Source organism: Diceros bicornis, chromosome 23 (genome assembly GCF_020826845.1).
Source record: "Diceros bicornis minor isolate mBicDic1 chromosome 23, mDicBic1.mat.cur, whole genome shotgun sequence".
In the NCBI taxonomy this organism is placed as follows: Eukaryota; Metazoa; Chordata; class Mammalia; order Perissodactyla; family Rhinocerotidae; genus Diceros; species Diceros bicornis.
This window is the reverse complement of record NC_080762.1, coordinates 39,768,966-40,057,323: the sequence shown is the minus strand read 5'-3', so window position 1 is coordinate 40,057,323 and position 288,358 is coordinate 39,768,966. Positions and strand designations below refer to the sequence as shown.

At 35.4% G+C, this 288,358-nt stretch overlaps 1 protein-coding gene across 4 annotated transcripts; it reads right to left on the bottom strand.

The window, feature by feature from the left end:
- Positions 1-51,208: 51,208 nt before the first annotated feature.
- On the bottom strand, positions 51,209-220,433 carry EPHA7 (EPH receptor A7). 4 transcript variants are annotated; one of them, XM_058566614.1, is made up of 17 exons: positions 220,167-220,433; positions 215,769-215,833; positions 211,527-212,196; positions 160,645-160,800; positions 159,457-159,792; positions 83,468-83,592; positions 80,674-80,857; positions 75,158-75,266; positions 74,471-74,526; positions 69,983-70,108; positions 68,903-69,088; positions 68,253-68,314; positions 66,546-66,755; positions 65,702-65,851; positions 58,212-58,405; positions 57,029-57,184; positions 51,209-54,713 (listed from the first exon to the last, which is right to left on the bottom strand). In XM_058566614.1, exons 1-17 carry the CDS (start codon positions 220,261-220,263, stop codon positions 54,599-54,601), a joined length of 2,997 nt encoding a protein of 998 aa, XP_058422597.1. In that variant the 5' UTR covers positions 220,264-220,433; the 3' UTR covers positions 51,209-54,598. The 4 variants fall into 4 exon arrangements, with proteins under 4 accessions (XP_058422597.1, XP_058422598.1, XP_058422599.1 ...); XM_058566615.1 differs by having other exon boundaries at positions 69,983-70,096; XM_058566616.1 differs by having other exon boundaries at positions 80,689-80,857.
- Positions 220,434-288,358: the final 67,925 nt, after the last annotated feature.

The window sequence follows — 288,358 nt, the reverse complement described above, 5'->3', positions numbered from 1 at the left end:
GTTGCAAAGAGAATTTTTGTACATTTATTTTTATGAGGACATCATTCAGTTGTAACATTGACAATAAATAGAAACCAAGGATGTAGATATGATGGGAACATGGTTAAGTATGCTTTTCATTTCCATTTTACCAGAAAATGTAGGTGTTTAAAAATGAATTGTTTATATATTTTTAACTCTCATTGAAAGGCAAAAATATTAATTATTAAATGTTACTAAGTTATCTGTGTTTTAAAACAAGTTTATTCCAACATTTAAAATGTACAGAATTTTATATAATATGATACATGGAGAGTGGTTCTAGATCATTTTTAAGTTAATAGAGCACCAGACGCTACTAAAGTTTGAATCATAGTATGCATACATTTTGTTTTAGTAATAGTAATATTTAAGCATATCTTCAAGAACAGGCTGAAAAGTAAACTTTATGTTTTGAGCCAAGGCGTGAGGGATCAAATTGCTATTTATGGAGTTCCTATCATGTGGCAAGCACATGAATTCTTAATCCTCATATAAACTTTATGAGGTAGATGTTTTTATTTTACTTCACACCTGTGCCTGTGGCTCACAATTAAATATTCTTTTTTTTAGGTCAAGAATCCCTGTTGTATTAGGAAGCCATATTTATGTGAGCTGAAATTTTAAATCTCCTTCCAACTTGGTATCGATACATTAAATCTAGATGCTTAGAGAGTGTTTATTCAGCCAGTCCATATCTTTCTAATCAATCCTCAAAGTGATATGGAACTGCTATGAAATATCTTGCTGAAATCAAGATATACTTTGCACATATAATTTTCCCGATTTACCTGTCTAATAACTCAATGATAAAGTGAAGCAAGGTTGGTCACATGACTTAGCTGCTGCATGTGGTCATTCCTTTTTCTTGTTTTAAGGACTCAAATCCATTCTCTAATTCTACCCAGCATTGTCACTGGCGTAGAGCTTCTGAATTCTGCTTCCTCCATTTCGTTTGAATATGAAGAAGGAATTTGTCCTCTCCTGTCATCTGACAGTTTCCTGTTCCCTGAGCCATTTCAAAGAGTGGAGAGAAGGCTTTTGCAATCACAGTTACAAATAAAAGCCCTTCGAGGGCAGGATCTGTCTCTGTTTTTCTCCTTGTTTCATGAACACACACTTAGAAGATTGCTGGCACTTGGTAGGTGCTCAGTAAATATTTACTGCCTCAATAAAGGAGTGGTTAGTCTCAACTGGGATTTAATTTGATTCTGCCTAAAGACATGAATTTAAAATATTTAAGTGTATCTTACCATGATGCATAATATTTTTTCTTTCCTGTGCTGAATATAAATTCACTCTTAACACTGTCTGTTTTACTATTTCTAGTTTGAAGATTCTCTTTTGTAGAAAAGACTTGACATGATATTAAGACAAAATGAAACCATGTGAGAGCACTTTCAGGATGACAGCCCTGTTTGCCTTCTCGGGTGCCCCTCTCAGGAAAGGTTTCTTGGCTCCATAGCTACACGGGACTGCTGCTTCAAAGTAGGCTTTTATCCCTGCTGAGTTCAGCATCAGAGACCTGGCCAGGGCCGTTTATTTCACAGACTGTCAGGAAAGTGCAAAGTTAGACTTCCCCTGCTGACTCTTGCCTTATCTTTAACCTGGAGGGCTGTGGTGGCCGTGAACACAGGTGCCCCTCTCCCAGGTAAGGTGATCCTAGGGGCAAATATGCAGTGGTCCTTCAGGATCCCTGCCTTCCTGTCATGCCCCACAGGGCTAGTTCCTGTCACTCCAGGTTTGCAGTCCTCTAAAAATGCCTTCAGAACCACACAGAAAGATTGGATGTCATCCAATCCAAAAGCTTTCATAAATTTTTAAAGCTGGAAGAGATCTTAACAATCAGGAAACTAGGACCAGACAGATATGTCATTTGTCTAATTATAAATGTGATTCGTTAAGCCTATTACTCTTTTAGGCTTAAGGTGTGTGATAAATACCAAAAAAATAGAGTATATATATTCATAACCTTTCTCTCACAAACACATGAACATACATACACACACACACACACACACAGAACACTTTATCAGGAGGCTTCTGTTTCTACCTCTTTTGAAGGCAGGCCTTTTTAATCTATATCTCTGAGGTGAGTAGAGAGGAATTTAAAACAAGACAGGAAAGTCTGTGTTGATTTACGTTAGAAAAGCAGATACATCAAATAGTATAGGTGGAGAGAGAAAGAAACATTCCTACTAAGGGTGGGTCTAGGGAGAGTTCCAGAGCAAAATTAGTGCTGAATGGCTGGGGTCCAGCTAAGCTTTAAGGGAGGGGACTTCAGAGATATAAGTTGGTTATGAACAGAATTCCTGTCTGGTACCTCCCATGTCTCTCTCTAGAATGCTCAAAATGGTTTTAAATTCTTTTCTAAATACTGAATAATATTTAGGTTTATATTTGTTTATTTTCTTGATCTAAAACAGATAAATGACACTTTGCCTAGACTGGATATTGGTGGTTGTTGTATTCTAACTTATAAAAGAAAAAGCTAAGACTTCTACTTCCAGCCAAAATGGAACAACAAGGAATAAACTTGTGTTCCCACTGAAGCAAACCAAAAGAGTGGAAAAATATATGAAACAATGGATTTCAAGAGACTGGACATCAGGCCACAAAGAACAGTGATCTCTGAGATGGGAAACAAATGAGGTGAGCCCCAGAATTGCTTCAGCTTTCTGCTTCAGAGATTTTTCCAGGTTGTAGTTCAGGAAGAGGGATCCAGGCAGAGCCTGACAGACTCCCTGAGTTGAAGAGACAAAGCCGAGAGTCTGGGGAGACCAAGGCGCTAGAGTTTGTAGAAAAGAGTATTAGATAAGAGAGAGCTGCACAGTGAGAGAACTCTGGAGATCTGAAGAGAATCCTTCTTGATTTTTCAGCATAGTATTGGTTAGCACATCTGAGTAAGGAAACTACCCAATATCAGAGACAGAACCACCCAAAAAGATTAGAGAGAGCAGTACTTGGTGTTCGTACAAATGGGAACAGTGCCTGCTCCTATTGATCAGACTGGAAATCTTCATAATTCATGAGGCACTGGGGACAGCGTTCAGAAGAGCTTTGCTTCAGTATTGGGGAAAATTTAGGCGTCCACCAAACACAGACCCAGTCCCTCTTATCAAAACTTAAAACCAAGATCTGAAAGAATTAGACTATTTCCAAGTAACTTAATTGTGACCCAGAACAAAACTCAAAAGTATTAACAGAAATATAAAAATATCAAATTACGAGTGACATCTGCAAAATAGCAGAATAGAAGTCTTCTCCTCTATCAAAAATCACTTATTTTCACAATCATTCACAGACAAGAGTGCCTTGTCCAGGAGTTTAGCAGGGAAGTTCCACATTGCTGGAGCAAAATAAATTGGATATTGGATGCATTGAAGAGCGCAAGAGAACAGTTTCACTTTACCCACATCCCTTCTCCCCCAAGGCAGCACACCTCAGTGCCAAGAGAGACCATCTCAGCCCATGATTTCTCCCATGGGGGAAAGTGAGAGTGTGTGAGTGAGTGCCTGACTTCCCCAGCTGTGAGGAATGCTGCCAAAGAGGCCCACTTCTTTCTAACCCCATCCAGAATACTGAGTTGTGCTGCACAACTAGGGGTGGGGAGGGGTTTGGAGAACAGCAGCCAGGGCTCTTGGGAAGCATCAAAGAAACACAGATTCTACTGACTTCTCTACAGACTCCATCAGGAAGCCCACCCATGAGTTGCTGGGGAAACCTTTCCTACATATCTCCCAACTGGCCCACAGACACCCTCAATGCTCTGTGCCCTCAACCACAAACACTCCTCACTACATAGCTGGCTCCTTGTGTGTACCAAGGAGGGTAGTGAGTGCCAGCATTTGTAGAAGGCTAGTGAGTATGTGCAGAGAGTTGGTCAAACTCTGTGAGACTGAGAGAAAGCACACAAAGTTGACCATTCAGCACCACCTACAGAAAGCAAATGAGAAACTATCAGCACCAAAACTGGCTTTGCAGGATTGGGAAAAGGCACACAATCTTAAGAATTTGTCCAAAGAGGGAATAAGAAGTGAGGAGCAGACATATCCATAGAAAAGCTCTGAGAAAGCCTCAGAATCCCTAGCAGGGATTCTCTCTCCCAAAGCTAGTCAGTAAAGACTAGAAGAAGTGACAGCTTCTTCAAATTTGAAGACAGCAATGCAAGATTTCAAGAAACATGAAAAATCAAGAAAACATGACACCACTAAAGGAACACAATAATTTTCCAGTAACTGACTCCAAAGACATGGAGAGTCATGATTTGCACAATAAAGAATTCAAAATAGTTGTTTCAAGGAAGCTCAGAGAGCTACAAGAAAACACAGAAAGGAAATTCAACAAATCAGGAAAGCAATACATGATCAAAATAACAAGTTTTCCCCAGAGATAAATTATAAACAGAACCAAGCATAAATTCTGGAGCTGAAAAATGCAATGAATGAAATGAAAAAGGCAATAGAGAGCATCAACAGCAGACTGGATTCAGCAGAAGAAAGAATTTGTGAAGAAGACAGATTATTTGAAATTATCTAATCAGAAGAGAACAAAGAAAAAAGAATGAAAAAGAGTGAAGAAACCCTGCATGAATTATGGTATACTATCAAGTAAAACAATCTACACATTACTGTAGTCCCAGAAGGAGAAGAGAGAGGGAAAGGGGCAGAAAGCTTATTTAAACAAATAATGGCTGAGCACTTCCAAAATCTGGGGAGATATTTGGACACCCAAGTTCATGAAGCTCATAGGTCAACAAAATGATACAGCCTAAGGAGATCTTCTCCAAAACACATTGTAATAAAACTGTCTAAAATCAATAACAGAGAATTTTGAAAGCAGCAGAAGAAAAAAATTCCTCACATACAAGAAAACCCCCATAGGGCTATCAGTGAATTTGTCAACACAAACCTTGCAGGCTAAAAGAGTGTGGGATGATATATTCAGAGTACTGAAAGAAAGGAACTGCCAACAAAGAATATTTTACCCAGCAAAGCTGTCCTTCAAAATCAAGGAGAGATAAAGATTTTCCTAGACAAACAAAAGCTGAAGGAGTTCTTCACCACTAGAGCTGCCTTACAAGAAATGCTGAAAGAAATTCTTAAAGCTGAAATGAAAGGACACTAACTAGTAACCTGAAAATATCTGGAAAATAAAACATACTGATAAAGTATATAGTCAAATTCAGGACACTTTAATACTGCAATATTGTGATGTGTTTAATCACTTAACTCTAGCATAAAGGTTAAAGTCAAACGTATTAAAAAAAATAGCTATAATGATTTGTCAATGGATACACAATAATAAAATGTAAATTGTGATATCAAAGACATAATATGTGCAGGAGCAGGGGAGTAAAAGGGTAGAGTTTTCAAATGTTATTGAAGTTAAGTTGTTATCAGCTGAAAATAGATTGTTCTAACTATAAGATATTTTATACAAGCTTCCTGGTAACTACAAAGCAAAACCCTACAGTAGATACACAAAAGATAAAGAGAAAGGAATCGAAGCATACCACTATGGAAAAATCAATTCACAAAGGAAGACAGCAAGAGAGGAAGAAAGGAACAAAGAAACTACAAAATAGCCAGAAAACAATTAATAAGATGGTATTAGTAAGTCTTTATCTATCAATAATTACTTTAAGTGTAAATGTATTAAATTCTCCAATCAAAAGACATAGAGTTGCTGAATGGATTGAAAATGAAAAAAGACCCAACCATATTTTGCATACAAGAGACTCAATTCAGCTTTAAAGACTAAGGGGTAACCTAGGTTCAAAAGAAAGGATGGAAAAAGATATTCCATGTAAATGGAAATGAAAAGAGTGCAGGGGTAGCTATGCTCATATCAGACAAAGTAGACTTTAAGTCAGAAACTGTATCAAGAGACAAAGAAGGTCATTATATAATTATAAATGGGCCAATTCATCAGCAAGATATAACATTTTTAAATACACATGAACTCAAAAATGAAATATCTAAATATTTAAACAAATACTATCAGATCTGAAGGAAAAAATAGACAATAATTAAATAATAGTAGGGGACTTTAATACCGACTTTCAACAATGAATAGATCAACCAAACATAAAATCAATAGGGAAAACACGGGATTTGAATTTTACTTTAGACCAAATGAACCTGACAGACATACAGAACATTCTATCCAAAAGCAGTAACACAATTTTTCCCAAGTACATGGGGAACATTCTCCAGGATAGATCACATCTGAGGTCACAAGACACCATTAACAAATATAAGAAGATTAAAATCATACCAATTATTTTTTCTGAGCATAATGGTATGAAACTAGAAATCAATAACAGGAGAAAGCTGGAAAATTCACAAATATGTGGAAATTAAACAATATGTTCCTGAACAACCAATGGGTAAAAAGAGAAATAAAGAAATATCTTGAAACAGACAAAAAAGGAAACAACATATCAAAACTTATGGGATGCAGCAAAAGCAGTTCTAAGAGGAAAATTTATATTGACAAATGCCCACATTATGAAAAAAGAAAGATCTCAAATAAACAACCTAACTTTGCATCTCAAGGAACTAGAAAAAGCAGAACAAACAAAAGCCAAAGTTAGCATAAGGAAAAAATATCAAAGATCAGACCAGAAATAAACACAATACAGAAAGAAAAAAATAGAAAAGATCAATGATACTAAGAGATGGTTATTTAAAAAGACAAACAAAATTGACAAATGTTTAGGTAGACTAAGAAAAAAAGAGAGAAGACTCAAATACGTAAAATCAGAAATGAAAGAGACATTGCAACTGATACCACAGAAATACAAAGGATCAAAGAGACCACTATGAATATTTATATGCCAATAAATTAGATAACCAAGAAGAAATGGATAAATTTTTAGAAAAACACAACCTATAAAGACTGAATCATGAAGAAATAGAAAATCTGAACAGACCAATAACAAAGAGATTGATCAGTAATCAAAATCTCCCAAAAAGAAAAGCCCAGGATTTTATGGCTTTACCACACATTTAAAGAAGAACTAGTTCCAATCTTCCTCAACTCTTCCAAAAAATTAAAGAGGAGACATTCCCAAACAAATTTTATGAAGCCAGAATTACCATGATACTAAAGCCAGACAAGGATGCTATAAGAAAATTATAAACCAATATCCCTGAAGAAATATAAATGCAAAATCCTCAACATTAACAAACTGAATTCAACAGTACATTGAAAGGATCATACATCATGATTGAGTAGATTTATCACTGAGATGCAAGACGGTTGAACATTTGCAAATCAATAAATGTAATACACCACATTAGCAAAATGAAGGATAAAAATCATATGACCATCTCAATAGATGCAGAAAAAGCATTTGATAAAATTCTACATCCTTTCATGATAAAATCTCTAAAAAAATTAGATATAGAAGGAATGTACCTCAACATAATAAATGCCATATATGACAAGCCCACAGCTAACGTCGTAATCAACAGTGAATGGTTGAAATCTTTTCCTCTATGATCAGGAACAAGACAAGGGTTCCCACTCTCACCACTTCTATTCAACGTAGTATTGGAAGTCCTAGTCAGAACAATTGGGCAAGAAAAAGAAATAAAACTTGTCCAAACTGGAAAGGAAGAAATAAAATTGTCTCTGCATGTAACATTATCTTATATATAGAAACCCCTAAAGAGTCCACCAAAAAAACTGTTGGAACTAATAAATGAATTCAGTAAAATTACAGAATACTAAATTAATAGACAAAAACAAGTTTCATTTCTATGTATTAAAGATGAACTATCAGAAAGAGAAACTAAGAAAACAATCTCATTTACAGTAACATCAAAAATGATAAAGTACTTAGAAATAAATTTAACCAAGGAATTGAAAGTCCTGTACAGTGAAAACTATAAGATATTGATGAAAGAAATTAAGGAAGACACAAATAAATGGAAGAATGTTCTTTGCTAATGGATTGGAAGAATTAATATTGTTCAAATGTTCCTACTACCCAAAGTGAGCTACAGATCCAACGTAATCCTTATCAAAATTCCATTGGCACTTTTCACAGAAATAGAAAAAAGCTACCCTAAAATTTGTGTGGAACCACAAAAGACCCCAAATGACCAAAGCAATTTTGAGAAAGAGGAACAAACCTGGAGGCATCATACTTCCTCATTTGAAACTACGTAACAAAGTTATAGTAATGAAAACAGTATGATACTGGCATAAAAACAAACACACAGACCAATGGAACAGAATAGAGAGCCCAGATGTTACCCTACACATATACATGATCAACTAATCTTTGACAAGGATGCCAGGAACACACAACGAGGAAAAGATAGTTTTCAATAAATGATGTTGGGAAAACTGGGTATACACATGCAAAAGAATGAAACTGGACTTAGCAATGATTTTTTTGGATATGACACAAAAAGCATAGGCAACAACAAAATCAACAAGTAGGACTATATTCAACTAAAAATCTCCTGCACTGCAAAGGAAACAATCAACAAAATGAAAAGGCAACCCATGGAATGGGAGAAAATATTTGCCAACCATGTATCTGATAAGGGATTAATATCCAAAATATATAAGAAGTTATACAACTCGTAGCAAAAACCAAGTAAATCAGACTTAAAAATGGGCAAAGGAACTAATAGACATTTTTCCAAAGAAGACATACAAATAGCCAACAGGTACACGAAAAGATGCTCAACATCACTAATCATAAGGAAAATGCAAATCAAAACCACAATGAGATATCACCTGACACCTGTTAGGATGCCTATTCTCAAAAAGACAAGCGATAAATGTTGATGAGATTAAGGAGAAAAGGGAACACTTGTATGCTGTTGGTAGGAATTTAAATTGGTACAGCCATTATGAAAAGCAGTATGGAGTGTCCTCAAAAAATTAAAAATAGAATTACCATGTAATCCAGCATTTCCACTTCTGGGATATATCCAAAGGAAACAAAATCAGTACAGTCATGAGTAGCTTAATGACGGGGACACATTCTGAGAAATGCGTCGTTAGGCGATTTCATCATTGTGTGAACATCATAGAGTGTACAGAAGGAGAACAAAATTTGCCACCCCAAAATGTGTTTCTTTAAATGAAGATTATTTTGGGCTGATTATTTTTAAGAGATAAAAGACTCAGAATGTTTTTCTTGTTACCTCCTGCTTGACTGACTAAAAGAATTTGGACTAAAAAAACCTGTCTCAGGAAGAGAGCTATCATCTTAGCATAACATGAACAGGGTGGTAGACAGGGAGGAACCTAGAAAAGCCTGTTTGTTGGGCTCCCCTCCGTGTTCTGCTTCTACATGGCCAAAAACAAAATACATTTTCCAAATGTTTGCTCCTTTTCACCTACCTGTGAATTGCCTTCTTTCCCTTTTAAGTCCCTGACTCTTCTCATCCCCAACATCTTCTTCTGTCTTTAGCTGAGGATGGTTTTTAAAGTAAGGGCTTCTGCCATCTTGACAAGTTACTCAGTTTCCCTGGGTTTCTCCCATGCATACATGTTATAAACTTATTTGGTTTTCTTCTGTTAATCTATCTCACGTCAATTTAATTATTAGAGCAGCCAGAAAAACCTGGAAGGGTAAAGGAAAATTTCTTCCTCCCGTACAGTACTTACACAAACCTAGATGGTACAGTCTATTACATAGCTAGGCTATATAGTACTAACTCTATGGGACCACCACCTTATATGCTATCTGTTGTTGACTGAAATGTCGTTATGCAGTGCATGACTGTATCTCAAAGAGATGTTTGCACTTCTATGTCCATTGCAGCATTATTCACAATAGCCAAGGTATGGAAAAATCTTAGGTGTCCATTGGTGGAGGAATGGATAATGTAGATGTGATACACACACTCAATGGAGTATTACTCAGTCATAAGAGTGAAGGAAATCCTGCCATTTGCACAACATAAATGAGACTAGAGGACATTATGCAAAGTGAAATTAGCCAGATAGAGAAAGACAAATATTCTATAATCTCATTTATATATGGAATCTAAAACAAAAAAGAGTTGAACTCTTAGAAATAGAGAGTAGAATCATGGTTACCAGGCCCGGGGGTTGGGGGAGATAGGGTGATGCTGGCCAAGGGAACAAGCCTTCGATTATAAGAAGAGTAATCTCTGGGAATCTAATGCACAGCATGGTGACTATAGTCAGTAAGACTATGTTGTATACATGAAATTCGCTAAGAGAGTGGACCTTAAGTATTCTCACCACATACACAAAAAGGTAACTATGCGAGGTGATGGATGTGTTAATTAACCTGATTGTGGTAACCTTTTCACAAAGTATATGTATGTCAAATCATTACATTTTACACTTTACACATGTACAATTTATTTGTCACTTATACCTCAATAATGCTGAAAAGAAAAAAAAAGGAATACACACATATCCATAACTCTAAAAAGTAAAGCTCACAATGTTTAGTATTCAATCAGAAATTACCAGAAATGCAAAGAAACAGGAAAATAAGCCATGTAACGAGGAGGAAAATTAATCAATCAAAAACAACCCGGAACTGAAACAGATGTTAGAATTAGCAGACAAGGTCATTAAAACATCTATTACAACTGTAGTCTATATGTTCAAAAAGTTAAGTAGAGTCATGGAAAATATAAAAAAGCACATCAAAATTCTAAATATGAAAACTATAATGTCTAAGATGAAAAATAGACCTGATCAGTTTAACAGCAGATTAGATACCCGCAGAAAAAAAGATTAATGATCAGAACACATAGCAATAGGACCTATCCAAAATCTAATGCAGAGACAAAACAGAATTAAAAAAAAAAAAGAGGAAATGGAGCATCAGTGAGCTGTGGGACAACATCAAGCGGCTTAATACATGCGTACTTGGAGCGCCTGAATGAGAGGAGGATGGGCAGGGACAGAAGAATATTTGAAGAAGTTATGACCAAAAATTTTCAAATTTGATAGAATCTATCAGCCCACACGGAAACTGAAGCACAAAGAAAAAAATAAAGGAAACTGCACGAAGGCAATCATGATCAAATTGCTAAAAACCTATGGTAAGGACAGAATCTTAAAAGCAACCAGTGAAAAAAAGAAGTCATCTTACATGCTTAGTAACAGAGAAAAGGAATATGATTGAAACAAGGCAAGTGAGAAGAAAACGGAGTAACAATAGGACCAAGATTGGGAGGGGAGAATAGAGTATAGTAATGTAAGACTTTTATATTATACATGAAGCAGAAACTGACAAGCTGATTCTAAAATTCATATGGGAATGCAAAAGACCTTGAATATCCAAAAGAAATTTGAAAAGGAAGAACAAAGTGGAAGTACTAACACTGTCTGATTTTAAGACTTATTATAAAGCTATGGTATTCAAGACAGTGATCTATTCAAAAATAGATCAATGGAACTGAATAAAGAGTTTAGATATAGACCCACATATATGGATAAATGATTTTTGACAAAGCTTCAAAACAAATTGAGTGGACAAAAGATAATCTTTCAAGGAAATGATATTAAAATAATTGGATATCCATATGCAAAAAAATTTTGAGGCATAATTTGTATCATATAAAAAATTAACTCAAAATGTATCACAATTCTAAATGTAAAGGCTTAACTATAAATCTTCTAGAGGAAAACATAAGAGAAAATTTTGTGACCTTGTGTTAAGCAAAAATCTCTTCAATACAACAACAAAAACATAATACACAAAAGAAAAGTTGATAAACTGGACTTCATCAAAATTAAAAACTTCTCTTCAAAAGTCACTGTTAAGTGAGAATGATAAGACAAGCTATAGACTGGGAGAAAAGGTTTGCAAGCTTTATATCTGATAAAGAACTTTTATCCAGAATATATAGAAAACCTTCAAACTCAACAATAAGAATCATCCTCAATAAATAAAATGGGCCCAAGATTTGGACAGATAATTCACCAAAAAAGACGTATAGATGGTAAATAAGCCAATGAAAAGACACTCAACGTCATTAATCACTGGGGAAAACCAAAATGAGTTGATACTACTAAACACATATTAGAATGTCTAAAATTAAAAAGTCTGATCACATTAAGTATTGGTGAGGATGTGAAGCACATAGAAACCTAATACATTGCTGTTGGGAATGTGAAATTGTACAACCATTTTGGAAGACAGTTTTTCACTTTCTTAAAAAGTTAAACATACTCTAATCGTATGATCCAGCCATTCCACTCCTGCATATTTACCCAAGATAAATGAAGGTATATGTTCATACAAATATTTGTAGACAATTATTCATAGCAGCTGTATTTGTAATAGTCTGGAAACAACTCAAATATCTTTGAGCAGGTGAATGGATAATTGTGGTATATCCATACAGTGGAATACTACACAATAATAAAAAAGGAGTGAGCTATTTGATATACCCAACAATATAGATGAAACTCCAAATAATTATGCTGAGTGATAGAATGCAGACAAAGAGGAATACATTCTACTAGTTTCTATTTTTATGAAATTCTAGAAAATGCAAATTAATCTGTAGTAACAGATGGCAGATCAGTGGTTGCCTGGCGATAGGAGGATACGCAGGGTTTGAAAGGATTACAAAGGTACATGAGGAAACTTTTAGGGTGATGCAATGTTCATTATTTTTATTGTGGTGACAGTTTCACGGATGTATACATCTGTCAAACTTCTCAAATTTTATACTCCAAATAGGTGCAACTTATTGTATGTGAATTATACATTAATACAACTGTTTTTAAAGAAATTTTAAAGAATATTAAAAGCTTTTAGGCAATGTTAAAAGATGAAGGAGGAGAAAAAGAAAGAGGAAGAAGAGGAGCAGAAAAAGGAAAAGAAGAAAAAGAAGACCTAGAAAAAATGCTCTTAACTCAATAAGCTAAATGGTATTATGTCTGGCATTGCGTTTTCCAAATCCCAGGTGCTCTCCACTTATGCTATAGACAGAACTATCCAATCCCTTACTCCCATATTGGTAGTGGGTCCTGCAAGCTACTGAATCTCGTATGAAGTTTTACTTCCTAGAATCACAATAGTCTGGTCTTTTATTGGAATGAGGTAAAATTAGGTTTGCTTCTAGATGGTGTGCATATCGGTGTAGCATTTTTATATATAAAATATCCTTCATTGTTCTTAGTAATGGAGCCCACAGTACAGAAGCAAACCCCAATCCACCTTACACTTTCTGATTCTTGTTAGATAGCATCAAAAAATGCAGTTTTCAGAAGAAAGTGGCCCAGAAGAATATTAAGTTATGGGAGAAGCTACTATAAAATAAGGAAAACAGTATACACTATTGAGACATTGGGGCAACTATGAATGAATCTTGATCAGTGGACAAAAGACAAAACCTTAAATACGTTTTCTTTCATTCTTTGGTTGCTATAAAATGTTATCAAAATATTATAGTTTAAACAGAAGGAAGTGTTAGCTTATTTGTGTCCACTTCATAGTAACATCCTCTTTAAACTCACATTGTGTTTTGTTTTTATGGCAAGTTTATATCATTGTTTAAAGAAATTATTCTTAAAATCACAAGCTGAAAAATTTAAACCATGGTGTAAAGTTACAATAATATATATAGATGTATGCTGAATACTGTGCATTTCACAGATTACTTGGCAACCTTCTGATTGTTAAAGTTTCTGCATAAATAAATGCAGATGGCCAAATTTTATCAAAGAACTCGTGCAATTCCTCTTTTCTTATGGAAGTTTGTAAATATTGTTTTACATCTCACAATAATACCATATAAATCTAAGGTCAAGGAAAGACCTGAATCTATCTCATTTAACCTGATAATCCATGTGCTTTCTGAATGTTTCACCACATTTAGGAGGAATTACGGATAATCAAGTATTTGATAGAACACAGAGCCTACATTTAACATCTCCATTTCATTCTTAAAAATAAAGTTCTAAGTACAATAAAGTGTCAATTTGAATTAAAAGTTAATTTTCATGTTAACTGGGGTAAGATAACATCAATTTTTCAGTATGGCCTTCAGAGGGGTAGCTGGGTGGGAGGTTATGGCCACAAAGTGCAATGGGGTGAAAGTTTTGGCAGGAACACCAAAGAAAGAGTGGCCAACTGTACTTTCAAAGATGCTCACTCTATCTCCCAACCCACACGTTCTTCTACAATAGCACCTTGACATTCCCCACCAAAAGTGGAGTCTATTTCTCTATTTCATAGAGAATGAAGAGGTACTCTAAGACTTCTTCGATAAATAAAAATGATTGCAGAAAGAATGCTGCATAGCTCCAGGCATAACTTGATCTGGCCTAAGGGCTTCTGCTTCCTTCCTCTTGGAAGCCATATGCCATGTAAAAAGTGGTACTACCTGAGAGCACCGTGCTGTAAAAAGCTCAAGTCAGGTGGCAAGGCCCTGGAGGATGAGAAACCACGTGGAGAAGGAGAAAGAGGCCAAGGAACTGGAGGCACCAGATGTGTGAGTGAAGACACCAACTTGGAAGTGCATCTTGTAGCCCAGCCACCTGAAATGACACCGCATGGATCAACCTCCCCACCAAGCTCTTCCCCAGTTCCTGACATACAATGTTGTGAGCAAAGTAAAGTGGTTGTTGTAAGTCACTAGCTTTGAAGGACTGTTCTCCCAGCAATAAATAATTGAAATGGAATTTATCTCTTGAAGTGAGGTCCCGCTGTAACAAAAACGTGAAACAAATAACATTTTCTTTGGGACTAGAAGGCAGGCGGAAGCTAACAGAGCCATGAGAGGACTCAGTGAAGAATGAAGACATTGTTATTAGAGCTGGAGAAGAGAGGCCCTCTGTAATATTATGAAGGAAAGTTTGGCAACACTGTCACCTATGATAACATGGAAAATAGAATATACTTACTTGGTGTGTTTTGCTAAGGAGGTTTCCAGGCAGAATGATGAAAGTGACTTTTTTTTTAGCAGCATGATAAAGAGAGAGAGAAATGAGTTTAAAATGGAATTATAGAGTGTGAAAGACAGTCTTTCCAGGCAGGGAAAAGTTTCTCAAATTAAGAAAGGGCCTCGGGGTAAAGTTAAAGTCAAGGGTATAATCCTTTGTTGAGAATTCAGAAAGATTTAAGGGCATGCTCAAAGATTCTCTGGGAAATAAACAATGAGGCTTCTAAGAATCTTGAGGATATGGCTTTTAGATACTCACCTAGAAAAAAGGATTTTTATGGATCCTAAGGGTGTGATCCCACAGCACCTTGTCTCTCAGGGCAGAGGAACCTGTATCTAAGAGATCCACAGATCTGGCTTCTGTCTAATAGAGTGGATCCCAATGTGATTTATAAGAAACTCATGAAGTTTGTGAGAAAATTTTACTTGATAGCTTGGGTTGAAAAAGACAGAGATAGTTCAAAATGAAAAAAAGCCTCTGGGCCCCCAAATCTTCTTGGGCTGGAAGAGGCTGAGAAAGCTACACAACTGCAAAGGTAGAACAAAGATCAAAGCCCAGAGAGCGAAGTCTAGAACCAGAGATCACTCCCAGGAGCTGAATCAGAGCCTGTTTCAAGGAGAAGGCAAGGTGTGCCCCGCTAGATTTCAGAAATGCGTTAGACCAGTGACTGCTACATTTCACACTCCCTGACTTTCTGCCCTGGACCATTTATTACCTTTACCCTATTCTTGCATCAGCATTATATGTTGGGTGTGCGGGAGGCAGGTAACTTGTCTCCTTAGTTCACAGGTCTCAGATTGAGAGTAACTTGAGAAACCTCTGCCACACCTGGACCTGATTTAGATGGTGAGCTCCCGGGTGTAGAGGTAATGCTGTACTGGAATGAGAAAGTGCAGGTCTTGAGGTGGAGGTGAGTGTGTTTAACATGTGGGAGAGGCAGGTGAATTGTAATGGCCAGAGACAGACTGATAGATAATCTCGCTCCCTAAACACATGCTGCTGCTGCTCATATCAAGAGGTGGAGTCTAATGCACTTCTCTTTGAATATGATGTACTAATCCCAGCGGCTTAATTGAATATAGTGAAAATGACATTCTGGGAGGCTAGATCATAAGAAGCCTTTCAGTTCTACTTGAGCCTCTTGGAATCTGTCTCAGATGACATCACATGGATCAGAGACAAACCTCCCAACCAAGTTCTTCCCAAGTACCTGACACACAAAGTTGTGAACAAAGTAAAATGGTTGATAAAATATCTAATGGTTGTTATAATCCCTCTTGAAACCTAGGAGCCATGCTGTTGAAAGCCCAAAAGTCTCACCCAAAGTCCACATGTATGTGTTCCAGTCTGAAGCCCTAGAGGAGGCCAGCCTGAACCGCCAGTCACGTGAGTGAGCCATCTTCGATATTCAGCCCACTTGAGACTTCAGATGACTCTAGCTTCAGTTCCCATCTACCGGCAACATGAGAAGCCCTGAGGGAGAGATAAGAATAAATTGTTGTTTTAAGGCACTCAGGTTTGGGATAGTTTGTTGTGCAACAGTAGATAACCTATACCAAAAGGTTTTGTTTTGTCAGAAAAAGGGAATGGTTACTTCAGAGATACAGCAGTTGAAACTGTCCACATCTCAAATTATAACAGACCCTGGACATCGCCCTACATTCCCCCACTCCCTTTGCTAAACATCATTGACTAAGGAGCCAAATCCTTTGCAGTGTGGAAGATAACACTCTCTCCAGTGACAAAAAATGAAAAGTTGTGAATTATTCACATGGCCTGTGGTCTAAGTTTTGCAAATGTTTGCATATTCAATACACCTAAAAATGACAACAATATATTTTACGGTCACCTTTCTTGATTTTTATTTTAAAGTGAGATATGTACGGAAAACACATGGGGAAAATATTTTCTGCGTAAGTTGTTAGAAGGGCAAATATTTTAATGCACACATTTTAAAAGAAGCACTTTCTATTATCTCTTTTTGAAATATGATAGATAAAAGGTTTTAGAATCTTTCCCACTGGATATTTCCAGCATGTGAAAACTCTCCCAAGATGATTGCAGTTCTTTAGGAATGAAACCAAACCAGGCCGTGGTAAAACATTTATTTGTGGTCTTTGGGATTCTTGGTAATCGTCTTGCTCCTAAAACTCCTGTGTATATCGGCAGTGTTCACATATACCTCACATCCCGTTATCTTTCCCTGTGTTGGCAGTGTATGCCCAACTACACTGCTCTTTCTGCAGGCCACTGAACGGTGAGGAACCTGCTTCTTTGTATTCCTCCCAGAACCTGGCCCACTGATATGCTCAAAATAGCTGCTCAGATGGCTGCTGAACGAGAGCATATCTTCAAAGTACAGAGAATGGAAAGCCACACTGCATTTCGTTTCTACCTTGGGCAAGGGTTCTTTAGTTGTGCTAAACCTGTTAGTCTCTGTTCCCAGAGATGCATTTCACATTAGCAAGCATCATTACTTTCAAAGAAAACCCCCAGCGTTCATGACATAGTTGCTCCTAAAGAACGCGAATGAAGGTTAGGAAGGAGAAGTGATGGGAAGGTGGTCGCTCAAGGGAAAGATCCGTTTGGTCACTGAGCTTTAGTCACAACGTGTCATGAAAAGGCTTAGGAGGCCCTGAAAAGTGAAGATCATGAGAGCAGAGGTCAGATTGTTAAGAAACAGGCAGGAATAAGAGGTTAGAGTAAACAGGAAGTCAGAGCCTGGAGGATCAGCCAGAGCCAGAGGAGATGTAAACAGTGACAGAAAACCAGCAACAGGTGGGCAAGGAAAACCCAGCAGGAAACTAGCCAGCTGGGTCATGACAGCTAAGCCAGGGGTGAAGAACCTCAGGGGCATCGGCTGGAGCTTCTTGGCAGGTCTGGAGGTAGTGTACCATGTGAGCAATGCCAATCAACCAGCCAACACAAATAGGAAGCTTTTCCTTCAGCCATCTATTCATAAAAATAAGTCTTTATCAACTGCCTATGATGAACTCAGTGCCAGGGCGCTGGGGATATAGACATATCTAGACAGGCCCAGTTACTCCTTTCACAGAACTGACATTCTAGGGCAGAAGCACTGAGTTCAATGCATGTCACCAGCCACACAGGGGTTACACAGATCCTCGAGGGTGGGCAAGAGAGTTCTTCTGGGGCAGTGACTTATCTCCCCCCAGTTCAGGGAGCCATTCAGCTACCTTTGTCCTGTCTAGAGATGACTACCCAGTAGTTTCCAAATGGACAGGATTGGAATCCTTGCCCACTGTGGCAGGAGCGAACTGAGGAGCCAGTGGAAGCCAACGAAAGATCCCTGCTCCGTGAGGGCTCTCATTGCACAGTGCTGGGAAATTATACATATCTCAGCACGAGAGGATTCTCACCACCTGGCGAGGAGTGATCATTGCTCTGGGTTTTGTCCACCAGTGATGCTGAGCTGATTATAGATGGCTGCTCTTATGAGGGTGTCAAAGCAGAACTTTCTCCAGGAATTTTTGAACATGGAGCAGGAACATGAACATGGCAATGCTGAGTAATTTTGCCAAGAACAAAGAGAGCAGAGCTTGTTGCCCTCTGCAAAAGGTCAACTATGCCCCCACCTGATTCAGAGATTCATTCTGTGAACATGGCATGCCCTCTAAATCTCTTTTAAGCTCTCTTCTCTGGTTTCAACCCACCCAGACACTACCATTGCTCCTGGCATGTTACCATACTGGCAGAGGCAGCTTCCAAACAATTCCCTGGTTAAAAAAAAATAAGGAAAGAAAAGAAGGAAAAGCCTATGAGTAACCGTCATTGACTGGCATTTCTCACAAGCTCAGTTATAATGACAGCCTTGCCTCCTTCATGTGCGTTGTTTGGTAGCTTCCTCTCATTGTCATCTGAATACTAATGAGAAACCTGTTCTCAGTATCACAGCAATAGAGAGTTTTTGAAATACAAACAGGGCAGGGAAAGGGTAGCTGTCCATAGCAAGCAAGATCTAAATTGATGAGGTACAAAAAATCACAAAACAAAGAAAAATCAATGCATATGTCCTCATACACTATATATGGACAAAAAGTGATACTGTTCTTTCTATTTTTAAAGATAATAGTTGAGTAAGCCATGCAAGTTCTCATTCCGAGAAATAATTAGTGGTTAGAATTTGAAATTTGGAGTTAGACCTTGATTTGAATCTCACCTCCACCACATGCTAGCTGTGTGATTTTGAGTGAGATATTGAACCACTTTTAATGTCTCAATTTTACTATCTGCAAAATGGAGGAAATAATCTTACTGCTTTTCTAGCAAAAAAAAATAATAGATAGGAAGCCTCTGGCATATATTCAACCCTCAAAAAATGGTAGTTAAGTTGCCATATGAAGAGCCACCTGAGCTAGTGTTAAAGATAGCTATCTGAGGGGCTGGCCCCGTGGCCTAGCGGTTAAGTTTGGTGTGCTCCACTTCGGCGGCCTGGGTTGGCGAATTTGGTTCCTGGGCACAGACCTACACCACTCATTGGTGGCTGTGGTGTAGTGGCAACCTACACACAAAATAGAGCAAGACTGGCACATTCCTTTATTGGATCTTCCTCAAGCAAGCAGAGGAGGATTGGCAACAGATGTTAGCTCAGGGAGAATCTTCCTCAGCAAAAAAAAAAAAAAGATAGCTATCTGAACTGTGTGCAGTCCCCCTGGTATCAGCAGTTGGCAGGTGTAGTGAGCAAAATTCCTCATGGAATCCTGCCTCCAGAAGGCCTGAAGACCTGTTCATGCTCTTACACGTCATTACACGTCATAGATTGTTCCCACTGTTCAAATGGGCTCCAGGAGGAAAGAGAATCTCCAGCTGCATGTGCGTGCATCTTAAAATAAGACAAAGATACAGAAATAAGGCACTGCTAATAGTAATAGGGACTTGAACTGGCACCTTCACTTCACTGGTGTGGGAGAGCCACTGTGATGGAGATTCTCTGAGGAATCTGAGGAAAGGGTAGAGGTGCGATGGGACAACCTCACTGCTTCATTTGCTTTTAGCAATTTGTAGAGTTTGCAGTTTACCTGTGGAAAAGTGCATGGATTTTTGAATTCACAAAATCAACCCTCACAAAGTAGACAGAAGGCTTAAAAAAATTTCTGCCAAATAAGTCTGACTGTTGATAAAATTAATAACACCAGCACAAGAGAACAACAAGAATGATGGGGATGAAATCTCTAATGTGAGTCCCCTGAAGGCCACTCAATTTGACATTGTGGCTGCTGTTTCTTCTCTGAGAGTGGCAGGCATGGGGTGCACCTCTCTGATCTCGCTTCCAGGAAGAGCTTGCTGTGGGGCTGCAAGGAGCTGTTAGCTGACAGCCTCCTGGTATTCCTGCTGCATTGGCTGCCTCTGCTCTACCCTGGCAGCCCCCAGCAATGACCAAGCACCGCAGGAATAGAGGGCCATTTCTGTCCAATACCGGACTTCTCCGAGGGCGATCTTTGCTCGGGAATTCCCTGTTGGGATGGTGGAAATATTTTCAGATCTGCAAATCAATGGGAGGCACTCCCTGCCCAATCCTCCTCCCCACCTCTGTCCCCCTACCTCTGCCTTCCCTGTCACAGGTGTCAGCTTTGCATCACATTGCAGTCTGAAGGCTTTCTTTGCTGTCTTACTTCATTCTTCTACCTTTCACAGGTATTATCCCCCAATAAAACTCTTGAACTCCTAACTCCATCTCAGCCTCTGCTTCCCAGAACCCGAATGACACGGAGAATCTCTGAAAAATGTTAAGAACTGAAACTTGCAACACGGAAATTGGTTTCCACCTGGAAATACAGCAGCCACAATGTCAATTTCCCTGAAACTGAATTAATACGGTATTAGTTCCCTTTTCATTTGCTTATTGAGTTGTCTACTTTTTGTTTCCTTGCACCTTTAATAATCAACATTCCACTTACAATTTTCTACATATTTTTCATTGCTTATATTAGACTTGTTTTCACATCATTGTTCACATAGAATTTTGGCAGATTTATTACTAAAACACATTTGTCCACTGCATTTTTACAGTTCTTCCCTAACTTACCACCAAACTAAACTATTCTTCAAAAGATAAATAATTTTTAAATGATTTAATGAAATATTGATTGGCTTTTTACTCTGTCCCAGTCACTGAGACTATGGGAGCTACATTTAGCCTGATAGCCAAGATTTTTGCATTTGTTGGCTTACATTCTCCTGAGGGACACAGACAATAGGCAAACCAGTGGCCTGCCCGGAGCACTGCTCGAGCCTTCCCAAGGCATTGTCCCTCACTTTACTCTGGTCTCTGCTCTAATGTCAAATTACAGAGTCCTTCTGTGGACTTTCCAACTCAAATAGCTCTTTACCTTTATCTTGCTGAGTGTTTCTTCCTTGCCCTTATTGCATTAAAGACTGTATTGATTTGCTTATTGCTTTATCTGTATTCCCTCTAGAAAGGAAGCTTCATGAAGCCAGAGACTTTGTCTGAATCCCCAATTAGTAGAGCAATGACTTTCACCTAGAGTGGCTCTCTTCTCCAGCCATATTATGAAGTAAAAACAATGACAATTTGTTGGTTCTCCCTAAAATTTAATTAACAAGAAGATTATTTGAAAAATAAATTGTATTCATTATTGACATGATAGACCTCTTCCTGGATATATATTGCTCCTTGAGAGATTATCTAATGATAGCATGAAGCTATGAAAAAGAGAAAACTGTAATATATTTCATCTTCAGGTCATTTTTTAAACTGTCCACATTTGTGTATGTTTTAGATGTCTCTCTCTCTCTCTCTCACTCTATATAGTGGGTATGGGATATACGTTAGAAAGATTTTTTCTGATAGATTATACACTTAAATATAGTTGATGATCTCTGCTCTAGGCTTGAGTTTTAAATAGTTTAATATAATTGAAAATGTTATAGGCCTAACTGTGTCCCCCAAATTCAATGTTGAATTCTTAAACCCTAGTACCTCAGAATGTGTCTGTGTTTGGAGATATGGTCTTTAAAGAGGTAATTAAGTTAAAATAAGGTCATTAGGGTGAGCCCTAACCCAATATGACTGATGACCTTATAAGAAGAGGAAATTTGGACACAGAGGAAACACCCTGTGAAGACACAGGGAGAAGAGGGTCACTTACAAGCCAGAGAGAGAGGACTCAGAAGAAACCAACCCTGACCACACCTTGATCTCAGACTTGTAGACTCCAGGACTGTAAGGAAATAAATTTCTGCTGTTTAAACCACCCTGTCTGTGGTATCTGTTACGACAGCCCTAGCAAACTCATACAGAAGTTTATACAGATTTCTGTAAAATTCGACATAAATTTGCCCTTACTCTTCCCATAAGTATTCAGTGATTTCCTTTTTTTATAAATAAGTATACTTAAGTTATAGATATTTAAAATCCAATATTTTAAAATTATTATACCATGTGAATGATACATCTATTTAAATTATCTATGCCTACATCTAGAAATCCCCAAAAATAAGTAACAGAGTTATCATGTAGCTTGAGATCACCAGATATATGTATTTAAAAATACCTGTGTTAAAATTCTTATAACCTATCTAATTATAAATTTGTCTATTCTTATTAGTTATTGTAAGTGGAAAAATTCAATGCTCAACTGGAACAGGTTAGGAAAAAAGTAAATCTTCATGCCCTAGTTACTGAGTTTGTTTTGTGTATGTTACTGAAATCCATCTGTTTGTACCGTGGTTGAAACCAAGTAGATTGCTAGGGACACATTGCTCAGATTAGCCGACCTTTTTTGGTCTGTCTGGTGGTACATTGGGCTCGGGATTATGAACGTGTGTTATCAAAAATGTTAAACAATGGCTCAGTCTCAGCCATGACCTAACACCAGGCATCTTGTGGATGCCGTTGAAATACTAGTGTTGCCAAATGAAACTGATAGCCAGAAACAAAGAAAAAGATTAGATTTTTTTCTACTTTCTGTGACAAACCAGTCATGAAATCTGTAAAACAATACAGCTCCAGAACTGATGGATTCTAGCCAGAATTTAATAAGAAATATATATACATATGGTTACAAGTGCTCCAACTAAATTATTTGCAAATTCTTGGGTAAAAAGCAATTTACTATGGACGTTGAGAAGAGCCAAGCTAGAACTAATACTAAAGAAAAATAAACCAGCTAAGGAATGTTCTTCTTTACCCACCAATATCTTAGGACCCAGTCCAAGGTATTGGTTGACATTTTGGCTCACAGATTAGAAGGTTATTTAATGGTGTGAATCAAAGAGTAGATTCTCATTCAAAAGGATAACATTATTAATAATTTTATTGCATGCCATACATCTCAATCATCACAGTGGACAAAAAGGCACAGATGTTTCATTAGATGTTAAGAAGGAATTTATTAAATTAATTGCCATGTAAGTTTTACATTTAGTAAAATGTCTAATAGCAAATAAATCTTTCCAAAAGATTAAGATATAAACTTCAAGGGGAAAGCTTGATGTCAGTACTCACTGTCTTCAATTTCTCCTCTCTCAATCTCCCTTAAACTTACTGCAGTAAATATTTTGCCCCACCACTCATGACCCCAACATCTCAAAAGTTTAACTATGAAACTAGCATAATGTTGGACATTATTACTTATATTGATTTTGCCAAACAGCTGTGTCATGGTCACCATTGGTCAATTCCCAGTCCTCGTCTTATTTGACTCATTAATGACACTTGACAGAGTTGGTCACTACTTCCTGCATGAAGGCTCCTTTTCCCCTGTCTCCTATGACAATACTCTCTTTGGGTTTTCTTCCCACCTCCTTGTTCTCCTTTGGTGGCTCCTTGCCCTGTCTCTGCACTCAGGGGTGCGCCGGGTTTGTCCTTGGCCCTCTTCTCTACACTCATTCCTGATGAGCTCACCAAGTTTCTTGGCTTTACTTGCCATCTACATGCTGATGCCTTCCCAATTTATATTCCGGCCTCAGTGTCTGCCCTAAACCCCAGACCCACTTATCAAACTATTTCTTGCCACCTCCACTTGGGTATCTAATAGCTTCCCCAAAGTTAACACCTCCAAAAACACACTGATTTCAACCTAGTCTGAAAAAGGTTCCTGTTCCAGTGTTCTCCATCTGTTAACAGGGCCTTCCTCTTTTTCAGTTGCTCAGTCTTTGGAGTCACCTTTTATTGCTCTGCCTCTTTAGCCTACACCCTACTTTTCATTAGTGTAAATTATGTTGCCTCTACCTTCAGAATGTGTCCATTATCTAATTCTTACCAACTCCACCACTATGACCTGCTCCAAGCTACCATCATCTTTCTCCCGGATGCTTATTTCATTAGGTGGTCAGGCTGTGCTGCAGGATAGAATATAACATGAGTGCAGACGAGGTCAAAAGGCAAATAAATGTAACCGAGGGAAGAGACCAGTGCATGACTTGAGGTCACCAACGACAGACAACATGCACACCAAGTTGGAAGGGTACAGCAAGAGGAGAGAGAGAGTGCACATGATCCAGCCCCTTGCAATGTGCTGGTCCCCCATGGCCAGCAGGTCCATTCCCCAGTTGAGGTGGGCAGTGTGGCTGCGTGCATCCTACTTTGTGTTGCAGTAGAAGGACCTTGACGTTGGCCCTGTGGAGTCTGAAATATAGAAAGCTGGGGGCGTGTCTGAGGGCCATTGACACAGGCATAGGCAAGCAGTTCCAAGGAAAGTTTACATGTGCCTGATTTGATATAACAGGGACCTTCTGGCTGTACTCTGAGCTATTTGTGTGCAGTGAGATTTGTGAGCTTGCCAGTACATCCTGCACAGGGTAGCTGGAGTAATCCTAAAACAGTAAATCAGAGCACAGCAATTGTCTGTTCAAACCCTCCAGTGCCTCATCATCTCACTCAAAATGAAAGCCCAAGTTGTTACAATGGCTCAGAAGGTTCTCCATAATCTGTGTCCCTTATCACCTTTCAGATTTCCCATTAGCCTCCCCTTACCCTTTCCTTACTGTTCTTCAAACTTATCTGGCTTCCTCCCACTCCAGAACTTGGCTCTTGCTCTTCCTGGAATTCCTTTGCCTGGAATGTTCTTGTCTTTTCACCTCCATTAAGAGTTTTCTTAAATACTGCTTCTCACTGACGTCTTCCCCGACCATCCTATTTAAAATTGACACACGTACCCAGGCCCTTCAACAAAGGCTATAATCCCTTACTCCTTTTCTAGTGTATTTTTCTTCACAGCATTATCAACATCTAAAAAAACAATATATTTTACTTAATCATTTTGTTTGTTCTCTGTATCACTCTACTAGAAATATAAAGCATGTAAGTTTATGTGGACTTTCATTTATTGCTATGGCCTAGCCAGAACAGTGCCTTCTTTCACATAGTCAGCTTTCCATAAATAGTTGTTGAATAAATGCAAACACGATGGTCTTGAGAATATGTGACTATAGCTATTATTGTACTCAACTCTGCTAGATGGAAACATGCGTAATACCAGAAACTCTTTATAATAATGGTTTGAAGGAAAGTATTAATAGACATATTGCTCAATAAATATATTCCAAGCACACTCTAAGTTATTTATATAAATTAACTCACTTTATTCTTACAAAAGCCCATGAAAGGAGGTACATTATTATCCCATTTTACAGATAAGGAAACAAAGGGACAGATAAACTGAGTGTGCAAAGTTCCAGAATTATTAGGTGACATACATGGGATATGAATCCAGGTAGCCTAGTTTTAGGGTTTATGCTCTTAAAAGCTGCGATATGTTACCTCTCCATGGCAGGAGATTAAACCTTATGTTAAAAATTGAGAACAATTTCCTTTTCTGGTGAGAGAAGTCCAAGCCAAATTAGTTTACAGACCAAAAGGAATTTGTTGTCACATTTAACAGGAGTATATCTGGTCTCAGTGACTCAAGGAAGTCAAATTTTATCTTCAGGACTTTCCTTCTCCATATATAATCTCTGCCTTTCTGAACATGTTGCCCTTACTATTTTTTTCTCTAGGTAGATTTTCTTCACAAGATAGCAAGTAAGGAGAGATCGGCAACAATTTAAGGGTCATAAAATCCCAGTTTAGCAAATCCCTGGGATAGAAAGAATTACTGTCTTTTGGTATTAGTGTATAACATTCTGATTGTCCCTCTTTGGTCAGATGTCTACACTTTGTCCACTCACAGTAGGCAGGTGGTGGTTTGCCATGATTGGTCAGGCCTGGACCACATAGCCATCCCTGTGGCTAGCTAGTTGCATGGAATCTTTGGACTGGCAGACCATCTGAATCACACTAAGCGGGCAGGGGTCAGTTCCCCAAGGGAGAACCCTGGGCAGTGAGAAAACAAAAGCCATTTGTCTACTATCCCCTAATTTATCAGGTAGTCAGAACGTAATACTTTTATTTATATGACCTTTGGCAAAATCAGTATAAGTAATAACGACCAACATTATAACTGGTTCATAATTACACCTTTGAGAATTTGGGTTCATGGGTTCTTATTATAGTATTAAGCTATTTAACTAGCCACATAAATATATGAAAGTTGACTCTGCTTAGACCAATGAAACAAGTGAATCAAAAGCCAAGGATCATTAATCCAAACTCGTGTATCTAAAGTTCATATAAGAAAATTAAGTTAAAAAGGTTAAGTAAACAGGGCCTTATTCTTGGGTATAGAGTGCCAAGAGGATGAGGCAATGAATGGTGGGAAGGCAACTGACAAATATTCACCATGGCAGGATGTCATCAAGTGTTCCTCTTTAGGGAAATTGGAATGTCTGTGGACAAAATGTGAAGTGTGTTCATGTTGGACCCTTGTCTCCCCTTGTCCCAAGTCTACATACACTCTGTGTTGCCATGCTTTCACCATCTGCCGTCTCTCTATGAACAGCTCCTCAGGAGAAGTCTCTAATAATGCATTTGTGCTTGTTAACCCAATGTTTTACCTTCCCCAGAGCTTGGAATCTTAAACCATATTTGCAGTTGTAGATTGAATGTCTATACTCCTTTAAATTAAATGTAAGTGTATTCACGAAAGTATGGGAGAGGGAATTTTTTAGATATGGATTTTTTTTCCTAGCACAGCTAAAAATCATTAAAAAATATGTACACATATGCATGCATATTTGACTAGATTTACCTTTTGGTACGTACGATTGACTAAAATGTATGGTAATTCTTTTTTTTTTTTTTTTGTGAGGAAGATCAGCTCTGAGCTAATATCCATGCTGATCCTCCTCTTTTTGCTGAGGAAAACCGGCTCTGAGCTAACATTTATTGCCAATCCTCCTCCTTTTTTTCCCCAAAGCCCCAGTAGATAGTTGTATGTCACAGTTGCACATCCTTCTAGTTGCCGTATGTGGGACGTGGCCTCAGTATGGCTGGAGAAGCAGTGCGTTGGTGCGCGCCTGGGATCCGAACCCAGGCCACCAGTAGCGGAGTGCGCTCACTTAACTGCTAAGCCATGGGGCCGGCCCTATGGTAATTCTTTAACTAGTCCAGTCCAGACATTAAGGGGAATCTGCAAAAGGTTTTAAATTAGAAGATTCACTCCCTCAATTCTCTATTTAGTGTTAAGATTCCCTGTGTCAACCTTTATATAATAAAGTCTTACTGTGTTTTTTTTTAATAATAAAAAGCATCTACTTATTGTGCTCTGCGCAGATACCTTATAAACCTTAATTTTAATTTCTCTCAACAACTTTGTGAGGCAGGTATTATTATCTCGTTTTCTAGATGAGAAAACTTTGACTTGGGGGTGCTAAATGAATTTTTCAAAGTCATATAGCTATTTCGTGGGGGAGTTAATATTTAAACCGTTCAGCTCCAAATACACTATTTAAATGCTTGTAAGAGAACAAAACATCGTGGGGTATTCACAGGAGGAAGAAAAAGGTCCAGTTAAGAAGTAGGAAGCACTTTTGCAGGTCCACGGTGTACACAATGCGTGTGACAAACACCGAGAACATGGGAGCATTCGAGTCCGAGGGCCCTTTGCAGGAAATATGCCTGGCTGAAGTGTAGGCTGTGCATGTAGGTGCCATTTAGCCTGATTATAGAGGATTTTCATCACAAACGAGTTCATATACCTAATTTGATAACTATGGTAATCGACCCCACTTATTGAACTTTTGCTCCATGTCAGGTAATTACTCTGTTTTCACTCACGTGATGATAATCTAATGGAGTATATTCTGACACTGAGCAACATGAGTAGAACTGTCATTACTCTTGGCTCTTTGCTATTCACACCACCATACTGAGGTCAGAACCTACTGGTAACTGAGAGACACTTAAAAATCTGTGTGTCCCCTCTACCAAACACTATCCCAGTGTCTGAAATCACCAGCAATCATATAATTCTTACTTTTATATTTTCATTATTATAACATAATTTATAATGAGAAATTATACTAAATTGCCCCGAAGCAGATAATTTTATGTCAAAGGCCAGATGAAAAACCGCGGATACCAAATTGTAAGAATAAATGTCCACACCATCCTCAGAAGCCAGAATAGAGCACAGAAATGTCAAATCAAGTGCGAGGACAACAGGAAGAGAGGTTGTGTGAACAAGGCTTTCTTACTGTCTGACGGCCTAGGAGGGCGGCACACCTCACCACCTAGCCCTGCTGGCTGGGCCAGCCCAGGATGAAAGACCAGACCAGGGCAAGTCTCACAGCTGCCTCAGAAAATCAGGAGATGATTGCCCTGAGGAGAAGGTGTCTTAGATTATGCCGGCGTTCCCCACGTAGAGAAGACACGGTCTATATTCAGACACCACCTAGTTCATGGGGATTCATTACAAAGCAGGGCAGAGGAGGGGGATGTAATATTTTCATACTGACCTATACAGGTGGAAAAACTAATCTGGATCAGAACTTACCAAAGCATTGTGAGCGCCATAGCTGTGGTGAGAGAATAACCCTCTCGGTATTTAGTCTGCCCTTGGACTCCTCCTCTGGCTCCTTGCTGACAATTATTTGCTAAGTATTGCAGCAAGAGCTGGGTGGCAGGAGAGCGCCTGAGATATCAGGCAACTGTATAACTTTGTCCCAGCCTCATGACTGCTAAAGAGCTCTTGTTGAACTTGTCTCTTTGCAAGAAAAAAAAAAAAGCGTTGTGGAACTGATACGTATGCCCAGAACTCATATCAAAGCTGACACATCAGATACACATTCAAACCACTATGCTGGGCTGTGATAATAATTATTCTGACTGTTGGTATCATTGTGTTCACACTATTACCCAGAAAAATTGCACCTTGAGATTGTTGTGTTGATTCAGATTTGAATCTATTCATGTCTAGAGCATAGAGAGATACTAAAATAATTTCAAAATCCTTCCTCAGTAGAAGATACAATATCAGGCACATCTCTAAAGCAAGATTGAGCTAAAGCATAGTGTAGTGACCCAGGAGGAAAGAACTTGAGTTAAACTTGGAGTTTTTTCACTAGTAAGCTTTTGAGGAAGTTATTTAACTTTGTCTTCATATCTATTAATGTTAATAAGAATGATAGACAAAAGACAATAAGTTAGGTATAGTATAGATTTCACTCTTCTAAAAAGGTGTTAGAAAATACTGCAGCCTATCTCTGAGCATCCAGTAGGATATATTATGTTTATTCTATTATTCGTGTAATAAAAAAGTGAAAATGTCATGGGCCTGGCCCGGTGGTTTAATGGTTAAGTTTGTGCGTTCTGCTTCAGCAGCCCTGGGTTCACAGGTTCGGATTCAGGTCATGCTGTGGCGGTGTCCCACGTACAAAATGGAGGAAGACTGGCACAGACGTTAGCTCAGGGACAATATTCCTCAAGCGAAAAGAGGAGGATTGGCAACAGATGCTAGCTCAGGGCCAATCTTCCTCACCAAAAAAAAAAAAAAAAAAGTGAAGAGGTCAGCATTACAATATTGTTGGAGGAAAACTTCGGGAAATATTTTGAAACCTTCACATGGACAAATCAGAGTGTTACACATAATAGGGACGTTAGAGGTCATCTAATTCAGTGGTTCTCAAAGTGTTGTCCCTAGACCAGCAGCATCAGCATTATTTGGGAACTTGTTAGACATATAAATTCCTCTATAGGACCTCAAACTCAGAGGATCAGAAACTCAAGGTGGAGTCCAGCAGTCTGTGTTTAAGAGGCCCTCCTGGTGATGGTTATGCCCGCTGGAGTTTGAGAGCCCCTCATCCAATCAAGATCTTCACTTGACAGATGAGGAAACTAGGGCTCAGAGAGGTTACCAGATTCATTATTTTGGGCAAGTGAGATTAGAAACCAAGTTTCTTTTGCTTGTGCTATCTATTCCTTTCAAACCTACACATTTACCTAAGTTCCAAGTTAAGTTATGAATTAACTAGTAACTTTCTTTAAAAATAGCAGTGAGAACAGGGGTGACAGTCTGTAGGGTGGAGGCAGAGAGGCAGAACCACAGTTTCAGGATCAAGCCATTCTTTAGGATTTTCAGTCTTGGATCATTATCAGAGACTCTTATAGACCCAGCATTCTGTTACAACTTTAGGACTCTAATAAAATTAATTTTAGGTATTTGTAATTCATGACTATAAAATTATTATAATGCTTTCTACTCTCTAAAGTTTTAAGTTGCTTGTAATCTTTCTCATATTTTATGCCATTTACAGTATTTTTTTCCAAACAGCATGAAGCATCATGCCTTCCAGCACCTGAAAGACTAGGTCTAGAAGGTTTTTACAACATATACTGAGAAGATAGAGTCATTATTATTGATTATTCACTTTTCAAAATGTTTTCATGTTGCTTACTGAATTTTTTTGTTTTCTTTCAGTATTTTAAAACTATACTTCTAATTTGGGAACTGCAAGATACTAACGTTTCTCTATTTTTTTTTTTTATTGATATTTTAATGGTTTCTAACATTGTGAAATTTTGGGTTGTACATTTTTGTTTGTCCATCACCCCATATATGACTCCCTTCACCCCTTGTGCCCACCCCCCACCCCCACTTCCCGGGTAACCACAGTCCAGTTTTCTCTGTCCATGTGTTGGTTTATATTCCACATATGAGTGAGATCATACAGTGTTTGTCTTTCTCTTTCTGGCTTATTTCACTTAACATAATACGCTCCAGGCCCATCCATGTTGTTGCAAATGGGACGATTTTGTCTTTTTTTATGGCTGAGTAGTATTCCATTGTATATATATACCACATTTTCTTAATCCAATCGTCAGTCGAGGGACACTTAGGTTGCTTCCACTTCTTGGCTATGGTGAATAATGCTGCAATGAACATAGGGGTGCATAAGCCTCTTTGGATTGTTGATTTCAGGTGCGTTGGATAGATTCCCAGTAGTGGGATGGCTGGCTCATAGGGCATCTCTATTTTTAATTCTTTGAGGAATCTCCATACCGTTTTCCATAGAGGCTGCACCAATTTGCATTCCCACCAGCTGTGTATGAGGGTTCCTGTTTCTCCACATCCTCTCCAACATTTGTTGTTTTTTTGTCTTGGTGATTATAGCCATTCTAACGGGCGTGAGGTGGTATCTTAGTGTTGTTTTGATTTGCATTTCCCTGATGATTAGTGATGTTGAGCATCTTTTCATGTGCCTATTGGCCATCTGTATATCTTCCTTGGAGAAGTGTCTGTTCATTTCCTCTGCCCATTTTTTGATCGGGTTGTTTGTTTTTTTGTTGTTCAATTGTGTGAGTTCTTTATATATTATGGAGATCAACCCCTTGTCAGATGTATGTTTTGCAAATATTCTCTCCCAGCTGGTTGGTTGTTTGTTCATCTTGATTCTGGTTTCATTTGTCTTATAAAAGCTCTTTAGTCTGATAAAGTCCCACTTGTTTATTTTTTCTTTAGTTTCCCTAGTCTGGGTAGGCATGTCATCCGAAAAGATTCCTTTAAACCCAATGTCAAATAGTGTGTTGCCTATATTTTCTTCTATGAGTTTTATAGTTTCAGGTCTCACCTTCAGGTCTTTGATCCATTTTGAGTTAATTTTTGTGAATGGCGATAGCACATGGTCCACTTTCATTCTTTTGCATGTGGCTGTCCAGTTTTCCCAACACCATTTATTGAAGAGACTTTCCTTTCTCCATTGCATGTCCTTAGCACCTTTGTCGAAAATTAGCTGTCCGTATATGTGTGGTTTTATTTCTGGGCTTTCAATTCTGTTCCATTGATCTGTGTGTCTGTTTTTGTACCAGTACCATGCTGTTTTGATTACTATTGCTTTGTAGTATGTTTTGAAGTCAGGAATTGTGATGCCTCCTGCTTTGTTCTTTTTCTTTAGGATTTCTTTAGCTATTCGGGGTCTTTTGTTGCCCCATATAAATTTTAGTATTCTTTTTTCTATTTCTGTGAAGAATGTCATTGGGATTCTGATTGGGATTGCATTGAATCTGTAGATTGCTTTAGGTAATATAGACATTTTAACTATGTTTATTCTTCCAATCCACGTGCATGGGATATCTTTCCATTTCTTTATGTCATCGTAGATTTCCCTCAATAATGTCTTGTAGTTCTCATTGTATAGGTCCTTCACCTCCTTGGTAAGATTTATTCCTAGGTATTTTATTCTTTTTGATGCAATTGTAAATGGTATTATCTTTTTGAGCTCTCTTTCTGTTAGTTCATTATTAGCATATAGAAATGCAACTGATTTTTGTAGATTGATTTTGTACCCTGCAACTTTGCTGTAGTTGTTGATTGTTTCTAACAGTTTTCCAACAGATTCTTTAGGGTTTTCTATATATACAATCATGTCATCTGCAAATAGTGAGAGTTTCACTTCTTCGTTACCTATTTGGATTCCTTTTATTCCTTTTTCTTGCCTAATTGCTCTGGCCAAAACCTCCAGTACTATGTTGAACAGGAGTGGTGAGAGTGGGCAGCCCTGCCTCGTTTCTGTTCTCAGAGGAATGGCTTTCAGTCTTTCCCCGTTGAGTATGATGTTAGCTGTGGGTTTGTCATATATGGCCTTTATTATGTTGAGGTACTTTCCTTCTATTCCCATTTTATTGAGAGTTTTTATCATAAATGGATGTTGTATCTTGTCAAATGCCTTTTCTGCGTCTATTGAGATGATCATGTGGTTTTTATTCTTTGTTTTGTTGATGTGATGTATCACGTTGATTGATTTGCGGATGTTGAACCATCCCTGCGTCCCTGGTATAAATCCCACTTGATCATGGTGTATGATCTTTTTAATATATTGTTGTATTCGGTTTGCCAATATTTTGTTGAGGATTTTTGCATCAATGTTCATCAGCGATATTGGCCTGTAATTTTCTTTCTTTGTATTGTCTTTGTCTGGTTTTGGTATCAGGGTGATGTTGGCCTCATAGAATGATTCAGGAAGTGTTCCATCTTCCTCTATTTTTTGGAATAGTTTGAGGAGGATGGGTATTAAATCTTCTTTGAATGTTTGGTAAAATTCACTGGAGAAGCCATCTGGTCCTGGACTTTTATTTTTTGGGAGGTTTTTGATTACTATTTCAATCTCTTTACTTGTGATTGGTCTATTCAGATTCTCCATTTCTTCTTGGTTCAATTTTGGGAGGTTGTATAAGTCTAAGAATTTATCCATTTCTTCTAGATTGTCCAATTTGTTGGCATATAATTTCTCATAGTATTCTCTTATAATCCTCTGTATTTCCATGGTATCCGTTGTAATTTCTCCTCTTTCATTTCTAATTTTATTTACTTGAGCCTTTTCTCTTTTTTTCTTAGTTAGCCTGGCTAAGGGTTTGTCTATTTTGTTTATCTTCTCGAAGAACCAACTCTTTGTTTCATTAATCCTTTCTACTGTTTTTTTGGTCTCAATATCATTTATTTCTGCTCTGATTTTTATTATTTCTCTCCTTCTGCTGGCTTTGGGCTTTGTTTGTTCTTCTTTTTCTAGTTCTGTTAGGTGTAATTTAAGGTTGCCTATTAGGGCTTTTTCTTGTTTGTTAAGGTGGGCTTGTATCGCTATGAGTTTCCCTCTCAGGACCGCTTTTGCTGCATCCCATATGGTTTGATATGGCATGTTATCATTTTCGTTTGTTTCCAGATAGTTTTTGATTTCTCCTTTAATTTCATCAATGATCCATTGGTTGTTCAGTAGCATGTTGTTTAATCTCCACATTTTTGTCACTTTCCCAGTTTTTTTTTCCTGGTTCATTTCCAGTTTCATAGCCTTATGGTCTGAAAAGATGCTTGTTATGATTTCAATCTTCTTAAATTTATTGAGGCTTGCTTTGTTTCCCAACATATGGTCTATCCTAGAGAATGTTCCATGCGCGCTTGAGAAGAATGTGTAGTCAGCTGTTTTTGGGTGGAGTGCTCTGTATATGTCTACTAGGTCCATCTCGTCCAGTTTTTCATTTAAGTCTAATATTTCTTTATTAACTTTTTGTCTGGATGATCTATCCATTGCTGTAAGTGGGGTGTTAAGATCCCCTACTATTATTGTGTTGTTGTTGATTTCTCCTTTTAGGTTTGTTAATAGTTGTTTTATGTACATTGGTGCTCCTATGTTGGGTGCATATATATTTATAAGTGATATGTCTTCTTGATGGAGTGTCCCTTTTATCATTATATATTTCCCTTCTTTGTCTTTCTTAACCTGTTTTATCTTGAAGTCTACTTTGTCTGATATGAGTATGGCAACACCTGCTTTCTTTTGTTTGCCATTAGCTTGGAGTATTGTCTTCCATCCTTTCACTCTGAGCCTGTGCTTGTCTTTAGTGCTAAGATGTGTTTCCTGAAGGCAGCATATTGTTGGGTCTTGCTTTTTAATCCATCCTGCCACTCTGTATCTTTTGATTGGAGAGTTCAATCCATTTACATTTAGGGTAATTATTGAAATATGAGGGTTGAATGTTGCTGTTTTGTCACTTATTTTCTGGTTCTTTTGCATTTCCTTTGTTTCTTGTCCCATTTGTTTTGGACTGCCAATTCAGTTTGGTTGTTCTGTCTTATGATTCTTCTAGTTTTCTCTTTGTTTATCATATGTGGTTTTAACTTGATTATTTGTTTAGTGGTTACCTTGAGGTTTGGGCGAAAAATCTTCTGTATGAGATAGTCCATTATCTGATAGCCTCCTATTTCCTTATACTAAGTCAATTCAGTCACTTTCCTCTTCCCCTTCTAAGTTGCTCTTGTTATACCTTATTCTACCTTGTGTTGTGGCTGTGTGTTTACAGTGATGAGGTTAAATTTATTTTTGGTGAATTTCTTCCTTTGATCTTTGAGTTTAGTATTTAAGTGGTTGCTAACCTATTCCGGTAAAGATCTACTATTTCTCTGATTTTGTCTACCTACTTTTCTCCTTACTCCAAGCTTTGTGTTCCCTTTCTCTTCTTGTTTTCAGGCCTGAGGGCCTTCTTGAGTATTTCTTGTAGTGGCGGTCTCGTGGCCATGAACTCCCTTAGCTTTTGTTTATCTGGGAGAGTTACTATTTCTCCATCATATTTGAAGGATATTTTTGCTGGATAGAGTATTCTTGGCTGAAAGTTTTTGTCTTTTAGTATTTTGAATATATCATTCCAGTCTCTTCTAGCCTGAAAAGTTTCTGTTGAGAAATCCGCTGAGAGCCTGATGGGAGTTCCTTTGTACGTTATTTTTTGTTTTTGTCTAGCTGCCCTTAATATTGTTTCTTTGTCGTTGACCCTGGCTAGCCTTACCACTAGGTGTCGTGGTGAAGGCCTTTGTCTGTTAATATATATAGGCGTCCTGTTGGCTTCGCTTACTGGTATTTCCTGCTCCTTCCCCAGATTTGGGAAATTTTCAGCGATTATTTCCTTGAATAGGCTCTCTGTTCCTCTTTCCCTCTCCTCTCCCTCAGGAATACCTATAATTCTTATGTTACATTTTCTAATAGAGTCAGATATTTCTCGGAGTCTTTCTTCATTTCTTTTTAGTCTTAGTTCTCTCTCTTCTTCCATCTGGAGTATATCTGTATTCCTATCCTCTAAAGTACTAATTCTTTCCTCCATATTGTCAGCTCTGTTCTTTAAAGATTCCAGATTCTCCTTTATCTCCTCCATTGTGTTCTTCATCTCCATCAGCACTGATAGGTTTTTCTTTATGATTTCAATCTCTTTTGTGAAGAAACTCCTAATCTCATTTAATTGTTTGTCTGTGTTGTCTCGTATTTCATTGAGTGTTTTTATGATAGCTATTTTGAAATCTCTGTCATTTAGTTTATGGATTTCTGTGTCTTCGGGGTTGATTTCTGGGTGCTTGTCATTTTGTTTCTGGTCTGGTGATTTCATATATTTTTGCATTGTGGTTCCTGTGTTGGTTTTGATTTTCCTCATCCTGGAAGTCTCTGGTTGCAATTTCCACCTGCCGCCACTGTCTGGTGGTAAAGGGCTGTGTAGTCTAAGCCCCCTGCGCTCTGCCCCAGTTTTTCTGCTGCCATCCGCAGTTTTGTTTTGTTTTGTTTTGTTTTTTTTCCCCACTGCGATCCACGGGTCCAGTCCAGTTTATTCAGGTCTGCCTCGGACCGCTAGATCTGGTCGAGCTGCAGACTCCGGGTTGCGGGGAGGGGGGAGCTCTCTCTTTTGCCCTCTGGGTCCCTGACGTGGGAGGCTTCTCGTTTGCCCCTCTTTATCCGCTCTCTGGGTTGCTCAGATGTTGATGGTAGCCCTGTGGCTCCTCTGAGCCCTCTGTGCGGGAGTTTCCCACTGGCTGAGAGAGCCCGAAGAGCTACAGTTTCCCGCCGAGGGCCGCCCCTCCCCCCTCTCTGGGAGCCACGCGGACCGGGATCGCTGATCTGATGGGGAGGGAGCAGAGTTCTCCTTACCTCTCCCCACTTCCTCCGGGGGCCCAGCACGTTCCGCTCTCAGATATGCGGCAGTGTGGATCCCTCCGCTCTAGGTTTTCACTGTCTGGGATTCCGTTGTTGGTCTGTGGCTGTTGCTTTTGTTGTATCTTGTGGGGGAAGAATTCACGGGAAAGCTCACTCCGCCATGATGCTGATGTCACTCCCGTTTCTCTATTTTTTTAACTGGAGGTTATTTAAAAAAAAATAAGCACATCACTAAACAAGCCTGAAATAAAGATAATTTTCAATAAAAATATTTCTTAATTTACAATTTTTTTCTATTTAGTAGAGAATGTAAGATATCCACATACTATGGTTCTGGAAAGCTTTTATGACACGATTCTTGGGATACATACCTGTATTTCTCTCCTGCTCAGGCAAGAGACCATTTAGAATCAGGAAAGCAGAAAACAGCTAATAATTTTAGTTAATGTGGTACGCAGGGAAAAGTGTGGTGTTTTAGAGTCAAATATAGCCGTAAAGGCTGTAAGACTTGGATAGGTTCCTTTACTGCTCTAGAACTCGGCTTTCCCATTTGTGGACTGAGAATGATAATATCTGCCTCATAGAATTATCATTATAAATAAGAAGAGACCACATACTGAGTCTAGCAATGTACTGCCCTACAGATGGCCAAGATGGAATAATGTCAGCAGTAAATAGCCATTGAAGTTTAGCAATTAGGTTTATATGCTTCTTTATTCTGCCATCAAAAGACTATATAATCCTACGTGTGTATTCCTAACATGTATGCACATGTGCGTGTGTGTGTGTGTGTGTGTGTGTGTATTTGTATTTTCAGCTATCTTGACTATCCTAGCATCCTCTCCGAATTGGGGACAGTTTTTATGCTTGTAATTCTGTTTATGTTTATCAATACTTCTGATATGGTTTTTCAGTCTATATCCAAAATGTAGTATATTCATTTATAAATGGTAACTCTTCTTCTTAGAATTTATAGACAGTTAGCTTATTAGACATTCCATCTAAAAAGTACACCAGTTTCTATCTGTAATGATGGAGTGGCAATAACTTACAAGAGGAACTGTTGAGTTTTAGGCATTGCTTTAGCACATCAGAACACGTATCACTTTGTGAGTGTAGCTACTAGAAAAACCTAACAGTTGTTTGGGTATTTATTGGAAGTCCTTGAAAGGAAACATGGGTTAAGCTGTTTGAGTTTGATCATCTAAAGGGCCTGGTCCCCGATACTAGTGTGATTGTTAAATAATAGGAGGGTAAAGGAGAGATGTGAGGTTTATAGTCCAAACAGTCAATAAATATTCTCCTTCTATTTAACTTATAAGTTCATGCTTTTTTAAGAAAGGAAAGCCTCACCAGTTTATATCCAGATGGTGATAATTCAAATAGAGTCTTTAGTATTTAAAATGTTTATGTATTTATTCTGAAAAACACATTTTGGATTTTGTTCCTTGTCCATCCATTTATGTAAAGCAAAGACTGCATGCAAGTGACAGCAAGTATTTGGTTAAAAATAAAATCAATATACATTCATGTTTCTAAAATCTGGATATCACATTGACTAATAAACAGTGACTGGATTCTGAACTTTTCTTCAGGATGTTTAGATGTTACACACATAGCTAACGTCTGGTCTTAGTTTCATTACAATATATTGGGCATGGATTCTGGCCATAATCTATGTAGGTTTGACTCCTGGTTCTCACAGTTCATTCTCTGTGTAACCTGGGGAAATCATTTAACCTCTCTAATCCTACTTCTACACTTAGGAAATGAGAATAACAAAATCTTCACCTTACTGAGTCTTAAACGACATAGTTGAAATAATTCGTGTACCATGTTTAGTATATTCCCAGCAAAATGTTAACTGTTATTAACAGAACATTATCATTATTTGTATTATTGAATATTTAAATATATTTGGAAACAATGTTTAGTTAATACTAGTTAATGAAAGAAAGAAAACAGACAAGATCTAGAGCTCCTGATACAGTCAATAAATTAAATTTACACTATTGATTATTTATATCTAAAGAAGACTTCTAGTATTTAAAATATCAGATCTCAGAAACCAATTTCAGTACTATGAAGTTTCTGGAAATATCCTTTGGTTTGTTTTCAGCCCATGCAAAATGGTCCTAAACATGTTTATTTACCTTACAAGTGCCCAATAAAAGTCAATCAAACTTTATAAGCATTTTCTGATTTTTCTTGTAAAGATGTTACAAAGCACTATTATTACATGTCTGAAAATTGCCACTTATTTGAAAGTCCTGCTGAAGAGATACAGCTGAATATATTTTCCATGAAGAGGCAAAATCATGATCACTACTATAGAGTTAAATTGGTGTACTCACACAGAATCACTTAGAATTCTGAAAGAACATTTGGGGGAAAAAAAAGTCATAGCCTTTGGTATTCTACTTGGTATAGAGTGACCTACAGGGAAATATAGTGCTATTTCATGAATCGTTTACAAACCCAAAGGATGTATTCAAATTACCCAAAAACAATTTTATAGCAATGATAAACATATCTCTGTTGATCCAGAGGGATGATCTCAACTTCCCATTTCTTGGCTAAGGAGGATTAACATAATTAAGATGAATATCCTTCCCCGTGCATTCCCCCATTGTAGACATGTCTAAAGCTTTATTAAAAATCATGAGATAGAGGCAACTGTTTCATTTTTCCTGAGGTTATGAGAGGTGGGGGTGGAAAGGAGACTTGTAAGCAATCATCATTTATAAAATTTCTTTTAAGTAAGGAAAGAGCTGGAAGAGTGTTGTTTACAAGTCCGTCCCAAAGCTGTAAAGCCACGGTCCAACTCAGTGGTTCCCAAAGTGCTGCACAAAAAATCAGCTGGATTTAAGAAAATAAAAACCCAGATGTGCAGATTGCACCCTAGACAGATTATATCAAAATGCTGCGAGTGGGAGCAAGGCATCAGTATTTCTAAAAGACCCCCGCTGAATTCTTCTGTGCGTCTAACTTTGGGAATCACCGACTGAAGTATGAGCTTGGAGACCTCAGCCCTAGACCCTGCTCTCTTTTCTTGTACATAACATCAATTTGCAAGCTAAAGATTTTTACACTAAAGCAAACATTTAGGCAAAATCACTTGGGATTGGCGCATTTCTATGACTTGTGGCTTTTTTATGAAGCAATACCCAAGCAAAGTGGGAAATAAAAAAAAAGATACTAGTATCTGGCAAGATTTCAAACTTTGTGAGCAACATGACCAGGGCTGCTGTAGAGGGTGTGGGGTGCTAGCAGTTATGGGACCAGCAAGAGGCTTAGAATGTGTGGGTTTAGATAGTCATAGAAAACATTTAACTTACACCTTATAAAGCAGTGGGAACTCTGTTTCCAAATATAAACAAGAAAGCTATTCTCCTTCCTAGATTTCTTTGAAGTAAAATTATTTCTTGTTTTAAATTCCAGAATCCCTCAAGGTTTTTGCCAAATAAGTCCTGATCTGATGATGGTGTGAGATAATGCTAGTTATCAGAGGAGTTTTGACCAATGGTGCTTCTGTTTATTTCTAAAGACTGATAAGCAATTTGCAAATGCTTCTTGATAGTGCCATGAAAATTAGGTGGGCTAAAAATGGACATTGTACTTCTCTCAAGATAATCTTAGGTCTTCTAGATAATCTAATACTGTATAATTTATTCACTTTATGTGATTATTTTTGTTTATTTAAAAAACATACCCAATTTTTCTTTCTTTTTCATCTTTAAGATCCTTACAACTAAATGAGCATGGATTTTACCTGCAAAATATTTAAGACATTAAAAGTTTTTAAAAATAAATTATTTCAAGCAAGCCTCAGCTACTACCCTCCAAATGGAAGAAAGAAGTTAGAAAACATTCAGCATTGAGAGCTTGATAGATAGGTGGAAATGCTTCCAAATAAGTAGGAACTCACCATTGGAATTCTACATTATAGAAGTCATGAGAACACTTTGTTTCAAAGTCCTTTGTAAAAGCAGAGAAGTCCAACTACTGGAAGTTGAAAGACCACTTTTAAGCTTTTCTCAATATTTCAAATGTGCATTTTGCCCAGCACAACATTAGCCGGGCTAGGATTGTAAATTCAACGATTGCCCTCTATCCATCTAGATGTTTACGTGCTCCCATTTTAAAACATTCATATAAGGATGGGGCATAGATACTTTCTTGACTTGCATTTTATTGCTTAGCTGAAGCTCTTTGCATAGTTATTCAAATAGATTACCTTTTATATGCTGAACTGTGCACGAAGACAAGATATTATTTTTCCCACTTGTGACACAATATAGAATGCATATCAAGATAAAGTAGAGGAAGATTGTGTTTTTCTATAATTTTCATGATTCTGCCTACAGCTATTTAGAAAATAGGAAAGAAATGGGTTTTGTAAACCTGTGCAGTTTTAGAAAGACAGGCTTTTGGTATTCCTTCTTGAAAATTAACTTTCAATAGGTTGTGGTAGTGAAAGGAAAGAGAATTTGGGTAAAAGGAGAAATTAAGTTACAAAAATAATAATTAGGTATTTCTCTTTCTTTGGCTTACAGTTCTTCACTATTAAATTACATCAAGTTTTGAGAGATAGTTAAACTATTATCTTGCTCACACTGCTGGTGGTATTGGAACGTGTTATGATTATAAGCACCAGGCTATTATATGTACTCACAAACACCCCGTTCAGTGAGTTTATTTCTTGGAGAGGTGTGTGTGTGTGTGTGTGTGTGTATGTGTGTGTGTGTATCGCATCAACATACTTCTGTTCCAACATCCAGTTGGCTTTTTATCTCTTTCACTTTGACTTTTTTTCTCTTTTTCTACTTAGATTCTGTACATTTGTGATTATCAGCTGAGTTTTAGAATATATGTACTGTTAATTTTGAGTAATTCAAATATTTTTGCTACATCTTTAAAAATTCAGTATCCTGATTATATCTTGGGTTTGGTAACTATTGATGGAACTGGATACTTCGTTTCCACCTCCCTCCAGAAAGACTTCTGCTAATCATAACAAAAATTAGATGTGGTAATAATAAGGGACATTAGCTGTGTCCACCTTTGCTTCTCCTTGTTAGGGAGGCAATTTTGGGTTGTGATAGACTGAAAAAATTTGCTCTCTCAGCTTCCTTGGGAAAAAGAGACTAGCCAGGGTTTTTTGTTTTTTTAATTATTAAACTTTTTTTTTTCTCCTTTTTCTCCCCAAAGCCCCAGTAGATAGTTGTATGTCATAGTTGCACATCCTTCTAGTTGCTGTCTGTGGGATGCGGCCTCAGCGTGGCTGGGCAAGCGGTGTTTTGGTGAGCGCCGGGGATCCAAACCCGGGCATCCAATAGCGGAGCGCGTGCACTTAACCACTAAGCCACGGTGCCAGCCCCTAGCCAGAGTTTTTATGTACTCTGTGGAGATATGGTTACTCCTACATCTGCCTGGGCTGCCAGCGTTTCTCTCCCTGGGGACAGACCCTGGTGGACCAGGGAAAACGCATACTCTATAACTCAGGGTGTCCTGTTGAACCCTCAGTGCCATCAAAGGGAGGAAAGTAAACATTGTTATCTTCTTTTTTTCTTTCTTTCTTTTTTTTTTTTTTCCTCAAAGCAGCACTTTGAAGCAAGTATTTTACCCCCACTTGGCTGGTGATGAAACAGGTTCAAAAAGTTTGAGGGGTTTCCTCAAGGTCACAATTATGGAGTGGCCAAGTCTGCAGCGTAAGTAGGCAGTGTGTCTTGCTCCAACATCTGTGCGATTGTCTCATCTACATTTGATTAGGAAGAGATTTAAGAAATCTACAGTTCACATTCGTGCCCTAAGGCAGTACCTAAGCAGGTTTTCTTTTATTCTTTCTGGAGTCCATGCTTTGCTTTGGAAATCTGCATATTCAGGTATAGATCCTTCTTTCGAAAGTTCTCTAACACTATTTTCTGGGTTCTTTACATTTTTTATCATAATCATAGAGCTCTGAGGCCTAGCAAAATACTTGACATTTAAGTTGCTCTCAGGGAATCTTTTTAGATGTTTAAAATGAAATATATCATCCTCTGATGGGTTCCTACCTCTTAACTTACAAATACTGAGGGGTCTTTGATCACAGAGTTTATTGATTAAAACAATAATAGCTAGCACGCTTCTAAGATCTTTATATATGTTAATTTATTTAATTCTAACAGCAACCTTATGAAACAGGTAGTATTTATCATTTCTATTTAACAAAGGAAAAAATGAGACAAAATGTGGGTCTGTGACTAGCCCCAGGTGACACCACTAGGATTTGGTAGGACTGGGATTTGAAAGAAGAAATAGTTTCTTCACAGAAGCATTACTAATCTTTTCCTGAAGCTCAAGTATTTGTGGATGTTTACCTTGCTCAAACTTGCTACAGTTTGACTGAGAACAGAAGACACCTAATTGTCATGTCTTGGAATCCCATGAAGGTAACAATTTCACACGTCCACTTCTGAAATGAAAACAGGGACAACTCTCACCTTTTGCCATCAGAGTTTGTAAAGTTAAGTTGAGAAAAGATGCTGCAAACTTGATAACCAAAGGTGTGAGTTTTGGGTACCAGAATTGCAGGTGATTCAGGAAACAGTAAAATGCAAATCAAGACTCAATATGCCACACAGTATCAAAAATTATATGGACCCACACATGATAATAGTTACAATATTATAGTCAAAGGTGGAGAAACTGCCAACTAACTCTATTTCAGTAACTCTTTGAAATCTATTTCTTTAGTCTCAATAGCATTTATGTATTAATTTATTCAGTCACAGTAGTTTTGAAGTGGTTAGTTTTAAAGCATTGCTATTATACCTATGCATACATACGTCTACCTGTCTGAAATATATTAAAGTCCCAAAATAGTAATGCAGTCTATTTTATTTTATTTTCAATGGAGTAAGCCATTTGAAAATCCAAAAAGCAATAAAAAAAAAAGAAAGAACGGTCTTAAAAATGCCAGTCATCTTACCTGATTTTCAAATCATCTGAAACCCAGTGAGAAGGGTCGGAAAGGGGCTGCCATGGTTGAGTCTGATGTGAATATTTACATCCAAGTTATAAATCTCTAAAATTATACAGAGACTAGCAGCAATATTGACCCAACCTTAGTCACGTTGTTTCAACTCTGCATGTTCTGCTCTAGTCCTACGGCTGACATTTCAACATGAGCAAACCCTTAATAATAATATTACCTAACACTTTCCACACAGTCCTAAACTAACAAGCATAATGAGACATGTGTACAAACAAGATTAAAATAGAGAAATCAAAATTTACTATACCCTGGAGCACTACCAAACAAGCAAACATCACTTATTCACGCAGAAGTTACAGTTGTTAAATTCAGGCAGCTTACACATGTGCTGAGTAACACCCGCCTCCTGTAACCTACGGGCCAACGCTCAGAATTCATGTCGCCCGAGAAACTCCAGGTGGGCTGTAAGAGCAGATAAATGGTATGTAGTTTGGAGAGTAGGGGACGTGATTTAGAGTTTACGGGATTAAGAGACCTTGCAGGTTACATGCTGCAAGATCACAGGAAACATTAGAAGCTAAAAAGAAAAACTTTGAATTTGAGCCTGTGCTTGACTGGAAGCCACTGCAGTGAAAGCAAAGCAGGGGGGGTCTTGGACTATGTAACATCCAAGTCATGAAGCTTGAAAAGCCACAGTGAAGTTAGGAAATACAACCCAGGTAAGAATAAAATATACCCAAATCATTAATAAATAAGAACGCATCAATATTTTTTCCTCTACAGATAGATTTGAATTTACCAGGCTAAATCGAAACTATGGAAAAGCAATTGGCAAGAAGATAGCATCTTCAAATTCAATTCAAAGAAGTAAAATCATCATAATGTTGTTTTAAATATGCTCTATATTATTTAAAGCTCATTTGCCTGTTTAAAATTTCATGTGTTCTTCATAGAATTGCTACTAAAAAAACAAAGCAAAGCAGATCCCTCCAACCTGATGCATATGAAAACTGAGTTTCATAAAGTTAAATTGTTCTGCCAACGTCAAGGAGTCGGTAAATGGTGGAACCACAGCTTATAGAGAAACATCGCACTACTATAATGGAAAATTAAATCTTTATTTATAAAAGGAAAGAAAGTAAGAAACATGATAGTATATTTACTCTTGAGAGATGGCAAAACCATATCATTAAATGCATATCGCTAGTAGCAGATTTTGGTTCTTATTATTATTGCATTGAATGTATGAAGGCAGTAGATGCAAAACCTCTTCAACCCTCCTTGCAAACACGTTGCCCAGGCAGGTAGCAGGGTCTGCTGCTGCTTTGGGAGCAGAGAATAGAGGTAAAGTGAGAATTATAGAAGCACAGTTGAGCCTACATAACTCAGCAAATATACATAATTAAATTATAAACATAAAAGTATGAATTTTAAGAATATTAAAGTCAAAAAAACTGGCTAAATACTGAGTGTGATATTGCCTTGTACTAAGGCCATAAAGACCTCTTGCTAAAAGGGACAAGTAGCTATAAGGCTAAGAAAATATATGAAGTGGTTAGCTTGATTATTTGGAAAAAGATGGGGAGAAGAAATAAATAGATGTTATGGCAGTGGCCATATTTTAACTAGTCAGAATGGTATTTTGAAATGGTGAAGTTGTAATTATGTATCTTTTTCCCAATCAAAAAATCTGTGAGCAGTTAATTGAATATAAATGTGGTATTTTTATCCAATCAGAAATTAAGATGTGACCCTCAACTGCTGATGTCATTTGGATTATGTATTCATACAAGACGTGTAGATGACTGTGATACTGTGGTCTTGAGGCTTCAGATGGGGTTATGCATATCTCTCAGGTTGATGACAATGAGGGCTGTGTGAGGAATGGCACAAGGCAGCATCTGGGAAACTTCTGTGACATTGAAAAGAGACACTTCAGTGGGATGAGAGTTATTAAGAGGTTCAGTTCTGCAGAACCATCTTTATTCTTCATGCATTAGGTTAGGACCTACTGCTAGAGTATCAGAGAGGCTCTGGCCCGAGGCTCATGTGACTCTCAATCACTCAACACACACCTATGGGGAATCTGAAAGGTCTAGGCACTCTGCCAGGCTTTGGCATAGACATGTGAGTTGGAGAAAAATTCTACTCCCTATCTGTGAGGCAACATAATTGACAGACGGAAAAACAATGTAAAATATTATATAATATAACTGCGTAATGGAAAATTAGAGAAGGTTTTCTGACTTCTTGACAAGACAGTAGAATAAAGTCATGTAGAAGTCTCCCCATCACTTCTCCAACAAATAGCAATGAAAGATAAAATTTTAAACATCTATTTAGATGAGAGAAAATATAAATTAGCATACAAACATATATATATAATTTTCTGCTATAACTCAGAAGGCAGAGTTTAACAGAATGATCTGTTTTGTCTTATAGTTTCCAGAGACGTATTCAAGTCATTGAAGGAGATGCAAAGAAAGTGAAATAAAAAAAAGATATTGTGATATCAATTGTAGATTGAGGGTGGATTGTATGTTTTTCCTCAAATTTAACCTTTTTGTCCAGTATTTGTCTTAAAGATAATTACCTATTCTCATTTTGAAGTATAGTAACAGAAGCCATCTCTGGCCTTGAGCTTGGTGTTGGGCTCAGTAGATACCAGGAAGAGTAAAATACATTTGCTTGCTCCCCTCAGAGAACTCATAATGACTAGGGAGTGTGAAAGAACTTTGTATGCTGAAGACCCAAGTAGTTCAGTCCAGCAGGAGGGGATAATGGTGAAGACCAGGCAGGCAGGATCCCAATTGTTGACGCCACGTTGCATAATTGAATGCAATTTTCTGATCAGTGAGGGCCGTTAAAGTCTTCTAAACTAGGGGAAAACATGATCAGATATGTGTTAGAGAAATGACTCTGAAAGTCATAATTAAAAAAGATTAGAGGAAAAGAAACATTGGAGGATGTGACATTAATCTAGGTGAGAGATGATGAAAACCTAATTTAGGGTAGTGGCTATGAGAACGGTGGTAGATTCTAGAGATACTGAAGAGCTAAAATCCGTGGTAATTGGATGTAGTGAGCAATTGTTTATGGCCAGATGAGTGAGGTTTGACTTTTTGTGTACTGATATGAGAGACATGAATCATGATGATTAAAAAAAACTGAGAAAAGGATAAGGATGAGATTTGGGACAAAAACAAATAGTTTATATTCTACAATTCATTTGTGAGTTTAGTTCAGAATTCGCAACAGTGTGTTTATAAGTGTTCGTTGAATAGATAGATAAGTAGATCGAAAGAAATGCAGAGAAAAATATTTCCCAAAGAAATATTAAGAGCTAACACATATTGAGCACTGACTATTGTTACAAGTACTTTGCAAGTATCAATTAACAAATTTAACAACTCTTGAAGTGGGTACTATTTATGCCCATTTTACAGGCAAGATAGGAGGAAGGATACAGAGAAATTGAATCATTTGCCCTATGTTACACATGGAGCAGTAGGAATTTGTCCCTCATGGTCTGCCTTCAAGCCTTTGCAATCACTCACACACAATGCTGTCTATTCTTGATGCAAAGTGTAGGTACTTATTGGCTGGCCTGCAAAAGTCTACTTTATTATATTTTTACTTGACTATAGAATTACTGATACTATCTTGAGTTTGAGAGCTGGCATGAGGTAATTTTTCATTACAGAAGAAGAAAAATATTCTTTTCCCTCGTCTAAGCCTAATTTTAAAATAGTCACAATCAAATCTCACATATTTCTGCAGATTACTGTTTCTTAAAAAAACACTCTCACCATGCCTTCGCCTCATCAAACAAGATATTGCTAAATAGCTCTTCATTGTTTCTCTCATCGAGTCTGATTTCTTCTACTTGATTTCGAGTTCTTCCTTAATCTTGCTGTGTTATTTACAACCAGTGATACCTCCTACTTCTTTTCAACATCTGGAAGATACTGCCGTTTGGTGTATCCTGGTCCTGTTTACTAATCAACTCCTTCCAACTCCCTTTCTCACACAGGTCCACATCTCTGCGCTCCTCTGCTCAGTCTCTCGGGGCATTCCTGCTGCCTCAGCCGATCACAGAGGCATCCATCCGTGCCCTGAAATTAGTTTTCTTCCTCAACAGCCGTTTTACTACCACCTTCCCTGCGCTCCATTCATCCTTCAGAGCACCTGATCCTCACTACCTTTTAAGAAAAAAAAACAATTTGAATTAATTTGCACTTCAAGGATTCTAAAATATTTATAGAGTCTACTGAGTGCCAGAAACTGTTAAGTCCCAGAGGACGTAAAACAAAGATTTCCATTTGGCTTCTGCCCTCCAAGAGCACTTGATCTAGTGGGAGAGACACACACACAAATAATCTGACAGAACACAGTGGGATAATCACAGCATCAGCAGCATGCGCAGAGCACAGAAGAGATAATTCTGGCTCCTGGGTGTCAGTGAAGACTTGGAGGAAATAACTCGTGAGTTGTGCCTTGAAAAGAGGGATTTCCCGCATTTAGAAATGTGAGAGGGAATGTGAGAATGGAGAGCAAAAGTATGGAAGCATCGAAGTATATTCTATTGCTCTGATCCAGAAACAAAGAGGAATTAATTCACATTTCAGGCACCATTGCCAGACCTTGGTTCCTTAAACTTCATTCCCACCACAACATTTTTCTGGTCAGAATTGCCAATAGCTCTTCATTGCTTCTCCCACTAAACTCAGTTTCTCCTGACTCTCCAGATTTCCTCTAATTCACCCTTGCCTTTTACATACACTTTTATATACAATATTACTTGCTTCTTTTCAAAAGCTGAAGGATAGTATTATTTGGTGTTTGCTGGCTTTTGTTTCGTGAGTAGATCAGAGGAGGTTGAATTGCTGTTTGTTCTGCTGGTCCCACACCACACAGATCCTCTGCCCAGTAGATCTCTGAAAACATTCCTATAAATGTCAGAGCTGAAGAAAGGTGTGGGTCTCTTCTATCCAGAAAAGGGTACATTGTAGCCTCAGATTCTGTCTAGTTTTCAGTGTTAGCAGTGTGTCTCTCTAGCAAACTGACAGACGGATATCAGGTTGAACTGAAAACTTTCTCTTGTGATTTGCTATAGAGTCTATACTATCAGTGTAGAGTCTGCAAATACATGTCACTTTAAAAAAGTATTCTTGAGTTGTCTCATTTCTATGAATTGTGAAATATTTTTAAAAGTGTATGATTTATATGAACACTAGTTCTGCATATGTAGTTTAATTTTCTCAATTTGTTTTTCTAGAGTTTGTTGTCCAGTCATTCACTTTATTTAGTTTTGGTTACATGGTGGAATGGTAAGACTTGAGCAGTATTTTTTTGTCCTGTACCAACATAAGAACCAACAGGACTTAAAACAAATGTGCTGGGGCCGGCCTGGTGGCATAGTGGTTAAGTTCACACGCTCTGCTGCAGTGGCCCCAGGTTTGCAGGTGTGGATCCCGGGTGCACGCCTATGCACTGCTTATCAAGCCATGCTGTGGCAGGCATCCCACATAAAGTAGAGGAAGATGGGCATGGATGTTTGCTCGGTGCCAATCTTCCTCAGCAAAAAGAGGAGGATTGGCAGCAGATGTTACCTAAGGGCTAATCTTCCTCACAAAAAGCAAAAGCAAAAACAAAAAAACAAATGTGCCCATTTCTTCCTCTGAGCATCTTTAATTAAGATCTATGATGAACCACTCATTGAAAAATATATTATGCATTCTTTAGTTATATATAAAATCTACACATATACTTAGTTAAAGGCCATGAATTTCAAAAGGGAAACAAAAATAATCTTCAGCAGTAGAAACCTGGGATGTTTGAAATAATGAAATAAATGTTGAGGTTATATCTGATGGAGCTTTATTTGCTATTCATGAAGGTTTAGAACAGATAACACCTGACTTATTACTGTCCCCGAATTATTGAATGCTTGCAATTTAGGAATCCCTACTATCGTTACATACCTAAGGAATGTCTAGTGCTGTTACATACCTGCAGAACACTAGACCAGAGCTACTTATTGCTACACACCGAACTTGGTGTAATAGGTTCAATTAAATTAGATCAATTAATTACATTTATTTTAACCTCAAGGTCAATCAGAAGAGGTCTTTTATTGTTTAATTATAGATTTAATTACATTCAATCACTGAACTTGATAAAAACACCCCCCCACAGCACTTAACTCTAATGAGGCTCACAGAAGCATTCCTCTTGAAATGTTTTATTCTCCTGTCCGTATTTTTCAAGCTATGCTGAGATGCGTTGGACAGAACAGTGGAGCAGCTAGGAAGGGGTTACTGAAGGGACACTGACACAAAGTCCAGAGGATGCTCTTCCCTTCGGGCAGCATGAAACTTTGCCAGTCACCACGTTCTGTCTCTTATCATTTGTTAATACCAGTGGTTACTATCTTTTGCATTTAGAAATTTGATCACCTCTTTGCTTTGTGTGTCTTCCTTTCAGCAGCTTTCCTCAAAATTGATATTGAGCGTTCCTTGCAGCTAACAAGATAAAACAAAGGGTAAAAGTTGGAGATAAAAGTACTTCAACAAAAAGTTGCTACTAATGATCGCCATAGGTATTAAAATCTATTTTTTACTCAGTGATGGGACTTGTATATCCTTAATAATGGCTTTATAATTTTGGAGCAAAATGAGTGCTGGTAGGATAGTGTATTTTTGTACGACTTATGAATCCAGTACTTTAAGAGATCATTTGACAGCCCCTCAGTGTTTCAGGCTGTGTAATTACTGCTGTGTGAGCTGAACAAGAGCACTGCTTGTTGAACAGTCAGGGAGAGCCATGACTTCGCATTTCCATTCAGCCTAGCCCGAGCCTCAGCAATGTAAGTGTGATAACCAGTGAAAACACCTCATCTGGTATTTGCCTATTCTCATTTTTTGAAGTGTGTTTTGCATATTTGTTAAGAGCTTGTAGAGTGTAAAGATGGTGATCCTGTAGACGAGGGAGAGCTTAGTTTTCTTCATTTCAAGTGTAAGCTGGAACCATCACTGAGCCAGTGTCAATGGCAAACAACTCAGACAACCAGATTTTTATCACTTTTTTCATTTGTTCTGGATCCTATGTTTGCATTCTGCAGCATCTGAAATGCAAAAACTCTCTAAGTTGCTGTATTATATCAAATGTTTAAAATATTTGTCAGGGCCCAATGACAAAATGTTTCCTTTCTCATGCAAATATTCTTGTTAGTACCATGTAGTTTTACAAAGGAACAAAAAGGTCTTAGCTAAAATGTTTTACAGTAAGGCTCTTTGAAGATCTAGTCTTGTTATTCTGTTATAGAGTGGAATTAAGTCAGTGTGTAAGAGGACGAGGGGAAGCAAGGGTTACGAATTTTCCTTGTATTCTGATTGGCCCACTGAAATATTTCAATAAAACCTTTACTCTAAACATCTCCCTTCACAATATTGTGTAAGAAAATAAAGAATCAGTATGGGACATAGAGGAACCCGCCAATGATTGGAGACAGGATTTTCTTTACATTGTCTAATAGACTCGTTTATTATTTTAAGCTGGTAAAAAGAGACTTATGATTCGTGTTGAAGAAAGAGTTATTTGTGCTTGATACATTGAAGACACTGTTCAAAAGCAGTTTGTCCTTATAAAAGGATGACCCCTGTATAATTCTTAGGCAAGGAGGGACAAATTCAACCAACAAAAAGCACATCTCGCCCCGAGTTCCCCATGATTTCTCCACATATAGCAAAAAAATACACATCAGTAATTTATTTGAACATGCACATCAGTGAGCAGCACAGTTTTAGGCTGCTCAGGAAACAAAAGGGAGAATATCAGCATTACCTAAATAAAAAAGAGAGGTGAATTACACCATTTTAATTGTCTTAAAAACACGGATAAGAGGAGCAATTAAAATATAGTCCTAAATAGTCCTAGCTAATGTAGATTACATAAGTATACAATATGATTCAACTAATAGTGCTCTGACAAGCATAAACCACCAGTTCTAGTAAACAAGGCCCAGATCAATTGCTGAGAAAATGTTCGATTCGGATGTCACAAAAGTTTACTTTTAATTCAGTACCGAATGCAAAACACAAGTCAAGTGTGAAGACAGCGTTCTAAAAAAGGTGGCTCTATTAAAGCAAGGAGGCCATTTCCTTTTGCATTTTTATAATTTTTGAACTCTATTTTTGACGTTTGCTTTCTCTACCTTTCCTCCCCTGAGCACTAATTTATCAAAAAAAGATTTCAAGGTGCAAGTTGTACATTCTTATCGTTATACCATTTCATCTCTTTCTGGAAGAGAGTATTACAATCAGCATTACAATGTTCATTCTTTTTCTCTGAATATCTGTTTCACAAACATGTATTTCAAAATCATAACGTTGATTGGGAAAAGAAACCTACAAACGAGAGAGTGATGTAAGCATATGCTTCCTATTGTGCCGTGTGTCTTTCCCATCCCTTCTCCCCTTTCCCTGTAAAGAGCTGTAAAAATTTAAGGCAGATGAGGTATATTGCTGAAGAAAAAAGTTATTTTTGAAAAAAAAACTCAAAAAAACTTTATTCTGCCCTTCTACTCAAGAAAGACTACTCAACTATAAATCTAGTGCTAGAAAAAAGCAGGAAAGACACCGTTTGCATGTACCATACTATGTCTTCTATTTCTAGAATGGCTTTTTGTTAATTTAATTTTAATAGTAAAAATAAGCACCTTAAGCTATGAACAAGAAAAGAACTTCATTATTAGTGAGTCTAGAATCCCAACGGAATTAAGAACACTCACTCAAACTCGTTCACTCATTCTCACAAAGGCCAATGCTACTGATTAAAATTGTAAAGTGCTGTACTTAGTATAAACACTTGTATACACTGCAGACACTGAAAAATAACCCTCAAGCACATTGTGTTATAGTTCCAAAAATATATTTACAGTCTATTACAAAGATTACAAATGGAAGTGTCTAGGTGACTGTATTATGCTAATTAAAATTATTTTACAGATTATTATTCTTTAGGGACAAAAAACATTTTAGTGAAATTAAAATGATTTTTCTAGTCAATCAAAAAATAAATTAAAATATCAAATAACACTGTACAGTGATTTAAAAGAAAAAAAAAAAGGGTGGGGAGGGGTTTGGGACGCAATCCATTTGAGTTTTTCTATAGCCATCTTTGGTCCTAAATGTGGGAAAACACATTATGTAGCACTGAAAATACCTGTTCTTTTGTGATGCTCTGCAAGTAAAATAGAAAAATATAGTGCATTTTCAATGTATTCAGAGCCCACTACAGAGAAATGTGTGTACAAAACAAGACAGTATAAATAAAATTTACAAGTTTTACAAAGGAACATTTACAGATTTTGTTTCTGTTATTTGTTTGTTTGTGGATGCCCACATTATCAAACAAGACCAATTATGACCGATCCCTGGGATCTTTCTCTATTAAAATCATTAGAAACAGCCCAATTCTCTTTGGAAGTACAACAGTTCAATTCTGGGGTAGTTCATGATTTTCATAACTTTTGAAAGCAGTACTCACAATATGTATACATTCCTGAAATATCTATAAAGACACATTTAATTATTGCTTATGAAATCCTAACACAGTAATCAAATAACATGGTTTAATAAATAAAGCTCAAAAAAGAAAAAGCCAGATCCTTCACCTCTGACTTACATGGTAAAAAGAATTCTTTCATTTACCAAGTTTCTCACATCAGCGTTCACAAATAAAAGACTTTTTTTTTTTAACTGCAAGGATGATGTTCTGTGCAGCAAATTTGTTTTTGAAAGGTGAAAATTGTGAACTGCCCCTTTTATCATGCTTCAGAGTTCTAATATAAAACTTAATTCTTTCCTTTCGTGTTTGGACTGCATTAAACAGAACAGGATATAAAATATATGTCAACTATTTCTCCTTAATTTCCTAATGTCACGATACTGAAAAAATCTTGATGTGCTCAGATTAAATTTTAGATAACACTGGCTAGTTCTTGCTTTCAGAGACTTGCCTTCATCAGCATTCTTTAGATGAAGTGCCTCATTTAAAAATTTTTTTTATAGTCATAAACCTACAATTTGAGTTTTTTTTTTATTAAATTCTGTCTAGTAAAATCACTCTATAAACAATCTGTTAAAAGTGCCTTATAGTATTTATGGATCATTATTGCTTTTTTCATTGAAAAGATAATGTGTTGTCTGATCTTTACAAAAAAATTTCTTTTTAAAAAATATCAGAGCTCTTGGCAACTTGCATTTTCTTGACTACCTGCCAATTAGCAAACAATATGAAAACAGCACTGATTAACAAAATAAAATGGCACAAAAAGGATACCAATGTTGACAGAGATATATCTTCAATCATGCTATGTTTTTTTTTTTTGAGATACTTTCAAAGGTACCCAGTGTAGTTATGTGTCATAGATTAACACTAAAAAGGTCCAAAGCTATAAACAACTTTCTAAAACAAAGTCCTTATGAAGAATAAACACAAATGATTTTAAAAAGGAATAGTCTGAAATCACATATTTAAGGAAAATATTTCATTGATTTTAACAATAAGATCATGATTTTATTTGACAAATATATTCTTTCTTAAATTCTTTATGTACATTTTAAAAAGTCTATACGATAAAAAGGAGGTTAGAGAGCTCAAGGTGTTTGGATGTTTTTCAGGTAGTACTTTGTTTATTGTCACTGCTGTTTTCCTGGCCACCAGTGGTGGATCCTAAATTCCCTTTTTATATATTCTGGTGGCACTTAGGAGTTCAAGTCTATAGGTGCTTCTTAAATCTTCTCTTCACTGTAGGAAGGACCCAGGACATCAACTGTCTTCTAGCAGCATTCTACGCATATACTGAAGGCCAGTACTGTTCTCTCATAATCCATAATCTCCCTCATAGGGGAGAAACGCGTATCACACTTGGATGCCAGTTCCGTGTAAGTGGAGCATTTGTGCTCTCATAGTCTGAATGCTGCTCATGATTTTCTTTTGATGGCCAACCAATGTGATCCCCAAACTCATCACATCCCTGAAAAAGACAAACACATTTTTTATTAGTTATCTTACAAAGAATGTATTTGGTACTAAACTGTCATCGACTGTTTAATTAAATAATCTGTTTATTTTAGGCAAACGGATCTTATCTTAGTGCTGTTGGGTATTATGATCATATTCCTGCAGTGGGTCGGACTGGCAACCTGCATCAACATTCTCCTTCGTAAAAGCCTACCTGCTCAGGCTCTCAATGTGCCATTACAAGTTATTTCTAAACTGATTTGAAATTTTATGTAAGAAATGATCAGTCTTAATCAGTCTTAAAATTATTATTAACTTAAGGTAATGTTAGGAAATGTTATTTGAAATGTTGTATTCTTTTTTTTTTTTTTGGTGAGGAAGATTGGCTCTGAGCTAACATCTGATGCCAATCTTCCTCTTTTTGGTTGAGGAAGGTTAACCCTGAGCTAACATCTTCCTCCATTTTTTGTATGTGGGATACCACCACAGCATGGCTTGATGAGCTCTGTGTAGGTCCGTGCCTGGAATCCGAGCCCACAAAGCCTGGGCTGCCAAAGCGGAAGGTGCGAACTTAACCACTATGCCACTGAGCCAGCCCTTGAAATGCTGTATTCTTGAATCTAAGTGAAGTTTAAAATTTTTAATTGTTAAATAGGATATAGTCTGAGTGGAAACATTTGCTGGGCTCTAGCAGATCATGAATCATCAACATTCATACCCAATGTTATACTCAGTTTAATTATCATGTGGTAATTCTGAGCATATTATTGGTTATATACTTACTGCAGTTCAGTTCAATCATTTGATGAAATTTTTGAAAAAAAAATCATCTTTTAAAGTGTGCAACACCTATGTTTAATAGCTTAAATTTGACATAAGCTAACTCTATCTGTTCCTGTATTTTTACCTTTCCTAATAGCCAGCAAGACTGAGCTTAGCTATTTACAAGCAGCTAGAATATAGCAATAGCAGAGTACTGGAGCATTTCATAGGAATGGTTTAATAAGACTTTGAGAAAAATAGTTTTTCAGGGGTATAGATTGCTTTGGGGATACCAGTGCAATTATGCCAGCTCTACCTACATGGTAACTAGCAGGAAATCAAACAAGATTAGATGCACATGCTTAAATTCACGTACATGCCATTTCCAGACACGCCAGGAAAGAGTATCTGATTGCTGGCCTTCTTCCCTTCTGAAATGTGAAACCCTTCTCACAACAGTATGTAAATAGGATCCCACTAAGAGAACCTTGATAATTGTTTCTCATTTTTAAATACAGTGACTGAGAGGAACTGTATCACCCACAGAGTTATGATGCAGCCAAGGAAACTGAGGTTCAGAGATAGTAAATGGATTTCCCAAGATGATATAACCAGTGATGGAGCCAGAAAGGAAAATTTAATTCTTTTTACTTCCAGTTCATAGCTATTACAAAAGTTGTTTTATCAGGTCATTCTTCAAGTTAAGAAAAAAAATTGAATCAATCAATCACACACCTTACTAAGAGTAAGTTAACCTCTTAGTTACAGTTATTGAATTAAGTTTCCTTTGACCTCTTCAGAAAGTAATCATATTGGATGTCATAATGCATTTTGGTATTGGGTATGAAACTTTTAGATTTTCTTTTTTTTTTTCACTGAGGAAGATTTGCTTTGAGCTAACATCTGCTGCCAATCTTCCTCTTCTTTGCTTGAGGAAAATTCACTCTGAGCTAACATCTGTGCCAGTCTTCCTCTGTTTTTTATGTGGGTCGCTGACACAGCATGGCCACCGACGAGCGGTGTACGTCCGCACCTGGGAACCGAACCCAGGCCCCCAAAGCAGAGCATGCCAAACTTAACCACTAGGCCACAGGGCTGGCCCCAGGAGCTTAGATTTTTAATGTCTGATAAAACATGATGAAAGAAATCCTCCTTTGCAATAGAGAGTTTCCCCAATGAATAGGAACCTAAATGATACAGTGAGTAACCAAAAAAGAGGAAAGTCTCACTGGGTGGTGTTTAGAACACTGGCTATGCTGACAAACTAGCTGCCACTTACTAGTTGAGTCAGTTTAGGGAAAGTATTTAAATTCTCTGAGTCTTAGCCTTGTTGTGTGTGAAACTATTGACTTAATAAAATTGTTGCTATGAAAGTTAGAAAGATACTGTATGTTCAAAGGTCTATTTAGCATAATGTCTTGCACATAGTTGGCACTTATTAAAGAGATACTTTTCTCCCTGATTTTGTGGTTCCTACCTCTTTAATATCTGGGACATGACCTAATGTATAAAGCTTGGATTGTATCTAATAAATTCTTAAATATAATTTTAAAAGTTTAAGCTTACTCAATAGTCATCCTGGCCACTGATTCAAGGGAGTTGTAGCCAGCTGCTGTGAAGTTATCTTTATATCTTTCCATCTTAATAGCTTGTAGCCATTCTCCAACTGAACAAAAGGTAGTGAAGTCAGGAGTGTTTTGATCCAAAAGAGGGCTTATTGGCCTAGATAAGAATGAAACAGAAAAGTAAATTTTCTCATGAACTACCAAAGAAAAAATGTCTTGACCCATACAAAAATAATGGTATAAAGAATAAAATGACATATTTTAATGGATGTATATAATAGCAAACAAACAGATATGCTAATCAAAATCTAACCCATGAAGGTTGCCCAATAACTACAAACTCCAGATTTTACATTTTATTTAGATTTGATGGCCACCAGATTGTGTCTTCCACACATTTTTAAAAGGCGAGCAAACAGCATTTGTAATCACTAAATATTTGTTCATTTGCTTCTCCAAAAGTAACGGAGAGTAAAGGAAGTACATACGGCTGTGGACTAACTTGTTTAGACCACATTTGGCTCCACTGTACTGACGGCACCCTTGTGAGTGCCTTGTGAGTTCACATACCCCCCCCCCAAGGGCCTGACTACCAGTGCAGACGGGGCATCAGGCTTACCTGGCAGCTGAAGCTGAATAACTACTGAATAATATGCATTACAATGGAGTAAGCCAAGCACAAAGAATAAATGGAGTGTTTCAGACTCTTTTTAATGGGTATACCTCTTTAATCATGTATTGAATTACTTTTATAAACTTTAACCTCATAGAATCATTTTACTAATTAACTCAAACCAAAACAATAAAATAGATAACATGCATATAATAAAAAACTAAAGCAACAGTAATACAAACCCATGTAATAATAATAATGGTTTGAAAATGTGAAATGCCATCTAGTCACAAAAAGCCAGTTGAGAAAGTTTTCTAAAATGACAGCCAGTGACATCGATCATAGCTTTTAAGAAAAAAAGCAATAATAATTAACAGGTCTCTTTAAACATTAATTAAGGCAAGCCATCTGAAGGGAAAAAAATAACAACTTCTGTAAACACAATAAATTTCAGATGAACTTACAATTTAGCACAAATGTCAATTTGCCATTGGGGTGGGGCCGAGGAGATAAATGGTTCATGTGAATATCTGAATTTCTCCCGGATTCCATTCCCTTAGGTATTTCTTACCTACTACAAGTTCCCAGGGGTGTTTTCAGACTATTTGGGTTTCGAATCATTTTGTCTAGAATTCCAACTATCTGTTCAAACTTTGGCCTTTCAGCGCGTTCCTTTTGCCAGCAATCCAGCATTAGCTGGTGAAGACCAGCTGGGCAGTCCATGGGTGCTGGTAAGCGATAACCTTCTTCTATTGCTTTTATAACCTAATAGCCAAAAGGACATTAAAGATATTACTGACTGAGGTTCAATTATAATAAAACGAATTGCCCAGTAGGCAAAGTGCTTTATCCAGATAAGAGTGAAGCACACAGCTTTGCAAAAGACTCTTATTTTTCTAAAACATCCATGAATATTAAGCGTGTTATTAAGGGGTACATGAAGTGCAAGATATGATGACATTTTCTAGTTAATTCAGCAACAGGGAGCAGCAATTAAGTTCACTCACGGTGCAACAGATGGAAAATTTTTTAATGTCATCCCAGCGGTTTTCGAAAGGGAATATGTTATGGAACTATTTTACGTGTATAAGGCTGTGTGTGTAGATATTTGTCCATACATTTATGAATTCTTCAAGTTGTAAAAGGAAGAAATGAGTTACCCAGAATTGGCTCCCCAAAAGTTTCACTTTTTGTAGACTTATAAAGAATACTTCTAAACAAGATATCAAAATATGTGAATGTACTATGACAGAAAATATTACCAAGCACACTATTATTTTACATAATATGAAGTTTATACAGACTTATGGAGTGCACAGTGTTATAAGATATAGTGGTGTGGAGGAGCCAATTTGTACTGGTTCATGAAGGTGACTGTATCACTCCCCAGCTCCAAGTTCATGACCCCACACTGGCAGCCTTGGGAGAGGGCAGGGGGAGAAATTGGGAAAGGTTACAAATTAGGACTTTCCCACTCAGAGTGCTGGCTGTTAAAACTTTTATCAGCACATCATTGCCTATTTATATCTAACAACAGTCTAAGATGCTATTTATATCAAGCTTTAAACGTTAATGAAAAATAGGCCTCCATAAACCTTTGTACACGGAAATTGGAAAGTCTAAAAGTTACCTATTTTAGACTTGGTATTTTTATTTATATGGAAAGCAAAAACAGATCTTAAAAATCAGAAATTGTTACAAATCTGAGCAGCACAGAGAAAATAATAGGAAGGCAAACACAAATAAGAAGCACTTGTAAACACTAAAATATTGTTCAAGGGGGATTAACAAATCCTTTGATACTGACCGACATAAAGTAGTAGAAATTAAGAAAAAAAAAACTCTAAAAAAAAAAAAGAAGTAACCTTAAGTTTTTGAAGAAAATAAGGCCCGACGTAGGCACGCAAAAAGCTGGCTTTAAGAAATGTTGATTAACTTAATATTTGTAGGGAAAAATATCCTTAAGATGCTTGTTGACATTCAAGAATAGCTCATTAAAACGTAAAAGGTTGTAGGATGCAAGGAACAAAGTAGCTGGCATCAACAATTTTTAGGGAAATTCCTTTAAATAAGAAAAAAAAAGTCCACTTTTCTTTAAGAAAAATCTATATATGCAAATTGATAAAGTTCAAAAGGTAAATAGATGAACTTAATTATAGCAGTTTTTGAGAGATATTGCTAAGTATACAATCCTCAGCCCACATTCTCCCCTGATCACTAGGTTGCATTTCCTATACATGCGTTTACTAGACATTTTCATGTGGATTTTCCATAGGCACCTCATACTCTATTTAAAATTGAATTTATTACCTTCCCCCAAACCTTTTACTATTTCAAATAGTAGCACTTGCAGTCACCCCAGCCAGAGAGCGGAAATGAGAACAGTCCTGGACTCCTCCTGTTACAGGCACCGCAAGTAGTCACCACTTTCTGATGATGCTACTTCCTAAATACAATATACGCTCAAATGTTAGCAGTATTTTTCCATACATATATCCCTACAGTGGTGGACTTATTTCTTTACAAAGTCTCATACTATGGGGTGTTTCCTTTAGTACTTTGTTTTGGATAACAATTACGGAGAAAACACCTTAGCCTTAAGTGATCTTAACCAGTATTGGTATTGAATGCTAATGGTGGTCCTAGGATAGAATTTTAAAAATTTCCCTGTTTATGATCCCATAACTAAAAATGTTAGATATCTTGCAAACATTCCTCTAAAATATCCCTTTAAAAAGCTATACATCATATAAGCAAACATACACAGATGGTAACTCCGCAAAGATCACAAATAAATAACGACGGGATAAATTAAATTAAAAAAACGACTGTTTTAAAGGCAAAGAATTTCATGTGGCTTTGCACAACATTCCAGTGACAGAACTATACTTGGATTCAAAAGTGCTATATGTTAAATAACTTAGATAAAAGTAAAAATAATGTACTTTGGAAAGCTGGGTTAAGTTACTTAAACAGTGGCTCAAGTAGTAAATAAGTAAGTTAATAACTTCTAAAACTTTATATATTCAAAATGACCAAATAATAAACAATTGGTGGGGGATTTTTTCATTGAGAAAAGAGTGGCTTTCCTTATATCTGAGGTTGCTTGTATTTGAACATACGCAGTATCTTTCTGATTTAACAGGACTCCATTCCCATGCTCGTAACATTAGCGCAGTCATTATTTTCCACCACTTCCTAAACCTATTCCCCTGCTTGTAGTTTGTCTTCAGATATCCAGAAAGGAACAATGCAGGTAAAGTCATCTTTTCTCTTTTCTTTCCCTCTAAATAATCTCTTAAAATGTAAATCTAAATCTTATCATGATCCTCCTGACATAATACTCTTCAACAGCTCTCCAAGCCTTAAAGAAAACATTTAGAATTCTTCAATTGGAACACAATATATTCTTCAGTCTTTGTGACAATGGACAAATTATAGTACCATTAAATGGTACTATAGGAATATCTTATAGGAATGAAATATATCTTATAGAAATGAAAGAGTTAATGAACCTCTGTAGTCATCCTATTGCATTATAGGAATTTCATGATTCCTATTATTACAGCAGAGAAACAACATTTATATCAACACAAAATGAAACTTCTAGTTCTCAAAGACACAGTGGTTTATAAATTTTTAAAGGAGCAGCAGCAAAGTATAACATTCAAAATAAGAGATGCTCTGGACTGGGAATGGGCTTTGGGACCCTAAAGTTCCCACTAACAATCATGTCCGTACCTATATGAGATGAGAGATACTTGCTGGGAACCTTTGGCCTCTATAGAGCACAGTTTGGCATAATCTAAGGTGTACCCTTTGAGGATAAACGGGCCGATAGGGGATGATTTGGGCACAAACTGAACCCCGAGGTTCTGTGATTTTTATTTGGTTAGCTGCATTATATTTCCAGTTGGGGAAATAAAAAGTACTTCCTGCAAATGGTTACACATTCTTAGAAACAATAAGGCACATAAGAGGGTTGAACCTACACTTCTTAGAGCATTATATAATTATTCACAGAATTCATTTAAAACATCTTTTTGGAAATTACCAGAGACCCCTTGGATTCGCCTGTCCAGATCTAGCCTTAGTATTCTAACAAAAGCCAAAGAAAAAAGAAAAACATTCATAAATAATTTCTAATTCTAGATAGTTTCTGGAGGAATAGGAAGTGACTAGGGTAAATGACATTTATAAAAGACCACTGGGACACAACAAGGAGCATAGATTCTTTGGTATATACTTTAAAGAAATACTAGAAATAAAAGCCAAAGTTGCTTGCTGAGAAGTGTTTCATTGTTATTATAGCATGACCACCGTAATTAAGAGAAAAACAAGCACAGAATACACCCCACGATAATGGGCCTGTAATAACTCAAAATGGGATGTCACATGATTGGCTTTTTTTCTTTGCTCATTCCCATTTTCATTTCATCAACCTCACGATTAACATGACCCACATTTTAAGCAATTAAATATTTTGGACCCCACTTACGGCATTATAGCAAAGTCTTATCAAAAAAAAAATCACAATTTTGTTTCTATCTTAACATAAAAAAATACAATCATAAATTAGTGGCAACTTTTAAAAGGAAAAATTGAGGGCTCACAATTTAGCTGAGAATAAATTTAGTTACAAGCATATTATATTTTCAAGGCTCTTAAATATCTTTTAATGGACCACTTAAAGGATTTATCTTGATGTCCTATATCTTTATGGAAGCTTAATTTTTTTATCATCCTTATGACTACCTACTAGTAAAATTAACAATTCACTGGCCTAGCTTAAAGTGAGAAGAAATAATTTTGTTGAGTATTATAAACAGAAAAAATATAATATCTATAATGAATAATTTCAAAATTTTATAATTTGAGAGTAAAAATTTTATTTGGACTAATTAAGACACAAATTCAATTAAAAGACAGCTGCTGTGAATGTCAAATATGAGTATTTTCAATTTCTGTAATAGTTACTGTGTTTGACTACACTTACATATATAAAGATTTTTCTTTGAAAGGCCATTATGTAAAGGGCTAAGTATTTGCAGATTTTTAAGAAGAATGAAAACTGGAAATTTATTTGGAAAGCTCATCCTTGATTTTAATAGCAAATAACTAAATTCTAACTGCTTCCATTGCAGTGAAAATTCAAGAAAGTTATAGGTCCATGAAAATACAATGAGCATTCACTCAAGCGTTAATCAAGTGATAACCTATTTGGGTGTGGGTATCATCATATGTCTGCACGTTATCTTTTCCCAAGTTTTTCTTGCTCACTACCCTGTCTAGAATGCAATCAAAGCCCCCTGGCAACTATCTACTTCACTGACTCCTACAATACCCCTTTCTATTTCTTCAGAGTGATCATAGAAACCTCCCTTTACTCAGTATTCAGCCTGGAAAGTTTGTGGACTTGCTTACCAACATAATCGTCAATTACATATCATTTTCATGGTGTCTTATGAAGTCTTTAAAAATCCAAGGCATTTGGGTTTTTGAGGGTTTTCTAAAATCCCTGATAAATTCTTAACAACAAAATTTAAACAATATGAAGTGAATTGATTCACTTAATAAATCAATCTGACTAGTTTTTTAAAAATTAATATCTCTGAAGATCTGATTAAAGCAAGCTTTCCAGAAAAACACAATATATTCACATATACACAGAATTTCCATAGGCATCAGGGGGATACCAGATCTCTGAGTCTCTCGAGAAACTCCAAGTAAGAAATCTTTCATCCAGAAAATTTCTTAACCAGAATGGAATCCATTATTTCACATTATCCAGTCTTTTTCACTATTTGCATATTGAAAATTAAACATATAATTGCTCAAATAACACTTTAACCACATAAATATAAAACAATGAATATTATCCTATACGAGGAATATTAACATCAATTTCACTATAAAAACTGAACTGTGTAGGTAATCTCTTACTATTATAGAAACTTGTGTCTGAATTTAATAATTTAGACCTCAAAATTAAAAAAATGAAAGAAAGACGGTACTAAATATTCTAGGTCCGAACTAAACTTCACTGTAGACATAATAATTTCCCTTGATAAATAAAAATATTTATTAGTTCTTGATATACTAATTATATATTTACGATATTACATTTTCAAGAAAAACAAAAAAACAACACATGGAATTCTAAAAATTAAAATTGCTGATATTTATTTTTTCTTCTTAACCATTTCTATTATTTGTTTTTAGAAGTTAAGTGAACTTTGAATTTAAGTTATCTTCTATTCTTGTCACTCATTTTATGTTTGAATCTAGTACAGAAGGAAGGTGTCAAAAGAAATGAAACTCTACCAAATGTCTAGGGAATGTAAATATTTCTCTTTCTCTGCCCTAAGGATTTGTTGCCCACATTTTGACAGTCCATGAAATCTTTGACACTGAGACCTGTCAAATATTAACAACTTTGCCTCTGCCAAACAGACTCATCATTTAGACTTTTATCTTTGAAAAACAAAAACAAAACACAAAAAAGTTTCATGTCATCTCTCAATTCAAAATACCAAAATATTTAAATGATTTAAAAGCTCCCCTTTTCAGGCTGTGAACTTTTTAGTTAATGCAGAAATTTGTAGGCAAATGTACTGAAAATAACCTTACCAACAGTCTGACTTCAGTTGTCTAAAAATAACTATTTACACATATTAAGAAGCACAGACATTTGGTATCGGAAATTCTAAAATTAAAAACAAAGATACTGATTTAATATAATCATATTCATGATCTCTTTTTGAAAAATAACTCAATTTTAACTTTATTCAGTTTCTATTGCTGTCCATGTTTATAGTACCTCAAGAATTGACTACTTCAAACCAGTTTGCTACTCATATCCTTCTTCTAAATGCCAATATAGATTTTCCTCAAGCACTATTTATTTTTTTTACTCTCCTCTTCAAGAACTTTAAATTTGTATCATTTCCAAACTCCTTCAAAAAAAATCTTGCATCCTTTTGCCCCAACCTAATCTTCCTTTTGAATCACTCCCAATGTACACATCTCTGTTACAGGAAAGAAAGTCTATTAGGTTGGTCCCCATACACCTCGCTAAGCCTTTGCTTCTGGACTTCCCAGTGTGCTCCCTTGGAGAATTCTCTCATCAGCTATGAACCAAAGTCTTCTCCAGATTTCTAGTTCAAGTTCAGGGTACCTTTATGGATTTTACACTTGCTCTGTTTTTATCTAAATTTCAATCACATTGTCAATAAGTTGAACTATATGAACCTGCCAGTATTTGAATGTTTCTGACTACAAAAATGTCAATTTCATAAAATTCAACCTAATAGAAGCAAATATTCAGTGGCACTTATGTTACATTGTTTGATAAATGGTCTCTTGGTGTGAGAAGTATACTTCCAAGAACTGTTATCAGCTTCTTTTCTCAAAGGATAACAGTATGTTTTATGTCTTAGTATGCCCTCATGGCAACAGGGTACACACTTAATAAGTACTATTTTTTTCTATTTTTAGGCATTGCCAAGGGCACTCCCATTTTGATTACAATCTAAAATATCACTATAAAACACTTACCAATATCGATCATAAAATCTAGATTACCTTATGAAATTAAAATTTAATTAAGTCAATCAACAGTAGATAATTGAAACAGATTTTCTCAGAACATTAAAAGAAAAAGAAAGATAAGCTTCAAAGACAAAATAAAACACAATCTTCCTTCCCCTTTCCCTCTGCAAATGATTCTTTTATTCATGTGACTCTCCCACTCAGCTGTGCAAACACAGCATCATTATCTATATCAAGGAGGAAATATCCTTTGTAGGCTTCTATTATGTCCAGAGAATTTAAATAAAAAAAGTAAAAGCAATTCTTCAAAATAAAAACCAAAATGAAATTAATTGAACCACTAATTTACGGTAATTATTGTGAAAATTTGTGGTGATAATTGTGAAAACTCAGCAATCATATTTTTCTAATTCTATAACAGTTTCTTCTTATAAGCCATTACCTACATGTTCGAATAATAACAGATATTAATGTATTAAATCCTTCTGGTTTAAATAGTGTAACACCTACATCTTGATTTGACATGTCCCAATAAGGTCTTTCTCCATAAGACATGACTTCCCACATGACTATTCCATAGCTCCAGACATCACTGGCTGATGTGAATTTCCGGTACTGGATGGCTTCAGGTGCTGTCCACCTCACTGGGATTTTTCCACCCTGTTATAAAAAGAAAGTAACATTTTAAATATGTATAATAACTTATAAATCATTTATAGCAGTACCATAAAGCTACAGTTAAACATTTGTATACTTGGTTGGCAATTCAGCAGTATTTGGTCTATTCATCTTGAATCTCTCTAAGTGTATTTAAAGTTACTAATCTGTTTTTTAAAATGTCATTACAAGTTTTCATTTTTAAGTCAACTCAATTTAATGCATCCTATTTGGTCTTTGGGCAAGAGTCTAGTCAAAAGACAATGAAATAACCATTAAAATGGAATGAAATATCGGATATTATAGTAAATCCTCACAAATTTTCCATTTTTCTAAAGTCACAAAAGTTAGGATAAGAATTAGCATATTCTTTTAAAATCTTTATTTAAAATGGGATTATATTTTTCTGCTACAATTTTGAGTGCTAGTAACTACATGTTGCCTATATGACTGCAAATTATTTATACCAGCATCTCAATATAAGATAAGCATGTTATCATTCTTATTATTACTTATTCTCTTAGGCTATATGTAGGCTGTAAAAGCAATAACGACTCTTCCAAAAGGAAAAACAGCAACAACAAAGAGCTGAGATCAATTTGCCTCTTTTCTCCTGTTTAGTGTTGTATTGAACCTTGCTTTCTTGGTAGGAAAATCTCAGGATTATGAAGAGGTGCAGTAATAGACTTTTTCTTACAGTCGTTGTGTAGACAGCTTCTGGATCATCCTCTATGACCCGGGACAAGCCAAAATCTGACACTTTACAAACAAGATTGCTGTTGACAAGAATATTGCGAGCTGCGAGGTCCCTGTGAACATATCCCATATCGGCCAAATATCTCATTCCAGCAGCAATTCCTCTCAGCATTCCTACTAACTGAATGACTGTAAATTGCCCATCGTGTTTCTACAGGAAACAAAATATAAACAAAATATTGGACAAAAAAAATATGGACAAAAATAAAAGTCCAGTTAAATGTACTCTGAAAGAGAAAAAACCACCATGGAAAATGTCTGCACATTTGTCATTTACTATCGTATAATAGAAATTAGTAACTAATTTTCTATATAATACAGACATTTGTGAAAAACATAACAGGTGCTGATTTAACTGATAGCCAAATAATACAAAATAGAATTTTGGTAATCATTTAGTTATTTATATCGATGTTATTAACATAAATTAATAATAGTTTCAGATTATGCAAATCCAAAAGTATATGCTAATTTTTAAGTCATGGTCAGGGAACAGAATATCCAAAAATATTATCCCTGACAGCTAAGTGTTTTCCCCACTTGCTAAAAAATTATATAAATAATCTAAAAATATATAAAGGGATGAAGACAGATACATTAAGATTTTTTCTCCAAACAGTAAAAAAAAGAAGGGGAAAATGTTTTGATTAATGATAAAGAGAAATCAAGAAGTAGAAAATGATTATACTGGGTGACTTTGTTTTCATTTTATTCTTTTCCCTGTTTTGCGAGAGGTAGGAACATTACTTGCAATAAAGATTCTCTAAAATAGATGTACTAGCAAACAGGGTTGAGAACTCTTTGTAACCAGACTGGCCACCATATATTTTTAACCCACACATTTCTCCAACTGAATCACAAATACGGTGCATGAGCACATTGGTTTGATTGATGAACTTGCTAGGTGATGGCTTCTCCCAGAGAGTTCATAGTTAGGCATATCATAAATATGCAGCAATAAAAATTTCTCTAAAGCCTCTGATTGCTTATAAGTCTAGGTTGATTGTATCACTCTAGATCATGTATGAGAACTCTGCATGCCCTTGTCTTCCTTAGATTATTTTCTCTTTGCCATTTGGTAAAATGTTAACATGTTCATATTCTTAGATGAAAAGTCTGTGAGAGTAAAAATAGGTATGTTTATACATCTAGAATTTATCATTTACTAAAATAATCTCATACTATTCATTTAAAAAATGTTAATAATTCTACATCTTATGCTTGATGTTGACATAACAATATAATAGAAATGGTTCCACACAGCAGAATTGGGATTATTGTGCCAACATTGAACGGTTATCTCACTTTTTAGTTTCTCTGTTTTACCTCTCTATTTTATTTATGATTGTACTGAAAAAGTAAAATGCTACTCTACAACATTTGTTCAAATTACAGGGCTTCAGGTATCCTCTGTACTTGAGGTAATCGAATGGAAACTCTTTTTTAACTACGCTGTATTACTTAAATGCTCAGAAAGATTCTAGTTCAATCCAATCTAGGACTGATTTTTAATCTGCTTTTCAAAGACAATTTTCTGACCTGTTGAAGTTTATAATGTTCACATTTACACTGCAAAAAACAAGTACAGAAAATTATATTGGTAACATGTATAGTATATTTAGAATAGGAGGATAATTTTGTTACTTACCCTGAGAAAGGCATCTAGGGCTCCATTTTCCATGAATTCTATCACAATCATGACAGGTTTCCCTAAATTAAAAAAATATGTATATAAAAGAAAAAAAAGTGTTGCTCAGAACCATAACCTAAACTTTAGGGTTATTCCTGTTCTCATCTTGGATAAAACACATGGTACTTTTTTCAAAAGACTGAATAGGTGAGCTGTGAATGTTTCTAGTGTTTCTACTGCTGCTGCTAAGCTCAGAGAGTCATTAAATATCTGTGTGGAACATGATCATGATTCATAAAATTAAACAAGAAAAGTCAGTGTATTCTTCTGACTCCTGCTTTGTGACTAAAACTCAGAAAATGACACTTTATATAAAAATGTAAAGACTAAACTGTATCATTTTTATGGCTTTTGAAGCTAAATGAAAATATCTATCAGTCACTCCATCGATCTGTCAGATGTATTCTTTAACTCTAGCCCTGCATTCATTTATCCTGATTTTTTTTTCTGAGGTGGTAACATAAAAATAGTTTCAATCAGTTACATACCAAGATAAAACATTCATTTAGGTTATGCAATATGTTCATAATTTTCTTCTTTTATTATGTATGAAATAACACTAATTCTGACAGTCCACTTGACAAATGAAAGATATAACCAACATCTACCTCTCGTAACAACCCCCTCCAAATGCACGACATTTGGGTGGTCAAACTGTCCCATGATGCTTGCTTCACATAGAAAGTCTCTCCTTTGTTTTTCTGTGTAACCGACTTTCAGGGTTTTTATGGCTACTGGGACATCTCTTTTTCCTGGAAGTTTCAAACGACCACTGCAGACTTCTCCAAATTCTCCTGAAGTAACAGAACAGGCAGGAGTATTTTAATTTCAGAAATATTTCCTCACTCAAAGTAAATGCATTAAATTCTTTAAAAGCACTTTTAAGCTTTCCTAAATGATCTGTTACACAAGCTATTATTTTTTAACTGGATTAACAAGAACTCTTTCAGAAACAACATTTAGATTTGAAATACACTGTATAATGTACACCGTCTACTAGAGCATAAGGGCACATTAGCAAATCCTAAACATTGCTATTGCTTTTATAGTTTGAGAAGGAAACATTTCTTAAATATTTAAGTCAGGGATTCATACGCACTATGTCTGCTCGACTTAAGGGACTTGGATCCAAAAATGTATAATTATTATGAAAATACATTATATACATAGAAAATAATATTCCTTTTAAATAATACATACATATTAATTTTCTACATGGAATTAAATAGTGCAGTGGCTAGTAACTAATACCTACAAATACAAGAAAAAAAGATAAATATGAAAGCTTAGCAAGAAAATGGTAATCAAATAGGAGGAAATGTATTTGCTATTTGCAGGAAATGTATCTAGCAAAATTCAGGAACATTCTAATTTTTTAAATACTTTTAAGTGACTTTAAGTCACTTCTTGAACAACAGGCCAGAACTATTATGAAATAGCTTATAATAGAACAATATCTTAAAAATCCAACAGAAGACAAAAGATAAACAGATTCTCTGTGCAACATGCTTCTTTTTCACCTTTTTTCCTATGATTTCATAAACAAGTACAGCCTCATTGCTTCTAACAGTTGAGGTAAATGCAAAAGTTCTATACTTGAAGTATAATTATTTGCCTGTCATTATGATGTATGACTTTCGATCTCGGCTAAATGGAACAGCTGAACAAGGAAGCTACAAGAGCCTTACCTGCACCAATCACACGCTCAATTTTAATACAGGAGGCATCTAGCTCCTTGGCGAATTGATGGACAGCTCTATTTGGGTCCTCATAGGTTTCAGGGTCAATGTAGGTTTTGGTGCCTGGAAATTTAACTGTAATGATGTAAGAAAGCATGACTGTGATGAAGCAAAGCACTTATTGTGCAGTCAGCCCAGGAATTTCATTATGCAGAGTGCTCCTTGGAACAGTGAACTTGCTTCCACATCACCTGATTCACAGCAGTTTTAACAGACTACTTCAGTCTGCTGGCGTATAGGTATTATCTGCAAGCTTCTATAGGTAACATAGGTTCCAGCTCATAGGTTACTAACTGAATTGCTTTTCCAGTAAATCAACAAAAGACATCACCAAAATTCTCTGACATGACTCTTATCAGACTGGAGGTTTAATTAAATTCACTGCTATCATGGCATAGTTCAAGCCATATTGAGGTTTGTAATGGACTTGGAAACACATTTGTAAATCTATCAGTCAGTCAATCAACCAAATTAATACACTGGGAAAAGAAGACATTTCATTTACAGGTAGCCTACTACACTGACAGCAATATTAAAAACATTTAGACATCTTACTTATTCTTTTGATTTATTTTTTTAAAGACCAACCACCGTTGACATATACATAAAATAAATACAAGATGTGAGGGACCGCTATCACAGAATCAGAAATTTACTAAAGATACAGTTTCATCTTTACCTTGAAGGGCAATAGAGGCCAGATGTACAAAGTGCAGAGTAAAGTTAGAAAATTTACAATATTCCTGGGATCTGCTAACCATGTATGACAGCAATTTGAAAAAAGAATGGTTTATATGAACTTTCAATTATAAGGCTCTGGAAGATCTTAACTGCTATGAGGAGGTAGCCAATAAGCCTCAGAAAAGGTAGTCAAAATTCAAACAACATAGAATCATCATAAAAGTTAAAATCTTCTTAAAATGCACCCAGAAGCATGCAGGTAACAGATAAGGCTATGTCCACTTTAAATCAAATTCAATTACAATAATGTATTCCAAATCTAATCATTTGGTTAAAGACAAAGATAAGATAGATAGGCATATATTTGGTTATATTAATGCAACAAAAAGAATTACACTATATCCTCAAAAAAACTTTATTGTTTTTAACAAAGCCACTGAACAATCTTTTCATTAAATCTTACTATTTGGAGAACAATATATTTCTTTATGTATTACACTGCAGCCTAACTGTGCTTATGTCATCACATTAAATTAAAATTATATTTTAAAAATAAACACATAACAAACAAAAAGAAGCAGAATGTATAAAGGAAAATGGGATTTAAAAATCTTGATTTATTCTGCTGTAGTTGATTGTTTATCCAAAATTGATTGTCTTAAACAATTATTGTTGCAGTTTATAAAACTGACAGATGCTCATTTGTTACTAAAGCTGAACATGAAAAAAAACACAAGAAAAAAAGAGAGAGGGGATAGAAAGAGAAAAGAAAGAAGGAGTACAGGGAAGAGGGGGGAGGAGAAAAAGAGAGAAGGGAAGAAAACAATAGGTTAACCTCCTAGATTGGCAGGCAGATGGAGAATGAGCCATCTTCTCCCTTTCTATTCTCTCTTCCTTTCTTTCTTTCATTGCTTTTTTGGTTTTGTTTTGTGATAAGGGAGCTAGATTGGAGGTAACCTTCTGCATCTCAAATGGGTCTCTGATGGTTCTTTATTCAAGCTGTCATAAAACATTTTGACAGGCCAGAGCAATTTTGGCATAAAAACATGAAATACTGCCCAGCTTGGATTCAAAGACATTGTTAGAAGAAATGGTAGGAGGAAACAAAATGTAAATTGGAATTGCTTCACTAAACTCCTCCATTGTGTTTATATCTTTAAATGTAGCACTTGGGGCCATGGAGAGTTGAGGGCGCCTGATACAAATGACTGGACATTCTATTAAATTCAGTGCTCTAAAAGCTAGTTAAATGATTGCTTTCATGTTTCTGTAAAAATTCAATCTGGTGTCTTAGCACCTAAGAAAATTGTCTGTATACTAAAGGAATAAAAGGACACCAACTTGTAAATAGCTGGTGACCATAGTGTTGTACTTTACGTATTTTAGATACAGTCATAAAATCAAATGAAATGGCTGGTTCTCATCAAATGACAAGAAAAGATATCCCTGTAAAAAGGGTGATTCAAAAATACCAAGAATTTTACCAGGATAGGATATGTTAAGTGCCCTTTATTTTTTCATTATTCATTTAAAAATGGACGTTTTAAAGTAAAGAAAATATTGACATAATTTCTGACTATTCTGGTCTGTTGCATATTTCAATTTAAGAGTGTAAGCTTTTTTGTGTTTTACAATCTCATTTACATTTCTCATGAATGTTAAATATCTTAAAACCACCACTGATATTTTGCTCCAGAGATGAAAACTGTTTATATATATCAAGCTTATCTTGTTTACGGTAGCAAGTAAAACATGCAGCTCTATTTTTTCTAATTACAAACTGGATGTCAAGTGTAAAAAAAGGAAATGGCATCAAAATATTAAAACCGAGTGATGACACTTAAGCATAAGGCTATATAACAACTTTTAGTTAGATAAGCCATCTTTCAATTTACCTTCCGCATTAACTTGCAAGCTAAAAGCAAATAAACTAAAACGTATTTGACAATTTTGGGATATCTCAGATATACTCAATAGAGGAAAGAAAAGTGACATACTGATTAAGGCAATATTAAATGATTCTGTCATCAAATTATTCACATATGGGCAGAACCAGGAATTCCAGGAACTATAGGCTCATGTCACTCTTCTATATACATTTTAAGCTAGATACAAACATTTAGGCATTCATGTTTTCATCCCCTCCTTCTTGTTTGAGGAAGTGTTAAAAATATTCTCTCATGCCATGAAAGAGAAAAAAATGTAACCTCCACTTTTTCTGTACATCCTTTAGGTATAAACCGCCTATGGCACCCTCATTACTGAGGCTTGTCACAGGAAAATCCTCACCGGATTAGCAAAAGGAAGCACCAACATTGGGAGCATATCAAATGATCCCAGAGGGGAGGTGGCAGAATCACACGCATTCAGTCATAATCAGGGGTAGATTTAAATTTTGTAAGGCTTGAACTTTCTACAATTTGGGATACTCTCTTTAAGAAAAAAAAATGATTATACACAAAAAATTGGTGGGGCTCCCCCAGGGCCCTGAACGAGGTCTGTGGAAGGGAAGGGCTCCAAAGCTTAAACTTCATGATAAAGCCACCTCCGGTGACCCCTTATACATTAATCTGTAGTATTCCATATGCTCTTTCTGCCTTCAGTCATTGGAATTCTCCAGAGTTTCATAATCAATCTGGATATGTATTATGTAAAGCCACTTCTCTTTTGAAAATTAAAGTCAAGGTAACCGTTGGTTCAACAAATAAAAACACATTGAAGAAACTTAGGAATGATAATAACAGTGTTCACAATTTGTCTTTAAACCACACATTTTCTTGATTGATGCTTATATATTCTTGTGACATTCAGATAGGTAAATGACAATATCTTCTTAGATACTGACATAATTTTATAATTAACATAATAATAGATATAACTTTTATGCCAATTAGGAAATGTATCTATCCATGAGAAATTTTAGTAAAGATTATAGCCACTAAGAAAAATAATAAATAAAAATTTTTAAAAATATTTTCAAAGATTAAAAATAGGAATAATGGGTTTGGATAAGAATATCATTAATTATCAGAACTAAAACCATTTGATTGTTAGGTTTTTCACTTTGGCTGCATAAAGTAATAACATTCACCTGCATGGCTCTCATGTTTTCACTTGCCATCTACATTGCAACAAGTTAAGGTAAATGCAGATGGACATCTATTTTCTTGGGTTCCCTAAACTCTCTTCTGAATATGGTTTCTAAAATGAATTTGTAAGTATCAGGTAACCCAAATACACAGGAGCACATTGGAAGATTGAATCCTATTATACTATTTATGTCTGGTGAAATATCTATCAGTGATAGACAATGTATAGTAGCTGAAGAGAAAAGCTTAGTCTTTAATGGTAGCAGCACTCATTGGATGGAAAAAAGGGGCCTGTGCTTCTAACTCAAAATAAATTCTTTAGCAAGAACATGGGCATATGTAACATTTAATGGATTATTATTAGAATGGTATGAAACAATTGGGCAAAGCTTGCAAAAGGAAAAATTGTGACATAAAAGCAGCTGAATATCTTATAGTTACATTAAAATTTCTTGAGAGATTACATTTCTGAATATATTTTATTTTTTAAAAAATCACGTCATATGACTTCATTCTAAAAATCTTGTTCAAATGCTTTAAAGCAACAATTTGAGCTCAGTATATAATTTTAAGCATGATGTTTTAGGAATTTATTCATGTCAATACTAACAACCAAGTTTCTGTATTAATTGGGGTATGTAATAATAAAGAAAAGCCAAACACTTACAATGAAAGTAAAGCTCTTCATCCCCTTCTTGGTCAGCTTTGCTATAACCACAGTGCCTGGAAGAAAACCAAATTGGTGACAATCTCAATCCATGATTTTACTTTACATATTTAAAATTCAGTACAATATACCTTAATTATTTAACAACATGCTAGTTAGAGCTATAAACAAAGTACAAAAACTTCCTGTCTATAGTTACGAACTAATTTAATAATAATATTGCAATTCACATGATTAAAAAATGCATGGAATATAAAGTCTTTGTGTGAGGGAATGTAGAAAGTACATATTTTGTCAATTTAGACATATCAAAGGGTGAATATTTGCTTATACTTTTTTTCTGAAACAACAACAGATTTTAAATGGGTTCCACAAACCATTAACTAAAAGAGTAAATTTTGCCCCAGGTATCATTTATATTTATTATAAAAACCTAACTCTGAAAATAACCAATAAAAATTCACCCAATAGAAATTACAATACTCATTTCTCTTAAATTAAAGGGATGATCAAGCTCACACTGTATTTTGACCTTGAGAGAATGACAATTTATTGACTTTTAGTGTTTCATATCAGACAAAGAATGTTTGCATTTACTACTTAAACTAAACGATAACTAATAGGCTGACATAATTCTGCAAAATCAATACATTTTATATTACAGATTAGAATAAATCTGTGTTTTACCTTCTTCCGATGATGAAGCCAAAGACCATGAACACCAAAATGATGGTCCCAGCCACTGCAACCACAGCAATTATAATAACAGGATTCTGTTCACTGGAGACAGCTGTAGCTGTAAACAGAGAAGACACCCTCAGAAACACTCAATACCATGCAAGAACTTGAGAGGTTAAAAAAATCTTATAAACAAGAGATATCTATGCTATTTAATTCACTTCTAATTTTGAATAAATGCATTATATTGTAACAAAATAAATTTAAATAAATGTTTAGTTTTGCACTTAAAGAAGTGGTAAGAACACTACTTTCATCTATTTTATATTCCTCAGCCATAAAAGAAACCTACACAATGCCTTATTGCTGGAATCTTAGTTATGAATCAAGAGATAGAGATCTTTCTTCTACAATTGCTATTAAATCTCTATTTTTTCCTCAGCAAGGTATCTGATCCCTCTGTGTCTGTTTTTCTGGTATGTAAAAAAAGGAACCAAAATATATATTCTGTGTATTTTTCAAAGTACCTTAGGTACTTTCTCTCTCGTATCATCAATATTAAATAAAAATCATCACGTAATCATGGTAAATCAGCATGAATTTATAATCCACCATGATTCAGGAAAAAGATAAGCAGAATTACTTGCATTAACTTAATAAAGTATGCAATACACACATTTGAGAGTTTAAGATCGCAGAGAAGCGAGCTTATTTATGAAAGAGCAAACTTTCTGCAAGTACTTCATTTTATTTTTATTTTATTTATTTATTTTTGTGAGGAAGATCAGCCCTGAGCTAACATCCATGCCAATCCTCCTCTTTTTGCTGAGGAAGACTGGCTCTGAGCTAACATCTATTGTCAATCCTCCTCCTTTTTTTCCCCCAAAGCCCCAGCAGATAGTTGCATGTCATAGTTGCACATCCTTCTAGTTGCTGTATGTGGGACGCTGCCTCCGCATGGCCGGAGAAGTGGTGCGTCGGTTTATGCCCAGGATCTGAACCCCGGGCCGCCAGTAGCAGAGTGTGCGCACTTAACCGCTAAGCCACCGGGCCGGCCCCCTGCAAGTACTTTAAAAAACCCTTCAGCATTATCTAATTGTAGACACTTCCTGTACAATGCTAAGTGATTCTTCTGTGCTCATTAAAGCAAGCCCACCTGGACCTTTCTGAGAGTCTCTTTGCAGACAGTATATGTTTACATGTCCTTTCAAGCCGCCTCTGATTCTGACTGTTTATCAAGTCACATGGTCTTATCACTTCCATTTTTCCAAATTAATGAAGTTTTACTTATGTGGTAATTTGCAATTGTCATATTTTCCCCAGAGTATTATATTTTCAATACTAGTATAGACTTCATAAAATAATCCAAGACATGTAAAACAATGAAAATGTATATTCCAATAAATGATCCAATTGCAAATCTCATATAATATATATTGTCAAACTAATACAGTTTGTGCATTTCTGAAACAACCAACAGTTGTAATCTTTAATTGAAGGCAGGATGGAAAATACTGTTCCTTCTTGGTAGTGGCAAGGGACTGGCTCTCTGGAGTAGTAAATTCTATGTAGGCAAAGTATGTCTTGCCATAATAGGCAGCATAAAGTTTTTCTGATTGGCCTGTCTCTAGTTTATCTATGTCTCCCTCCTTTTGACAACTCATCTTTTAATTTTGTATACCTAGGCTAATAATAGATAGCTCTTATATTGAAAAACAGTAAAAATAGATCTGATGTAATAGTTAGTTTCTAACAAAGGTATTATACACACTCCCCAAGTCAGCACCTGCTGATTTGCTCCCCGAGGGAGCTAGACAAGGGGAAAAAAAAAGAGGAAAAAGAAAACAACTTCTAAGTTTTAATTTCTGAATTACAGCCTATTATCATTCAACAGAGAAAAGATGACTTCAAGTATTTTTGTTTATTTGTTTGGTTCAGTTGTTTTTTATTTTTATCTGTCTTTTTATATATATCAAGAGAAGAAAAAGAATCGAGTACTTCTGTTCTTAAGGAGGGAAAAAATTATACACCTATGTGCAGAAATTGTTTCCATTCAGTTGATGTGTCCCATGGGTCTAATTCTTCGCTTGTGCCAGGCTCAGTCAGTTCTTCCCTTAGTTTCAGAAACAGAACTCCAATGAGAAAACTGAACTCAGGTGAATAATGAATTATAATTTGTGAATATTTATTTATAAGTTTTTTTTTGTGTGTGTGAGGAAGATTAGCCCTGAACTAATACCTGTTGCCAATCCTCCTCTTTTTGCTGAGGAAGACTGGCCCTGGGCTAACATCTGTGCCCATCTTCCTCTACTTTATATGTGGGCTGCTTACCACATATAAGCGGTGCGTAGTTCTGTGCCTGGGATCCAAATCTGCGAACCCCAGGCTGCTGAAGAGGAGCGTGCGGACTTAACCACTATGCCACCGGGCCGGCCTCTATGTATGAGTTTTTATGTATAGTCAGGGTCATACTTGAATCTTTCTGTAGTCAACATTTATGGTTAATATTTTGATCTATTTCATGGGTAATAAATTTTAAACATAATTTTTAAGTGCCATAATCACCACACCAAGGTTTAAAATTGTAAAAGCAGTAGAGTTAACTCTGCCTAGAAGAGAATTTGAGGATATATGTGCAACGGAATAATCTGTTTAACTCTTCTTTTCAAATAGCTCAAGTGACTTCTCTTTGGTGGCATCTTCCCTCTTGCCCTCCTTCCTAGCACAGTGAATCCCTGCTCCCTGAAACTCTGATAGCGTCAGGCCATGCACTCTACCAGCTCTTAATTGTATGGCTAGAATTTGTATACAAGTCTCTCCCTTTCACTAAACTTTAAACTGAGAGCATCAACTGTGTCATGTGTCTCCGTGCATCTCTAATTCTCAGCACATATCTTATGCTAAATCAGTAGTTCCCGAACAGGGGTCTGTGAAACCCTGAGGGTCCTTCAAGAGCTTTCTGGGGGATCTGTAACGTCAAAACTATTTTCATATAATATGAAAATGTTTTTTGCCTTTTTCACTCTCATATGTTCACAAGTGCACAGCTGAGTTTTCCAGAAGTTACATGACACATGATAACATCATCACTGATGGCTAATGAAATGTGTGTTTCTGTGTTCTTGTGTTTTAAAAGCTTCTCAGTTTTAATTTCTAACATGGTGAATATTGATAGACATAATCCAAATAATAAAAATCTCTTTGGGAATCCTCAATGTTTTTTTAACAGCCTATAAGAGTTCCTGAGACCAAGAAGCTTTAGAATGACTTTGCTAAATAATAAAAGCTGACACTTGCGACTTTCCGTGTGCTAGGCACTGTATTTGGCACTTTGTGTACATTAGCTCATTTAATCTGCAGAATACCCTGTAAATTGGGTACAGCTATCCGAGCAAGTAGATTACAGAGAAGTAGCTCATCCAAAGTCCCACAACTGGACACGGCAGAGCTGAGATGTGAAACGAGGACTATGTCTACCAGCACAGATTGATACTGATAATCTGTTCCACGCTGATGACTCTGAGGTACACATTCTTTGCTTATTTACTGAGTGCCTTCTATGTGTCAAGCACTATAGTAAGCACTGGCAAGACAATAGTAAGAAAAGGAGACGTAGATAGGTCTTGCATCAATTTTACATTCCAGTGGGAGAGAATATTCTGATGACAAAAATCACCCAATTCTTTCTAATGCAAAAGTCCATTTTTAACATTCATTTCATGTAATAATTCAGGTTCTACTACTTTATCTTAATCTCTTTGAGTCTTGGTTACTTCAATTTTAAGTAGAGAAAATAATATCTATGAATCTCAGCATAAATAATAGTTTTGCCCAATATTCTCAATTTATGAAGTCAGGAAATGTACAAATTCATTTTGAAAGTTTTCAAACCTGAAGGTTTAACTTAGAAAGAATGTTTAGGTAAATGTAAGATAACTAATTGATGTTTCTAATTTAAGTTTAAACTATTCATTAAAATATAAAAAAAATCACTTGAAGATTTTTATTATATTAGAAATCATAAAGAAATATTATGAGATCAGTTTAAGTTGAAAACTACTAGAACATTTAACACAAGACCACTCAAATGTTTAAAGGTTGAAATCTTAAAATGCCTTAATGTTTTTCAGGCTACTGAATTTAGATATTCACATTTTTAATTTTATACAATCTGTTTAAAAAAGATAATAACGAATAATGGCATTAAGTTTATCACATCAAAATATGTGACTTTTTTTTCAACTGATACCTTTGTGTCTACAGTTCTAGGTAAATGATTTATATTTCAAATTTATTTCAATATGTGTTTTATTATTTAAGGTTGTAAGAGTTACTGCTTAAATAAAAAATATAACAAAATATTTTGAAAGAATACTGTTAGCAAACTCAAAAAGCACTAGTTAATGCAAAGGATATTTATCAGTTTACCTTTTCAAAGATCTAACAATCCTTTTCTGAAGTCAAAATAACTCTGGTTAAAATTATATTGATTTAATTTATTTTAAAAACCTTTTGTTAAAAATTGAGGGAAGAAAATCATACAACATTTTTTAGCTCATTTTTGTTTAGAATGTGTGGGAACACTAGACTGGCAAGGAGAGGAGGCGATAACAGCTGGGTGAACCTTGTGTTTGAGCAGTAACACCAGGAGAAATCAAAACTGCAAAATACACAAAGACACCCTGAGACCTCAGCCTAGCTGAAGAGCAACCAGCAGGGGTACTCAGGCTGTACTGAACTTGCACTCTGACAATAAACTGGGACATGCATCCCAAGATACATCTGTTTATTTCTGATACACTATAGACTCATGTATTTTTGTTATGTTCCTATGGTGCATTATAAAACATAAACAAAATGATAAAGGGAATTCAAGATGGTGGTGGTGTTCTATTTTTAAGCTGAGTGGTACATACAGAGATATTCATTTAATTATTCTTCTTAATATTTCATATATACTTTAAATATATTCTTTAGTATGCTTGAACTATTTCATAAACAATGACTAAAGATGACAAAAATAAAAATAAATAAAAAATCTTCTTCCTGAACTGCAATTTTTGAAATCACTGCTAACGGACAAGTAGCTTAAATTAACACAGATTCTTACACATCATCTTTCTCTGGCCCACCCTGGTGTACAACCTGGCTTTAGCTGTGGGGGGATTCTGTGAAGGAGCAGCTTTAACTGACACAACTAGAGTAAGATCATTTGGGGGTCTACAAAAACAGCCTATGTCAATATACAATTGGATGAATCTTGCTTCTGGTTCTGACTTCATCTATTTAAAATAAATTCAGTATGCATTAAAGAGACTAATTTAAATCACAATGTTCTAACATTGCTAAACAAAAGAGCAAATTTTAAATTATTATTCTGAATAACCTTTAGGAACTATATAGATATGCACATATATTTACCTTTAAATTTAAAAATTATCTTGGACCAAATCATCACTCCCAATATTGAAAAAAATATGACAGAGTTATAGAGAGTAAGAATCCAAACCAAAGGTGGTAATTACCTTCAAACATTTTACCTGTAGCTTCCTCTAGTGTAGCAACATCAAGTCTGGGACTGTAATTTCCATAACCAGCAGCAGTAAAAGCTCGAATCTGGAAAACATACACTGTTCCTGGTTTCAGGTTATTAATGGAGGCTGAAGTAGACTTGGTCTTTAGTGTCGAGTAGGTCCGTTCCCTTTGATCCTAGAAACAATATATACAGGGAATATTTAATTGTGATTGCAGCCAGGCAATCTGACAGCCAACTCTTGTAATTTATTTCAATTTGCTGCATTGTTTTTATAAAGGCTACATTGTACCCTGTGGAATATTATAACATTGAGTTGTTTCCAAGATGATATAAAATGTAAATATAAACACATGCCTTTGTTCTATAAATTTCAAAGAGAAATAATTTTGATGTTTTGAGCTTTTGATTTGTTGGTAGAGGGCATAGTGGCAAGAACTATTTAGCCATAAATCTAATCAAATGTCCTACTGGCCAAAGCATGGGCACAACCTGTAAAATCTATGGTTTAGTAGAGGTCTTTATTTCATAATGTAGTTCTCTTAAGATTTTGCCTGAATGTTACTTAGCAAGCAAAAAGCCGTATGCTAAAAATGAAAAAGGCTAGTAAATCAAGAAATTTAGGTAACACTACTACCATAGTGATGTATCAATTGTTTTCATTAAAAACTGCATTTCTCATAGAATAAAACCACTTTTACAAAATAGTATTTAATGGAATATTTTAAATTAAAACTATCAGTATAAAAATTAAAGTATATAATTTATGGTTTGACAACATTTTAAACATCACTTAGTTCAATTTCCTCATTTTTCAGATATGAAAACTGAGACTTGTAAAGTTTAAAAATGTGTTTATCATATTATCTATGATAAGTCTAAGAATGAAATAAATATAAAAATTCTAGAACATAAAAAACTCCATCAAAACAATATTCAAATAAGTACAAATTTAAAGCTTAATTGATATGACTCTAATGGGTTATTTATGAAAAAAGTTATAGAAACTATTCATCAAAATATACAATTTTACATAGTTTCCTATGTGTTCTATAATAAATCCTGTGCTCAACTGTGTCTGGCAATAAAACTATTCTTTGAAATCTGAAAACGTCAGTCTGGTTGTTTGATTTGCCTTCATCCTGATAATTACAAAAATGTAAATAAATGTATATGTAGTTAAACTGGATTAGTGAAGCTGATTTGTGATTGACTTCACTATAATCATTCATAAAAATGATAGTTGGTATTATAAATACATATTTATCTCAAATAAAATAACTAGGCATAACTGATAATAGATGGTAACGATATATATATAGATCACATGCTCACATACATAAAATACAATATAATCATTCTCTTCTAATAATTGCCTAATTTTTAAGTTGAGAGAATGTAGATATATTCTGTTTCTGTCCTGCAAAATAGAAAAGTAACTATTTGAACAAATTTATTCCAGAGTAAGGATTTGCAAAATATTTCATTGCATTGTAAGAAACTTTACTGTCATTTACCATCTAACATATTTTTTAAATGTGTCTTATTGCTTTTGAACTCTGATGAAATTTCAGAAAGGACTCTGTTAGAGCACATAACAAAAACAACATTAAAAACAAGGATTCCTTCGGAAACACATTTGATGGGAAAAGAAATGTACTCCTTGGTGCAAAAGTGAGGTATTTAAAATGTAACTTTGGCCACGGAAGTCAAGAATTCATAATGGAAATAATGATAAAAATATTCTAAATGTAATCTGAACATTGAAACTAACCTTAAACTTTCTGTTTGTCTTCAAAGAGAAAAAAATGTATCTATTGCCAGTGCACTGTATGCATTTAATTCATTAAATCAAGTCATTTCAACCCCAAAGTTTTACCGAAGCTTTAGGCTCCTATTTTGAAATTCTGTCTAAATGATTAAAATGGTTATGTATATGGCAGCACTACAGCTAACTCAGTTAAGTCAATAGGACACTTATTATCACTATTACTATTAGTAATAGTAATAGTTTCCATGTTTCAAACCTTGAACCAGGACTTCCTGTGAGGTGGAGCCCAGATAATAATTCATGAACAGGGTGCCCCCCTCTCTCTCTCTCCAGATGGGACAGAAATAAACGTACTCATACACTCAGATACATCACTATTTACTACAATTCAGATATTATAAGGAGATTACAGGGGCAGCACTTGGGTTTTAGCCATACTATTTTTCATGGCAAGAGAAGTGTAAACAAGTGGTGGACATGATTAGCATAACATATATGAAATAAGTTTCAGGAGGAGTTTAAAGGAGTGAAATATCATCACCTGATTCTGAAGTCTGGAGAATACTACATATTTATTACAGAAAATATTCTTATTTTTTCAAATTACTAAATTATTTGAGGCCACCACCATCATCATTGAAACACATAAATTAAATGAATCATTAAGGGCCCAAACAGACATCCTAAAAGAAACATTTTTCAAAAACGCATTGGGCTCTGTAGTTTCTGTGGTCCTAAAACATCCTACCTCTAATTATTATGATATCAAAAGTGGAATAAATAAATATACTACTAGTGGAATATATTCACTTGTGTAACACAGAAACTTAATACGCAGAAATCATAATTATAATGAACCAGAGATTCAGGGAAATGCTATTAAAAATAGTTAAAATTATGCATGTTGAAGTAGCTCCAAAGAGTTGGTGTAATGACAAACTTCAGTCTGTAGCGCAGTAGAGGACATGAGACACACCGCACATCGTTGTACATTTCAGCCGTTCTTAGCACCTACTTTCTCGTAATACTTGATTTCATATTCGGTGATGACTCCATTGGGATGCTCCGGTTCCTGCCAGGAAAGCTCGACACTCCGCTGCAACACTCTCTCCTTCATTACTCCGCTCACTTGCGAGGGAGCTGTTTGGACAAGATGTGTCAATAAACAATGAGAAAATTCACTGGATGCCTCAAATCAAATGTCACAACTGATCAGTCCCATGCTGTGCCAGTTTCATTAAGGTAAAAGAAAGCACCTTTTCATAGCTCACAATTCAGAAGCTAATGAATATTCAAACAGGACCTTATTACTGTTCATAAACCTTAATAGAAATTTAAATTAAAGTGCAAACAGCAGAAGATAGCATTGTTCAAGTTAGTGAAAAATGGAAATGATGGGGCTGAGAATGACAATTAAGCAAATGAATGCTAATTAAGGCTACAAAATATGATTTCAGATTAATCTCCAATGATAAACTAAGTCCAAATATTTATTTCACATGTAACGGCAAGACACGTTTTAAAAGAAAAAAATAATTTAAGACTATGCAAGAAAAAGGATATGAAATGGCTACTCTAATCTTCATTGAAAGGGATCACACTTTGTAAAAATGTTTTTATGTTTCATGTGTGTATGTGTGCATTCCCAAAGAATTCCAATTAACCTTCAGAAAAATTTTATACACTTCATTAGGTCAAGATGCAAGAATATGCTAAACCTGCTGCTACTTAAATGCGTGCATGAACACGCATACATACACATACAGACTCTTGCACGTGTAATTTATACCCATGTAACCTAGGCTTCAAGCTTTGATAGAGGCAATCCGAGCTACAATTTTGCTTTCTCTTTCTATATAGATAATAATATGCTTAGAGCTCTTTCATTCTAATTAGTGGCATATACTCTTTTCGGTAGCTAAGACTGTGGAATGTAGCAAACAAATTTGCTCTGTCTAATTTGCTCGGTGATGATGAACTAGTTGTCTTCTCTGTCTCAATGAGTAGCTGCATTGGCTTGGCTGAATTTCAGTGGGGTCATCATGTTTCATGTATCATGCTCTATCTCACTCTGTAAAATATTTTCAGGCTGTTAATTTAATTTTCAGATGTCCGAAATTGTTAATAATCCTGCTGACAGAAAAGCAATTATATGAGGCCAAAGCTGTTTAAACAAGCTTCTGATGTTTATCCCTTTGGCTTTATTGTATTTCTTCTACTTCTTAATATTTTCTCATATAAATGTTGAGAAAAAGTATTTTTCACTTCTTTCTGGCTTGGCGATTTTGAGGGAAGGACGTGGAAGATGCATGACTGCCATTTCCTCTCAGATTACTAACAAAAGCATAACTAGGGCAGATTAAGTGGAACAACTTTCCCTTTAGGGGAAGCAGCTGAAGTACTCAACAGACTGTGTTTACGGACTAAATGTGTTTCTGATATATTTCCAATGAAGGAAATTTCTAATAAGAAATCTTATTTTTGCCATGACTTTAAAACCTGAATATATGAAGTGAAGAACTTGTTTTCTAAAGTGATTTGTCTCTCCACCCAGAACATGCTTAGCTTATCTCGGCTGACTGTGATGTTCAAGAGGCTGCTTCCTCAAGCCATAGCCTTGGGAGACAGGAACCCCAACCAACCATGAGGCAAGATTCTACTCAGCAAATAATTTCTTATAGTCTGATTTGCCTAAAATCCTTCAGAAAAATCTGTATTTTAACTTTAGTTAGTAAAAAATAGAATGCAGCACAGGTGAGAATACAGCACCAGTCAATACACCGAATTACCTAATAAGGCTGCTGATCTCCGAACAGGGTTTATGACATAATGTGTGCCATTTGGAAATAGGTTAGAGAGCTGCTAGGTGCCAATCTGTAGGTCTCCTTCAAATAACACACATCGCTTAATGTGATTTTCAGTGAAAGTCAAACTAGAAGACGCTTTGCTTAGTTTCTGTCTCTAAATGGTAAGGTGAAGGAGGCAAGAGACACTGAATTCTCCAAGGTATGGAGGAGACTTGGGGTATAAATATACCTCATTTAGTTTCCGATATGTTGCAGCAAGATCTAAGTATAAAGTGAGACTTGATTTCTGCAAGTTACACACTAAAATTATATTCATTATTTCATCCTGGAAAAGAACTTTTACCAATAAAATTATGGTAATTGGGGATTGGGAAAAAAAAGATGGATAAAAATACATTTGAAATATATAGTATTTTGAAACCCACATCACAGCACTAACAGTGCGGTATGTTACAACGTATTTTCCCTCTTTTGCACAAGGAACCATATCTGTATGTGACTATACTCCTGATTTCCTGTATATTTCCCTTTTTAAAAATTTCATCCCTTGCTGATACTGTATCAAGTCACACATTTAAGAGGGTCAGAAACAGAAGTACTAGCACATGGCCCTTGAGAATAGATAAATTTCACGATAGGAAAAATCTTTCTCTGTCGTATGTCCTTGAAATACAACATTTTGTTACAGGAAAACTGATGATATTTTCCCTCGAGTTTCAATATCTTAGGCATAAAGGTTATACAACTCACAGAATACATAGCTTATAAATGAAAACATCTCTAAGCTGGTCAGATTCTAACAGGGTCATTATTTTCAGATAAAGTTCTAAGTCAAAGTAAAATTGAAGTGGCATAAGGTGCTCTAATCTTAAAACACAAAGATTTTTATGGTTAATATATTTGATCTACTAAATTAATCACATTGTAACAATTTCACCAAGAATATGCCCACTCTTACACCAAAATATTCCACTAACTACAATCTGAAGTTCATTTTGAAAAGTATATGTATACAACTAAATTATATACATACTTAAGAACCAGTTAGGTGTTACGATGTGTAAATTATAATTTTCATAATTATCAAAGTGAAATAAAATATATTGTAATTGGAATTTACGTGAAGCTAATAAATAGTAACCAACAATAATAAATTCCCTGAACTAGAAAATGTGGGAAAATAAATACTACATAGAGAGGAGCTTTCAAAGACGAATTTTTAGTTGGGTTTCTAACAAATGATTAACAGATTCATTTCTCACCTAAGTTTCTAGAAATAGTCAAATATAAAAGTTAATTTCAACTGAAGAAACTTTTGCCCTTAAAGATCTTCAAGATTTGTGAGGGACATATCCGGAGTCTGTACAAACGACAGTGAAAGACGATCTTAGGAAATTCAGAAAATGGTTTCTGTGGTTCAAAGTGGTAAATCTCAACAGCACAAAAACACAGTTGATAAAGTTGACGCAACAGAAAAGCAAAAATCTAGTAATAGGCTGAAAGGTAAATTTGTGGGCTGGGATGGTTAGCAAGAGGCTTTGAATTTAAAAATAATCAGTAGGAATGGTGGCTTTATGTACCAACCTGAACCAATCAACATTTTACAGATTTCGAGGTTCAAGCACTCACGCATGATCTTTGATCTTAATCAATTACTAAGTAAAATCCAAGTAAAAGAGACATATTTAAAGTACAAGATGGAATATATTCATAAAGTGTCCATTTTTCCCCCTACAATGTTAAGCTTATCTATACGAATGGAAAAATTTCCTAGCCCGAAGTGGGGAAAAAGACAATTTTAAAACAGTGTAGTAGGCGAATGGCCCTTCAAAGATGTCTATGCTTTAATCTCTGGAACATGTGGATATGTAACATCACATGGCAAAAGGGATGTTGCAGATGTAATTAAGGTTATAGATCTTACAACAAAGATATTATCCTGGATTTTTCCCAGTGGGCCCAATTTAATCATATCAGCCCTTAAGACCAGAGAAATTTCTCTAGCAGGGTCAGAGATGCTTCAGAAGAAGAAGCTGGAGAGATTTGAAGTAGGAGAAGGAATTAACCTGCCATAGCTGGAGGGGACCACATGGGAAACACGAGAAGATATGGGGGCAGCCTTTAGGATCAAAGACTGGCACTGGTTGACAGAGGCAGGGAAATGGAGACCTCAATTCTACAAGAGCAACGGCCCTGAATTCTGACAACACGAATGAGGTTGGAAGCAGATCTTCCCCAGAGCCTCCAGATAGAAGCCCAGCCCAGCCGATAACCTGATTTCAGCCCCTGAGGCTGTCAGTGGAGGATCCAGCTAAACCCCACTGTGCCCAGACTTCTGACCCACAGAACTGGGGTATAATAAATGGGTGTTGTTTCTGAGTTTTTGTAATCATTTTTTATGGTAGCAATAGAAAATAATATATATAGTAAAGAAAAAAATAGGATTTTTGCAAATTTTATGTAAAAAGGTTAGTGATAGGATAGTTATTAAACTAAAACGTGATATGTCAAACTTTATGTTGAAATGGCATGGAGTCAAGGAATTTTGATTTTGAATAGGACTCAAAACACAATGTCTTATAGGAAAGAAATCTCCATCATACATTTAAAAGAAATATTTTTTGTGGCAGAACTTCAATGAAGCTCATGAATTTGATTTTGGATTTGAAAAGTAATTTATTTATACTAGTCATCATTTTTACTATACTTAAATGCTGTCACCGAGTTTCAACAAAGAATGATGAGTTGGAAAATAATGTTTGTATTTCTAAACAATACGAGGTAAGATGGGTCAACAAGCATGAAATGACCTTTTACCATGCATTTCAGGTTGTTAAATCTATTGACAATTGTTAGATTTCCATTAGATAAATACCAAAAAGTGAAAATGAAGAAATCTTTAGAATACAGTCAAACGCAAATCTGACAATACAGTCTTTCACTGAACACTTCAGTTACATACAGTGTAGAATTTGTTTTTAGCAATCCTTTGAAATAGCAAATGTGTGTATTATTAGGAGCTTAGTATTTTATAACACACAACATTTAGCTTTCATACTCCTCTCCACAGGTGTTTCATTTTTGCCTTACAGGGCAAATATACAAAAAATATATATATATATAAATTTATTTTAATCACAAAAACACTAGGCCATAAGTATACATGATCCACCGGAGTATCATGTAACATATCAATTCCATTTTTAGGGTATGCAGGAATATGTAAAAAATGCTAACATGTGATTTCACTAAACTTCAATTTCCTGGCTGTGAAAAAAAAACGGTCAGTAATAATATTATGAGCAATAAATATAAAATTTTATCTAAAAAAAAAGCATGGGGACTAAAGGCAGTTGAGTCTGCAGCAATTATGAGCAATCCATTTGCAACAGATATCTGTCAAATTATTTTTGGTTGGAGAGAAGCACGATCTGTGGTTAAAATAAACATAAAACTAGCATTCTATAAGTGTTCGAAAATATCAGTGGGAAATGAATAGATCTTTTTCAAAATTAAATTATGTTATTTGCATTGCTATCTATTTAACATACCAATTAGGATGGCTTTATTCAAAATATAAAATACACAATATACTAAATAAGATATCACAGAATAGATTTCTAAACATATTTAAGAACACTTACTGAAAAGACACCTTGAATAAGAGCTAAATCTAAGATCCGAAAGTTCTGTGAAAAAATGTATACGATATTGAACTGACAAAGCAGGAAAAAGAAAGCATCCTGGATTGGGGTCCCAGCCAAGCACATATGTCAGTTCAGTGAACATATTTTCAGTAGGGTAGTAAAACACATAACAGGAACAACAAAAGTCACTCCTCCACTATTTGATCAACCAAGAATGGCTTTGTTCCTTAAAGCAAGAGTCCCAACGTCTTTGTAAAAATGATCTATTACATCTCTCTGAAAATAAAGTTTTCTCTGCTCTCATCAGATAATTAGTAACCAATTGTTTGGATGTTTAATTAATTACTATAGGAGTTAGTATTTCCTGGGAAATCTCCAGGTAAAATGCTTTAAGGGCAAAAAGGTGAGGGTTATGGAGAAAGCTGCTGTGGCCATTGTCCTAAACATATATTGGGACTCCTGCTAATCCCTGCTTAAGTATTGACTAAAATGTTAATTGATGAGGAGTTAATTTGTAACTCCTGGTACATTTGTATTTTCATAGAATTACAATGTAATTGTAACTCTCAATGCAACTAAAATAAAATTTTGTAAATAGTAGGTATAAATTAGGCAGTTTTCCAGAACTAGCTGTAATATTTATGCCAGTCCTACCCATAAAGGAATACCTAAATGATAACTTAATACAATCCAGAAAGGTTGAGGGGCCCTTGACAGTGAGTCACACATGTTATCTATCTTTTCAATCAACAGTTAATACTACTTTTTCCTAGTTCTGTTCAACAAATATTTGTTTGGCATTTATCATATGCAGGGTATTGTGGCATTTCTATAGATCCTGACTATAGAAATGCCACAATATTCATATATATATGAATATATATGAATTTTTTCAATATATATTCATATTCAATATTTGCAATATTCATATATATATATATATATGCATCCACTCAGAAAGGGGCAGATTTTGGAGTCAATCCATGTTTTTAAGTTCTAATTCCCATCTTTTTTCAACTACACTGCAATAATTCTAGGTGCTGGCACTTCTTCAGAGCAGACACTAGAAGGAGGAAAGTTGAGCATTCATACAACAATGTTGAGAATCCATGATGTGCCACGATGATGAAAAGACTCTTAGGGATCTGCTCAATAGGCAGTAGTCCTCGAACCTGTACATAGCAGAAGGGGTCAAGCTGAGTACAGATTTTTTAAATTACTTTCTTTTAAATGGCAAATGCAAGTGTATGTTACAAAATTCAAAAGGTACAAAAGACTATATAGTGAAAAGTGAGACTCCCTCTCAACCTGCTTCCCAGGTCACAAAGTTACCCATCCCTAAAGCAAACACTTTTTTTTTTTTTTTGGTGATGAAGATTGGCCCTGGGCTAACACCTGTTGCCAATCCTCCTCTTGTTTTTGATGAGGAAGATTAGCCCTGAGCTAACATCTGTGCCCATCTTCCTCTATTTTTGTATACGGGATGCTGCCACAGCATGGCTTGATGAGCAGTGCACAGGCCTGCGCCCGGGATCCAAATCTGTGAACCTTGGGCCACTGAAGTGGAGTATGCGAACTTAACCACTATGCCACCGGGCCGGCCACTAAAGCAACTACTCTTAACAGTTTCTTTGGTTTGTTGTTAGTGCGGTCAAGTTGATTCTGACTCCTAGTGACCCCATATACAGCAGAGCGGAACCCTGCCCGGTCTTTTTGCGCCATTTTCTCACCTTCCGGGACTGTATCAGACAGTGCTCCACTGCTATTCACAGGGTTTTCATGGCCCATTTTTTGGAAGTAGGTGGCCAGGTCCTTCTTCCTAGTCTGTCTTAGTCTGGACGCTCCACTGAAACCTGTCCATCATGGGTGACCCCACTGGTATTTGAAATACCAGTGGCATAGCTTTCAGCATCACAGCAACACGAAGCCACCACAGTGTACAACCCACGGATGGTGGTGTGGGTCCTTGACCGGGAAACAAACCTGAGCTGTGGTGGCAAGAGCACCGAAGCTTAACCACTAGACCACTAGGGCTGGCAGTTTCTTTGGTATCCTTCCAGAAACAGTTTAGGTATATAGAAGGGTATGCATTTTCTTTTTTTTAACATGAACAGTATTATTCTAATAATATAGTTCAAAACCTTGATGGTGTTCATTTATATTGTATTTTATAACTTGTATCATTTAACACATACAGATCTGCAATACTCTTTTATCAGCTGTGTTGTAATTCATTATACAGATGTACTACTGATAGATTGGACCAGACCCTTATCAATAAGTATGGTTCTTTCCCATCTCTTTCTCTTATAAATTATGCTGCAATTAAAGCACTGGCAAACCGATATTTAATATGAATCCTCTAAGGAGAATAAAATATTTCAGAGTGGTCTAGTGCCCGCAGGTGGAAAGAGGTGGTGAGGTTATATGGACCGAAGAAGCAAAATGTGGCAATTGCTAAAATTAATTTCGAGTCATTGCTTTATAAAAGGAAGTGAGGAATAAATAAAGCTATTATACTTAAAATATTTTAGACAGTGCCACTCAAGTGCAGCGGCAAGTCATTGGCCTCTGAGGAGATGAGGAACTTGTGTCAGATGTGCATCTACGTCAGCAAGTACTTTTATGTTGTTGCTCGGCTGACTTTTTTCTTAGCAAAACTTTCGTGATGAAAGAAGCGTTTCTTTTTCTTTGCAGGCTCCTTGAAGATTTTCTTTCTGATGTAAGCTTCTTATATTGTCATAGACCAGCATTTTGAGTAGCAATGTCTTTTAAAAGTATTCTGGCATTAGTCTGAAGTACCCTTGACCATTAACTAAAATGCCAGAAGGTAAGATCACTATAACAACATTTTATTGATTTCTGGTGAGAATTTCATTCATTTATAAATTCAACCTATAATTTTTCATGGCTAATTATAGTACAAACAAAAAATTGTATGGATTGCAAACATGATGAGGCCACGGTTCCCATTTTCAAGGAGATTTTAATGTAAAAAACAAGTTAGAATGTGAATATGTACAACTTTAAATATTACAGCATAAATGAGGTGTGAACCAAGTGCTAGCAAATTCTTGGGAGGCAGTGAAGAGCAAAACACACAAAAACTTTCCCTGTTGCAAAAAAATCATTTGTCATTCAGTGTTTGACTGGTATAACTGTACATTTAAACTAATTATCAGGAATGTTGGCATCGTGTCTACAATCTGCAAGAGATAACGTTCTATCAATTAAATAATAACGGAGAAAGGTTCAAGATTGGGCTCATGATTTTCTCTCTATAAGTCACATAAATGGAGTGGCTTCCATAAACAAGTCACAACTCATTGACTCATTCTTCCTCTGTTTCAGCTAATAAAGAATTTTTTTCCCCTAAAATCCTATTTCCCTCACTGACAGTACTACACAACGTAACATTTAATTATTTTATAGTTGTTTATCTCCTCAGCTACTCTGATGCTCCTTGAAGACAGAAAACTTAGAGAAGCAGTAGCGTGTAGGAGTGAGGAGCACGGGCCCAGGAGCTAGTCTACTGGGTTTGCACCTGGGTTCCATTGCTTATTTGCAAATTGTGCAACCTTGAGCAAGGAACTGAACTTCTTTGTGCCTCAGTTTTCCCAGAGTACATACTTCATAAATAGAATTGTTCTGGAAATTTAATACATAAATACATGTTCAATACTTAAAACCATTCCTGGCACATGGTAAGAACTCAAAAATATATATATTATGTATTATTATCCTACACTTATTTTGTCTGTATTAGACTTACTGATACCTGGGACCCATTCCAGAATACTCTGATTATGAGATCAGATTCAGGCATGACTATTTTTCAAATGCTTCTCAGATGAAGCTCTTATACAGCTGAGTCTGAGAACAACTCCTTCGAAGCTTTGGCAGGAACATAAATTGTCATTTCAAGGTAGGATTCCAGTGTTCTCCATAATAAATGCTGGCAAATGTTAGATGTTTAAATACTATATTGATAGTTTTTATTCAATTTCTATAATTTAGAAATGACCAATTTCCATAATTTATACTCTCACTTTTAATTGTACCAGGTAGATAGAAAGACATTAATGTTAAGACATTGAGAAGGAACATCTCATTGTAAAAAAAAGAAGTAACCACCAAAATGGGAAGAGGACTAATAGCACATATTCTTTTCAAAATATTATAATATATATTAAGTTGAGAGAAAAATACAGATGGAGCAACCTCTTCTATTTTGGGTGGTGAGGAAACTAATATTTTGAAAGATTTTTTTAAAAAACATTTTCACATGTGGTCTATCAAGTAATTTGGCTCCATCTCTAATTTTCCATGAATCCAGAGCTAAAGGTGACCTTATTTATAAGGTCAACTATGTGACTATGGCCTTACTTTAATGATGGAATATATATAGAAGATTTATCAGGACGTATGGGATAGCTATGGCCCACAGCCAGACCTTTTTAATAACGAAAATGAACCCCTAAAATAGAATAAGATATGTGTGTGTGTGTGTAAACACACACATTTGTTAATGCCAAAACCTCCCTTATATGTCATCAAAATGACATTTTCAGCTGCGAACATTTCCTTTGACCTTGGAACATATTTTATTATAAATAGAGAATTCTGTTGTATTTCAATCACAAAAGTATTGTAATAACAGTTGACAACTTTTGAAATGTTAATTTAGTCCAAATCCTTATGTTATGAATAAGTTTAATTATAATTTTTATAGCTAAGTTCTTTACAACATGAATATTCTTTCTATTAAATTATATTAAACACAGATTGTCTAAATTATTTTGTATTTGACATACTGTATTTCCTTACAACATGTACACGAATATAATCCCTGAGTTAGATAAATAAGTTTACTTTATATACTATTATATATATCATGAAAACATATGGTTTTTAAATTATGTAATAATACATACTAATATTTACATAAATTTACATATATAATTATGTGGCTATGTAAGCTCATTAGTTTCTTTTCCTAAATATATACACAATGTTTAAAATATTGTTCTGTATATTATAATAACACTTTAGAAATCCACAGATTTGGTTTACTTTTCAGGAACAGTAAAGTATGTATTTAAATAACATGTAGGTTGTTTATTAAGAGGAACATTGTCAATAGGAAGAATATTAAAGAAAGAGGAGAAGTGAGATTTGCCTTAAAGCAGTGTGTTAATCATATACATTCAGAATAAATCATATTTTTCCATTAGAATAAAATTTGCATTACTGAACACCAACTGTGGGCTTTCTATGTGACTACACTGCATTTATAACTCCCAAATCCTTTTCCAGTACACCACCATTTTTCATTATTGTAAAATCAATATAATAATGTATTGCCACCAAAATTTTAAACAATGAATGAAACAGAATAAAAATTGAGTTCATTGCATATAGTGACATAGTTTTCATAAAATGTTTGTTTCACATGTGTGAGTGTTTATGTATGAATATACCAAAGTAAAGATATACAATATGCATCTATAAATTGCTATTAATAAATATATTTTAAAATAATGTATTTAAAATAAATATATTTTAAAACTTTTGAAAGCCATTTCATTACATGATATATAATTGAGGGTATACCTATTTATAGAGTGATATACATGTGTTTAAAGTGATATAACAAAACATAATGTAGCAAAAATACATTTGACAGTTCCATATTACACCATTCCTTTACTCTTATCCCAACATTCTTGATGATGGTTGAAGAGAATGACCAATTCCATTATATTCTGGCTGCTATCAATCTCATACCACTCTCAACCACTTTATGGTTTCTTTTTATTCCAGTTCTCCTCTTTGTGTCCTCTACTCTGGTAGGAATTGTTTTTGACTGTATTTTTTCTAGGCCTAAAACTCATATGTCAACCTACTTTCTTAAATATTACCTAACAATATTATTTTTTGCAGAGATTGTTCCTCTTAGTGGTTTTGTTCATTTTATTTTTTTACATTTTTTTTTCCCAAAATCATCACTCTGGTGCTCCTCACAATTAATATGATTTTAATTTCCCATCCTACTATAAGTTGAATTATTCAAGAAGGAGAGGAAGAAAGAAGGAAGAAGAAGAGAAGAAGGAGGAAGAAAATAAGGAGGAGGAAGATGAGGAAGAGGAGGAGAAAAAGAAGGAAATCTAAAATATCTCAAAACTCACTAAAATTACCTCATTTAAAATGTGCAATTAAAAAACGTTACCTCAATTGCTCCAGGTACTCTGAATATATTTTATCTCTAAAGTGCATAAACTTAAGAAATTCATATTGCTTAATAACAAGGTCTCAGTAGCAGTCAAGATTAATTACTCTGCTTCAAAACCTACTACAAACTAAGCACTTAGTTTAATGGACTCTACTACCTAGCAGCGCAGCTTGTATTTTAAAGCTGTTGCTTCACAATGTAAAAACTACTGCCTAGGAAGTTAGGCATAAATGAAAACTGCATTACATTTCCTAAATCTGTATGATGTCAATGGTGCAATATGGCATTAATTTACTAAATAATATTTTAGTACCAAGAGAAAATTAGTCCAGTTCCCTAAAGTGGCAAATTAATACCCAAGGAGTCACTTTGATGTGCTGGGAAAATCTGGCTTTTAGTGAACAGTTATATGTAGGGAGAGTTACCAATTTATGAATAAGTTTGGTTCCAAAAGTTAATTTGTAGTTAGTTGTTCGTAATTTGGGCTTCATTTCCCATAGAAATAATATCATAAATAGCATTCAGATTGCCAGGTTAGCCCACAAACACACATTAGACCCAGAATGCTGTTAAAATATTGTACATTTGCACAGAAAAGGAGGTGAAAACAATTCTGTTTTAATACCAGTAACCAGGCAAAACAGAAAAATGCATACAATGAATAAAATGTGTTTGTCATTACTATTGAATACAGGTGCTTCAATATAGGAATTATGATCATCCCCACTTCTCCCAAAACTGATGTCTCTTAGCCAGAGAAAGAAACTCACCAACTTTTGCTTGCCTTCTGCCTCATCCCCTCCTCTTGCAACATATGGAGTTTTGACTTTATTCCTTAATAGTCTCCAGCCACCAGGAAATAACCATCTCGATAACTAACTAGAACATAAATCCAAGGAAGACAACATCCCTAGTTTCATGTTTTATCGGTTCAAGCAGGGGTCTACGGGCATGGGCTAAATCTGGCTAGCCACCTGTTTTTGTAAATAAAGTCTCACTGAAACACAGCTGCATCCATCTGTTTACATACTGTCTACGGCTGCTATCATGCTAAAACATCAGAGGTGAGGAATTGCAACAGAGAAAATGTGGCCTGCAAAGTGTGAAATACTTATCTGGTCCTTTTCAGAAAAAGTTTGCCTACTCCCGAGTTGAACGTATTCCACAGCTAGGCAGTTGCTATATTTTGTTCAGTGGCTCAAGGATGTAAAGATGATACTCGCGGCCTTTCCCTCATGGTTGCGATATGCTGCTGTTGCTGCTACTACAGCTATTACGTCCACATTGCCAGCATGCAACGAAAAGCAACGTGGAATGCTCAGGATTCGAATAAGGAGAGCCAACTTTTCCAGCAAGCTCTAGCAATCTTCTGTTTATGTCTCATTCATCTCATTTTCTAGGCTGGGAATGGATTGTAAAAATTGAAGCTGGGTGTACTGCTGCCCTAAAAAATTGATAGTGTATAAGAAGAAAGGACTTGATATTGGGAGGAAACTAGGAGTGTCTGCCACCCTCACCTTCCCAAAAGCAGGGGAGAGGGAGATCATTCAGGGAACTTGATACCTCCCCCCCAACCTCCTCAATTAATTTCACTTCTACATATAGAACAGAAAGGACCAATAGAAATGATTCAATCTCCTAAGTGAAGACATCAGATCATGGACAAAAAGTAAGGTTATGTAAACTAGGACTTAAAGAGATCTTTATGATACCACTAAATCCTTACATGTCAAGTTTAAGAGTGAGGTGAGAAAAATTTTTTCCTTTTTTGGCCACATCAGGGAGTTATTTCAGGTAAAGCTTTTTCCTGCAGGACCAGAGAGCTGGAAAAAACCTGAGCAGGGCAACAGTCAGATCTGAAAAGGTCATATCAGGTGATGTAAAAAGATTTTCAGTGAGAGAAGCCATTTACTAGACAGCATGAATAACATGCTAAGTAACCCAAATATAGAACTTTTTACAAGAACACCTTTCAATGACATTATTTCATTTAGCCATTTTATACTTGAGAAATTCCTACGTGAAAAAGAGAATCTCAAACTGATTCATTCACAGTTACTAGCAAGGAACACTCCACCATGCATATTTTAAGCACTATGCTAAAATAATTGGCTAAAAATACGCTAAATAAATGGGTAAATTTATTATGCTACAAATTACCATTTCTTCTTTTATGTAACCAATCTCTTCCTCTCCACTGGATTCTTCCTAATAGATTTTACATAAATTCAACTTTCTCCCTTGAAAATAAAATTATTTCTCAAGTCTAGAACCCTTTCCATCTGCTGAGGAATCTTTCTTCTTCCCTTAGAGCCAAATATGCCAAAAAAGTTGTCTAGATTCTTTTTTTCCATTTCTTCAACTCCCATTCACACTGAACCCTCTCCAGACTGGCTTTAGTCCACCTCATTCTCCCAGTGAGTTGTTGATAAGGCCACCAGTGCCCTCATCTAGCCACACTGAAGTACTTTTCTCAGTGCTCACCTTTCTTGGTTTCTTGGTAGCATCAATATTGTTAATATTTCTTTCTTTTCTCCTTGGCTTCTATGACAACTCTTTTCTAGTTTTTCTCATTTGTCTGGCTAATTCGTTTGTTTCCTTTGCAAGCCCCTTCTCCTCAACCAAAAGTCAAATTTCCTCAAGGTTGCATAAAAATTCTCATTCTCATTAGTCATTAAAGACATATAGATTAAAAACACATTAAGATACCACTTCATACCCACTAGAATGGCTACAATCAAAAAGACAATAACAAGTGTTGACAAGGATGTGGAAAAACTAGAACTCGCATACATTGTGGAAATGTAAAATGGAGCAGCCACTTTGGAAAAGCACTCTGGCAATTTTTTAAAGAGTTAAATATAAAGTTACCATATAACCCAGTAATTCCACTGTTAGTTTTCTACCCAGGAGAAATGAAAACATAGGTCCACATGAAGACTTAAACATGAATGTTCATAGCAATATTATTCATATAGCCCCAAAGTGGAAACAACCTAAAGGTTCATCAATTGGTGAACAGATAAAATGGAATACATACAAGGGAACAGTATTAATCTGTAAAAATGAATAGACTCAGTTTATGGTATGACATGGATGAACCTCAAAAAACATTATGCTAAGTCAAAGATGCCATATGCTTAAGACCCACATTATATGATTCTATTCATATGAAATGTTTAGAAAGACAATCCTGTAGAGACACAAAATAGATTAGCAGTTGGCTAGGTCTAGGTGTGAAAATGGGGAGTAACTGTAAATGGGCACGAGGGATCTTATCGGAGTAACAAAAATGTTTTAACACTGTATTGTGGTAATGGTTACACAACTCTGTAAATTTACTAAAAATCACTGAAATACATGTTTAAAATGGGTAAATTTTATGGTATGCAAATTATACCTAATGAAAATTGCTAAAAATTGGCTTTCCATGACTTCTAGAATAAGGACCAAAATCCTTAACATGATTTATTGGCTGAGCTCCGTTTGTCTTTCCAGCTTCACCACGTATAAATCTCCCCTCATTTTGTGCATCCCATATTCCTTTTTGTTCCTCAACTGTGTCAAGCTCCTTTTCACACTGAGAGGAAACATCATTCTGACTGTTCCTCTTAGAGTATCTTTCCCAACTTCTCTGACTGGATACAACCCAACCTATTGTGTGTTCTTGTGGAATTAGAAATTCTCCCTTTATAGCACTTTACGCTTGGAAATTGACATATGTTTGTATGATGATTCGATGAATATCTGTTTCCCCCAATAGACTGGAAGCTTCATAAGGTTGGAGGGTCATGCTTGGTTTTGCTAACCAACACGTCCCCACTATTTATCACAGTTCCCAGCCTTTGGGAACATTAGGTAGACATTAAACTCTGGTTTAATGAATAAATAACAATTCTCAATTATCTAAAATTTTCCTCTAGGAAGGAAATTTGTCTTTTTAATTCTAGGTTAAGTATTCTTTCAAATGAAAGTGCTAAAATATCTCGTAGAAATTTGTAAAGTTGTATATATACCTTAAGATCAAAATTTATTATTTCTATTTATTTATTCTTTTAATAAATGTATGTTAGTTACATTAATAAGTTTATTACTGTTATTTATAAATTATTTTATTGAGGTCATATTGATTTATAACGTTTTGTAATTTCAGTTGTACGTTATTATATATATTTCTGTATAGAATGCATCGTGCTCACCCCCAGTAGTCAAGTTTTTATCTGTCACCACACGTATGAGTTCATTTTTTTAACTACCACTTGCAATGTATATTGCAATTCTTTAAGCAAGAAACATCATAAAATCCCAAATGATTAACAAAAGAAACAAATTAGTGATACCAATCTGTGTTAGCTAGAATAACTTAAAAGTCAGCAATTAATTTTTGGTAATTTTCAATATATCACTAAGATAAAATTTGATACCAATGAATTCAAACAGGTTTTTTTGTATGTGTGTGTGAGAAAGATTAGCCCTGAGCTAAGATCCATTGCCAATCCTCTTTTTGCTGACGATGATCTGCCCTGGGCTAACATCCATGCCCACCTTCCTCTACTTAATATGGGACGCTGCCGCAGCATGGCTTGACAAGCGGTGCATTGGTCTGCGCCCAGGATCCAAACCTGCAAACCCCGGGCCGCCGCAGCAGAGTGTGTGAACTTAACCGCCGCGCCACTGGGCCGGCCCCTCAAATAGTTTTTAAACTGATAGCTTTTAAAAGTACCCGGCATAATTTTGCTTATGGTATTCTGAGGCTTTATTTCATTTTATTTACAAAAATTTCCAAATGCAACCAAGTTCTCTCATTACTTCTTGTTCTGTGTGCCTGCACAGGATTTTGGAGATCAAGTAGAACATATAAAATCATATATAAGATACTTGTTAATAAAACAAAGCCCATCAAAATGTTAGTTTCAATTCACTGAATTTTAATTCAAATGGTCATTATGATGAAGGATTTTAGTTTATTCCTATTCTCTTGGCCTTAAAACTATTTTGGATGAAAAAGCAAAATGTCCATAAATTATAAAAAAGCAAATTATTTTTATCCAAATGATGCACACTTTATATTTACATATGTAAAATTTATCTTCTTAATATTTATTCTATTTTCCACGTAATAAAATACTTTTACATAGTTCTTCATTTATAGTATCTAAATATAAAGTCATATATATGACTTTTAAACACAAATTATGAAATGATTACTCCCATCGGTTCTGCTAACTTCCATCTTCTCATTTAGATACAATAAAAAGAAAAGAATGAAAAAAAGAAAAACGGAAAAAAATTTTCTCCTGGTGATGAGAACTCTCAGGATTTCCTCTCTTAACAACTTTCCTTTATATCATTCAGCAATGTTAGCTACAGTCATCATGTCGTACATTATATCCCCAGTACTTATTTATCTTATAACTGGAAGTTTGTACCTTTTGACCACCTTCCTCCAATCACCCGCTGCCCACCCCCTGACCCCCCATGACCTCTGGTAATCACAAGTCTGATCTCTTTTTCTATGGGTTTGGTTTTAAATTAATTGATTAATTTAGATTCCACATATAAATGAGACCATAAAGTATTTGTCTTTCCTTATTTGACTTATTTCACTTAGCATAAGGCCTTCACGGTCCAAACGGTAGGATTTCCTCCCTTTTTATGGCTGAATAATATTCCATTGCATCCTGGCACTTTAAGATTAGGGGCCTAGGAGAAAGTCACATGAATGATTCATTAAAGCTATTTCTACTTCCTGGTTAATACAACTCTGATTCTTCATCATCCTAAAACAAACAAAACAAAACGAAACAAAAAATACAATGGTAGGCAATCAATATGACATTGAAATATATCCCAATTGTCTGTGTTGCAAATATTATCCTGCCGCCGTTCACTTAACATTTGCAATTCACTGACCAACAAATGCTTAATTGCTCTTTAAAATGAGTACATTTTCTATTTTATTCAGTAATAAAATTTGCCCAATGGTATATTTCTCTGGAAAACTCCATCATATTTCTGAACACATCCCTTATTTCTGTTCTAAACTGTCTTGGATGGCAAACAAAATCAATTGTGTAACATATTTTGTGCTACATATCAATGAAAAATGAAAAGCAGATTCTGTCGGGTTGCATTTTTTAAGAATTTATTTTGAAAGGAAGGTTCCTTCTACAGCATTTTAAAATAAAAAGTTGAATTTAACAGAGTTCTAGTGTTCTTATGGTTTTGGGTTTTTTTTTAATCAAAGACAAAAATAGAATTATCTTTAAGCATCTAAGCACACAAGCCAAGTAAAATATTTGATAAAAGCTGCTAAAGAGATTAATATTCCATCACTACAAAACAGATAAGGAATAATTTTCTAGTGCCAGATTATCAGGTTATGTGTTTAAGAAACAAGAACCACTGGTTAACTCTTGCCCATTGACCCATTTGCAAAACTGTACATTACGCTTTAGATACTAGGTGCAAAAGGACTCTTCCCTGCTGAGCTGAGAACACACACACACACGTGCGCGTGAGCATGCACTCAGGGAATGTAACTCCATTATGTCCCAGAGTTAGAAGGAAAAATATTTTCAAATCAGTCTAAGTTAAATTTGATTTCCCATGCTTGAAATTAACCACTACCACCACAACATACGATTGAGCATTGTTTTGTAAGTATATGCGGGTAATTACAGTAAATGAAAAGAAAATGTATTGCTAAAGATTACCCCCCACAACTTCACAAGCTTTGAAGTCATACAGAAAAGATTCAATCCCAGCTCTGCCACTTAGTTATGTCATCTTGCTCAAGTTGCTAAACTGCTCTGAGCTACATACTTTTCATCTGCAAAATGGGAATAATCAGGGTGTTGCAAGGATTAAAAAAGGTAATGAATGTGAAACACTTAGCGCAATGCTTAGCAATGAGCAATCTTTCAATAAATGTTAGTATTATTAAGAGAGAAGGCAATTAAAGAAGAAATAAACATGCCAAATTGACTTTACAAAACAGCACATCAAGAAACATTTCTATTCAGTTCATTTACGTTATTTTCTCCTAATGCACACTGGCATTTTAAAATTTAACACAAACATTTTAAATACAACATATTTGAAACCTTGAGTATTTTAATTTAGGCCCACAGAGATATACTATATTTAGGCATCTGTTGAGGTGCACAGAGATGTATTGTCTCATTCAATTATTTTGTTCTATATAATTTCTTCTTATTTCGTGTGTTAATAGACAACACAACTTGGTAAATGCTCTACAAGATTTGAAGTCATCCATACAAACAAATTCTAATGTGAGGATGATATTTGCTATATAAAGTATTATATAGTAAACTCCAGATATTAATTATAAACTGTAATATTTTCTTATTATAGGGAATTTTCTTTGCGAGTATGCTGATTTGTTATATTTTAAGTGATTTGAGTGTTAAATGACTTTAACATTTCTTTATAACATCTATTATAACCTCTTAAAATATATTTTGATCATGTTATTCTGATGCTTTTAAGTGTTTTTAATAACACCCAATTAAGAATCATAGTGTTGCGTATCTTAAGCTGTATAGCTTTGGACATGTTATTTCATTTCATTGTGCCTCAGTTTTTTCATCTCTCAAATGGAGATAATCTCTAGTTTTAAGGGGTTGCTGAAAGCATTAAATGAGAAAAGATGGGAAGTGCTTAGTATATTAAGTAGAGAACAAATGGTAGCTGTCATAATATTAGCACAGCATACAAGGTCTGTCATGGTTGGCCTCTATTTAATTCTCTAGCATCAATTACTTATTATTTGCATCTCATATCTAAATGCCAGGATTGCAAAATGCCTCAAAGTTTCTTTAACAGGGAACTCTCTCTTTTTTCATGGTTCATGCCATTTCATGACTCTGTGACTATGGTTGCCCGATTTCTTCCACAGGAAATCGTTATACCCCAGTCTGCTGGCAAACTCCTGCTCACAACTTCAAGACAACTGAAGGCTCAGTTCTCTATACTGGGTATATACTTCAGCCAAGATAGTTTTATCCTGTTTATATGCCTTCCTCCCTTACAGAATATGAGCTCCACTGGGGTAGGGACTATATTGTTCAAGGTTATATTCCCAGACATTGCATAGTACCACACACAAAGCAGGCCCTTCATACGCGTTTGTGGAACAAATTGAAAGGCTTTTTTGATGTTTGCACAAGTAATGCATTTACTTAAGCTTTAAAAGTTTTCACATGTCAATACAATGGTATTCACATCTCTATTTTCAATGCTGCCTAATATTGTTGCTATTACCCTAGTATTTTAAGTATCTACGTCTAGACTGATGATACTCAACAGATAAATAATAGCAGATATACTCATTATTGAAAAACTGCTGATTTAAGAAAACGCACATAAAAATGCAGCACTCTTATTAGTATTGAAACGTTTTTCTTTGTTTTTCAGTTAAGTTGCCAAATGACAAAGTTGACCCTGATAAAGGGTTATGGAATACCCTGTATTATGCTATAAATACCTATTGCTTTAGATCAACATCCAAGAAATTCCCTGCTGTGTTTACAAGCCTAGCATACTAAAGTAGGCATAAATAAATCATTTATTTTACACTAACAATAACCTACAGAGAAGCGACTTAACTTCCTCAAACTTTCATTTTGTAGTATAAAAATAACAGAATGCCTATAACATCTGTAAACGCTGGTAGATAGGCAAACAACCCGTTAAACCACAGGTGACGGGAGCAGTAGATAGTGGAGACATTTTCAGGTTAAATCTATGGTCCTGCCAACGCTCCATTTCTAATCTTTTGCTCTCATTTTAGAGGAGATAAAAACTTTATATTTGTGCTGATCTATGGGGGCACAGAGAGTGAGGAAGATGTTATCCTTTTAAGTTAGAATATATTTGTACATAATCTAGGTGAAAGAAATAATTCTGGATCTGCCAAACTTCAAAAGAAATGATCAATTCTTTTTTCCTAATAAGTTGAAGATTTTAAAAAATATTGATAAAATTATGTATACAGGAATTAAATTATTAAAAAATCAGGTAATATGTAGAAAATATGTGATTTGTAGTAATATGTAGAAAAGACGATGCAAAGCCATACGTGATGCATATATAATGATTTTTTGTTATTCATAATTTAGTTTGTAAAACACTAAATCTGTTATTTAAATTTATTTGTACTGTGGTTATATTTTTTATTTAAAGCAATCAAAAGTTTGGTGATAATTTAAGAATGATTTTTTAGAATCCTTGGGTATTTTAGCATCAAGAGATTGTTAATAAATTCTGAAGTATTTTTTCTTTTGTTTTAAATTCTTTTGTTTTAATTATGTGTTTCATAATATGAGATAAGCTTCAGAAAGAAATGTAAAATTAAATAAGCCATTTAGGAAAACTAGAAATGAATGTTTATCTGTCATGTGTTTATGGTTAGTGCTTGCTCCCAAGATTATCTTTATGAAATCCCTTGTTTCTTTCTTTGACGTTTGAAAGAAAACATCGTCACCCTTATGTCTTTTTTTAAACCAATCTGTCGACACTAGTATCAAACAACTTTGAACTGATGTTGAGTTGTGTAACAAGTGACAATATCAACTCCCAAGACAGACAAAATGCTTGCTTCATGAATGCATTTTGACAGGTCAGACACCAACCTGATACTTACAAATGTGCAGCAACAATAAGCGAGCATCACAAATAGTAAAGAAAAGCTTCTATTTCCTTGGAAGACATGTTTATATTCTCTGGAAAAATTTTATATATTAATTATCACTCCTTTGTCTTGTCTTCATTCTGATTCAGCTCAGGCACTGTATTTTTCAATAGCAAAATGTGTGCCACTTGCTTGTGGATAAAAACTCTGGCCCGTAGGTACCGCTGTTTGTAAATGACTCCCAAAGGCAACAAGACATCGTTTTCCCAGGTGGGCTACTCATTTACTTTCTGTTTTCTTTTTCCCACTATTCATCTATAGTGACAAGTGTCAATTATGGACAGGAGATTTATGGGACGGGAAAGATAAAGCCCAATTTACAAATCATTTCCCGTGCAAGCAGACAGGTGCAATGACAGAGCCGGCTTGCTGTAATTGAATTTCTTGCTGCTATCTACTCAGTCACAAGAAGATGTCAACCTCAAGGATGTTAGCTGTGGAAAAAGTCTTAATACACTATGATTTTGAATGTGGAGATGACAATATAGCCTGGTTTTAACTCCGGACTCTGAATAGAATAAACTACATTTTTTTCCCTGTAATAATAACGATTTTCCTTACCCCTTAAATGGGCAGTGTGTCAGAGACAATGTGACAAGGTAGTCTAACTTTAAATACAATGACAATTATAGTTAAGAAAGTAAACTCCATTCTGATGTATCAAAAAGTTGATTTATACATAACTACTGATATACTAAACCAAAGAAGAATATTTGTTGGAGAAATGTACATTTTTTCTTTGGGTGACTAGTTTGATTCTTATTATTAATGGGAATGTTTTCCAATATATATATATTTAAAAAATAGGATCACAGTGTTATAAATTTGTAGTTAAATCTTGCTTTGTTACAAAGAATATATAAATATAATGTATATCATCACAGGAAACTATGGTTATACTAAATGCAGTTTCCCAGTGCTCAAATACTTATATACCCATTTTAATTATTATTTTTACATGATTAGTTTAAATCCAACTGTTTCAATGCATATGTTAATAGGTAAGGATTCACACACGGCATTCATAATAAGTCAGTTATGGAGGTCTAGAGAAAGTAGAATACAATCAATACCCTTGCTTTGTTGCATACATTTTATTGAATTCACCTGAAATATGTGACGGCTCTATTTAAAACTAGATTGGTTTATTTAATAGTCATCTTCTCCAAGTTTAAGATTTAAAAGTTTGAATTACTTGGAGGCTGGCCTGGTGGCATACTGGTTAAGTTTGATCGCTCCACTTCCGAGCCCCGGGGTTCGCAGGTTCAGATCCCGGGCACGCACCGACACAACACTTGTCAAGCCATGTTGTGGCGGCGTCCCATATAAAGTAGAGGAAGATGGGCACGGATGTTAGCCCAGGGCCAATCTTCCTCAGCAAAAAGAGGAGGCTTGGCAACAGATGTTAGCTCAGGGCTGATCTTCCTCACCAAAAAAAAAAAAAAAAAAAAAGTTTTGAATTACCTTTTTTCTTCTGAAAAAATCTTCCAAATCCTACAAAGTGTGATTACTTTTTGATATTGAGAGAGAGAGAGAAAGAGAGAGAAAACACTTTGGACAAAATTTGATTAGGAAATTTTTTAAAAGTCCCACATATTCTAAAAAATAGGAAAATATTATCCAATTGCCATTGTTTCCCAATAGACATTTAAAATAATTTCCATTTTTATTTGTAATTAATTGATTACAGACAACGATATAGTGAATGATTTGAAAGTGTGTGTGTACTGGAATTTCACTAGGAAGATAATTTTCAGTTTGCTAGTGCTACACTACCCTAAGCAGTTATATAAATTTCTAATTCGACCTGGAAGTTACAAAATTTTCCATTTTTCTGTGTTTTAGACAGCCCTTGATATACTGTTACATTTTTCATTAACATTTTCTTCTTCTTCTTATGTGTTAAATGGCCCTTCATTGCTGTTCATTTTTACATTTACCTAATTTTACTGATTTATTAGCCATTCCTATTTCTTCAGTTTCACACATTTGATCAAATGGTTCTTCTTTTTCTTAGTATTTCATAATTTCTCTTTTTTTTAAAATAAACACTGGACATTGCTCCTTTGTTAAATATACACAACACTTCCTCCCACTGGGAGGCTTATATTTTCACTTTTATAGTCAATAGTATCAACCTTTTCTTTATGAACTAGGTTTCCTGGAAATTCCTACTCTAATCAAAGGTAGCCTTCTATATTTTCTTCAAAGTTGTTTACGTTATATTTTTTCTCTTCACAATTGTCTTTATTCTATGGAATTGATTGTTATTTATTGTGTGCAATAAAATAAATGGTGTTATAGTACTATGTATTTAATTATATCACCTCTGTATATATTATATTTCCATATATGTTTGAGATATTTGCTCTGTTTTATTAGCTACTTATCTATCATTTTGCTGATAGCATATTTTTCAGTTCCATAACTTTATGATACATCTCCACACCTTTTTCTTCAAAATTGTTTTAGCTATTCCTATCCATTTCCCCTTATTCATTCAATTTAAGAATTTGATTAACCGATTAAGTTTTATACACATACACACATTCTATTGGTAATTGGATTATAATCACATTGAATATAAAAATTCATTTAAGAAGGCTTGATATATTTACCATATGAAGGCTTCCAAGCAATAAATACTGTTGACCTTTCTATATTTTGTGGTCTTCTTTATGTCACTTGAAAATGTTTTCATATTTTTCTATATAAAATTTTACATAACACATGGTTTCTCTCTTTTTTTTTTTTTTTTTTTTTGTGAGGAGATCAGCCCTGAGCTAACATCCGCCAGTCCTCCTCTTTTTTTGCTGAGGAAGACGGCCCTGGGCTAACATCGGTGCCTATCTTCCTCCACTTTATATGGGACGCCGCCACAGCATGGCTTACCAAGCAGTACTTCGGTGCGCGCCCGGGATCCGAACCAGCGAACCCCGGGCCGCCGCAGCGGAGCGCGCGCACTTAACCGCTTGCGCCACCGGGCCGGCCCCAACACATGGTTTCTTATAGATTTTTGTCTATTTGTTTTCACAACTGTCAATTGCATTGTTAAAATTATGCTTTCTCATTGGCCACTATTCATTTTCCAACTACTGTATGCTTCACACTGAGGAAGGTGCCCTATATAACTAATTTAATCGTCAAAGCAGTCCTTGGAGAAGGCATTTTCACCATTTTACAGACAGAAAACAGATGAAAAGAATTTAAGTAACTTTCCCAAGGTCACTAAACCTATAACACTAAGAGCTGACAACTACAATGTAGATTCTACATGGACTAGCCCTAACTTATTTTTCTTTCTGAGGAAAGTGAGCTTAATTATTTGCAGATTATTGCATATGGAGCCTAAGAAAAGCATTTTTAACCAAAGTTCTCTTTGTTTAATATGGCCATAAAGATTCCAAATCTCATTTTGTAGGAATAAGTTTTGGTACTCTGTCTCTACTCAAAAATCTCCTTTCTTTGATGTCCCATTTAGTACTGTGTTAATAATTGGTTTAGGTCCACTATTCCAGAGGTGACTGCAATTCTGTATAGCCATTCTGAACCAAAGAAGGATTCTGAGAAATGGAAGGTTCTTTATAAGTGCAAGTTGCCACTGGTTATTAAAATAAAAGCTTTCTCATATACAACCTTGTCAGCAATAGCACTTAGTGACCTATAGGGCAGCTATTTACTAAAAACAGGGATTCAGTAATTGAGGCCCCTATATACTATATCTCCAAGTCTGCACCAAAACATACTACAAAGGTTGGAGCTAAATGCTCTTAAAGCCACTAAAGTTTCTATTCCAGAATATGTCTCTGCCCAAAATACCCCAGTTGGCCCTTATTTCCATTACGATATTTTATACGTAATTCCCCATTGATTAGAGTTGGAATTATCCTTAGATTGAGTGGGAACAAAATTAACCCTCAACTAGACAAGCTTTAGCTTTAGATATGTGTCATTTTGGAGATTCTCTTTCCAGGAGGTGTTTGGTAGATCAGTATCCCGTTAAACAAAGGAGGTGCTTTGTGACTTATGCCTCCTGTTTTAGACCTAACGTATTCTTTTTGTTGACCTCAACTTGAAATAATTCACAGGTGAAGAAAAGTTCTGACTTGAGGGTGTATTAAACAGTGATAAAAACTAAGATTTACTGAGCGTAAGTTTTTTTAAGGCTTTATATTAGAAGATTCACAAATATTACCCCATTCACTCTTCAAAATAAACCAGTTAGGCAGCTATTATTGTAATCTTTGTACACATGAGCCTTTTGAAGTTCAAAAGGGTAAAGGTAAGAAAGCTTGTCCATAGACACATGCAGAAGCTGGCTGAACTGAATTTAAATAAAAATATGCAAGTTACAAAGCCTAGTATATTACATGATACTATTTCCTGAGTTTCTTGGTTTAGGTAATAGTCACTGGAGAATTTACTATACTTGAATTCTAGTGACTATGATAACTTTCTTGATTAAAACTTAAGGCTTAGTTCTCCCCCAGATTTCATCACAATTTGCAATACAGATAGAGAATGTTAGAATCAGAATGGTTCTTGGTGCACTAGAATCCAATTTCCATGAGGACAGGGGCTTTGCCTAATTCACTGCTGCATATCTGGCAAACAGAACAGTGGTAGGGTCACGGTGGGAAAAGAGTCAATAAGTTACAATATCTTTTCTAACTCAATATCTTGAATTTTATAACTAAGGACACTGAGACCCCAAGAAGTGAAGTGACTTGTCAAAGGTAAACGGTAACATAGCAGGAGAGTGGATTAGAATTCAGTTTTTCTTGTATTAGGGTCAGTGGGTTTTCCAGTATGTCAAACTGCTACCAACTGGGCAGCCACAAGAAAACACTTTTCTGATCCATGTATTAGAAATACAAAGAACCGAAACAAAGAACATTCCCACTTATAGGTGCCTTTTTGTTAGAGTTTAAAGAGTTGGACCACTGGGCATGGTGTGAAACACTTTCAAGAAATTCTCAGTTGATGGGCTGGCCCCGTGGCTTAGTGGTTAAGTGCGCGTGCTCCGCTGCTGGCGGCCAGGGTTCGGATCCCGGGCGCACACCGACGCACCGCTTGTCAGGCCATGCTGAGGCCGCATCCCACGTACAGCAACTAGAAGGATGTGCAACTATGACATACAACTATCTACTGGGGCTTTGGGGGAAAAATAAATAAATACAATTATAGCAAAAAAAAAAAAAGAAATTCTCAGTTGAGTAAACTGGCTGAGAAAGAGTGCGTGATCAATTATTCATAGTGTATTATTTTATAACCTTTAAAATACAGCACATATTTGTAAATTTTATGAATTGAAAGTTGGCTTTCTTACTGTAGACAGCCTTACAGCTCTGAAAGTCAACAGCTATTTTATTTTCCTTCAGACATAAAAATTCTTTAAGAATAATCACCTAGGAACAAACCTAAGAAATTGACAGGACTTACATAAAAAAATAATAATCCTTTACTCAGCTACACAGAGACATATGTAATTAAATAAAGGCATAGAATACGTTCTGAGATGAGAAGACTCAGTGTTGGACAGATACTATTTTATTCAAATTAATCCATAAATTCAGTAAAATGACAACTCAGTGAAAACTGCAATAGGGTTTTTTAAAAAACTCAACACAAAGAGACTAAAATTTAGCTGGAAAAGTAAATACTTTAGAAGAATCAATAAAATTAAAAATGATAATTATAACCATATATTCCTTTTTAGGAAAGAAAATGGAAATAAATGGAGATAAAAGCATACATATAACTATATGGATCAGCATAGTATCTACTCTGCATTTTTAAATTAAATAGGCTTTTACTGTATTTTGTAATTTTATCAGTAGATAGGTGATTTATGATTCTGTAAAAATGGAAAGTGAAGTTGTATTTTTGAAGTATGAAAAAGCAAGGCAAAAGACCACTCTTCTTATTCTATGAATGTCCACAGGAACACCACCTATCTTCTTTAAGTCATTGTTTTCCGTGAATTGTTCCTTCTGAGTTTCTCTGATTGAATTGTCAAGCATTATCTGTGGAAACCTTTCTACTATCACCTAACTGCCACTTAATATGCTTCTCACATGCTGCAAGACATAAATGTCTGAGAAATGAATAGGAGAAAGAAGGTTTTGCATCTGTTGTTAAACATAGCCTTCTCCGTGCTCAAATGAAGAGAACACTGGAAAATATTCTTATTAAATCACAGGATCCACTAGAGAAAGGGTAAAGGATGGCGTTCTTGGCATTCTAGGATGGAGGGCTTTCTAGGATGGAGGGCATTCTAGGCATTCTAGGATGGAGGATCCATTCCTAAATTTTGGATAGTTACACAAACTATGTATTTTGAAAGACAATATAGAGGCACCTGAGGATTTGTGATTTATTCTTGGTTCTAGATTGAAGACAGAAAAGTAGTTTCTATTGGGTTACTTGTATTTACAAAGTAAACTAAAGAACCTGTGTAGAAAAGATTTCTGGAGCTGCCAATGCTGGCAGCAATGCTTATTTTCTCCCAAACCAAATCAATGATTATTCCACTACACCACCTACTTTATTCCAGATGCTCTAGGAAATATAAAATGATTGATTATACCTTATATCCTTAACTTAAAGGAGGATATAATCAGGTTAGGAAAGTAAAACACAAGTGCAGAAAATAAGATATACACCGTAAAGAATGCCATGGATTTAGAGGAGGATTCTTTAAAACTCTAAATCAGATTATGTCACTCCTCTGCTGAAACCCTCCCATGGCTTCCCAACTATCTCAGTAAAAACACCCAGGTCCTTAGAGTAGCTACCTGACTTCATTGCCTACTCTCTCTCCCTTGCTTTTTAGCCATAGTCTTCTCGCTGTTACCAGAAGTCACCAGGCACGCTCTAGCCTCATGGCTTCACACATGGTATTCCGTCTGTCTGGAACATTCTTCTCCTAGATGTGCACATGGTTTGCTCCTTTTCCTCCTCCATGTTATTAATGTCACTCCTTTACTGTTACTTAAAATTGTCACTCAGCCCCCGTCTCACCACCCCATTCCTACTCTCTATTCCTGTTTATTAACTTCTAAAGACCAGAGTTTATTAATTTATTTTGTTGGTTATCTCCCCCCAGCTCTCTGGTATTCATTTTAAAAATAAATTCTAAAATTTTATTTTTAAATTTATTTTAAAAATAAATTGCAGCTCCAATGAGGGCTGCAATTTTTGTCTGTATTTCTATAGCTTCCCTCTTACTTCCAGATACAAAATACGTATGTATAGAATCAATGAACAACTGAAAGCATTCATGGAAGAAAAGCATGAGCTGGACTTAAATGATGGGGGAGGATTTGATTAAGCAGGATAAACAGTATATGGTAAAAAGTAAAAGGTGATAATAGTGAAAAGAGAAATTATGCAAGTAAAAGTCGAAGGAACAGTAAGAGAGCCCGAAGCAGTTCTGCTATACAGAATTTAGTGGATTAAAATTTCCTAATCATCCCATGATGCCCTATGCTGGTTACAAGTCACTTTTTGTAAGGAATCTTTCCTCCCACAATTTCTCTATAACTGTTAAAAGCCACATGGGCAATTCCAACCTAAAACGCCCATGTAAGAGAGAAATACTCCTCTGGTAATAAGAAAAGCACAATATATATAATTAAGCAATTAAGGGCCAATAACTAGTGATTCTGAAAGTGGCTTTCCTTCTAATTCCTCATAAATTTTAATGTTAATTTAGACTTATTAGACACATTTAGGTTACTGTGAAAAATAATACAGACTGTAACTCCCAAGCAAATGAAAATCACAGTCATTAACTTATTCTATTATCTATAGGAATAAATACTGAGAACTAAGCAAATCTTTCTTTTTTTTCCTGTTGTCAAAACCTTTATTAGTGCCATCTTTGCAAACTTTTAGAAAGATTTTTAAAAAAACTTTGCTCCCATATATCTTGAATGTTCACATAGAGAGAACACTATTTAATAGTCACCATCACTCTCATTAACAGATATTCAGTTAATACCCAGACCTTTTTGCTTTAAAATAAATCAATCTGTATAATGAATGTTACAATAAAATATCAGAATAAAATCTATTTTGATCTAAAAAAGTGGAAATACTCAATATTTTTACATAAAAGAAAAACTATTGTGGAAATCACTATTTATGCTAGAATTATAAGTCCACACATATCTGACTTTAAAAGAACTTTTTAAAAATATGATGCGACTAGAGAATTGTGGAAGCAGCCTACAGTTCTCCTCTGCTCTCATAAATCCTCCCAGGAATCCCAGCTGAATGACTCTTTATTTTGCTGATGTGCCAGAGATTATATTGAGAACTTTACATTTTATCTCATCTAATGGGATAAGGGAACCATAATGTTAGCTTCTGTGGGAATGAAAATATAAAGAAGGCTCTCAGGGAGTTTGCCAAGTTATCACGTTCTCACAAAGTACCAAAAAGGTTTAGGAATCTATTTCTCAGCTACCCAAACGGATTTAATTAAAGTAAATAGTAATTTCTGTTGATACAGCCAATCCCCTAAATGTGTGGATGGCACAGTACTATGGACTTAAAAATTATAAAACCAGAGGAATTAAGAGTAAAACAAAACCCTAAAGCTAGGTAGTATTTCATGTAACCTATGTTACATTGAACTGAATGTTGCTTTTTTTTTTTTTTTTTTGCTTGAGGAAGATTTGCCCTGAGCTAACATCTGTGCCAATGTTCCTCTTCTTTGTACGTGGGATGCCTCCACAGCGTGGCTGGTGAGTGGAGTAGGTCGGCGCCCAGGATCCGAACCTGCGAACCTGGGCTGCCGAAGCAGAGCGTACCTAACTTGAACCACTCGGTCACGGGCACGGTATCAGTTTTTTTTTTTTTTTTTTTTACATGAAACTAATTCCAATGTTTAACAAAACTCAGTGTAAATAAGTTGCTTTTTCTTTCCCTGATTTCTAAGCTAAATTCCACGTGGAGTTCAAATCAATCTATATATTTATGAAATGTATAAATAATATAGACCCTCTCTAGATAATCTAATTAAAATTTCTAAATGAGACCATCAGCTCTCAGTTTATTTACAACTAGGCTAAAATTTAAACTGAATTCTATGACCTACAGTGTGAACACTAGGTTTTGGTTCATCAGGTGAGAGAACTCGACTCCCTCTTGAAGGAGGGAAAAATCTATGAAGAAAACCAAATAATTTGATTCTTTTAGTAGTAATTATTGTTTAACAGAAAATATCATAGTGCATAGAGACCCTTAGAATTGTTTCTATCTCAATTTAATCTTAATAAAATACTATCATATAAAAGTATAATTATAAATAATATTATATTTGAAAACAGGATTTAAATGCAACTGCCAACAAAAACGAAATCAGATTATAAATTACCAAGCGTCCCTTTACAAAGAAAATACTTAATGTTACCATCATTGCTTCAAGCAAATGTTAGATTCTCTGTATTTTCTGTGTTAGAAAAACCAAACAGTGTGACAATATGTGGTACAAAAAGCAAATTCACTATGACGACAAACAAAAACACAAAATTCTAGTTGAGAAGATACTATCTACAGCACAGAGCAGAAATGAATCAAAGATAATAAACCTTCACATCTATTCAGCTAATGAACTGAGTTGTTCTGACTCTGATAACAGATTTTGATTTTTTGCTATAATTTTCAGCTTTCTCTGGACTAAATTACACCCACAATACCTTAGCAATAGTTATTATGAAAGGAGATTATTTAACCTCACACCCTTTTTTCTTCCTGAAATAGGAAGTTTCTAAGGAGCTGAGTCCATTCAATGAAAGCTAAAAAATTATTTTTAAATTTTATACTGTCAAGTATACAATTTTTGAGTTAAGTTTCTTTGTGATCCCCCAGGCTGATTAATACAAATTGAATTTCATGGCATTTGGATCAGTTAGCAGACAGTGGAAAAATAAGAACAACTATGGTAAAATACATTGGCACTTAGGCTACGTATTAATATAGACCAATTGTTATGACAGTGTTCCTTATCCCCTGACGACTGTGTGATCATGTCCTGTCCTCTTCATTCTGGGAGAAGCACTCATCCATGCTTTCAGCCTGGAGGAAACCAGGAAGGTTTACTCATAACAAAAGTACCTTCTATAGTTACTTGAAAATAGCGGAAGTTATAAACAGTTTCTATTTCCTTCTCACATATCAATATTTCTTTACAATGAATATGGATGTAGGCATTTTTGTTCAGATGTCAGCACTATCAGAATAAAGACAGAACATTATCCTGAGTTCTCCCTTTGCAGTGTTTTGGTGAAGGGTGTGGGGTGGGAGAGATGAGGGTGAGCAGAATAAGCTGACAGTATCAGACTAACAGCATCAGAGTCACGGAAACCTGACACCATCCAAACAGAAAGGATATTCTTTGTATCTCCTGAAATGCTGACCGTTTTTAATCTTTTGAGGTTTAATCACTATTGAGTGATATGCTACATGATAACTCAAACTCCATGTCAGGCTCTAGCCATCACCTCTATGCTTGGGAGACCAGAATCCTTTCTGTGTCTCCCCGAGCTGAGCACGCAGGCCCTTCAACAGCGGCTCTGGCTACTGTGTGAGAGATTTCAGCGCACAAAAGGAAAAAATGTTTTATTATTTCTGCTGTTATAATTAGTAGAATCAATGCACTATGAATTCTGATAATAGTTAAAAGTTCACAGTAAGTTGAATACTTACATGCAGATTTAAAAAACCCAATTAGTTTGACAATTTTTATAAATAATTCAAATATCTTTTAATAAATAAATTTCAGAGATCTTTTTTCCTTGAAAGAGTATACAGAATAACCTTAACTTTTGAAATTCTTCATGATACGACAACTACTTTAAAAATGTTCTATATTATACATTTCACCATTAGAAATACTGATAGTAAGAAATCACGGTAGTCAACAAAATTCTAAGATTTTTCTAGACATAGTTTTTTTCCAGCATTCACCACAATAATACTTTAATTGGAAAGTTAATCTTTATTAAAAATAATGGCTTATAAAGAAATTATCACTTTTATCTAAACAATGCAGAAAGTCCCTGGTGCCCAATAAAGCTAATCAAAGATATGTTTACTATATATGCCTTCAAAAGAAATCTATTTTTCAAATTTCATAAATTTGGTCTTATATATTTTATATAATTAAATATAAGTATATGAGAAAATAATACATACCTACCCAAATATGAAATACTATTATAAAATATCATAAGACATTTTATTCTTGAGATCAATGTAAAGAATAAAATCAATATTCATGTAGAGACTAGCAATTAAGAGTATTAACAAAACTTCTGATATTAATGGAATGAGTAGTTGCACAATTAAATGAACCATGAAGATAAATGTTCTGTTAACTTCACTAATATCAGAAAATAGCATGTTTCAGTTTTTACTTTTTAAAAAGGCAGTCAAAGAAAGTGAGATCAGGGGTATGGAGAATAAGTTTTTAAGAGGTGGATTTTAACCACTTTAGTCACTTTATGTTTGGTTCACAGTCCTTAATTCTTTGATAGCTTTAGTGCTTTATCAGGCGTCTAACAAGTGCATTTAAAAAGACTAAAAAGGGGTATGGTTTTAAACAGTCTGCAATAAAGATGAATTCTTATAATTAATTTACATTTCCATGGTGCTGAGTTTTGGAATAAATTAGTTGGCCTATCATGTGAGTCAAGTTCATATAAATTTTGGTTATGGCCTCAATGGAGAAAGTGATACCCCTTACCCCCACCAAGTAATTTTTCAGTTTCATTGTGAAAAACATTGAAAATCAGTAAAGGAAAATTCCCCAAATAGATGATATTTCTTTTTTTATACATTGTTTCACTTTACAGTCTTATAAAAGTTAAAAACAAAACAAGGCAAAACAAAACCCACAGCAGGTTCTCTCATACTGTTAGATACAGTGTACACTGAAATAACCCCTTTGTAAAGCAACTTAACAATAAACACCAAGTCTTTGGGTAATTCTACTTTTGTAAATAGATGCTAATATTGCAAAAGGTATATCTTTAGAGAAACAGGAAGAGATTATCAATAGTAGTGGAGACTTGAAAACAATCTAAATATCCTACATATGTTAATATTATAAAACTGCTGAAAGTAAGGTTTTCAAGAAATACTCCACTTCACGAGAAAACGATACTGTGTGGTTTTGAGGAAAAAGTAACATATAGAATCAAATGTATACTATTAATGAAAATTTGGGAAAATTTTAACAGTTGGTGATTATTTTATTTCCTGTTTGTACATTGTACATATCTGGATTTCCTATTTTCTATAGCAAACACATATTGCTTTTATAGCCAGAAACAATAAATGATATTATAAAAGAACCTCACATAGTAGAACATTCTTATTTAGTGTAATCAGATACAAACAAAATTTAATATAGATACCTAAGCAAAATAAAATGTATTCATTTTTTTAAACAATTACCAAATATAAATTTTTTTAAGATTACTAAATTAAACCCAATATATTTTTCATATTCTGATTTTAAAGAAACAAAATTTTAAAAAATAGGTATGAATCATCAGAGTTAAGTATTCCTTAGAGATGGTGGAAGCAGTATAAAGACTCAAGCAGAGCTTTCCTTATTTGTAATGAGGTGATTGTCAAGGAAGAGGACTAGACTAAAGAAGGTGCCTGAGGCCAGGAAAGAGGGAAATATGGGGCAGTTGTACCATACCTACCACTAACTGGCAGCCAGGGATGGTCTTTCTCTTTCTTTTATCTTTTCTATTCCTGTGTTCTATTTTATATCCTCACTCCTTTCATCTCTCTTCTCTCTTTTCAATTCTTCTGCTTATGTTTTAGAGTCTATACTTTTTTCTTCATTATTGTTCAATTCCATCAACCTCCATATCCTTCTCTTCATCCATTTACTCCATTGTCTGGTTTCTGTAAGATGCTATTCCATATAACAACAGCTGTCTCAACATGCATGGTACAGGCCATTTAGAATGTTTTGAAAGACAGTCATATTGAAATAATCATATTGTGTTCACATTTTCTTTCCCTGAGACTAAGGAAGCATATCCCATAGGAAATATTTCTTTTCATTCAGGAAAATATCTAAAGTAATTTTTAACACAATATATCAAAATAAATTACATCAGAAAATAAATGTTGAAAAGTTTCAGTTTCGTTAAATTTTTTTTTTTAAGAAGTGTTGTGTGGAAAAAATCCTATATAATATACCCATTACCATGACTCCTATTATATTGTCTCATATTAATTATCTACTATTTAACCAGCACAGTAATCATCCTACTAACTACTATTGTGATTCCCATGTCAGAGATGAAGAATTTCAAGCTTGGATGAGCATTTAACAAGGTAGCATGAAGACATCCGACTGCAAAGGGGCAGAAGCACTTTCCCAGACCTGCCCAGCCCCCGCATATCTCCTAACCTGCCTCACATTAATTAAAGCATTCATCTACTGAGTGTCTACAAAGGTCTAGTTCCACAGAGCAGCAAGTCCACCTTATGTACACGGCCTACAACCATGACCAAGCATTACAACCACAACCTGAAAACCATGTTAACGGGCATTATTCTGAAGAATATAAGCAATTTCGTGGGAGGAAAAAAAAGATAAAACGTTCATTCAAGAAAACTGAATTTTAGGGGCCTGCCCGGTGGCGTAGTGGCTAAGTTCACATGCTCCGCTTCGGCGGCGCAGGGCTCGTGGGTTTGGATCCTGGGCGCAGACCTACACACACCACTCATCAAGCCATGCTGTGGTGGCGTCCCACATACAAAAATAGAGGAAGACTGGCACAGATGTTAGCTCAGGGACAATCTTCTCAAGCAAAAAGAGGATGATTGGCCACAGATGTTAGCTCAGGGCCAATCTTCCTTACCAAAAAAAAAAAAAAGAAAGAAGGAAAGAAAGAAAACTGAATTTTAATATAATGCTATGTCAATTATACCTCAGTTAAAAAAAATCCTGAATTTTGTATTTAGATATATTTTAGCTGATAATAATCTGAAACTGAAGTATGAATTTTATAAAATATAAGTTATTTAATATTGTAATGCTGTTGTAAATTTTTCTTAAAATATTAGAAGTCACTATGATACATATAAAAACTTGAAAATTAACATTAATACTGACAATATGATTTTCTTGAATAAAAAGCATTAAGTGATTAGTCAATAAGTGGATATACATATTGTTAAAGTCTGAAAAACCAGAATATTAAATTCTTTCATTGGGTTTAAGTCTTTGATTAAAATGTGTATCACTTAGGCACTGGCACTTAATAAAAACTAGGATAATTTCTTCTAAGCTGTGTGTCAATTATCTTATAGATATACTCCAAATTACAGAATAAAGAACATAATGATAGGAATGTTCAGCAGGTGTGTGGCCTAGTTCTGTCTTCAAAGGGCCTAAATCACGCAAATCTAAGCAATGTAAAGATAAAATACTCAATGTTTGACAATTGAAAAATGACTAAAAAATCCTCCATCTCCATTTAAATAATGGCTTACTCTGATTTCAGTTAATTTCTCTGGTTGTGGAAACCAACGATCAACTCGTATTGGAAAAATCTCTTTAACTTTAGTTTTGCTCTTGTGGATAAATGAGCCAACTTTTAGATGCATACTCTTCAACGTGCCCATCTTTGAACTCAAAATTAACACCTTGACCACTGCTGATCTTTCCTTGTTCAATTTTTTACCTATGGCATACCATGCTTTTTTGTCTTACCAATTTCATGGCCTATGAAGCTATATAAGCTTCTCATAATGTGTTCTTTTTACTTACGATAAAAGTGCTGACAATTCACTCTCAGTTTTTGATTCTCTCTTTAGAGAAAGAGTTTATATTTTCTTATAAGAAGTCTATAGTAGGACTAGGCCTCCTGGAGTAGGTACCCTAAAATAGACTTCTAATGGTTTATGAAAAAGTCAATTTCAATGGTCCTGTTGTAGAAATTAAAGTTCCTCTGGGTCAAAGAAGAAATGGCTAAGCTAAGCTCCTACCTTTTTTGAAAGTGGTGAGAGGGTACAATGAGAACATGCAATTTAAAAGAGAGCATGTGATTTATATATGCTACCATAGGAAGGGTCTGCATTGCTATAGTTATGATAATCAAGTGAAGCCTACAGCCTATGATACTGACTCAAACCACAACTGGTAAGGCAGGCAGGAGTTGATTCCTAAAAATCGTTTCTTTTCTATTTAATAATGCATATGTAGGAGATTATCTATTTTAAGAATCAGAGCATAACGTCCCCTTCCAACTTCCAAAATAACTTAATGTAGAAAACCAAATCCTTATAAATTTTTCATTTGCTGAACATGTCAAGTAGCTTATAATGCTAGGATTTACACTTATAGAATCAACCTGAAAATATTTAAGGTTTTTCCCTGTGGAGCTACACATATTTTTAGAGACCTTGGAAGCTATTGTTTTGATATTATTTGTATTTGACTATGTACTACTCTTACAGAATTTCTAGATTGTGTAATGTAACTTCAGTGTGAACATTTACATTTTTTTAGCAATATCTACTCTTTTAAATGTCTACCTATCAGGTCCCAAGTTGCTTATTTGATATGCAATTAATCATTTACACACAAAATATCAATTGAGTAAAGTAATTACTTTCCATCCCAGTTGGTAAAAATAGCTAAGTAAACCTAAGGCATAAATTTTTGCTACGTCTGATTATATTTGAGAAGAACTATATATTTTTCAAGAACTTCCTAGTGATTATTGAGTTTCTACATTACATAAGTAAATGGTATTCATTTCAAGATTTTCTGGTTATATTTCTTATATGCATTGTTTCTAAATATATAAGTGATGTAGCTATAAAAGCAAATATTGAAAACATTTAGAAGTCGGATGGAAAATAATAATTAGCCTTGACAAGAGAAAACTAAACCACAGCCTTAAGATGAAATGTGGTAATTTCATACTGCTGTGTTTACCAGGGTTATTTCTCTCTAGCTGCTCTTTGCCAAACAAATAATAACGTGCTGGACACGTTGGATTTCTTCTCCTCACTCCTCTTTCCTTCTGCTAAGATGAAACCAAGCTTAAGAGCAAAGGCTCTTGAGGGCTTTACTCTCTACTGTGTAAGTTTTATGTTTGCCTCGGCGGATAGAAAACAATCTTGCAGAAACCCCATAACCTTCTGGCTTTGGAACTTACTATAGGGATTTTAAGAAGATTTACTATTTTAATTATGTTTTAAATATGCTAATGTGAAAATGAATTCACATTTCTCCATGCATGATAGGTGGAAGCATGTCCTAGGAATACATGGCATAAACCGCCATAGAAGCTATCTTAGAAACAACGTTGTCCAAAAAGGAAAGGTACTAATTTGGGGGACATGGTTTTACAGCACCTGGTTTTGTGTTGTTCTTGGTACTTTTTATATATGAATTATGAGCTATGGTTGATTCTCAAACACATTTTTCGGGATATTCCATTTTAACATTAGCAAAGTGATTAATCCAACTATGAACTCTCTCTCTCTCTTTCTTTTTGTGAGGAATATTGGCTCTGAGCTAACATCTGCTGCCAATCCTCTTCCCTTTGCTGAGGAAGATTAGCCTTGAGCTAACATCCACGCCCATCTTCCTCTACTTTGCATGTGGGACACTGCCACATGCCTGGGATTCGAACCTGGGAACCCTGGGCCACCAAAGTGGAGGGTGCGAACTCAACCACTACACCACCAGGCGGGCCCCTGAACTATCTCTCCATAAGGCCTTGCATTATGAAGATTTAGCCGTAAGCAGCATTTATAGTTGGTCACAGAGTTATACATAATTGCAAGTTTAAACATTAATGGCTTTGGCAGAATCAATTTTACCAGAATTAAAACATAGCTAAATTGTGGCCTCCCTCCATATCAACCCTACCCTCTCTCAATCCCTTCAGCTGTTGTAAAAGCAGAAATCCTTCCTTGACCCTGTCTAGCACCTACAGTATGTGAAACTGGCTCCTGCTGCCAATACAGCTGGCTTAAGAATCCCTTGGAGAGTCATTAGCTACAGAAAGAGATGAAATAGCTTATCTAATAAAGTTACAGTATGAGCTCTTCATCCTTCTTCAAGTCAGCCATCCGATAATCACAGCTCTCCTTCTCACCTCCATACCTCCTTGATAATCATTCTCTATATCTGGAATGTTCTACCATTTCCTTTTGGTCAAAATATTACACTGCATGAAGTTTGAAGAGCTAATCCAATGATGGCATTATCTTTCTCAGAAGAAAATTGTTGTACTTATAAGACATACTGTACTCCCACGTGTTATCTCTCTCGCTAACTCATTGATATCTTAAATGAAATAATATATATAAAAACACGAACAGTGCTTGGTATATAATATGGCCCTCAAAAGTGTTAGTTCTTTCTTTTGCTTTTATTTTGCCTACAAATTCTAGCACAGTTTTCAGTGCATGGCAGAATAAATTGGCCTGCATGTCTCCATAGCTTGCCACTATGCTGCCATCTGCTTGGTGAGAAAGTGCAAGATGTGCACAGAAAGAAACTAGGTGGAATCAGACATTTTGAAGCCAATGAGTTCACTAATTCCTGGTATCTAAGTGCAGGCTGGTGGTCTAGTGATATTCCTTAATGTAGTTTTCAATAGAAATGAGAAAGAGACAGATAATGCTATAAATAAGTGCATTTTTAATAAAGGTAAATGTATATAATTTAAAAGATGTCCTTAATCATGCAATTTTATTTTCTGCTCATACAGTTTTTAAACACAATTGCTTTTAAGAAATGGTGGAGATAAAACTGTACTGTCATTTTGCTTTGTTTTTTTTTTGCTTTGTTGTTGATGTTACTATCCTTATGGCAATGATACCATGATGGGATTAGTTGTTAAAGCTTCATGCAGTTTTCCTCATTTGTCAGCCTTTCCTTTTTTTTTTTTTAATTTTATTTTAATGTTGCCTAAAATTCTAGAATCAGGAAACTATTGCTGTGGCTGAAAGAAAAAATGGTGGTGTTTTCTGATAAATATAACTATTTTTTCTGGTGTTTCAACTTCTCAGTCTTTGCTGTCATTTAAATTTAGATTTACCTTCCTAAGTATAAATAATATGTTTAATAGTTAATCTTCTTACTAATGTCATAATTCAACTCAATTTAACAAATATTTATTAAGGGCTTACTGTGTTCACACCACTCTTGAAAGTGTAAGGGAAATAAAATCAAAGAAAAGAAAGATCTCTATCCTAATGAAGCTTACATTCTCCAGAAGGAAGACAGACAATAAATCTAACAACTAAGAAAACTGTATAGTGTGGAAGGTGACAAGTGCTTTAGCAAAAGAGAAACAGTAGAGCGGGGTCAGGGTGTCAGGAGGTTGAGAAGTTACAAGTTGTCATATTAAGTAGGTTGTCAGGATAGACCAACAACTGATAATCATAAATTCACATGGAAAATAATATCTATAAGGCCACGAAATAGTTCATTTTATGAACTTTTTCAATTTCTGTGATAAGCTGAAAAATAAATTTTCTAGGCTGAGGATTCCTCTTCCTAGTATGTACTTACAAGATATTTAGATGATGGACTGTGTATTAACTTGGGTAAAATGCTGCAGTATGGTAGATAATTAAAGATGTGACTCAGTGGTGAAATCTGTAAGGTATTGTGTGCTAGTATTAATGAGTTACTCATTTAAGGAAGAGAAATCACTGATCCATTTCAGTGATTAATTAACCTCCTTGTGAAACTGTAGAAATTTTACCCAATATTATATTTTCACGCCTGGTTTTATTTTACTCAGAAGTACTTTAATGAATGTCATATTTTAATACCAATAAGCTTCAGCATGTTGGAATATTCTACAGATTTAACAAAAGCTTAGCAAAGCATTTTGATATATAAGTAAAATTTGAATGAAGATTCAGTATATTAGTTCTTTCATTCCAAAAGAGAATTCTTTAAAATTAACACTATATTACAGTGATAGGCAAAGTGATTAGAGACTGAATATGCTTGGCTATTTCAAAAGAATACAATCATTAGCACAAAATGATTTGTAGTGCAATTTTAGTTCACTTGGGAGGAAAACAATTCCCCTTCATATTTAGTAAATATATTTAAGAACGTAGCTAGAAAAACCAGATTCAGTAGAAGTATAATGCTTACTTTTCTCTTGCATGCTTTTAAAAAGATGTTATTAGACACAGGTCAGAGGTGTAATTAAAACTGAGGGAAATATATTTTATAATAGGAAAATTTATTGCATTTTTGATATATATGAAATTTCATAAGCATTAGTCGGAAAATAAAATTTGGAAAATTATATTTAAAGCTTACACAGCTTTACTAGTATTTAATGCTTTAGAGAAAAGACGGCCCAACACAATTAGCCAAGTCCTGGGGCAGCATTAAAATGCTGAAATATGGGATTGTAGGAGCTTACCAAGTCAGAAGTTTTCCAAAATAATTTTGATTAGTTAAAATGTAATTTCACTTACAAAATGTCCTACGTTTACAAGAGAATTTGTGTATTTTTTAATATTGTGTTTTCATGTAATAATTGATAAAACAGCAGCAAATTTTACTTACTTATCATAAGTGCCATGACAAAGGCTTAAGAAAACACAACCCATGGCCTGAAGAAGATAGATAAATTTGTATTTTTATGTCTCTCTTTTATTTTACTTTACTTTTATTTATTTATTTATTTTTTTGGTGAGGAAGATGGGTCCTGAGCTCACATCTGTGCCTATCTTCCTCTATTTTGTATGTGGGATGCTGCGACAGCATGGCTTGATGAGCGGTGCATAGGTCCATGCCTGGGATCCTAACCCTTGAACCCCAGGCCGCCGAAGTGGAGCACGCAAACTCAACCAGTATGCCACCGGGCCAGCCCCTATGTCTCTTTTTTAAATCAGTATATCTCAAACTGCTATATAGACATCTGGTATATGTATGAAAATCATAAGACTCACCTGCATACATATAAACATGCATATAACTGGATTCCACCTCAGTTACCTACAGAATCAGAACTTCCTGAGCGTAGGTCCCAGTGTCTGCATTTGTAACAAGCACCTAACATGAAGTCTGGGGACATAAAATTTTGAGAATCAAAGAATGGACAATATCAAAATATAATTTGTTGATGGTATATGTATCAATCACAGTGGCTGAGGGTATGGCCTATGAAGATTCACAGAAAAAGGGAGATGAGCAGATTTTTAAGGATAGATAGAATTTGAACACAGAGAGGCGGGAGGAAGGTGTTTCTGGTGAGAGGACTAGATTATTAGGGACTAGTTAGAAAACAGTTACTAGATGACTTAGGTGGTAAAAGTGGCTAGGGCTAGACTATGGATAGCAGGCTATAATGCATGCTGTGGTGTGCCCCCTAGATCCCCGAGCTCCTCCTCTTTAGTCCTAAGTGTAATGGTAACTGACAGCTTATGGCTGAGTGTCCCTCTGAACACTGTTCCAGGCTGATAAGAGCCACCTGGCTCAAGGTCACACCACCTGAGTGGGGGTATATACTTAATGGTGGAAGGGGCACGGCATAAAGGCCCAGCTCCTTGCCCCAATCAAGACAACTCTACAGTGCCCTCCCAGCTCCAAAGTGCTCCATGGGACTGGCTCAGGCCATTGTTGTGGCTGCATCTTAGCTCAGTGAGTTCCTCTGCCCAATCCTTCTACCTTGCACTCTACAGGTGTTGATCCCAAGAGCAGTCCCCAATAAACTTCCTGCATACATATCTCTGTGTCGGATTCTGTTTACCCTTGGAACTCAACCTGCATCGCCTGGCTATGGTTGACCTCATAAATTAATGCACTTGTCGTTTCCTTCCTATATATCCATTTTGTCTGACACAATGAGAGTACTGTTTGTTTTAAAATTGAATTATTAGAAAAAAATTGTAAAATCTGAAGATTTCACTGAAAGATCCAGATTTCTGGCTTGCCTTCTGGAATTGACATACCTGCCCTCACTGGGTATGTATGCATCTTCAGCGAGAAATTGGAGGCCACTGCTCCCTTGAGAGAAGTCACTCCCTCTCCAGGTCCCCATGGTCCACACAACTCGACATTAGCCTCAACATTAATTGGCCAATTGCTTAGGAATTTGTTTAAAGGAATTGGTCAGTTAATCAGATAAATATCTAAACTATGACCTTTAAGACTTAATTTTGGCTTTTAAAAGTACTAGAAAATTGGGAAAGGCCATAAGGCATAGTGATTAAGAGCACGATTTGGGGTTGGATTCCTGCTTCTATACAACCTTGGGCTACTCAACCTTTCTACACCTTTATTTCCTCATGTGTAAAACAGAAAATTAACATTACTTACAGTAGAGGGTACTGTGAGGATTCATTGAAATAATGAATGCAAAGAACCTAAGACAGAACTCAGTATAAAGTAAATTAAGCAATCAGGTTTTCACACCACACAGATGCACACACTCACACATTTTATATATATATATAAAATACATACATATACACACATATATAAATGCATAATTTATACTGTATGTAATTTACATATTATATACCTATAATATATACTCTATATAATTTATACTGTAGGGAAGTGATATAAACAAGCTTAAGATGGGTATTTGAAGAGAGGAAATATATTAATTAGTATTCTTTTTAAAATTTGGGAAGATATAGTACAATAAAGAACTTCATGGAAATCAAAAGCAAGCATCTTTTACAGTCTATTCACAGCAATTCTTGTTTTTTTTTTTTTTGTCTTGTTTTATAAAACTTGAAACTCCTTGGAGAGGTCAAAAGATCTTTTATTTCATAGAAGGGTGCTTTTCTGATAAATATACTGAAGTTTTGCAGATACACACTCTTCCTTAAACAATTTCTAAATCTGAACTAACTAAATCATGCTCACCAAGGAACAAGCTGTTCCCAGCCCAAGTTTTTGGTAAGGGGATATTTTAAAGCAGTGCAGGGAGCTTGGTTATATCAATAGCTGAATCAAGGAGGCATTTTCAGTGACTATCTTATTCTGGTTTTATACCTTTAAGACTTGGGTCCCAAATTCATGAGGTCATCGGATCAAATCAGGATAAAAAATTCTCTTTGGCTTCGGTGATTCACATAAATCTCTAAGACGAGCCTTCCAAAAGTCACTTGCAGATACTTTTACTCACTATGGTAAGCAATGCCAAGTATTAAGGGGACATTCAGTCCCCCACTCTGTGTGTGTGTGTGTGCGTGTGTGTGTGTGTATTTTAACCGTTCCATGAATAAATATATTAATTGATGGTATTTTAGGTTTCATATAGAACAGCAGTGAAACAAATTGGTCAGTAAACTTTTTAAAGTCTGAATTCAGGTTTTACTAATACAGTATCCAAAGGGGACAGTAAACAAAAAACATGATGTGAAAATTTTTATTAACTGCAACTATGGCTGTTGTCCATTGCTCTCAATTCAAACAATTTCAAAGGTGTAATACAGAACTTTTTCAGTACATGTATTTAAGCATTTTAACAAAATAGTTCACTTCTAAATGTTCATCTCTCTGGAAAGAAATGAATAAGTAGACTATCTTAATCAACCAAATGTACATGCTCTAAAACTTAGGAGTAAAATTGTTATTATTTCTTACCAAGCTAGCCTTTGATCCACCTCAGTGTGGGCTTAAATACTAGCATCCAATCGGGTAAAATGTTTTCAAATATATCTGGGGCTCCTGTCATTCTTCCCCAAACGCCTTCTTTCTTTCTCTCACTATTCTACTCATTATCCTCTGCCACTTCTTACAGTTTAGCTCATGAAACCAAAATAATGATTTTAAGTATACAGAATATAAAGTTCTGGGAAATGTGAAATGTGCATGATTTTGTATGCTTACATATACATACTATTCATTAGGTACTAAATTTCAACACACAAAGTAGCATGTATTTCCTGGCTACTGTAATCAAGATTTTGGAGAGGCAGCTGTTTGACAATTTTATTTACATTTTCTCAGGTTTTATTTTTGAAATGGAAAATTCCATCTGGATTAAAATATATTCCTACAAGGTTAGGAAATCAAAAACGAGGGAATGCTACCCCTAACTGATCTTATTGGCTTTCATACAGTGCTGCTCTTTAGCATCTTTCAGTTTGATATCATTTTTGGATGTAGCTAAATGCCAGATACCCTGACAAACATATACTCTACCAGCTGGATCTCCATCTGCTCAACTAAACATTTTCACACCAAATCTGTATAAAAAGCTATGTTTTCAAAGAGAGTTATCTACAACTGAAATATTAAAATCTTAACTCCAGGAGTCCTTCCACTTACAATTTTCACATGCATTTTATCACGAATACAAAACTACCTCCAAGTACTATCAGTGGTCTGCTCTGTTGCCAAGTTATCTTAAACCATCCATGAAGGGGCAGACAGACTTTTTGAGCACAAGAAATATTTTTGAGATTTTTCAAAGAAGTATTGCTACTATATTTTGATCAGTTTGCTTAGAAAAAAACTGCAAAATTAATGTTAATGGATAGAATGTTTTTTTCAAATCTGTATTAAGTTTGTCCTGGGATAACGTGCTCTGCCTACATATGAATTTATTAACTAACAAGAAATATGTTTATAATTAAATCCTTACAAAGTCTATCAGAATCTTTTTAATTGGGCCTCAGTTATGCAGAGTGGGCAATGAAATCTCAAATAACTTTTAAAAGTTTCTACCTGAAAATCAAATTAATCTAAGATGGTGCTAAAGAATATTCCATAAACCTCAGTGGCTATTAGATTTTCTAGCTTGGGGAAGAATCATCTATAAACCATTATAATATTTTGGGAGACCCAAGAGCAGATGGAAGGCATGAAGTACAAAAATATAGCAGGATTGTCATTGAGGCAAAAATGGGATCACAGAACTTATATAATATATGATTGAATAACAGGAAAAGTTTGGAAACAGGAAACAGTATATTCTCTGTGTACATTACTTTTAGATAACATTGATGACCATGCTTTAAAAAATATGTGTGCAAGTATCCTGGGGCAGGTAGGAGGGGTCCATTCTTTCAATTTGAGAAGCACAGTCAAGAAAAGAAAGAATCAATGCATGTTAACTACTCTTACTGTGGTAATCATTTCATGATATATGTAAGTCAAATGATTATGCTGTACACCTTAAACTAACACAGTGCTGTATGTCAATTATATCTCAATAAAACTGGGAAAAAAAGTGAAAAAAAGAAAACCAATGATGACTTCAAGATTTATACAGAGAAACACAAATCTGCATTTCTTAGCACCTAGACAAGCAAACATAAAGCATTCAGAACTTTGCAATTTCTTACAAATTGCCAGGAAGCAGAAAAAAATGTTTGTGTGTTTATAGCACGAGTGGAAGTAAGGTAGGTTCACTTTGTAAGAGGGAGAAGGGGTATGTGCAAGCCCTTTATCCATAGATTTTCCACTTACTATTCTATTCTTTACTTACTAATAACAATCCTGAAAAAAAGCATTCTTTCCTATAAATATACCGTTTTCCAGGACTGGGGTTACTTAGGATAAAAAATGGGTGTGGATGGGAAGAGAGTGAAATAGAAAGGGAGGGAGTACATACAGAGAGAGATTTTCTTCAGATAAGTATCTTACAAGAAAAACACCTTTTAGCCTCCATTTCTGCCCTTCCCCTAGGGAGAAGAGATCCAAATCACAATGCATACACCTATGATATAGATCAAAATTTCTTTTAAGAGTCTGCCAGTGGAAAAAATTAGAATTGCCAAGAATAATATATGTACGTAGGGAAATACTTGTATAAAATATAGCTCAATTCTAATCCTAAATTCAAAGCAGGAGACCAATGGAATTTAGAAAGAATTAGTCCTAAATGGTTTTTATCTCATAGAAATTTCAACGTTATCTCACTTCTGTCTGCTTTTAATAATCAAAATTCTTTACGTAAAAAACTCTTCACCTTATCCTTCTAAAAGAGATAGTAGCCCTTTTATCAAAACTAATGTCAGGCCCATTCAGCTGCATGATAACATGGGCCAAACCAGTGATGGGTAACTGACTCAAAATAAACACCTGCTAGGATCAATTGTCTAAAATTTTCCAAAATAGTAAGTTTTGTTTAAAATGGTAAAAGTTAGGATACAACATCCTACTCTACCCCACTGCTTCCCACCCTCCATAACTACTCCTATTCTTGCCAAAATATGTCTATCTAAGGCACCCAGGTAAAAAACAAAAAATAAAATAAGAAAAGGGAATTTTTAAGATATTCCAACAAAATGAACTACCACTTTTCTTAATAATGAAAACAGGTGTACATTTAACCAATTTTGGTTACAGTAAAAAAATTACAAAAAAATATTTTATATGTACTCAGACACACTTTGCAGAATCTGAATATATTGAATCAGCTGAAAAAAAGGATAGAAATATCATTGAAGAAAACTTGCTTAATTCAAGCACTTGCCAAGAAAAATGGTTATCATCAAACACATGAGATTAAATAATTATCTGTTTTCTTTGCTGGCTCAAGATAGATGTAGTGCTTATGCCTACGCTTACTGAAAAAAAAGACATAACATCCTGTCTTTGCCATCAATGAGATTCATCAAAGATTCAAGAACAATAATTCTAGATTTATAAACTGCCCGACGTCTTCACCAAACATTAGCCATATAGCAGATAATTCTATTCATCGGCTAAAATTCATTAATGAAAATCTCATAAGAATACTCAAGAATAACGTCACAGAGACAGTAGAAGCAAAAAGGAAAGAGATTGGTATCTATCTCCCCAATAATTCAGGTTCCATGAGACACTATGATCATTTCACCACTGAATTCCCCTCCCTCAGTAAATTACATGACAACACAGTAAGCACTCAATAAATATTTTTTTAACAAATGAGTAAAAAAACAACCCAAATCTCAATATAACATTGTCGTGACATTCAATGTCATTTAAATATGTATAAGGAGTGATTTTAAGTGAATTTAATGTAAGTATTAAATATCTAATGACTAGTATAACTAGAACTTACTTATTAGAAGAAAGACTGACTAGCACGTGATCTAAAATTCTCCATATGTGATGATTTCCAGTAATTCACTAAAACTTATAAGCAGAAGCAAGTACAGAAACCAATTTTTAAAGCTGAGAAATTATTTGTTCCTTGAATTTTTGAGTTAAGATGATACTCTCTCTTCATTACTTTTAGCGAGTAAGTTTCCTGCTAATGTGGGAATACCCAGAGACCTGGGATCTCATCACGGCATATCACAGTTTTGGACTAAAATTCTTCAGACAATCTACTCCATGAACACAGGAATGTTGTCTTCCTTGCATACTACTTGATCTCTAATGGCTAGTAGAGAGTTTGACACATCATAGGCACTGAATATTTATTGAATAAATGAATGAAGGGAGAAAAAAGAGAGCGACAAATTGTAACTAAATACAAGAAAGAACTTTCTAAGATATAAAGCTTCATATTTTTTTGAAGATTACCGTCATATTTTCCTTCGTTTTCTCCAAGTTAGCCAAACCCATTCTTTCAACTGGTGTTCACATTACATGACTGTGAGTCGCTTCATAATTGGACACAATACTCCCAGTTGGAGGTGACAAGTGTAGAACAGAGCTGACTGTCAGCCACCCTTAGTCTACAGATTAGTGCAATCTAAGACATATAAGATGTTCTGACAGCCACGAGACTCATACTGAGTCGATTATATCCAAAGTTCAGTTCTCACTCCTCATCTGGCAAGGCTATTAACATTTGACACAGACCACTGCCTCCTCCTTGAAACACTTTCTTTGCTTTCAGGGCATTAAACTCTGAACTTTCCTCCATCTCAGTGGCCGTTCATTCTCTGTGACTTTTTTATCATTCTTCATCATCCAGTGCCCTGAAACTCAGATCTGAACCCTTTTCTTGATTTTAGGTATACTCGCTTTATTTATCTCATTTAATTTTATTAGTTTAAATTCCATATCTATGCTGATAACTCCAGATTTATATCACTTACCCAGACCTCACACATAAACTCCAGATTTTTACATCAAACTAGAAGCAACTATAGGCATCTTCAACTTAGCATGTCCAAAACTGAGTTTCTCAACCTCTGCTTTATGCCTGTCCCTCTCATAATCTTCTACATCTGCGTTACAAGCAACTTCATCTTTTCAGTTGCTCAGGCTAAAATACTCTCCTTCTCTCACAGCCCACATTCCAACAGATTAGTCAGTTAATCTTGCTGACTCTATATTCAAAATGCATCCGTCTCTGATCACTGCTCCTTACCATTCCATTGCTAATAGTCTAGCACAAGCCAACTTCATCCCTCTTCTAGAGTATTGCAATAGCTTCCCAAACTAATCTGCCTCCACTCTTGAGCCTCTCTTATCTATTCTTAACATAGAATCCAAATGATATTCTTAAAATGGAAGTAGATTGATGTCACTCCTCTGTTCAAACCCCCCAATGGCTTTCCATCTCCATCTAAAGCCAGTGGTTATAATGACCTGCAAGGAGCAACACAATATCCTCCAACACCATTAACGCTCTGACCTCCCCTTCTACTCCTTTCTCTCTCCACATCAGCTATGCTCACCTCCCTGCTGAACATGCCTAGCACATTCTTTCCTCAGGATCTTGCACAGACTGCTCTCTGTGACTGGAACACGCTTCCTTCTTTTGGTTTTGGTTTCATATCTTACTCATGCTTTTATTCAAATGGCATCTCAATGAAGCCTTTCCTGATGACCTTTTAAAAAATGCAACTCCTCTGAAACTCTGTGCATGCCTTTCCTATGCTATTTATTTGAACATCTTCATCTAATCTTTAAATATTTTACACATTTAATATATTTTTGTCTGTTCCAGCCTGCACCTCACTCCTACTAGAAGCTTCCTAAGGGTAGATTTTTTCTTTTACTTTTGTCTACTGCTTTTTGCCAGCACCTAGAACAATGTATGAAATTTGTAATATGCTGAATAAAGATTTTTGAATGATAAAATAATGAATGAAAGTTTTAAGGTAAAACATTTCACTAGTGAATTTTCAAGTATCAGCTGGGAAGAGTTTTGGTGTGATGGAATCCACACCTTCCTAGAAGTGCACCATATGTCACACTCTACTGATTGTTTCCCACTCAAAATAGGGATAAACCGGTCTTATCCAACTTTATTATCTTTGGATACCAAGATTTCTCCTAGTACATTGGTTTCTGACTTATAGAAATTTTAAAGCATAATAGGGTCACTATTCTCTCTGGGTAATAATACATCCTCAGAAAACTCTCATGGAAGCCCTACATAATCAATATGCCCTCTCAAAGTGCACAACTTAAATAATAGGCGAAAGATTCACTGGGGGAAAGAGAGGTGAAAGTTGGCATGATCTCTTTAAGCAAACTACATACACACCATGGTCATTAATGGTATTAGTAACTAATACCTTGACTAAACAATAAAAGAAACAAAACAGGCAAAGTTCTAAGTTCCTAATTTAAAGATAACAAAATTAAGAGAGGAAGAAAGGTCACATTTTGTAGAAAAAATTAACCAAAACTGCATTATAAAAATCCATGTTCATCTTTCATGGTAAAAACCAATTTATACGATGACACCCTAATTATAGAAGTCTCATCATTTTAACACACACAAAAACTAATTCCTCATGGAATTGTGGTTAATGAAGCAATATAGTTTTTTTTATTACTGTTGTCTTTTAACTTTTGTCTCCTTTACAAATTTTACATTTTAGTATCAGTTAGATCAAATGAATATCTTCTTTCTTCAGCTCTGTATTGTAATGATATGAGTAATACAACCTCAGATAGGTAACCGCGGAGCATTTCCCTCAAGTTCTGAATGAGACACCAGCCACTAAACATTTATCATTTATCTTTTAAACAGAAATAACTGAAATTTTTAATTGCCAATCATCAGCAGTTTTTATTTCAGACATAACAATTTGAAAGCTTTTGTAAATTAACATCAAAGCCAAAGCATAAGCAATATTGATACAAATACAGAAATAAAGTTATCATTTTTTAGACATGCTAACAAGGCAATAGCATATAGTCCAAAAACTCTCCCAAGAATTTTACTCCACACCTGATAAAGAATGTGAGTGCTATACCATGAACTATGAATCCTGATAAATTTGATTTTTCAAGTACTTTTCTAACAGAGCTGTTCTTTGCAGACTTTTGAAAATAAGAAGAGATCTCCCAAAGTATACATTCCACCCATTAGAAAGTATGGCTGAGGTTAAATAAATTTAGGACTTCCTGGATTTTCTCAAGTATTCTTGTCATTTTCTCAAATATTTTTGATAATGTTATGTATAAAATAATCTTGTTCTATGCATAATATACTTCATACAACGATAATGTGGCAGAACTAGAAAGTAAAACCATGTTTCTTTTGCTCGGGGGCCACCTTCTTTTACTACACTCAAGAGTTGAAGTGAAATCAAAAATAAAGATTCATGCTTGGAGTGAAAGATACTGAGCAATGATATTGACGAATTAAATTGTTAGCAATGTGAATGTTCACCTATGTAGTAAACCAGATCTATCATTTCACACTGGTCAAAAGGAAAACTACATTTTGGGGGGGAATGAACAAAAATGTCACAGTAAGTGGGATGAGGGAAGGAGATAACTAAGGAAAACTGAAATAATCCTTGTTATACAATGTTAAACGTAGTAAATAAGTTCTTTTTCAAGCAATGCATAAAGTGGTAATCATAGAATAAAGGTGATTCTTTATTCAAGGCAATCAACAGGATTTTCTCCAAGGGCAAAAAATTTATTATTCCCTCTCTTCCTTATTAGCTTGGGCATCAGCCGAGAAGGCATGTCAAAAGGTGCCAAGTATTTATTGACTGCTTACCCTGGAACTGGTCTTAGAACTTTGCTTTATGGAGAACACAAACACCTAATGACAATGTTGTGCATTTTTTAAGCAGCTTTACACTAGAAGATCTGTCTGATCAAGTTCACATTGAAGAGTGAGCATAAAGATCAAACATTTCAATAAAGTAATGGCTATTTTAAGAAAAGTATTGCAAATGTTGGAATGTAAATTAGCAACATGGGAATGCAGTAAACCTATAAGAATTTAGGTATAACTTTTGGCAAAGAATGTATAAATCAGAATACTACAAATAAGGAACATCACTGTATTTTAGGAAAAGAAGTAAACAAAGATGGCCTAGTAATTTTTCTCTAGTTTTATTTTCCATAGTCACACTGCTATAGTAAAACCATGCTTTCTAAGGTCTCCACTGATATCCTTGTAGCTAAATCCAAATGTCTTTTCTCAGTTTTCTTCACCCATAAAACCTTTCCAAATTCTGCAACTCTTGAATATATGCCTTCCTGAAATATGCAGATTACATCTTTAGCAGAAAACAAATATAAAAAGCACATTCTGGAGCTCCCTCAAACCAAACATAGACAGAGGGTTTTTTTTCCTTTTAGAACTTACTTAGAAAAGGAGTTTCCTTCTAGAAAGCATACTAGATTTATTTATGTACACACATAAACATTTTTCAAAGAAATGATCATGGAGAGTTAAGGAAATAATCTGTATAACTGAGGACAAAGAATTATTTCACTTGAAATATATGAACAATTGAGGCAATGGTGCTTTCCATTAAGTTCCTCAATGTAATATGAGTGTGTGTGACAAACAGCCACAACTATACTATACGATGTTTAGTTTATCAATTATTACTTCAAAGCTATGTATTTTTCACTTTTTAGCTGCTAGTGTAAACCATTATGTCATTTTATCTGTTCTACAGCATTCACAAGCCAACGCTGAATGAACAGACTTCATTAGATCAACTCTGCCTTAAGGGAAACATAGACAACTCTAAGTCACATTTACGTCACTCAACTCAGTAGAAATAACGTATTAACCTATTTTCTCAAGAAATATGCATTATGCAGCTGATATTTTTAGATGCTTGACTTTAGGAAAGACATTTAATAAGAGTACTTGTTTAGGAATATTCTCACAGAATTGGATTCAAACTAAGTTTATAGTGGAGCTCAGTGGACCTGGTGGGAATTGAGGAGTGGAATTGAATCAAGCAAGTAATTTCTAGCTTCTTGAGAAAATTAGTAAATGAATAATAATGTTTATAAAATAAAATAAATATAATAATGAAAATTATAACTCTTCTTACCCTCACTCTGGTAAGTTACATATCTGCTAACTCTGGCTATGACTAAAAAAGAACACAGTATAAACAATGAAAAGTTATTTACACAACGTGAGCTTTGTATATTTGTAATCTTTAACTTGATATGAACTTTCATAAAAATTGCAAATTACATTTCTCTCTTTGCTAAGTGGCTTATATTTTTATTATATGCAGTTTCTACACAGGAATTCAATTATAACCTTAATAAAGTTTAATTTTTGTGCTATATTGTAATATATTTGTTAATGGCAAAAGTAAGTAAATTTGTATAAACACTAGTTTTGATTTTGTGCACGTCCTATTAATACACCTTAAATTCTGAAGGCAAAAGCAAGAGATGTTTTTAAAAAGTGCCTTAAATTTTCAATACAATTACATAAAAAATATTATTTAGGATATTTTTGAATTTCAAATGTTCAAATAAACTGATGTGATCAACAATGTGATCTGACAAAGATTTAAAACAATTAAATTGTGCAATGTGTTAATTTAAACATGAAAAATGCTGGTTCAGAGTCATCAAAATAATAGAAATTAGTTTTCTATTTATATTTATAGTAATTTTATATATCTAGAGATAATTCTCTAACCTGCATATAGAATACCAATAATTTGAAATACTTTCAAGTTACTAGAGAGCAAATTTAAAGTATAATGTTGGAAAAAATGTCCAAAGAAGCATGTTAGATGCTACCACGGCTGCTACACTGGGTAGAAATCTGTATCCTTGTGGGTTTCCATGCATTATAACTAGGATATTCTGAATCGAACCCATAAATATCAAGGTTAAAAGTGTGATGCAAATCCATTTCACTCCCTGGTCACCATGAATATATTTGCACCATGAATATATTTCACTTTTACACTTAATTCAATGTAGTATAGATTGTAATGTGTAGGCCGTATGTAGAAATTTTTCAGTATGAGTATGCATCACATGTTTATTAGAATTGACTTGTTTTCCAGAAATAGGACAACACAACTTTAAAAATCAAGAACAGGAAGAGGTAACATAACCCGGGGAATAAGGGTAGGCCACAGGGCCTATCTGACCTCAATGGTCATCTCACTGGCCACTTTACAGCCTTATCACCTGGGCAATTTGCTTAACTTCTCCCCACTCTGAATAATAACATCTTCTTCACAAACCTGTTAGTTGTTTGATACCTAGCGAGTTAATAAAGTGTTAACAGGTAGGACTGACTCCCTAAATATCTTTTATGTAACTCCAGTCTTACTTTTTCTGCTTCTTATAACATATGGGGATACTCGAGAAATATTTTAAAAATTCTCTCCACTTCTGTTTTTAGTATTAGAATGAAATGAGACTTTTCATTCAATGCAAAGCATAATCACCTACATATGTGATATATTATCTGTCTAGGGCCGTAATATAAGCTTTTTCCCCTGACCAAAGCTGGGACATGAATTCTATTTAAAATTTTACAATTTCATTGGTATTTACATTATAATTCCAAAGGATTAAAGTTCTGGGTGTCATTAGGGGCATAAGGAATTACTTACATAAAAAAAGCAGTCAAATAATTATATTTTAAAAAAACACCTGTGTTTTGTGAGCAAGACCACCAGAAAAGATACAGAGTAGTAAGAAACAGAAAGGAGGAAAGGGGAAAAAACTACTGGACCTGTAAGTTAACCTGTAATTTGATGACATTGCAATAATCACCCACAGGTTTTGTTTTTTATTTAATCCCATGCTATTTATAGCAATTAAAATGGAAATCCGGAAACAAGTTATACTTTCTGAATTCTTATAACAATAATTTCTCGCTAATGTATGAATAACTGCAAATTACATCATTTTTTTTTGCATTTGGTAAAAACTTAAAGAGATGGAAACTAATAACTAATAACTATTTAAGATTATTAAAATTCAAATCACACATGGAGAAACTCCCTTTTTCATCTCTTGATAGTCTACAGAAATGGTGGGAGACAGATCTGAGCACATATCGAGATACGAGAGACAAAGGATACGTCTTTCTCACTATAAGCTAGAAAAGAGGCACAGATATTATCCTCGTTACCCAATACAAATTGGATAATGTTTAATTATAATTTGCACATTTTAAAAAGCATACTTAAAGTAGTGTCATAAAAGGGAAAAACGTTAAGTAGTTCATGTAGTGTATTGAGTACCAAAACTATCAAGCCTTTCTACTATTATAAGGCTTTTTAGTATGAGAGAAAAATAATATACAACCATTGCACTTGATTTTTAAGGTTGCCCAGAGGCATATTCCTTATACTCTCCTCAATGGGTTTAGCATCAGTAAACCAGGCAAGTGCAAGGCATGCACATCAGATTCTATTCATATGCCATATGTTACAAACTGCTTTGATATAGTGTGTCCATCACTTTGAAAGCCTAGTGGGCAGTCAAACGTACAGCTGTGCAAAGCCTTTTACACCTTGTAAGAACAGAAGTGAACAGTTCTTCCCCAGCACCAGCTCCAACAGCAGCTACTGCTCAGGCAGTCAGAAGTAACATCTTGCTTTGAATGGTATCCTTCTTCCAATTTAACAATTTTACCATAAGTCTGAAGGATGTTTAGAGTGACACAAATTTGATATCCTTTATAAAACACTATGGAAAAGAAAGAAAAAAACAAAGACGCTTACATCAGCCAACTTATTCCTTTGTTTGCCATCTATAGGGATGGCGGTTGGGAGTGGTTAAGAAAAAGGCATGCGTAAAGTATAAACAAGTAATTAAAAGTGACTGATGGTGTTGTTTTACTGTATTTGGCTGACGGCACATTCACTACAGTGAGAATCTTCACAGGAAGTATCTTAAACAACAGAAGAGTGTATTGCTGCTTTGTTTTCAAATCCACAATTCAAAACCTCACTTTTCTCCCATGGGAGACTGACCCAGAACACTAGAGAAAGATTCTCAAGGATAAGGTTGCGCAATCATGTCAAAGATTACCAGTGATCAAAAGCAAAGTTCCAGTGACCGCACACCATTTCCAAAAGGTCACAATCACAAGATCTTGGAGTAAGTGAATGTATTGACACACTGGTTGAATAAGGCTGTAACAAAAGACTCTATTTTTATTCTTTGGAATACAGATTAGAAATGAGACCTACTTTTCTGTGGGTAGTTCTTTGACCAATCGTCCCTTTAGAAAAAGCTACTTTTACAAATATAAAATCAGTTTGGGCATAGGGCTGCTTTTTATTTAAGAGAATTTTTTTTTCTTTGTGAGGATGATTAGCCCAGAGCTAACATCTGATGCCAACCTTCCTCTTTTTGCCGAGGACGATTGGCCCTGGGCTAACATCCGTGCCCGTCTTCCTCTACTTTATTTGGGATGCAGACACAGCATGGCTTCACAGCCAGTGTGTCAGTGCCCGCTGGGATCCGAACCTGCGATCCCTTGGGTCGCCGAAGCTGAGCACGTGCACTTAACCGCTATGCCACCGGGCCGTTTAAGAGAATTTTTTTAAGAGAATTTTTAAGTGTCTGAAGGAAAGAAAATCTATTTCAAAGGGCCTCAAACAACTACTTAAGAAAAAAAACTCATTCAGATTTGTATAAATGTATTCAGTAGATAATTGAGAGATGTCTCTCATAGAAAGCTAGCAGGAAAAGAAAATATTCCAATATTTTTCCATATCAAACAATATAGCATCACAGACAAGTCTGTTGTTATTCTCACCACTGATCTCAAACCTGCAGCTTTCAAGGTAGATGTACCTTAGAAAGAGAAGTAAATATCACAGGATGGAAAAAGCAGCAGCATCCTGGAGGCAAAGAAACGAATTCTTAGGGAACAATCTGTTCTTTGTTCACCATTTGTATGACTCTTGTGACATTGGAAGAGTGGTTTCATGTTGTAGCATGCTGTTTCCCGTACCTAGTGCTCACCACCAAAACAAACAGGAAGGCAGGAAGGAGAGAGAAAGAAGGGGTTGGGAGGTAGGAGGAAAGAAAGAAAAGAGAGAAAGAGAAAGAGACATATGTCAAATAGCATAAAAGTCTAGGACAGGAGGCCCAAGAATATCATCATGTTGCCCAAAATCCTCATCAACAGCCCCCAGGGGTAGGAATGTAAAGACAGGGAAAACAGCTTTCTGAGGTACAGATCGGTCTGGAACTGCTGTCATATATTATCCCAACCAAAACTGGAATGCGTGTGCAAGATCATGTTCTTTCCCTTGTTTTTTTTTCCTTGTGTTTTACATCTTTTAGCTTCCTAATTCTTGCATTTTTTCCCCCAATAGTGTGAAGTAATCTAAGCAGTGTGTATATGCAAGAATGTGTATTCAAGGGCTTATTTTCTAGCCAATAGAGAAAGAATCAATGGAAAAATAGAAACCAATCAAATATATTAAATGAGAGAACAATTTTCAGGTACTTAGTAAGCTCATACAGAGCTAAAGAAGAAAATATACTGCTCGTGATTCTAGGCCACATGTGAACCACTGAAATTCAACTTTCTCTCTAAATTGGTATTTCAATAAATCATATTTCTCCTACAGCCACTCTGTCATAAGTGTGTTTAAATTTCAAATATGGATGTTTGCAAACATTTAAAATTTCCTCAAGGTTACCAACTATATCTGAATATTAAATAGTAATCAAAAAGAAAAATAGGTCATTTTTATTCTCTTATTTAATGGAGATGAATACTAGAATATCTCTTAAAAATTTAAGCAACTAAAGATTGTTGATATTTAGATTCTTTTCAATTTGTTTCTCTAAAATCATTCTCTTCCAACTTTGTATTATCTTACTCTCAAAATACAAGTTGAGTCCAATAGTGGAAGAAGCCCTGTATTCTGATAGAGCAGTAAGAAAATTATATATACTTATAATATCTATCTACATATCTAAAAAATTAAATTTTATGTTAAGTTAAATTAAATAAATGTTAAATTTCATATAATACAGATACATACAAATATAGAACCATAAGGTGCCAACGTATTTCCATACTACATACTTAACTTTTCAAAAAAATAGGGATAAAATATAACACTGATACTTAGCATCATTTTCTAAAAGTATAACAATATGAAAACTAGCATAAAAACAGTTTTTAAATTTATTCTGATATAGTGTCTTAAGAATTTAAAGTTCATTTTAAGAAATCAATTATATCCAATACACCTCTTATTAATTCCTGGGATTCTCTGAATTATGATGGTTTTGCCCAGAAATAGGTTTTTAGAAACGTCTTTACTTTTGTAAGCTGGGTTATTAAGAGGGCTATATATTGTGAGAATGAAGTCAACATTAATTTGTATCATAATCAGCATTATTTTGCTAATTTTTTCAAGACCATGCTCTGCCACAAATTTATAGCATATCTATTCAAAACTCCATTCTAGTATATCAACACCACCAACTGACAACTACAAAGTGTTTTTATTTTACAAAACATTTTTTCATGTATTGCTTCATGTAATACTGAGATTAACTAGTAAGATACAGAGATTACATTACTTGCCCAAGGTCAAAAAGCAATTTGTTAATCTGGATTCAAACATTCTGATTCTAAATCCAGCATTCTAAGTCCAATTTGTCTGATATGTCTTTTAAGTCTATCTTTCCCTACATGCCCTATTATATAGAAACTGATTTTATTTTGATATAGGTGACTAATCTGCTCAGCTCAATATATTTATTGACTATGTAAACAGCTTAAGAAATGCACATTTTTGGCAAGTCAATACATACACTGAAAAAGATCTACATCTAAGACTATATAGAAGAAAAGCAAAATAACTCAGATGGAATGTTTCTGGTCAACAAACCATTCCTAAATTCTAAGGTAGACCCTATTGATTCACTATATGGTGTTATACAAATAGTCTCTCTTATTTAAGCCTCAATTCCTTTATCTGTAAACATTAATTATATTTGTTATATTCACAATTCAAAATGGTGTTACAGGGAACAATAACAATTTCTGAAAAATATAAACTCTCATGATTCAAAAGTGCCAAAAGAAACTAAATGTAGGGGGGCTGGCCCAGTGGCACAAGCAGTTAAGTGCGCGCGCTCCACTGTGGCAGCCCGGGGTTCACTGGTTCGGATCCTGGGCGAGCGCACTGACACACCACTTGGCAAGCCATGCTGTGGCGGCATCCCATATAAAGTACAGGAAGATGGGCATGGAGGTTAGCCCAGGGCCAGTCTTGCTGAGCAAAAAAAGAGGAGGATTGGCAGATGTTAGCACAGGGCTAATCTTCCTCACAAAAAAAAAAAAAAAAGAAACTAAATGTAGGAACAGATGTTAAGAAGCCATAAACTCTTCATTTGGCTATTAATATTTAAGAGGAATTATATCTAACTATTTAAGAGGCACTATATACTTAATTATTAGGGGCAATATATGTTATTATATTCATAAGAGAAATAATTCCTTTAAAAATGTATAATATGAATTCATACATATTCATACAAAATGATATATACATATCTCGGTGTGCATGTGTATATGTGTATACACATGTACATGCGCACACACTTTACTAAGGAATTCACAATAGTGGACCATTCGGTAATGAATCTTCCAGGCCAATTTAAATTCTGAGTTAAGCTATCTCGGAGCTTGTAAGCAATTATTGTGAACATATCTAATCGAAATAGTATTAAATTAAATTATTGCATCTTCATTCTAGAAATATTACAGATGGTAAAATGTTTCTATATATTCTTGCAATTAATTAAATTAAACCACCATGAAAAAAAATAGAAGATTCATTTCTAAATGACAAGGGAAACTAATACTTGGACAAAGAAACACTACGTGATTTTTCCAAAGCAACGGTAAATGTTTTAGAAACTCACACTTAAAATATATTACATTAAAATGTGTTCAATTATTTTCATAGAAAACAAAGCATCAAATTGAAATTACACATTAAGAGATTTAAAAAACATAAAGTTAGATTTTAGCTGTGTACAGTTTGGTTTGATGGTGGAATACACGTAAATTCAATGATAACCCATAGCTTTGTGGAGATACAAGGCAGGATTCTGGGAGAGAGGTCTGGGCTGGAAGCAGAGATTTATGGAGTTAACTGTATAGGAGTGATCATAGAAGCTGGCAAAGTACTCATTCTTTTTCCTAGTATCATCAGTCCAAATTTTCCAAAATATCTTACTGTGTAAACATTATAACCTATTTAGTCTACTAAAGATTGGATTGCCTTGTCTTCTGCTAATCAGGTAATCTATGGCTTAAAATATTGTCAGATATTTAGATCACTTTCAAACAGACAGCCAATCTATTTACACTACATTTTAATTCGATTTTCAAGGAACTCCAGCGTTTTTTGAAATGTCCTCAGAACAGAGAAGTAAAACACTATATACACTCAAACGTAATTTCCAAATTAGAAAAATCATAAAACATTTAATGCCTTTTTGCATTAGATTATAAAACAAGACTATAACAGAAAGGCAAATCATATATTTCAGAATTATTGTATGTGGATGTGGGTAAACTAAGTTGGAAAGATCATTGAGCTTTGGCATTAATCAGCTTAAGCAATTAAGAAATGAAAATCATCAAAATCCAAAGATAAGGAAAATGTAAAAGGTAAGTTATTTGTTAATTCAGAATAAAGAGAGTAGAAAACAGAGTATATGACTGAATATAAAGCAGGATAATTGTAAGTGATTCTAATTTTTATCTAACCATCTTTTAACCCAAACATTCACCTAAATTCATACAAATCTTAAATCCTAAACTAAAAACATGCCTAAGTTTAGGTGGTAACTGTGACAAATTTATATCAGCAGACTGATACAGATGTTAGCTACAGTTAACAATTTGGCACATATCCACCAAATACAAAATGACATGTAGATTGGCTACACCTAGACATGAAGGCTTTCGTTATTACAATAATCTATAGGCTTCATTGAATATGGAAGTGCATTCGTGATGTCAAATATAATTTAATCACAACATCCAAGAAAGAAACTTCTAAGATACGGTTTCAGGATTTGGAAGGCCCCAGATCTCTTACAGGGTCTGCCTGGTTAAAAAGACCCAAGACCCATTCAAGCACACATAATTCAGGAGGCCTGCCTGCCAGCAATAAAGGCCGAAATTGGATACTTGGTGAGATTAATTACCTAGATAGGGCTTGATAATGCAAGTCAAATGGGAATGTAATTAAAGTGCACCTTCCATGAAAATTATTCATTGCTGATGGATCAGGTGACAGATAAATCAAAAGGCATTTTAAAAAAGCCTACAGGTTAACTTAAAGCAGGTCTTTCCTCCTTATAAAACTCTGCAATTGCAGGTGTGGAATTCACTCTTGCTGTTCTATCCTCATCATGATACCATAAGATAAAAAGGCAGAATGTAACGTAACCTATTAGAAACAGAAGCAAATAGAAAAACCATTAGGATCTTAGTTACAAACAAAAGGTCAGCTAGACTGGAACCAGTTGGCTGGCACCTTTCAGAAGAGAATATTACTATGTTGATACTATAATGGGGATTGCAACCATAAAAAAACAAGTGATGAATTAATAAATTGACTAGTCCCCAGGGCGCAATTCTTACAGATGAAAGCATGCTGTGGTAATCAAACAGAGTTATAAATTAGATAAATCGAATGGCATAAGAAGTATTTTACATCATCATTATTAAATAAAGTCTTCCTGGATGTGCTGTTAATTCTTTACTGTCAATATATTTATTTACAGTCTAAAAACAATAAAAAAACGTTTTCTAACAATGGCAGGGTAATTTCAGTTACCCAGAGGGATACTAAATCTGATTTCTATGTTGAGTTCTCTTAGGTATGTTTATTATACACCTAAAGCAGATAGATGAAACAAAATGTCCAATTAATGATAGTTATTGGAAAATATTGGGGCCGGCCCCTGGCATAGTGGGTAAGTGTGCGCGCTCCACCGCTGGCGGCCCGGGGTTCGGATCCTGGGCGCGCACCGATGCACTGCTTGTCAGCCCACGCTGTGGCGGCGTCCCATATAAAGTGGAGGAAGATGGGCACAGACATTAGCCCAGGGCCAGTCTTCCTCAGCAAAAAGAGGAGGACTGGCAGATGTTAGCTCAGGGCTGATCTTCCTCACACACAAAAAAGGAAAATACGGCTTTACATGTTACTCATTTGCTTGCTCTAACTAATGAACACATCTTGCTTTTACTGACCCGTATAAAGAAAACACAAAACAGTTTTCTTGTCTGTGAGAACAAACCTAATGCTAAACAAGCAAACCATGTCTTCTACTAGATGGCATTTGGAATTCACAAAAAAGGACAACTACTGTCAGAAAAAAAATAACCTTAGTATAAAAGTTGAAAGATTTTTGTTCTATGGAAATCTTTAAATAATAATGTAAATATTGATTTACTATTAAAAACCCTCAAATAATTGTGTATCTTTTCCAAAAAAATTCAGCTTATTTTTTATTTAAACTTGAAAAAAGACAAAATTTGAATGCAAATTTTCCTCAATAATCCATCCATCCCAATATCACATACAAAGACAATACAAATAATAAAAACCTATTTTGTACTATTACCTATAGGCAATTAAAAAGCTCATCACAAATGATCTAATCTATTTCTATTAAAGTAATATTTCTAAAATTGTTTTAAATAAAAATAAATTTTACATAGCATCTCTTTCCGCATAGTGAAAATTCAGAAGCAAGAAAATCCATAGGCAAACACACAATAAGATTTTAGATATCTAAATTTAATACACAGGGCCTGTTTGTGTTTGAAGTGTTATAGGTAAACATGTAAAAATACATCGTCAGAGAATTATCTGTTTATAGTTCTCCATTCCTAAAGGTTACTGATTAAAATTGAAAACAGGCCTGGCAAACACCCAACGCACTTTATCAGCAGACACTGCTTTTCATGTTCCCTGCAGGTTTCAGTTAGTAACTTAATCCCAACCAAACTATAAAGTAAACTGTTCATGATTTGTCAGATTAGCTGATGCTTGTCCAGAAAAAGGGTCTGAAAAAAGAGTCACCAGGACACTATAATTAAGATCCATTCATCCATTTCATCCGTGGATTGAAGAAAACGAAACATTAAAGTAGTCAGACAGCAGTCTAAAGGAGGCCAGTGAGTATCTTTTCAAACAGAACACCAGTATTTAACGCAGCAAGGTGCACCAGAAGTGACTTCCAAATCATAGCAATGTCCAAGGTTTGTTGAAATAGCGTCACGGCTTTCTGTTCTTTGTTTACGTAATTTTTAAAGACGAAGGAAATGTGACTAAAAATAAAATGTAAAGGCTTATCATCACCAATATACTCAAAATAGCAAGAATAAAGTTTCCAAACTTTTAGGTGGCTTGCCTGCTTTTTTATAGGTGAGCATGTGATATGAGACATAATTTAAAATGTCTGGGAGAAAGAAACAAAACCAGGAAGAGAAAGAAATATAAAAACAAAAACTACAACATAAACTGTAACTATATATATAGTATATATATAGTGACAGACCTAGTCTTTATGATTTATGTGTAACCATTTGATTTTATAGCAATATTTTATATTAAGAATGATAATAAATATATTAGAGGAGACACTGCTATAAACATATAGTTTATCTTTATAGAATTAACATCTTTCCTTTTATGACCTCTATTTCTGAGATTATCGGGTTCTCAAGAATGAAATTTATGTGAGGTTAAATTTGGGTTCTTTGTGATGTCAGGGATGTGCGAAAATAGGATGAGATGTCAAAACAAGGAGAAAACAAGGTTATGATAATGTATGAGAAAAGAACAAAGGCAGTAATTTTTTTCCAAACAAAATTCAGTCATTCTCTGTCTTAGAGTCTTTACCAGTCTGATAAATGTTGTATGAAATCAGCATAAAAAGTAATCTATTACAATTCAATTCAGCTAACATTGAGCACTTACACTACATATGCCATAGTGTTAGGCTTGGTTTTCAACCATGACAAATATGATTATGACATTTTCTACCCCAAGTTGTCTATCAAAATTGTTTCTCATGGCTTGAAATTGTCAAATCCCAATGGGCTTTCTTCTGTCTTCATTCTATTGACCTCCTGTGACATTTGATTCTGTGATAACTGACTCAGGAAATTTCCCTTCCTGTGGTTACTGTGACAACCCTCCTATCCAGCTGGCCCTCGAACTCCTTTTTGTTCTTTGTCATGTGCTTTTGATATTCTGCCTGCTCTTAATTGTCAGTATTCTCAAAACTTCTCTCTCAAACTTGTAAATTATACCTCCACCTTTTCTTCCCAAGAAAGGCCATTCATTAACTTACTATCTATAGGGTTATGATTCCAAAATCTATAACATTTAAGCTCCACCACCATCCTAATGTCCGTTCCCTTAGGAATGCATATGTGCTCATAAAACATATGAAGTTAAAAAGTACATATCATTATAACTGTCTATATGGGCGTTTATACATATAAATACATCAGATCACATGTGATATAGACTGATGTAACAAGAGCTAAAGATGTTGTGCTTAAGAGTATTAGTAACATTTGAATAAACTGTACAACAGTGATATGGCTTAACCAGTATCTTTGCATTTATTATCATATATGATTGCCATTATGAAAGCTATGCTCAAACTATGTTCTGCATCTTTCTATATGCTGAAGTTAATGATCAAATATTATCAAAAATTGGGACACTGATTATCTGATGTCAACATGTTATGGATAATTAAGAACTCTGTGCATTAAAGCTATGCTAATTGTTTTTCACGGATCTCCTTCTGTAGTCCTTGTGTCTTAAGGCAAGCAGCTACAGGTCTATACGTACATCTCTGCCATGTACTTTTTCACGGAACATACATCATCCACTCTGCCTTCTCCCTGATTAATTTTGCTGGGTTGCAGCAATTATCTCTCCCTTTGTGACTGACCTCTTTGTAAATGGAGTGCAGGAAATTTGGATAATTTTTCCTGGGTTTTTACTTCTTAATTGATCCTTGTTTCTTGCAATAGTATAAAAGGAACTGAGGTCAAAACACAGTTGGAATTGAAACAAGGAGCAATCAGGATTTTGCAGTAGTAATCGACAGATCTGAAAAGCAAGATCTTGATAGTGTTCTCTCTTTTACCCTATTACTTAGATCAGTTGGTTAAAACTGTTAATGATCCTCTTGGATCAATGTCTTCCTTGTAGCTCTAATTTACTGCATTGGTTGATTAGTAGAGATGTTTTTGTGGATAGCTCTGCATCATTCCACCAGACTGCTTGTCTGAATCAAATTTGCTTCAATTCATCACCAACGAAGCAAGGAATAACATAATCAACATTTACTCTCTCTTTACACTGCTACTGAAAACACAACAACAACTAAATGCTTGTCAATTTAAAGATTGTCACCTACCTTTCTCAAAGCTGTGTCCCTCAGCTTATGCAGGGCTTGAAATGCTGTATATGGTTGGTGTAGCAATGTGTAGGAAATGGGACTGGGGGGAACCTAAACACATACTCAAATTTATGGGCCCAAGTTTTTATCATCATCATCATCATCACCAATTCACATTATGTGTGTCTGTCTATATATGAATAATATATGAAATTACCATCCACTGGCTTTTCATTCTCTGAAATGCAGCTTACTGATTTCTTGCTTTTAAATGAATTTTTTCTGAAACTCTGTCTTCATAACGCTATTCCTTTAATAACAGTTAGGGGAAATGGTTACAATAGTTTGCTCTCTAAGAACTAAGCAAACAACTCACAGAGCAAAACCTTTTTGTACTGTGGAACACCACCAAGTAAATCAGGTGACCAGTTTCGGTCAACTAAGGATTAAGGAAAAATCACTTCTTCTTCTTTTTTTTTTTTAATCTTTTTTTTTTTTTTTGTGAGGAAGATCAGCCCTGAGCTAAGATCCATGCTAATCCTCCTCTTTTTGCTGAGGAAGACCAGCTCTGAGCTAACATCTATTGTCAATCCTCCTCCTTTCCCCACCCCCACCAAAGCCCCAGTAGATAGTTGTATGTCATAGTTGCACATCCTTCTAGTTGCTGTATGTGGGACGCGGCCTCAGCATGGCCGGAGAAGCGGTGCGTCGGTGCGCGCCGGGGATCCGAACCCCGGGTGGCCAGTAGCGGAGCACGCGCACTTAACTGCTAAGCCACGGGGCCGGCCCCAAAAATCACTTCTTGATTCAATTCATATTGAAACTCTTTCACAAATGTGTTAGTTTGTATTCTTAGCATAGTAATGTTACTACATTAAACATATTTTGTTATTTTATTATTTATAATTGTGTAATACCTCCATAAAAAGAGATTGAATTCAATATATTGACCCAGAGATGTACCCTGAAAAAAATTTGCATATTTTACTTAAGTCTGTGCATTAACGTGCTTTTTGTATTTTTTTCCCCCTAAAAGTAAAGAGCAGGTGGTCTGGTGAGTCACATTTTAGTTAAAACAAGTTTTTTATATCTCAATTGAACAAACTTCTTGACTTTAAAAGTAGTGGGGCTATTTCTTTATAAGTAATATTCTAGTGGATGTATTTGCAATTTGCTACAATCTCCACTCTATAAACTGACAGTAGCAAAATGAAGGATGTCCTATTAAGGACAACACATATAATAACAATTACATTACATAATTCCATCATTATGGACTATTCCAGGATAATGATCCTAATGGGAAGTCATATATTTTTTGAAGAGCCTATTTAGAGGAAGCTTAAATTTAACAAGTTACAAATTTAAATCTCAAAAATATGGAGTTATAAAACTTTTTCACTAGAAAATCCTGAAATAGCACTCACTTCTTAATCATGTAGAAACTGCTAGTTTAAAATTGCTAAGAATACAACAAATTTGCTCATGCTTGAAAACTGAGACAAAACTCATAACTTACTTTGTATTGAATGTTCTGCTACCATCAGTGTAGCATCTTCTATAATTTATTAGATAATGAACTGACTCTGTTAAACAAAAACTGTCTTGGATAGCACAAGCAAAATATTACTAGGGTTTTTCTGGCACTTACTAATGCATCACACTAAATAAGTTTAGCACTTTTTTGAGGGGGGAAAAATTATAGAAATGCATTAAACTTTTACACTTCCACTCCTTACCCCATCCACAAAAGTGTGCATGTCCTCATGCATATGGAAAATAAATACTTTCCTTCAAAATAATAGGATGAAACTAAACTATCTCAGGAAGAGGTATTTGTATTAGTCTTCTCAGGCTGCTATAACAAAATATCACAGACTGGGCATCTTAAACAACAGAAATTTATTTTCCCATGGTTCTAGAGGCTGGAAGTCCCAGATCAAGGTCTGGCAGTGTTCAGATTCTGATGAGGGCTCTCTTCATGGCTTAGATGTAGATGGCGGCCTTCTCACTGTGTACTCAAGTGGCCTTTCCTTGGTGCATGAGCTTGGAGATACACTAAACTCTCTGGTATCTCTTCATATAAGGACATTAATCCCATAGAATCAAGGCCCCAACCTTATGACCTCATTTAACCTTAATTTCCTCCTTATAGTTTCTATCTTCAAATATAGTCACATTGGGGGTTAGGGCTTCAACATATGGATTTGGGGGTGGGGGGGGCACACAATTCAGTCCATAGCTGTATTATAACTGAGTTATTGCAAAAATTAACTCTTTCTTGATAGATACTTAAATATCATTATCGAGAAAATAGCAATTCTGAGATCAAAGAATTTAAGATTAAGATGTATTAAACTGAAAATATGAGAGACTACTTAACACACCTTATACTATGTTTCTTTCAAATGTCTACAAAGAATTCTTCCACTGAACAGTGTGCCGATCAACCCATCACTCTAACCTCGATATAAGCATAAATAGTTCATTACAAATATTTATAAAATCAGAAAAGGGTGGATTTGACAACTCACAAAGATTCTGAAACTAGAGGACATGGAGATGGGATGAAGATGAAGGCGTAGAGATGAGAACACAGGTTGCTTAGGGGGTTTTCTTTATATATATTTTAATTGAGAAAAATCATAGAACAGCTATGTGCTAGAGTTTTAAGCAGTCAAAATTACAAAAAAGGAAAAAATATTAAAATAATATATGAAAAGCTGGTGTCATGTACTTAAAATAGTAGCCCTAAGCACTAACAAAAAAGATAAATCTTGGTCTCCATTTGAGCTTCTACTATACTCAATGTCATATAAAGACAGAAATTAATTCTGTTTTAGATAGGTTTTCAAAATATGAAGAATTATAAAAGCTTTCAAAATTAAAGGTTATTAGTATCTTAATATTTTATAGTAAGATTAAGATTTTGTTCTAAATCTACTTAAATACCAAGATATAGCTGAAAACTCATTTGAAGATTTTTAAATATATCTATAGTTTCAAGACCAAATCACAAAATTTTTATGCATGAAATCATTATCTTATGTATTCATTGCATAATTTAAATAAAATTTTATTGAATTTGAATTAAACTAACCCTTTATATATTAATCTTGATAATCTTAGAAAGTTCTCATTTGACATTACAATATACAAAGAATTTATGTATTTCATTCAACAAATGTACTACGCATGTACCCTGGGCCCAACATGTTACAGAGACTAGAGAATAAGGCCAAAGAAGCCACTGTTTTCTTACAATGTGAAGTCTAACAGGAAAGACAAACATTTCACAGGTATGTGAAAAATGTTATTAAAAAATGCATGAGATACTTACTGTAAGACCACATCACAGAAAAATGTCATTTTCTCCTGAGTATCCATTGCAAGTTTGGGATGTGAACAGACTGTGTAGGCATACGAGTCTTTACAGGTAAAATGGCCAGCACGTATTAAGTAATCAATAAGTACTAGTTGTCAGTATTGATGCCAACATGGTTGCATTTCCCATAATAAACTTTTATTAAAATAGTATTCAAAAAAATCTTCCTTTATATATATGTTGTAATACTGATAGCCACTAAAGAAAAACTGTAAATGTATCTACGTGTATATTTTAAAATTAATAGTCACAAAAATCCTTGAATTTTAATTAGAAAATTAAATTTCACTAACATAGTCTAAAACTCCTACTTGCTAAGGAAAGCATATAAGTTTCTAAAATATCATGCCTTATGGCATGAATCTTGCTCTGCCTTTCAGATCCATTAGGTTTATAAAATAACAAGAAACAGAAATGCGTATTTTGAACAGTTTACTGTTAAAGGAATTAAAGTCGATTTTTCTGCTGCAGATTGCCTAAGAGTGGGGATGTATGTATGTTTTAACATTAACACTATTTCTACAAAATGTGTTTGTTGTTGTTAGTGGTGGTTTTTTTGCATTTATTTCTTGTTTCACCTTATGGAGATTGTTGCATTCAATATTACTTGATATAGTAAGTGCTCTCAAATGAGAAAATATATTTTCTTAACATTATGTTCCCTTAAAGTATAAATCAACTTTATAAATTCCTAAGAAATATCAAAATATATAAACTTAGACGGAATTAATTTATTTTATTTAAAGGACATCTAACTTGATGGCCTACTATTTTAAATCATTGAAAAAAGATGATCTCAGTTAATTTATGACAAAAACAGTCATGGTTGAGTCACATTAATAAATGTGAGTGAAGATATTTCTGACAAATACAGGAAATGGATTTTGGTATTGTCTTTTTTTTGTATAATTTTGCTTATGTATAATGTTATATAACTCTATGGTTATCTTTCATTTGGAACATTATATAAATACTACACATCTAAGAAAAGGGAATACTGAAGCAAATCTTAATTTTGACAGAGAAATAAGATCTGGGCATTTGAAAACATAAGGGAAATTAGTCAAATTAAGATATGAAGTATTTTTAAAGTTTCTTGAAGAAGGGCAATAAAATCGTAGCCAGAAGGCAAATACTATAGTTACAAATGTTCTCTCCCAGAGATTATATTTGTTATTAATATCAAGAAATAACACTTAGTAACTGGTCCCCTTTACGTTGAATAGTAAGTTATCACCAGGCCATTGAATCAATCTGCAAATACTCATATAAAGAATTGCATAGCTAAATTCTTTAAGATAGCCGTCCATAAGATTTACATAACACTTACTAATTCTGAGGTAAGCAGTGTACTTGATTGCAATAATCTAGGTCACTGCTATAGAATTTACTGTGTGACCCTTGTAAAGCGATACATTCTAAGCTTCAACTTTTTACCTGTAAATGGTATTAATACTTGTCTTACCCATAACACAAATTTACTTCAAATTTTAACGATATAATGTGTATACAAGTGCTATATAAACCATTCATTCGTATACAACAAAATTGATGGTGAAGGAAAGAAAACAGTGCTTTTTGAGAGAGACTCTAAGATATCTTTGAAGGAAATTAAGATGTCTCCACTTCACAATGGCAGATTTGCTGATTCTTTCTCTATTCTCAGAAAATGTCTTCTGCATACTTTTCTCCACAAGAATCAAGGCTAAACAACAGAAATATATATATATATATATATATTTTAACAAACTACTATATGTAATACATCAAATGTTCTGTGGAAGATACACATAAGTTTAAAACTTAATCCAAGATCAGTTTTGTCACTTACCTGTTCAAAAATATCCAGGTTTCCCCCACTGTCCCCCACTTTCTATCAGAAAGTTCCATTTTCCTAAAAGTAACCTTTGCCATTAGTCCTTCCCACAAATCTTCATTCATCCAGTTTATACCACTATTCTCTAAACACACTCTGAGCTTTGCCTCTCTTATTCTTTTGCTTGATTGAACTATTGGTAATGGATGTTGTGATGGACTGCCCACATTCCCCCTTGGTGAAGGACTGAAGAACTTATTTGCCCAGCTGCTGAGATAGCTGCCAGAAAGGAGACCTCAGTTCCCTGCCCCACTTTAGAATTTCCTTGTCTGAAAAATGACAGCTTGCTTCTTCCTAGGGAAGCCTGCAGACAATGACTGGACAACACAGAGGTCTAAAAGCCTGCCACTCTCTCTTCAACTCCAGACAACCTGAGGGCCCCTTACTGGCAGAGCGCTCTTGGTAGAGTTGGCTGAAGATTCCAACGAGACTGCCTCAAAGCTCAACTTCCCCTCTGCTCAGTCCTGCTCCCTTCCCTTCTCTTCCAGTGGTGCTGATCCCAAGTGCATGCCCTAGTACAGTTCCTGTGCACTAACCTCCATCTACGTGTCTGGTTCCTGGGGAACCCAACTTGGGAAGTAGATCCTTCTTTAAGAGGCTACAGTTTTCATCTTTACTTCCTTCCCAATCTTTCTAGAGCATGATAACAGGTATAAATCCCATTAAAAGTCATAGAATCTGTACTCAGCTATCAATAATTTGCAATCAACAGTGAACTGCACAATGGTATAGTTTGTATAGTATTATGACTTTGTCCATTTAATTATGGACATAAGATGAGCTCTTAGAGGTCTGCTGTCCCAAACCTCTTCATTACTTAGAAGGACTAAATGAGTCCAAATAAGTTAAGTGACTCAATTTTGACACTCTTTTCATGTACATTTTACATTTAAAAAGTACCAGAAACATAGTAAGTGTTCAATAACCAGTAATGCTTATTATCACTGTTATTATTATAATTGTTGTACTATAACATACTCTTTTTTTTATTCTAATAAATGCAACTAGTATTAAGCTAAAAGCTCAGTTTTTATAATATGAGGAGTCAAGCAGCATGATACTATTTCAGGAGAAAATGCAAGTTCAAAGAGGTGAAACAACTTGCCTTAAATTAAGTAACTAAGTCATCTAATATCAAATCCTGGTGGTCTAGTGGTTAAGATTCAGTGCTCTCACTGCCGCTGCCTGGGTTTGTTTCTTGCTCAGGGAACCACACTACCCATCTGTCGGTTGTCACACTGTGGAGGCTGCATGTTGCTGTGAAGCTGAAATATGTCACCAGTATTTCAAATACCAGCAGGGTCACCCATGGTGGACAGGTTTCAGAGGAGCTTCCAGACTAAGACAGACTGGGAAGAAGGAGCTGGCTACCCACTTCCGAAAAAACTGGCCATTGAAAACCCTATGAATAGCAGTGGAGCATTGTCTGATACAGTGCAAGAAGGTGACAGGATGGTGCAAAAAGACCGGGCAGTGTTCCACTCTGCTATAAGCAGGGTCACCAGGAGTCGGAATTGACTCTATGGCACTAACAACAAAATAGCAAATCCTATGCTTTTTCCATTAATGTCTCAATGTTTTCATTCTTGTATAATCATTTAACTTTTCTTGTGTATGACTAGTTTCCTCACCGGAATTAATTGAACAATACTCGTTGTACAGCCAGTGTGCAGAAAGAACTGTGTTAGATGGTAGAGACACAAATAAACACAATATAATTACGGACCTGAAGAATAATTGCTAAGTCCCTTAAGTCTTTTTGGGGGAAAGACCACATATTATAATTTTGTATTGTTTTTTCTAACAAAGTTAAAAATTCTTTAATTGTTTAAATGATCCCACAGTGAATGAAGGTATTACAGAAAGAGACAGTAATTTTTGGGTGACCTGTTTTATCAACTTTCATACTTCTGTAGACCATTTTTGTGTTATGTACTTGGTCTGTGGAAGGAATGTAGTGGCAATTGCAATATTTTAATGGGGGGAGGTCCTCCTGAGGGCTTAGAGGATGACTTACATGTCCTCCTTCTGGTAAAACTATATCTATTCTGAAGTTCTAGATTGACTGGAATCTTTTCTGTGAGGATTCCCTTTTCTTCCACAGATAGAATGACTCATTCCTTTTATGGGGTTTCTGTATTTTGTTCCTAAGGTTGTTCTGTAGCATGCATCATGTATATTCAGGTACTCTATCATTATTTGTGTAACTAAATGTATTAGCTGCTACAATATGGGCTCCTCACAAGGAGATGAACGTTCTTCACCATCCTATCCTTAGCAGCCTCCACAGTGCTTGACACACACTACTCAGTACAGTTGGTTGAATTAATATAAAAACGTAGCATTTAAATAGTCAAGTCTTAAGAAGGCTTACATAATTATTAAGACAATATTTGTTCAAGAGAGCCTTCTAATGTAAGGAAGAATGATATCCTAATGCCATAAATCAAATGCATATGCTTTCCCCTTTACTTATGTATTTTTTAAATATCTCCAATGTACACAGGTTTGATTTGTATAACTTCACTCCTAACAGATCACTATCATTCCTAACAAAACAAAACAACAACAAAAAGAATATGTTTCAGCCAGCTTGTATAGATCATATGTTCCTGATAAGTAAACACAAAAACTATCTAAATATGAATATCACATATTCTGCTTCTCTCTATACTTCTCATCTTAAAGGTAATTATCGGTTAAAATAAGAACCTCAGCCTTAAGATAACTTGTGACTAGTTAATAGTCACATTTTACACAGGCCAAACAAAATTAACTTCTCCCTCCCCCAATGTTATAACAAACAATTGCCAATTCGGGGCCATTACTGTTTCCCCCCACATTGCAACAGATAAACAGTTTAGTGGGTTTTGCCTTGACAGGTTCACAAAGAGTTACATAAAAAGAGGACTAATCAGCATTCATTTTGCTTCTCACTGCAATAACATTTTTATGACAATGGAGAGTTTTTAAGTTTTCTCTAATATTGTCTCATTTAACAAGATAATACAAGAAGGCAGATATTATATTATCCCCATTTTAGTCATGTTGAACTTTAGTGATCCACCCAAGAGGACATACTTCAGAAGTGGCTGAGCAGGGGTGGAGCACAGGTCCTTTAACACCAATAATCCTGCTCCTACCCTGAGCAAAGGACAAGGGGTCTTCAATATACTTCCATTTCCACAAACACTGATATGGGGGCTCTTGAGCTCCAGACTCCAGACTTAATAGAAAAGGAACTACAAAGTGCACACACTACCTTCCAAACACTAGCTGATTATTCTCCATCTCTCTTCTTGGCCAGACACATACATTTTTTCTTAATAAATCTTTTTATACTAGGCATCAGTAGATTGCTGATGGGGGCATAACTGACCAGAGATCCAGATTTAAATTCATTATTGAAGTGACTGTGGCATCAACTAGGTGGGAGGTGGTGCTGTTTGGTTAATGGAGAATGAGAATTTCATGGATCATTGCAGGTTTCCGTGGATAGTCATAATCAAGTACAAAGTTTCAAATCATTCCCCTTTTAGAAAGAGCAAGAATTTTGGTGACGGTGGGGGAAGATGGGTATACAAATTCAATAGAACAGTAGTCACTAATATATTCTAAATTTCCTGTATTAAAAAATAAATTAAAACTTTTAAAATTACCATGGCTTGCTGCCTTATTTAAATGCATTTCTTTTTGAAAGTAGAAAAAGCTAACAGGGAAAATTCATGAGTTTTTAGCATTTGAAATGCAGTAGAGACTAAACAATAGTGAATTAATATTTTAATATAAAACTGCAAACCAAGTCTGATTTTTAACTTTATTCTATTTATTCTTTTTAAAATTTTTAATAGCTTTATTGAGGTATAATTTCCATACCACAAAATTCACTCATTTTAAGTACACAATTCAAAATTTTTTTTGTATATTTACAGACTTATAAAACCATCCCCGTCTAATTTTTGCATGTTTAAATTATGCCCCCTGCAAAAACAAACAAAGCTAGTTTTCTCTTAATCAGAAGAGAATCAATGCCCAAAGCCGTTTTACCTAACTACTGTGAGATATTTGATTCAAGAATATATGGAAAATCTATGACTTTTTTAGCCCATGTAGTATTAACTTGAAAAATTAAACAGACATTTAAAGAACATGAAAACAGGTCTCAAAAGTGGTTTTTTTAGCAAACTCGATTTGTGGTATCAGTTCAGCATCTTTAGGTGGTATTCAAAAATAAGTAAAATGTCCCTTCTTATACTTGATATCAGCAGGAATAAAGCACTTATTCTAGCTCATTCCATTAATGGTTCCAAAGATAGCTCTAGTGTCACAATCATGAACCTAAAATGTTTCAAACCCGCTCACTGTAAAGTTATGATGACAAATTTCAATATAAAGCAACACGAGTAAAAACATCTAATGACAACAGCATTTTAAAAGAACAGCAAGTAGGGTAAGGGTAAATAAAATGAATCAATCCAATTATCACTTAAATTAGTTATTTCTTTTGTCCAATTTTTGAAGATTTAAAAGTTTCTATGTTGTTTCACCTCCAGACTTCTGCTTTAAACAGGAGATCTGATTTGCAATAGCCTTTTAAATAAACATCAGAATGAAACTTAAGAACCCACTAATCTGTTCAAAATGGTAAGCATGAGACCATATGCATAGTTTTCAATCTGCAGATATAATTTAAATAGGTAACATTTTGTTCAAATTGGCACAGAAATGAAGAATAGATTAGTCTATGTATAGGAATTTGGGATAATACTGGTTTTTGACAGCCAGCCAAAGATCGAGAAGACCTTGTTATAAGCTTATTATTATGCCCACACAACTCACTACCCAGTGCAGGTCCAATTTGATTAATGACGATGAGATAGCTCTTGGCTGCATCTACTAAATAGCATCTTCCTTCAGCAGCAAAAATTTTCAAAAGGCTGAGAAAGCCCTCAATTTCTGAAACTTCCTTCAGTAATAAGATTTTTCTGAAGGTTTAGAAAGTCTCCAACTACTGGAACTTCTTTCCCAATTTGTATTTTCCAAAACATACTCACCACAGCAAAGCAGGACTGAAGAGGGCATCTCAAATGCCAGTAAGAAAATGAGTGAAAACTGTTTTTAGGCTAAGCTTCAAGTTCACCATCATCATAGTTATTCTATTTCTTAATTCATTTCTTTTGAAATCCTCATGAGATCCCCCAAGTACTTATTCCAATATTATGGACATTAAGATGATCACAAATATATCGATGAATTTAAAATTCCCTCGTGCAAATTTTAATGCAGAATTACTGTATATTACTAATAGCACATTCTATGTGGTAAAAAATTAGTTAACACTGTGTGAGACAGTGCAGCCAACTCTTTCATTATTCCTAATTGTGTAGATGTTGATTATGAGCACAGACCACACAAAAAGGTAAAAATACAAGAAATATCCTACATCTCATTTTGTCCAATATTGTCACTCTCCTCTTCTACATCTTTCAACAGAGTTGCCCGTCTTAGAGCAGTCTTAACTGGTTTACAATTTATCCCTTTTTACTTCTCCTGCCAGAACTCTGGAGATGTTAATGAGTCTAGTGATGGTTTAACAGGCAACAGGAAAAATAACAAAGAAAAGTTAAAGGTGTGAATAATCAACAAGCTGGAATAATCAAGGTCTGTGGAGCCAAGTTAACTAAAGATTCAAGCGAGACAACTCACTTATGTAGTCATATTATTCACTTAGTGAAGACAAACACAGAAACATACCTGCTTGACCAGTGGTGATACTGACAGCCGCAAAGAGCCTCTGGGATCGGCTTAAGTCAGAAACTCCATTTACAGCTTCAACTTCAAAAGTGTAATTAGCGTGGGCCAGCAGGTCCATGACAGTGACATAGTTATCCTCCAATCCAGTCTGCTGGGGCATGTATCCAATGTTACTCCCACAGGGAACACACTCGCCCTGCTCCCAACTGCACCGCTTACACAATATTCTGTAGGTCACATCGTTCCTTCCCCCATTGTCCGCGGGAGGACTCCATTCCAAACTTACTGTGGTTTGGTTGATGTTGAAAATGAGGTTCTGTGGTGCAGATGGAGGCCCTTTGGAAACCAAAAATAAAGAAACAAATAAACAAAAATGGAAAAAACAAACAAAAAAATGAACGAAAGGATCGGCATGGGCATTAAGCTAGTGGCTCAATTACCATCCAGAAAACTAGCTGAAATGCTTTCTTTCACATAAACATTTCATTACCTTTCCTAGAGAAGTCGTATAAAAGCCTCCTTGAATTCACTTGGCAAGGGGTTTTATTTATTTTCCATTTAATATGTCAAAATGAAAACAGGATAACAACTGTCTTTGTACTTTTGCCACAGTCTTTAGCTATTTTTCTTCCAAGCAATTAAAAAAGAACAGTTAATGCACCTAAAAAAACAGTTGTGCAGTTGTTTAAAAATAGTTTCCCTCTTAACCATATAACAGAGAATACATCTATTCATTCTCAGTGTGAGAGAATGATTTACAGTAATGTCTGGGATTGGCTTTGGATTTGAGTCTCTCAAACATTCATTAATTGAAGCAGCAAGACATGAGATTTGCCCTATTTAGTGACGGAATTTTAATTCAGAAACTATTACTTTTTAATCACATTTCATATCCATGTAAGACTCAAGTAACTTTTACATTTTATTTATGATTCATATTAGATACATGTGAAAAATATAATAAAATGCATCCTGATTTTGCAGACATGAAAATGACACTGAAGATGATGTAGGACGTATCTATTTTATATTATTGTTTAGCCTTATCGGTTCATGGAAAATTTTTAAATATTCAATAATAATTAAGAATGTATTCACAAACTCGATGCCTATCTCAACGATGTCACAATAGTAGAAATGAGTAGAAAGGATCTGAAAGTCCCTCTTTGTTTACTATTTTGAACTTACTTGTGCACGCAACATACGGGGGGTCAGATGGAGCCCTGTAATACCCATCCTCACAGTCACATCTTGAGGAGCCTTCTTTATCAGAAAAACTGTGAGTAGGACAACGAGAGCACTGAAGATCTTGAGACGAAGATTTGTAGAACCCACGGCCACAGGCTGAGTATGCAAAAAAAGTGAAAATAGGAACATGAGAGCAAATAGACCTTTTGTAAATTTTAGTAATATTTAGCAATGAATAAAATGTGACGTTTGATTTGTGAAAAACAAGCTTTTTCTGACAAAATTTTGTTTTAGTGTCTATCAATAATCCAATTTGTATAATACTGCATTTTAAAACAAAATAATAAAAACCAAGTGATACAGCAAACTTGCACCTGTACTTGGCATTAGTCCAAAGTCTAGAGCTCAAAACTGAACACAAGCATAATTTATTTAGACAAAATCTTAGGATATTTAATTCAGGGTAACTTTGATTTCAATATAATTAACTTGTTTGTTGATCTGCATTCACACACTTCAAAGGTATGTTTCCTTAATCTAATATAGCTGTAAATTAACTTTTTATGTGTTAATTTGGTTCATATTGAAATATATTAAAATAATTTTAATTACCTGACTACAAATAATAATGATGTAAAAAATTTCATCTGCAAATTATAGAAATGTATTCCCCCCAAATTTTCAGGAAACTTCAAGATAATTTCAACCAATTTATGGTATAAGGCAGGCTGCTTTCCACTAAGTGAACTTCCTTTGTTACTAAAAATAATGAAATCCTATGAATAGAAAAAACTTATTCCACCAGAAATAAGGAGAAAGCCACCAATTGTAAATAGACAACAGCTGTTTCTCCTCTGCTGGGAGAGGTGAAGGGTACAGCTGCATTAACACAGCAACTACTCTCAGCCATGAACAGACACATACAGAGAACGTGTCCATCATCTCCCAGTGAAGATGCTCTGACTCATCTCGATCCTGTGTGTTATTAAGTCAAGTAACAGCGAACCATCTACTATCACTGGACATTTTATATATTTATCTTCAATTGAAATTTAGCAAATTAAATTTTCATTATTTCAACAATTTTTTATTAATTGATGGTATTATACATTTATTGAATAAATTCAATTTACCCTTCGTATTTATTAAATGAATATATATTTAAGTCTTAGTGGCCTTCAAATTTAATATAAATTAATAAATCATATCTATAAAGAAAGATTAGTGAATATTTAACATAAATTCAATTGTAAGTTTTAATTTATTATATTCAAGCTTATGTAATGTTCTTAACTTGGGCATTATTCAGACACTTAATCACATTTTCACTCTTGGGGTGAGGATAAACAATCCTATCTTATGAGGATGGTATATTCGCCAGAAAAAAAATTATCTTCTCTACTTTTGTTCACATGCTGACTGTTTAATGCATACTTTGATATAATTGAGAGCTCAAAATCATCTTTTGAGCTTCTAGAATATAAGGCTGTTTTACATGAACAAGACAGGTATTTTGGACGACTCAGAAACTTAATTTAAAGGTATGTTATATTGCAATAGATAGATAAATGATACTTATTGAAACTGAACTACAGCCATCTCTTTGAAAATATATGATCCACCACCGCCTTCAGAAGCCAGTCTGCCTTTAGTCGGCTTCCTCAATTCATACAAGAGGAAAGCACTCACAAACATAGTAGGCAAAGAAGCTTAATGCCTCTCCCCGTGTTCTCAGCAGCAATTACTACAAATCTAAGGCACAGGGCGAACAATGAGATTGATTACAAAATAATATAACAAAAATATAACACTTTAAAACGTTTCTAAAGATATGATCTTGCCACATAAAAGAACGTTTAACTGGTAGGATAAGGGATTTAGTTTGGATATCTAAGGATGGAAATTCCTTTCTTTGAGTATTCACTGTATCTTGCTCAACGTATTATCTGTAATTCAATGACCAGCTACAACATCTATAAAACAGAGAAGGCAATGTTTGTACTCACAACCAGCAGCTGGATAACATTAAGCCCCAGAGAAGTTAAAAAAAAAAAGAGAGAGACAGAGATAGAGAGACAGAGAGAAGAGGTGTATGCTGACAGTCTTTGATGACGTTATGTGTGTATTTACTTTTTACAGGGAGAGGATGTTAGGAAGCAGGGAGAGGGGGAACACAATGGCAACATGATTTAACATCTACTAAAACTTCTAGAATTAGTAGGCAGGAAACAACCTAGGAGAATCCGTCAGAATTCTCATTCTCCCATAGCAAATAAAAGCCTCCAACTCTAGACTTATTCCTATTTTTTTCACAAATAAAGAGGTACATTTCTTGCTCAACTTACATAATTTGTAGAATATATATGGTACCTAGTGTAGAGAAATTTAAAAACCTTATCACTCAACTTTCAAATGACATTAAATTCTGTTACCACTTTAACAGATGGGAAAACAGATTTGAAGCAAAAGTAACCTAAGTTCTTCAAATAATTCCGTTTGTCTAGGTTAAAACTGGATTTAGAACACAGGACTACTGATACTCAACCATATGCTATTCCACCAGCCTTGACTACTGAATGAGCCAAAGTTTGGCACTTATTCCATGGTCTCAAGAGCTTTAGCAACCCTAAAAATTAATTTTCAATGAATCCCTACTGTCTTTTATTACGCACTTTTACTAATTTAAACCTATTACTTTAATTTAGATATCTATGAAATAATATCCTAGCACACCTTACAGGAGAGATATTAAATAGGTATTCTTAATTTCAGTATCAATTTTGGCACTGAAGATGCCTGCAAAATTATGGAGTACATGTATGGCTATCATTAAATAGATAATGATAGAGGCAATACCAGGAAAATGTGGTCATAAAAGTCTTAACCTTTTTTCTTTGAAGTAATATTCTATCTCAGTTCAGTTAATATTGAAAATAATAAGTTGTAACAAGACAGTTTTCACTTAACCTCTAAGGAGACTAGTAATTTAGAGTTATTAAAAATAAGTACAAAATCTTTGGAGCTATTGTGTTAAGAGTAAAGCCAAACAAACTGGTGGTTACCAGAGGGGGGAGGGGTTGGTGGGGGCAGGTGAAATAGGTGAAGGGGTTTAAGAGGTGCAAACTTCCAATTATAAAATAAATAAGTCATTGGGGATGTAATGTACAGCATAAGGAATATAGTCAATAATATTGTAATAACTTTGGTGACAGATGGTAACTAGACTTATGTGATCATTTTGTAATGTATATAAATATCACATCACTATGATGTACACCTGAAACTAATAGGATATCATATACAAATTATATTTCAATTTAAAAAAGAGTAAAGCTAAAAACATACAAAGACATAAGCTGTATTTCTTAGGATAATAGTGAGCAATTGGGTGGTAAAATTTTGGGAAGGAAGTAACAGATGCTCTTAAAATTAAAATTTTAGATGAGATATCTACATGAAATAGCTAGAGTAAACTACTCCGTGAGATAAACTGGGGTGAAGTGGCATATCTGAAAGTCAATCACATAAGGAAGAATTAGATGAGATCTCCAAGTACTCCCAAAAAGGCTACATGGAAATGAAGGCAATTTCCTCTCTCTATAAATGCAGCTGGTTTTCCAAAAAGTGCTAGTAAAAAAAGTCTTTGGAGGTAAATGCCTTCTGAAACCTCAATGATAAATTCCCTTCATACCTAACCATGAGGTATAAAAGAATAACTTTCTAGGAACTGTGCAATAGCAGTTTTGAAACTTTTCTTCCTTTGCTTTATTTCTCAATTTGTTCAATAGCATTTGAACTCAAAGCAAACTTTAATTAATATGGCATGTGCACTATGGTAAAGTTAGTTACAACAAGAAACATAACACGTTAATTTCTTGCCTTTTGATGTTTTTGCTTTTTTAACTAAATATTTGCTTGAAGGTAATGTTTCACTGTATTGATGAAGATTGGGAATATGTATAAAATTTGTTTTTACTATTTAATTACTTTTGTAAAAATAATCCTTCCCCTATTATTTTAATAATAGTATTTTTCAGTATTAACACAAAAGCCTGGGATTGATTCTTTAGACTGTTTTTTTTCAGTCCTTAGGGCCTTAATGAATAAAATAACATTAGTTCATTATCCTAGAGCCAAGAAACATAATCTTGTCAGATTTCATACACTATGCAAGTTTTCACTTAGCCTTTTCTTTAAATGGAAAATGACCAAAGAAAAGAGGAATCTAGGAAGCATATGAAACTTCTGTTTACTAGACAGTAACAATATTATCCACCAAAATATATCCATTAAATTATACTACAATATACTATATTACAAAATCTGCTATATTATTTCCTGACATTAAATTAATGTAATTTATTATATTTAATTTCAACTATTTTTAAATAGTAATATTGTCCCTATGTAACTAAATTGGCTCAAATAATATTTGGGATTTAAATTCTTTTAAAAAGAACACAAAGGCAATAAGGTTTCCCATTTATAAATGAATTACTTAAGAAGAATAATAGTGCAACAAACTACTGAACACAAAGATATTTAAACATATAAGAGTTGATACTAAAGCCTTGTATTCTGACTCTCAGTTAAACTCTCCTATCAATCACATATCCCATAGTCGTCTTCAACGAATGCCAAGTGTTTAAGCAATGGGGTGCCAGGCGTCGGAGTATATCCTTGCATGAGGCAGTGAACAATCAGGGTAACGGTGTTACAACTTTGTGTTCTCAATGAACAAGCCTAAAGGCCATCCTAAAAGCCTCAAACAAATCTCTACTCCTCTTGAGGCTAAGTAGGTGAAATAAAGTATCTCTTCCTTCTGAATGAGGGTGCATATACTCAGCCTTGTCCTGGTTCTTTAGGTCTATGACCTATAAGGGTAAACTTGGGGGAAATCCTGTCTGATTATATGTCTAAGGACTCTCTCCCACAAACTGGTTACCCAAGAAATTCCACATACTTCTAGAGTTCTTCTACAGCCAAGAAAGATTTCCTGGTCATTAATGGGCTTGTTTTTTTGGAAATCTTAAGCTATAATTTTACAATTTATGTCTCAAACATCCTTGACACCATCCTGCACATTAAAGTACTAGTAATCTGTATCTTAGTCAGCTGTCCTCATGGCTGCACATTAGGGCGCTTTGAAAAGATAACTCATGCCTTGGCTCTATCACAATAATTGAATCATGATTAGGGCCTGGATAGTTCTTTATTTTAAAAGCTTGCCAGGTGTTTAGAATCATCATCCTGGAGGTTCTAGTTCTTCTCTCAGACTGTCAAAGTCTCTAAAGAATGTATTACAATAAAATAACTCCACCATAAAATTGACGAAGAACAATAAAATATTATTGAGAAATCTAACAAATTAAAATTTTAAGAAAAATAAAAATGAAAAAATTAAAATTCATTAAAAATAGGCAAAGAATCTGAATAGATATCTCTCCATGGAAGATACACAAATGGCCAATAAACATGGAAGATACACAAATGGCCAATAAACATGCAAAAAGATGCCCAACATCATTAGCCATCAGGGAAATGCAAATCAAAACCACAATAAGATACCATTTATACTCAATAGGAGGCTATAATCAAAAAGACAGATAAAACAAGTGTTGGTAAGAATATGGAGGAATTAGAACCCCCATTCACTGATATCAGGAATGTAAAATGGTGCAGCCATTTTGAAAAAAATTGGCAGTTTCTCAGAAGGTTAAATGTAGTTACCAAACTACCCAACAATTCCACTCCTAGGTATATTTTTGTTGTTAGTGCCGTGGAGTTGATTCCGACTCCTAGCGATCCTGTGCACAGAAGAGCGGAACCCTGCCCGGTCTTTTTCCACCATCCTCTCATCTTCTGGCACTGTATCAGACAATGCTCCACTGCTATTCATAGGGTTTCTGGCCAATTTTGGGGGAAATGGGTGGCCAGCTCCTTCTTCCTAGTCTGTCTTAGTCTAGAAGCTCTGCTGAAACCTGTCCATCATGGGTGACCCTGCTGGTATTTGAAATACCGGTGGCACAGCTTTCAGCATCACAGCAACGGGCAGCTCCACAGTAGGACAACCGACAGACAGGTGGTGTGGTTACCTGACCTGGAAACAAACCTGGGCCACGGGGGTGAGAGCATGGAATCTTAACCAGTAGACCACCAGGGCTGACAGATATATGTAGATATATACTCAAGTGAATTGAAAACATACATCTACACAAAAACTTGTACATAAACGTTCATAGCAGAAACAAGCCAAATGTCCATCAACTAATGAATGAATAAACACAATAGAACATTATTCAGCAATCAAAAGGAGTTAAATACTGACGCATGCTACAATACGGATGCACCTTGAAAATATTATGCTATGTGAAATAATCCAGTCACAAAAGATAAAGTGTATAATTCCATTTATATGAAACATCCAGAAGAGGCAAATTTATAGAGATATAAAGCAGATTAGCAGTTGCCTAGAGGCGAGGGCAATGAAGAGAAACAGCAAGTGACTATTAATGGATAGAGGGTTTCTTTTTGGGGTGATGAAAATGGTCTAAAATTGATTTGTACTGATGATCGTACAACTCTAGGACTAAACTAAAAAAAAAAAACACTGAATTCTTCACTTTAATTGGTAAACTGTACGGTATGTGAATTATATCTCAGTGAAGCTGTTATAGATAATAAAATTCATTAACAATGTAACTTCAAACTGAACATTTGAGTAAGCAAACATTAAGAAAAAATACCAAATTTTATCTGTTGATATTAGTTTGCTCTTCTAAAATATATACTCTATATTCATCTATTTATATAAAGCTGTATTTAGATGTAATAAATTACCTGACATAAAAAAACTGGAAAATCTATAATCCATATATCTCTTTTATCCATTTGTTAATTTCAGATAAATAATGACTTTTCTCTTACCCGAGGAGTAGCAATTTTATCTGAGTAATTTTATAACTTAAAGGAAATAGATTCTTATCAATACCAAGCTTATATTTAGGGGAGATTTTTGATACATTATCTACAAAGTTAGTTTTGAGTGAATATCTGAATAGACCTTAAACATTCTTATTTTTTACCCACATCACTTTGCCAGACACGGGCTGGTTTCCTCTCCACCTCCTTCTCCTCCCATGAGCTAACTGAATACTAGATTCAGCTTCCTCAGCTCTTACTCCATTTCCAGATCTGTGATTTTAAGCACAACTGCACTTTTTCTGAAGGAATTATGTGTATATGTCTGTGTGTAAAATATGAGGCTTTGCAGATGTTTCCGGCCACAGTTATGCAGCTGCAAAGAGTTTATTAATTATGAACTATAAGTGGATTGTTCTGTAATTGAAACTTTCTGGGCTTTAATATTATTGCAGAATCTACATACATACATAGGGATTCTAACGAATGCTGTTATTTATGGCAGACGGACATCTTAATTCAGGCAAAGCTAGTCTGTTTCCATAGGAGTTTGCAAATATTTGTGTCATATTAATGTCTATGCTTCTATAATGCAAAGGGGAAGGCACAGCTTGTAGAAATAGTACTCCCACTGCTCAAAGTGCTGACCTCATCCGGGATGGGCAGCTCTAGAATCTGTATTTTAATCCTACTGACAGTGCCTCAGTGGGAATAATTACAAAAGTATGCCTGAAAGCCAGACCTCCTGTCACTGATATGCTATGATTTTTCACATTGAGAATGAACAGCGGGCAAGGAGGATAAAAACAACATGATGTGACAAGTATACTACAGTTTGTGAGGCACCATCCATATTACCCCACAACTAACCTGTAAGAGTTTAGGAAAGAAATGATGCAGAATACAAAATTTATGATAACAGGTGCTCGAGTGCTGAAAATAATTTGGGAATTTTTGAAACTAAAAAGAAAAATTAATTTCAGGGCATTATAAATATATATGTTATTTGTGTTATTTAATTGAGTACTTGATGTTTTATTGATACTATATAGTGGAAAAGAAGCACACATAAAATAAGAAGCTTAAAGAGTTTTATTTTTAAGATTTAGACTGCAAAAGGAAATAAAACAAAGCATTATGTAAACATAGTTTTTTCTCCTTTATTAAATTATCAGTTTGGAATACGCTAGGAATTTTGCTGAACTTAAAACTACTAGAATGTCACCATAATTCTGATGTGATTACCAAAATGATTTTTAAAAAGAGGAAAATACTGTCAAGTTAGAACATTCAAAATCTCTTTTGTCTTCTTATTCTACTTTATAAATATTAGGCTATGTTAAAGAGGTAATGTGATACAGCAAAAGAGAACTGGATTTTAACTCAAAGATCTGTTGTTCAAATCCACTCCACCACTCAACTGGCATGTAATTCGGACAAAGCCACTTCACATTCCTGGGCTTCAATGTCCTTGTTTCCTTGTTATTAATTATTAAGTGCTATAGACACACTAGGGTTTTTTTTTGTATTTCTATTTTCAAAAGGTTGTTTTAATAATAACACAGTAATCAGTTATCTAGCTGTTAAACTCCCATACAGTTGTTTTCATTGAAATGCTACCTTTAAAAACACATACACTTCAGGGGCTAGCCCGGTGGCGCAAGCGGTTAAGTGTGTGCACTCCACTGCGGCGGCCCGGGGTTCGCCCGTTCAGATCCCGGGCATGCACCGACGCACCACTTGTTAAACTATGCTGTGGCGGCGTCCCATATAAAGTGGAGGGAGATGGCACGGATGTTAGCCCAGGGCCAGTCTTCCTCAGCAAAAAAGAGGAGGATTGGCATCAGATGTTAGCTCAGGGCTGGTCTTCCTCACAAAAAAACAAAACAAAAAAAAAAACCACATACACTTCTGCCACCATCACCACACCCTCTAAACCCCATATACAAACTCATACCCACTTAATCTTCCAGAGGTGCCTCAGCAAGAGCGTGAAAGACAGGTTCTAGAAGTGCCGTCCTGCCTCTGTATGCTCTCCCTGACAGGCAGCGGCAGGTACTGTGTCAGGGGTCCCTCTGCCTAGCGATTCACCTCCAGCTCTCCCTGTGTATTGTGGTCAAACCCTGCCTGTGTTCCCAGAGATGTGCACGTTCATTCTGGCTCATGCAGGTAAGCATCCAGAAATGGAATTTTAAAATTATGTAAATTACTTAAAAATCAACTACCATAAAAGGGAGATTCAAAATGAAATCAGACCCTTCTGGATCTTACTCAATATTGTCCTCATGGGTCCATTCTGAGAGATCAACCTACAGATAAAAAAAATGTATTAACTGTGAAATCTCAGATTTAGTAACTCCACTGGAAAAGAATTAAAATAAGGTAATCTTAATCCTACTTCAAGCCTATAGCAAAATTGTATAATTACAGGGTTCCCATGGACTAAAAACACTTAAATTAGGGGAAGCTAGCTAACCAAACTCAAACATCATATGACTTACTTGTGGTAACTAAAAAAATGTGGCTTATTTTTGAGTATTATTTTTATTTCACTAAAAGATTTTCTTGAGGGCATGTCATTATGAACAAGAGCTGCAAGAAGGAGATTTCTTAAAGCAATTGGTGTTAGGAAGATTTCAGACAGGGGCACTGTCTAGTTTATTTTCAAATATTTCTCTTATATTTATTATAATACCATAAGTTTTATAATTTCAGTTTCCTTATTCATTCTCATTATGCTAAATTATTCCTCGCAGTTTTTTTTTTTTTGTGAGGAAGATTAGCCCTGAGCTAACATCTGTTGCCAATTCTCCTCTCTTTTGCTGAGGAAGATTGGCCCTGGGCTAACATCTGTGCCCATCTTCCTCCACTTCACATGTGGGACGCCTGCCACAGCATGGCTTGATAAGGGGTGCACAGTTCTGCACCCAGGATACGAACCTGCGAACCCCGGGGCCATCAAAGTGGAGCACGTGAACTTAACCACCACACCACCAGGCCGGTCCCTTCCTCACAGTTTTGAAAACATAACAAGAAAGGTCAGACAAGGAAGGCTCTACATACGAAAGATAATGTAAAATATCTAAGTGAGAATACCTCTTTTGAAAGATCAATACTTGTGTTTTAACATAGTCATTTTTAAAACATTTCTTAAAAGATAAAATTCATATTCTGAATGATAAACATTGTTAATTTCATCACATAAGGCCTCACTTCAACAACCCTGAAAAGGCATTATGACTTGTCCTTTATATAAATTGTAAGTTTGGCTTCCCCTCTAGCATGTGCTAGCTGTGTGACCTTTGTAAATTTGCTTAAGTTCTCTGAGCCCAGTTTTTCCATATCTAAAATAGAGGAACTTAATAATAAGACTATCTCACAAGATTGTTGTGAATTAAAGTACATTAATTCATGTGAAGAACTTAGAACAGTGCCTAGTGGAGAATAAACACTCGATAGTTAACTATTATGATTATTTCACAATGTCAATCTTCACGCAAAATTTTAATCCCACTCTAGTTTCTACCCCTGATAAACACTGAGCCACTTCCCCATTATCAGATGTGTATGCAAACAAGAAAAACAAATTAATTATTAGGCAAATATAGCCAAATTACTCATTCATTCCCTGACTAAATAATTATTGTTTGCCTACTCTTTGCATTGTGCCAGGCAGAGGACCAAAGTTATATCTGCTGAAAGACAAATATAATGATCTCTAAATACTGTATTACCTTTTGACCAAGCATCAAACGGTATAGATAATCAGCTGATTATGTGCATAAACTAATTAAATTTCTGATATTTCATAATAAATTACTTATATAAATTATAAATATTGTGCCTTAATTTGTATCTTTTACAATGTGCTTAATTATCTCCTATTTCAGTGGTGAATACAGACTCCAAAGTCACCTTTCCTGCCAAAGCTGTAGCATTTCATCAATGTGAAGTGAGAAAACTATTTAGCACAGGTAGATATGCAGGAAGTGTGTGTAGGGACGTATTATTGACCAATTATATTTAAACTGGAGAGCTATTTGTGGCAGTTATTGGCTTGTTTTTCAATGAGGCTAATAGTAGATCCGGCAATATCAGAATATTCCATGAGGGCAGGTTACTTCAAGTTCAAAAACCATCAGCTGGATGAGGAATATGTATATAAATACAAATGTCTGAGATTTCATTACATTTAATAAATGGAACATTTTTAGTTCCGTTCAAATAATTAAAATCAGACTATTTTGTGAGTGATTCATCAATAATTGGTTTTTCTCCTACAATATACTTAAATCTACATATCTGCAGAAAAAATTTGCAAGATCCATAGCCAAAAAAAAAGAATAAATTCCATCTTAATTTCTTAAAATAAAGAGCAGTTCTTCCATTTCAAGCAGCGTAAAACATGGGCTCTTCATCAGTTTTCTGCGATAATTTCAAAAATGATTGAGACAAAATCATCAGGTTAAAGCAATCTTTCTAGTTATTTTGTGAAGGCTATTTTTCTTGTTATTTAGCCAGTTATAAAATGTGGACCAATACTAAGTCTTGTGAAGCAAATAACCCTAAAGCGGTTTAAGGCAGTTTGAACATGTGGGAAGATAAATAATCATTTCTGTTATGTCAGTGGAAAATTTTCTGAAGACCATAAAGAAACCAGTTTACCCCGAAGCATGACATTTTAAAAAGATGCATCAGGACAATGAGGAGATTCACTCAACCCTTAATTCTTAGAAATAAAAGAAAATAACAGGCAGAATAAATCCTTACAACACATGACGTTGTTGAGCTCAATCCTTTTTTCAAAAAAGGAGTTAGCTACACATACACACACACACACACACACACACACACACACACAAAGCAAACAGACATATACATAGATACATACATATATATGTATATGTGTGTGTATATATACATGTGTGGGATATTAACAGAATTGTTAGAGAGAAATAAAATAGTAAGAATTCTCTCACTGGATTCCCATACTTTCTACTCCTTAATAATAGAAAACCAGTTAATTGCTAATTTTTATCTCCACACCAAGCAAATAATCTGACACAGCTCTATCTGTATCCTATGAACTTTGCATCCATAGCATTTTACAAAAAGATGACTTAGGTACTACTAGAATATCCTTTAATATGTTTTTTAGTAAAGTCTTTAGAAAAAGTAGCGATGCCAGATATGTAACGAGACATCTAGTTTAGTTTCTTTTTTTTTAAGAATAAGTCATCCTCCGTGAATCGGTTAAAAGCTTTACCGCCTCCCTATATGCTAACCTACTAAAACTACTGAGGAGGACAGTACAAACTGGTCTGTACAACACACACAATTATGGCATTAATGCTGCCATAATTATTTCCTCACGTGTGTCTCCTCCAGCTCACTGTGAGCTCCTCAAGGGCAGGGATTATGGTATGTATCCATGGATTCCACAGCCTAGCACAATTCCTAGCACATAGCAGGAGGTTAACTTATATTTATGGAGTGAAAGAACCTTTATTCATCCTATAGCATTATGCATCTGGAAATAACCATCCCACTTACCAAAGGTTAATTCACCGACACCACTTAGTAACTTTTTTCTAGTAATCAGATCAACAGAAATGGCATGGCACATTCTTAGTAGAGTGCTTGTACAGTCCTGACCGCATCAGTTAAGGAAAGACATTTCACGGGCTCTTATTCTTAAGGAGTTCCCTGTTATGCTGTACAGGGAGACAATTGCACAGCCATGTTTAGATTAATGCTTTAGATGATTTCTAACATGATTCTATGCGCATCCTTAACATAGTAATATGAATAAGTGAATGAGATGCAAAATATTTTATAAGAGTATAATTAAAGCATTTTCTTTGAACATGGGAGCGGGAAGGTCCAAGAGAGGGAAAACTATTAAGTTGTAAAATATAATCATAATAAAACTTTCAGTGTAAGGCTCTTTTCGAAGACAAAGAGCTAAAGAATAATAGTTCCCTCTCCACCTTCTATATTCTTAAAAAAGACCATTTTTCTTTAAATATATGACCTATCTAAACTCAAACATAAGAATATTCTAGTTTTAGATAATCTAGAATTGCCATATTCTAGAAAGTACACAAATACTTTCATTTCTGTTAGTAATTTGGAACTACACAGGCCACTATTAAAATAAATTCTTGTAATTAACATTTCTATCGGAAAACACAGAAATATCACTGATGCTTTACATTATGAAAAATGATTTCAATTTATTTCATACTGGCTCTTTTTTAAATTTTAAAAACAATTATTGTAAACAAAAAAACTAATTTAAATACAATGGGCTGTTACATCTTTTGTTTTCTTTTATTATGAGCACAAACACACACATATATCCACACACCCTTCTGTACATTTGTATTTTCCCATTCAATTTCAAATGTCTTTAAGACAAATTAATTCATTTTGCCTATGACCTATGGGAGGGAGGGGCATGACAAAACTAAGAGTTAAAGCCTATTTATATGTAAATATAATATTTCACTTTTTTCAAGTAGAAACTTAAACCTAACAGGAAAACTGGATAAAACATAAAGTACCTTAACATTAAGAGTGAGCTCAGAAAAAGTCACGTCAAGCACTACAAAGTATTGAATTCAACACACACACGCCCACGTATTTCAATCTGACATAACAGAAATTTAGAAGTGAAATACTGCTTTCTCACAGAAAAGGATAATAATGTAAATGTGTAGATTTCCAAATAAAAAATTTGTTGAAAGTTCTTACAAAGAAAAGAATAAACTAGAATATAATGATTGATTCTATCTCTATACTAATGGTGTTATAATACAACAGTATGTACAGAGAGCTGATAGTGCATTAAATCTTCCTAATTAATTAGAATCAAATCATCTCAAAACCTACCTAAAGGTTTGGAAATATCAATTTATACTACCCAGAAAACAGATACTAAGAAAGGAAAAAAGCAGCCCAAAGACTGCACCCAAATGAAATGGGGAAGAACATATAGAAGAAAAGCAGACGACAGATTTTGAAAACATATTGTCACAGATGGATACCAGGAGGAATGGGTCAGAAAACATTAGATATTAGAAGAGATTCTTTTTTCAACATTTAAGTTGAATTACCCTTTTGAGTAAATGTTCAACAAAATAATAAGAATACTAGTTGTACATATGTCTAAATAAACAGAATGTCTAAACGCCACAGTGTGATTGACTTAGTCCTATGTAATTTAGGGATAATCAAGCATTATATAAGAAATTGTGAAATAAACATCTTTGTGAGTGGATATACGCCAGTGAAAAAATGAGTTATCTCATGCTTAAAAATTTTCATGTGCTTTTATTTCATTTTACCAAATTGAACATAGTACCTATGGTATGACAAGACCAAGGGTGATCCTTGCCAAATGCCAACAATTACGAAAGGAGAGAGTCCTAACCTTGTAAGAATATTTCCTTCTGTTATTTTTCAACATTATTTTTTGTAGGTTAAATTAGTGGTCCTTTACGTAAGAGGCTAAAAAGTGAATCTTTTCAAGCTACAGATATCAAAGGAATATGTCAAGACACAGTGTCAATAAAGGTTTTGAAGTTCTTGGATTTCTCCAAGAATAAAATCCTTCCCTTAACATACAAACAGATACTGCTGAGTGCTATAAAATATTTTGCAAAATTAGAATTTGGAGGAAACGATTTTTTATCAAGATAAGGTGCATTGCCCTTTACCTGTTACCTTCATTATATCGTTGCTTCATAAATTTTCCGTCTAAGTTATATCTCCAAATGGCATGCAGTTTGCCCAAAGTTTTGAATAGTTAGTTTTCTGTTCATTCATGAAATGTGTTGTACTGTGCTTGTAGTTGTAATGACCTAAGAGCTATTTAACATGGTTAAACATTCTACTTTTCACATGGAAAATATAATAGTTGAGTGAGTTCATATACTGGCATTTGCCTTAATAACTATATCGCAAATTGATTAATTTTAACTAAACTAATTCTTCCATTACTCTTTGAGATAAAGTTATATTGCAAAGAGAATAGAGCATTCTTAAAATACATTACTCTTTTCTAAATCACAGTATACAGATTTATGATTTAGATAGAGTGTATAATTCTTAAAAGAATTGTCAAAATAGCTGTCTAGAAAAGGGTTTATATACTTTCTATTCAAATATTTAATTGGGAAACATAATAATACAATAAAAGATATCTATGTGTTTTGACATAGTCAATACTTATAACAATTTAAATTTGAAATGAACCAGTAGACATCACATTTTCTTCATAGTTTACATTACATTTAATTTTATTCAGATAATCTAAAATTCTACTTTGTTGCTTTAATATCAAAAGCCAAAAATAACAAATTTAACAGAAGACTCTAAGGGCAACAATTCTTATCTTTTCTGAAATCCAAATTCAAGAATTTGGTCAAGTGGAAAACAGATTTGTATCAAGTATAAAACAGAAGCCCTGATTTTTCAGAAATAGTGAATCCTACACTTAAATTTCTTCAACCAATACTTTGTTAGGGCAGGAAACCTTGTATGCAGTAAAATACTTTAAAATCATATTTCTTTTATTCAATATGATTTGTGGAAATACTATGGAACAGTTTTTCAATCTTGCCATCAATATATATAGATGGTCCCCAATTTAGCATGGTTGAGTCACGATTTTTCAACTTTATGATGGTGCAAAAGTGATAAACATTCAGTACAAACTCTACTTTGAATTTTGATCTTCTCCCTGGCTAGCGATATGTGGTACATACTCTCTTGTCTGGGCAGTGCCAATGAGCCGCGGCTCCCAGTCACCCACAAGATAACACGTAAACAACCGATACACTTACAACCATTCTGTACTCAGACAACCATTCTGTTTTTCACTTTCACTACAGTATTTAATAAATTACATGAGATATTCAAGACTTTATCATAAAATAGGCTTTGTGTTAGATGATTTTGCCCAACTGTAGGCTAACATAAGTGTTCTAAGCACATTTCAAGTAGGCTAGGCTAAGCTATGATGTTCAGTAGGTTAGGTATATTAAATGCATTTTCGACTCACAATATTTTCAACTTATGATGCGTTTATCAGGACATAACCTCGTCGTACGTTGAGGAAAATCTGTATATTCTTGATTCTCTGTAATTTAATACATTACTGTCAGCTGTTTACCACATAGGATTATCATATAGTGTTATGAAGATAATTTAATTAGTGAGCTTAAATGATAATATCAAAATTAGAGGTATTTTTAGCTCTCAGGATTTACCAATATCTCCAAAAGTTACTTCTCTAGAATGACAAAGGTTTATGCTATATTTCTTACTCTCCCTTTTCTTCTGGTGCATTCCCTTCTGAAGAATCACAAGCTTAACATAAACATGCCATTTATTAATGGATTAATATATTGTTGCATACTTTTTTGCAAAAGGTAAAAAATTTTTACTCCATATCTCATTTTACATATTAGACTAACATATGAAGGAATAAATCCTTTCACAGTACACCTCAGTTCAGTGTTTCATACGTACACTTACTATTAACTTTTGGAGAGAAACAGAATAATAATAAATAAAGAAGAATTTATCAAATGTCAGAAGAAATAAGAAGATAGTAGAATATTGAATTCCCAACCAACAGAAAGCACTAAAACAACATGGAGTCTCACAAAAGATATTTAACTAGAGCATTATTTTTTCTTTTTAGATTCAGGTTCAAATTTAGAGATATCTATATCAAGGAACAAGCTATTTGGTGCTGAACGTCCTGAAGGAGATTCATTACAAATATATTTGCTAAAATTCCAAACCACACCACTTCAGTGAAGGCATATCTGGCCTCTGGTCTAGGCAACTGAGTCCCTCCTCTCTCTTCCCATTACTATAATTAAGCACTATAGATAAGACATATCTATAGCTACACCTATCTATCTATATACCTCATGCTGAGTACATTATAACCTCACTACAATCTTTCAAGATAATTGTCATATTCTTCAAATTAAATGTGAAAGTGTTAATTATATTTCCTTTATTTCAGAGGAGCTTGGTTCTTTGAAGTCTTCCTTCTGAGAAGGAAGCTTAGCGTAAAGACACCAAGCAAGTCTTTAATACTGCCCAGGATGTTGGTGCTTTGTGTGTATTTATGTAGACTGAAATTTTATTTGCCAAGATAGAAGAAACTTGTATATATGAGTATGTACTGATGGTTAAGAAAAAGTTCATAGAACAGCAGAGGATAGTCTTTAAGAGTGCAAGCTATGGAGCCAAACACCTTGAGTTCAAATCCTAGGTTCAAATGCTGGTCCTACCACCAGACCACTAGATAAGAAACCGCCTCAGGAATAATAATAGTTTTTTTCCCAATAGAATTGCTATGTGGACTAAATTAAAGAGCTTAAAACAGTGTCTAGCACATACTAACAAACTAATTACTTTATATGTCAGTTAATATTATAATTATCATTATTATGTCAACAAGTAAAGAACACTTTTTTTTTTAATTAAGATAATTTTGCTTCCACTAAAACATACGAAAACTTCTGGAATATTCTCCAACATTTTTGCAATTCTGTTTAACTTCATCATTACAGAAACCTTGTGGCTAAATGTCTGAAAGTTTCAACTTAGGAATTCCGTTAAAAGTTTCAACAATTAAAAGAATTATGTATATTAGGTTCTCTAAAATAACATCATTTAAAAAAAATCTTCATTTGAAAATTAACCTATTTTCCCTTCTGCTGTTTTGGTCTAGACAAACTTCGTTTAGTATGTTATTTACGTAGAGGTACAACCCTACTCTATATTCTACAATAAAAGGAAATATGCTAAACACATTTCAATCTGTGTGACTTGCCACGTAACACCAAAATAAAACAACACAACACACACTGATAAAAACTCAGAGATTTGAAAGGGTCAAGAAAAGCCCCAGTATCTTGCAGGCAGCTATTACAGATACAACATTCGCTGAAAAAAAAAGGGAGGGAGAGAGAGAGAGAAGGAAAAGTCACAAAAAAAGAACAGATTTCTATGATAATACAATTGATTTTTCAAGTCAGTTCATGCTTTTTCTTTGCTACCCTTAACAGTGATGTAAGCATCCATATACAATTTGATATCAATCTGCATCCACATCTGCCAAGTCTGACAATTTTTTTTCTAAAGACAACTAAGAAAAATGAAAGCTATCGTTCTCTTTCTTCATGACCACAAAAGGAAAAAAAAGAAAAATCATAGTATTTTAGGACTTCTGTTGTGATTTCTCTTAGCCAGTATGCCCACAGAACCTTCATTGTAAGAGATTTATGATATATGGATATGGGAGAAGTTACGCAGAAGGAGGTGGTGTAGCCTTAGAATTAATAACAAGTCTGAAGATAATAAGCAATAGAGAAAGAAAAAGAACATGCTCCAGAAAGTATACCATACCATCACTAGCAGTAATCAAGTGACAAACTGTGGTTTCATTTTCACATAGTAGTACAACACTGGTAGTCTGCAGCCAAACAATTGACATGAATCCTTTGAGAAAATAACTCATCATAATGTATGAGAACAGAAGGCAAAGATGCTTCTCCTACCTATAGGAATATATACAGCTGATTTTCTGGAAAATCATGTTGTTCCCTATAAGATAAACATTCACTGTCTTCCATATCAGTGTATTTGAATAAAAATAAAAACTATACACATAAGCACACACTCTAAAACTGAAGCCCAGCTTTTGGGGAAATGTAAGGCCACTTCAACTCTTCAACCCTGGGCCCCAAGCCAAGATTCAGGTAGACTCATGTGCTCTCTCCCTGCAGATGCTCAAAACACAAACTAATCATCCTTTCTTTTCTAAAGTTCCCATCATCCATTCTATTCCTTAGATGTCTTTTCTTTCTGAGCAAGCAGCTCAGAGTCCTCACCACTTCCACATTCCCAGCAATATCAGAGGGTAGTCACATTGGTCCTTTACATTTTGCTAATAATCACCAAATAAAGATCTAGAAATAATTTACATGGGTATTACAATGCTCCAATATATTACAAAGTTTTCCTGTCTATAGCATAGGAATATAATTTTTAATTCTCCAGTGCAATACTTCTCCAGTGAGGGTGATTTTACTCCCAGGGAACATTTTGCAATGTCTGCAGACATTTTTCTATAGCTATGAGGGTGGTGAAGTTTCTGGTATCTAGTTGGTAGACACCAGAGATGCTGCTGAATATCCTACAGGGCTCTCGACAACAAAGAATTATCTGGCAACAGTAACACAATGACAGAAAGTCAATGTGCTGGAATGAAGAATACAAGTGGAAGAGAGGCAAGTGATGAAGCTGGAAAAAGAGGCAGGGGCAGGAGTCAAGAAGTTTTTACTTTATTCTAAGAGGTATAGAAAGTCACTGAAGGATTTTTATGAAGAGAGTGTTGTGATAAGACTTGCCTTTACAAAGATCACTTTAACTACAATGGATTATTAGCAGGAGGCAGGAAAAGAGACTCAAGAAAAGGCTGTGGCAGTGATTCAGGTGAAAGACGACGGACTGTAATAGGATGCACGAGTTTGTGCCTCCTGGACACTCAATAGATCTTTGGGAGGCAGAATCAAAACATTTTTACTAGATATTCCTGTCTCTACTCTTATATTTTCCAATTATGCAGCACACGCCAGCAGATTCGATTATAAAATGTTGGAAACTAAAATGCAGTTTGCACTACAATAGCTAAGAGGGCCCTCACAACATTATATGAGATAGGCAAGGAGAGCAAATTCCCCTCATTTGACCGATGATGAAAGTGGAGGCTCAGAGAGATTAAGCAACTTACACCAATTTATGATGTTACAAGCTGGTAAAAGCAGGCTTAGAACCCAGCCATCTGTTTCTGAATCCAGTTCTGTTACTAGTGGTGTGTTTCTTCTGGATCTAGATCTCTGCCAGAGTCCTGTGCTGTTTGTTGTATACTACACACTCTGGCACCTGATTACTGTCCAGTATAATTTTTGAATTATTTCATACATACATATGTATATTTAGTAACTATTCCACATAAAAGTGGAAATAAAAGCATAAACTCTTATTATACTGAATATAACCAAATGAATAAATTCATAAAGAGACATTTATATTAATATAAGTAATACAGGAAGAAGAGATCTATTAGCATTGTCCAGGCTAAAATTATGTTTCACATGGGTTAGTTGGCAGTATGATCAAAACATAAATATTTAATGATATATAAAAATCAAATCTGCCTTCACACAAGTTCTCTCTAAATGCATATTAATTCCAGAAAGGCAAAAACATTGAATTGCCTCTTCCTCCAAAACATAATTCTTCTTTCCATTTAGTTGCATTTGACAAGTAATCCTATAAGGTGCTTTACATTTTCAGCTCTAAATTTGACTCCAAAAAACTATAATTAGTCAGTTTGCTATCATGAAATATGAAGACCTGAGTCACATAACTTAACTTTAGGGCATTATAATTACTTTTGTTAGTGGATATAATTACCAGTTACACACGCATAAATTTTATTTTCGATATGGTAGGTAACAATAACTTTATATTTTAAAAAGCTAAAATATATAAGAATACAGTTTAAAAAGTGATTATTTTGGAAACGTAAAATGTGTGGGAAGAGGAAGTCCAACGCTTTATATAAAAAGTGACTATATAATTTATTATCTAAACCAGGACGCTTTCAAGAGTGGAAGAGGAGCTATTAATAATAAGAACAGAATGAGTGTTACCCTAATCACTCAAATGAGACAACAATAAAGGGAAATGGTTTTTCTAAGAGTTCCTGAAAGTGTAATGATGAGGCCGGTTAGTAAAATTCACTTTAGTATACAACTATGATAACTAAATAACCTAGACATACACCAAAGTTCTGAAATTTGGAGATTTTGGAAATTTTACCAGCCAGCTCCCCTACCGATGTTTTTAGAAATGAGTTAGAATCAATATCTTTAATAGTAACAACCCACTTAACACTGAGTTTAAAACTGAGAAGTTTTTGTGGTTGTTTTGTTTTAACCTTTGTCCACGATAACAAAAGCACCCTGGTCTAGTGCTAAGAACCTGGGTTCCCTGCCACAGCTACAAAACAGATTTCCATCTCCAATAACATTTTAAAAATCTATTATTATTTCCATTTAACTCTTTTCAATCTATAAGAATACCCAATCAACTTTGAAAAGCAAAGCGCAAACACCAAACAAATCAAACCCCATTATGTCTCTCACAATTCTTGCAATTCAGTTCTCAACTGTCACAGGACAAAGTAAATATTTTGGTAGGCGCAAAGAAAAATACTTTAACTCAGACTACTAAGGTGTGAGTCCTGAAAAATAACCACTTCCAATATATAATACAAAAGCAATATGCTATCACAAAAGCATTCCTCCACGGATACCAGACATTTTAATCCGTTTTTGTAAGGAACAGGAGGTATTAAAGAGTTGAAACAGAAACAGAATTTTTTAAGATGCCTGGAGAAAGAAATATCCATTAGTAAGCAGCATTCTCACTGGGATTGCCTTTCTTGAATATTCTCCATCAAGGAGATGAGAATATCAGTTTTTACACTTCAGTCCAGGAAAGTGATAGTCTGAAATTAGAGCTGCTAAAAACAGGCAGGTACTGTGAAATTCAAGGAAATGCTGCATCAAGGAGCTAAAGGAATGAAAAAAGGATAAAATTCTCTTTATCCTTACAAAATTGGCACATTATTCCAAGTGAGGTAACAGGCAGAACCTCACAGCAGATTAAAAGGAATTTGAGGACAAATGTTTCATTCAGCAGGCCTTTCTATATAGCAGATAACTTTCCACCCAGTAAAGAAAAGCCTTGTCTTTTATTAACTCCATTTGAAGGTTTGTGTTACTATATAAAACCCTTCGTTTTTCATTTATTCGTGAACGTATTGGCAAGTACCGCAACATCATTCATACTTATAAAATTCAACATGGCAGGTGGTCCTTAATTTTTCACTGTAACTATTAAAAGCTCTGCAGAAGGTGGCTGCCTTGTTGCCATTTGCTTTTCATTTGGTTCAGTTACCATTAAGCAATGCCTCCTGAACATTTTCGGAAAGCATCCTCTTTAAAAATAATGAAGTCCTCTTTAGAAAAAATATACAGCAGATTTTTCTGAAAAATGTTTACTGCTCTAGTCACAGGTATATTCATTTCAAAGGATCACATTTGCTATTTACAAATTCATCACTTTCAGTGCTGCACGAACATCTGTCCTTGACAACACAATTGCAAACTGAGAAAATCCTAAGCTGATAAATTTTAAGTTAAAAGGAAAATAAGTAATAAAAGCTAGTTATTGTTTTAAGTTAATAGATAGGTAAGTGATACACATCTCATTTTCATAAATTGAGAATGGAAGAGAAATGATGGGGAACACAAGTAAGATCTAGTGGAATATGCCTTTAAAAGATCATATTGTGTTTTACTATCTTCTCTGAAATAAACTAAACATTTCTCTTAGAAAATCCATTTCATTTCAAAATATGTCCTTAAAAACTAGGACTTTTCAGATTTATTTATTCTACGGGGCAAATAAGCGGTTTCTTTTGGTACTGTGATTATTAACACATGTACTTAGTAATTCTAACAACTGGACAATTAATAAACATTAGCAAATTAATCACAAATTAAATTAATCACAAATTAAATCACAAATTAAAAAGCGTAGAAACTTTATATCAGAGGTTGTTGGAACCAATGAGTTAATAAGTTAGGAGAAGAGATGATTACATTCTGGAACTCTGTGACAGAGTACCCCTCCCCCCCTTTTTCTTATACCCTGTGATCCTCTCATCCCAATTCTTCTGCTCCACCTTTTGGAGAGATAAATTGACAGCATCCCCATCTGTCAACAAGCACAGCCATACTCAAGCCATCATCATCAATCATTTTTTCATTTCCCAGTCACAAACTCTGAAATTCCCCACTTTGATCTCAGTCTTGAATCTTGTTCCTTTCCCCCTTTTAATCCAGCTTTCCATGCCCTTCTCCTTCAAGAACGCTAGATGATTATTTCCCCAACTGTGTTTGTAAACATTGCTCCAAATATTACTAAGACTTGTATAAAAAGGATTTATCTTAAAGTCAACTATCTACATTCTATCAATCAAATAAGTTTAGAAAACTTTGGATAGAAAATGTCCTTATAATACTGATCTCGCAAAGCTTTTGTCTCACATTATAAACCCTCCAAAAGGGAAAAGAACCCTTTTTATGTGGACCATCCAAATAATTAAATAAACTTTTATCCACTCTGCTAACAAGTTTACTTTGTCATTGCTCTCTTTTCTTCATGACAACTGTCCATTCTCATTCCAGCCATTTTCTTACTTTCCCATTCATTCCTTGGCTCGCCTGAATTTGGTTTCTGCCCTCATCACTGTCTAGATGATGGAATGAGACCCTATTTATCCCATATGGTTCTGCCTGAAGAACTCTGTCACCAGGATTTAATCTTACTTGTCTTCCCAGCTTTTTCTATTGCTTCTGTTTTCACAAATATCCCTGACAAGGTGCTAGTGTACCCAAGTCATTTCCAAGAGGTATCACTAACTTTGCACACAGCCGCCATCTACAGCCACACTCATTTTAATGGAGAAGCGCAGACTTCCAGGTTTTCTGACCTGACCAAGGATGAGACCTTAGCAAAAGTGGGTATTTGAAACTACTCTTTCCTTCTTTGTCCACTGCACCCAATCAAAAAGTCTTTATCCTATTTTAAGAGCCCGCCATTAAGAGTGGTCAACTGGACCAGCCCATCATTTGATGAGAGAGTCTCATTCCCCACTGCCTTAAATCTTCTAGGTAATTGACATCATCTCACACACCATCTAATAGTGCAACTAAATTTACCAAGCACTTGTTTTGTCCCTGGGATGTCACTCAGTAATACATATGCATTATATAATTTAATATTAATATTGGATAACACTCAGAATCCATAGATTCTACCATGATTTCCCAATTCAAGATGAGGAAACTGAGATTGTGTGAGATTATGTAATTTGCCGAAGGTCACAACTAACAAGTAGTAGAATAAGAATTTGACTCCAAAGCTCTTGCTCTTCACCACTAAAATGTAGTTACCTTAGGCAACAACTTATTTTTCATAAGAAATATACAAATAAAATATTCTGAGAATTCTAGGAGAGGAGAGATTAGTTTTGACCATGAACATCAGAGAGGGCTACCTGGAGGAGTTAATACATGAGCTTTTGAAGGATACACAATATATGAATATTTTATGAGCATACGGAGCAAAAAGAGTGCCAGGAATATGAAACAAGCATGACAAAAATATTTGAACCAAAAAGTAACAGTTACATTTAGAAACTATTGACAAACTAAGCTGGTTTGGCTGAACCAAAGTGGACTTAAAAAGGATAGTAGTAAAAGATAGGCTCAAAATTCTAATATCATGTGTCACCCTTAATATCTTGTTGTTTCTCTAGGTATTACTTTACCTCCAAAAATGTGGCCGTGACACATCCCTTCCCTCCCATTCTCAGTAATAGGTCTTTGTTCAAAGTCTTTGCCTAGAGTCACTTTGCTGCATTCAGTTGCTCTCATTGCTAATCCAGTGTTCACCTCCCTTAAAGTTATCACTACAGCACAACTTTGATTATATGCTCTCCTTAAAAATTCTTGATGATTTCTCCATAACTACAACAGGTAATACAAATTCCTTAGTACAACATAGAAAGGCCCCCCAAGATTTAATCCAACTTATGTTCTATTTTCTTAGCTTTATCACTAGAACCCTCTTCACATATACCTTAAGTTATCTGATCACCAAATATGACCTGCAATTTTATCCATGGCCTACCTTTGCTCATAATGTTCACTGGGCCTGCAAGGGCCTTTGTATGATTTCATATCTGCCTATTAAAACTCAATGCGCAGGCCATCTCCTGCAAGCCTTTATTTCTTCTCCAGTTGAAATTTATTTCCTTACTAAATTAGAATTTATATACAATCTACCATTTTCTGACTTATATTGTAACTAGTTATTTAAATTTGATAAAAATATGAAGTCTACCTAAGGTGCACAGAATAGATGCTCAGAAGTTTTATTTTTCTGGTTTGTTTTTTCAACCAATGAACGGGGAGATAAATTTGGGAAGGAACTGTCAGCAGGAGCAGAAGTTTTCCCAACACAAGTCCTATACTGGGCAACAGCTGTTGTGACGGGAAAACACAAGCAGTTGGCAGCTTTCACCATCGACTCTACTCATCATAAGTTTCCCAGGGCTGCAGAAGCTTCTAAGACTGAGATCCTGAAATGCTATCTTCCAAGCATCTGAGTAGAGAAGGCTGATCTACCAAAAATTATCTAGGATTAAGCAGGGCTAAAGGCCACATGTTTAAATATCTTTACAAAAACTCATAAATTACACCCTATGATATGATTTACAGATGACTTATCTCCCTAAAATATTTTCTGCAGTCTAATATGGAAATTAGTGTTAATTCCTTAAAACAAACCTACTGAATGGCATGAAAGCTAAAAACTGTATTTTTGTTGGAACTAAGAAACCCATAGAGGGGCCGGCCCGGTGGCGCAAGCGGTTGGGTGCGCGCGCTCCGCTGCGGCGGCCCGGGGTTCGATGGTTCGGATCCCGGGCGCGCACCGACGCACTGCTTGGCAAACCATGCTGTGGTGGCGTCCCATATAAGGTGGAGGAAGATGGGCACAGATGTTGGCCCAGGGCCGTCTTCCTAAGCAAAAAAAGAGGAGGATTGGCGGGTGTTAGCACAGGGCTGATCTCCTCACAAAAAAAAAAAAAAAAAAAAAGAAACCCATAGATTTTGGATATGCCATATCAGACAATGAAAAATTGGTTGCAGGGCTGGCCTGGTGGCGTAGTGGTTAAGTTTACACACTACACTTTGGCAGCTCGAGGTTCACAGGCTCGGATCTTGGGCGCAGACCTATGCATTGCTTATCAAGCCATGCTGTGGCAGGTGTCCCACATATAAAGTAGAGGAAGATGGGCACGAATGTTAGCCCAGGGCCAATCTTCCTCAGCAAAAAGAGGAGGATTTTCAACAGATGTTAGCTCAGGGCTAATCTTCCTCATCAAAAAAAAAAAAATTGGTTGCACTACAAATACAAACATATGTGTAATATACAGAATATGCAAAGATTCAATATGCCATTGAAGATGATCATTACAACGTATTCAGTTCCTTTTAGTAGTTAAGTTTATAATTAATTTGGTTTCCTTTTTGGAATATACAATTATATACCAATTTCTTCCTTACACAAAAAGATAATGCTTACTTTTGGAGAATTAATATATAAAATCTATCAGAACTCATACTACCCATTCACAGCTATTCTATAAGTGATATTCATTACACAAAACAATGCAATTGACTGCAAATGTATAATAGCTTGTTAGTAACAGTTACAGCTCAAGGACTAGTAATCTACAAGAGTAAAATATGTGTGTGTATATATATACACATAGAGAGGGATAGATTTTTATGTATTTTATATATTATGGTGTATTTAAATAATCTACTTCTCTGTATCATCCAGCAGACAGAAAGGAATCATGAAAGTTAAATACTTCATAATTTTTTAAACCCTGTGAAGTCCCTGTTTTCCCTCTACAGTTATAGTGGTTCATTTACTAAATTGGTCTAGACTGTATTTTTTTAATTAATACTAAAATATTCCTGAAAGTAAGGAACCTTGTATTTATTAAAAGAATGGTATCCCATATTTGTAAACAACAACCAAAAAAAGTACTTGCACTGCACATGTTAATGAAAGGCAAGGATGGGTTAATTTTGTCATGTCCCACTCCCATGCTTCTTTTTTCTTTGTAAAATTATAGCCAGGTTAGATAGACATATATATATATATATATATACACACACACACACATACATACATACACACACGTAAGTATAGTAATACATGATCAATGCAGAAAACATAAAGAACTCAGAATACTCCAAAGAAAACTAAATATAACCTATACCTCCAATGGCCACAGATGATCCACGTTAATGATTTTATGTATAGTTTTGCAGTCTTTTCCTAATACTGATATCACACTTCTTTTTGCACTGCTCCTTTACTTAGCCTAATATGGTGAATATTTTCCCATGTAAAAAATTATAATTTAAAGACATGATTTAAGAGTATATAAGACATCTAACAGATATCTCATAATAGTTTTAAGCTCCTATTCTTGGACATTTAGGTTGGTATTTCCTTTTTAAGAATTGAAGGTCTTTTTCTTGCCTTCGAAGAGAATCCCTATTATCATCATAACTGTCATCATCAAAATTACTTGTTGGACTTAACTGGCAGTTAACTGAACATTGGATAACACATGTAATCTTTGTGTCCTGCCATATAGAAGTTAACTAAATAACTTCATTTATATGTTTAATCCTTCTCTTCTCTTTCCTGAGTAGGTAGAGTGAGGCAGGTAGGGTGCTAGTTGTGAAGGATATAAAGAAATGTCATTATTCTGTAGTAACCTATAATCTAATGGGGCACATTACAGTAAAGCTGATACACACTGGAAACATGCCTGACCAGCACGGCTGTACTTGTGGGGAAGGGGACAGGGAGGGAAGAGAGGATGATGAGATCAGAAAAGTCTTCCAAAAAGATATGGCAATCTAGACAGAAAATTATAATATACAAAAATCGTAAGGTGGAATTAAGCATTTAGAATACCTCAAATTATTCAGAACAGTTAAGAAATGGGCAAAAAGATAAGCAGAGGCAAGTCAAAAAAGATTTTGAATAAGCTGTTAAGGAATATCTTGGAAACTATGTGAGGCAATGATATATTTTAAAGAAAGTGATGGCATGATTGAATTTGCATTTTAAAAAATGACTCTGGAAAGTGAGTAGAAAAAAATATTGAAAGGGAGTAAGACGAAATGCAAACCAATAAATTAGGAGGCTATTGATATTCTCTAAGGTAGATATGACAAGGACTTAAACTAAGATAGTGGCAGTAGGATAGGGAAAAATTGATTGGATAGATTGGAGAGATTTTTATAGAGATAGAATCAATAAGACGCTGGATCACTTCCAGCCACATTTAACAAAACAGAAATACAGAGAGCAATTCTTAGAATACTAACAACTGTAGCTAACATTTATTGATTGTTTACCATGTGTCAGACAGTGTGCTAAATGCTCTACAAGCATCATCTGATTTTTATGCATAATTATTGTCCACTTTCTATGTGCAAGTGCTTTATGTATATTAGATCATTTGGTCCACATATAACCTCTTGAAATAGATACTGTTAATATTTCCCACTTTGAATGAAGGAGACCAAGGCATTGAGATTAAGGGGCTTGCCCATTCACACAGCTAACTGATGATGGATTCTGGACTGGCACCTCTGTGTATCTCTAGTCTAGAAGAGATATTTTTAACCATTATTTAATTACTTTAATAGGATTATGTTGCCAATCTGAAAGATATCTCTAAAAGTCTCCTGAAAATGAAACATTTATTCACTTATTACAAAGGATGCTTAACAATAAAGATGCATTAAACTTCTCTTCAGAGGGAAAAAAAAAAGTAAAAAATAATAGAACAAAGCTGGAAGACATGAGCTAGAATTTCAATACTAAAAATTATGAACTGACACCAAAGTAAATATAATTAATATTAATTTCATTCTTCTTTAAGTAGAAATAATTCTTCAAGTAAAAATTCACTAGATATGAGTTATTTTTTAAATATTATTTTATTAGAATCTATGCGTCCATAGCACTATTCCAAAAAAAAAAAAAAATTGGGAACAGAGAAAAGAAAACCTATTTCTTAGAGAATAAAACAAACTGATAAATGTAGAAGGAATAAGATAATTAGAAAATCAGCATTTTGCAACTAAATGATTCCACTTGACATCATCAATGGATGATAAAATACTGGATGAAAGACTGTCAGGGAATTGGAAACTTACAGTGTCTCCAAGTATCATTCATAGATTACTGATCAATTACAAAGGGAAAACAGTACATTTACAATAGAAGGATCTGGTATACATAACCTTAACCAAGTCATCAAACTTAGCATCACAAATAAAGGGACAAAGTGACACGAAGTGATGCCATGGAAAGTAAACTGCATCAACTATGTTGATGCCAAAAAATTTGACTTGACTCTAATAATGAGGAGATAGCAAGGTAAACATAGAATGTGGCATTATTCTAATAGGTAACTGGTATGGATGCTTTAAAAAATGTCAGTACAATGAAACAAATAGTTGAGGGAATGTTTTAGATTAAAAGAGAAAAGAGGGGCCGGCCCGGTGGCGCAAGCGGTTAGGTGCGCGCGCTCCGCTGCGGCGGCCCGGGGTTCGCTGGTTCGGATCCCGGGCGCGCACCGACGCACTGCTTGGTAAGCCATGCTGTGGCGGCGTCCCATATAAAGTGGAGGAAGATAGGCACAGATGTTAGTCCAGGGCCGTCTTCCTCAGCAAAAAAAAGAGGAGGATTGGCGGATGTTAGCTCAGGGCTGATCTCCTCACAAAAAAAAAAAAAAAAAAAAAAAAAAGAGAAAAGAAATAGGACAACCGAACAAATATGAGATCCTTAATAGAATCATGAATTAAAAACAAAATTCAACTATAAAGAGCTGTTCGAGGCAGCTGGGAAATTGGCATATGAACTATTTATTAGATAAACTTTTTAATAAATGTTAAATTTCTTGGGTGTGAAATATAGAATTGTGTTTATGTAGCAGAATGTCTTTGTTTTAGGGAAATATCCTAGAGTATTTCGTTTTGGGGAAATATGCTATTTAGGAGTTAAGTATAAAGACCTCACAACTTATTTTCAAATAGTTTAGCCAGGAAAAAAATTATTTACACACACAGACACACACACATATACATGGGTGTGGGGAGGAGGAAACAAACACAATTGTGGCAATATTTTAAAAATTGGGGAGTCTGAAGACCATTAGGATATTCATTATGCTATTCTTTCCACTTTTCTATTGGTTAGACACTTTAAAAGGATAAAAAAATGATAAGGTAGAAATTAATTTCTCAAATGGAGTTAAAAATTCATTGCTGGATTGTTAACATTATTAATTTTAAATGTGTTTGGCAATCTATAAACTCAGGTAAATTTCTCTCTCCCTAACAAATTTATCATAGTTATCTACAAACAAAAGGCACTCAAGAAATGTTTGTTGAACTAAATTGAATTTGGTTTTATATTCCAAACATCTTTCCCAACAGTCTTTTTAGTACTGAATTCTTGTTAACTCCAATATTTTTGTTTTGTTTAATCTTTTACTCTCCATGCAGCACTGAAGAATCCCTAATCCCCCTAAATATTATATTCTTGTCAGTTTCATCACTTTCTCTCAGTAAAATGCATTAAATTTTGGCAATTATTTAAATTGTCAACAAATCCTTAAATCTAGCTTAACACACAGCCTTGTTATGAGTATACTCTAATGAGAGAATCCCCCTGGAATTCTATACCAGACGCTAGCCCTCCAGAGGTTCACATAGATTCCAAAACATGCATCTCTACCTGGAGGGCAAGAAAGGTCATTACAGGTATAAAAGTGTGAGTGGAAAGTTCAGTGTCATCTTCACTGGAAAAACTACTAATATGAAACCAATGTCCAAGAAGTAAACAAAAATAGACAACTGTCAATAGGGAAAAAGAAAACTAGAAAACACTTCACAATATTCAAATGGTGAAACATAACTATATGGTGTTACCAAGAATAAAATAGAGCATCTTGATCTCCTACTGTCAACGTTTATGCCTTTGTAGAACAGGACAGAGGAGGGTAGGAGGGCCTAAGGAAGCAGCATGAATTGTTCAAGGAACAACTTCCTCAGTCACAAAGGAAAAGATGCGGATAAGAAAGGATTTACTGCAAAGCCTGTTGACCTGAGAAAACTACCTATATATTTATGAACTATCTATATTATATTTATGAATATAAATAAATAACAGAAGGAAAGAAAGAAGGATGGGAGGGAGAAATGGAGGAAGGGGAAACTGGTTAGTTCTTTAGTTAACTAGCTAAAAGATAAGAATCAAATAATCCACTTTCCTAACCTATTACTACCTCATTTTACTTCCAGCAACTTAAAAATAGAATAAAAGTTGAACTCTTCATGGTTTAGGAGATAGAAAATCTATAAACCTAAGGTCTGAATTGTAGTTGGATTTCAACTCATTATAATGTTTATACTTTGGAGCATATCAGTTAGCATTAGGCAAAATTGCCTTAAATATAAAATGGCACAATCTAAAATTTTTTTAAAAATTATATAGTACAATCTAAACTTTTAAAAAGTATATAGTAGCCCCCTGCTCTACAGAAGAAAACAATTTTTACACTAAATTCCTTGCATCTCAAGACTCTTAAAACTGTCAAAAAAAGCCACAGCGATGCTGACAAAGCAGTCGAGTATAACTCCAATCGACACGTAACTTCAGAGACCTGAGGTATAGAAAATGAAAATCACCCACTTTTCCTGACAGCAAACATAGGTCAAGCTTCTCCAGAAATCCTTGGCCCCTATAGCACAGAAAGACTCAAAAGTAAAATCAACCATGCCCTCAAAGGGATGGTTACCTTCTCAGTTGCCCCATATACCGTTGCAGGGCTGCCTCAAGAGCGAGAGATGGGAAACGTCAGCCCAGGTATCGGAACTGCAGATTGCAGGTATTTTCCCTCCAGATTGACCCAAAGGCAAAAACAACTTGCCTCCGTTACAGATGTCACTATTCACCTGATGCTTCTCCAATTGAATATACTGCAAATAACCTGTCCTAATTTTCTTCTTTACTTTTTCAAGAGGAAAAACAAACAAAACTCATTTAAAACTGAATACCATCCCTTTACCTGATTTTTCCATAAATTGCTCCTCGAAGATATAAAAGTAACATTTAGGATATTTTAATACAGTATGTAAAATTACTACCAAGGAAAAGGCTGACTTTTGGGGGAGGCTTAAATGCAAAGCAATTTAAAAATATAAGCATGTCAAGCCTGTCCTTTACACAATAAAGCACCACTTATTATTTTAAAAACAATGAACATAATGTCTATTTTGATATCATATATTTCCCAGGTGAGGTCCTAAAAATAAAGCGTAAATGTAAAATTAATTTACCTGAAATGTTTTAATTTTTCTTTGAAAATAAATAGAAACCAATTTTTAATGGGGAATAATTGTTTAACACATGGAAACTTACTTAAGTTAATTATAGCAATCTCTTTACAGAACATCACAAAACTAATACTAGTTAGGACAAAATATCTCATTTCATTTAATAATATATGGCAATAACTATAATCAACTCTGGAAAAGGATGTTTTCATTCCACAGTCTGATTGGATGTAAATATCTTTAAAACTCATTTTAAGATCTATTCTAGCAAATCACAATTCACACTGAAGTGGCGGTATTTCTTTGGGCGTGATTTGTTTAGGTATTTTTAGTAAAACTCTCTATTGGCATCTTTTCTCAAACCATAGCCCTCAGCTATTATGGCTTTCTGACCAGAATCTAGGAATCACAATTATTTCAGGCATTGTTTGGCTCCTAAAAATCTGAAATATAAACCAATATTGTATGTGAATATAGTACCCAGTATAAAGTTGACTGATGTAGCTCAATCAATATTTGTTAAAGTAGTGCATGAAAGATGTTTAGTACCTTCCTAGTCTCAAAGTTTCCAATGTAAACAATGCCTCTAAGAACAAATCAACAAGTCCTGTGAGATGACACCACCGGTTCAAATGATTCAATGAGGAACAATTTTGGAAAGTTACCAGAAGCCTTTAAGATACCATAATACACTGATTCGCATATAAGAAACCCTATACTGGCCTAGCAGGACTGAACTGGACTGAACTCTGTAAGCTCTGAGCGCAAAGGGGCTGGGAAATACTTAGCAGCAGCATGAAATGACCCTTTGGTTTCTAAACTTCGGTGTTACGAATCTAATCTGACTTCTGCATATCATAAAGCACAACTGGCCTTTTCAATATAGATTTAAACACCTGGCTAAATCCATTAACCAGTGATGTTATGAAGCAAAAATCTACTGCCTTCTAACCAATTCTTCCTATTTTCTATTATGAAAACTCTTTGATTGATATTTCCGAAGAAATCAAGAAAACCTATGACAAAGTAATATAAAAAGTTTAAGAAGAATTATATCTGTACTCCAGACAGTTTTTCGCAAATTTTTTTGAAAGAGTTAGACCAGACTACATAGATCACTTAGAACAAACTTATATCCCGAATAGGAGGTTTCTATAATTTCTGGAGTATGTATTTGTGTCCATTGCATTTATCTCGAAGACTCTTTGTACAAACTAATGCAATTCAAAAGATATGCAAATCAGCTGAATTCAGTCCACTTCCCGCACCCCCACCACCAACACTACCATCACCACTAACAACAAAACTTATGAAGTTACTCTGTCGGAGTACTGCTTTGAAAATAATTGATTCACTGACTGAATTTAATATCTGTACGTGCAGATATCACATATAATTCATAAACAAAGCTACAACTCTAATACTTGCATTTTATATGTACATCATTGTTAAATCCTGCAGAAGATACACAATTGATGAGAGTGAGAGATGTCAGAACTCAGTGAAGTTACTATCAACATAGATAATTTCTCTTTGGTCTTTCAGCATCATTTTACTTAGAAGGGTGCTTAGATTCAGATGTGGGGGAAAAACGTGGGGGGAAAAAATAAGAAGAATTGACTAAACACACATTTAGTGTCTTTGTATGATTAGGTTCAGGAACACTGCCAGGAGAAAACTTTGTGTATGATCTCATCTGATTTTAGTTACATGTCAAAAAAGAAGAAGAAAATATCTTACTGATCAGATGCTGTCTTTTCAAGTTTAGTAGAACAAAAAACATGTTCACTCCTTTAATAAGTACAAATAAACAAGACTGATGAGGTGAACAAAAATCAATACACAGATTCCAAACATTTTACAACTGTTTATTTTCAGTTCAAACATGATTGATGTCAATTAGATGCAGATTTGTCCTGGTGATTCTCATGAAATCCACCATGTCAGATAATCACCCTTCATGCAACTCTGAAAATTCAGCACTCTGCTTTAACTTATCTTTCCCCTAAGTCCTTAAATTCCACACATTCTTTAAAATTATTGTTTTGTATTTGTCACAACTATTTTTCAATTTTTGTCAGTGGTAATATTTTACTTACAAAGTATAGCGGCTACTTAATATTGTTGATGTAATGGATATTTATGACCACTAGTACATTTTAATCCTCATTTTTGTGAGAATTTTTTTAAGTACTATGGAAAACCCTTCAAATGAGAAATGCACAATATGCAATTTAAAATATAATCTTTAGTTAGCAAAATATACGAAAAACTTGATTTATAGACTAAGAAAGACCGCGAGGTTATAACAGACATTACTAACTAGAAAGAAAAGGAGCTTTTAGACAATGCTTTAAAAATGCTAAACAAACTAGAGCTCTTCTGACATGCTCTCTAATGAGACCAATCCACTTTTTATAATCATAAAGAAATATATTGTGCTTCATTATGTTTTAAATATGAACCAGTAACTCAGAATTCTTTTGGAAATTTATATCTTTTATTAGCAAAAACTGACTCTTCTCTTCCTGTGACTAGGCACTGTATTAGAGCTAAAGGAAGCCAAATAAGAGCTTGTTCTGCAGCACAGTCAAGCTCTGCGTGTAAAATGTCATGACATGTAAATGAAAATAATACAAAGTTAAATCGGTGTCAAATGGCAAATCTGTGGCTATTATCAATATCAACAAAACTATGGAGTGGCTAAAGGATATATGTGTGCTTACTTACCAACAAAAACAAACACACATACACACACACACACACACAAACACACTCCGCCCATCATTCACTTTTTGAAGCGTCAGATAACATTATTTCTCAAATGACACACAGGGCTTCATTTGCTATGCATAAGGTCAGTGAATATTAGCTTCATTTACACTTGGCTGAGAATAGGTTGGTGTTGACAGTAGAGGCTTAGTTCTTCCACTGAACGGAGTTAGAATCTGACAGAAAGCTGCCACTGAAGAAGATGGATGATCTTCCTTGCTGACCCTGCTCCCCTAAAGTGTCATAGCTTGGGTCTCTTTCTATCTCTACAACAAAAGACCCTCTCTGAGCTTCCCAGTGGCCTTCAGCTTTATTGGTGCTAACAGGTCCAGACATTTCATCGATTGGATTCTATACCTTTTAAACACAAGAGCTTGCCCTTTTTGGTTAGCTAAACCTTGGCACAGATGTCTTTTTTTGTAGTTGCATCTTTGCTGCCTATTGGAAAGGATGCAATCGGACAGGCAAACATCATGTTAGCACAGAACATGCTCAACTATTTATCTCAGTTTCCCAATGTCATTTTAATGAAAGTGATATGTCATTTGTCTGTAGAAATTAACCCATAGTATAACTCTAAATGGAAAATCAAAATCTCATATTATTTTGATGACTAACTAGGATGTAAAATAAGTTAGGCAGAACTATTCTGCAGGTAGGAAAAAAGTGCTTCCCAGTCATTTTATATAAGTAGTTATCGACAACCTTATTTTAAAATGCATGTACCTGAAAATATTCTATATAATTTTCAGAACTCTGTTTTATACTAGTGGCTGACAATGTGATACATGGCCTTCCCTGACTAAAAGATACATAAAAATATTTAATACCTAACAAAGATGCTATAATGATATAATCAATTATATGTTGCTTTGATATCCTGGCTGTGAGCTATTTTAATATACTGGAGATTTGTTATTGATATTTGAATAATTTGAAAGAAATTACCCAACCTCAAATTCAAATGCTCAAAATGCATACGCTAAAATGATGAAAAGTTCTTACAAATACATTCACATGTAACATATTTTACAAGAAATGACTATTTTGAGTATTTATGGATTTATAACTCAGAAGATCTAAAATATCATAATACATGTCAACATTATTTATTTCATGCAAACTATAATTTAACATACTTGCATATCTAGAAGTGCAGAGTTAGCTAATAGATATATGTATATATAAAATTTAACCAAGTTTAGTACTAAAGAAGGAGAATTAAAAATAAAAGTAAATTTCACTATAAATGAAGATAAGGATATACCAATTCTAACTCAGGTTAACCCTTCTGTTAAATTGCAGACAAAATATAACACGATCATTTTCCTGTACTTTGAAATAAAATCTTTTAAGCCTATATCAAAAGATTCTTAAATGCTGCATATTATTTTTTTAGTGTTAATGCTTTCACTCAAGTTGAGAAAATTAACAAATTATAGTTGAAAATAACTATCAATTAAAATCTCTGCAGCCAAACATTTTCCAGATATATTATTAACAACTATCACTAAAATAAGTGTACTTATTAGGGTTAAGGAATCCATTAAAAAACATTCAATGTTGACAGTCATTCAAGGAGAAATTCAAGAACACAGTTCCTTTTTATTTTTAATATCATATAGATCATACATCAATGATTCTTAACTTTTATTCTCTCAAGTAAATAGTATTTCCCTAAGAAATTAATTCCAATAATTTTAGGTATATAAATGCAAAGCAACTATCAATTTTTATTTATTTTATTTAATTCATTTCTCTTTCTACAAAACAGATGAACAAAGTCAAAATTATTCCTCTAAGATGTGAGCCAGAAGCACCAGGAATCTGAATTCTTTTTTTAAAATCAAAGCAGTTATTACTCTTATTTGATAACTAGGTGCTCAAAATCTAAAATTAGTCTTAAAAATCAGATGAGTTCTGGATACTATGCAATGTTTTTAAAAAATAAAGAAAAATACCAACGAGATTTCTCGCACCCAGTGTGGGTCCAGGATGGTTTTATGCGTTCCATTGACCTAAGGAGTCTGCCTAGGCAGAGTCTCAGGAGCATGTCCATCACTCAAATGTCAGCATTCCATCAGACTCCACTCCAACTGCAAGTGACAGTTATCTATTGACATTAACGAATAATAAATAACCATGCCCTTTAGGGTTATATGAATAAAACGTATATTATTTTCAGTGTAGATTAGCCTATATGCAAAAGCAGACTTGTTTTTTTGGTTTTTGTTGTTTGTTTGTTTTCATCTTATACATTAGGAAATGGAAAAAAAAAAAGTGGCTGCAATAAAAGATGTGCTTAACGTGAACTCTGGTATACATTAGTGTTTTGTTTTTCAAAAAGTCAACCTTGTCTCAGCTTGTATTATTTAAGCTTAAATGAGCTGTATTCACAGGCTCCTGAATATTTATAGTGTCTTTCACAGACCTAACACGTAGTTTGTTGTCTCTGCGATACAGTAAACAATGACAGAAAATCCTTAAAAAACTAAAGATCAGAAGCAGTTGTGTCAGTATCCTAACCTTGCCCCTCTTTCGTATTCACCCTCAATCTGCCTTCCTAGTTGGAAAAACTATTTAAATTATTACTACATTCGCCTTTGGCGTTAAGTTTCCATCTCTCTTTTTTAGCTTTAAACATACCATAACAGATTGTTACAGTTTTTGAAAAAAATGAGGATTAAGAACTTTAACTGATTAGGTATTCATATACACACCTTGACTGAATTCCTTCACGGTATTGACTAACAGTGGTAATTCTATAATTATATAGTCACAGTCCAAATGTTACAAAAGGGACTATAACCTTCAGCATTGATCAAAGTGTGGTTTATTTCCTTAGCTCAATAAAAACAAGTTAGAATTCAAATTATGAAGGTTTTGCCATATATTATGATTTGTGATTTTTATTTTTGTTACCATTTTACCTTTCCATTATGAAACTCTCTTCTCAGCTTAATATTAAAAGTTTAACTTTATAAAATTTTGTAAATAATGAATATTCTCAATGATTTGAAGAGGTAAAAACTAGATTTCCTGTTATACCTAACTAAGAATTCTACCGGAAATGTAAAAGGATGGATTATAGTTCAAAGCAGAGAGATACACCATCATTAGATCAAAACTTTGCAATGATAATGAGTAATAGTTATTGATAAGGTTCAATCTTTTTATTAATTGACTATTAATATGCATAACACTGAATTGTAACATGTAAAATCACTGTCATGTAAGGAAAGCAAAAGGGCAAAATGTTGCCAGCTAAATACTTATATTTCAATAAATACAGACACAGATTGGGGAAGGAAGATGTACTTTCATTATTTTAATCCACTTAACAGATGGGAGGGTATGTTCTAACAAGTTTTAAACCAGGGAATAGTGTAGAATTTTCTGAAAGGTAAATAAAAAGCTATTGCCACAGTCTATGGCATTATAGGAAAAGGTGTAGGGGGAAGAAAAAGACGACGACAATGAAACCACAGGCAGCAGGGATGGGAAAGAACATCCACTTTACCACACTGAAGGATGCAGTATATTAGAAAGAAGGATGACCAGACATACAGTGATGGCCTGCTGAATAATCTTGAAAATCAGTGAAAGAGCCGTTTGAATTTGAAGTGAGTAGGAATGTTGTCTTGTTGGAAAAATTTACAAATGGGTAAAATGATCAAACCATTCTGTTTGAAAACAGTGCTCTCATACATGTCTGTGCAGAATAAACATTCGACACAGCAAGAAGCATGGCCGAAATAGCAAACTTAGAAAGCCCCTGTCAGGTTCCCTTTGCAAATTAAAATACTGTCTCACCATAATGAACTTGGAGTCACATGTTTTCCCAGCTCCAGCTCACAACCCGAATATCTACGCATAGCATCTGTTAATTTTAAAGGTCAGTTTGAGAAACAGATTTTGCAGAAGATTGATTGTCCCTCTGCCCTATAGGCTTCTTAGAAGAGATCTAGTCAGAAACCACAAGGTTAAATAGCACAGTTTCTGCTGCCTCCCAAATCCTAGGTTTCTGATAATGTAAGACATGTTCACTGCTCTCATTTTAAAATACAGTTACTTACATACCATACAATATCCAAAACAGGCTAATTGCAAAAATTCATCTTCTTAGGATCTGGTAAAATACTACAAGAATTAAGAGTAAGTAAAAAAAAAAGAAAAATGAAATTTACTTTCTTTTATGGTATAGGAAACAAACAATCTTCTTGAAAATAAAGAAGCAAATGTTTGTTTATAAATTGTTTGCTTTGTGAAGCAAAATTTAAAGACATTACTGAGGTAGCTTTATTTTGGTTTTTTTCTTTTTCAAATATGCAATAATCCAAGAATATCCTATACGAGTTTTCAGCCTCCTTGTAATTGTCAATTGAGATTTCCACAGAGAAAAAATCTTAACTATTCAGCACTTACAAATTAAGAGGTTAGTGCACAGCAATTTAGAAATCTAAAAATGGGTCAAGGAGAAAAATAAACTTAATTTTTTTTTCCATTGTGTTGAGTTATGATTTTTCCTCTTGGTGGCGGTAGAGGTGGGCAGTGTGTCTATGTGTGTGTACATATATATGTATGTGTGTATAGATGTATATACATATATGTGTGTTTATGTATGTATGTATGTATTCTACGTTTGTGATGTTGAGGTGGAAAGAAAAGTGAAAAGGGTAAGTTCTGATTTTATTTGGGGATCTGTCGTGGGTGAACTGTTAGAACTATAAATGAGGTCTTTAGTTGTCCCATTTATTAAAAACCAAAAAAACCCTTCTGCTTTATCTTTGATAATTGTTAAGGTACATTCAATCTCCAAGAATTTATGATTCTAATTGTCTTAGAAGAGATTATATCCTCAAGGAGAACAAGAATGCCCACAGAACATTTGTGTTATATATATTTGAGTGGGTAAGATGCATATCTCATATCTCTTTTCAAAGATAAAACTACTTTACAGGAAAATGTCAATTAAAATAGGAACACTATGTAGTATAAGTTATTTCGGCTGTTGAAAGTAGACAATATAGAGAAACACTTTTAAAATCAATCAAGTTTATTTATTTAACCCATCTACTAGTTTAAATTAATGTCATTAATTAATGTCATTAGGTAAGTTAATGCCATTAGGTGTCACTGTCTACATGGAAACTAGTTTAGCTAATAATAGTAAACTACTATCAAATTAAACATAGAAGTTATAAATCACTGGAAAAGATAGAGTAATACAGTGAAGTTAGTAATATTCAATTTTTTTCTCAGAATAAACATTTGTTATATCTAGTGACTCTTTAGATATATTCTAACCCTCCACATCTATCCATTCCCACCCTTAATCCCTCTCTTTTAGAAAGAATGATCTTCTTAAAAAGTAGAGTAGGTAGGGCCAGCCCAGTGGCGTAGTGATTAAGTCCACATGCTCCGCTTCAACGGCCAGGAGTCCACAGGTTTGGATCCCAGGCATGGACCTGCGCACTGCTTATCAAGCCATGCTGTGGCAGGCGTCCCACATATAAAGTAGAGGAAGATGGGCACGGATGTTAGCCCAGGGCCAATCTTCCTCAGCAAAAAGAGGAGGACTGGCTACAGATGTTAGCTCAGAGCTAATCTTCCTCACACACACACAAAAAAGTACAGTAGGTAGGGGCCGGCCCGGTGGCGCAAGCGGTTAAGTGCGCGCGCTCCGCTGCGGCGGCCCGGGGTTCGCTGGTTCGGATCCCGGGCGCGCACCGACGCACTGCTTGGTAAGCCATGCTGTGGCGGCGTCCCATATAAAGTCGAGGAAGATGGGCACCGATGTTAGCCCAGGGCCGTCTTCCTCAGCGAAAAAAGAGGAGGATTGGCGGATGTTAGCTCAGGGCTGATCTCCTCACAAAAAAAAAAAAAAAAAAAAAAAAGTACAGTAGGTAAATTAGCCTAACAGATTGATGACCAACATTAATAAATGATAAATGTAAGATATGTCATTAATAATTATATCTGATCAATATTAGACTCTATTAATAAAAGCATCACAGTGCTTCCTTCTCCAGATCTAGGTTTTCTATAAAAGGCTGTAGTTCAATGTTAATGGTTTCAGTGAGGGTCTGAGGATGACACCACCATGGGTGAGGGGCTAAATTAGGTGTTAATTGGGTGACACATGAAACAAAATGTAAAACACAGTATGTGTTCTTTCAAAGCCTCCTGATTTTCGAATACATTGGAAGCAAGAGACAACATAATTATCAACAGTAAATAATTTAAATGAACGAGCCAAATGAAAAAATTCAAAATCCACTGTACATAAAATGTAACCACTAGGAATTTTCAAACTACTCTACCCCAAGATGTATTTTCCTTGGTTTCCTATGTCATTCATTGACCCCAGACTAACCAAAGTAAACTAAATAGTAAACCTTCCATACTTCACAAAACCACAGAATTTGGGAGAAATAATGCACATTTATTTCAACTGATGTATGTATTATTCTGGATTTCCATGAAATGCTGTTATTTGGGATTAATACTTGATGTATACACACAGATTCTATAACTTTTATCCAAGTTGATATCACAGGTAGAAAAAAAAAATAATGTCTACTCATTAATTTGACTGAAACTCAAAGTTAATTGTTTTGTTGCTAGATTAAAAAAAACTTCAAACTATATGTACATGTGACCTTCTACTTCCCACATGTTAAACACTACATGAATATACTAATGAAGACACGCTTCCATAAAACTAAATTTGTGAGATATTTTGCAGAGGATGAGATAAAATCACTTAAATGTGAGGAAAATTGGAATAAAAGGATTTTCTGAAATTTTCCTCTCTGACTCATGCATCAGATGTTTACGCACAGAGAGAAAAATATCAAATATATAGCTGGGTTAAATTTGTCCTATGAAAATAATAATATTACTTGCACAAAATAACTATATTATACATAATATCATCATAAATAAAATCTTTCATATATTAGCGATATTATCTTAGCGATATTTATTAGCGATAGTTATCTTAAAGGAAATGGCTAGAAGTTGGGTAAAAAAATCAAATGCAATGCAAAATTTTAGGGTATCATTGATTTGCATTATGACATTGCCTGCCAGAAATTGATGCCAATTTAAACTTCCACTAGAAATATAAAAGAAGTGATCACATACTTGCCCAAGTTAGGAAAATGACAAACGTTCTGAAGTCAGATACTGAGCTTATAAATCACAGAAAGTTAAATCGGACACATTAATTTCTTATTTCTTTCCTCTTTCCTTATTTTTTCTTTCAAATTCAGATCTTCCTTCTTCTCATCCTTTTTTATTGAATAATTACCACGTTCAATGCACTGTGGGTACAAAGATGACTAAAGATGAATAAAAAGCAGTGTAATTTTGAGCGACGTCTACAATGTTCTAGTAGGAAATTGTGATATGATTCTAATTTAAGTATCACAACAATCCATCTCCATATTTTTTTAAGGAATTATGAGCAAATATCTCTGTAAAGAACAGAAGAAATTGATAACAGTAGTTGCTCCTGAGAAAAGGTACTGTGGGACTGGAGCATAGGAATGGCACTTGTTTCAGATCTACACACATTATCTATTCAGAAATGTCTTGAAACAGGTATTATGAGCTTCTGAAAGTGAATAATTTAAAGACTATAAAAAATGTAACGTAATGTAGTTATAACTCAAATAGCAGAAATATATTTGGACATGATACTGAATTTACATATTTTCTGATTTACAGAATAGAGTGCAATATCAGCTGAGGGACTGATTTCTCGGTTTTGTTTCTTTCTATTATTTTTTGTTTGTTTTGCAATTCAAGATAACATTTACAATATATAATTTGGAAAGAAAACAATACAATCTTATAACAGAAGTCACTTTCCCATATAATATAAACAAAAATATATTTCAAGACCATCTTATTTTAGAAAATGTTGTCAGGTTCTTGGAATTCTCTCTTTCTCAATACATAGATATTAGTAAAGAGGGTGAAATGACTTTCCTTTTAGTGGAGGGAGACAGAGAAATTATAAAGACACAAAGACAGTGACAAACAGAGAATGGGAAAATGACAATGAATAAATATAAATAGTTATACTATTTTCATAGAAATAAATTCCTCCTATCTGGAGCAGACTCTTCTCCATGTTTACTAATTATTAGCATATCATCTTGCCATATTCTATGAGGAAAATTAAACATAATAAAAGGTTCTTATACTCATAAAGTTTAAGACCAGTCATAGAGACTAGGCATATAAAACAAGAAATTAAATAGCAATAGGAATTTGAAATAAGAAAAGATTTGTCTTGGAAGTAGGTAGTATATGATTACATCTCTAACAAATGTGGTAAACATTTATTGGAAGACTTAGGTGGTAGAAGGAACTGTGCTAGGTATGGGTAGGTAGAAAACTATAAGTAAACTTGGGTTGATACGCAGCTTAGAAGCTGTAAAAGGGCATTACAAATAATTAAAATCAGATAGCATATGATGATTCCCATAGGGAAAGGGCAAAGCATTTATAAGTATCCACAAGGAGAGACCATCTAACAGGGTATAAGTGGCATTTAATTTGAAACTGTAAGGAAAGGCAAAATCTCAACAGCCTGAGAGAGGTCAGGTGGTATTGCGAGTAGTAAAAAGCAAGGTATGGAAAAAGAGGAGAACATACTGCCAGGAACCACCACCAGAATTTGGAAGAGAGAGGTCGCTGAAGAAGTTAGGATTGTGTAGGATTAAGGCACAATAGGTACTTGTGAGGGAGTACGATGAGTTTTGATTTTCTGTTTATTTGGGGCCAAATGTTGAATAACAGGGCATCATAAAAATATCTACGATGTGCTTACGGTAGAACAAGAGAGCAGTACCAGGCAGGGGGAATGATAAATATGTGACTGAACATTAGAAAAGAAGATTAGGGTCAGGTTGGAGGGATTTCAGTGCCAGTCTAAAAATAGGGAATTTTTATTAGCAATCAGGAGCCTGAAGCTTTCTGAATAATCAAGTGATACTATCTACATTGTGTTTTACAAAGTGTATTCTGATTGTCATATGAAGAAAGAACTGGAATAGGAAAGAGCATGGCAAAGCAGATGAAATATTCAGGATATTGGGAAAGACAGAGGTATAAGTATTTTGAAATTATAAACGAAAGAAAATGTTCAGATTTGTATCGCCTTTCAAGATATCCTGAAAGAAAGTTAAAAGACTTTGAGATAAATAAAATGTTCATCTATAAGGACGCTGCCCACTGTATTCACTGGTTAGTAGATAAGGATTCTGGAGCCATTCCACCTTGATTAAACAGCAGTGTGCCACTCTCTGTGTGATGGTGGGTACTTAACCCACTCCTCACTGTGCTTCAGTTTCCTTACATAAAAAAACATTTATATATATCATAAATATAAATATACTTTAACATATATAAATAATGTAATACATCAGTAAGAGTATTTTTTTCTCCTTTAAACTGGGTTATAATAGGGTCTACCTCCTAGATTAAATGAGTTAGTAACAACTCCCTAGCCAGTCCTGGTGGCCTAGCGGTGATGATTCAGTGCTCTCACTGCCATGGCCCAGGTTTGTTTGCCAGTGAGGAACCAGACCACCCATCTGTTGGTTGTCACACTGTGGTGGCTGCATGTTGCTGTGATGCTGAAATATGCCCCCGGTATTTCAAATACTGGCAGGGTCACCCATGGTGGACAGGTTTCAGAAAAGCTTCCAGACTAAGACAGACTGGCACCCATTTCTGAAAAAATTAGCCATGAAAACCCCACGAATAGCAGCAGAGCACTGTCTGATACAGCGCTGGAGGGTGAAGGACAGCGCAAAAAGATGGGGCGGGGTTCCGCTCTGCTGTACACAGGGGCACTAGGAGTCGGAATCAATGCCATGGCACTAACAACAAAACATCTCCCTATAAGAGTAAATGAATTAATACCTGTGAAGCACTTAAAATAGTTGTTGTCATCTATTAATAACCGAAAAACAAACAAAATCTATGACCTATTTTTTATTTAATGTCGAATCTCTCCCCCTGTTAAATAATTTAAACTATATCCATCACTTATTACTGCTCTATCATCTGAGCCCTGTATATATACAGAAACTAACTTAATTTAAATACCCATATTTTGGAGATACAATTCAGGTTGTCTTTGTATGAGCTACCAGGTTACATATAACTTATAATTATAGCCTTAAAAAAAAGTTAATGCTCGAGATATTTTAAAAGCACAGAGAACAAAAGATCACCCACGATCCTACCACTCTGACATATTCATTGTGATATTTATGCTCCCATCTATTCTTTTCCTTAGGCATATTTTGCATAATTCTAAATATCAGTGTATACAACATTTTATTCTTTATTTTTCATTAAAAATTATTAACAGAACATTCAAAATTCTTATATTGCATTGCTGATACTTTAAGGACTAAGTTCAATCAAGGTGGTGCATTTAACTTTGGACATTCAGGTTATTTCCAATATTTCAAATTATATACATTGCTGGGGGAAAAAAGGTTATGTGAAAAGTTCTTCTTTTACTGAAATATCGTCTTAGGTAAATTACCAGGGATGAGATTACTGGCTTAAAGGATATTTAACTATCTGTGGCCTATGAGATACAAGCGCATTCACTCATTGCCATGAGATTTCTTTAGTTAGCAAACACCTTGCTGCATTATTAATAGTAAGATAATAACAAGCATTCATTGATTATTTGCTATGTCCTAGATACTATTCCTAGGGTTTTTATATGCATTATTTCATTCAATTCTGGCAAGAACCCTGTGAGGGAGGTACTATTTTTATTAGTCTCATTTTATACTTAAGGAAATTAAGGCTTAGGTAGATTGCCCTAGTTTATGCACCTGGCATGTTGTGAAGCCAGAATTTAAAAACTCTGTGACTTCAGCATCTGAGCTATTAACCCTGTAGTGTATCTTACATTTATGCATATATTTGATTGTAAATACTATATATTATAAAGACTCATTAGTTATCATGAAAAGTGACAGTACAAATTACACGCTACTTTTCTGTGAAAAAAACACATGGCTTTCAAAAATCTAATCAACAGACGTAGATTTTAATATTATTAATGCTATCAAATTGAATGTTTTAATTTATTGAATTGTATATATTATATGTCCATAAATTATACATTATTGAATTATGACAGACCTGTTCAGTTATTAATAGAAAATATTAAGAATCAGCTATTAGGGAAATTACTTATATTAAAAATTAGAAATCTATGATTATTTGAATTCCCCTTTATATGAAATCATCAAAAAAAGAAATTTCTACATATTTGTTTTAATTCAAAAAATTAAAATTAAGCAATATAAATAATGCAAGCAGATCTCATCTCTATGTTCTGATATATGTGCATGTAAACTGGACTACATCCTTGCATTTTTTACAATTACAGTGACCATATAAATTATCATCCAAATCAGAACACTTTTGAAAGCAAAAAGAGGCAGTGTTAATAAGTAAAACAATTATCCCAGGCAAATTAGGCATATGGTCACCCTATTTAGAATAGTTTCATCAGGTCTTCAATAACTAAAATCCATTGGTTGAAACTGAAAATTTGTCCAGGACAAATTTTAGGAAGCAGTGTGCTGTAGTGGCAAAAAAAGACTTGCATTGGTAAACAAGATCCCGGATTCTCATCCCAATTTGTTACTTATTAATACTCCTGAGCTTCAGCTTCTTCATATGTTGAAAGAGAGAAAAAAATAATACTTTTCCCCACCTTGTGATATGTCAGGGATTAAATGAGAAAATGAACATGATTGTTAAGTGTAAACCACAAATTACCTATACAAATCCAAGTTATAATACCAATCTCCACAATTTGACAAACACTATTCTACTTTTTAAATAGAATCAAACTGTACAAAAGTTTCCAAATTTTCAAAATATATTTCAGAACACAATTGTATTAGTCTTCTGAAAGTATTTATATAGGTAAAATAGAATATAATCTGCTCTCAATTTTTAAAATCACTACACTTTTACCTAAGAAAATATATTGGCTCTTTTGCATAGAAGTTGCAATATAACTCACATGGTAAATTTTTTAAAAAGGACTTTTTGACAATAAATGGATACTAACTAACGGGAATTACATATTTTAAAATGAATGTAAAGAAATGTCTTCATAAAAGCACTATATTAAAGAATCAGAAGTTCTCTACACAGTAGACTTGAGAAACATTTGGTTTTCAAAATTGAGTTTTTTTTTCAAAATCACAAAGAAAACAAAAAGCTCTTACATCAACTGATCAAAACTGTGATCAGTTTTCATAGTTGTTCATACTTCAAATTATACTCTAACAAACATCACGATGGGCTGCCACTCCAGAAAGTGCCCAGATAAACTTGTCTTTAAGTGGCCATTCACCCACATTTGGCTTGGGATTCACTAGCATCCTCTCCCAAACACTTCAGTTTTCCTCAATATGGGACTGGAATTTATTTTCACTCTTAACAGGATCACTGAAAGGAAACAGGAGAAATACTATAAGGGCAGGCCTGGACTCAGTCCAGAGGCAAGTACTCTCACAGTCATGCGATGGAATTCTGCCAAGGAGGGAAGTGTTTTTGCAAATGAACATAGTGCCATAGTTAAGTATAAGGTATTTAACTCCTTTGTCAACATCGCCAATGTTAAAAATTAAGAAAGTGATGTGATAAAAAATTTACTTGACTTACAACAACGTGCACACACTCTTTCAATTGAACCATAAGGAGGCATCTTGACTCCTTTAATTACATTTTTTTAATGAACTCTTACTATGAATACCTAATTCTACCTATTCCAATGCAGAATTAATGTAGACAAAAGTAAAGTAATTTTACTTTAAGGCCCTTAGTGTAGTCTGCAGGTGACAATAAATTTGGTACTCAAATGTGGTTCCAATTCTTAAAACCAAAATAAATGAATGTGAATAATTTTAATAGCACCACATTTAATGAGATGATTTTGCTCATTTGGAAGAAATTGGAGTATTCTCTTCATGTTAAATATATCTCTTTACTGTAGTTAAAAACTGCTTTTTTTTTACTAAATTCTATACTTAGAATATAGAACTCAAACAGTTCCTGTTTGTTTTTCTTGACAAGTGTAGAAATCATTTGAGTTAAATTATACAAAATAAAACAAAAAATACTATAATTTTCTTTAAAAATCTTTAAACCTTAAAAGAGGAGGACCTTTAATGTTACTTCCCAGTCTTTTCCTAGACAAATTTAATTGTGCACTTTTATACATATTCATGCTTTATTTTTTATGTTTTCTCATTTATGCTAAAGTTTGAAATTCCACTTTCACATCAATCAAAATCTGCATACTACTGAAACTGCTGCTTTTACAGCTAAAGTGTAATAACGTGTTCTTAAAATTTTCTTATAATAGTTACTGTTGAATCTACCACCATTTTCAAGTAACTGTTGTTAACGTCCAGTCAATAAGAACATTGCCTTTCAATGGATTGATTAGTTCACTAAGAATATTTCTATACTTACCCAGTGGAATGGCATTTTGCCTACTAGTAGTGATAAATCTTCGTCAGTTTTTGATTTCAACACATACGGAACCTGCAGGATTTTTCACTCAATAAGAAATACTGCCAGTGAGGGACAGGGGAAGAGGACAGTGGGGAGATAGGAGTGGGGAGACAGGTTTGACTCCTTCAGGGGGTGTCAAAGAAGGCTGCTAAACCCGCCTATGGGGCCTGAACCTACAGTATCCCCCATTTTTTTGCTCATAGCTCACTTTACAGTGTCAGCTACAGAACGGACGATATTTGAGCACTGGGTCGTAGGTACTTCATATACTAGCGACCAGCTACATGAAGTATTTAACTCTTCAACCAGGACAGAAAAATATATTTGCTCAGTTACTCCATCTAAATGGTGTGTCCAATAGAAATATAATGTGAGCCACACATGTGATTTTTAAATTTCTAGTAGCCACATTAAAAAAGAGTAAAAAGAAACAATTGAAATGAATTTTGAGGGCCGGCCCCGTGGCTTAGCGGTTAAGTGCACGCGCTCCGCTGCTGGCGGCCCGGGTTCGGATCCCGGGCGCGCACCAACGCACCGCTTGTCTGGCCATGCTGAGGCCGCGTCCCACATACAGCAACTAGAAGGACGTGCAGCTATGACATACAACTATCTACTGGGGCTTTGGGGAGAAAAAAAAAAAGGAGGAGGATTGGCAATAGATGTTAGCTCAGAGCCGGTCTTCCTCAGCAAAAAGAGGAGGATTAGCACGGATGTTAGCTCAGGGCTGATCTTCCTCACAAAAAAAACAGAAATGAATTTTGATATCATATATTATTTAACCCAATACATCTAAAGTATGTTTCTTTCAATACGTAAGCAACATAGAAAAAACTACTAATGATGTATGTTAACATTCTTTTTTTTTGTACTAAGCCTTCAAAATCCAGTGTGTAGTTTATACTTAAAGCACATCTTAATTTAGAATAGCCACTTTTCAGAACCTAAGAGCCATACGTGGCTACTGGCTACCATAGTGGACAACACAGATCTAAATATTTTTTTAATTATTATTTCTTTAAATATTCCATTAGAATGAGAATTTCATGGGGAAGTAATGTGATTTATATACCAAACTACTATGAGCAAGATGCTTAATTTCAGCATTGAAACAGAATAATATTTGCTAGGATTCTCCTTGCTTTGTGATGGAAACCAGGGCAATATTGTTGCTAAAAGCCCAGGCTCTGGAATCAGAATGCCCTGAATTTGAATCTGAGCCAAGACAAATATTACTAAATTAACTGCAAGCAAGCAATTTGCCCTTGATAGCCTCAATTTTTTATTCTGTAAAACAGAGACGATAATGATACCTACCTCATTGAATGAACTAGTATATGTAAAGCACATGGAAGACTGTCTGCACATAGTAAGTTACCAAAAAGCTTTAGTTATAATAATTAGTTAGATACGGTCCCCTCTAAATTAACTAGGATTTGCAAATATTAAAATTATGCTGCTGGCTTAGGAGTGCAAAGAATATATAAGTTATTTTTTGGAATGTATTATGTTTTATAAGTTAAAAGAGACACAAGTAATATAACCTCATTGTAAGATATTCTACAGGATAGCCACGAACAGAAAAATATCTGTCAATTTTGAAAGTCCATGTGACATAGTTTTAAAAAGAAAAATACAGGCCAATTATTATTACCACATAATGCTATGTAAGAGAAAATTCCGTTTTACAAAACAAAGGAAAACTTTCACTCATTCATATGCTATTATTGTTTCAAAACAAACAGAAAACGTCCAGCTGATGTATTAAGATAACTAAAACTTTACTTTGGCCCACTTCCAGAAAAATGTGGTCCACTATAACACAACTTATCAGAAAAACACTCATTTTATTACTTAGTCCAGAAAACAAATATGGCTTTGGCAGAAGTAATCTCCGAGATTTATCAAGTGAAATTTGATGATTTTTGTATCAACATTTTAGTATTTCTAAAAAATCATTCTAAAGGGTTGTACGTGTATCTGTATATGCCCTGTTCCAGTAGAGTTCTTGTTAGCAGCCCCCTTAACCTCCTTTTTTCCACTACTCACAAGCCCAGACAATATGGATTTCAAAACAGAAGGAATCACATATCATTAAATCCCGATTAATGTCACCTCACTCTGTCCAGTCTCTTCTCTTAAATGTCATAGCCCAGTGTGCAACTGTTGACTTCCACGTCAAGCACAGAGCAAATTAAATTTTAGTAACAAATATCAGTACCACCAACATTTATTGCATACCTTTAGTGCAGATATCACCGTGGGGAATCCTTGATAAGTTCAATAGTGACTTTGCTTAAGATCTACTGAATTGGGCTGCTGATATGGAGCAGACTCACTTGTTTAAACAATTATCATTACTTAAAATCTCTGATATTGAAGTAGAAACAAACGCAAAGTGGAATTTTAATAGCACATATTACTTACGTTCACAAGTGTCCCCTTTCTGCTGGTAGCCTGCTTTGCAGATACATTTTCCAATGGGCACTAACCATTCTCCTTCTGCACTGCAGTGCATCCTGGGGGAGTTTTCCGCCTCTTCCTCTGCACTGCTGACACATGTCCCTCGAACCTCGACTAAAGAGGAAAATTCTGAACCAGTCACTGTATCTGGAAAGATAGCTAAGTTCTCAATAATGGACCAGCACTTCTTGTAGTACACTTTGACAGAAACCAAAGCTATGCAAGCCCCTACATCCTGAAAGGCAAGATAGAATCCCTTTTTGGACAAAGGTCCAATCTCTCTCACCTCAGTGTTAAGCTTCATCTTTCTTTCCCCAAGGTCACCTTGGGTAAAACTTTCATCTGCAGCAATGGTGTCTATTTTTACATAGAGGTTTTCTCTTATATTCCTGCCAGTGTCGTAGTCTGTTTCATAATAGTACAAATTAAAGGTTTCCTTGCAAGTTCCCAGTACGCCAGGAAGACTGTTACAATCCCTCAGGGTGAATTTCAATTCTACAAAAATCCTTTGTGCATTGCCTTTCGAAATCCAGTTAGTCCGCAGCCAGTTGTTTTGGTTGGGCTCCATGACCTGGCACACCTGGTATGTTCGTATCGGGGTGTAGTTCTCATCCAAACCACTAATTTCTTCCCACTGTAAAATTCAGAAAAGGTCATCAGTCATTCAGCAAAAAATAACATTTTGCTTTTGAAAGTGCATGAGGAATCTTTAGTAGAGCACAAATGTGTATCTTGGAAAGAGTTAGGTGGACTGCTACCCCGGCGAACACTGTAACCTGAGAATACAGGATTCTCATTCAGCTTCATCCTGGTGGCGGAACATCATTTAGGTTGCTTGCATTATTTGTACTTACAATAAATATTTCATTTTGTTTAATATTTGTTTGCTAGTGTATTAGTGTTTCTTTTTACCAATTGGCTTATGTCTATAATCCCCATTATAGAGACTGTAATTTTTATAGACTAAAGCACATGACACAATTACTTAAATTACCATTTAATGCATATACAGATGGATGCATGGTAGAATTTTTGATAACTCAATTGATATTTTAAGTGTTGATGTTATACTTCTTTAAACTTAAAGAGTACCTGAAAACACAGGAAAGAAAATACCAAGAGTACTCTGAAATGTAAAAGCATTCCACAACATGTTGACATTCATAATGTGGAATTTTTTACAATCTTTCAAAATGCGATATAACGGAGTAACATTTTACAGAGCTATTTATTTATTGCAGTGCTATGTATAATATTGTACATAATGCCACATAACTATAAATAAGTAGTTACAAAAGCATGATTCATCTTTATAAATAAATTTCTTTCAATAGACAATCAAATGTACATAGCAAATCAGCATGCTGGGTCATATTTCAGTAACGAGATGACAGGAAGACTATATTAGATGGTTAAAAATGTCCATTCATATGCTGATACAATGTATACCATAGCAAACTCATACATTTTCACAAAAAAGGAAAGTAAGTTTGGCAGAATTTGTAACAATTTAGAGATTATGAAACCATGTATAATATTACCTATATCGCTCATTAGTAAATAAATTAATTTCACCTAAAAATAGCCCTTAAAAACCTAAAACAACAGTTTATATCCTTTCTTACCATTATTACAAAATTTTCCACTTTATATTTATGATACCATCATAAGTGATTTGGTCATCTACTTGTATTCATTTTCCCAATATGAAATGCCAAATACAAAAATATGTTAGTCTTCAAGTCCAAAGTCACATAGCATGCAATATTTAAACTATTGTTTCAAGAAAAGTAGATGGGAAACTAAACTAATAAGCATGTGATAATGAGTTTTATTTGTAAAACTCAATCAGAGAATCAATTTATTTACTTAGATTAGAAAACTAACAAGACTGACAAACAGCAATATACTATAATTCAGAAATTTCTTGTGATGTTATATATTTGCTACAATTTCATTATACATATCATCAAAGGTCCTCAAAGGCAGCAAAGAACCCATGATCATGTTCAGCTTTTACTCAACACAACTTGAGTTTGTGACTAGTTCATGGTGTGCATATTTTCCTTTGTTTCAGTTAGCTGCTTGTAATCTGTTTGAATGGCACTTAGTCAAATATACCCAAATTCATCCATTTGGACAGGTAGATTTTAATCTCTTAATTAGACTGAAATTATTACAAGAAGTAAAACTAGAAAGGGTATCTACCAAAAACTCAAAAATTCCAAAGATAAATGTGCTCTTTTTAACAATTCCCTAGTTAGAAGAAACCAAGGCTAATTATTAGAAAGGGATATATCTCAAGAATTCATTTTTCTAACTTCAAGACCAATTACACTATTTTGTTCTACATATGAAAAACCAATTATGAAACCCAGGTAATTTTAATTTTTATTTAAAGATTTATTCCTGAGTGGAAAATTTCAAGACAACTATTGTTAACAAATAGTGAGACAACACAAATGTATTTAACGCAACCCTTGTGTTATTATCTCTCTTTCTAAGAGACAGCAATCGTTTCTACAAATGACACCACTGGGTAAGAAGTCTTAATTCAGATACTGTGCTTTTATGATACGCTTATAAAAATATTTTCTAGAAACTTATATCTTATTAACATTTTATTTGCAGTTAGATATTTAACCACATTGGCAAACCCATTTCACATATGGAAAATATGGTCAATCATCATTTTCCAATATTATCTGTTGATTCCTACAGATATGTAGAGCTGTTAACTCAAGATACTTGGAAGAAAATGGCCATTTGAGTCCAAGATAACACAGACAGTCATAATTTATCATTCTGTGGATTACATGGATGAAATTCTACAATTGTATATCAGTTTACTTCTCCTTAGAGATAAAAACCATTCCCTATCTTGATTTGTTTTAATTGATGGATGGTAGAAAATGGGCTACATCTGTCATTGGCAAGAGAAGTGTTTCATTTTTTATTGTGAATGTCTTCCTATAATGTATATTATTTTATTCATGGAAATCACTTCACTTTCAAGAAAAGTATGCCATTCATCCCTTAAAGTCAGTACACTTTTTATATTTAATCTGTAAAATACTTATCAGTTTTTCAGAATTTATTCTGACCAATACAGATAACTACAATATGATCTTAAGCAATCTCTCAAAAATTAATTTAATGAAAAATCTGAATATTTTAAACAGATTTGCATTGTTCACATTTTACATTCTTAAACTGACTTCCAGTTCATGTCATACTGATTTTATGATGTCCTGATACTCAAAAATCCTTTCTAGACTTTCATTCTCCTCTTTGCAAAATTTGTTAACTTTTTATATGCTCACTTATACTTCATGCGCTTTGACTCCAGATTTCTTACTGTCCCGAAGATTAACTTGCATAACAATGGGGTATATTCTTCTTTCTCGAAGCCCTCTTCCTTAAAAGGGATGAAGCATGTGCCCTCTCTCACAATTAAAATAAGACCAGAAGACAGATACTGAACTAAATTTAAGCAAGTAATATAGCTTTCCTGATATATGAAACATAATGGTCAGAATTTTTTAGAGTTTACTTATGTTTTCATAGATTTTTATTGGACAGCTTTCACTCATACTTATTGTAGCAGATTTTTACTGTAATATGTGCATGCTCTGCCATCACTTCTGATTAATAACAGCAGACAGAACATGATATAAATGTGGAGAATCTAAATAATATTTTATAGCAAATGTTATACTAAAATAGTGAGCATATTACATTTTAGTTACCTTTTAAAGTATATTTTGAATGACGCTAAAACTATTTTTAAAAGGGGAAAACAGATTACATACTGTTTTAAAGAACTACACACAACCTATCTGGTGATTATGCTATAGCAGTATAAAGCAACTAAAAAGGTTTAAGTGAGTTCGTGAAGGAATGTTCCCTGTAATTACTTAGCATTTATAGCCTGGAACCTCAGGTATGATGCACTCACATTATGAACTCAAAAGATTATGGTTATTGAGATTTTTTTTATCCATTTCCCCAAATGCTAAATATACCTTCTCTACTCAAAGAACTCAATGTCTCATTATAAACACAATAAAATATTGAACAAGATATTTGGAATTAAAACAGTTTAAATATGAAGAATGTGAATAATTCCACTCAGGGAAGAGGGAAAAGATTTTGCTTCTTATTTTAAAAACTAAAGGGTAATATTTTATGAGGAGAAGCCCTTACCCCATTGGGCGGAGAGGAAATCCACTCCAACTCTGTTTGTTGTGCTTTCGAATCCAGCAGCAGTACTGAAAAAGGAAGTTTTATTTCTGTTAGATGAAAAATTTAAATTTACACATTTGTAAAAGTTATTAGGGTGAATCTAATTTTTAAAATAATTACCATTTTATGACTTAAGATATATAAACAGTTATTTATGTAAATGAATGGTGAAATGAATACCCACCTGAAACAAGTATATTGGACTTTCTTATGGAGAAAAGACATTAAAATACCAATATTACATTTTTTAATTAAAATATTAAATTAAATTTAAAAACTCAAAAGTAGCATGAAAGCAACAGTAAAAAATTGATATGATATATTGATTCTATAGTAATTATATATTATAAAGGGTTTTATAAACTATTGAGCCCTCCAAACTTTGTCAAATATAATAACATGAACATAATACAGTGTAATTCCATATTACTCTGGCCAGTCGTGAATTTGTAGTATTCTGCCAAAAGTATTTCCTAGTGCCTTTTGAGAATTGGAGCTTACTTTTCTTAACTTTCACAAACAGTGTCTTCTCTTAAGCCAAAATGAATACAATTAAAAACTACATTGAGCAATGTTATCATGAGAAAAATAAATTGCATATTATTTACAAAATATATTTCTGCATTAGTCAAACACCTGTTTTCAATATTTCTATGTTTTTAATTTCCAAATATTTCAAAGCATTAGCTAATTCTCAAAATGGTATATTTAAACTTTGACTTGACTTTTTAAAATAGTTATATTCCACTTTTACACTATCAAAAAGCATAATGCAATTAATTTAATATTTATATAAATACAATAAATGCTCCTGATAGTATTAATGTAAGATAATGCATTCAAATATCATACATTAATATATATTATATTTCCAATTTGATATATTTTATTGCTTTTTAGGACAACTACCTTTCTAAAGCATTCACTCTGCTCAAACTGGTTTCAGAGTTTTAGAAAACTTAACAGTTCAGAAAATTTAAAAATATTTCTCTGACTCTACAGCATTTTAACAAATGTATCAATTTGTCCAGAAATAAAAGTGAATATATTTTCAAGTATGTAAATATGCTTAACATCAATCTCAGCAAAATGTTATAATCTGGACTTAAATAAAATACATGCTTATATGAACTTTTAAATAATCACCAGAGGAAAAAAATGTGTATTTGAAACGTAATGAAAATTTGTTATGCTAAGAAAACAAAGGAACAGATGATTTGGGGTTCCACTCCTTCACCGTTGTCAAGGTTATTCCCTATAACTGAAAACAGATATAGAAACACTTTTTTTCGAAAATGTTTTATACTTAAGACGTTCAGGGAGACCACGACAGCACAAACCTTGGTACCAAACACTTGACTCCCTTTCAAATAAGGGGGAAAATCACACTTGAACATACCAAGTTGTATTTCACAGAACATCAATATATTGTTGGACTAGCGAATTTATATTTAGTAATTGTTAGATTTTATTTTGTTTTTGTCCTCAACAATAGAGAGAAAGCATGAGGAAACAACGTGGGCTCCAGGTAATCTCCCCTTGAGATGATTTATTTTCTTATTTTTTTGTCTTCCGTACTGGCAAGAGACAAGTGGATTTGTAACCCAGGCGACCTTCCTGGGTCGTTTTTGAGAGTGAAATAAGCATTGCGATTATTGTTTATTGCCGTTCTGTTACCACTCAGCGCAGCGTAGGGTGGGAGCCAGGGACCGCGGTGGGGCGGTGATGGCAAGCAAGCTAAGAGAGAAACAAACTAACAAAAACAAAACGGAAATGGCCCCTAAGCGTTTAATCGGAAGCAGCTCTCAAGTGATCAGCGTGTCTCCCTCCGGATAAAGCCCAAGTGCGCGCTTTTGCCTTCCCGCTCAGAGCACCGAGCGCCATCCTCCCTTCACGCCCGCGGAGGCGTAGCCCGGCGCCCGACCAGGACACGGGGCGCACAGGCCGGGGGCTCGGGGACTCCGCGTCCTGCCGCGCGGGCCGGGCGGGGCTGCGGGCGCGGGGCGAGATGCGGGGCGCGCCCGAGCGGAGCCAGCCCAGGGCCGCGCGGGCAGCGGCGGGCGGCGAGGTCGGGGCGGGGCCGGTGGCGGGGCGGGGCGGGGGCTGCCAGGCCGGCGCGCCCGGCGCGCCGAGCATCCATTACGCCTCCGCCAGACCTGGGCACTCCAGGGAGCCGGTGGCGCCCTAGCTCCCGAAGGAGCCGGGAGGAGGAAAGAGGCTTTCGGGAAGCGTCTCCTCTCAGGGAGCGGCGGCATTTACCGAGAGGAAAACAGCAGCTGCAACTTCGCCTCCAAGCGTCAGAGTGACTTACACACGCGCTCCCAGTAGCGGGAACTGACCACCCCGAGAAAACGTGTACGGGGAAAGTGGAGGCAAGGGGTCCCTCACCTTCCTCCAGCCACCCCCACTCACCCCGGGGGCCAGGCACCTGCTCGACGCGGTCCCCAGCGCCTGCCCTGGGTGCCGCGGCGCCGCCTCGGGGCTTGCTCGCTCCCAGAACGGCAGCAAGTGATCCCCGCTGCGCGCTGGGAGCGTCGCCACCGGGAAGCGGGGCGCACTCACCACCCCCGCCCACCTTTTAAACATCTCACTTCTGCATTAAAGATTTTGGCCTCCTAGAATCAGAATCCTCTCCACGTATCTTGCACCCAGAAGAGAAAAGCGAGCAAGCAGGACACGCTGGCTGCAGGAACCTCTCCCCCTAGTGATGCAGTTATTTATAGCTCAAACTCCAGCCCGAGTCTGCGGGAGATCGCGCGCGGGGCTTCGCCGCCGCGGTGCAAACTTTTCCTAGGGTCCCGCTATTCCGGAGGAATCAGTGCCAGGTTCTAGGACTGACTGTTCCTAATCGCTAATGTCACGCGAGTAGAAATGAGGTTTTGGGTGTGTATGGGTGTGTGTTTCTAGCAGACGTTGGTTCATCTGCAAACGCCTAACCGACAGCTCAGAGTCACGGTTTTCTCTGAATGGGTTCAGCGTCAACACAGGTTGCAGATGTGGAAACTGGGGTCAGAAGGTCAGCCTGGATCAAGGAGTAGGACATGGCGTTGGGTTGGAGGGGTGGAGTGAGTGACCGAAGACGGGTGCACGAAGAAAATAAAGAAAAGCCGCACTAAATCACTAAGTTTTCAGGGAGAGATGAAGCGAGTACCGACAAGTAACCTTCCCGCCGCATCACCACCATGACCTAAATCTGATAAGAGATCCCTCCATCCTCCACACTTCAGGGGCCAGTAATTATTAGTATTCTGCTTTTGCAATATCAGGAAATCACCCTTAGACCAACAGCCTGGAAGATAACGGGGAGGGGGGGTAGATTGTGACACTGCTCAGAAGCAAGACATTTCCATTCACAGGATTTATTTTTCCCCAGCTCCAACTACAGGCACCGAAAGGTATTTTACCTTCTGTCAATGGTTCAAAGGAGAAGGAAAAAAAGAAGCATATACAGACGTATCTGGCTGCCCAAATGAGACCTGCTCTAGTCAACCAGAACTAGCCCTCAGGCTCTGGGTCTTTGGCAAGGTTCGACCACTCGGACTCCTCAACTGCCCCAATGTGGGGCAGATGTTTGGGGAGTTCTAGTCGCCCAGGCGGCATCTCGTTAGCAACTGCACGGCCCCCGCCCGCCCCCTGCCTCCCCGACCGGCCGAGCCCGCCGGGCTGCCGCTGACCCCCGGCCGCCGGGCCCCGCGCGCAGCGCGCGCTGAGTGGAGACGTCCCCGGCTGCGGGGCGCGCGCCGCGAACCCACTTCACCTCCGCGGCGTTATTGTTCCGCGCCGGCGGCCGAGCGCCGAGCGCCGAGCGCCAACCGCAGGCCCGCGCCGCCTCCTCCGACGCAGTGAGCACTTCATTAGGAACCGGAGCGTTCCGAGCTCACCCAAGTCACGGCCCCTCTGAGAAGGCTCCAGACTCCGGCGGACTGGCCAGGACCCTAGAGGCTGCACTGCCCAGTCTCCGACCAACTCGGGCCGTAGCTGACCCCACCGGAGGCGACAGCGAGAGGAGGAGGAGGAGAGGGCTAGAGGAGATCGGACTCGCCTGGGGTCCTAGAGAATGAGCTCGCTGGCCGGCCCCCCCACCCACTCCACCGCCCTCCGTTGCTGCTCACGCCCCCGGACTGCCCGCGCCAGAAATTTCGCTCCCGTCGGGCGGACGGCCCCGGGCGCGGGGCTGCAGGCGGCTCGGAGCAACCCCGCTTGCCGCCCGCCAGGAGCAGCCCGAGCGGCGAGGGGGCGGGGAGCCGGCGGGGGAGGGTCGCCGCAGGCGCGGCCGGCAGCCCCGCGGACAAGCCGGCTCGTGCAGGTAGACAGCTACATAAATAAGTCGGAACAAACTTTGCTTTCCCATCACCTTACCTTCCTTTGCAGCTTGCGCCTCCCCGGTGTGTGCAAGGCGGAGCAGCCAGATGTAGCATAAAATAATCCACGAAGGGTGCCGAGTTTGAAAAACCATGGTGCATGAGCAGGTTTTATTTTAGATTTCAGTTGAGTCCTAGCTTTTTAAATGCTGTTTGCTCCGAAATGGGTTCTTTTTTATTGCGCTCCTCGCATCGATTCCCCTTCTCGATCTCCGGCCGGCTGCTCCACGTTCAGCTTTTTTATTTTTTTTCCCCCTCCTGTTCGCTCGCACCGTGTTTGCTGCCTGCAAGTCTCCGACTGCAGACCGGCCGCTTGCTCCACACTCCAATAATATCAATTAGGGAAGGGGGCGGGGCTCTGAGCGGAGAGCCTCCGCCACTCGGGCTGAGTGGCAGGCGCAGCCGGCCTGCCAGGCGGCGATTCCCAGGGCCGAGGGGCGGGGCCCGGAGAAACGGCCGCCCCGGCCGCGGGGGCGGGGTTCGGGGTCCGGGCCAATCCGCGGCGAGCGGAGTCAGGTTGCGGGTCCAGGATTCCCTCCAGGTTCGGAGCCCCCGGCTAGCGCTGGATGCTCAGGGAGGAAGGACGTGCACGGCAGCCGAGGTCCGTGCTGCTGTGGGCACTTTGCTTACAGCAACCGCGGCTTTCGTGGAGCAGAATCAATCCGAGAATAACGCTCCCGACTCACAGTCCTGTAGATAGCGGTTCTCCTCGCGGTCTTTTAGAAACCAGAGGCAATGCAAGCCGTCTCTCAGCTACCAAGCACGGAGCCGGGACGGTGAAAGGAACTGTGCCCTTAAGTAAAGTGCCTTTTACTTTTTTGTTGTTACAACTGCCGCGGGTCGGGTAACTTTGTTCTTTTCCTTTCTTGATGGGTTTCTGCTCTTTTTCTGTTACTCCAACGGCAGTCAGCTCTAGGCACCGCCCAGCACAGTCCCTGGAAGAATAAGAAGTAACTAAATGTATTATGTTCAAACAATGTCTCCAAGAGTTTGCAACAAGCTCTGGCAAAAGAAAACAGAGGAAAAGGGAGTGGAGGAAGGAAGTCTTTTGTTTTATGTGCCTCCCTCACCCCCGCCCTATCATTTCACAATAGTCTGTTGGGTGAAGTAGGACATAAAGAGTGAACCTTCAGAAGATTCCGTATCATTTTTCTTACAGATTTATCATTTTCTGAGATTTTCCTTGGATTGCCCCACTTTGATTGTTTCACATTTCGCTGCATAAATTACACTTAATTTTAAAGAATGCTACCACTCATTGAATTCATAAAACAAGACCTCTTTCGCAAATATTGACCACTTTCCAATAATTATTCAATAATTATCTTTCAAAGGGAAATTGAGAATAAAAAGTGTGACCAACATCTCCTGTTGAATTCATCCAACTGAAATATCGAGGACCATGCGTAAAGTAATCCGTTTACCGTTAGACAGTTTCGGACACTGCAATTCAACGGGTGGGTAATATAATAAGAGGAAGAAGGTTATAACCTTAATTGCCAAATCATCCATTTCAAAGGTCACGAAGAGTAACAGTTATATGTTTACGATGAGCTTCGTTTACTTCTTGTCCTATATTTCTTCTTTAAAAAAAAAAAATCCGTCATTCATGATTTGCCTTTATTTATGATAGGCACAAAGTTTGATCTCGCCTAAGACTCCAAACTTTTCCTATCCTTTCTATCTGGAAATATAAAGTAAATTGAGTTGTTTCTGGTCTTTATAGCAAAGACTTCTCAGAGATGACAGATCTCCAGATTTTTACATTTTATCTTATGGTAAATGGTCTCCTGTAGTTTTTTCTTGCTTAATGCAATTACAAAGAAAAAAGAAATGAAATTGCCTTCTTCTCTAACCTCTCTTTGGTTCTGTAGTTTATTTCTTAAATGTTACTTGTTCCTAGCCATTATGCCTACTAAATATTTTACAAATTATATCTAAAAGCATCTTAAGTGCCCTTTAAAGGATGCATAGAAAATGTAAACTGCTTAATAGATTAACCTTGAAAAGAGACAAAAAAAAAAATGTAGAGTGCACTTGTTACAGAGATCAAGCAGTATTGACACAAACAGATGCTTTAAGGGTAAAAATTGTAAGTTAAAACGATAGAATTAAAAACATAAATCCACACACGTAGGCTATAAAACTATTAATCTCAGAACCACAAACTCACAAATATTAAACCACTTCTAATAGTTAAAATAATTCTCCAGGATTTCAACACTTTCTCTAGGGTCTCATCCCCACTTCTTAGAATGACACTAAGGTAGCCTTTAAAGTTTAAAATATTCCTTTCATCTATTGAATGACTAATACTCGGTGATGGGAATACAAATACCTTTCCACTAAACCAGGAAACCAAAGAAGTAGCATCCTTCACTCTGATGAGTGTAGGTGGTACAGGAGCCCCCTTATTGTGTCCGCTTTCTCTGTCAGACACAGGGGCATGTGCAGCCTCTCTTTTCTTTTTAGAGACAAGAGGCTTCACATTAAATGCACATGTGCCAGGCTGCTGACATTTTTCCCTGCAGAGTTGCACAATGAAACTCATTTTTAGGTTACCAACCTTCTCTTCTTTCTTTTGTATCTAGGTAAAGAAATATCTGTATCTGGATAAAGAAGTCGTGACATTTAAAGAAAAGTCAATGACTTAGTCAAGAAGAGAAGGTTCATTATTCAGTATTATACAGCATATGTTTTAGTACATAAATTGGTATTAGACTGTATTTGACTTAAGGCAAAGCATATAAACCTATTTGTACATGAAGCCATTGAGATAAAAAATAACCAGTTCACAAAACTTTCATATTTTAAAATAACGTTTAATAGTTAATTTCACCATATCATTTTAAAAATCATTTATTTTAGCTTCAGATCTATGATTTTTGCATATTATCTCTTAAGCAAATTTTAGAAAAGTAAATGTATGTGTGTATATAAAATGAAATAGAAAAGAAGTCATTTTCCTGAGCAGTACCAAATGATGTGTACAGACAGCACATGTGAGCCAGTGCAGAAATTCTGAAAACTATTTTTTAATTTTTATGTATTCATTGTGAGATACAGTTCGTAGAGTATCCTACTTATATTTAGCTAATTTTAAATAAATGGAAAAAAAGAGACTAAAACTTGAATATTTCCATTTATAGGTCCTCTTTTGAAACATCTATCATAAATGTATAGTAGAAAGATGAACATGCCTATTTTGAGTTGCAAAGAAGATATACTCAATTTTTATGCACCGTGTTATTTTTATCTTTCTAATTACTAATAATCACATATAACTATACATATATGAAAATAAATGTACAAATTCAAGACACACATCCCAAATGAGGATACAGCTGTTACCCTCTTTTAACTTGCTTGAATACTAATGTTTACCTCACTGTTTATCTCTGGGAGATATTCTCTGAATTTAAGTGAGAAATAGTTACTTAGGAGTAAATTATAATGACTTCAGGGAATAAGTTTGGTGAATTTTCAGATAAAAGCCTTTGTGTGTGTGTATGTGTGTAGTAAACAGGCCTTTAGAGGGTGAAGGAACAACCTGAGACTTCAGTATGTTACAAATCCAAGGCTGCCAAGCTAAATAGTTAACAACAACAATGAAATCAAAGGGCTGTCTCTGAACCTTCTACATTTGTACTCACTATCTAAATGCTTCACAGCTGGTAAATGTGAAAATGCAAGTTCATCACAAAAAAGGGGGTAATTTAAACTGAATTAGAAAAGGTACTGTGCAGGAGAAACTGATTATAAACAGAAAAGAAACATTATATCTCAGTTAATAGATATTACAGAAAATTGGGTTCTCTATTTGTGACCTCAGTCAAAATGTAAACAATCTTTCCACTGTGCAGGAAAATCACTTACATATTTACATTAGCATGATTTATGTAGTATATATAAAATATTTATTTGCAGGCCAATGTAAAAAATGTATATAAGCTAAGCTCATAAAAAATAGTAATAATTTCACTTATTCTTCTAAGCTTCAGATTTAGCTGACAGTATAGGAAGTTAAAGGTCAGGAATCAAATTATAAGTCAAGACTATCTTTTATGCCTTTATACAAGTTCACTTGCTTTTGTGAGGTCAGAGAAAGTGGTAACATTCAGAAGATTACAATTATAATTCTTTAACTGCAATTACTGAGTTAATTTAAGACAACAAATAAAAATACAATTTATATCAAAATTATGAGTTCAGTTGAATATTGCTAAAGTGTCACTCTGAAATTTTCTAACCCCTTAAAATATTCAAAAGTGTTAAGTCAAATAACTTTTATTTCACTAATATTAAAAGAACCACCAAATATAACAGAGTAATGTGGCACATTATACTTGAAATCACTGACAAATGTTCGATACTCTAAAGAAGATTTTTTTTTTCAAATTTGATTTTGCCTAGGGAGGTTCTTCCTTTTCATTACTTACACATCATTTTGCCATAAATCGCCAGCACAGATAGGAAGAACTAGCTTAGATTATGGAAACTACTTCTACATGCTTTCATGGTTTCCCTTCTTGCAATTTTTTAGCTCTTCAAACCCAGTGGATTTTTAGGTTTCAAGGAGATCTATGATAATTCAGTGACCACCAGGGGGCACCAGGATCTATGGGTGTCCTGACCAATCAAGTTCACGCTGAATAAGGATAAAGTAATTAAGAAATTATATACATATATAATTATATATTTATATCTATGTAATTTTATATGTGTAATTAATATATATTTGTCCCATTGACATTTTCAAGTTTCTTATCCTCTCTGTACCTATGCCAGCCTACTAAAGGCCATCGTAAAAATTTGTGAGATGTTCTATGACCTATTTCAGTCTATAGAGGCCAAGTTAACTGCAGGGGCTCCAAATGCACCTTGGAAGGTGAATTATATTGCAGAAAAGCTCTCTCCAATTTTTTTTAAGCTAAACATCTGAGGAACTCTGAGTCTCCAGATAGATCTCAGATATTCTCTTCGTTGCTTTCCACCCACTTGATACCCAAAATGTTTTACCCTGGAAACAGGGCCAGGCTGGGATTGAGAGTTCTATCGGACTTGACAGTTCTGAGTTTTTAAGCGTCCTATGAAATTCCTAGAAGTCCCTAGCTTGAGGAGCATTTTAGAGACCACTTCTCACCCCAGTCTTCTGCCATGGTTAATACTAAAAATGAAATTCTGTCAAAATTTGCCTGGCTACTATCAAGGGTGTCTAAGAAAAGATCTGAACAATAGAAATTTCTATGTACCAAAGCAATTTAGAAGCAGAATTTTTAAGTATGGAGGAAATAATTCGTGAATAGTGTCCCCTAGCTGTAAAATTATGAAGCTGTGGATGCTCTCTCCACTGACCAAGGGTAGAATTCTGTACACTGCCAGAAGTGGTGCCTTATACTACTCCTTGACTTGACGTGCAGTGTTGTTTTCTGTGGAGAAAGTGGGCAAATTTGTATGAAACAAGGACCCTCCTGGGAGGAAAGGTATTGTAAGTCCCCAACCCAATCCCATTTGAGTTTCGTTAATATTAGAAGCTCTGAAGTATTAGGATGGTTCTGACTGAGAAGGAAATGAGCCCAAGTACCTCAAAGTAGTACTCATTGTGAAGGAAATAGAATTCTGGGCTTAAAACTTGCTGGGTGAAGACATGCTTGAGGCTCAAGGGCCCTCCGAACACAGGTATGGTATCTGTATTAATTATGTAAGTATGAACTAAAAGAGCTGTAGCATTGTAGCTCAAATGTGGAATGACACTGCAGCTGAGAAGGATCTATAGAACAAGGCAATTCTGTTTAAAGCCAGTTTTCAAAAGTTGTACTGTATGGCAGTGATGAAAATAAAGTCACGAGTGGACTGAATATACTAACCATTTGGAAGGAGACGCCAGATTTCCTCTTAAGTTGGAGAAGCTAGCTTAAAAGAGATAAGTGACTATCTTTCTTCTTGATGATGTGGATCAAATTGATTACAGATTCACAATCTAAGTAGCATAACATTCCAGAAAGAGAATACTGACAGAAACCTCGATTAAAAATAGGACTTTCAAGTATTTGTTAAATATTTAGAAAGGCACTGGGAGGCATGTGCAGATGAATAAATAAAGCATAGCCCAATACTCAAGAGACCTAACACCCATCAGGATTCCTTTGTGACTCATGTTTCCTTTTCAAAACAGGGAGAAGATCATATGTTTAGAGAAATAGGTAACTAGCCAGTTTCACTCAGTGTTGATTTCAGCCATATCAACAAAGATGCTGTCTTCACTACTGACCATAAACTGCAAGAGGATTCAATGCACAAAAAGGATTTTATCATCTGGCTTGTGCAAGGTTGCTTTCTTTTCCCCTCTCTGCACTCAGATCAGATAAAAAAATTTTACAAAAATTTGTACTCCATCTCAGATCCTATGAGGTTATTATTATCATTGCTTGATTTTATAGATGTACTGCTTTAGCTAAAGCTACAGAGTTAACCCGGCACATTCTCTAGTTGATTTTAGATTGATGAAATGACTGAGGTCAATCACAGTTTAATTAAGTATTTTAATATCTAATAGTCACTCTCTCGACAGTCTTTTAACAGGCAAGCTCTGGTGGCAAAGTCTGTAAAACTAAAGATGTGAAAAACATGGCAGAGGGTTGTCTCATTTAACGATAGATGATAACCATAAAAGACAAAATCTGCTTTAGCTACCTCACAAGTACCGGGAAAGAAGAAATTATCTGCATTCCAATAAAGAAGGACGGGACCCCTTATGAGAGTTCTTTCAGATCTCAACTTGGATTTAACGTTTCTGTACTGTCACATCTCTGTCTTTATTTTAACAATTTATTGTATATTTATATATACCTTTGAGTTAAGCTTTTGAGGGAACAATCACCTTCTAAGTTTGAATAAAGATACTCTATAATAACATGCATGTCCTCAGATGCTTTTGGGTAACTGTTCAGTAGATCATCACATTTTAGATAAATGGTAATTGTGTCCATTTTAGAGAATAACAATGATGATTCAATCGGTTATACTTGTTCCCAAGGCTTTCCAACAGGATGCTGAAGGATACTGAATGAAGAGGAAAAAAAAAGCAATTACAAGCTTAGGATCGATGTTAGAGTTCTTATTCTAATATCTCAAAATATAATGAATATTTTTAAAAATTGCTATATATTCACCCGTTTAAATGTCTTTAATGAAGTTTAAGACTTAAAGACATAGATCTATTTTTGACCAGAAATGAAAGTAAAAATTTTATATAAATTTTAGTGTTGTAGATATATAGAGAGATATATAGAGATGATAGAAAGATAGGTAGGTAGATAGATAGATAGATAGATTTATACAGATATAAAGATCTGTAAAGTTATATATGAAATTTGACTGATGGTGTATATTTTTGTACAATCGTGGAAAATATAATTTTTATTTTCTCATATTTTATAGATATTGGCATGAAATATATTCTCTAGTAATATCTGTTACTCAAAATTTAAATGTTTTCAGAGCTTATGATAACAAGCATTTATCCCAATGTTAAAAGTAAATGCTTATCATGTCACATTTATTTATTTAAAGATTTCTGATTTGAATAATGAGCACAGATCCAGAAATATTCACCTATTCCGATATACATATAATGCGTCATTTCCAAAATCTACTTAGCTCACAGACTTTGCACATTTCCCTGCACCTAGTAGACGCCAACTGTCTTCCACTTTAGTCTCTATCTGGGCTAAGCCTAGCCTTCAGAATTCAAGTAGCACAAGTTACATAATCAGAGGACCAGTGTTTCATTCTTGAATCAAGGATCTGGTTTTCTAAATCTGGTATTCAAATCCCTATCTTGGCCCACAAGTGTGAGTCCTTTAAGTAAACTTCCCACTACCTCATCTCTCTAATGGAATCCCTGTCCTGGAACCTAACCCTCCGCCTTAGGCCTCTTAGGCCTTGCTGCTTGCCGATACACCACCATCCTGATGTGGATTACCTGCCATCTGCCTGGATATTCACTGCTCTTCGTTACCTTTCTTTACCTGCCACCTACTATATTTTCCTGAATCTGTCTGATGCCAGCTATTTATATGTAGTAGCATTTTTCCTGTCAAAATATTTATTGGATTATATACCTGCCTTTCTAGACTATTTCATCACCTACAGATCTAGGTATTTCCCTTTGCAAACCTAGATGTGTCTTATTCCAGCCCTGACCCCTTCCACTGTATTACATTCTTCTACATTTAGCCTGCGATGTCTCTGCCACGTCATGAGATACCATAGAATGCACTATTCCACAGATTATAAAACCTCATGTTGTAATTACTAAGTAGAATTAGGCCTGGTTTTAGAGTTAGTCATCTGTTCTTTTTGTCCTTCTTTCTTTCTCTTTTCTTTGCTCCTTCCCTCTTTTATTTCTTCATTCCATCCATTCATCATACTTTACAAAGCACATTCTGTTGTTTAGCCTTTGGCTAGGTACTGGTATGCAAAAACGAATAAGAAATGGTTTCCCTTGTGATCTTCAAGAAACATTTATTTTAGCCTGTGGCAGAAATACACACAATTAACAGTGCCTTTTAATGAGATAGGTGCTCTGATTGATGTATTCAGAGCGATAAATTAGGCTGGGGAGAGCATCCTAGAAGAGACTGGCATTTTAGGTTGGTCTTGGATTGCAAAGAATAGCTTGTCAGATAAAGAAAGGCAATGGGGGAAAGAAAATTTCAGAGAGCAGAGATAATATGTAAATGCCATAGTAGGGAGTACATAATTTATATTTTATAGAGGAAACAGAAACTACCCCAGGCATTTTAAGCTGAAGAAATTTAATTCGAATGGTGTTGAAAGAAGATCTTACGAGGCCTAAAAACAGCCTTGTGTGTGTTTTAGAAGAAGCGGAGGAAGCGAATCCTCCCAGAGTTGAGCCTTGAGATGACCACAGTCCTGCCGGGCATCTGGATTGCAGCCTGTGGCAGACTCTGAGCCAGACCACCCCACTAAACTGCACTCGATTCCTGAGCCACAGAAACTGGGGTGATCGATGTAGGTTGTATTAATCTGCGGACTTTTGGGCTAATTTTTTGTGTGGTTGTATACAACTGATTCAAGAACCTTTACAAATTTTTGTGGGCATCTAATTTCCAAATTGAGTTTCTTCAGCTTAAAATGCCTAAGGTAGTTTTTGTTTTCTCAATACATCTATCAGAGCACTTAAGTCTGAGGGTTCAATTGCTCCATTTACTGATTAACACTTAATATTTTCCATATTTTAATTTTAGCCATTCTGTATGATTTTAATATTTATTTATCTAATGACTAATGAAGTTGAATACACCTTTATGTGTTTATTGGCCATTTGCACGTCATCATTAGTGAAGGGTCTATTAAAAATTTCTGTCCTTTTTTTTCTGAATCATCTTTTTGTTATAGATTGTAGGAGTTTTTCGTATATCTAGATACGCATCCTTTGTTAGATATACGTGTCATACCACTCTTTGTGGTTTGCCTTTTCGCTTTGTTAACAACATCTTTTGAAAAAAAAGAAGTTCTTAATTTTAATATGGTCTAATTTATCATTGTTTTCTTCTGTGATTAGTAATTTTAGTATCATGTTTAAGAAATCTTTGCCTAATCCAAGGTCATAAAGACATTTCCTTATGTTTTCCCCTAAAATCTATATTGTTTTACCTTTCATATTTAAATCTGCAATCCATCTGGAATTGATTTTTGTTTATGGGGGGAGATAGAGGTCAAGATGCATTTTTTCTCCCATAGAGTATCCAATGGACCCTGCATCATTTCTTGGAAAGACCCACATTTCTGTATTGCACTACAGTAGAGCTTTGGTCATAAATCTGGAGGATGGCTGTATGTTTGGAAGGTCCTACTAAGTTTTTGAGGAAATTCTATTGTCAAAGACACCATGTTATTCACAAATCTGGCATGTGTATGTATTTATTTTTGTATAAGAGGGGAAATGTGCTATTTAAAATCGTACGCCATCATATAGCTTCACAAAGATCCTAACTTTGTTGACAGGACTTCAAAAAATTTACTGTATATATTTTGAGATAATATATGGTCATCATCCATTTTCATGATCCTTGGAAAATATATTGCTTACTTTAGACAAGCTCACAGATGTTTCATCTGCCCAAACTCTTCTCTCTGTTTCACTGGACAGGAAGTAGCAAGCCATGCCACGAATGATGTTATGAATCATGGCAAGGTTTTAGAAGCTTTTAAAGGCACGTCCATCAGCTTTTTCTACGAGACAGAAAAGGGTCCCGGAGCCATGCATTCCTGCTGCTTCCTGTTTTTCCCCAACCTGGGACAGAGCACAGGCTGAGAGTGATTATAAATAAAGTGATTAAAGTAACTTAGAAATTTATGTATAAGTTTAAAATATATCGCCCATTCCCTAGAATTTTGAATTATTCTGTTAACTGGGCTCTGCTTCTGGCAATGCCCATACCCTCAGTCCATTCTCAACCATCCAGCTAGAGTGATCCTTTTAAAACATATCAGAACACATCACTCCTCCACTGGAAACACTCCAGTAGCTCCCATCTCACTTCCTGGTGAAAGACAAGCTCATTAAAGGCCCAAACCATCCCATTCAACTTTGACCCATGTGACTCCCCCCTCTCCTGCCCTTTCTCCCTTTCTCACATTTTTCCATGGCATTGGCTTCTTGCTTTTCTAACAGGCCAGGCAAGCTTCTGCACCAGGGCATTTGAAGTCCCTCTGCCTGGAATGTAATTCTTCTAGAAGTTTACATAGATCATTCCTTCACCTCCTGTAGGTCTACTCAATTGTCTCTTCTCACAAAGGTTTTTCTTGGACTTCTCTCTTTGTTCTTTTCCACAGATCTTATCACCACTCAATATATCATCTTTACTTACCTTGTTCATTGTCTTTCTCTCCAAACTAGATTGTAATATTCCTGAGGACAGGAAATTTTTAAATTCTGTGTTCCTGGTGACTAGAACAATGCTTACACACATACCAGGTACTTAATTGTTGAATAAATAAATGAATAGTTTTTAATCAGTTTGACCATGTGTTTTATAATTAGCTTTATAAAGTTATTTCTAGAGAAATGTTCTACAAGGACATTTCTTGCAGTCTAGATTATCTGGAGGCAAGATTTTTGGCAGTGCCATTTGTAATAACCATTCAAATCTTTGAAGAGCATTAGAGTAGCTAATATATAAAATTCAAAAAAGGGAACAATATATCAGAAGGTGTGTATTCATTTTTAAAGAGAGCTATAAATATTAAAGCATAGCAGATAATTATGGGAGAAATAAGGCAGAATTAAGTGGGACAAGTTCTTGTTATACATGCTTAGTAAATAAAATAATCATCTATGAGAGTTCAGCAACAACAAGATGGACAGCTCACCCTAGCTCCAGCTTACCTACTTAGAAATGATATTAAAGGTCTAGATCTAAGGACATGAAAAAAAATTGTTCTCTAAAACCTAAGTATCTTAAAAGCAAATCATATAAAAGCCCTAGAGCAGGGGTTCTTTATATGATGCCTAGAAATACCTTGAAAATGTATGCAAATCATGTGGGAATGTGCATTTTCTGGGAGAGAGTTTCCCAAATCCAATTGTCAAAGGAATCCAAGCTGGGAAAATTAAGAATTCAGCTTCAGATCAGTAATTCTCACACCTGGCAACACATTAAAATCATCCAGGAAGCTATTTAAAATTGTCAACACCAGGGCCCCATTATCAGCAATTTGATTTAGTTAATCTGGGGTGGGGTAAAGGCACCAGTATTATTATTTTTTTTAAGTTACTTGAATTATTTTGCTGCATATTCAAAGCTGAGAATAATTGCTCTAGAGCAGCACTGTTCAATAGATATTTAATGTAAGCCATGTGTAATTTAAAATTTTGTAGTAGCCACGTTAAAAATATTAAAAAGAAATAGGTGAAGGGAGATGTTGGTCAAAGGGTACAAACTTTTAGTTATGAGATGAGTAAGTTCTGGGGATCTAATGGACAGCGTGGTGACTATAGCTAACGACACTGCATTATACACTTGAAAGTTGCTAAGAGAGTAGATCTTAAATGTTCTTATCACAAAAAAATATATATAATTATGTGAGGTGATGGAAGTGTTAACTATCCTCATTGTGGCATGATTTTGCAAGATACACATGTATTAAATCATCACGTTGTACACCTTAAACTTACACAATGTTGTGTGTCAATTATATCTCAGTAAAGCTGGAAAAATTTTTAAAAATAAATAGGTGAAATTCATTTTAGTAATATATTTTATTGAACCTAATATATAAAAAATATGATTTCAACGTGTGGCACTAGCCACATTTCAAGCGCTTCATTGCTGCATGTGGCTAGTGGCTACCTTATTGGATAGTGTACATGTGAATGACCTAGAAGTTTTATTAGAGCACAACTTGCTAGTTCCCAGTCTCAGAGTCTCTGAACCAGTAGGTCTAGGGTGGGGCCTGAGAACTTCCAGGACTAACAAGTTTCCAGCTGATGCTTTTGCTTCTTATTTTGGGTTCACACCGGGAGAGCCACTGCTTTGAACACTGATTTTTAATCTGGGGTGTTTATTGGAATCACTGGGAAGTTTCTAACACTACCACATGGATTCCACACCTAGAGATTCTGACTTAATTGGTCTGAGATGAGGCCTGGACTTGGGTTTTTTAAAAGTTTCTCAGGTGATTTTTTAAAACTTTTTGTTTTTAAAGATTGTAGGTTCACAGACGTTGCAAAAAGTATACAGAGAGAGACCCTGTACCATTCACCCAATTTGCTTCAGTGTTAATGTCTTGCAAAATTATTGTACAATATTAAAACCATGAAATTGACACTGGTACAATCCACAGAGCATATTCAGATATCACCAGTTTTATACACACTCATGCGTGTGTGTGTATATGTGTGTGTGTATACTTCTATGCAACTTTATCCCATGTGTAGATTCACATAACCACCACCATAATCCAGATATGGAATTGTTACATCACCACAAAGATCCCACATGCTCCCCTTTTATAGTCACGTGCGGCTCTTCTCCCAGGTTTCCTAATCCATGGCAACCACTAATATCTTCTCTGTCACTATCATTTTGTTATTTCAACATGTTATACAAATGGAATCATATAGTATGTGACCTTTTGAGGCTGGCTGTTTTCACTCAGTGTAATATCCATGAGGTTCATCCAAGTTTCTGAGTGTATCAATAATTCATTCTTTTTATTATAGAGTATCATTTCATTGTATGAAATATCACAGTTTATTTACCCATTCACTCACTGAAGGACATTTAGATTGTTTTCAGGTTTTGACCATTACAAATAAAGCTATAAACGTTCATGTACAGATTTTTGTATGATCACAAGTTTCCATTTCTCTGGGATAAATGCCCAAGAGTGTAACTCCTGGGTCATAGGGTAAGCACAAGTTCAGTTTTATAAGAAAGTGGAATTGCTATACTCTTTCTTCAGAGTGGCTGTACCATTTTACATTTTGATCAGCCACATATGAGTGATCCAATTTTTCTGCATCCTTGCCAGCATTTGGTGTTATCACAAATTTTTATTTTATTTTATTTTAGCCACTCATTTGGTATGTAGTGCTACCCCATTGCAGTTTTGATTTACATCTCACTAATGGCTAAAGATACTGAATATTTTCCCATGTGTTTGTCATCTGTATACATTCATTCATGAAATGATTCCTTATGTTTTTTGCCTATGTGCCAGTTATATTATTTTGTTTTTATACTGTTAAGTTTTGAGAGTTTTTTTTAAATTCGAGATGCAAGACCTTTTATATATACGTAGTTTATAAATATTATCTCCCAATCTGTAGCTTGTTTTTCATTCTCTTCACGAGGTCTTTCACAGGGAAAAAGTTTTTAATTTTGGTGAGGTCCAATTTATCCATGTTTTTCTTTTATAAATTGTGCTTTTGTTGTCAAGTCTAAAATCTCTTCGTTTGCCTGAGAGACTTAAGACTTTCTCCTATATTTTTTACTAAAAGTTTGGTAGTTTTACATTTTACGTCTAAGTAAATGCTGTGATCCTTTTGAGTTAATGTTTTCTTATAAGGTTGAGGTTTAAGTAAAGGTTCATTTTTGTGGCCTATACTCCAATTTCTCTAGCAAATTCATTGAAAAGTGCTTCCCCAAGAAAGTTTGAAAACCACTGCAAACTTTGGCAGATTAATACCCTTGCATCTGCTTCCCTCTTCTGGTGCATTCTACAAGTTATTAAGAAGTATGTTCCAAGTATCTCAAGTTCCAGACTTACTAACACATCTGGAGTTTGGCTAATTTGAGTATTCGGAGTTGAGATTCCAATTTATAAATGAGTTTCTTCCCTTTCTTCTCCACCTCCCCTCCTCCCCTCATTTTCTCTTCTCTTTTCCTTTACCTTCCTTCTACTCCTTCTCCTCTTCTTTCTCCTTCTCTTAGCAAGACTAAGTTGTAGATACTGGGGATGAGGCAATGAATAAATCAGACTTGTTTTCATGGAGCTTGTACTCTGCACGAGGGAGACAAATAATGTGAACAAATAAAAATAATACAGGTCCAGATAGTAACAAGTATTTGGAGACACAGCTGAGGAGAGGAGGTTGCAGGGAGGCAAGGGCTCTGTAGGAGTAGATGGGGACAATGACCAGGATAATATGGGTTGCAATTAACGCAGCAAACATTTTCAACTATTTCCCCCTTATCCCTAAAAAAGGTTACTGAGGAGTTAACTGTATCCTCGTCAAGTACATAAAAATGTTCCTATGTATGCTCAAAATTATGTATGGCATATTAATATATATATATGTATGTGTATACACAAACACAAAGAGATGTCTTACAAGAAGGTTTTTGTTTTTCATTTTTTTTTGTTTTGTTTTATTGAGATGCAGAGTGTCTCTGAAAAGCAGATAGCAGTGTTGTTCTACAAGGTACCTAAACTACCTCTTAAAAGGACTGGGCAATGATTTTTTTTTAATATGAGGCAGTCATAGGAACACATTCAAGGCCAAAATCTGGGACTTGCTTAAGGAAACTGCATATCTTTATGATATAAATCTAGCTTTACTCTTTAATGCTCAATTACCCTCATAATAGACTGTATTAAGCATGTACTCCTTGATCACTGTTTTCAACATGTAGTAGAACAAACTAAAAAACAAAAAAGGCCAAAAGATAACCCACTAAAAGAAAAGTAGGCACAAAAGTGAAAACATACTGTTATTTCAAATTGCATTAAGCCCAACGCCTGGGTCTTAACTAAGCCCTCCTTAAGATGCAAGATGGTTAAACGTCACGGACAATCTCCCTTTGAATCTGCCATGACAAGGTTGAAGTTCCTTGCAAAAAAAATATCTTAAAAGGAAGAACGTGAGGCTGATGTTCCCAGTAAAGTTCCCTGTCAAAGCTTGACGGAGCAAGATCCTTTTAGCTTATTACAGGAACTTATGCCTTGGCAGAAGCGATATATATATACTTGTTCATTTTGAGGTGCTCACTATATATATAGTAATATATATACATCCATATGTATATATGTTATAATAATATATATATCTGCAATTGACCAGAGAAATACCCCACATGCCTGTAACAGGTTAACCTGTTCTTTATACCCAAAGAGCTACCCATAAACAAATTCTCTCTGCATGTAGCAGATCCCACAGTTTATGAGTCATTTTTAATAACCTTGTCTGAACTCAGTTGGGCAGGCGAAGATAGTTGCAAAATACTGTAAATATTTCATTGTCTTTCAAAGACAAAGATAGCTTCATTTGCGAGAAAAGGAATTATTAAATCAACTCATGATCTGTTATGTGTACTCTCTGGACAATCTGGGGAAACAAGTATGTTTTAATGTCACATCCACCAGCAGGGGGCCTGTCCTGGTTTATGGTTTTTAGTGTAAATTTCTGGGTACTATGTTTACGGGACGGTTTTCTACATTCAGAGGATGTTTCCAGATAGCCCTCTCTTTTTGTCTCTTCTTCAGCAATAAGTTGTATCATCACAGAACCTCAAAGAGTGTTCATTAAATTTTCTGAACACTTGCTCTGTTCCTTGTGTTTCCATCATACAGAAGTTGGTTATGAATTTTCTATTCCATCTCACCATTTGCTTTCATCCATTTTTCTCAAAGATTTTCGATAACTATAGCTTCAATAACTCAGGCCTAAGTTCTAATACTGCACTGTTAGAAAAGTCGTATGCAAGGAAAAGAATTGATGGTGCCTGTTCACTAATTAAATGTGACTTTTGTAATAAGTCCAGCTTAGTTCCAGGCATATATCTGGGTAATAAATACTATTCCGGGAGCACTTTCAAAAAGGTTATTTCAGTCTGCGGTACACTGTCGAATGATACATAATGATATGTGTATGTATATCTAGGGACAAATCTCCGTCCTCATTCTTATTTGTAATGTAGGGCAGGTCTCTTCTAGCTATTGAGTGTTTGTTTCCTCATCGGTCTAATAGAGATGAAAATATGCATCTTCCAGAGTAATTGTAACAACACAAAATAATCAATATAACTCACTTAACACAGTACTTGACAGTCAAATTTTACAAAAATTTGCTTTAGCAAAACGACTAAGGCAGTAGTCTTTTAATGAATTATATATATACATATATATGTTTATTTTTATTGTGGACTACTTAATAGCCTAATTGATGTGGAGAACAATTTGCTAAATGGGCCTCATTCCTTTGCCCAGTCTCTCACTCCATCCCAATAGCCCTACTGAGTGCCTCATCTGCTCCAGTCTCCCCTGACTCTCACTTGGAACCAGCTACAGACCTTTGCCGTGTTGGAACCATCATGTATCTGTCGTAGCGTTGAGGAGCGCCAATCCCCAAATGCTTCTGTGGAATGGACGCTGCGTTTATCTGTGCCATTCTGCCCAAATCTCCTGATTTGGAACCTGATACTACAAATTTATCGAAATGGTGTTGGTGTTGGTGCCTAGAGTGGTGAGAATGTCCTGCATTTCAGTTCCTGGCCTGGGCTTAATGGATGCTTTCCTTCCTCCTGCCAGTTCAAATTTCTAATGGCTTCTCTTCAGTCTCAATCTTCTGTCATAGGTGTTAAGCCAACTTTTTGTTTCAGAAGGATTTACTTTGTATTATTTTATTCTAAATTCCTTTTTATATACAATAAAAATAACATGAGCTCACCACAGCCAGTTAAATAATGCCAAGACCTGTGAAGAAAAAATGATAATTTCCCACTACCCTCTCGCCATTGCCTCCCACCCTTCAATGTAATCCCATAAAAACATATTAACATTTTGGTATGTTTCTAACCACAGCTTTATCCATCCTTTTACAATCATATGATCACTTCTCTAGGTTTACAAAATTGTTTTAACAAAAATCATAAAATCTGAATCAGTAACTTGTTTTCTGCACTTAATAATACTTTAAGGAATCTCTTCATTTCCATAAATAAGAATTGCTCTTCTAAAAATGTCTTCTAATATTTAATTTATTTTTAAAATTTAAACATATAATCTATTTCAAAATTAATTTTGCATATGGTGAGAGATCAGGCTCCATCCTTATTTTATCTTGGGTATCTGACTGCCTAAACAGCTACCCAGTGTTGTGAGTCATTGTATATACTTGATCTACTTTTGAATTCTCTATTCTGTTTCACAGATTTATTTTTCTCTTCTCATGCCAAAACCACATTTTTATGACAAATGTTTTCTAGTAAGTGTTTTTAGTATATTAGGAAATCCAGTATTTTTAAAAAATTATTCTTCTTGATCATTATTCTTTTTCTTAATTTTGTTACCTCTTCATAGGCTATGTATATTATTCCATATGAATATTTAAATTTTGTCACATTAAAAATTGTGTTGGAATTCTAATTGGATTTACATTAAATTAATAAAAATGATATAAAACATTCTCATCCAGACAAATAGTCTATTTCTGTAACTGCTCAAGTCCCACCTTATTTATTTCAATAATGTTTTATAATTTCTTTCCACGTACATGCAGTACTTAAAAAAGTATTCCTTGCATTTTGTAATTTTTTCTTTTATTGTCACTGGGACATTTACTTTTCAGTCCTATTTTCTAACTTGTTATTGGGAATTATCTATGGAACTTTGCATGTTTTTCAAATATCCACCCAATTTATTGAGTTCTATTTTTAATTCTAGTAGTTTAGTGTCTCTTGGATTTTCTGGATACATATCATATATTATGTAAATAGATATATTTTTTCTTCAAATATTTAAATTTTTTCTTGATTTTTTAGGTCCAATTGAATTAACTAAAAATCCAAAATAATTTTTAATCACAATAGTTGACACGGGAATTCTTGTCTTACTCTTAACTTTTGTGTTACGATTTTAACATTTCACCATTCACTATAATGGTAAGTTTTTGGTAAACATCTCTTATCAACATTTATCAAAGTTAAATTATTTCCTTCTATTTCTATTATATTTAGAGTTTTTATTAGTATTGGCTGTTAAATTTTATTCGACTTTGTGTAATCATATGGATGTTTTACTTAAGTAAATAGTCTGATTTTGATCATTCTTTCTGGAAGGAACCCTATTTAGCCGTCATGTATTATGTTTTGCCTGTTTGTTTTTAATGTTATAAAGGTGAAATTCACATACCATAAGGTCAACCATCTTAAAGTGAACAATTCAGTAGTATTTTAGTGCATTTGCAATGTTGTACAACTATCACCTTTGTCTAGTTCCAAAATATTTTTATCACCCAAAAGGAAACCCATTAAGCAGTTACTCCTCATTCTCGTGTTCCCTTCCTCTCACCAGCTGGCAACCACCAATCTGTTCTCTGTCTCTATGGATTTTACCTATTCTGTATATTTCACATAAATTGAATCATACAATGTGTGGTGTTTTGTGACTGACTTCTTCCACCTAGCATAATGTTTTCAAGGTTCATTCAAGTTGTAGCATGTATCAGTACTTCATTCCTTTTTATGGCTGAATAATATTCCACTATACACCACAATTTGTCTATCCATTCATCCTTTGATGGGTTGTTTTCACTTTTTAGCTATTGTAAACAGTACTGCTATGAACGTGTGTGAATATGTATTCATTTGAATACTTTTTTTCATTTCTCTTGGATAAATACTGAGTGAATTTGCTGAGTTGTATGGTATTTTATGTTTAACCTTTTTGAGGAATTGTCAAACTGATTTCTGTGGTACCTGAGCCATTTCACATTCCCTCTAGCAACCCATAATGGTTCTAGTGTCTCCAGCCATTGTACGCTGCACTCTTCATCCTTAAAGTTGAAGCTTTAACACCCTTCTTATAAGTTGTTTTGAAGAAAAAGCACTAAGTTACCTCCTGATCATGCATGAATAGTTCTCCCTCTGCTTACTTGCCTCTTTGCCAAGAAGGAAGAAGTTTTCTGCTCCACCAGGCTAGACTGAGCTAGAAGAAGGGAGGGTATCTCTAGCTCTATCTGGATACAGACAGGAGGCAGTGTCATCCCTCAAAGTCTTTGAAAAATTCTATGATTTACTCTTTTTAATTAAGAAAGAGTAATTTTCTTGCTTGACTCATTTCCATTCAGGGCAAGAAGTTGTGCAAAAATTTTTTTCCTTCAAATTCTTATCCTTTGACTTTCCCACACTTTCCCACATATAGCTCACTCATCATCCTGTTTCTTAAAATGACTTATATCTTTCTTTCAGAATCCACATCTTATAATACAGTTCAATAGAGTGTATATAGATTATAAGCCCAATAATTTCCTAATTTTCTTAAATAATTTAAGAAAATGTGCAGTATCTCATGCTTCTAATTCTTTTCTTTTAAAGCAATATTGCATTCCTAATTTACTAATTCAGATTTAGGTTGCCATCCCCTCACTCGCTCACCCTCCAAATTGGTGGTAATTGAAGGAGGATTTATTATAATATACACCACCAGGTAAAGTTCATATTTGAACAACCATATGCTACAGAGGTTCAAAAGAAGGCTAGAATTAAAAAAAAAAACAGATGTTTATAAAATGAGTCTTACCCATTGTACAGTGTTACTTTTGGGTGTGTGTATGACCGATAACTTTTCTTCACTGTCAGATTTTGGCGATATTTATTATAATGCACATGCATTTGTGTCTTTCTCCTTAGAGTTAACTGAAACTTTCAAATAGACTTCTACATAGTCAAAGCCAGTTTTGGAAAAACAGGGCTAATCTAATAGTGCTTTGTTGAGCTGGAACAAGAAGCTCTTCTAAACATAGTAATAATAATTCAGTTAGTTGGAATCAAAGTTTTACTACTTTCAGTGTTAGGTAAAACTAACATATAATAATAAGAGCTGGATCAATGTAAACTTGCAAATAGTACAAGAGATGAGCTTTAGATAAACTATTTAATGCAGTCCGGAAAGGCAAATCCTAACCCATTATCAGACATGAAGAGAAATAAATGAAGGAAAACTGAATGATTAAATGCTTTCATCTGGAAATTTGATTTCAATATTCAGAAACTCTACAATTCTCCTAATTCATCATGGTCTTTGTTTATTATTAATAAATTAGTGTGCTGATGGAAAGAATTCATTACCCTTTCTGCACACTTCACTAGTTGCAGGTCATTTATTAATCTGTGTTATCTGGTGAGACTAAAACAGCTGTAATTACATTGTTAAACATTGATTAATAAGCAACTCTCATCACTAATAAAAGAAACATGTAAAATGTGTATTCATTCAAGTATTTAGCTTAAAGTTTTACTCTCCTCTCAGGAATAAAGAATTTCAGAATGCCATTAATATTCTTTCTGAGCAAACTTGATTTGCTTTTGCAGCTGCTCCAGTGACACCTATGAAACCGGATTACCAAAAAGAATTCAATTACACTAAAGAAACTCATCTTGGCCACAAAATAATGTTAATTCCCTAGAATTAGCATTCAAAATTGAAGTACATTTTTATGATTTTCAGTTATTTTTCTTTAATTTAATGTTAAAAGGCTACTCAATCAAAGCTGTGTTTTTATTTCCTCTATTTTGATTATATAATCGAATACACATCCATTTGCGGTTTGTAATTCAAATATTTTACAGATTGGCAGTACTTCAACAGCCAGAAGCATATTAAAAAACTCTGTAGTTACTGTTTATTAGGTTTCCAGTATAATCAGGTTGACTTAAGTGTTACCAGAACATTATTACATGTCAGATATTTTGATTATCATTAACAGTAAACAAGCAGACTACCTCTGACACATGAGCAAATTATACAATTTCTTTTCCATCCATACCATAAAAAGTAAAATGGTAATTTAAGGAATGGTTTTCTAGTTGATATTTTAAGCGTAACCCAATCAAATTCTTGACTTCTTAATAAAGTGCCTCTTGGGCTGTCAAAAATTCATCTTGAAATTTGAGGTGCCATATAGTCTCTTGTACTTTTGTCACTGAACTGACTGCTGCCACTAATTTTCTCACACTCGTGTTTGAGTGCAGGATCTTTAAAGAGGTAGTTGTCGTTTTTAGGCAGGGTAGTGGCATGGCAGGAGCTGAGGGTGGAAGTTATAAGTTCAAATCCCAGCTCTGTCACTAAATAGCAGTGACTTGGGGAAATTACCTGAACTCTCTGATTGTGAGAATGAAAGGAGATACTGCTTTCAAGAAGTGGCTAACACAGTGCAGTTGACTCATGGTAGACAAGTATAAAATGTCATTTTCACTTGCATCCAGATTTTTAAGCAGAGTAGTCAGTCATCTAACTGCTGAGATTTTCAAGACTGCCAGGATGGTCTTGTTCCCCAAATTTCTCAACTAACAGCTGGCTTAAGACACCTGAAAATCTATTGGTTATTATGTCAAGCTTCTCTCAGTTATACACATCTAAGTGAATTGAAATATTGGAATTAAAATATTTCCAAAGATGAGAATTGAGCTTAAAAACTACTACAAATAAAAAAGGATAGGTAGAGATGGGAAGAGAAAGGCCCTGGATGAGGACAGAGTCAGGGCAAAGGGTGAACTAGATAAGCCCCTGAGAAGTGTCCTGAGTGGCTGGGTGAGGAGGACAGAACAAATAGGGACAAGTCCAGGTCCTGGATGCAAAGGAAAGACTCCATCTGCTGGGGAACCCTGGTATCATGCAACCGGCTACTCAGTGCTGCAAACAGGGACTATACACATTACGATGCTCTTGAGTACACAGAACAGATGCCAACAAGAGCATTTATTGGGAGGAGTTTTGGAGCTTATGTAATTGCAGAAGAGCTGGAAGGCTAGGTTAGGAGAATGGATTGAACTAAGCGCTTCCCGTAGTAAAAGTACAGAAAGTACTATACTATAAGTGTTTTTAGCAGGAATAACATGGCCAAGCTACTACTGCTGCCACTAAGGAAATGAGCACAGCTTCCTCTGTCTAGAATAAACCCTAACTCTCTAGTTAATATTGCTTGCTTCCTCTGAATTTAGAGTCTTGGAAGAACACGTCTCATTCAATGCTCTTAGGTCCAGAGACTTGCCTTAGTAGGCAGAAGGCGGGAAGAGGAAAGGTCTGTCCCTCTGGCTTTCATAGTCAAAGGCAGGAGCACCTCTTCCTACCTCCTCATGGAGACAATAAGCAATGGTGAATGCTCTCAAAATGAGAAAGGGGGTTAGATGCTGTAAAAACAAAACACCACGCTATAGCACCTTCCTTATGTGCAAGCCTTCTAAACAGTGAGAGAGAAAAGGAGCATCACTCTTGCTGGGATAGAGGATCTGCCTCACTGTTGCTTAAAGAAAATGCGATAATGCAGAGTCTGCACAACTAGCTGAAGGAAAACTAATTTATTTTCTTTCTGGAAGATGTGCTAGAGATATCTTTTTCCCCTTTCTCTATTCTGCTCTTTGGTAGGGAAGGCTGACTTTTACGGCCACATCAACTAGACTCCCTTATCTTATGATTAAGTTTAGAAAATGGGAGACAAAGGCCAGAAATTGGAGATCTGGAGGACAATGAGTTTGAGATATTTAGTCCCCTGGCTCCCTTCCTGTCAGGCTTCATTCAGGTTGGCTATAGCTATTGCTCTCTTGAAGGCACAGCTCCTGTCTTGCTCCTTTTCCTGCAGTTACATGACTTGGGTTCTAGAAAATATTCCCTCGCCTTACTTACTCAGGCCTGGGGCTGGACCTTCTTCCCACTATCATGAGCCCTTGGATGCTATCCCATTCTTTATTGTTTTCCTTTAACTGTGTTGAAGCTTTTGTAAAATGGCCCCTTCCATAAATTCTCTTCAATCACATAATCCTTTTGAGTATGTCTTTGGTCTCCTGCCATAACCTGACTGATACAGGTGAGCTGCAGGACAGCTCATGGGCTGTGAATGGACTTACTGCTGCTCCACAAATGTATTTGTGGTATTTGGGGGAGAGGATAACCTGTGTAAATCTTGGGCATAATACTTTCTTTCATGGATATTTCTTTCATTCCTCTAAAGTAAGGAGGAATCAGTATCAAGTTCAAGTCGAAAAAATCGCCACAGCCTTGTCTTGAGATTGGGTTGCTTCAAGTCCTCCTCTATCCTCATATTCAAGCAATGTTCTAGAATAAAGTGTGAGTCATTGTTCTCTTTACCAATCCTTTTTGTTTTTTTTATTAAGCTAACATTGGGTATATATACACAATGGAAGAATACTACTCAGCCATAAGAAACGATGAAATCCAGCCATTTGTGACAACATGGATAGACATTGAGGGTATTATGCAAAGTGAAATAAGTCAGAGGGAGAAGGTCAAATACTGTATGATTTCCTTCATTAAGTAGTAGATAATAACAACAATAAACAAACACATAGAGACAGAGATTGGCTTGGCGGTTATCAGAGGGGAAGGGGGGAGGGAGGAGGGCGAAAGGGATAATTCAGCACATGTGTGTGGTGATGGGTTGTAATTAGTATTCGGTGGTGTACATGATGTAATCTATGCAGAAATAGAAGTACTATGATGTGTACCTGAAATTTATACAATGTTATAACCCAATGTTACTGCAATAAACAAAAAATTTAAAAAAAAGAGGTAACATTGGTTTACAACATTATATAAATTTCAGGTGTACATCATTATATTTCAATTTCTGTGTAGACTACATCATGTTCACCACCCAAAGACTAATTACTATCCATCACCATATACATGTGCCCTGTCACCCCTTTCACCCTTCTCCCTACCCCCTTCTATTCTGGTAACCACCAATCTAATCTCTGTATCTATGTGGTTTTTTGTGTTGTTGTTTTATCCTCTACTTATGAGTGAGATCATATAGTATTTGACTTTCTCCATCTGACTTATTTCCCTTAGCATAACACCCTCAGGGTCCATCCATGTTGTCAGAAATGGCAAGATTTCCTCTTTTTTTTTATAACTGAGTAGTATTTAATTATGTATGTATACCACATCTTCCTTATCCATTCATCCACTGATGGGCACTTAGGTTGTTTCCAAGTCTCGGCTACTGTGAATAATGCTGCAATGAACACACAGGTGCATATATCTTTACACATTCGTGTTTTCATATTCTTTGGATAAATAATCAGAAGTGGAATAGCTGGATCATATGGTAGTTCTATTCTTAAGTTTTTAAGGAATCTTCATGCCATTTTCCATAGTGGCTGCACCAGTTTACATTCCCGTCAGCAGTATATGAGGGATCCCTTTTCTCTACATCCTCTCCAACACTTCTTATTTCGTAAGTATAGCCATTCAGACGGGTGTGAGGTGATATCTCACTGTAGTTTTGATTTGCATTTCCCTAATAATCAGTGATGTTGAATGTTTTTCATGTGCCTGTTGGCCATCTGTGTATCTTCTTTGGAAGAACGTCTGTTCAGATCTTTTGCCCATTTTTTAATAAGGTTGTTTGTTTCTTTATTGTTGAGATGTATGAGTTCTTTTATATTTTATTCTATTGTGTTTTTATTAAAAAAATTTTTTTTTTGTTTATTGCGGTAACGTTGGTTTATAATATTATACAAATTTCAGGTGTACATCATTATACTTCTATTTCTGTATAGATTACATCACGTTCTCATGTTCACCACCCAAATACTAATTACAATCCATCACCACACACATGTGCCTAATTAACCCTTTCGCCCTCCTCCCTCCCTTCTTCCCCTCTGGTAACCACCAGTCCAATCTCTGTCTCTATGTGTTTGTTTGTTGTTATTATCTACTACTTAATGAGTGAGATCATACGGTATTTGACCTTCTCCCTCTGACTTATTTCACTTTGCATAATATCCTCAATGTCACATCCATTTGTCACAAATGGCTGGATTTCATTGTTTCTTACGGTCTAAGTAGTATAGGCACCTGGCTAGCTCAGTTGGTAGAGCAGGAGTTCTTTCATATTTTAAATATTAACCCCTTATCAGACATATGTTTTACAAATATCTTCTCCCAATTATTAGTTTGTCTTTTCCTTTTGATGATGGTTTCCTTTGCTGTGCAGAAGCTTGTTAGTTCGATGTAGTCCCATTTGTTTTTTTCTTTTGTTTCCCTTGCCTGAGTAGACATGGTATTTGGAAGGATGTTGCTAAGACTGATGTCAAAGAGTGTACTGAATATTTTCTTCTAGGAGTTTTATGATTTCGGGTATTACATTCAAGTCTTTAATCCACTTTGAGTTAAATTTTTGTGTATGGTGTAAGATAATGGTCTACTTTCATTCTTTTGCATGTGGCTGTCCAATTTTCCCAACGCCAGTTATCGAAGAGACTTTCCTTTCTCCATTTTATGTTCTTGGTTCCTTTGTTGAAAATTAGCTGCGCATAGATGTGTGGGTTTATTTCTGGGCTTTGATTCTGTTCTATTGGTCTGTTTTTGTGCCAGTACCATGCTGTTTTGACTACTATAGCTTTGTAGTATATTTTGAAATCAAGGAGTATGACACTTCCAGCTTTGTTCTTTTTTCTCATTATTCCTTTGGCTATTCAGAGTCTTTTGCTGTTCCATATAAATTTTAGGATTCTTTGTTCTATTTCTGTGAAAAACGTCGTTGGAATTTTGATAGGGATTACATTGAATCTGTAGATTGCTTTAGGAGGTATAGAATTTTAACTGTTAATTCTTCCTATCCAAGAGCAGGGAATATCTTTCCATTTCTTTGTGTCTTCTTTGATTTCTTTCAACAATGTTTTGTAGTTTTCGGTGTATAGGTGTTTCACCTCTTTCGTTATATTTATTCCTAGATATTTTGTTCTTTTTGTTGTGATTGCAAATGGGATTGTATTCTTAATTTGTCTTTCTGCTGCTTCATTGTTAGTGTATACAAATGCCACTGATTTTGGTATTATGATTTTGTATCCTGCAACTTTAATGTATTCATTTATTATTTCTAATATTTTTTGGTGGATTCTATAGGGTTTTATGTGTATAAAATCATGTCATCTGCAAATAGTGACAATTTTACTTCTTCCTTTCCAATTTGGATCCCTTTTATTTCATTTTCATGCTTGATTGCTCTGTCTAGGACTTCCAATACTATCTTAAATAAGAGTGGCAAAAGTGGGCATCCTTGTGTGGTTCCTGTTCTTAAAGTGAAAACTTTCAGTTTTTCACCATTGAGGATGATATTAGCTGTGGGTTTGTCATATATGGCCTTTATTATGTTGCAGTACTTTTCTTCTATATCCATTTTATTCAGAGTTTTTATCATAAATGGCTGCTGTATCTTGTGTAATGCTTTCCCTGCATCTATTGAGATAATCATGTAATTTTTATTCTTCATTTTGTTAACGTGGTGTATCACATTGATTGATTTGCGAATATTGAACCATCCCTGTGTCCCTCAAATAAATCCCACTTGATCATGGTGTATGATATTTTTAAGGTATTGTTGTATTTGATTTGCTAATATTTTGTTGAGAATTTTTGCATCAATGTTCATTAGTGATATTGGCCTGTAATTTTCCTTTTTTGTATTGTCCTTGTCTGGTTTTGGTATCACGGTAACGTTAGCCTTGTAGGATGAGTTAGGAAGCTTCCCTTCCTCTTCAACCATTTGGAACAGTTTGAGAAGGACAAGTATTAAGTCTTCTTTGAATGTTTGGTAGAATTCATCAGGGAAGTTGTCTGGTCTTGGACTTCTGCTTTTGGGGAGGTTTTTGATTACTGTTTCGATCTTTTTACTTGTGATTGGTCTATTTAGATTCTCTATTTCTTCTTGATTCAGTTTTGGAAAGTTGTATGATTCTAAGAATTTATCCATTTCTTCTAGATTATCCAATTTGTTGGTATATAGCTTTGTGTAGCATTCTCTTATAATTCTTTAGTATTTCTGAGATGTCTGTTATAATTTCTCCTCTTTCATTTCGGATTTTATTAATTTGAGCCTTCTCTCTTTTTTTCTTGGCAAGTCTAGCTAAAGGTTTGTCAATTTTCTTTATCTTTTCAGAGAATCAGTTTTGTTTCACTGATTTTGTCCTGCTGTTTTTCTAGTCTGTATTTCATTTATTTCCACTCTGATTTTTATTATTCCCTTCCTTCTACTGATTTGGGGCTTTGTTTGTTCTTCTTTTTTCTAGTTCCTTTGTGTGCATTGTTATATTTTTTATTTGAGATTTTTTTTGTTTCTTAAGGTAGGCCTGTATTGCTATAAACTTTCGTGTTAGTACTGCTTTTGCCATATCCCATAAATGTTGGCATGTTGTATTTTCATTTTCATTGGTCTCCAGGTATTTTTTGATTTCTCCTTTGACCCAATAGTTGTTCAGTAGCATTTTGTTTAATCTCTATGTAATTGTGGCTTTTCCAGTTTTCTTCTTGTAGTTGATTTCTAGTTTCATATCATTGTGGTCAGAAAAGATGCTTGGTACTATTTCAATCTTCTTAAGTTCTTTGAGACTTGTTTTGTGGCCTAATATGTGATCTATCCTGAAGAATGTTCCATGTTCATTTGAAAAGAATGCGTACTCTGCAGTTTTTGGATGGAATGTTCTCTACATATCTACTAACTCCATCTGGTCTAATGTGTCGTTTAAGGCCAATGTTTTCTTATTGACCTTCTGTTTGGTTCATCTATCCATTGATGTAAGTGGAGTGTTAAAATTCCCTACTATTTTTGTGTTACTGTCTATTTCTCCTTTTATGTCTGTTAATAATTGCTTCATATATTTATGTGCTCCTCTGTTGGGTGTGCAGATATTTACAAGTGTTACACCCTTGTTGGATTGTTCCTTTTTGCATTATGTAGTACTTTGTCTCTTATTACAGTTTTTGTTTTAAAGTCTATTTTGTCTGATATGAGTATTGCTACACCAGCTTTCTTTTCATTAACATTAGCATAGAGTATCTTTTTCCATCCCTTTACTTTCAGTTTGTGAGTGTCTTTAGATCCGAAGAGTGTCTCTTCTATGTAGCATGTATATGGGTCCATTCAGCCATCCTAAGTCTTTTGATTAGAGCATTTAGTCCATTGACATTTAAAGTAGCTATTGATAAGTAGGTACTTATTGCCTTTTTGTTACTTTTTTCTGGGTGTTTTAGTAGTCCTCTGTTCCTTTCTTCTTCTCTTGCTCTCTTCCCTTGTGATTTGAAGGCTTTCTTTAGTATTATGTTTGGTTTCCCTTCTCTTAATTTTTTTTTTTTGTGAGGGGACCAGCCCTGAGCTAACATCTATTGCCAATCCTCCTCTTTTTTTTCCCCTTTGTCTCCCCAAGGCCCCAGTAAATAGTTGTGTGTCATACTTGCACATCCTTCTACTTGCTGTATGTGGGATGCCGCCTCAGCATGGCCGGACAAGCCGTGCGTCAGTGCGCACCCAGGATCCGAACCCAGGCTGCCAGTAGCGGAGTGTGTGCACTTAACTGCTAAGCCACAGGGCTGGCCCCCTCTCTTAATTTTTTGCATATTTATTTTAGGCTTCTGGTTTGTGATTACCATGAGGTTCACATATAATAACCTGTGTAAATTGTAGTCTATATTAAGTTGATGGGCTCTCCAGTTTGACCTCTTTCTAAAAGCCCTACTCTTTTTTTTGTGTGTGTGTGAGGAGGATGTTAGCCTTGAGCTAACATCCGATGCCAATCGTCCCCTTTTTTCTTGAGGAAGATTGGCCCTGGGCTAACATCCATGCCCATCTTCCTCTACTTTATATGGGACACCTCCATAGCATGGCTTGACAAGCAATGCGTCAGTGCATGTCTGGGATCTGAACCTGTGAACTCCGGGCCGCCGCAGCGGAGCATGCGCACTTAACTGCTGCACCACCAGGCCGGCCCCTAAAAGCCCTACTCTTTTACTCCTCTCCTCCCACATTTTATGTTTTTGATATCATATTTAACCTCTTTTGTGTGTCTGTGTATCCCTTAACTTCTTATCATGGAAATAGAAAATTTTAGTAATTTTGTCTTTTGACCTTCATGTTAGCTTCATAGGTGGTTGATCTGCTACCTTTACTGTATATTTGCCTTTACCAGTGATTTTTTTTTTGTTTGATAATTTTCTTCTTCCTATTTGTGGACTTTTCTTCTCTACTTAAATAAGTCCCTTTAACATTTCCTGTAAGGCTGGTTTCTTGGTGATAAACTCCTTCAGTTTTTGCTTGTCTGGGAAACTCTTTATCTCTCCTATTCTGAATGATAACCTTGCTGGGTAGAGTATTCTTGGCTGTAGGTTCTTTCCTTTCAGCACTTTAAATATATTGTGTCACTCCCTTCTGCCCTGTAAGGTTTCTGCTGAGAAGTCAGCTGATAGCCTCATGGGGTTTCCTTTGCATGTAACTCGTTGTCTTTCTCTTGCAGCTCTTAGGATTCTCTCTTTATCTTTAATTCTTGACATTTTAATTATGATGTGTCTTCGTGTGGGCCCCTTTGGGTTTATCTTGTTTGGTGCTCTCTGTGCTTCCTGTACCTGGATGTCTGTTTCCTTCCTTAGGTTAGGAAAGTTTTCAGCTATTATTTCTTCAAATAGGTTCTCTGCCCTCTTGTCTTTCTCTTCTCTTTCTGGGACACTTATGACAGGGATGTTAGTGTGCTTAATGTTGTCTCAGAGGTCCCTTAGACTGTTCTTGTTCTTGTTAATTCTTTTTTCTATTCAGCTTGGGTCATTTCCTCTACTCTTTTGTCCAGCTCACTGATCTGTTCTTCTGCATCATCTACTCTGCTTTGATTCCCTCTAGTGAATTTTTCATTTCTATTATTGTATCCTTAGTTCTGATTTGTTCTTTTTTATATTTTCTAATTCTTTGTTGAAGTTCTCACTGTGTTCGTCTATTCTCCCAAGATCAGTGAACATCCTTATAATTATAAGTTTGTACTCTTTACCAGGTAGATTGTTTATCTCTGTTTCATTTAGTTATTTTTCTGAGGATTTGTCCTATTCCTTATTTGGAACCTGTTCCTTTGTCTCCTCATTTTGTCTCTTTCTCTGTGTTTATATCTACGTATTAGGTAGGTCAGCTACCACTCCTGATCTTGGAGATGTGACCTTACGTAAGAGATGCCTTATGAGGCCCAGCAATATGCTTCTGTCTCATCACCAGCTCCAACTGTTCCAGGAGTGTCCCCTGTGTGGTCTACATGTGCCCTTCTATTGTGGCAGAGTTGCTCTTGGTGCAGGTTCCCAGGTAGCCTAGGCTGGCCTCCTGGCCAGTAGGTTGAAAGGCTCAGCTGCGTGCAGCTGCTGAGGTCACTTTAGTCACTTTATTGGGCAGGGGTGGCCCCAGCACAGCTGGCTGCAAAGTGTAAAGCACACACTTGGTTTTTTTTGCTGTTAAGTGAGTCAGGCCCCCAGCATGGCTGGTTGCCAGGCTCAGGGGCTCACAATTGCTGTAGGTCTTTGGCCTGCAAGGCTGTTGTCAGCTCTCTCGGGAATGCAGCTGGGTGGGCCCGGCCCCAGGCGTGGCAGCACATAGTCATTTCAGATGTTGGAAGGTGGGGCAGATCCCCTATGTGGCTGTTTGAGAAAGCCAGCAGCACAAGTCTGCTGCAGCCAGCAAGCCCCACCGCTCGTGGGCCCACACACCCCATCAATGCATTCTTGCCCCACATGTACGCCCTGCCCCACTGAAGCAGATCCACTCACCCTGCTGCAGGGGTTCCACACACCCTACCTACGTGGGCTCACAAGTTCCCCGTGGGACTTGCTGGTGGGCAGGGCCAGTCCCTAAGGGGGGCTGCCTGCCCCGGCTGAGCTGGATTAAATTGGGGACTCTAGTGGGTGTGGCAAATCCCTGTGCTAACAGGCCAGGGGAAGAAATCTAATGACGTCTGCCAGAGTCTGTGTCAGCACACCTGTACTAGGTCACAGTAATGGCTGCCACAGTCAGTGGCAGTATCTCAGTCCCTGGGGAGGTGGTCCCAGCCACCTCCTTCCACTGTGAGATGTATTCAGAGCTTATCAAGTGAGTCTTTTTTACCAAAGGACTATAAACCTTTCTTTCTGGTGATTTTGTGTTGGTTTCTGGAACAGGTAAATTTGTGTGTGGGCACTTTAAGAGCAGGCTTTTCTTTCTCTTATGTTCAATAACATTTCTGGGGGTATTCTCTGTCGGTTTAAATAGTCAGCAAAGCCAGGTATTATGGTACTCCTCTCAGTTGTGCTGAATTCAAAAGCTGCTATTGTGGCAAAGCTCCCCAGCTCAGATCCCCAGCTACTCCGGGAGAAGCTTTGTACCTTAAGATTGCTCCTGACTGTGAAGAACTGTGGCTTTTTCCTCTCCAGAAAGGTATTTCTGCCTCTTCCACCTCAGTCAGTGTTGTCCTTATTGTGGGGGTTCTTTTTATCCAGTTTCCAGTTCTCTCTCAGGGGTAATTGTTCCACAGGTAGTTGTAAATGTGTTGTGTCCACGGGAGGAGGTGAGTTCAGAGTCCTCCTACACCACCATCTTCCCAGCAATAGTAAATGTTCCTACCAATCCCTTTTTGGTGTGTGATATGTGTATCCTGAAAATAAAATTTATTTAAATTCAAGTTTAAGAAAGATTTTACAATTCACGATATTAATTTCTAATCTGTTTTGCAAACTTTTAAATATAAAATAATTCAAAAATCATTTTAGAATGCATTTGTGCATTTTTATTTTCAAAGAATACCAAAAAATCACTTACTAAAAGAATATTTTAGACTACTTGTGTCTCTTTTCTCACTTTCCATTCCCCTAAATGTACTGCAATCTGACCCGTGTTGAAAAAACAATGATCTTCAAAATTCCAAATTCATTTGAATTGAATCTTTTAACTGCATGGGATTTCTCATTTCCTTATTGGAGATCTCTCCTTCCTTGGCTTTTATGAGAACATCGTCTCAACTTTGTTACTTGCTTGGCCATCCTTACATTCCTTTTCTGGCACTTCATTCTCCAAATTTCCAACAGCTTCCCAGGAGAAACATGTTTTTCCTTCCCTTCTCTCCCTCCCCCTTCCCTTTTCTTGTCTCTCTCCTCTCTTCTCTTTTCCTTTCTCCTTTTTATTCCCTTCCTCTCCTCTCCTATAAGTGATTTAACTAACTCTAAAAGCTTTAGACCAGAGATGGCAAATTTGAACATCATCTGGGTCTCGCAGGTAATATAAATGCGTGAGGCAGACGGAGGTAAGTGTATGTGCCTCCTTAATGAGTAGTGGAGTAAAGGAGGTTGCATACCTCTTCTAAAGGGACAGCCTTTACTTAGTAAGTGGGAGATCTGTCATGTGGTAATTTGGTCCAGGATTCCCTGAACTTTTGGTGTTTCAAAAGAGTTGAAATTAGTCTCCAAACGTTTGTGTTATTTAAAAAACATATTTTAACATTGTGCATGTTAAACAAAACACTTGTATAGACCAGATTTGGTTTCAGAGTGGCTGATTTTTGATGTTTAATACCAATTTGTATTTTTAGAACTCTAGACCTGATTTTATATCATTCCTCTGGAAAGCTTTACTTGTCTGTATGGCCTCCTCTTTAAACTCACTCAATATGTTCCCAAGCTATGATCACTATGTTCATTCATCAACTTTCCTCTCTTTATTTATGATTTTCAAAAAGTGTCATCACCATTGAGACCAACTACCCAAGAGAGAAACCTTGAAGCCTCCCTTGTCTCATTCTTCTTCTCCCAATGTCCCCAGACAGTAGATCCTGTGTTTCTTGAATCAGTTCTCTTTTCTCCATTATCATTATGTGTATTAAGATTCCCGACTATTTCAACATCATTTAGGAGGCCTCCCTAACATCAAAGTATGTCCTCTTCTGGTGTGTGTGTGTGTATTTATATATATATATATATATATATTTATATATATATATATTTAAACCTCTGTTGCTTCTCCACTTCCTCAGGGGACTTTTCAAATCTTCTTTTCAAACTTCCTGGAGAGGGTGCTTTCTCAGATTATGCAAGGAAGTTTTAGAAGCCCCAAACTAACCATGGCTGAGTTTACTGTAGTATCCATTTTACTCGTTTTCAAGTGGCTCAAAATATCCCTTTCATGTTATTCAAACAAAAGAGTAGAATGTAAAATTCTCATTAATTTTCACAATAACATGTAAGACTTTAAAATTTTTTGCTTGCAGCAGAATACTGCTGCAGATGTTGCTGACAGACCTGTGGGTGTATAAGTTCACTGTCTTCTCTCTGTATTATTAGGGCAAAAAGTATGAAAAGCCTTATCTTAAGGACAAAATTTAAGCTATTTTCATGGCATACAAGGCCTTAATAATTTGGTCTTAATTCCTCTTTTCTGTCTCATCTGCATCTTTCACCCTCACTCACACTGTGCCCATGTCACTCTGAATTTTTTGTGGTTTCCCGAACATTCCAGACCCTCTCACTCCATATTTTGCACAAACTCTCTCCCCTGTCTCAAGTAATTCTTTCTTCAAATCTCAGGTCAAAAGTTAGCTTTTTATGAAGGCTTCCCTGTTCTGAGGTCTTTAACCACTTTTCACTTTGTCTTCTAATTACTTGCTAAATTTGTCTCTTTCACGACATTTTGAATTTCTGGAGAGCAGAGATCACCTTTTTAATCCCTAGTGCCTAGCAGAGTGCATGTTAATGATTGAAAGAATGAATGATGAACCTAGCTGTTGAATACATCAATTTTTTTTGTACATGTGTGAACAAAACCCTGGAAAGTATTTCCTCTAACTGCGATTCAGCGATGAAATTCATGTTAGGCCAGATTGTGAACTCCGTCAATAGGGTAACAGAAATTAGAAGTAATTCAACCAAGTACTTCTTGGCTGTAACTACTAACACTGTTCAATAATTATTATAATTTAAACACTTTACATATTAGTTTAGGAGAAGAATTTTTAGCCAGGGCTCTGTGTTTTTGCCTTTGACATTGTTGGTTCACTCCTCTAGATTCTCTCTTCTTCCTTCTCTGCCCTGTTCTGTCTCAGGAAACTGAACAACTTGGCCTGAAGCCATAGGGCTATTGTACCCAGAGGCTTCTAGTTGCATCTGGCCACTGGGGAGCTCCTTGGAAGATCCGAGAGAGGGGAGAGAACGAGCTCAGGTATTTATTCTCTTGGTTATCCCTCTGCAATGGTCCAGTACCCGCTCTCTCTCTTCTCCCTTGGGTCAGAGTGAGCAGCTCCACAGTTACTACTAAGCCTGCATTGCTGCCCCATACTTTGTGGTTCCTCTACACTCCCATCTCTGTAAATAGCCCCATATTCGGGTAGTTTGTTGAATTATCCTGATTTGAGTGTGACATCTGTTTCTTGTTGGGAACCTGACTAATATAATTCTCTTCTATTTCCATGATTGCTTATTCTACAGACAAAATTAAAAGTGAATAAGAACGGCTTTTTCTGTTTTTTTTTAAACTATTTTATATAGCCATAAGCTCTGTTCACCCTTAGGCAAGTGTGTGTGCCCACAAGACTAAGTTTAAAATGAACGATGGCAAGTTTTTGCAAAATGTATCTTTATTACAGAACAATAGTTCAAAATTATGTAGATTGAAGTTGGATAGCATTCACATTTTAAGAAAATTTCCTATTAAGTGGAGTTACTTATTCAAGAGCATAAATCAAATTAAGATACATTAGAGTATTTCTCAGGGTAAATAAAGTTAAGAAAAGCTTTCATCAAAGTTTTGTGCTTAAAACAAATAAAACCTAATTTTAAACTTTCTGTGGATAACAATTAAAATCAGCAGTAAGACATTAACAATTTAGATAATTTTCAAATATTTTTAAAAGGTGAAAATTAAAGATATCACCACTAGTGATATAATTATAAAGTATAATTAAGTTTTAAGACAATTAAATGGAGAATTTTTTTCACATTCTCATCATAGATTCTTAATGTACTAAGTTTTAATTCCTAAGCAAATTGTTCTAGTTTTTATTTCAAAGTACTTAAATACAAATATATACTGTAACTTTGCTAAAACCTGCTGTGAGACTGCTTTTAGTGAAATAATTTTAAGATCCTATAGGTATTTTACCAAATACCCCTCCTGCAGATGATGCCCAAATAGACTTGCTTCTTCTATAATCTGCCCTATTGTAAAGAACATTGCAGTGAAGTTTCCACACATAGCTCTTTAAGATTCAATCCTTCCTATTTAGAGGTAACTTTAAAATACATTTTAATAAGGATAAATTTTTAAAGTGGCAATACACCTTTAACCTCTATTTTATATACATATTTGTTCCTACATTTCTTTAGCCTTATTCCTCTCATTTTTCAGAAGCCAAATCTTTTTTCACAAATTGTACTCTCCTCCCTCTCTTTTTTTAGCCTTCCCAAATGATAGACTGCATTCCACAATCTCAAGGTTGGTGATTCTGGCTTGTCATTTTTCTGTTAAGTATGGCCTATAGGTGAAATTGAGTGAACTTTTCATGAAGTTGTGTGTGTTTTTTTGTTGTTGTTCGTAGTGCTTTCATACACTGCAGAAGTTTTGACAGCACAGTGCTCATGTGTTTTGGGCAACACTTCAAGCTTCCTAAGAATAACACAAGTCTTTGAAAACACTAACCCATGATCTGACATTCTGTTGAATGTGATCCTGAAGTCCATCTATAAGAAGAAATATAGGTGACTATAAATCGTCTGGTACAGTCTGGGTATAGGTATGAACTAATAGAAAACCTGAAGACAACCAACATATTGAATCAGTCACAATGAGAGAATCTCATTGGTTCCTACCCCAAATTCTGCCAGTCTCCTAGACCTGATGTTAATCCTTTCCTACCTAAACCATTTTTACCATGCTGTCTTTGACAGTATCCACCTCAGTTCCCTTGACTCTGCTGTTCCAAACTCCACTACTGGGACTGAATCCACTTCTACATGTACAGTACCTTCACATTCCCTCGGGTCTCAGACCATCTGACTAGTGAAAGAACTACTGAACAGCTAAAGACACCACTCTAAAGACATTTAGCTTTAGTGACTCCTCTAGCCAGGGGCTCTGGGACGTAGATCTCATAGTCACACTTACTCTTATTCCTAGGGATCTAGCTCAAAGAACAGGGCTAATTAATAATTCAGTTCCTTTTAGCCTGTCTCCTTTTCTACTCCCTTCTAGAAGTCCAAAAGTGTTGCTTCTAAACACCCACCTACTAATTGGGCCCTTATTTTCTACCTACAGACCTGTTTCTGAATAGTGATCTTTTTTTTTTTTCTTCCTAAATTCCCTGGGTCATCAATCAGGTTATAGCCGTGCTCTGCCTTCCTGCTGGGATCTAACACCTGCTCTTGCAAACCCCCTTTTGACTTTTGTCTGAATCCAAATTGACATTCCTTGTACACTGTTCATGGCTCTTACTACCTCCTACACCCCTTCCCTTTTCAACTGCACTTTGGAGTTAGTCTCACAATAAATCTACCTATTGAATCCTAAACACCTGTTCTGTTCTTGTGGCATTAGATTAAGGTCCAAGTGGCTTCATCCTTTCTAAACTTTTGTTTGCCTGATTGGAGCTCCACAGCTCATACCCCAGTCCACTGTATGACAGATCAAAACCCTGTTTTCTCACTCCCAGAGTCAGTTCCCTAGCACACTCTGTATTATTCTAAGCTTCCTGAGCGCTCTACTTCTGCAGCCCGCTTGCTTATCATTGCTAAAAATAGTCACAAGACTGCCAATGCAATCAATTACAGATTCATAGTTACTCCTCAGATAGACTTGAATGGTAATTTACGTATCCATTAAAGGTGGTTTCACACTTTTTCTTTTCCTCCAGCTTTTAAGAACCCTTCTGCCCCTATACCCATCCCTTCCACTCCCCTATCTGCCCCTATGTCCATCCCTTCCACTCCCCTATCTGCCCCTATCCCCATCCCTTCCACTACCCTATGTCTCTCTTACCACCTCTTGCCTTTACTCTCTGAGCAAATAAGGAACATGCCTCTTACTTTTGCTAAGAGAACTATGGACATCCAAGTAGAGCTCCCTAAAATGCCTTTATTTGTTCCTGATATTTCTCATAATTAGCTCTTTTCCACTTTTCTTTTGTCTAACAGAAAGAAGTGCCTGCCACCATTCTCAAGCATAACTTCTTTTTAACATTCTCCAATTTTCATAATTATACTTATTGATGTAGTCCTCCCCTTTTAATTTTCGATCTATTTCATCTTGGTCACCATAAAAGCTGAAATATTTCCTTTCTTAGCCCCTTGTACCCCTTGAGCTCCTGTGGAATCTCCTTTCTACCCTTCACCAATGAGAGGAACTATAATTTTGACTCATTCTCCTTCTAACTCTTTATCTCTCAGTTGCTTAGAAGATTTTTTTTCTTTATAAAGTATAGCCTATACACAAACAAGTGTATATAATTATTTAAAATAATTATACAGTGAGCATACACGTGCCATTCCAGGTTAAGAAATAGATTATGGCCAATACAATTGAATGGGCTTCTGGCAATTGCCTCCCTTCATTCCATCCTAGACGTAACTGCTACACTAAATTTTGTGATAATCATTGCCTTGTTTTTCTTTATGCTCTTATGTGCATATCCTAATTAATCCTAATTAATATATCGTTTATATGAATGCCGTATTTGTCGTAATTCTTTTCCATCCCAGCAGACACCCCTCGGTGTAGTTTCAGAACCCCTGTACTTACATCTGTCATAGCATTTATCACATTTACTTTCTGTCCATTCCTTAGACTATGAGCTCTTTATACATCTTATTTCCTTATTCTCAGAATTTAATCAATTCCCAGAACATAGTAGGCATTCAACAAATATGAGTTAAGTAAACTAATAAAAGAAGAAATTAGGGGCACAACCTCGTAGGTTCAGAGTTTCTGTATTTTCATATCAAAACATTGAAGTAGATGAACACATTTTTGAGTGGAAAAAATTTCGGTCACAAGGATTGAAACAAAAAGCATGCTCTAGTTAAGTTTCTCCTATAATCCCAGTTCTGTCACTAATTGACTGCCACCTCGGGCCATTTACTTAACCTCTTGGTCCTCTATTACCTAATCTATAAAGTGAGGTTGGACTAAATGATCTCTAAGGTCCCATCCAGCTGTGAAATTCTATGATTGTCATCAATGATTGTATAAATAAAAAATTCAATTAACAAGAACATCTTAATCCCTAAGCGTTATCACTAAATTGAGATTTTACTTTTTCAAAGAGCAATTATTTTATATACACAGCAGGAAAAGAAAGTGTTCACGTATCTTCCTTTCCAGTCACAATTCAGCTTCATCAACAGAGTCATTTTTACATAATGTGAATAGTGTTCTTCCTAGTCAAATATAGGGACTTCTCTTCCTTTGAAGGGTCATCACTAAGTGATCCTTTCTTTATTTAATCAGTGAATTCATTACCTAGCTTAGAATAGATGTGTCACTTGTCTAACCCAAATTTAATGAAATATGTTAGGTTCTCCCTCCAAATCTAATTAGACACTGTACACTGTACCTGTTAGGTGACCAGCATGGGAGAATTTCTTAGGTCTTCAAATATTGACTTTGACCTTCATGTGCTCCTGGACCTTTCCAACTCCATTTCCTCCCTCTAACTCATGTTCATCTTTATTAATCCTCTGGGCTTTCCTCCCTATTGCTTCTCTGTCTTCCCTTCTATGCCTAGATTCCATGGAGAGTCTTCTGAGCAACATCCCCTGACTAACTGGCCCACACAGGACTTCCCTCCATAACCTTTTCCCTTGAGGAAACTCTACAACCACTATGTTACTGTTACCAGGTCAGAATCTGGACACATAACAATGTAATCACAGTTAATGAGAATAATTTAAATATAAAAAGTAATACATGGTCACTATAAATTTTTTAACAGCTTTATTGTGGTATAAATGACATACAATACATTTTACGTGTATAAAATGTACATTTTGAGAAGTTTTAACATATAGATACACCTGTGAATCCATCATCAGGATCAAGATAATGAACGTATCTTTTATCGCCTAAACTAATCTCATAACCCCTTGTAATTCATGTTTTTCCACTCTCCCCACACTCTTCTCACTCCCCCCACCCCCATACGCAGGGACCACTCATCCACTTTCTGGTACCTTAGGTTATCTTGCATTTTCTAGAATTTTATATAAATAGAATCATAGAATATGCATGCTTTTTGTCTGACTTCTTTCATTCATCATATTATTTTGAGATTCATCCATATTGTTGCATATAAATAGTTCATTCCTGTCTATTGCTGAGTCATATTATACTGTATGGAACTACTACAGTTAATTTATTGATCACTTGACAGACATTGGGTTGTTTCCAGTTTTGGGCTATTACAAATAAAGTTGCTATGAACATTTGTCTTCAAGTCTTTGGACAGACCTATGCTATTATTTCTTTTGTGTAAATACCAAAAGTGATATGGCTAGGTCATATAGTAATTATTTTAAGAAACTGCCAATCCATTTTCCAAAGTAATTGTACCATTTTACCAGCAGCAATGTAGGAGAGTTCCAGTTCCTTCATATTCTTCCAATACTTGGTATAGTCAGTCGTTTTAATTATAGCTACCCTAATAAATGTTGAGTGGTACCTAATTATATGCCTGTTATTCAGAATATATATAAAACATTCAAACTTCAGTAATAAAAAGCCTAATAACTCAATGAAAATGTGGAAAAAGTTTGAATATAAACAAATGTTTAGACACTTCACTAAAGAAGATTTACTGATCTCAAATAAGCCCATGAAATGATGCTCAGTATCATTAGTCATTAGGGAAATGCAAATTATTGTAGCTATTTTGATTCATACAAGAATCAATTAATATGAACTATAATTTATGAAGCCTCCTATTATTTCCCTATATGGTTGAACATAATTAATATCATATTACATGTGGAATTTAATCTTGTTTTTACCCTAATGCAGTGTGGAAGAATTTAGCACATAAATATTTGTTTTTCAGATTATGTCCTTGTTATGAATTACAAAGAATGAAATTACTGAGTGTATCAATACATAATTTCAAATTACTTCCCATAAACTTTGTACTATGTACACAACTTCTATCAATAGGTAAAGTTTCCTCCCTTTACACACTTGTAAAATTATTAACTTAAAAAAATCTTTGTGAATCTATTTGTTGAAAAATTGATTTTTATTTTAATTAAAGTGTGTTTCACTACTCTTGATATTCAACCTTTTTTATACATTTATTACATGAAATTTTTTTCATGAATTGTCTTTCATATCCTTTACTCATTTATCTATTGCCTCGATTTTTTCCTTAATTGCTTGATTGAACTCTATAAATGAAAGTTATTAAACTTTTGTTCATTGCAACTATTTCTTCACTTTATCTTTTAACAATATTTATGATACTCTTGACATTCAGTTTTATATTTTCATGTTGCCAATACATTAAATGTATCCTTCATGGTTTCTTCAAATGACTTTATTTTATTTTATTTTATTTTATTTTTGTGTGAGGAATATCGGCCCTGAGCTAACATCTGCCAATCCTCCTCTTTTTGCTGAAGAAGACTGGCCCTGGGCTAACATCTGTGCCCATTTTCCTCCACTTTATATGGGACGCCGCCACAGCATGGCCTGACAAGCAGTGCGTTGGTGCGCGCCCGGGATCTGAACCTGAGAACCCTGGTCCGCTGCAGCAGAGCACACGCACTTAACTGCTTGAGCCACTGGGCTGGCCCCTCTTCGCATGACTTTAAGTGTAGAAAGTTTTAATTATATATTTTTAATTTTTTATGGCATGATATTTTATATTTAAATTTTTAGTTAATCTATAATATATTGTGGCATGTAGTATAAGGGGATCTTAATTGATAGTTTTCTATTAGTCTAAAATTTGTTCCAGATAATAGGCTGATTAATCCATTCTTCCCTCATTGTTTCCTATGTTTTCTTTATCACATATTCCTTTATGTAAACTAATTCCCTTATATAAATTTCCAAAAAATTGTTTGATTTCTACTTCTGTTCATGAACATCATACTTATTTTTTTATTAAGGTAAGATCTCTTTAGAGTTTTGATTAAAATTGTAACACAAGTTTACAGTAGTTTGGAAAGTATTTGACATCTATGTATTTTGTATTCTTATCCAGAAATATTGCATGACTTTTAATTTATTCAACTATTCTATAATGGCTTTCAGGAAGTTTGTAGTTTATTTTATATAGATCTCATGTATTTCTTGTTCATTTTTTTAATAAGCACTTTCTATTTGAATACTAGTGTATATGTTTTTTTAAATTACATTTCCAATTATTTAATACTGGTATACAGGAAACTTATGTCATTTTGTTTATTTTGTTTCCAGCTACCTTATTGAATTTTCTTGTTAATTTTAGTAGTGTTTCTCTTCCTTCTTTGGAATTTCCCTGCTATACAATCATATTATCCATAACAATGATAATTTTGTTTATTTCCCCATATTTTGACTTTTATTCTTTAACTTACTTTTGATTAATTATATTGGTTAGAACTTCCAAAAACATTTAAAATTATAACAATTTTAGGGGAAATTCTTGTTTTTTCTCCTGATTTTATTAATGTTTTATATTCATTATGAAGTTAGCTATGTTTTAGCTAACTTTTTTATTTTACATTTTAAAGCCAGTGGTAAGGTTTACTCAAAATTACCTGCAACATCAGAATTCTTCCTCATTTGATCAGATAGTGATCCTTTAAATATTACGTGAGGATAATAATAATAACTTTAGCATTTTAAAATGTCAACTATGTTCCCCAGATTACCATTGCCTTCAGAAGTTGATTTATTTCTAATCAAAACTATAAGTTGGTCAGAGAAATCAGTTGGTGGGTATATTCAGTTAACAAAAATTTATTTATTTCTTCTCTATTAGGCAGAGATATGAGCACCTACTCTGCCCTATAGCTCCTATAACAGATGTTTAAGAATAATAAGAAACATGTCTCAACCTCTGAGTCTGTGCCCTTTGGCAAGTCACTTTACCTCTCTGCATCGGTAGGTCACTGAATATCACATATCTCTTTATTTAAAGTGTGCGTGGGTGCTTGGCTGGAAGTCAATATCTTTGTGAATTTGAGTAAATTACTTTATTTTCCCCAGTTTTCTTAACTCATTTATTCATAAGGGGGTTAAGAAAGCTTATCTGTAATATCTTTTACACTCAAACATTCTGTCACTTTATAACAATCTCTGTTAGAAATAAGGCATACATATGTGGAATTATATATAATAAAAAACTCAAGAGTCAAAGCAATATAGTAGAAATACAGGTTTTGGCTCAGAATATTCCATATCAAAATTCTGGTCCTACCTTACTATCTGTGTGAAGTAAGGTAAATTATTTAAACTCTATAAGCCTGAGCTTCATTGGTATCAATAGGAAATGCTAACTCATACCTGTCATGGTTATGGTGAGAACCAGTTAACAGAGTCTTGTACCATGTGGGTCCGTACGTGTTAGAGTACCGACAGGAAACAGATGGCACACTTGAAATAAGTTAATTTTAGAATGATTTATTTATAGAGATACTAATTATAAAGGTGTGGGTATATGATAATCACAAAGGATATTGCAGTATTCTAGGGCATATTAGCAGACAAATTATTGTCACACTTAGGCCCAGGGGGAATAGGGGAGGAGGCAGTTTTGGGAGTCTGGAGGGACATAATCATATATAATCTTTGCCTTGAGGGAAGCAATGACCATTGGTGGAGGGACACAGTCAGCCTAAGACTGAAATATACTTCATTCAGAAAGGTGTAAGATTGGTTATCTGACTAAATTAATCAAATCTTGGGTCCAGGATTTTAACTCTAATAGGATCTGTGTTGTCTAGGCATCTTCATATAAACATATCCAGAGCAGTCTCTTCATAGTGGAACTTAATGAAGGTAGCAAATTTATTTGTCCAGAGTAACTGAGTTCATAAGCCAAAGGAAGGTTTTATACAATTTACACTATAGTTGGGTAAAATCTATAACAGGCATAATGGAGGTTCTAATATTTCCAAATTCACCTCACATAAAACTTGTAATATTCATTTAACAATGTGCTATGGTCCAATCTGGGTTCAGATAGATCTTTTCGTCACAAGTTTCTCTTGCCCAAATCTGCCTGACCTAACTCCAGGCTCCTTAATACAAGTTTCTCAGTCTTTTCCTGTTTTTCTTCCTCAATGAATAATCTTTAAGCACTGGATCTTTATCAATTTATTTCTGCAGAAAGCTGTGCTTCACTTCAATATGTTCTGAAAACTGCTGTCTGGGAGTAGTTTCCAGCTGCTCTCTGCCCTTCTATTCGGAGAGCTGTGTCTACTGGCAGCTGCATTCTCTTCGTAGAATTAGTATTCTCTTCTTTACTTTGGTGATGCAAGAGAGTTTTTTAGCTCCTTGTTTTTAAGAGTCACTTCCTGCTTGGAATCAGAACTAGATCTGCTGTTGCGGGGAAACAGAGACGTCATGACACTTGCTTGGGTAGCAGGACTCAAGACATTGTTCTTTGATGACTATCTGTCAGAAAATTAACAGAGGTGCATGGTATGCTGAAAAGAGTGCTAGGATACAAAATTTCAACACTAGACTATACTTGGTTGGTCTGTTTTCTAGTCATGCAGTTTGGAAAAATTACTTAAATTTTTGATCCTCTTCTTTCTTTTTTCTCATTTGTAAAAATGAAATCATAGACTGCTACACTTACCTCACATGATTGTTATGAGGCTCAAATGAAATAATGTATGTAAGGTGATTTGCAAACTATAAAGTGGAAGGAATTATTACTATCTGAAAAATGTATTCTTTGGAAACAGAACAGTATGTTATGTAAATTAGTATTGGCTTGGTGTTTATATTTTCCCACCTGACTAGTGAAATGAAAAAGATATTTATTTCTCATGGAAATCTCCAGGGATATTAACCAATCTTCTTTCAGTATATTTAATATAATTCTAAGAATTAACAAGCAACATTTAGAGTAATCACAGATACAAGACTGCACAAATCAAATCATAATCATGTTCCTTTTACACTGATAAAGTTTCCAAGAGTAAAATGTACCTTTGCTATTCATGGCTTACTTGAATAGTTTTAAAGCTTCCATACAATTTTTCCTTGAGTTCTAAAACTTCGTAATTATCATATTGACTTGAAAAAGGAAATTGCATGACCTTCATTAAAGGCAATGACTATTATTAATTTATTAATGCTGGAATTACTCTATACTGTTCTTATGAATCAGCCTACTGCATGGGTGTTTGGATCTTTAAATGTTTACGAGAGTTAAAATTTTATTAGGGGATGTTATTTTGCTTATATTTCTTCTTTTATAAACCAAATCATAATAATTGCATTATTATTGCTTAATATTATATCTTTATTATTAGTAACTAGATTCTGTACTATTTTTCAATGTGCAGCAAAGAGGATTTTAGAAAGGAACGAAAGGATATTACATCAATACTTCAAAACACTAGCATTTCTTTCACTGTTTTAGAATTTTAAAGTAATTATCTCACTTTATTTTCTCTATTTCAGTCAGAACACTTAAGTATATTTGTGAATATTTGAGCATTTTCCTACAATCTTCACATATTTTTATTGTTGCCATCGGCTTTTTTGAAGTTTTTAATGGCATTTATCAGTGCTTACTATGTATCTGGCAGTTGACACCAGGTACTGTAGGACGTCAAAAGAGGTGATTTGTCGTATGGGGATTACCTACCAATCGAGAGAGCAAATATAAACACATATCTAAATAATTAAACAAGACAATTTCCTATGGTAATAAGTGCCTAATAATAAAACTGGAATATGGGATCAGAATTGGCTGTGGAAGAAGTGGCAGGGAGAGCTGCTTTAAATGGGATGGACAAGGAAGATCTCTTTCAGGAGGTAACATGTGAGCTGAGACCTGAATTATTAGAAAGGACCCAGTTTTTGAAGCACTAGGGCAAGGACATTTTAAGTAGAACGTGAAAAGGCTCTGATGAGAGAATGAGCTTGGCAAAGAATGTCTCTTTGGTTGGAGTGTGCTAAATGGTTGGATAGGTAGGCAGAGGCTAAATCAAGTAGTATATTGTAGGTTAAGACAATGAGTTAGATTTGATTCTAATTGCAATGAGAAGCCACTGGAGAGATTTAATCACAGGAGTGATTTGATTTACATCTTTCCAAGTTTGCCCTGATTAGCATGTGGAAAACGAGCCATGTAAAAGCCGATGATGGAAACTGGGAAACAGGTTAGGAGACTGTTATGGTATCCTAGGTGAGAGAGGATGGTAGTGAACAAGGTGATCTGTGTTCAACGGAAATGGTCAGATTTGGGACATATGTGAGACATATGGCCTCTAGATCTTTCTGGTGGATTGGACATGGGAGGTGATGAAAGAGATGAATCAATTTTGCCTTTTACATTTGAGATGTGATCAGGTAGGTACCATTGACCATGAGTGAGAAAATCTACAAGGAGAAGCAGTTTGGGGGTAGGGTCGGTTTGGGGCTGAGGTTGAGTCAAGATCTCTGTTTTGAACTTGTTAATTTTGAGATGCCTATTGGGCATCCAAACAGAGACTCTGAGTAGCCATTTGGGTATATTATTCTAGAATATAGATTATTCATCCTAATGGAAGAGACCATTAAGTTTGGTCAACTAATCATTAGAATGAGAATTATCATTTTTGACCAACTATTACATACTAAGCTCTTTAGGTGTGATAATTTAGAAAATCCTCACAGTACTGTGAAGTGCTTGTTATTTCTCAAAATGTTAAAGTGAGAGAAGACTGTCTGTTACAGAACTTACATAGTGATAAAGCATAAAGATTTAAATTCAGGTATATCAGACTCCAAATTTCATGGTCTATCCAGTAAAACTCGCTGACTTCCGGGTTTTCCTGTTATTGTTACTTGCATTCCTACCACGTATTTAACAAAAAATTGAAAATATTAAATAAAACCACCTAGGTTTTTTGACATAGTGGATCTACTACACCATGATAAAGCTCCTCTTGCTACCATTTCCACAAACCAACTGATAGAACATTGTCAAGTTTCCTTGCACATTCTCCAGCTTTGCGTTTCAGCCAGTTGTATAACATGGTAACTAATATGGCTTCTATTCATCAAAAATACAGCTAACTTATGAACATTTAAGTTTGAATTACAGAACGTAATGTTGAAAGTGACCTTAGAAGGCATTTGCTTTTTCCTCCACCTGTTTAGGAATTTGTTCTGTGGTATCATGCAGCCATGAGAAAGCAGGACATCCTGCCATTTGTGGCAATATGGGTGGACCTTGAGCGTATAAGTCAGACAGAGACAGACAAGTACTGAATGACATCACTTATATGTGGAATCTAGAAAAGCCAAACTCATAAAAACAGAAAGTAAAATGGTGGTTACCAGGGGATGGGGTGCGGGAGGATAGGACAGATGTATTTTTAAGGATACAAACTTGCAACAAGTAGTAAATAGGCACTAGAGATCTAGTGCACAATATAATGAATATAGGCAACATATAGTATTATAATCATCAAACTTGCTAAGACACTAAAACTTAAGGATTCCAACCACTAAAAAGAAAACATCATTATGTAATATGATAGAGGTGCTAATTATTGCTACAATGGCAATCATATTACAATATATAAATGTATCGAGTTAAGATGTTTTACACTTTAAATTTGCACAATGTTATATGTCAAATATATTTCAATTAAAAAAAAGAATTCATTCTGTGGTTTTCTTAACAAGTAAAAGGGAACTGAGAAGTGGGTAAAAATTAGGAAATTGAACTACATGTTTGTAAGTTTTTTTCAATCATTGAGTTTATTTGCTTAATCATCAGATGGCAAAATTTATTAGAATGGGCTTCATCACAGCCCAAATAACAATTTTAATTAATTAATGATACATTTATTATCTATCTTTATTACCAATCTAGAAGCTTCATGTGTGAACCCAGGACACTTTTTTTATCCCCACCACAATCTTTCTGGCACTAGCAGAGTTCTTGGCATACTGCAGGTTCTCGATCAGCACTTGCTGAATTAATAAAGAAATTAATAAAACTGTGTATTGGTTCTGTCTGCCTTCTGCTTAGTGGCCCATCTTCTATACATTATCCTTTAAATACTCAATGAATGCCTTATGTAAGTGACTGTAGTGGGTCCCCCAAAAGATCTGTCCACTTCCTAATCCTGGAAACCTTTGAATGTGACCTGGTTTGGAAAAATGGTCTTTGCAGATGTAATCAAGATAAGGATCAACATAAGATCATCTGGATTATCCAAGTGGACCCTAAATCCCATGACGAGTGTCCTTATAAGAGACATACAGAAGACAGACACACAGAGAGAAAAGAAGGCCATGTGAAGACAGAGACAGAGATAAAAGTTATGCAGCCACAAGCAAAGAACATGTGGGGCCAACAGAAGCTGGAGGAGGCCAGGAAGGATCGAGGAGGATTAGAGCCTTCTGCAGGAGGGTGCACCTTGATTGTGGACTTCTGGCCTCCAGAACTGTGGGTGAATAAGTTTCTGTTGTTTTCAGCCAGCCAGTTTATGGTATGTCAGAGCAGTCTCAGAAAAATGACACAATACCGAGGAGCAAGTTCAAGGTTGGAAGAATTTGGGTTCTAATCTTGGCATCATTTTTTTATTGGTTCTGTGACCTTGAGCAAGTGACATAGACCAGTAAACATCAGGGTCCTCATCTCTATTGGAGGGGTAAGAACACTTAACCTACAGTACTCCCAAGTGTCAATGAAATAAAGCACAGACTCAGTAAAACACTATACGAATAGGAGTGTTTTTATGTCTCCTCATAATCTCCTCTCAAAGGGAAATCTCGTTGGTACTTTTACCTTTTCTTCAAATGGCATTGGTTCCAAATCCTTCATCAAAATGGTTATCTTCTTATGGAAGGATAAATTTGACTGTTTCGAACATAGAAGGTTTTATCCATCATCAGAAAATAGATAAGTCAATTAAAGTTAAAAGAGACGGAGAAAGAGAGAGAGAAAGAAGAAGGAGAAGGAGGAGGAGGAGGAAGACAAGAAAGAGAAGAAGAAGAAGAAGAAAGAGGAGGAGGAGGAGAAGGAGGAAAGGGGAGAAAAGGGGAGAGGAGAAGACTGGAGGGGAGAGGGGAGGGAAGATGAGAGGAGAGAGGGGAGGGAGAAAGTTATAGGAGAAAGAAGACTGAAATTTGAGCCAAGTTCATAAAACTATGTTAGAAAATAAGCACAAATTTCATTTTTACTCATAGGGTAGAAATTGCAAAAAAAAGTGGAAACAACCAAAACACTTATCAATAGTAGAAATGGAGAAATAAATTATATTACATTTATATAATAAAACATTATCCAGAGCTAAAACCAATGAGTTCAATCTCTACGTACCAACACGATTAAATTTCAAAAGCATAATATTGAGTAAAAAATTGCAAGTTTCAGAATGATAAAAAAGTATGATGTCATTTATATAAAATGTATAAACACATGAAACAATACAGAACATTGCTATATATTGTTTGTGATTACATATGTGTGTAATAAAAGAATTAAAACATGGACAGGACTAACACACACCAAATTCCGGACAGGGGCTATCAGTGGGAGGGAGATAAGGAAATGAGATTAGCAAATATTGTCTGTGGATTTGGGATTGAACTATAATAGTATTTAATTAAAAAGAAAATAAAAGATATAAAGGAAGGAAGGGAGGGAGAGAGGGAGGAAAGAATGAGGAAGGAAAGAAATCCGAAGCAAATATAACAAACTGATAACTGTTAAATCTAAGTGGTAATTTCCTGGACTTTTTTTTTATGTTTTTCATATCATTGAAATAGTTCATCATAAATTTAGCAGAGTAGGATTAGAATACATACTCTTTGGAGTTAAATATTTTTTACTAAAATACTGTATATTATATTATTATATAAAAGACCAAACCAGTGTTAGAAAGTACTCATAAAATGGCTCTAATTCCGTAAATAAATTTGTTATCTTTATTTCTATTTTTTAGAAATATACCTTTCTTTCAATTCTTCTTAGTAAATGGGATTACTTTTGTGTTTTGCCTGCTGCCCAACAGGGAAAGTCTTTGAAGTCTAAGCACTTTATTTATTATGGTGTTTTGAAGAAGGATTGGTTTGGAAAGGGAGAGGACAGATCTGCTGGTTTATACTTTTCATTAATCTGGTAAATGATGCTATTCATTCACCTAATGGAAGGGTCTTAGGGTTTGGTTGAACAAGAGGCAAATGGATATAACGTGACAGTACAAGCAGTAGTATTTCTGAAGTACAGTAAATTTTGAGAAGATCAAACATGCTCAAATTCAAATGTAAGTATTTAATTTTCTTCCAAAGTCTGTGTAGTTGACATTGGTGATTGTCTTCTATTTATGATGATGTAATCCATTCCTCTTACCATGATGTTCTTTACTGTGGGTATGCAGCTGGAGTTACATCACGAGTTTGATGGTTGTACTTAGAACTCCTGCTTCATTTCCTCTGACTACACTACTCTAATTTGGTTACTTTCCTAAGTGAATTATGTCCTGGATCAATATACATCTGCGTTTAGGATACTATTTTGTTTAGGAATGTTGTAAAGTAATCCAAACAGTTTGAAGGCAACATAATACCTATGTTAAATTTTATAAAATCTGGTTACTAAAACAGTTATCTAAAAGTAGTTCAACTTTGTCGCCATTGTCCCTGTTGAAGGAACAGAACACCCTTCCTCAGCAGGGAGTTATCATGTGTCCTGCTTACGTTAACCGGCATATTTTCTGCCAGAGTTACGCATGCTGCCCAAGTTGGGAGGCAGTAAGAAAGGGAAGTGAGGGGGTACAAAAGAAGGGGGTGTCTCTACCGGAGATATGTTTATTTTAAAACTGACACAGAATTGCGTGGATCAATCTGACATTTTTACGTGGAATCTGAAGTTTAAACTTATTCTACTGCTCTAAACCGTTTAAGATTAAAACCTGCTCAGTCCGTTTTTTTTTTTAAACATACTTTTTATATGGGTAGTATATAAACTTGATATCAAACTTGTTGCAATTTTTTAAAAAACATGATACTCATTTTTTCTTGTTAATTTTTTGTAGTGAATTCACAAGTCTATATTTTATTGTTGAAAGACCAAATATTACTAGTAAAACAGTCTTAGAATGATTAAAATGTACATTAATACATTGTTATTATGATATATTTCACTTTCATCCTACATTACTTTATGTTTGTGAGAAAACCCAGAAGAAGCTTGTTGGCATTGAAGAGCAAAATGTCTAATTGGCATGCATAATGAAAGTTTTCCTAGGTTTTCCCCTTAGTTTTGTTTTTCCTTGAGTCTTTCATTGTTGATAAAATGTTGTTAACCCTTTTGTTTAAGATCTCTTACCTTAAAGCAGACTTCCAGGAAATCTTTTTATTTATATGTGTGTGTGTGTGTGTGTGTGTGTGTGTGTCTGTGTGTGTGTGTATGTATATATACATATTTTTTTTTTCAGTAATTTCACTTGCCCAGTAAATTTCACTAATGGGAGAGTTCCTGGCAATCCACGAACAGGCTGTGGGGATCCTCATTAATCTTCTAACAGTTTCTGCTGTCGTCCCTCTCTAAAGCTCCTCGCCTTGTAAAGTATTTGTGGTGAAGCAACAGCACTTTGCTTTCCACTAAGTAATGTCATCCAGCCAGATCCCAACAAAAGCCACATCTCCCTTTCAAATAGTTTCAGCCTCAGCTGTATTATTGGCTGGAGTTCTAAGCTGTGAAGAGGAGACACTATTTGTTTAACTGTGCTTCACAATACAAACAAGCCAAGAAAATACAACTCCTCTGGTCTTCTTTTGTGTCTCCTGATAGTAATATAGTTTTACTCTTAGTGACTGCAAAATTACTTTACAAACAGATGTTAAGCTGTGTTTTTTTTTTAAAGTTTGCAGGCATTTCTTTAAACACTGTATCTTAATAACATAGCTGTGTATAGAGTCATTAGATAAAGAGAATATTTCACTGGTTACATTAAAAATAATGTATCAACATCTATAAAATGAGTTACATATTAAGTCACAAAAAATGTGAGTGGCTATAAATTAAAATGTAATAAATTATTTAAGGAAAATAATTCCTAACCAGTTTTCAATGTGTTTTTTAAAATAGCATTAGTCAATCAACATCTTTAATTCCCACTCTCATATATAGGGTAATCTTCCTTGAAAAGGGAAGGCTTATCTAAGAAGTACCAAAAATTTGCTCTCAAAACCTGATAGGAATTGTGTTATGCAAAACTTTATTTACAATATTCTAAGCCAATTAAAAGAAGTGACTATTTTTATAAAAGAGAAAATAATGGGACTGATCTAACACAATGCCTCAGTTACTTTATATAGTCTGTGTATACTCTGGAAAGCTGCAGATGATAATTCTAATATTATCTATTTAGAAAGAAGATCAATTTAGAAAGAAGATCAACTTGAAGCATATTACCGTTTTCTTCATTAAAGCAAATCCTTTCATTTGAGCAAAACTATCACCTAAAATTGGTGGTAATATAGAAAGGATGATTTACATATGTGAATGTATCACTTCACAAAATTTTACATTTCTGTTTTTTGGATTTAGGATCCAAGTGACTAGAAGAGAAGCATGTATAGGGCAACCATCCTTTAAAAAAGGGAGGTATATGGGGCTGGCCGGGTGGCGTAGTGGTTAAGTTTGCGGGCTCCACTTCAGTGGCCCAGGGTTTGTGGGTTTGGATTCTGGGCGTGGACCTACACACTGCTTATCAAGCTATGCTGTGGTGGCTTCCCACATACAAGATGGAGGAAGATTGGCACAGATGTTAGCTCAGGGACAATCTTCCTCACCAAAAAAAAAAAAAAAAAGGAAAAGAAAAAGAAAGAGAGGTGTAAAATTTAAACATCAATATATATATATATAAAACAATCACTTAGAAAATATTAAATAATATCATTTATCTTCAGGAGAGAATAATCAAAGACATTAAAAATCATGCAAATAGAAATGGCTGATGCTTGGTTTTAAGACTCATGTAGCACACACTGAATTGTGGTTCTCAAACTGTGGTCTCCCAACTAGCAGCGCCAGTATCACTTGAGAAGTTGTTAGAGATGCAAATTCTTCAGCCCCATCCTAGGCTTACTGAATCAGAAATTCTGGGGACGGGGTCCCCAATAGGCCACATTTTAACAAGCCTCCAGGTGGTTCTGACATACACTTATGTTTGAGAACCTCTGCTTCACGCAGCATACAAGATTGCAAGAACTAATTCTGAGCCTAAATCAGTGCAGTCTTTCTAAATCGTCAATCCAGAGGAAGGGCAAACCAACCCTTGGTCCCTGGATAAAATGAAGATAGGGATCTCTTGCTTCATTACCCATTTTGTACTTCTCAAGAAAGCATGGTCTTTCAGAAATCACATGAAGAAAACATTTACTGTTCAAAGACAAGATATTATTTTGAAAATTCCTCTAAGATGGAGTGTCACTCAAGAACACCAAAGTATACTCCTTCCAGATCACTTTAGCAGTGTCTGTGGAGAATTTCCGTATAGAATCAGACCTGGATCATTGTTTTTTCATATATATGTAGCTTCCCTCACCGCCAAGCAGAGTGCTTATAGCAAGATATTACCACTGTAAAGATGCCTCAGCATCTCCCAACCTCTGCACCCTGTTGATTAGTTTAGTAAAATAGCTATGACCTAAGAGCAGAATATCAAATTTTAAACATAATTCTAGTGACTTTGTTGGGCTATAGTGGGAGTACATTGAACCAATGGTAGAGTTTGAGAAAACTTACTCATTGCTACCTGTATTTCTGGTAGACACAAACTATACTGTAATCTAGTAGTAAGTACATTCAAAAATCAACTAAGTTCTTTTACTCCGTAGGTGTACATTTAAACGTTTCCTATTCTACTAGTGATCAAATGGTACCATCAATTGCCATCTCACAGAGTATGTTATTTATAAACCTTGGGAAGGCAAAATACCTCATTTCCTTGTATTTCAGTTTTCTCATATGAATTGGGGATAAACATTCCTAAAAATTTATTCCCTAACATTGGGGTAATCTTGAGCAACAAATGAGATTTAAAAATGTACAGCACTTAAAAGAATGCCTGGCACATTAATTACCACTCACTTCATATTAGCTGTTGCTATTATTGTTTTTCTATCACCATTTCATAATTAATTTCTGAAATCAGGAATTTAAAAAATATCCTACTGTGGTATGATACTGAGTGTTGTAAAAAGCACTTTTTAAATATTAGGAAATAGACTTTTTATTTTAAAAAGAGACATTAAAATTCATTTATGAGTTATAAAATAATTGTTGTGCTAGGCATTTGCATCACTAGATATCAATTTGCTTTGCTTTTCTATCTAAAGTTGTCCCATTAGATATTGAAACAGAGCTAGGAATAGCAGTAGTTAAAGGAATACTGCACAAAATAGTCATTTCTCAAGAGATTCGATCCACACACCTACTGTACATTTTTGAAATGTGCTTTAAGTCACTCTTTGAAAGTAGTATAATAAAGTGCACATCAGGAAGGGGAATGAGTCCATTCTCACCATCTGTTCCTAATTTTTTTTGAGCTGGAGACTGCATTATTAAACCACTGTGTAAAATGTTAAAAAGGCATTAGAAATCTGAGCTAAATCCAGAAGAGTTCAGAGAACTTGAGGTTATTTGAAAAGATATCAATAGCTGTGTTACAGTGATGAGTAAAATAAAGCCAGCTCCTTAGTTTCAGGTAACCCTGAATTTCATTTTCTCAAATTCCCAAAAGTTTAAAGTTCTTCCAAATATACTGTTAGCCAAATCGCATATATATTTAATTTCTGTATAAACATGTACAGTTTTGTACCCTTTACCCTCATTTTAGCTAATAGGAATTTTAATATATCCTCTAGCCCCCAAGTTACAAAATTTTAAGAGCTCACACAATTGCAAGACAGAATTTTGATGACTTTCTGAAGACCTCAGAATTTTGGTGACTTTCTGCAGATCTCACAATTTCAGACTGTTTTCTCTACAAATGATAAGTGATTTGACTTACTTTCCCCAGGGAATGTGGACAACAATGTCTATATGACTTCTTTGTGGCATCCTTGGCAACTCCCAGAACCTTGTATAAAAACTTGCCTGTGTGAAGATCTGGTCCTAGGTGTATACAGGTTTCCAATGGGATTTGAAAAGATGCGAAAGTCTGCTTGACTCCAAAATATCTCAAATCTTCGTCCTGCCCATGTACTAGAAACTGCCCCACCCATCGCTACTCTGTACTGAGATTAAAAAGTATGGTTAAAATGCAAACGTCCTGCTTTAGATACAGTCAACATTTATTCAGAATTAACGAAACAAGCATTGCAGTTAGAGAGTTTACATGAAAGCAAATGCATCAGCATGTGAGAAGGCCTGCACTATGTTCGCCCCAATCCAGTGGGTCAAATGGGCATGCAACTATGTGGAGGATGCCCTACTCATTTAGGAGATAAAGGCCCGGTTAATTAATTTACTCATAAGATGTTCTTGGAAACATTTCACTGCCTGATTGGGTGGCAACGGTCTGTCTCAAAACCTCTCTCTGGGAGACTAGGCTAATTACTTGATCCCATTCTTTTACGAGCTTTTATCACCCTGATTCCTAAAGAATATTGATGCCGTAGCCCCTTTTGAGTGAGGCTATACTTCTCTCTTATTTTTCCTTAATTCATTTCCCATGCACTGAACTCCGCATACTTTTCTGCTCACGATCTCCTTCAATTTTCTGATGTGTCCCCTGGGATGACCTGAATCTCTTCTGATAAGTTCACTATCTTTGCGTTTTCATGAATGTTGCTGCTCCGCCACCACATTTCTGTTAGAGAAGCACCATTTTCTCTTACACTCTTCTCCTCTCCAAGCTTAGGAGCTTGGCTTGGAACTGGCTTAATTATCTGTGCCCATTTCCAGGGTCATCCTTCGTGAAGCTTCCACTGTGCCTAGTTTTCTGCACCACCTTGCTTTCCTACTTACTCTGACTCGACTTCCACCCTGGTGCAATCCTCTCTTTGCCCTTTCACCACATTACAGCCCACGTGTTTTCGAGTCCCCAGATGGAATCAAATACTGAACATACGTATTCCTATACTCATGGATATGGGGTGTCTCCTTTCCTCTTAGTAGAGTATTTTGCATTTTTTGTTTTTTTCCATTGATCTTCAAACTCCTATCTCAGTATAGGAAACATTGTCTTCTCTCCATCCCATCTCACACACATCACACAATCCATGCAGCATTTCATTCTGCCGTATCAGTCTAGGGTTGGGCCCATAATAAAAATTAAAATCATCAGGCCAGCCTGGTGGTGTAGTGGTTAAGGTTTTGTGCTCTGCTTTGGTGGCCCGGGGTTCACAGGTTCAGATCCCAAGCGTGGACCTACATACTGCTTATCTAGCCATGCTCTGGCAGGCATCCCACATATAAAATAGAGGAAGATGTGCATGGATGTTAGCCCAGGGCCAATCTTGCTCAGCAAAAAGAGGAGGATTGGCATTGGATGTGAGCTCAGGGCTAATCTTCCTCACCAAAAAACAAAAAATCATTATTATAATAATGGCTAACACTATTCAGTTCTTAGATGTGCAGTATATTGGTTTTAGTTCTTTGCATTTATTATCATGTTTAAGTCCCACAACAACCCTATCAAGTTGATAATATTGTTATCCCTATCATGAGCATACTGAAGAACAACTTGTGAGGCGACATTAGCGTTGATCTGGGTGAGAGTAACGGAGTAGAAAGAGGAATAACTCTCTAAAGTTGACCTTCCATTAACCTTCTGCTACTACTTCTACTAAGTACAGCTGTTATCTTCCCATATTTCCTTCCTTCCTCTCTTCTGCACTTTATCCAGAGCCCTTCCAGGCACTGACTCCCAGCCGTAGCAGAGAAGAAATGCTCAGATATTCTTAAAATGCTTTTCCTCTCAAAAATGGATGGGATTTATTTCTATCGTTTGTGTACCCAAATTTACCATTAGCCCTCATGGAGGGTTATTATTCTTGATTTTTATTTTTCATAGAGTATAGTGAGGAGGAAGAGTTCATTAGAATGAGGTTCTTTATTCTTTCTTGCCTTCATTAATAGCAATAATATTGTAATAAAACCTTCAACATGTTGTGTGCTTGGTTTAGGAATAGAATGAGGGGAGAAGACAGGAAATTATTCTCTATCCTATTGTGAGTCAGAAGGTATAGAAGCCTTTGCTGGGAAAGTAGTGGCAAAAAGAGTCTTGCCAGGTAAACACTGGGATTTCTTAAAAAAAAAAAAAAAAATCAGGGAGAGAGAAAGACAGAGGGAAAGAGGTAGAAAGGGAGAGAGAGGGAAATGACGTCCAGGCTTTCAAGTTTGAAGACTCTCCTCGAGGAAGTACACTAACGGGAGGTCCTGGCCTCTCTGTCCGTCGCTCAGACCCCAACCTGCTTCAGCCAAATTCTGACAACTGGGGCTGGCGGCTCAGAGTCAGCCCTGGCTGCAAAGCTGTTTAGAGGAGACTTACGTTCCAAACACCTTCGTTTTCTTCCGCACACTTTTCCCCAACGACGCAAAGTTGCGCTAGTTGATTAGTTCCCATGGTATTATTACACAATTTTCTAGAGTACATAAATGTTTCCTAGACAAGGGTGGCTAACATTTATTGAGTACTTACTCTACATGCCCTTTACAAGCATGATTTGATGTAATCAACACAACAACCTTTACAGGATAGGTATTTTGGTCCCTCTTCTAATGAAGAATAAACTTAGTTTAGAGAGTTTAAATAATTTGTCTAAGGTCACACTTAGTGTGTGGCAGAATATGTCTCCAGGTCTTCTTTTATTCAAAAAACCTGTGATCTTATACCAGTATAAGATGTATATGAGATCATTATACAAGTAGCTTTCCCTTTTTATTTTTTGTCATCACCGCACAGTTTCGAATACTAGAATTTTTGACAGTACACCTGAAGTGGTTAAAAGACTCAAAAGAACACTAAACAGTTTAGCAATAATTACAATGCAATCACTACCACTGCGTAACAATGTCTCACATTGTCTATAAAAGGATCCACTGTTCTCCAGCACAGGCCGTTGTTAGAGCTGAACTGTTTACTGCTCATCTAAACAAGCGCTGGTATATCCTTCCCAGGGAGAGTTCTCACATGGCACACTCAACCTGAACTTGTTCTCTGTCACCTGCTTAATATTAAACTTGGCTTTACTCTTATGCAGAGCATCTTGTATCGAGCTCTGAACCATGATGAAGGACTCTCTCAGCTCAGTGTTCACTCTATAGACACTGTTTAACATTATGTAATACTCTGTCTTAGCAAAAATTAAATTGTATACATTGATCAAAATATACTGATGCATTAGATCCTGGAAGTACATTTTATTCCAGCTGCAGACACCGACTATGTGTGAATTCAGATGAGCAGAGATGGTCGTGGAAGACTTGACAGAAGCAGTGACCTTGGATCCAGGCCATGAAGAATGAGTAGGATTTTACCAAATGAGGGAGGGAGGAAAGGCATTCCATATAAAAGGAGCAGCTCTGACAAAGGGCCAGAGGAGACAACGTGCATGCATTGTTTGGAATTGCTGAGTGGATTATACCGGGTAGAGCTAAAAGTGCAGGTTAGAGAGCAGCAGGAGAAAAGACTGAAAAGTTAGGTAGTAGTTAGACCATAAATACGGTGACAATAAAACTTTTTGAAGTTGGAACACTTTTGAGAATAAAGGGGGTGCTTTAAATAATGACACTGAAAAGACAGATGTACACTGAGACTTTCCTAAACAACGCGTGATAAATGGTCATGCTAGTCATAAAGAGCCTTGAATATTACGCTAAGGAAGTAATTGAGATATTTAGTCATAGGTACATTTTTTAGAAAGATTATTCTGACAGTAGAGTGGAAAGAAGTGTCAGCAAAGAATTGGGAATGAAAGACCTGTTAAAAGGCAATTTCACTGAAACAGGTGAATGCTAAGGACTCTTCATTTCTCTAGTCTTCACCTGAAGTTACACATCCTTTATGGAGCCTTCTTTGATCTCCTTGCTGGATTCTTTGAAAAGGCCACTACCTAGAACTCTCTTCTTCACTCATATTCTGAACCAAATGAAAAAATAGACAATAAATCAGCAGATGGGAGCCAAAATATCACCCTTATTACTGACAAAGTCTGGGTTGAAGAATGTGGCTTATATCTGTAGGGAAGTGTGCTTCTAAATATCAAATCCCAAACCACAGCCAGCTCTGGCCTCGGGCAAAAATCCCTCTACTCTCTGGGGTAGAACCTAAACATGAGAGAGCAGGCCCACTCCAGACAGCAGGTCATTCCCAACAGAGAAGAAAGGATATGTTGAGCTCAAATGTTCCAGTGAGAAAGGCATTCTGTTCCTCTGAGATGCAAGGATTAAAGAGGCAGAGAGATGACAGGAGGGTACCACGAATTTTATTTACTGTCACCTGGAAGGAAATGTTAGGAGTGGAGACAAACTGTTACCTCCTAACACTCTTTACCTTGAGAAGTTCTTTCTGAACTCATTATTTATGATATACTGTCCATTTAGTTATTAACCATTGTATGATATATATTTATATATTCACTACATTGTTCTGTAGTGATTTCTACCATATTTTCACACACTTGTTTATATGCTTATGTGTTATCACCAAATAGAGTAGAAGCTCTCTTAAGTCTCCACTGAGCATATCTGCTGGGTTAACAGACACTCACAGTCTCTCTGCAAATGACACTGACTGCTGCCCAAGGCGTAGGAATGTTCATTACTTGTAGGTCACTTTCTAGAACCTGTGCACCTCTGTTCCCATGAGATACTCATATGCTTAACAAGAATCAGTTGAATTTTTTCTCAAACCTGCTTATAAAAAGTTATAAATAACATCATAATATGTAATATAATTTCATATTACAGAAGTAATAAAATATGAGTATGACAAGAGTTGGATCTAAGAAATGCTTTGGAAAGACTCAATATGTAGTCACCAAAGAAAAATATCCATAAGTTTATGTATAAGTAAGATGATGATAACTGATTTGAAAAGGAAAAAAAAAATCGGCAAGAATTTTGCACACATAGATCTTCAGAAAAATCTTTAAGTTCTCACTCTACTTCAAAGAAACAAAGAGTAGAAATTATAAATAATATATTATACTCCAATCTCTAGACCCGTATTTAAAAAAAATTCTGACATCAAAATGTTGGCGAATGTGTGGTCATTTACATATTTTAAGTTAAAGTAACATGTTTAATCTCTATGTATTTTCAGTATTTATAATCCCTGATTTAACTGTATTTCACTACTGTAGATTGAGGCACATTGACAGCAGGGACCATCTTTAATAATCTTTTGTATCCTCACTGAGCTAATCTTGTGGTTTTAGTTGATATTGTTGGAGGTGGTGGTGACGTTGTTGCTGGTGGAATAACAGACTAGATTTGAGGAACAGGAAGGAATCTTAGAAATTGTATCATTTAATGCACTGATAAGAGATGAGTAAACTGAGACTCAGAGAAGTGATTTGATCATTGTCACACATATAGTTAACAGTTGATCTTTAATAAAGGATGAATGATTTTTTTTTTTTTTTTGCTGAGGAAGATTGGCCCGGGCTAACATCCATGCCCATCTTCCTCTACTTTATATGGGATGTTGCCACAGCATGGCTTTGATAAGCAGTGCATAAGTCGGTGCCCGGGATCTGAACGGGGGAATCCTGGGCTGCCAAAGCAGAGCGTGCGAACTTAACTGCTACATCACCAGGCTCACCCCAACCAATCTTCCTCTTTTTGCTTGAGGAAGATTGTCCCTGAGCTAACACCTGTGCCAATCTCCCTCTAATTTTTGTATGTGGGACGCCGCCATAGCACAACTTGATGAGGGGTGTATAAGTCCATGTCCAGGATCTGAACCCGCGAACCCCAGGCCACTGAAGCAGAGTGTGTAAACTTAACCGCTATGCCACTGGGCTGGCCCCAAGTGGTATTTTTGTCCCTAGTTGGTTTTAGAATTCAAATATGCTTAGAAATATTACTAAAAATAAAAATATTCTTCTAAGTCTTCTTTTCCCTTTCTTTAACATTAACCTGAGTGCTCACTCTTTCTGTTTTTCTGAGCTTTCATAGCCCTTCATATAGCCCATATTCTCGTCTTCACTATGATGACAATTTCCCAACATTTCTTGCATTATCAACAGGGATTAACTTTAAAAAGATAATATTCTTGCAAAATGCAGGTTCACCTCTGAAAGAAAGAGATATCTGTTTCCCAAAGAGGAAAACACAAGGATCTTATAGGGCCTTAAATGCACATGCCCATTTACATGGGGTATTTTGCATTCGTTTGCAGTATTTATTTCGGGAAAAGAGTAATCTGTATCACTCTGGAGAGAAGAAGCATTACCTACGAAGAGAACTTGGATATATGGCCAAGATATTGGTGGGATTCAGTCACAACTCTGCTCTGCCTTAAATTATTCACAAATGAAAATGGCTGTAGAGTAAAGACAGCATTTGATCACAAGCAGTTAAAGAATCTTTTCAAGTTAAATATGAGACCTAGATATATTTGAATATTGCTATTATACGAGAAAAATGCAGCGTTTTCTACTACTTCCTTTAAAAAACACTGCGGGGCCGGCCCTGTGGCTTAGCGGTTAAGTGCGCGGGCTCAGCTGCTGGCGGCCCGGGTTCGGATCCTGGGCGCGCACCGACGCACCGCTTCTCTGGCGATGCTGAGGCCGCGTCCCACATACAGCAACTAGAAGGATGTGCAACTATGACATACAACTATCTACTGGGGCTTTGGGGGAAAAATAGATAAATAAATAAAATGATAAATTGAAAAACACTTCGTTGACACGTAGACAGAGATTAGATTGGTGGTTACCAGAGGGGAAGCAGGAGGGTGGAGGATGAAAGGGCTAAAAGGGCACCTGTGTACAGTGACAGATGGGGTGGTGACAGATGGGCTGATGAACACGATGTAGTTTTCACAGAATTCGCAACACGATGTACACTTGAAATTTAGATAATGCTATAAACCAACGTGACCTCAGTAAAAAAATTTGGCAAAGAAAATGTGACATTTTAAATAGCAACACTAATAGGCTGCCTAAGAACCAGTCTACCGTGTGAGAGGATGCTTTTTTTAATGTAAAATTTCTTTTCAACAAACTTTTCTTAAAGTTTTATTTAAAAATATGGAAAACATAAGAATTGGACTAAAAAAAGATATTTTCTTTAAATTGTTCTTTGACAACTCCTTTAAAGGAAAAGTAGAGAACTATTTAAGAGTGTATGATAATACCTAGAAGAGTAAAAATAAAGGTGCAAAATTTTATAAATGGGAAATGTGTGTATATAAGTCATATACATAAGTAATAAATATTGGAATTGCATAAGCCAAAGTACCAAAATAATTGTATTTGAATGGGACTATCAGTGATTTTTCTTCCCTCTGTTTTCTATATTTTTTTGGTTTTGTTTTGTATTATTATTATTATTGAGGGACAATTGACATACAAAATTATATTATTTTCAGGTGTACAACATAATGATTCAATATTTGTATATGTTGTGAAATGATCACCATAATAAATCTAGTTAATATCTATCACCACACGTAGTTACAGCATTTTTTTTCTTGTTATGAGAACTTTTAAGATTTACTCTGTTAGCAACTTTCAAATATGCAATACAGTGTTATTAACTATAGTCAACATACTGTACATTCCATCTCATTGAATTATTTATTTGATAACTGTAAGTTTGCACCTTTCAAACCCCTTCACCCATTTTGCCCACCCTCCTACCCCATGTCTCTGGCAACTACCAGTCTATTCTCTGCATCTATAAGCTTCGGTTTTGTTATTTTTTGTTTGTTAGTTTTTAGATTTCACCTATAAGTGAGATCATGAGCACTTGCTTTGTCTTATTTCACGTAGCATAGCACCCTCAAGGTCCGTCCCTGGTATTGTGAGTGGCCAGCTTTCATTCTTTTTTATAGCCTAATAATATTCCATTGTATTCACGTACCACAATTTCTTTATCTATTCAGCTGTCAATGGACACTTAGGTTGTTTCCATATCTGGCTATTGTAAATAATGCTGCAGTGAGCAGGGGGGATGCATATATCTTTTTGAACTAGTGCTTTTATTTTCTTTGGATAAATACTCAGAAGTGGAATTGCTGGATCATATGGTAGCTCTATTTTTAATTTTTTGAGGAATCTCCATACTATTTTCCATAGTGATTGCACCAATTTATATTCCTACCCACAGTGCACAACATCCTTGTCAACACTTGTTATTTTTTGTCTTTTTGATAATATTCATTCTAACAGGTGTGAAGTGATAGCTCATTGTGGTTTTGATTTGCATTTCCCTGACTAGCGATGCAGAGCACCTTTTCAGGTACCTGATGGCCATCTGTATGTCTGCTTTAGAAAAATGTCTATTCGGATCCTCTGCCCATTTTTAATTGAATTGTTTTTGTTTTTTGATATTGAGTTGTATGAGTTCTTTATATATTTTGAACATTAACCCCTTAGCAGATATATAACTTGCAAATATTTTCTCCCATTTGTTTTACATTATTATTGTATTTAAAAAATTATATAAACATTTTTTATTATCCTAGGTGGGAAAAAATGCCAGCTTAAGCTATTTCCCTAGCTTAAGAGAGTGCTCTGGCAAACTTTATAGCTGTAGCCTGTCAGAATAACTTTTGACATTAAGGACTAAGATTAACCAGTGTTCCTGCTTGTGACCTATTATGTTCCCCTGTTCATTGTAGATTTTATACTCTGTTCCAGGTTTGTGGAGCATTCCTAAATGGTGTTTCTGCTCTGGTTCTGTCAGAACCCAATCTTGTGGCCACATAACCTCACAGAATCTCAGTTGTTCATTTACAGAGTGATGTAAGTAGACTACATTGCATAAGACCCATTCCAATACCAACGTTATATAACTATATTCTTGGCAATGGTTACTGTAGATTTTCAAACAGTATCAGTATATTTTTCCAGAATATTCCTTATTAGATGATTGTTAATTTTCAATTTGAACATCTCCAGTGAGAGGAAATTTTGAGTTTCCCCAGAATATTTATTGAGTGCTCAAATTCTCACAACATTGCTAATGAAAAGTATTGTAATTTTAAACCATTCCTCCTTACTTTGAGCTTTGGAAATATGATCACACATATTTTACATTATGATATTCATTTCTCTTCCTCGGAGCTATGAAAATTAGTTGATTTTTCTGTCATAATAAGTTTAAAATATTTGAAAACTGTTATTGTGTATTTTCTTCTCTGCAACTCTTCTCTTATCCGAGTCATGGTTTTTTAGATTTTATCTTCATTCAGCCACTCTTTTCTGGCTAGGTTTTCATTGTCTGCTTTAAACTATATCACGCAGAATGGAATAAAAATCCAGAAATATTTTCTTCAGTGCAAGAGTATGGAAGATACTTATAGTGACTATTTGCAGGGGACACTAGTTGGGGTCTTTTCTAGCCTGCAGGACCCTGACTGTATTCCCAGTTTTGTACAGGGCCCACGAGGATTGATCCAAGGCATAAGGTGCCTCAATGAGATCCCCTCTCTTGAGAATTTGAAACTTCGCAGAATGTTAGGAATCACTGAACTGAAGCATTTCAATAGCAAAACCTTGGAGAAAGGCTCCTAGATTCTGCAGCTCACTCCTGGGAACTTCTCAGTTTTCTGCTATTCTCCAGCACTCGTTTTGGTTCAGGATTCTACCTCTGCATGCTGCCTTAAAATTCTCTGACCCTTCTTTTTATTTTGATTGAGGACTGAGCCTTAAAGTATGTGCCGTGTTTAGATCCACTAAAAGCAGATTGTGGGGGAAAAAAGCATCAGAGAAGAGGGGAAAAGGATCTGGTACATCATGAAAGGCAGTTGAGGAGAAAATTTTAAGAAGAAAAAAGTAGTCAACAGTGGAGACATTGTCAAGGAGAATGTGAAAAACCAGGGAAAGTGTGCTGATTCTGGCAATTAGCAGATCATTTTTGAACTTTGAAAATGAAGTTTCAGGGAACAAAAGCTATACTATAAAAAAATTATGGAGTGATGTGAGAGAAAATAAAAGCGTTTTGAAATGTCTGATGTAAAATAAATACATTAGCATGATGAGTTAACAAGTTGTAACAGAGTTTTTCTCCTCATTAAGTTGCAAATATATGGCCATGTTTGAGGAAGTTGAAGAGGGAACAAATAATGAAGTATTCAATAAATGAACATTTCTTAAGAACTAGGAGATCATGGAGTTAATAACTCAACAAGAAACTTTCCTTGGAAGAGGAGAGGTGAATGAGAAGTAGAGGATGATGAAGGTTATCAGTTATTTTGAGGTGATGAGGCAGGTGGACACAGAAGCTACTACTGAGAGTATATTGATACCTTTGTTAGGACACAGGACCTGCTACATGATTTGGGTGACCAAGTACAAAACAAAAATGAGGGGCCTATGGTTCAAAAATGAAGACTTTCAGGAAGGCAACAACAGAGCTTTACGCCAAGTGTGGACCCTTCTGAGTTACTATACCCCAAATTATTTCTTTTAAACAAGAAAATAAAAGAAATCAGGATTTCGGGAGGGAGCCTAAAATATAATACAAAGAGTATAAATGAGCTGAATTGTATTACAAATGAATAACATAACTGTTCTGAACGGGCAGAGAAAAAAAGAAATAATCTTAGTAACTTTGCAAAACAATATTATGACTATATAATCCAAGGATAGAGACAAAAATAACTTTATACAACTGTTGTATTTTAGGAGGAGAATAGGTTAGTAGTTGGGACACTACTTTATGTGTATTCTTGATTGAGCAAATAAGTAGATATTGTGGGTAATAAGTTTCTTATTGTGGAGGAAAGGAGTTATGAATAAGGAAAGATTGGAGGCTAGAAGTTGTTGGAGTGGAATTAGAAATATCAGAATAAACTCAAGATTTTTGATATAGCTAGATAGACAAACAGATTTATACATACAAATAAAGTATAAATGTGTGTATATTAGTGTATGTACATACATGTATTTCCTAGCTCTGTCTACTGAAAGGGACAGGGAACAATGAAAACCAGGTAGCAATCATCATACCCAGTGCCTGAATTTTGGTTTCTTAATGCTGCTCTCCAACAGAAGGACCCAGAACTCCTTGGAGAAGTGGCAGATTCCAGGGTAGAGAAAGTACATGATAAGACAGGAACATATTGTGGTGCTAGAAAGTAAGGGAGTGCTCAAAAAATGATTGGGACATGTTCCAATCACCAAATCAGGTACAGTTAGAGCAAGAAAGTAAATAACAATAGTAATGGGTTATAAAACATAAAAGAAAACAAATATCCATGAGTCCATACTGATATATATATATATATAAATAATTAAACAAATCAATAAATGAAAGAGAAGTGACAGCCTTTCCCTGTAGTAGAATCCAAATTAATAGCTGTAGAAGGAATGATGGAAAAAGAAAATTACCATTTGATAAACATGTCAGTTTTAACTGTTTTAGGCAAGAATTATCAATGGATGCTAAAATTAGTGGGTGAAAGTATGATGAGAAATAGGGTATTTATATAATCTCAAGTGTCTTATAATAAGATATTTGTTAACTACAAATGGAGAAAAATGGTAGCTTTACAGTGGAGAGACCTCACAGTGAACAAAGTTAAAACCACCAGCCATGGAACATATCAATAACTTGAGCTTCCTGATACGATGCACTGAGAAGGGCACAACATCACTTCTGTGATATACTTGCCAAAAATGCATAACCTGACCCATCAGACAATCTTAAATCGAGAGACATTCTGCAAGATAACTGACCAGTACTCTTCAAAAGATTCAAGATCATGAAAGATAAAAACAGGAATTGTTCTAGATGAAAGCTGTCTAAAGAAACATGATATCCAAATGCAATGTGTGGTCCTAATTGGATCTCGGACCAGAAAAAAGACATTAGTGGGAAAATTGATGAAATTTCACTGACATCTCTAGATTAGTATAACTATCATATCAATGTTAATTTCCTGGTTTTGATAATTTTATTGTGTTATGTAAAGATGTTTACATTTGGAGAAGATGGGTGAAAGATACAAAAAGTTTTTGTATTAATTTTAAAACATTTTTGTAAATCTGGAATTATTTCAAAATGAAAAGTCAAAAAAATAATTGATAAACGGCACAGGACATGTTTTGTTCATAATAATACATTGATATCTGAAAAAGAAGCAGACTACTAAAGAGTATGTACATCCCATTTTACATGTGAATATTTTTAACGGGATGTATAATATACAGTAGAAAGAATGGACATCACAATATTGAGAGCAATTATCTCTGGCAAATTGGATTATAGGTGATTTTTTCTTTTCTTTATTTCTCTCTCTTCCTTTTTCTCCCTTTTTCTTTCATTCTCTTCCCTCCTTCTTCCCTCTCTCTCTCCCTCCCTCTTTTCTCCCTTCCTTCCTCCCTAACTTCATTTGTTTCTTTTTCTTGCCTTTCTTTATTTTTGCTTTTTTGTGCTTTCCAAATTTTCTACAACTAGCATATATTGCTTTTCTAATCAAGTAAAGATAGTACAATAATTATAAAATACACAAATTAAAACATGGTGCATAGGAAAAATTAAAACCTTTTCTTTTTATTTTAGTACCTGAGAATAGAGATTGTCAAAATAATTTCCTATATGTGTAGTTATTGTTTTCTTTCCTGTTTCTCTATTTGTCTTTATCTTAATAATCACAGGTAGACCAAAGTCAGGTAAAGATGGCCCTGTAATTAAGTGTTTCCTCTAATTTCTCTTTATAGACTACGCTAATCATCTCTGCTTCTCTTCTCACGGCATTACTAAAATCCTTAAATTCAAGCTGGACGACACACATATAAAGGAATTCTTTTTCAGTTTAAAAAAGTCCAAGTGTTCTCTTTATATAAAGTATAGATAATTATGAAATAATTAAAATATTAATATGTACTTAGGTAAAAGAATACATAGGGCTGGCCCCGTGGCTTAGTGGTTAGGTGCGTGTGCTCTGCTACTGGCTGCCCGGGTTCGGATCCCAGGCGTGCACTGACCCACTGCTTGTCTGGCCATGCTGAGGCTGCGTCCCACGTACAGCAACTGGAAGGATGTGCAACTATGACATACAACTATCTACCGGGGCTTTTGGGAGAAAAAGGGAAAAAAAGGAGGAGGATTGGCATGGATGTTAGCTCAGGGCTGATCTTCCTCACACACACACACAAAAAAGAATACATAGACAGGTTTTGATTAATATTAATTATCTGAGGACTCCATGGTTCTTATAATGTGGTTTCTTTAGAGTTCAACTATAGTTCGTAAAGTGTAACGATTCTTAAAAGCCCAGAATCTGGAGCCAATTTGCCTAATTTCAAGTCTCAGCTCCAAAACCCAATATCTATTTGACCTTGAACAGGCCTGTGCCTCAGTTTCCTCATATGTAACATGAAATAATAATATGACCCATTTCTTAGGGTCATTGTAGAAGGAAAGGAATGATTGATGGTAGGTCACTTTGAATAGTCCCTGGCACATAATAAGTACACAGCATGAGCTAATATTATTTCTATTAAACAAACTGAGATCTTACTCAAAGGTGACCTCCAAATGATAGACCCACTTCATCTCTACATCAATCCAAAAACTTTTTGCTGTAAAATAT

Coding starts and splice junctions, on each gene's coding strand:
- EPHA7 (XM_058566614.1), bottom strand. CDS start 220,263: ATGGTTTTTCAAACTCGGCACCCTTCGTGGATTATTTTATGCTACATC. Junction 159,793..160,644: donor CCCGTATGTTGCGTGCACAA/GTAAGTTCAAAA, acceptor TGGTTTCCAAAG/GGCCTCCATCTGCACCACAG. Junction 70,109..74,470: donor TGAAGAGCTTTACTTTCATT/GTAAGTGTTTGG, acceptor ACATCATTACAG/TTAAATTTCCAGGCACCAAA.